The sequence below is a fragment of the Panthera uncia genome (assembly GCF_023721935.1).
Source record: "Panthera uncia isolate 11264 chromosome C1 unlocalized genomic scaffold, Puncia_PCG_1.0 HiC_scaffold_4, whole genome shotgun sequence".
NCBI lineage: Eukaryota > Metazoa > Chordata > Mammalia > Carnivora > Felidae > Panthera > Panthera uncia.
Window position 1 is genome coordinate 28,646,608 of NW_026057585.1, and position 268,458 is coordinate 28,915,065.

The 268,458-nt window shown below is 38.9% G+C and overlaps 1 protein-coding gene, 2 long non-coding RNA genes and 2 pseudogenes across 4 annotated transcripts; 2 read left to right on the forward strand and 3 right to left on the reverse strand.

Annotated features, from left to right (window-relative positions):
* Positions 1 to 62,208: 62,208 nt before the first annotated feature.
* On the forward strand, positions 62,209 to 159,752 carry HFM1 (helicase for meiosis 1). Its single transcript, XM_049616799.1, has 39 exons — positions 62,209 to 62,306; positions 66,550 to 66,662; positions 67,863 to 68,175; positions 77,052 to 77,317; positions 77,706 to 77,753; positions 83,804 to 83,874; positions 84,339 to 84,471; positions 85,128 to 85,279; positions 85,864 to 85,941; positions 86,152 to 86,310; positions 88,788 to 88,988; positions 89,072 to 89,160; positions 94,306 to 94,349; positions 94,457 to 94,558; positions 94,962 to 95,107; positions 96,006 to 96,100; positions 96,738 to 96,871; positions 97,831 to 97,878; positions 100,874 to 100,954; positions 102,810 to 102,901; positions 105,040 to 105,146; positions 105,238 to 105,285; positions 105,888 to 105,985; positions 106,069 to 106,200; positions 108,685 to 108,770; positions 109,658 to 109,741; positions 109,898 to 110,055; positions 111,467 to 111,570; positions 112,175 to 112,321; positions 128,991 to 129,071; positions 129,294 to 129,409; positions 131,555 to 131,634; positions 132,600 to 132,703; positions 138,888 to 139,133; positions 140,506 to 140,596; positions 145,772 to 145,883; positions 145,976 to 146,130; positions 150,169 to 150,331; positions 159,498 to 159,752. The coding sequence occupies exons 1-39, from the start codon at positions 62,236 to 62,238 to the stop codon at positions 159,597 to 159,599; spliced, it is 4,650 nt and encodes a 1,549-aa protein (XP_049472756.1). The 5' UTR covers positions 62,209 to 62,235; the 3' UTR covers positions 159,600 to 159,752.
* Positions 120,231 to 121,114, reverse strand: LOC125912408 (homeobox protein NANOG-like; annotated as a pseudogene).
* Positions 159,675 to 161,311, reverse strand: LOC125913650 (peptidyl-prolyl cis-trans isomerase G-like; annotated as a pseudogene).
* A 1,902-nt stretch (positions 161,312 to 163,213) lies between these two features.
* LOC125912410 (uncharacterized) lies at positions 163,214 to 219,201 on the forward strand. Its single transcript, XR_007454711.1, has 3 exons — positions 163,214 to 170,658; positions 171,089 to 171,198; positions 216,106 to 219,201. It is a non-coding gene; the product is annotated as an uncharacterized LOC125912410 (long non-coding RNA).
* Positions 207,846 to 243,530, reverse strand: LOC125912409 (uncharacterized). Of its 2 annotated transcripts, none has more exons than XR_007454710.1 (5): positions 242,487 to 243,530; positions 242,082 to 242,200; positions 236,939 to 237,079; positions 236,333 to 236,475; positions 207,846 to 208,399 (listed from the first exon to the last, which is right to left on the reverse strand). It is a non-coding gene; the product is annotated as an uncharacterized LOC125912409 (long non-coding RNA). The 2 variants fall into 2 exon arrangements; XR_007454709.1 differs by lacking the exon at positions 207,846 to 208,399 and adding an exon at positions 227,824 to 228,663 and having other exon boundaries at positions 242,487 to 243,529.
* Between the last annotated feature and the right edge of the window lie 24,928 nt (positions 243,531 to 268,458).

Consider the following 268,458-nt stretch of genomic DNA (forward strand, 5'->3'; position numbering starts at 1 on the left):
TCCTCCCCCAAATATTAAAATGTAATTTAAAATGGAGGCACAGGCACAATTTACTGTAGATGGATGGCGCCTTGGATGTTTAATTTTGACACCAGGGAAGAGACGCAAATACTCAGTGCCTCCTTGAAGTGAAGTGAGTTTTTTCTTTCTGTCTTTGCAAAGCTGGGAATTGTGGTAAAGCCAATAAAATCACTTCAACGTCCTTCAATAGCAGTGCTTGTAATCCTTCTTAACAGTTTAAGTCCAGCTTACATTGTTACATGTACGTTCTAATACATTGTCTCCCCTAGCCACATGAAGTAGTACACATGCCATAAAATTTGGAGCCAATTAAAATAAGTTACATCACATACTTTTATTTTTCTATTTTTTTAATATTAAGTTTATTGTCAAATTGGTCCATACAACACCCAGTGCTCCTCCCAACAGGTGCCCTCCTCAATACACATCACCCACTTTCCCCTCCCTCCCACCCCCCATCAACCCTCAGTTTATTCTCAGTTTTTAAGACACTTTTTAAAATGATTTTTATGGTACCTTTTTGGAAACCTGGAAGTTCTTCAGAAGGATAACAGGGATCTCAGAACATGCTACCGGGAGCTGAAGAGGATCCCTTGCCTATTAGCCATCGCCGAAGATGGTGAGCTGTGTACTGAGAAAGTGAGTGAGGGTGGCAACCAAAAAATAAAAGGAAAAACAGAGGTGCTGGAATTAAAATGGTAGGTGCCTTCTTACATGTGACGTATAAATGATAATATCCTAAATAAACAGTCTTACCAAGAAAGATTACAACAAAAACCCCATATATTCTATTTTTAGATCCTAGAAGGAGACAACAACTGCTTATATAAACACTCATCTTCTATATAGCAAGAAATCACATCTCCATGATCTATGCTCGACTCCAGTATGTCAGAAATTCTGGTAAGATGCAGCACATCTGGAACTTGTCAAAGCAAGTTAACTTTACAAGATAGTTCCTTGTAGCAAGACCCCTGGCCAATGCGTTCTTTCCACCACATTTCCACTGCAGTTTACCCATGGATAGTCACTATGAATGTTAAAAATGAAGGATAAGTTCCCTTAAACTTTACATTTTGCTTGAACAAAGTGAGCACTTTATTGTAAAATTGGTCTAACAACCAGCATTCTAATTTTCCTGCCTCTTTTTTTTTTTTAAGTAAAACTTAAGTAGGCAGTTATAAAGACTAATGTGTTTATGGAATATGCCCACTTCCCTCTTCCATGCCATTATGCGGTTAGCATTTTACATTTGCTCTTTTTCAGTATGAGATTAGGAAGTAAGTCCTATAATAGAAGTTAATAGAAGGACTAAATGTTCTTCTTAACACACTTGAAAAACATTGGTATTCTGTTAGAACCCAGGATCCCAGACTCTTTACACTAAACAGATCAGTCCTAACACCGATGCAACAATAACTCTTCAAATATTCTGGATATTAACTTATGGGAAAATAACAATTGCTAAAGCCAGGACATATAAGATGGTATCTTTGTCTGGGTTCTCCTTAAGGCCAGTAACGTTTATTAAACATGACTCTAGGGAGCCAGGCATACAAGGCAGGAAAGAAGAGAAGGCAATGAGGATGTGTTAAGGGGTTGGCTACCCCGTGGGTGATTGACATATCGTCCTCCGAGGGGGCTTTTATTGTAGAAATGTATGTAGAACTTTTCATCTGGGTTTAAAAGAGGAAGCAAGTTTGTATCCATTGGTTTCTGTTTCCCATTGGTCAACTTCCTCTTCTTTTGCAGGTTGCACATGCCAGAACATGGAGGGGGATCTTCTGGGTGTTCTACACAGGGGTGTCAGAGGTCCCCCACAGCAGACAGGTAGAAGGACATATCACATGTTGAAGCAAAGGTACTATCAAATTGCTTCTGCCCAAAATTAGGAACAAGTTGCTGCAGGAGTGGCTGAAGTGAGAGTTGTGGTCAACAGGGTTTGAAGAAGTTCACGTCAAGAACTGGAAAGAGCCCAGCTTTTACCCTACCTGTGAGCTATCAAGTTAGGCTGTCACAGTTTCATGGGTGAAGGCAGAAGACACGAGATTTCTGAGTCAGAGACAAAGGAAAGGGTGGGCTAAATGGGTGATGGGCATTAAGGAGGGCACTTGTGATGAGCACTGGGATATACGTAAGTGACGAATCACTAAATTCTACTTCTAAAACCAATACCACCCTATATGTTAACTAACCTGAATTTAAATAAAATCTCGGGGGGAGGGGTGCCTGGGTCGTTCAGTCAGTTAAGCGTCCAACTTCAGCTCAGGTCATGATCTCATGGTTCGTGAGTTTGAGCCCCACATCAGGGTCTGTACTGACAGCTCAGAGCCTGGAGCCTGCTTCAGATTCTGTATCTCCCTCTTTCTCTGCCCTCCCCTGCTCATGCTCTGTTTTTCTAAAAAATAAATAAATATTTAAAAAATTAAATAAAATCTTGGAAGAAAAAAATAAAAATAAAAATAAAAAAGCAAGCTCAATGAAGAATTGTTGAAGTGAATAAAGCAAAGGAAAAAATGTAATTATATTACCTTCATGGCAGGAAGAATTATTTATATCCACATAGCATTTTTTTGCAAAACTTGAATGCTAACATATTGCTAAGAGTGCTATGTTCAGAAATGAACACCATACGGGGACAAAATAATCTTAAAGAAAGAAAGACGGAAAATAAAGAGACTCTGTTATGCCCATGGGTCAATTTTCTATAATTCACTTAAATAAATCAAGTCTATTGAGTAGTCTTGGAATAAAGATTTTAAAAAAAGACAGAAATGCCCTTTGTTCTTTCTTTACCCTGAGTAAAAGATTGTACACAGGAAAACTCAACATAGGAGGTTTTTGGGTTTTTTGAGAAAGAATATGTAAGCATAAGCAGTACACGTTAGTAATACTTTATACAAAATTGTTCAAACTGGGATAGTTTTGAGGGTGAAGGGGGGAATCATTAATAATTATTATGATGGAACAACAGGTATAAACTGGTGTTACTCCTGGAAAACTGGAGCCTATGATCACTCTAGATATAGCTTATTTAAATGATCACTTCAGGATCACCTTGCTGGCTCAGTTGGTAAAGTGTGTGACTCTTTATCTCAGGGTTGTGAGGCCCATGTTGTTGGGTGTAGAAATTACTTAAAAAAATAAAATCTTCAAAAAAACAAACAAACAAACAAACAAACAAACTACCACTTCAACAGCCTCAAATAAAGTAGGTAGGAAGTTTTAACGTGCCTCACTGGTCTCCAAAACATTTAAAAGCTACACAGTACTTTGTTACAGTTTTGTTTTTTTTTTTAAGTTTATTTATTTTGAGAGAGGGAGAAAGAGTGTGCATGTACAAGAGTGGGGGAGGGGCAGAGAGAGGGGGAGAGAGAGAGAGAGAGAGAGAGAATCCCAAGCAGCCTCCTTGCTGCCAGCACAGAACCCGACACAGGGCTCGATCCCACCAACTGGGAGATCATAACCTGAGCCGAAACCAAGAATTGGATGCTTAACTGACTGAGCCACCCATGTGTCCCTGTTTCAGGTTTTTAAATCTTCAAATAACCTCTAACTTAAATACACAGCACCAATAGTGAGACAAAATTCTGTTAATTTCATTAAGTCCCATTAACTAAAACTGTTAACATTTAGCGTCGTGGCTGGTCAAGATGAGACCGCAATATTTTTTTCTCCACTAAAGCAATTGGAGTTCAGAGAGATGAGTAAATATATTATCTGGAATGTATTTTTATTAAAATAGATTAGTGATCATATAAATTATATTGTAATACATTTTAGAATAAGCTTTAGGATACAAATACATGATGTTTAATGTTTTGTGGAACTCATCCTATAGGATAAGAGTATGTATGTTAAATGAGTTCTTAAACTATAAAACAAGGTGAAGGATAGTCTAATCCTTTGCTGCCCATTTATGGCTATTGAACACTCAAAATGTGGCTAGTCTGAGTTGAAGATGTGCTCTGAGAATAAAATACACACTTATGTCGAAGATTTAGTAGAAAAAAGGTGAAAAATCTCAATTGTTAAATGTTGAATTCATGTTGAAATGATATTTTTTATTAAAATCAATTGCACTTTTTTACTTTTGAAAATGTAGCTTCTAGAACATTTAAAATTACATGTGACCCACATTGTATCTCTATTGAATTGTGCTGGTGTAGCCTGTTTCAAAAGATGGAAATGAAGATGGAATATAAAACAGAGTTACAAATGATCACATGAGACAAATGAAACGATTTCTAGTGATTTTTAAAAAATATTTATTAATTCTTGAGAGAGAGAGAGAGACATACAAGAGCATGAGCAGGGGGAGGGGTAGAGAGAGAGGGAGACACAGAACCTGAAGCAGAGCTTGAACCCACAGACTGTGAGATCATGACCCAAGCCAAAGTCAGATGCTTAACTGACTGAGCCACTCAGGTGCCCCTCTAGTGATCTTAATGTAACCTGTGTTTGGCTGAGTCTTGCTCCACCTACCAATGTAGGTTCCTAGCTCTTGGAGACCCCCATCTCATCCCATCCTGTTACTTCTGGGTATTCCCAAGGGGTCTCATGAGCAAATGTTAGTTCCTATGTGGTTTTTTTTCACTCTTGCTCCAGCCCTTTTCTTGTAGGCTTCACCTTGCCTTGGCACCATGGCTGCTGCTTCCACTGGGAACCATTGCATCTACTTGGAACTGCCACCTGTGTGACTTTAGAGGAAACTTCAAAGGTGCCAGAATAACACCTAACTGCAATTAGGGGAGAATGTTGCTCTGATCTTTTTGTGTTTTACTATCAGAAAGAGAGAGAGAGAGAGAGCAGAGGCATACTACCTGTGCCCAAATATCTTTTAGAAGGTTTTATGTGCAACAGCTCAATACAATGTTAAAGTCTCTGTTCTCCATAACACAGACATGAGTCCATGGTGGGGCTAAACAGAAAATTCTGAGCAAGCAAGAATTAGGCCTCTTGGTTATTATTCAGGTTTTGCTACTAGGTCACACATGCCTGCCTGCCTCTTCCCTTGTGCAGCGGCTGAACACTGGTGGGGTGGAATTCAACCACAGACTTGCTTTCTTTGGGAGAGTGCAGTATTGCTGTTTGAATGCTTGAAGGCAGAGAATGCATGCCCCAGTTCACCACACTTCCCGCTGGTCCCCAGCATGTTATGTTGTATCCTCCTCCATCGGCTGCAGGCTTGGACTTTGAGTTTGCAGCCCTGTTTTATAGCCTTGCTATTCAGTGTGTGCTCCTCAACCAGCAGCAGCCGCATTCATTGCTGGCAACTCAGGAGAAGGCAGAGGGTCTCAAGCCCCACCCCAGGCCTACTGAAGTGGAATCTGCATTTTTAAATGATCCTACATGATTCCCCTGCACATCAAAGTTTGGGAAATCCTGCCATATATAGGATTTATATAACTCATACATATAAATATATATATGATTTTACATATTTAATATATATATTTATATAGGATTTATACATTTTTATATAGATGGCATAGCCCACACTTGATAGGATTTGGCCTAAGTGATTTGCAGATACAACCAGACAAATCTGGTGTGGAGAAAGTCACTGCTTAGACTGTGCTCCCTGCTACTGCAATAAAAACCATTAACAACATAACTTTATATTAGACACCAAGCCTTGGAAATCAAAGAATTCCTCTGTGTTTTACATGGAAGTCACTATCTTTTTTCAGTTGCTTTCCTCTTTCTTAATATGGTTTATTCTCAGGTAGAGTGTCCTATCTCTTTTTATTCTGTGGCACCTCCCCTATGTTTATACCTTTAATGATAAATTGAGGGGACTGATATTTTATTTGTATATATGTTTTTTAAGGTTTTTTTTTTTTTGTTTTTTTTTTTTTTTTTTTTTTTTTTTTTAGTAATCTCTACACCCAACATGGGGCTTGAACTCACAACCCCAGGATTAAGCGTTTCATGCTCTTCTGACTGAGCCAGCCAGGCACCGTGATATTTTATATTTTTATGCAACTAAAACTGTTCAGCTTATGAATTTGGGGAGAGTGAAGAGCCTAGAGAAAGAGAACATCTGGATTTTCTTTTGATTTAAGGTGGTTTGAGCCACTGGAATGGCAAAACTCTCCTTTAAAAAGTCACTCCTGTGGGCATCTGGGTGGCTCAGTTGGTTGAGTGTCTGACTTGGATTTTGACTCAATAGCACGGAGCCTGCTTGGGATTCTCTCTTTCCCTCTCTCTCTGCCCCTCTCATGCTGGCACTCTCTCTCAAAATAAATAAATAAACATTAAAACACACACACACACACACACACACACAGCCATTCCCTGTTTGCTGTGCTAGATGCTCTGCTGTCCTGCCTTTCAGAGAACTTCAGTTGTTGTAGGACAATATCAAACATATTTGGCAAACAATTTGGGGGCAAGGGTAGGACAGGAGGCTCTTTCTTAGCAGGGCATGGAAGCCCCTCATTAATCACCTCCAAGCAGTATTTTTAAAAAGGCAAATACCAATTTTTATCTATTTTTTAATTTTTATTGAATGTTTTAAAGAATTTTTTCTTTTTAATGTTTATTTTTGAGAGCCAGAGAGACAGAGTGGAGGACGGGCAGAGAGAGAGGGAGACACAGAATCTGAAGCAGGCTCCAGGCTCTGAGCCTGTCAGCACAGAGCCGGGCATGGGGCTTGAACCCAGGAAGTGAAGTGTGGGATCATGACCTGGGCCAACGTCAGACGTTCAACCGACTGAGCCACCCTGGTTCCCCTTCATTGATTTTTTTTTTTTTGGTGTTTATTTATTTTTGAGAGAGACAGAGCATGGGGGGGGGGAGGGGCAGAGAGAGGGAGACACAATCTGAACCAAGCTCTGAGTTGTCAGCACAGAACCCGACTGGGGGCTGGGACCATGAGATCGTGACCCGAGCTGAACTCTTGACACTTAACTGACTGAGCCACCCAGGCGCCCCGTAAATACCAATTTATAAACAGTAGCTTTGTGGAAAGCAATTTAGCAAGAAGTATTGTATTGAATATTGTCTCTACATCCACTGTCTACTCCCTCCACTCTGCTCTGTGCCCTGGGAGGCTGATCTCTACTGACTGGGTCACATCACACACTGGTGTTTGGGTGAGGCTGGGTAACTGGTAAGCGAGAGGTGAGGAGCAGGAGAGAGATTGTGGATTTATTTCCCCAGCTCCCTCCCTACTAGGCCCCAGATTGGCTGAACTGTGTTCCCTACCTAAGGCCATACCCACCTATCCCAAAAGCTCCTCTCCTTCAGTCTTCATCCTCACCAGATTCCAAGAACAGCTCTCCATTCACCCTTCAGGTCTAGAAAATGCAAAGGCTTCCCCACCCTTCACCACCCCCACCCCTCCCTGTTGTCAGTGCCCAGAAGTTTCACCAGCCCTTAATTCTCACTCCTTTGTAAGTAGTCCTTCAATAATCTCTCCTTAATTACCCTTTTGGGTGTGCTTTCCTTTCTTTTTCTTTTCCCCCAAGGTATTAAACTTCAAAAATTTGGGTACCTTTTGGGGCATCTGGGTGGCTCAGTTGGTTAAGCATCTGACTTTGGCTCAGGTCATGATCTCACTGTTTGTGAGTTTGAGCCCTGCATCGGGCTCTGTGCTGACAGCTCAGAGCCTGGGGCCTGCTTCAGATTCTGTGTCTCCCTGTCTCTCTGCCTGACTATCTCTCTCTCTCAAAAATAATAAATAGACATTAAAAAAAAATTGGGGGTACCTTTTTTCCCCCCACAGTAATTCTACTTGTAAAATTCTTAAGAAAATCCTGAGAGCTACAAAGATTTATGACATGGCAGCCAGCAGTAGGCCCTGTTCACTACATTGTTTCCTGGCTGTGGTGATTGTTTGGTAACCACATGATCCATGCATATCCAATCTAGGTGATTTTCAGGTCCCAGTCTCTTGTGTGGAAATTCCCTGTCAATCAGGGGGGAGCTTTGTTTTCCAAGAAGTACGAGTGGAGAAAGGGAAAGAAATTAGATCGCTGATGACAATAACTGGTTTCACTGACCCATCTTTACTTGCCACCTGCTTTTTTTTTTTTTTTTTTTTTAATTTGAGAGAGAGCATGGACAGGGTGGAGGGGGGTGGGCAGTAGGGGCAGAGGTGGGGATAGAGAGAGAACCCCAAGCAGGCTCCAGGACCAGCTTGGAGCCCAAAGAAGGGCTCGATCTCACAACCCTGGTATCATGACCTGAGCCGAAATCAAGAGTGGATGTTCAACCAACGGAGCACCCAGGTGACCTGCCCCTCCACCCACCCACCCCCACCCCGCCCCCTGCTTTTTAAGAGTTTTGTTGAGGTATAATGACACACGATAAATTGCACGTATTTAAAGTGTAGAATTTGATGAGTTTTCACATATACATATCCTGTAAAGCCGGCACCACAAACAAGAGAGTGAACCTATCCATTACCTGCAGAAGTTTCTTCAGGCCCTTTGTAATCACTCCCACTCCTCCCCATTCCCCACCAACAGCTGATGTGCTTTCTTTCACTACAGATTAGTTGCATTTTCTTTCTTTTTTTTTTTAGTTGCATTTTCTGAGTTTTATATAAATAGAATCATACAGATGTATTGGGGGGGAGTCTGGCTTCTTTCATTTAGCATAATTATTTTGAAATTTATGTTGTAGGCATCAAAAGTTCATTCCTTTTTATTACTGAGTATGATTCCTTATTATTAGCAGTATACCACTGTATGGATGTACTATAATTTGCATGTCTACTTACCTGTTGATGGACCTTTGGTGGTTTCTAGTTTTTGGCTAGTACAAATAAAATTGCTGTGATCATTTGTATACAAGTCTTTGTAGGGACATATATTTCCATTTCTCTTGGGTAAGTACCTAGGAGCAAAATGGCCGGATTACACAATAGGTATATGTTTTAGCTTTGAAAGAAATTGCCCCACTGTTTTCCAAAGTAGCTGTACTACCTTACAGCCCACCAGCAGCAGCTGAGAGTTCCAGTTCTGCTACGTTCTTGTCAACACTTGTATGCTTAGTCTTTCCATTTTAGCCATCCTGGTAAATGTATAGTAGCATCTCATTGTGCATTTACCTATTAAGTAGTGATGCTGAGCATATTTTCATGTCTTGTGCCAAATGTCTATCTTCTTTTGAAAGTGCTGTTCCTTTCATCTTTAAAAATTAGGCTGTTTGCTTTCTTGAGTTTTGAGAGTTCTTTATTGTATCTTGCGCACACAAGGGCTTTATTTTATTTTCACCTATTTTCTCCCAGTCTGTGACTGGTCTTTTCATTTTCTTGACATAAGTCACAAGAGCCAAACTCTTTTATTGTTTAAGGCAATTGGAGGCCTAAATTTACAGTTGTACTGAAAATCTGGAAACAACTGGAGAATGAAGAATGAAACATTGAATGGGTGATTATACAAACTATATGAAAAATGAGAAAGAAAGAAGTGGCCCCTGATCTGACAGCTAGCCTGGTGCTATTGGCCAGGCATTACTGTTTCCCTGTTGAACATAAACAATTTAATAAAACAGCAACATCAGTCAAGCCTACTCTGCAACTGGGATGGATCAAGGCAAAAACGGGACCCCTCCATACTTCGGTCAGGACAAAATACGAACCTTGTCCAAATCAGAAAAAGAATCAAACATTCCCTGATCCTGGCTTATATGAGTGATTGCCTGAACTCCCCTCCACCCTCTTCTCCCCTACCCCTCTGCTTCCACCATCACATCCTTGACTGCGACTTTTCTGCCTTCCTCTTATAAGGACCCGTGTGATTACATAGGACCCACCTGGATAATCCAGGCTAATTTCCCCATCTCAAAATCCTTAACTAAATTTTATCTGTCTTATATTCACAGATTTCAGGGCTTAGGGCAAGGAGATCTTTGAGGGGTTTATTCTGTCTATCCTGCATAATAGGATTATTGTGGGCATTAAATAAGAGAAGACATGTAAAATGCTTTATGATTAAATATTATTATTAAACCTCAGCTTAGGCTTTTGAAATTCATAAACCAAGAATTATTATCTGGGGCCTGCTGTGTCATCTTTAAAAAATTTTTTTTAATGTTTATTTATTTTTGAGAGAGAGACAGGAGAGTGTGAACAGGGGAAGGGCAGAGAGAGGGGGAGAATCCAAAGCAGGCTCCAGGCTCTGAGCTGTCAGCACAGAGCCCCACATGGGGCTTGAACTCATGGACTGTGAGATGTGAGATCATGACCTGAGCCGGAAGTCTGAGGCTTAACTGACTGAGCCACCCAGGCGCCCCTCTATCATCTTTTTTTTGATCTCATATTCTATCTGCTACCTGAGTAAAGACAGGGTCGTGAGGCATGAGGAAACTTGGGGTAAAAAATGTCAGTTAATTTGCAAAGATCCATTCCTGCCACACCTGTAAATGTTTTCGTTTTTCCTGAATTGGCCCACATGCAAAGAAGTTTAATGGCCAGTGAACTAGTTGGCTTTGAGGTCCATTCCTCTAACAGTAGGATCTTCACATTTAGATCCTCCTTTCTGAGTGAGTGTGCGTTGGGATGGGACCCCTTGTGGTTTTTCTTTGCATTCTTTTCTCTCCCCACCTCCCTTCTGACCACATCCCTGGGAAGTGCCAGAGGGGGCGGGCGTAGTCATGGTTGAGGCATGGTTAGAACTGGCATCTGAGAAGGGACAGGGACAGCTCATTTGTGGTGGTAAGAGCCAACCTCACCCCACAGTGGGAAGTAAATACTGCACGGTGCTCCATTAGCATTACAGAGCATGAGCATTTCCAGGTGCCACTGAGAGGGACTGAAAAGTGAAACCAAGGTTTGAGTGAGTCTTGCATGGTTCATCTGAGAAGAGCCAGCTGGTTCTCTCCCCGTGCTCCTTAGCTGTGCTAGCTTCACTGTGCTTAGGCAAGGCTGCAACTCATCAACTCTCAAAATGACAAGAAGCGGGCAGCATTCAGTTTTTTAAAGCCAGGACGGAAATTGTTTTAAAATGCTGGGAAAAATGTAAGAATGTATTCCCCAAAGCAAGGTCAAGAAGTCTCTAGAGGGGAACTGTGTCTCATTTTGTGAAATGATCTCTAGAAACCAGACATGTGGACCTTGTGGGAACTAAGGATAGCACCAAGGATTAGAATGAATGCTGAGGAAAGAAAGTGATAGCAAATAGCCTTAGGAAAGGAAGATGAGCCATTAATTTTAAGTTATTAACAGCTGTGGAGATCTACAGCCGCACTGACACATAATTAGGAGGCACTAATAAATCCTGGCACTTAACAGTGATAAAAAATTCTAAAGATTACCAGTCATTGAGTTACTCCTATGTTCAGAACCTAATACTTGGTGCTTATTCATGTTATCGTCAATTCTCAGAAAATCCTGCAAGTAATATTATCACATTATGTTCTCTCTTTTTTAAATAATCTCTATGCCCCATGTGGGACTTGAACTCACAACTCCGAGACCAAGAGTCTCATGCTTTACCGACTGAGCCAGCCAGGTGCCTCTTGCATCCTAGTGTATATGCACTTCTTAGCTATAGTTTTCTTGTATCTTTGAAGCTGGAATGATAACATCTATCTTACACTGTTGCTGAGAAATCCGAATTTAAAAGTACATGTCAAAGTGCCTAGCATTTAGCAGGTGTGAAATTTATATTTGTGAAATTGTTGTTGAAATAGGCAGAAAACATGAGGAAAATGAAGACATTTTGATCAATTATTTCATTTGGTGATTGTATTGCATACCTGATATGTTCTGGCCCAATCCAAACAATGAAAATAGAGACTTGGCTTTAGGAGGCTCACAGTACAGTGAGCAAAAAAACCGAACAGAATCACTGATCAGACAAAAAAGTTAGTGATTAGAATTTAATACTAATATTTAGGATAGGATGCTAAAAAGGTGCCTCTAAAACCAGGAAGCACATACGTGGGTTCCTAAAAGGAACAAATGGGAATTGAGGAGTGTGTGTGGCGGCCGGGGGGTGGGGGGGAGGGGGGGGGGGGGGGGGGGGGGGGGGGGGTGTCTTGTCCATTCATTTGGGGCAGGGGATAACCATCACTAGTTTCATACTGGCAAGGAAATATGTCTAGGAGATGGAGTGGACAGGTAGGCAGGAGATGAATCATGTCCACCTCCGTATCTTTTTCTAAGAAGTTTAAAGTTTACAGTAAAGGGTTAGGTAGCCATTGAAAGATTTTATCGAAGATGTACTCTGAAAGATTATGTGGGTAACAATGTGGAGGGAGACACACAATACTAGATGCAGGGAGAGTGAGGAAACTAAAGGGAGGCAGGGTGGTGCAGTGGTTTAACCTGGGCCCACATGTTTTTGGCTTTACTGTTTTCTAGTTGTATGGTTGTGGATCATTGACTTCTTTGTGCCTCAGTTTTCTCATCTGTGAAATGGGGATAAAGATGATACCTAATTGGGGCACCTGGGTGGCTCAGTCGGTTAAGCGTCCGACTTCAGCTCAGGTCATCATCTTGCGGTTCTTGAGTTCAAGCCCTGCTTCGGGCTCTGTGCCAACAGCTCAGAGCCTGGAGCCTGCTTTGGATTCTCTGTCCCCTTTCTCTCTGCTCCTCCCCCGTTCGTCCACCACCCCCCCTCAAAAATAAATAAACATTAAAAAAAAAAGATGATACCTACTTCATAAGATTGATGTGACAGTTCAAAAAAAGTAATAGAGATACAGCGAAGAGTACAATGCCTGCCACATAATGAGGCCCAAGCACATGCTACCTTGTTGTTGTTGTTGTTAGTATATTAGTGCAAAAGGGAAATGATGAGGGCCTGGGCTAAGAAGGTGGCAGCGGAAATAGGAAGAAGGGGATGATGTCAAGGAAGCGGAGTGGAAAGGACTTGTTAATGGAGTGTATTAACCTGACTTTAAAAGGAGTGGAGGGGCAGGGGAGCTATTTATTTGAATTCACTGGGTGAGTAAAGAAGGTCCAGATTCAAAGCTGTTCTGGTTTATGTTCTTCCTCCATTGTTCTCTGAGTGGATTGCATGTCCTTATCTATATAGGTAGTGGGTTCAAACCTCATCCACAAATACAGATACACAAGAAATATAAATGTCTTTTTCTCCAGCTCAACTTTAGATCTGTTTTTAGTCTTCCCCATGGACGGCAAAAACATAATTTCACTTAAATTGGGGTTTTTCCTCTCTTTTCCTAAGGTTATACTTATGTCCTAGGAGTTCCAGGATATGGGATGGGGTTCGCCATTAGCTCCTTGGTATCACCTGGCCAAACTGATACCCTCAGAGGCTGCCATCACCCCATTGGGTCTTCAGTCTGTGATCCATCCGGGCTGTATTTTGACTCACCTCTCAAGTTCATTCCTAAAGCCCGTTGGGTTCAGGCCCCTCCTCCTGGGCAGTAGCATGTATATTGCTTCTCAGTCAGGTGGTCCCATGATATGCTGAGCAGTGGAAAAACTCTATAAGGTGTTGGGTCATTCATCACTTCTGTGACCTCTTTGGCAGGTAGAGGCATTCCATCATTTCTGTACCACACTGAGGCATGCGGGTGAGGCTGTCTAAGGTGCTAGTTCTTCTCTAGGCTCTTGCCACCTGCAGGACTTATTTCTGCTCTTGACTCTCCGAAACCCCTCCAGAATTTCTGTAGACTCCCCCAGGTCTCAATTCAACCTGAGGGATGGAGTGAGGAAGTGCAGATGCCCTTTCCTCAAGGATCCCAAGCTTTTAAGCTCTTATTGCTTCCCTCTCCAGACACTCCTCTCCTTCTACCTTCCAGGCCTGAAGCCAGGTTCTTATCTTTGTTTTCTTTCTTCTTTTTCTTTTTTTTTCTAAAAACTGGCAGAGTCTGTTCAGTTCCCCTCAGGGCCTAGGTTTTGAAACTCAAAAGCAAGGAAGAGTCTCTTTTAAAATCTGCTTTCTTCTGTAACACCCCTTCCCTGAGGCAATGAAGGAGGGGAAGTGCTAAAAGATGGGAAAATGTCAAAGAAAAATATTCTATTAATACTTCATAGATATTATGCCACCACATTTTAAACAGAGTCATCAGGCGATAACCTACAATCTCTTTTGTCTTTAGCCTTTGAAAGTCTTTTATCTTTTCTCTGGTTGACAGATACGTTGTGTGTAATTTTGATATTCTTTTGATTTATTGATGCTGGATGTGCAGGCAGTGCTGAATGTTACTGATGCAGAAATCTCTCAAAGAGAAGATGAAGCCAGCCTCTTTGAGTTGGGGGGAAATTAGGGTAGGGATGAAAGATGGATTTCTCCCTCAATACCACCCTAGTGCCATGGTGTGGGACAGAAAGACATTGAGAAATGTGTATAGAAAGCTAGGATGAGAGAAAGAATTTGTCTCCAGCTAGACTAGGAGCATACACACTGCTGTGCCTGGGACAGTCCTATTCTATACTTCATTTCCTTATATGCCATCTGATAAGTGCCCCTTTCGTTCTCAAAATTGTCATAGCTTAGACAATAAATTATATGGCCACCTTTTTCTACCTTCTCTAAGCCTGTTAAAATGTTCCCGTATGCAGCTAAGCTAGAGACACCAAAAGCCTTAGTTACCCAGACTTTTCTTGACATAATGAAATCAACAAAATCACCCATAAGTGTGAGATTGAAAAGGGTCTTTGTTTTTAATTATAGGACTATCTAAGTCAACAGTTACCTTGATATAAAAAAATCACAATATAAATAAATAAGGGTATACTATTTATCCACTTCTCCTTTGTTTCATCATTCACATATACCACTGTGGTTGCTTAAATCTTTTTGCCCATTCAATTTGTGGTGGCAAAGAGAATCTCAGATCATCTGCTGTTCTGTGTTTCATACCAACATTTTTAGAGTTCTTAATTATTCATGAGTAAAATAAAAACATATGCTGCCTATAAAATGTTCTCCTTTTCAGTTGTTGATGTGATCTTCCACTAGGATAGTTTCTAGAAAAATTGCCAAAATTGTGTATGTTATCTGTAGGTGGCATATGCATATATGTACGTCCTGTGAAGCTGATTTGATTCTGAAGACCAGAAATAAGAGATCCGAAGTCATGACGATTTTCAGTAAACACAAATTCTCTGCTGCAGGCCACATCCCTGATCCCCTGTAGTGCCTCTTGGCTTCTTAGGAGATCAGTTGTCAAGAGTGGTCAGTCAGCAGGTCAACAGGCATCCTAGAGCCTGATGAACTAACTCTAGTGTTTAAAATAACTCTCTTCTTTCGTTTTTGTGTACATGGCATTATAGTTCCTCTTTCAAATGTCTCACTCTACATTTACAGTATATTTAAAGATCACTTTTTTATTTTTTATTTTTATTTTTATTTTTTTAGAGAGAGAATGAGCAGGGGAGAGGGTCAGAGAAAGAGAGAGAAAATCTGAATCAGGCTCCATGCTCAGCGGAGCCGATGCAGGGTTCGATCCTATGACCCCCAGAATCATGACCCAAGCCGAAATCAAGAATCAGATGCTCAATCAACTGAGCCACCCAGGCACCCCTAAAGATCAGCCTTGATGGAAAAGTATATTGACTCTATTTCTGTTAAGTTTATGTAGGCCTAATATCCAGACAATTTTAAGAGATCCTGTAAGCATTATGAAATGATTTATTATTATTTTTTTAATTTACATTTCAGAAATGAAATTGGGGCGCCTGGGTGGCTTAGTTGGTTAAGTGGCCGACTTTGGCTCAGGTCATGATCTTGCGGTTTGTGAGTTTGAGCGCCGCGTCCGGCTCTGTGCTGACAGCTCAGAGCCTGGAGCCTGCTTTGGATTCTGTGTCTCCCTCTCTCTCTGCCCCCCACCCTGCTTGTGCTCTGTCTCTCTCTCTCTTTCTCTCTTTCTCAAAAATAAATAAACATTTAAAAATGAAATTTAATTTTTCTTTGCTCTGGGGAACTTATAGAACATGGCAATGCTGATAAATTTTTTAAAATTGTGAACAATATTTATAGTGAAACTGGGTAATGTAACTTGTACTCAAACAGTTATCAGGACAAGCATATAAAAATAATATGAGTGTGTTGTTTTTTTTTTCTCAATGAAGCATACTCTGGCATATTTTCCGTTGCTAAAAAGACTGGAATAAATGTTTTATAGGCTAAATGAAGTAAAGTTCTGTCAGACTTCTCTGATGCTTTGCAACATTGGAATCTGAGACAGGAGAAAGAATAAAGTAGGGAGCACATGGGGTAAACAGATGGGCAGGTATGGAAAAGAAGCCTGGCCTTTTGGTTGAATTATTTAGCATGAGGTAAACATTGGCAAAGAAAAGGTAAAGCACAGTGTTTGTAAAAAGCAAGTGGAAGGGAGATGTTGTGACAAGATCTTTGTGATGATTGGCTTTAATCATAATGACAACATAATGGTAACAGCAATAAAAGTCATCTTTTCTGAGTCCCTATAAAGTGCCTATGAAGTACCTGCAAAGTGCCAGGCACTCTACTCTGTGAGGTGTTTTTCCATGTGTTACCTTGTCCACAATAATATAACCTGAGTTCTTCTTAGAACCTTACCTACTGGTGTTCTTCAGAGTTCTCTCCTTACCCCAAAATATTTCTGGGTGTTCTCAGATGGGCCTCACACACATTCACAGACAAGTTCAGCCAGTGACCATCTTTGCTGAGTTCCTCTGTGTCCGCCATCCACAGACTGCTGTGGACTGTTGGTCACTCATCCTGCTTCCTCTGGGCTTTGGTGAGAGCCTTGTCATTGTCCTCCACTGCTGCTTCTAGTACGTACCATTGACTGTGCCAGGTTTCACTATCAATTCCACTGACTACCACTGTCAACTGCCTGAGTCTTGAGGGTTTCAGAGTTACATGGTGTTCTTTGTGAAAGCGATAGAGAATGCATTTGCCACATACTGATAAAGAGGTTCCAATGTATCCTAACCTTTTATACAAGAGTAGTTCTCTGTTTCTGACTTCCTGTCTCTGCTCCCTTCCTGCCTCAGTAGGTTCCATTTGACAAGTTAGGAAACTGAGTCTCAAAGAGCTAAGGAAGTTGAGTAATTTATTTGCTAGAATCACAGATTGGTAGTTGTGACTTGCTGGTGGAACAGAGGTTTGGACTTCAATTTGCTTAAAGCCTGGGCTTTCTCAACACACTATGCTGCTCTGCCATCCCTGATTTTTCTAGGGCATCTGATGGTTCTGAGTGTCCCTTCTTTGGAATTTGAAAGAATCAAAGTCAGATTTTAAAAGTTAAAAATTACAGAGAAGGGTCAAAGTAATGAACCTGGAAACTGAGGGAAAGTTCGAGATGGAGTCCTTCTACTCAATCTTGAAGGAAAAGTTGGTAAGGTAGGTAAAGGATGGGTTGGGGTAAAATCAGAATGATCTAAATAGAAGAAGCAATAGCTACAAGATCACACAGTCTGGAAGCTACAATACCTATTGCAGAAACTTCAAGAGGCTCAGTAAATTAGGTGTGTGTGGAAAGAAGTAATAGGGAATGATAGGAGGGTATCCACAGGTCACAAACAAAAATGGTTGCAAAGTCTAAGCAGATGAGGCCAACGAGTGAAGCAGGCTGAGTGAAATACAATAGGGACCATGGAGACTGTGACAAACCAGAGAGCACAGACAGCATCCAAATGGGCAACTATTCCTTACGGTAGCCTGATGTTGCCACTGTGAATACAGACCCATATGTTGTCAGATATTTTTTCATTTTTTGAGAGAAGCCTAATATATATATTTTTATGTGAATTTTCCCAAATTGATTAAAATACTATGTGGCCAAACAAAATACATGTGCCTGAAACATCTGGGCCAAATCATGATAAACTTTGTATGACTGAACTTCTTCCTAAACACATTCAGTGGGAAATTACTGAATGTTTTTAAGTGGAAACTGATACAATCAGATTTGTGTTTTACAAAGACTATCAGTTCATTGATAGAAGTACGGTGGATGGATTGAAAAGGGGTAAGACTGGAAAATGGACGACTTTCTGGATGTCTCTGGTAGGAACCCAAATGTAGTGATGAGAACAGAAGCAGTGGAGATGAACTGTAGGGGCAGATACAAGGAAAGCTTGGTGACTGATTAAATATGAAAGACAGAGAGGAAGAGCTAGGATAATTTCCTTGCCCTATAGGCCAACAATCTTTTAGAAGCCCAGAAATCTTTCTTCTTTTGCAAAAAGTTCTGCAGCTCGGGTAAGGAACAACCAAGTGTCCCAGAATCAAGTCTTGTGTGATGAAATGAAACAAAGAAGGGTGTTTATGAATGTGTTTTATGGACATCACCAAGAGATTCACGGTGCTGGGCCTGCACTATCTCTTCTACATGACAGCTGGTTATAGCTGTGGATTGGGTTATTTTCCACTACATCACTTTCCTTTCAGAATGCTTCTCTTTCTTGCTTATAGCAATCAATTTGGTTCACATCTTCAGACCCTGGTTAATATAATAGTCACCTGGTTGTTCTTCTTGATTCTCCGTCTCTCTCCAACTATGTCAAGGTTAAACTATTCTTCCTGGCTCTCAAGGCCCTCCACAATCCAGCACCAACCCTTGGTTTGAATTGTATTGCTAGCTAGGGCCTGATCTGCACACTCTGCCCTCTGCAGGCTGGTCTCTTTAAAGCTCATATGTGCTTTCAAAACTTGTCTGTGTGGAATGCCCTACCTTCTCAACCCTTGCAATTAGGGAATGCTGCCAAGTCCTCTATTTTGGCCTCATTGCTTCTCATCTTTCTTTCTTTCTTTTTTTTCTTCTTAATTTTTTTTAATGTTTATTTATTTTTGAGAGACAGAGCACTAGACAGAGCACTACCGGGAAAAAGAGCAGAGAGAGAGGGAGACACAGAATCCGAAGCAGGCTCCAGGCTTGGAGTTGTCAGCATAGAGCCCGACTCAGGGCTCGAATCCACGAACCATGAGACCATGACCTGAGCCAAAGTCAGCACTTAACTGACAGAGTCACCCAGGCACCCCTTTATCTTTCTAAGTTCCAAAAGCAGTTTGTATTCTCTGCTGGACGAGCCAGTGGAGGACTCCTTGAAGCCTTAAAATACCTGCTGTACACAGAGAATGGCTAATTCTTTCCTGAGTAAGCTGCAATGATTCTAGCAGGATGCTTTCAGTAAGCCCAATTGGCGTCCTAGCTGTGGTAGCCTGGACTGGATAGGCACTGCATGTGCCAGAGATAGCTGTATTTAGGGTGGGTCCATCTCTGAGGTGACTTGTCACAAATCTGACCCCAAAGTCATCTTTCATGGGGTGGTTATTCCTTTTTGGGGGTGGGGAGGGGGAAGGACAAGATTTTAGATGAACGAAGTCAACTATGTTCAGGTTACTATTATGAGAAACACCACATTCTTAATTCTCTGTGTAGCCACTATGTTTAACAGTGTAGGAGGAACATCACATCCAGGTGCTCTAAATGGCGGGTGAAGCAGCCCAGATTTCATCATATTTTTGTAAATAATCCCCGTCACTAAAGGAAGTCTGTGCATTTCTTACACTAAGTCAAGAAGTTTTGTATTTTTTTCAACTAATGTTTCATGCGCTTTAGGCATCTTCCCAAGAAGACCTCAGAGACATTTCAAATGGAAAGCACATGGGTATCTCCAGGCAAGATCAATTGGCTACCTTTCAAGAGGCCCCACAGGATGGATTATCTTGGTGAGTTTACCACAGCCTATGATCTGGCTCTCAGCCCTGTAGATTTAGAAACTGGATTTTATCAACACTTCCAACATAGATCTATTTGTCATTAGTGACTCACATTAATCAGCCCACAAAGACCGATGGAAAAAGCCAGAGCATCTATATATTAGTAACTCTCCCAAAGACTGGAATACTTGCTTAGAATATGAAGTCTGAGTAAGGATTAGAGTAAGGAGAGTTTCATGTGTCATACATCTGTGAGAAGGAAATGGATAGAGTTGGTCTTAGTGCCAGGAACTCCACACAACCTGTAGCTGATATTATCCTGGGCCAGCTGGCAGTAAACTATTATCCCTGGAGGTGGGGAGAGGAGGTTTTTGCCACAGATGTGGTCTTTCTTCAGCTCAGTGTTTGGTAATAGACGATCCATAGGGGAGAGATACCCACCCCAAGGATTAGGATGCTTGCATCTGTAGTCAGGGGTACTCTCTCCATTGGATAATAATGGTAAATCGTATCTAAAAAGTTGATTGATTGGATGTGAGGTATGGGGGAAAATTAGGAGTCAAAAATTACCCCGAGGTTTATGACTTGAGTAACTGGATGAATAATGGAGCCACAAACTGAGGTAAAGAACACGAGATCATGAGTTCAGCTTGGACATATTGGATGATTTGGGAATGCCTCTGAGACATTCAATTTGAAATGTCCTATAGGCAGTGACCTATTCAGATCTGTAACTCAGAAGTGTGATCTGTGCCAGAGATATAAATTTGGATTTGTTAGTGTATAGAAAACTGAAGTCATTGGAATTGATATTTTCTTGAAAAAGCATAGAGAACAAAGAGTGGAGGGCCTAGGACAGAATTCTGAGGAACACCAACATTTCATTGTTGGGTAGAGGATGAGAAGCTGACATAAGAGACTAAGAAAGAATAGCCAAAAAAAAAAAAAAAAAAAAAAAAAGCTGAAAGAAAATCAGAAGTGTGCTTGTATGGAAACCAAACCCAGAAACTATTTAAAGAAAACATGTAGGTGCTTTGAATGGTGACGTAAATTCTAAGTATAAAATGACTTGGCATTGCACAGTTAAGTGTCTGAGATTTAGCAAGATTCCACCTGGTGCAGATATGGTCACTGGCTGCAGTATGTCCTATTAGGGACTTTGAAGAGTGCTGGAAAAATCCTCTGCATCATGCTGCATCTATCCTGCCATGGGTGGGTGGGAGGAAACACTTCATTTGAACTGAATTTCTGTATCTTTTGCTATATAAATAAGGGGATGAGGAACTTAATTGAATTAACAACAACAACAGAACTGAAAAGAGATATTGGAATTTAGCAATATAAAGTTTTCTGGCGACCTTAACAAAGCAGTTTTAGTATAGTGATAGGGTGGGGATGAGAGGAGGCTGAGGAACAAAGGCCCACTCCCAGAAAAAAGGAGGTTGAGAGAGAGCGTGTGTGTATGTGTGAGAAATGCAAATATATGTTACTTAACCTGAGGGGAAAAACCAGATCAGATTATTGCTAAATACCTTTTATAAAGCTATTGTGTTCTCAGACTCTTAACTATAGAGAACAAACTGATGGTTTGGGGAGGTGGATGGGGGGATGGGTGGAGGTGATGGGGACTGAGGAGTGCGCTTGTCATGATGAGCACGCAAGTGTTGAATCACTATATTGTACACCTGAAACTATATTACACTGTATAAGTAACTGGAATTTAAATAAAAACTAAAAAAAAAAAAAAAAGCTATTGTACTTTCAGCTTTAGAGATTGCACTTTAGCATGCTAGCTTGGTCTTTCTTTCCAAGAGGCATCAGTGATGTCTTTTAAAAAATGTTTGGCAATGGTAGACTGTTTCTGGGAATGTTTGATGCCCAAGGACTATGACCTGAAACACTGACACAAGAGGAATGCTGGTGTCTGAGCTCAAAAGTGAATAGCTACATATGGCCTGTCTGGATTAAATTAGGGTCAAAGTTCACAAGTGAGAAATATTAAACACGCACTTAGGATGACATCTAAAAACCTCAGTCTGTGGGTTGGAACTCTAATAAAATTAAGGGACCACGTGCTGCATTCAGTCACATACCCGACTCCCACTGCTATCTAGAAGCATCATTCTTGGCTTAAACCAGCAAACAGAAAAATAAAAGCATGCTGTTCCTTTGCATTCCATTTGGGAACAAGTTAACTTTGAAAAATTCCCAGAGATGTCAGATTCATGCAGGACCAGGTAAAGAGGAAAATCCAGATGTTTCCATGAGCACGAGGGTAGTAGGTATTTTCTCCTCTTAGGGTGGTGGGGGTCCCTTTATTTCTCCTCAACAGTCATCCCCTCACCCTCACACTCACACAGTTTAAAATAGCTCTCCAGATTTCACATTCTCCTTCGTATTTTGTTGTCATGATTAAGCATAGCTGTTTTTAACCCATTTTCCAAAGGACAAGGGTCTGGTATACCAGGATGTAGCAGCTACTGCAGTACAATAATGCTAGAAATGTGATAGCTACTAACTATCCTGTTTTCCTGTTGTACAATTTCCGTTTGTCTCTGGCAAGCAGGCAAATGCTAATCTGTACTGAAGATCTGGAAGGTATACCAAAGGAAAAGGTCTGCTTCAGTGCTTTGTTTTTCTGAAATGCCCCCCAAGTGGGACTACATTACTAGTAGGAAGACCCCGCTGTAATATTGCAGATTTAAAGACCAGATGCTTTGACATTAGACAGACCTGGTTTCAAATCTTGGTCCTGTCATTTGTCAGCTGTGTGATCTTGATAACTTTGCTTTGCTTCTCAATTCCTGTTTTTTTAATCTGCATAATGGGCACACATAGGGTTATTGTGAGGATTCAGTGAGGTAATTTATGTAAAAGCCCTGACATAGTATCTGACATAGAGTGAGGATCCTGAATAAATGTTAGCTATTAGTGTTAGTAGATATCTTAAAAGAGCTCGAAAATATATCATAAATTTAAAATAATTGGCAATATGATTTCCAATATTATAAGGGAAAAGTTATTGGAATTATAGCTTCATGAATGAGCTTCATATATAATAAAAATCTAGAACTTAAAAATCTTTAAAGAGACTTTGATTATGATTTTCAAAAGAGCAAAGATTGACTAGCCCTTTAATAAGACAGGATTTTACCACTATAAAACTAACCCAAGAAACCTTCATTCAAAAATTATCACAGCATTAATTTTAGGAACTCAGGTTGAGACACCATGTCTACCCTGCCCCAATGCCTCTTTGCAAACATGGTGGTTATCAAATTGAATAAATATGCCATGATAAAAGATATTTTAAAAATCCAGTACAGAAGCAGTAAATTGCATTTAATTGTATATGGTAATGTAAATGCTGAAAATTCTTTTTTGTTGTTAATTTTTTTTAACGTTTATTCATTTTTGAGAGACAGAGAGAGACAGAGCATGAGCGGGGAAGGGGCAGAGATAAAGGGAGAAACAGAATCTGAAGCAGGCTCCAGGCTCTGAGCTGTCAGCACAGAGCCCAACGCGGGGCTTGAACTCACAGACCGCGAGATCATGACCTGAGCTGAAGTCAGAGGCTCAACTGAGCCACTCAGGCGCCCCGCTGAGAATTCTTAAGATCAAAATTTAAAAAATACAATTTTCATTTTTAAAGAAGAGAAAAGGGGAGAAAGATAGTCATGGAATGAAGAAAATAGGATGAACCTAGTTAACTCTGTTAGATATTTTATTTTCTGTAATTACTTCTAAAATTAGTTGACCTGTATCTAACTCCATTTAATATAGCTGCCATTAACTAGAAAGGCACAGCTCTCTTACTTTCCACTTCCATTTATTTATTCATTCTTTTGACAAATATTTATTGATATCCACATGAAAGCTTGGTTTATGTGGTGGGCTAAAACAGTCTATTTAATAGTAAAACATTTCTTTGACCATAGAGTATCTTCATACATTAGCAAAAAATGTCAATACTTAAATCATTTTTTAGTATTTGTGATTCATTATGACCTCCAAAAGGCAGATGTTAGAGAATGAAGGTCAAGGTATTTTATATCTATGACACAAAACAATGTGAGAACAGACTCTAAAGAATTTAACTTGAAGTGGTTGCTCTTATAGCATACAAAACAGGCTTTGTTTCATTTTACTTGGCTAAGGGTGATAGAAAGGATAAGCAACAGTATTGTCCAGCATTGTCCAGAGGCCAAAAGATCCTAGGGGCAAAAAATTACAGATGGCTTCACAATACAACTCAAGTTCCTGGCATTTAGTAAAGGATGGATTTAGGAATATAGTAAATTTTTGTTTATCTTGGAATTCAAACAACCAGCATATGCAAATAGCTAGGATATTTTCCCTTCCTATTCTACACTCAATTTTTATGAAAAAAAGATAAATAGGAAAAATGGTTGCCAGAATTTTGGTTTAAAAATCAAAAACAAAAAACAACAACAAAAAAGCAACTCCCAAACCAATCAAAACCAGTATACACCATAGGCTCAGTACAGATTCAGTGTAATTTCTCACATCTCCCATATAGCTAGCTCTACACTGAAAACTGTTCAGGGTCAAATAAATCTAATTACACCAGATCAACATTTACTGTGCATTTATTCACACAGGCAATAAGTATATATTGAGTCCCATGTGCCAGGTATACAATAGACTCACAATACAATTCTGTGCAAAGCACTTAGAGAATATACATCGATTAGAACCTTCATGTAAAGAAATAATGAGATAAAAGTTTGGGAAAGTAGTTTGGAACCTAACTGTGAAAGACTTTTGACTATCAGGCTGAATAATCATGGGAGGATTTTTGAGGCAAAGAATGATGTGAATGTTCTGGGAATATTGTATTCATTGGGAAGCATCGACAGCCTTGTGTTCTCCTTCTCCCCTTACATGAGACCATTGCTTAAATGGGCAAAGAACCAGGGAATGGTGTTCTGGGGGCTTAGGGATTATAACAGGATCCTTCATCTGAGGTGGTCAGTGGATTTGCTGGGTCAATAGAAGTAAGCCAACTCACAAATCATAACAGAAAGTGCCATTTCAATGTGCCAGATAAGTGGTCAAGGGGTATGAAATCAGAAAGAGACAGGGAACAGAAATAGAAGCTGAGGTATGAACCAAGAAGTTAGAACCAGAGAGGTGAAAGTGAATGAAAGAAGTCAGAGGTGGAAAAGAAAGGAAAGGAAAGTGTTGGGAAACAGTGAACGGGTAGGTCTACTTGTCTTGAAGGGCCAGGAATGGTGGAAGTGGTAATAGAAAATAAGGGAAAAATGGGAAAGATAGCATGTAGAAGACATCATTCAGGGTGTCTGATCACACAGCTCTTTTCTAAGAACATGAGAGTAGATTGCTATATTTGCATTACACAAGTCTATTTCTTGTCCATAGCTGATTGCATCAAGGTGGACATGACCTAAACTGGGCCAATCATATTCTTTCCTGAGAATTTGCAATTTGGACTGACACACTGGATAAGTTTGAAATCTTCCCATGAACAAAGATGGTATTAATTAGAAAGTTATGTTGTCTACATAAAAATAAAAATGTTGAGGGCAGCTTTGGAAGAAAGAGATAGATTTGGGTGATGCCTACTTTCCTGATGGCTTTCTGGTCCCTTGTCCCTTTTTTCCCCTGAGACTCTGTATCAGTTCTTGCCCTTTGAATCTGTAAAGCAATCATAATTTCTAACTGTGATATTGTGATTTATAATAAGAAATATGCATTTGGTCTTCATCCCCATTTCTGGTACAGAGCTCCTAAAAATCTTAGAATTTCCTAAGTGATGAGAGCCATAAAGGTGTTTTTTGTTATGTTAATGTAGTGACTTATGGACCCCACCTAAGGATGGGGGTTGATTGCCAGGAGAACTAACCATGCAATTAGAGGAGTGGGGGCTAGAGATTAAATCAATCCCCAGTGGCCACTGATTTAGTCAGTCATGTCTATGAAATGAAGCCACCATAAAACCCCAAAAGAATAGGGTTCAGAGAGCTTCCAGGTTGGTGAATATGTGGGGAATATGTGGAGATTTGGGGAGAGTGGTGCTCTCAGAGAGGTCAAGATCCATGTCCTCCCTTATACCTTGTCCTATATCTATCTGCCATCTGGCCATTCCTAAGTTATTTCCTGAGGTCCTTTTATAATGTTGAACTTAGAGATAAAACAGTTAGCTATTTTACCAGAGAAATGGATTTATTCAGGAATAGCAGAGGAATTTCAATTCAGACATGTAAGCTATGGTAAAGCATTGTCAAGTCTAGTAATCAAAGGGGAGGAATGTTACTTTATAGGGAAAAGGAGGAAATTAGGAGAAGCTGCTTTGGAATTTGTTGTAGGAAAGTGACAGTTCAGGGTGGTGAGGGTTTCTCATTGGCTAAGTTGTACCATTGTCTTATTGCCTGAGCTTGATGACAGAACAAGGAGAATTTCTTCCTTCTTCCTGCTGGAAGCAGTAAAGTAGGCTTTTTCCCTGTTGGGAATCCAAAGTACTCTTCCTCTTTGGGTCTGCAATTGATCACAAGTGGTCACGTGTGAAAGCTCCCCCTCCTGGCCTCCGAACTTCATTTTTATTTATTTATTTATTTATTTATTTATTATTTTTTTAATATGAAATTTATTGGTTTCCATACAATACCCAGTGCTCATCCCAACAGGTGCCCTCTTCAATGCCCATCACCCCCCTCTCCCACCCCCCCCCCAACCCTCAGTTTATTCTCAGTTTTTAAGAGTCTCTTACAGTTTGGCTCTCTCCCTCTCTAACTTTTTTTTTTTCCTTCCCTCCCATGGTCTTATGTTAAGTTTCTCAGGATCCACATATTAGTGAAAACATATGGTATCTGTCTTTCTCTGTATGACTTATTTCACTTAGCATAACACTCTCCAGTTCCATCCATGTTGCTACAAAAGGCCATATTTCATTCTTTCTCATTGCCAAGTAGTATTCCATTGTGTATATAAAACAATTTCTTTATCCATTCATCAGTTGATAGACATTTAGGCTCTTTCCATAATTTGGCTATTGTTGAAAGTGCTGCTATAAACATTGGGGTACAAGTGCCCCTATGCATCAGCACTCCTTTATCCCTTGGGTAAATTCCTAGCAGTGCTATTGCTGGGTCATAGAATTTTTTGAGGAACCTCCACACTTTTTTCCAGAGTGGCTGCACCAGTTTGCATTCCCACCAACAATGCAAGAGGGTTCCCGTTTCTCCACATCAACTAGACCACTTTCCTACACCATTTACAAAAATAAACTCAAAATGGATAAAGGACCTGAATGTGAGACAGGAAACCATCAAAACCCTAGAGGAGAAAGCAGGAAAAGACCTCTCTGACCTCAGCTGCAGCAAGTTCTTGACACATCTCCAAAGGCAAGGGAATTAAAAGCAAAAATGAACTATTGGGGCCTCTTGAAGATAAAAAGCTTCTGCACTGCAAAGGAAACAATCAACATAACTAAAAGGCAACCAACAGAATGGGAAAAGATATTTGCAATGACATATCAGACAAAGGGCTAGTATCCAAAATCTATAAAGAGCTCACCAAACTCCAGACCCGAAAAACAAATAATCCAGTGAAGAAATGGGCAGAAAACATGAATAGACACTTCTCTAAAGAAGACATCCGGATGGCCAATAGGCACGTGAAAAGATGCTCAACGTCGCTCCTCATCAGGGAAATACAAATCAAAACCACACTCAGATATCACCTCACACCAGTCAGAATGGCCAAAATGAACAAATCAGGAGACTATAAATGCTGGAGAGGATGCAAACTTCATTTTAAATGAAGTCTCTTGTATTCAGTTTCATAATAAACAGATGATCCAGTAAGTCCAGTCAAATATTTCTCTGAGTTCTGTGAGCCATTCCAACAAATTAATCGAACCAAAGGGAGTGGGACATTAGACCCTCCAATCTACAACCAGTTGTTCAGAAGCACAGGTGATAACTGGGGCTTGTGACTGGCCTCTGAAGGGTGGTGGAGGCAGATAGGTCTGTGGAACTGAACCTTTCACCTGTGGGATCTGATGCTATCTTCAGGTAAATAGTGTCAGAATTGAATTGAATTGTGGGACACCCAGCTGGTATAAGAGAATTGCTTGGTGGTTCTCCAACTTCCACTTTGGAACTGGAGTCAGAATCATTACCAATAAATTCTTTTGCAGAAGCTAATTTGAAATATGTCTGCTGCTTTCATCAGAATCCGTAAAGTCTAATTGCCTGAATTTCCTCCACCATCAGACAAGCCTCCCACAATGGTGAAAGTGACAGATTTCATACTTCTTATCTTTGCTGAGATTCAGAAATTGTGCCCTGAAGGGATGCCAAGGTTAGAGCTAGGGCAAATCACCAAAATCAGGGTTACTAATCCATGGGGAAGGTGAAAGGTGTGGAATCAAGATACAGAAGGTACATAAAAAGAAGCAGAAGGCAGAGAGAGGTTAGATTAAGTTTGGTAGACATTCCAAGGGGCTTTGGATGAGGCCATTCATGCTAGCTTATATAGGCCGCCTGGGTGCATTCAGAGCTGTAGTGGCTAATGGTGACTGACTGGAAATGGGGGCCAAGGACCTTGAGATGCTGCCAGATTCTGAGATACCTTTTAAATTGTTGAATAATAATATAAATTTGTTAGTAGGTACTGTAAATAATTAAATAATTAAGATTTTTGTCATTACCGAATACATTTTATTATAGTTCAATTTAACAACAATAATCATTTTTTTAAGCATTATTAATGTACTAGGTATTGTGTTAAGTACATTATTCACATCTGTAATCCTTAATAATAATAATATCCTCTAATAACTCTGGAAGGCAACTGCTATTATCTTACATATTTGTAGTCCATAGATTAACTGGAAATATTTCAGTAAGTCTGAACTTTATATTTTGAATGCAGCCAGGGTAGCCGTAACTTTCCATGTCTTCTGTATGAAAGAAAAGCAAGCACATGAATATATAATAAAGTGGAGGTTTCATAGAAACGTGTATATTGTCTGTGTACAGGTGGTGCCACATTTCTGGGCTCACAAAATGGCCTGATCACAGAAAGCACCAAAGGTCAGACAGCTTTAATCATGCTCACAAATATGAATGGAGGAAAATTCCAAGAACCTGGACAAGAGATCTTATGTTCCTGCTTTTTAAAAGCTGGACTTGTCTCAGCCTTGCTATGCCTGTGGGGCTTGGTACAGAAAGCTGTGCCTGACACATCTCATCTTTAATTCTTTTCTATCTATTTCCTTTCTAAATAAAGGACATGAGTTATTGCAGTGCCAGTCATTTATATTCCAGGAGTGCATTTCGAAAAGAGAAGAGCTTTTGTTTTCCTTGTCCATCCTGTGGTCGAGGTACTAATGAGCAGAGAAATAACCTAAAGGCAAGTTGCACCTAAGAGGGTAACAGGGATTTGAGGTCTCCAAATTAGCTACAAAATTAATGCTCAGGCCCCAAATAATTGCAAGTTCTATACATGTAAAAGGAAAGAAAATTATATTGAAAGTATTTATTTATTAAAGAATTTTAATGCTTTATCAACTCCAAAGGATTTTTATGAAAGAGACACTGACTTTTTTTTTTTTAACCGTGAAGCCTCTTTTCATTTTTTTTTTTTTTCCTAATGAAATGCTTCAAAGACAATGAGCATCTTTCTGATGATTAAGCTGTAACAATGTGGTTTGGAAAAATGTGTGATAATTAGACAGCTTATTCCTAATGATTACCATAGCAAGATATTCTGAGAATTTTAAAAGACAGTGGGAAAAAAATAGCATACCAAGTTGGAAAAAGATAAAATGGAGAGGAATTAATTAAAATATATTAGTAGAAGTGGGAATAATTTTTTAAAAGAATCAAGTAAAGTCAGAGCATATTTATTACAATAAAAATATATCAATCTCATACAATTACTTGAATTTAGTCCTCTTTCTTTGTAAGGCAATTAGTGCCAGAATCTCCAATATTAAATTGCTCTTATTCATTGTTTGAGAGGATCAGGCCATCTAGTGGTAAGGGGATTATCACATGGGACAGTGTAAATTCACTGGGGTTAACATTTTTGCTAAATGAAGGTGGGGGTTATTTTGAGTCAGTCACTTATCTTTTTACAGCAGAGAACTATGACACAAATATCACCTTAGCCCCAGACAAGATTTTGTAAAAGCATATCATTTTTCCTAGTGTAAAGAAAGGGAGAAATTCATCACAAATATTGAAAACAACACAAAAGTGATATCTGATTTGATAGTAGAAAGAAATTACTTTTATAATCAAGAATCAGTTTCCTGTGATTGAGTTTCTTTGATCAAATTAAATGTTGGAGCATCCAGGTTGCTGCCCAGTGGCTAAGATTTAGTCTTGACATATTTTTATTTGCATTAATTATTCATATCATCTAGTAATTATAATTCCAAATAATCAAGGTTTGTTAACCAACTAATTTAGCAAATATTTCTTATGTGCTGGGGGGTAAAAATGTAACCAATTTATCTAGCAGTTTGAACTCACTGGGAAATAAACAGGAAGTGATTTTATTTTTCTCTAATCATTGCTCTCTCAACAGACTCTTAGGCAAATGCATAACTTTGCAGTCAACTTCAGTTAAAAATTCTAATCTCACCTTCTCCCTCCAATTACCTCTCACTTGTCTGTGGCTCAAAGGACAAGGATAGAGGGACAGGAGCTGTCTTTTTACTGCTCTCCCCTTCCCCTCCCTTGTCAAGCTCTCTTGGGCTTGAGGGCAGGGAGGAGAGGCAAAGGACATCAATCTTTTTATTTAGTTGAACCCTTTGCTAAAATTGTGGTACATCACTGCTTCCCTGGTTAATGTTGACTGGGCATTTGTGTCCTCTGTCTGACAGATGTCCATCTGCTGGTTTCGGTGGGGGCACTTACGGTATCCTTCAGAGGAACCACTTCCTTGACACCCTCAAAAACGGTATACACCATTGCCTTTTGCTGCTGGGGTCACTTCAACCAGCAGAATTCTCATCCAGCTGGAGTATAAGTGAGATGGCTTAAAGTCCTCCTGCTCTCCTGATATTTGACCCATATGGAACTCAGGCACTGTTGCTAAGCCTATTCTCCCAAGACCCTTTCTCTCTATTCCTCTACAATTGTTTTTTTCCTGCTCATGTAAGATCATGTACAATCAAAAAGACCACTGCCTGGGGTGCCTGGGTGGCTCAGTTGGTTGAGCATCTGACTGTCAATTTTGGCTCAGGTCATGATCCCAGGGTCATGGGATTGAGCTCTATGTGGGGCTCTGCGCCGACAATGGAACCTGCTTGAGATTCTCTGTCTCACTCTGCCCCTCTCCTTTGCTTGCACTCTCGCTCTCTCTAAAATAAAAACAAAAAAAAAGACCACTGCCTAGGAAGACGCCCACTTAAAGAATGTGATTCCGGTCTCTCTGTGTATCATGAGTACCCTGGTCTCTATAAATTATAGAGTTTGTAAGTTACTAACTCCAAAAGTTGTTGTTGTTAGTGATCCATTCATGACTTGGGGGTAGGGTATGCTCGGAGAATTTCCAGGTCACAACACAGGAAGGGGGAACTCAGGTGGAATCTGGAAGAATCCCTGAGTTGAGAAGGTAGATAGAACTGAGAGTCCGGGGAAACCAAGGCAGCTAGAGTTCACAAGAAAGAGTATTAGAGAGAAGTGACATACACAGAGAGAACTTCAGACGCCTGCAAAGGATCCTCTCAAATATTCAGCTGTGTATGCATAAACACAACCATGAAAGGAGAAAACTTTACCTGTGGCCAGGAAGTATATGCCTTCGGCTGGGAAAGAATCACCCAAATGGATTCAAAGTAACAGGGCTAGGAATAATGCCCATGCCCCATCAGCCAGACAGGAAAATCTCAAGGTTTAAGGGGGACTAGATGGTGGAGTTTATAAAAGCTACTTGCCTCAATAGTGGGGCATAATTAGCTCTAAACTCAATGCTACTCTGCTTCTGTCTACCAATCTTGTAAGCAGGACACAAAACGATTAAATTGTTTCCAAGTAATTTAGCCTGTATCCTAGAACACAGCCCCAAAATATTATAGAAATACAAAAGTATCTAGTATCCAAAAGTTAAAATTCACAATACATCTAATCCAATATTACCAGCTATATGGAGAAGCAGGAAGATATAAATTATAATAAGGACAAACTTAATCAATCGAAACTGGCCCCAGAGCTGACAAAATTAGAATTAGCAGACAAAGGCATCAGAATGATTGTTATAATTGTATTTCACACCTTCAAAAAGTGAAATAGAGACATTTAAGATGCAAAAAGACCTGACTCTAATTTCTAGAGATGAAACAGTATGCAAAACAATAACATACTGGATGAAATTACAGCAGATTAGGCACTGGGAAGAAAAGATTAGTGAACTCAAAATTACTAGAAACAATCTGAAATAAAAAAAGAGAAAAGAATTAAAAAAAAAACCCAGAGACAATCAAGAAGTCTAATATACATGTAAATGGAGTCCCTGAAGGAGGAGTGAGGAACAGAAAAAAATATTTGAAGACATAGTAGACAAAACTTTTTCAAATTTGCTGAAAAGTATAAACCAACGGAGCCAAGAACCTCAATGAAGCCAAAGTGCAAGAAACAAAGAAAATTACACAGAGGAACATCATGCTCAAACTGCTCAATCCCGATGAATAATAATAATAATATAAAATAATAAAAATATATAATGTATTATGTTGATTATAAAATAAGTAGAAGTAAAGGGTGCCTGGGTGTCTCAGTCAGTTAAGTGTCTGACTCTTGATTTTGGCTCAGGTCACGGTCTCACAATTCGAGAGATTGAGCCCCACATTGGGCTCTGCACTGACAGCGTGGAGGCTGCTTGGGATTTTCTCTCTCTCCCTCTCTCTCTGCCTCTTTTTCTCTGTCAAAATAAATAAATAAACTTTAAAAATAAATTAAGTAGAAGTAACATGATGGCAATAAAGACACAAAGGCTGCGTGGGGGGGGGGGGTAGAAATACCTTATTGTAAATTTCTTACACTACATGTGAAATGCCAAATATTGCTGGAAGGTAGACTATGACATGTTAAAGATGTATACTATCAACCCTAAAATAGCCCTAAAATAACAATACAAAAAAACATAGCTAATAAGCTTTAAAAAGCTGGGGGGGGGGTGGGTAAATTATATTAATATACCATGTTCAATTAGTACAAAAGAAGGTAGAAGAGGAGAATAAAGGAAACAAAAACATAAAAGGAAAAATAGGAAACAAATGGCAAGATGGCACATTTAAACCTTATTATATCGATAATTGCATTGTAATTTCTTAGTTGTTAGGAGAAAATCTTAAATAATACAGTTATTTTCTGTTGTATATTCTGTGAGGAAAAAATAAAGAAGGATTGAATTAAGCCAGCCTATCCAAGTGAGGAAGAAAATTAGGGGAGATTTTAAGCAATGATGTGCTGGGTTGATGTTAAATAAGGAATTCCAGGGAAAACAGGGCAGAAGTTAAAAGCAAGGCAGCAGCAGAATGGTATAAGAAAAAGGGAAAGAGGTAAGGATTAACTTTTTCTAAAAAAGATACTTTGGGATAGGGTAATTTTTTTGTCAAAATTTTTTAATGTTTATTTATTTTTGAGAGAGAGAGAGCACATGCGAGCGGGAGAGGGGCAGAGAGAGAGGGAGACATAGAATCTGAAACAGGCTTCAGGCTCGGCTGTCAGCACAGAGCCCAACGCGGAGCTCAAACTCACGAACTGTGAGATCAAGACCTGAGCAGAAGTCAGATGCTCAATCGACTGAGCTACCTAGGCACCCCAGGGATGGGGTAAGTTTAATTACATGTAAGAAAGAAAGTCAGGAGTCAGTATATTAAAATTTCTAGATAATATTATAAGGGTAAGCTGGGATAGTGCTTATCATGGATGCAGGTCTTAGGAAGATTTTTTTTTTTTCTAACTTGTCCTTTGCTTTACTCTGGTTTTATAGCCTTGTTAGGCTGAGTCATTTCATTTAATTATCAAATTTATAGAATATCACTAAAGAAAGAATATTAAAAAGTATAATGCGACCTTCATTTGGCTCTTTCCAATGGATAACTTATTACCTCTGGTGACAGCGAAATGTATTATAGGGTAAAATTTAAAAGCCAGAGGAAAAATTAAACTATTGTTATTTAACCCAGAACCTTAGAAGGATTGAGTGGATATTACATAAGCCTCTGGATTGTTTTTGGTTTTGCATTTCCCCTGTCAGTGCTAGTCCTGATTCCATACACATGTGAATATACAATACATTATTTTTGATAATTTAATGTTTAAATCTGATACTTCAGTATATTCTGTAGAAAATGACAGGTTTCTCATGGTCTTCATATCACATGTAGGAAGTGCTAACTTAGTATGGATACAGATGGCATACCTTTATAAATATATTAACACAAGTTCTTTTTCTCCTCTGACACTTCAGTCATTTGATAATAATGGCAATGATAGTAACAATATTCAGTTACTATGTTCACATTGGAAGTTACTGGGCCAAGTTTATTTACTTTTGTATTTCTTTTTGAGACAGAGAGAGACAGAGCATGAACAGGGGAGGGTCAGAGAGTGAGGGAGACACAGAATCTGAAACAGGCTCCAGGTTCTGAGCTGTCAGCACAGAGCCCGATGCAGGGCTCGAACTCACGGACAGGGAGATCATGACCTGAGCGAAGTTGGACGTTTAACTGAGCCACCCAGGCGCCCCTCCACTGACACTTTTAGAGGTGGGTATTATTGCTTCCCTTTTATAGGTGAGGAGATAAAGGCCCAGAGAGGTCCAGTGACTCATCCAGGTGCTGTCAGCTCCAACACGGGTCTGGATAATGCCAAAGCCCACACTCCTAGCCCCACCCTGTGCTCCTCTTTGCCCCCTCCCTATAATAAATGCAATGATGAGTTTGAAAGTCCAATTTTAGAGTATAGTAAGTAATCAGATGCTTATAAAGCATAATTATTTCAGGCCTATGAGAGTTTCAAGGATTACTTTGGCATAATACTGATTCTAGAGGAAGAAGGAAGAACCTCCCGATGGCCTCAAAAGAAAGTAATTAATGTGAATCTGCTAAGCACCTACTAGGTTCAAACCTTGGAAAACACTATTTCAAGTTATAGTTTTTCCACAACATAGTTGAGTCTATTTAACTTGAATTTTTAAGAAACCAAAATCTATGAACTTTTCAGTCACAAAGATTATGGATTTTCAAAGCTTTTCCATTGTACTGCTTAGGCCAAAACTAAGCTATAATAGGGTTTCTGCTTATTTTTCATTCACTTTCAATAAGAAAAAAAGGCAGAGGATTTATAAGAAAATTATTTTAAACCCCAAGATAGAACAAAGAAGCACATTCAGAGAAAATCTGCCTTACCCCTAAATCCAACAGCTTGTCAGAAGTATATAGAAATCTCAGCAGGCAAATGTGAAATGTTTTTGCCATACCCAGCAGACCATGTGCTGAAACCCTGAGACATAAAGTAACTCATCAAAGCAGGAATCATCTAGAGAGAGGAAAATAACCAGCACATCACTTAAGGCATTGGGTTTAAAATATTAAAGATGAGGCAATACTTTAGAAAGGACTCTGTGGCTATTGTTAAAATGGAATTTGCTTGGGGACTATGGTTTAGTGTTCCAAAGTAGCTAGTTCCCTGAAGCTGTTCCAGTCTATCCCCACTCTTCTACTTCTATTCTAGGAGCACTATGATTAAAGGGCTACAGAATCACACAGAAAACTTTGCACCCTGTTTACTTCTCTGAACCCTTGAAGTTCTGTATCCAGTGAGCATCATAGTATACTATGGCCAGGCCAAAAAAACAAAAAACAAAAAACAACCAGACAAGTAAAAAACCTTTTTCAGCATTAATGATAACAATTTTAGTGGCTTTTAATTTTGAATAAACTAGACAAGTGTTATTTAGAATTCTTAGTTTTACTAAATAATGATAGTAACTTACCAACACATTGTTATGAAACATTTAGTTGGTTGGTACGATGTGGCATGTTTTTCTTTTCTATTATTTGGCATTGGAATTATGTTTACTCTTTTTTCTCAATGATGATAAGATTTCGTCTTAATTTCAGATTACAAAAATTACAAAAAAGATATACATACTTTTCATATTTAAAAAAGTTATTGTCTTCTACTAGGAATTAATGAACACAGTTTTTAGAAAGGAGGTATATTCTTCCCTCCATCACTAATAAGTCTTGCAGTATAATATACGCTGTGGCTCTGGGTCTGGCCAGAAGTAGCAGGCAGTTCAGAACTCAGTGTTCAGTTTCATCTTCAAAATGGTCCTCAGAGCACAGAACTCATGACATTGGCGATGGCTCCTAATGAATGGTTGACTATATATTGTGGCTCAGAACTTAACTTCCTACAGATAGTCAATCACTTTTTAAAAGTGGGTGAGAAAAAGACATCTTTGTAAAAAGTGCTGAAAGTTAGGAAGATGCCCAGAATTTTTTGTCCTCTCTTAAAAAAACCAGTACCAAAAAGTTTTAAACAGCTTCTTATTCAGAACCTGACCAAATATTTGTCACTATTGAGCAGTGTTTCTCAAGTAGTGGGCAGAGATTCTATATCCACATTCAGGAAAGGGTAATAAACCATGTCCAGCGGTTAACTTACCTACCTTGGGAAAAAAAGGACCTAATTTAACTTGATATTTAACAAAATGAAGGGTACTAAATATTGGTTAAAAGGGATTACCACTTCCTTCCAGTAGGAAACAAATATTCGCTATCCAGGCAAATAGACGTGAATGGTATCACCGATCAGAGCAGCAAACTGGAAGAATATAAATATGGCATTTAAATGAGTCTTCATGGAATGACTAAGACTGCAAGGAATCCCTACCTCTGAATAATTCTCTGGAGCACGAGAAGAGAGACACGGGAAAGCCAAACAATCTGGGTGGCTAGAGTCCTGGGCCCTGGCAATTATTTCTGCTGTACCCTTAGGCAGAGCCACTCTGTTTACTGCTTGCTGAGTATTTTGGGCTTTTACACAAGATTATCTTTGAAAACAGATTAGTACCATTTTTTTTTTTCTTACAAAAAGCTTGGGAACTATTGGTGCAGAAAACCTTCCCCTATGTGCTGAACAGGAATAAAATGTAAGAAATCTGGTTAATGTTGCCCTCATTCCCAGTCAAGGGCAAAGTTCATTTGAAGTTGAAATTATAATTGACATCACTTTTTCAGGGCCCCCTATTCTTATCAATATCTGTATCCCATGTTCACGCCCTTACTCCCACATCAGTAGTAAGAATTTTAAAAATCAGTATATACTAATTTCTTTTCAATTTTTTTCAATGGCGTTTCTATTTTACCAATAGGATTCTCTCACCAATTTTTCAAACAGGATTTTTTAACTTGGTTTATTTCTAGAAATCAATACTTAGACTTAAAATTTATTATGTGTTTGATCCTGTCACTTTTCCCTTTTAGCATTTTAAGTTTGTTGAATCAATTTGTTTGATCCTTCCCAAATACTTATACTATGTTATTGGTGAAAGAAAGTATGAATATTATTAGAGATATTAAACATATAGCTCATATTAATAATCTTTTCCAGACATCATCATTTCCTTTCCACTGGCTTGAGTAGAAGGGATGTGAAATCTTTCTGCAAACTGTTATCAATTCAAAATACTTATTGTTCTTTGTTTAAAACTAAAATGTAGCCTTTCATCTGTGATAAGATTCTTTTGATTTCTTCTGACATGTTTGCTAAACTTTTGAATGTTCCTTGCTATTTGTCAAACTTTTACCAATTTCAGTATTCCATCATCAATCCTCAAATAACACATCAGGCTTGTAAAAAATATTTAAATTTAAATTTCAGCATTTCACTTGTGAGGTGGTCGTTTTGACTACACTTGAGTTCCACTGCATTTTTTTGAACACTATTTTTACTTTTCTAGCCTTATGATATTTTGGTTATTCTGTCTAATCCATTTACATGCTGGTCTGTGTTAGATGATAGGTTCAGCACCTAGATTGAGACCCAAATCAACAATTGCTTAACCAAGGCAGACACTCGTTTCTTCATTTCTTCTTATGAAACAGTCTATTGGTGTTCTAGTGCTAGAAGGGTAGCTTTGCTCTATGAGGTTGTCCAGGAATCCAGACTTCTATCCTGTTGCCACAAGGTACTTCCCATGTACATACTGCCCCAAATTATTCAGTATCACTTCTGTATTCCAGTTGGCACAAAAGGGTATGGAGGGCATATCCTTCCCTTTTAAGACTAGACCAAGAGGTATGTTTATTACTTCTCCAGTTCCATGGGCCAGAAGTCAGTAGCGTGACGATACTAGCTGCTTGGCCGACTGGGAAATGTAGCTTTTATTGTGAGCAGCTAAAATTCAAAGGTTGCATTACAAAGTGAAGAAGGGGAGAATGGATACTGGATAACAAGCCTCTACAGCCTTAATTGCATGTTTCTAAAAATTGGTAACCAAAATATTTCCTCTTCCTATTGATGAGGTTGTTCTGGATAATTTCTAAGCAATTTCATGTTTAGGGTGAATGTAAATCAGATTTGGGGCTCTCAGTTGTGTTTAGGGAAAAAAGACAAAAGGATTTGGTTGTTGTTCATGTTTCAGCCAAGCCCAGTTTCTAAGGTGCACAAAATCTGGGCATGTTGGTGGCACTAAGGAACCTTAAGTGGCTGTTGGAGCATACCCTCACATCTGCTCAAATCCTGATGAGATTGGAAATGTTTTAATAAAAACAGTCATTGTCACATGAAAAGATGCTCAACATTGCTTATCATCAGGGAAATAGAAGTCAAAAACCACAATGAGATACCACCTCACACCGGTCAGAATGGCTAAAGTTAACAACTCAGGGAACAACAGATGTTGGCGAGGATGTGGTGAAAGGGGAACACGATTGCACTTTCGGTGGGAATGCAAACTGGTGCAACCACTCTGGAAAACAGTGTGGAGGTTCCTCAAAAAATTAAAAATAGAACTAGCCTCCAACCCAACAATTGCACTAGTAGGAATTTATCCAAAGGATACAAAAATGCTGATCAAAGGGGCACATGCACCCCAATGTTTATAGCAGCACTAGCAACAATAGCCAAAATATGGAAAGAACCCAAATGTCCATCAACTGATGAATGCATTAAGAAAATGTGATACACACACACACACACACACACACAATGGAATACCTCTCAGTAATGAAAAAGACTGAAATCTTGCCATTTGCAACAATGTGGATGGAACTGGAGGGTATTATGCTAAGTGAAATAAGTCAGTCAGAGAAAGACAGATATCATATGATTTCACTCATATGTGGACTTTGAGAAACTTAACAGATCAACACAGGGGAAGGGAAGGAAAAATAAGATAAAAACAGAGAGAGGCAATAAGAGACTCTTATATACAGAAAACAAACTGAGGTTTGACGAGGGTGGGGGGTAGCAGTGGGGAGTGCGTTAAATGGGTGACTGGCATTAAGGAAGGCACTTGTTAGGATGAGCACTGGGTGTCATATGTAAGAGATGAATCACTGGGTTCTACTCTTGAAGCCAAGACTACACTATATGTTAACTAACTTGAGAATTAAAGAAAGGCAGGGGGGAGGTGGAATAACAAAACAAAAATAAATAAAAAATCCTAAATAAATAAATTAATTAAAAGGGTCATTGTTTTCAAGGCTCCTTTAAGTATTTCCCTCTCCTCCTCTCCTCCTCTTTTTCCTCCTCTTTCTCCTTCTTCTTCCCATACTAACAGTTACCACTAGAGATGTGAATTATCCTGCTCTGAAAATCTTTAATAGAAGATCAACAGTGGCCACATCATTCCAATCTCTGTCTCTATCCTCACATCACCTTCTCTGTGTGTGTCTTCTCTAATAAAGACATTTATCAGTTGCTAAGAAATATCATTTAAATAAAGTATATTTTGAACATTAGAAATATGAAACAGAAAATGCAAATGTTAGAGCACTACTCCTTGCTGTCCAGATAGTTTTTAAGGAACTCCTGGGTGGAAGTCCCAAGCTGTCCTCGCAGAGGGTCAATATTGGCCTCTATCCACTCACCACACAGGCATAGCAATGGTGATGTCTCTTGTCTTGACACCAGTGATACACTTCTGCCTCTGGAGAAAACCACTTGCATCTTAATGTGCAAACACAGCTGTTTTTCCAAATAGTGAATCTACAGGGAAGGAAAGTTGTCCACCCACTCAATTTTTGGCGAAAGAAAATAAAGATTTGCTCTGATATAAACATCCATAGTGAATGAAAGGGAAAGAAAAAGTAACCTGACAGACATTTTAATAAGTTTGCAGATTTGTGATGGCCATGTTTTTCCATATGATGGTCTGCTATGGTCTGCATGTTTGTGTCCCCTCAAAACGCACAAGTTGTAATCCTAAGGCCCGATATGATGACTTTAGAAGGTGGAGCTTTGGAGAGGTGGTTGGGTCATGAGCGTGGAGCCCCCATTTAATGGGAGTAGTGCTCTTATGAAAAAGATCCCACAGAGTTCCATAGCCCCTTTTGCCCAAGAAACCTACATTCAAAAGAGGGCACTTATCCAACCATAGTGGGACTCTGATCTCAGATTTCAAGACTCTGGAACTGTGAGAAGTAAATTTCTGTTGTTTATATGAAAAAAAAAAAAAAGACACTTATCATTGAATTTAGGGCCCAACTGTGTAAGCCAGGATGATCTCATCTCAAGATCCCTCATTTAATTATACCGGCAAAGATACTTTTCTCAAAAAAGGTAACATTCACAGGTTCCAGGGTTTTGGAGGTGGGCATATCTTTTACGGGGCCATCATTCAACCCACTGCACAGGCTCTATAGACTTTGTCAAAACTACAAAAAATTATGCAGTTGTAGCACCAAAATGGTTGTAGAAAATATGTAAATGATGGGTGCGGCTATGTTCCAATAAAATTGTAGGGTCTGGCTTTGGTTCACAGTTTTGGTTTGCTGACCCCTGATAGCATGAAGGAAGAATTGGAAGGCAACAGTTAAGGTAATTAATCAAGTCAGGAGGGATTTATAATGCTTAACAATAAGGTTGAAAAAGAATGAATAAGACAAAGGCAGTAGAGATGGAGGGAAGAGGATGGAATAGAGGGCTAGTAAATAGTATCAACAGGATTGGGCACCTGGGTGGCTCAGGCAGTTGAGTGGCCAACTCTTGATTTCGGCTCAGGTCATGATTTCATGGTCCTGGGATCAAGCCTGGAGACCAGCTCTGCACTGAGCATGCAGCGGCTTGAGGTTCTCTCCCACTCTTTCCCTCTGTCCTTCCCCATCTTGTGCATGCATGCATGTGCATAAGTGAGCACACTCTCACTCTCTCTCAAAAAATTAAAAACTAAAAAAATTAAATTAAAAGAGAATCCACAGGATTGGGTTGTAGACCTCAGGGGAAGGATCGTTGAGGTTCATTACAGAGATGGAAATCATTATTTCACCCTATAGGTTAATACTTTTCAGGTTTCCAAAAGAACAACTCGATAGTTTTCAACTTTCATTGCTTGAAAAGTGTTAGTTTTACCAAGGCAAAGTTGTGTAACCCAGACAGATGAGTATAAATACAGAAAAGCTCAAAAGTGTTGAAAGGTTTTACCATGCAGCAGAAGAACAGTGTATGCAATGTTTTGAAGTTAGAGAAGACAATAGTTAGCCGGTTGGTTTACTTCTTAGAAGGAACAAAACAGCAACAGGAAGGATGTCCTTTCCCATTAAACACTGCAGGGTGTAAATAGTCCCTCCCATCTTGCCAAGAGTGGGGTGATTGTGGGGTGCCTTGTTGGCTCAGTTGGTGGAGCGTGGGATTCTTAATCTGGGGTTGTGACTTCAAGCCCAACATTGGGTGTAGAGATTACTTAAAAATAAAATCTTTTTTTTTAATGTTTAATTATTTTTGAGACAGAGAAAGACAGAGCATGAATGGGAGAGGGTCAGAGAGAGAGGGAGACACAGAATCTGAAGCAGGCTCCAGGCTCTGAGCTGTCAGCACAGAGCCTGACGTGGGGCTCGAACTCACGGACCGTGAGATCATGACCCGAGCCGAAGTCGGATGCTTAACCGACTGAACCACCCAGGCGCCCCAAAAAGAAAATCTTAAAAAAAAAAAAAAGAGTTGGATGATTGAGGTTATCTATTATAGTGACTGTGTATGCATTTATATGGATGCATATATATATATGCATATATATATATAGTGACTGCTTATAAAATTCTGAAATGATACATCATGTCATTTGACTCTCACAACATTTATGAGGTAGGGAGGGCAGGTATTATTATTATACCTGAAGTGAGAAGTTAAATGATATTTCCAACGTCACACAGACAGCAGATTTTGGGTTCCCAGTTCAAAATTCCCTAAATCTTGGGCTATTTCCTTTTTTTCCTTTTCAACTGTCTCTGAAGTTGGATCAGAGAACTGAGACAGTGTGTGGCCCCTGTGACTGGGGTGGTCAGCATGACCAGAAAGATAAAGATGAGATTAATGAGGTTCTTGATTAGGCAGCCAGGGTGGCCTTCTGGTGGTCCTCGGAGAGCAGATGGCCAAAGAGAAAATGTGGCCTTGCGAGCAAAAGCAGAACACAACATGGGTAGTGATGATAAGAGTAACTGGACCCAGAGCAGCGTTAAAAAAAAAATTGTGGAGTGCAGAGATAAAGCAGCCATGTCATGAACGTGGTCCAAGGGAGTGGAGGCCAAACTCATGAGTGCAACAGTTACTTGCAGAGTTTGTTAGCAATGCAGAGTCCCCAGTTCCAATGTAGGAGTCTTCTGATTCAGCCAGTCTGGGATGGGGGCCATGGAGGACCCCCTCAGGAATTCTGGTAGAGAAGGCCCATCGAACAATCCAGAGGATAAAAACAGCAGAAAACATCTGGAGAGATGTTTGATGTTAGAATAGAAAAGTGTTGACAATATAATAACTTCTACTTTTAAGAAACAGAAGAGGGAGACTAGGCCTCTTTTAGAAAATAATGTAATACTTTTTTTGACACTGGCCTTGTGCAAGGCTGCCAGGCCAGGTACTGGGGGTATAGAAGTGAGCAAGAAATTCAGATATGCTTGGTTCTTGTCCTCTCACAGCTTATATTCTAAGTGGGAGACTGATGTCAAATAATATATAATATTGCATAGTAACTAGTATTACTGTATAATAGTAGGTAGGTAAGTGTTGAAAAAGAAGTGCAGGGTTTTATAACAGGGGAACCTGACCCAGACTGAGAGATCAGAGAAGGTCCCTTGACGAAATGGCATATGATTTCAGATCTGAAGGATAAGTTGAACTGACCAGGAAATGAGGAGAGGAGGACAAGAAAGGTATTCTCAGTAGAACATTAATTAGCTACTTCAAAAAACATTCACTGAGAACCTACAGTGTGCCACATATTCTTCTAGGTTCTGGAACACAGTAGTCAGCAAAGGGGACAAAGCTTCTGCTCTTATGGAGTCTACATCCCGGTTTCAGAGACAAAGAACTTTTTTTTTTTAATTAAAAAAATTTTTTTTGAAGTTTTATTATTATTATTTTTTAAGAGACAGAGAGGGACAGAGCACGAGCAGCAGAGGGGCAGAGAGAGAGGGAGACACAGAATCAGAAGCAGGCTCCAGGCTCTGAGCTGTGAGCACAGAACCTGACGTGCGGCCCGAACTCATAAACTATGAGATCATAACCTGAGCTGAAGTCGGATGCTTAACCAACTGAGCCACCCAGGCACCCCTGTAAGTGCTTTAAATTTATCTGTTGTCTGCTTTAGTTATTTTCACATAATTACTTTGATTTTAAAGTTTCAATTAGAGGATATTCAGGTATAACTGAGGGAAAATTATTTGGTGTATAAGCTATGCTATGACATAATAAAAATGTTCCTCTCCCCACATGCCCAAATCTCAGTGGCTTAAAACAAAAGTTTGTTTCTTGCTCCGTCAGTCTAATCAGATGTTTGGCAGGTGATGTTTCAGGGGCCCAGGCACCTTCTGTCTACTAGCTCTGCTTTCCTTTAAGATCTTGAATTCCTCCTGGACCCTCTCCATCTGGCCAGCCAAGGAGCAAAAACAAAGAGTGTGGAGAACACATACTTTCTTCTAACTGTCTTGGCCCCCAAATTCCTTCTAGTTATATAATGAGAATTAGTCACTTGGTCCTCTAAAATACAATGGGGCTGGGAAATGTAGGATGCTCTGTGGTAAGGAATAAAAAACGATTTTAGAGGGGCGCCTGGGTGGCGCAGTCGGTTAAGCGTCCGACTTCAGCCAGGTCACGATCTCGCGGTCCGTGAGTTCGAGCCCCGCGTCGGGCTCTGGGCTGATGGCTCGGAGCCTGGAGCCTGTTTCCGATTCTGTGTCTCCCTCTCTCTCTGCCCCTCCCCCGTTCATGCTCTGTCTCTCTCTGTCCCAAAAATAAAAAATAAAAAAAAAAACAAAAAAACAAAAAAACGATTTTAGTTATCCTGCAGCCATCTCTGACAGACCTGGAGCCCAAGGCAGACCATAGGTCACTACAGAAGTGCTCAGAAAGGAGCTGCTGGGGATGGGGATTCTAACAGGAAGAGTTACAAAGTGGCATCTTAATCGGCAATCTTGTTGCATTCAAAGTTATAAAAATGAAATTGGAAAAAGAAATATCCTTTCATGATTTGAGGGAAAGAGGTTGTTGTAAGAGAGGTATTCATTAGACAAAAATTCAAAATGGAGACACAATTGCATTGGAGGAAGAAAGTGTGCAACAAGGTTAAGTATTTGCAACAGATTCTGGGAGGTTAGTCAGTTCATTAGATACTGTATAGATCAGTGGGTCTTTAAGATGAGACAGATGACACAGGGAGACAAATCAGGCAGGACTATGGAATATTTTGCATTCGTTTGCTCTCAAGAGTAAAGTAAGCCAAGAACATGGTACAAATTTAAGCAAGAAGAGTTAAATTCTCAGGGTGACTGGGTGGCTCAGGTTGGTTAAGCATCTGACTCTGGATTTCAGCTCAGATTCCTGAGATTGAGCCCCGCATCACATGGGGCTCTGGGGGCTCGGTAGGCTCTGAGCTGATAGTGCCGAGCCTGCTTGGGATTCTCTTTGTCCCTCTCTCTCTGCCTCTCTCCTGCTTGAGTGCCTGTTCCCCTCCGCACCCCCACTCCCTGCAAATAACTAAGTAACTTAAAAAAAAGAAGAGTTAAATTCTCACAAGGAAAGCTAAAACTTACAGCCATCTCCAAATGTCCCAGGCAATGGGACTTGAACTTAATGGTAATAACATTATAATAGGGAAAAACACTTGTTGGAAACAGTAATTAGACTCTGATGTAAAAGGCAGCTTCTGGGATTGATGGAAATGGTGCTCCTGAGGCTCTTAGCTTCACTTTGGGAGAAGTCTGGGGAGAAGTTGGGCAGGTTTGTGCCAGAGACACAGAATGAGGTCAGGAGGGGAAGAATGTGAGTTATTTTAAGAAGGTTAATTTTAACTCTCTTATTTAAGAGAGCTTCTGGGAATGAGGCATATCTATTATTTCTTATGTTGACCTTGGTCAAGTTTCTGTAGACAGTAACTTCTGGCTACATTGTTCCACTGCCTAATCACCTGACACAGTTGCCTGGAAGGAGTCTCATACTTGGAATGACAGGTGCTTTTTCTTCTGGTGCCTTGTGTAAAAGGGAGGGGGGCAGAACAATTGTAGAATCTGTGGCTTAGACTATTTTCCCTACCTGTACTATTACCTAGAAGATTTGAGACCAAACTCAGGGCATATTAGTTAGGGAAAGGCTGACCTATTGAAATAAATACACCTACCACTAATACAGTTTCTTAAAGAAGGTAAACATTTACTCTTCTATCCTATAATAGTGTGCTGTGAGTGTTCCAGGCTGGCAGACAACCTTTCTGGTTGTGATCATTTACGGACCTATGGTCCATCCACCATATTGTGCTATCATCCTGGGGCATTGTTACCATCTGCACGGTCAAAACTGGGTCACGGGTCACTGTGGGTCCTGGCCGATGGGAAAGAGAGCGTATCTTTAGATCTGAGTTAGAAGTGACACACTTCATTTGCATCACAGTTCTTTGGTGGGACCTCAGTGGCTACACTTAACTACAAGTGGGAGTCACAAATGTTGTCCCTAACTAGATAATTCCAGTGGTAGCTTTGCATGGAATGTAGAAAAAATGGATCTCGGTAGACATGAAGCAGTACCCATCAAAAGAGAATAGAGGGAATAAAATAGAACCAATAAAATTATTTAAAAATTTTTAATGTTTAGTTATTTTTGAGAGAGAGAGAGAGAGAGAGCAGGGGAGGGGCAGAGAGAGAGGGAGACACAGAATCTGAAACAGGCTCCAGGCTGTCAGCTGTCAGCACAGAGCCTGACGTGGGGCTTGAACTCACCAACCATGAGATCATGACCTGAGCTGAAGTCAGAAACTTAACAGACTGAGCCACCCAGGCACCCCAGAACCAATAAAATTATTTTATAAATATTATTAAAATAACACACCTATGAGCTTTGTTTGTATCTGGGCTACGTATACCATTTGTGGTAAAATATTCTCAAATCCTGAAAATTATAATTGTTTTGGAAGTACTAACGTGTACTACAATTTCAGTTTTATTCCTATTTCTGACTTATCTGTAAATAGCCAAGATTTCTAAATCTATGTCTTAACAATTTTTTGTCCCTTTCTTTCCAAATTCAAATTGTTAATGATAAATTGAATAATGACAAATATTCAAATACTTTGAATGTTAGGAGAGGTGTAGTTATTAAAAGAATGAAGGTAGACATTCCTTTTTAGAGTAACTCTCTAATGTAATCATACTGAAGATTTTGTTCTGAAAGTTCATATTAACATAATGGAAGTGTAAGAGTGTTAGGACAGAATGGGAGGTTGTTGTGATTTAGAGTACATAGAGTAACTACAGAAAAATAATCTTACTTTCTGGTTTTGGTTTTGGGTTGTCACAAGCTCTATCCTAAGAAAGTTTTGTATAAATCATAGTGTATGCAAGGAAATCACATATTTGGGCCCATTATTTTAGTAACATACAAGATTTAAGATGGTAAGTCCTTGTTTGCTTTTGGTATGGACAATTTGAGTATCTAATGAACCAGTCCTTTCACAAACAATAGTGTAAACTGAACAGGGTATAGAAAAACATCACTACCTGAGTATTCTGGAGACTGAACAAAGCAGAAAGATTTTGGAGGCAAAATTTGGACTGTGCAACTAGAACAAACTCTTCATTCATTCATTCCTAGCTTTATTGGGATATAATTTATATATAATATTGTATAAGTTTAATGTGTATAACATGTCGATTTGATACATTTATACATTGCAAAATGATTACCACCATAGCATTAGCTAACACCTCCATCCTGTCACATGATTCCCATTTTTTTTTTTTTTTTTTTTTTTTTTTTTTTTTTTTGGTGGTGGAACATCTAAGGTCTTCTTTTTAAGCAGCATTCAAGTATACAATATAGTATTATTAGCTATAATCACCATCCCAGAATGTGTTAATCTTATAACTGGAATAAACATCCCTGTAGTCTTGATGCTTTGTTCCAAGGCCAATGCAGTCATAGTGGAGGCAGGTGGTATAGAGGTGGCTAAAACTTCCTTAGAAAATCTGCCATCTCTCTGGCTAGAGAACTCAAGGAAGGGATCCTGGGGCAACTAGGGCCATAGTAGAGAAAGGAGGTGTCACAGCCATGAGAATGAACTTCACAAACAAATTGCTACATCTTACATCCCTTACCATATCTACTGCCAACTTAAGGAGATTCTTATTAGATACAGAATTACAAGCTTCTAATTCTTTTCTTTCAGCACTTGCAAAATGTTATAACACTTAATTTTGGCCTCCATGGGTTTTGATGAGAAATCTGCTGTCATTCAAATTGTTTTCCATCTATAGATTATATGATGTTCCTCTCTGGCTGCTTTTAAGATTTTTTTTCTTTGTCTTTAGTTTTCAGAAGTTGATTATGATGTGTCTTGGAGGGATTTATCCTATTTGGGATTTCCTTAGCTTCTGGAATATGTGGGTTTATGTCTTTTGTTAAATTTGAGAATACTTCAGCCAGTATTTATTTATTTGATTACTTGTCCAGCTCTGCCTGCTTTCACTCTCTTTCTGCCACTCTGATGACCTAAATACAAGATCTATTAGAGTTCCCCAGTCTCCTCAGGCTCTTCTTCCAATTCTCCTCCTCCTCCCCTTGTTCTCCTCCTCCTTCTTCTTCAGTATATTTTTTCTCTGTTGTCCTGATTGCTTAATTTCCATTGTTCTATCTTCCACTTCAAGATTCTTTCCTCTTTTCCATTTATTTTGCTGTTAGACAATCCAATGAATTTTTTTATTTCAGTTATTATATTTTTCAGTTCTAAAATTTCTGTTTGTTTCTTCTTTATCTTATATTTCTTTGATGAAAATTTCTATTTTTCAGCTGTTTGCCTTTATTTGGATTTTATTCTATTTGGGCCTTCAGTGGGCGAAATGGTGCCTGATCACATTGGTGAAAGTGGCTCTTTACACATTCTACCAAATCAAATGCTAATCTATTCTAGAACCACTTTCACAGATACAACCTAAAATAAGTTTTACCAGTTATCTGAGCATCCCTTAGCTCAGTTAAGTTTGTGGGTTGGGCTTTTGGCTTTGTCCAGCAAAGCCCAGGATGGCAGAAAGGGTCACTCAAGACTCCATAAGTCAGCAGAGGTGAGAGGGAAGCTAAAGGAAGTCTCCCTGAGTAGCTCTCAAGCTCCCGTATTTATTAGACATACATTATAGGGAAAACATTGCTCAATATGTCCATGGCTACATGCCAGTAAGAACTCATAGAAAGCATAGAAAGCATGCAAAAAACAAAAACAAACAAACAAACAAACAACAAGGCGTTTCCAAGACTGCAAAAGAGCAGATGCCTAATGCAGGGTAAACAAGATAAGGTATTCCATAGATAACATGGCCTAAGGAATTCATGAGCACAGGTAAGACCCAACCCCTAAAAACACGCATTAACTAGATACTGGTCAGCTGTTTTCAGCATGGCCAGAAAGCAGTGTAACGTGTTCCCTATAATCTCCCTAACCAGGACATAACTATTTGATTTCCCACACAAATTGACACATAAAATTAACCGCCACAACTGGATATATAGGAATGGAGATGACAGAAGAGTTAGTGAACTAGAAGATAAGTCCACAGAAATTATTAAATCTGAAGAAGAGAGAGAGAGGAAAAAAGATTGAAAAAGGCTGAACAGAATCTCAGGGACCTGTGGAACAACAACAACAAAAAGTTCTGATAATTGGAGTCCCCAGTTATACAATTAACTGGAGTCCCCAAGTCAAGGAAATAAGTAATAGGGCAGAAAAATTTATTTGAAGAAATCATAACAGAAAACTGCTCAAATGTGAAGAAAGATATGAATTTATAGATTCAAGGAGATTGGTGAATCCTAAGCAGGATAAATTTGAAGAAATCTAAGTCTAAGCACATCATGGTCAAAACATAGAAAACCCAAGATAAGGGAAAAATCTTATGCCAGAGAAAAATGACACATTACATACAAGAGAACAATGATTCAAATAATTACAAATTTCTCATCAGACACCATGGTGGCCATATTACAATGCAATAACATCTTCAAAATGCTGAAAGAAAAACTTGCCAACCCAGAATTCTATGTTCATTGAAAATATTCTTGAAAAATAAAGGTAGAACAAAGCTAGTTTCAGATAAAGAAACCTAAGAGAATTGTCCCCACCAGACCCATAGTGCAAGAAATGCTAAAGGAGGTTATTCAAGTTGAAAGAAAATGATACCAGAGGGAAATGTGGTTCTTTAGGAAGAAATAGGGAGGATAAGAAATGCTCACTTTACAAGTAAATGTTGAAACTATATTTATGTTAATTTCTTTAAACTATATATGCCTTTAAGTTTATTTTCATTTATTTTGAGAGAGAGATAGGGAGCAAGCAGGGGAGGGGCAGAGAGAGAGGGAGACAGAATCCCAAGCAGGCTCCCTGTGGTCAGCACAGAGCCCAATGCAGGGCTCAAACTCAAGAACCATGAGATCATGACCTAAGCCAAAATCAGACACTTAATTGACTGAGCCACCCAGGCGCCCCTAAACTAAATACGACTTTTAAAAGCAAAAATTAGAACATTGTCTTGAGGGGTTTAAAATAGATTCAGAAGTAATACATAGAACAGCCATAACATAATGAATGGTAGGGATAGGAGTAAAAGGACCTATATAGCTGTGGGGTATTATATTAACTCTAAGTGGACTGTGAAAAGTTTAAGGTATATTATAATGCCAAAAGCAACCACTAAAACAATTAAGAGGTAGAGTTAAAAAGCCAAAAGACAAGTTAAAAATGAACATCTAAAAAATATCCAGATAATCCAAAAGAAGGCAGGAAAGAAAGCACAGAGAAACAAAAAATTGAGATGACAAAGAGAATATTAATAAAATTATAGACCTAAATCCAACTTTAACAATAATTACATTAAATGTAAATGGGCTAAACACTCCAATGGGGAAACAAAGATGACCATAACAAGTTAAAATGCAGATCTAACCATTTGCTAACTACAAGGATACACTTTAAATATAAAGATGCACTGAAAATAATATATAGATAAGATAGAAATATAGATGGATGCATTAATGGAATTAGAGGGTCCAGAAAGAGAACCACACACACATATATGATCAAAAATTTTCAGCAAAGTTACCAAAGCAATTCAATGGGGAAAGGAAAATTAACAAACACTGCTGGAAAACCTGGATATCCATATGGAAAAAAAAAAAGAGCATCAACTCTTACCTCACACAATACCCCAAATTAACTCAAATGCATCAGAGATCTAAAGGTAAAAGCTAAAACTATAGAACTATCTGACTTAGAGTAGGCAAAGATTTCTTAGGACACACAAAAAAACATGAATCCATTTATAAATTGGACTTTATCAACCTGAAATATTTTCTCTTTGAAAGATACTATAAGAAAACAAAAAAGCAAGCCACAGAATGGGAGAAAATATTCTCTATCAAATACATAACAAAGAACGACTGGTATTTAGATGATAAAGACCTCTTCAGCTCAATGATAAGAAGATGAACAACTCAGTAACATCTCTTGAAAGACATCTTATTTTGTGTACATGAAAAGGCACTCAACCTTATTTGTCACCAGGGAAATGCAAATTAAAACCATAGTAAAATACCATTATACCCGTTATAAGGGGTAAAATGAAAAAGACTAACAGTAACGTGTTGGTGAGGATGTAGATTAACTGGAACTCTCATGTACTGCTGGTGGGAATGTAAAATGGCACAGCTACTTTGGAACACAATATGGAATTTTCCTTAAAAAGTTAAACATACCTCTAACGTACGGTCTATTCATTTTACTTCTACGTGTAACCCAAGAGAAATGAAAACACCATGTCCACACAAGTTTTTTACTTTTACATAACTGTTCATTGCAGCTTTATTCACAATAATTCAAAGTTGAAAACAACCCAAAATGTTCATCAGCTGGTGAAAGGGTAAATGGAATGGGGTGTATCCATTCAGTGGAATACTGCTAAGCCCGTAACTGAACTACTCATACACAAAACAATAGGAAATCTGAAAATCATTAGGCTGAGTAAAAGAAACCAGACATAAAAGAGTACATGATGTATGATTCCATTTATATAAATTGCAAACTACTATAGAGTAATAAAAAGTGTATCAGTGGTTGCCTGTGTTCCAAGGGCAGAGAAAGAGATTGGCTATAAAGAGAAAGAGGAATCTTGGGGGTGTGGAAATGTTCTGTATTTTTATTAAGATGGGGATTTCATAGATGTATGCAACTTGTCAACTTTCCTAATCAAATGAGTCATCCAAAACTGAATGCAACACTCTATGTGTAATCAATCCATTGTCTTGTTCAAGGGAGATAGTATGCTTTGTAGAAAGAGCAGGGGACCAGGGGTAGGGAAGCATAAGTTGTCTGGCTCTGCCAGTGAATGACAAGCGTTTTGATCTTAAGCAAATCAGTCACTGTAGATTTCTCAGTATAATGAGGGAGCTGGAATTATTTATTTAGCCTATGAATTTGTATTCATTTTTAGCATCCAGAAATAAAAGCACAGGTAGAAAATCTCTGAGAAACTTTCTCAATTAGGAAATATAAATCAACTGAGACATTCTGCTTACAAATGACTGAAGCTGACAAAAAATGTTTTGTGACTTGAAAAGAATTGTTTAGTTTTGTATCAGATTTGTTTTTGGAGGGTTGTACATTTTTCCATTTGCGTGTGGATCAATGACCCCAAACTTCTGATGTTAGAGATTTTCCAGTCATGTGCTTTAGATCATGTAGGTTTGTGACTTGCTATGTAATCTCTGTGAGTTGGAAAAATTCAAAAAATATGGCAGCTCAGATGTTAGGTTGGGAGAAATTAAAAATTTAAAAATTGCAGAGCTGTTTAGAAGATGCATTGATATAAACATACATTTTATGTGATTTGTATACATGAATATGTTGAGAAAGATGCCACTTGGGAGGGAAGTCTAAGGAAAGATATATCTTCTTTATACTTTAAGTTTGCTCTAGGTTACAGCAGATGTTGCAGGTAAAATGGGAATTTGTTCAAAGCCAGAGATTTAAAAAATATACATTTTCTAATGACCATATTTAAAAAACAATAACATAGCAAAAAATCAGCAACAACTGCTGTTCAGAGTCAATCGTCTGGTTTGTAGAAAGAGCCTGGGACCAGGTATAGGAAAATTCAGGCAAAATATCTTCACTATGTTAGATATCAAATCCTTATTTCTAGGATATTTCCTGATTTGGGGAAATTTTCAGCTAAACTCTGTGAACAGTACTTTTATCTAGGAAAAAAAAATTTCTAATTCTCCAGTATTATAGGTCATAGCCTACAAAATAACTTGTTTAGTCGAAACTTCCCCAAATGATTTGTGATACAAAGCATCGTGCTGGAAAAAGAAGTTTCCTACTGGTTCTTTGCCCATTCTTACACATGTGGATGGAATAGAAACTGTGAAAACAGGCTGTGGGGTTTGGCAGGTCTTCTTTTTAGAGTTAATTCTATAATTGTTTCCCCCCTAGAATAGCATGTTTTAAGTGTTTTGTTAATTCAGAGATACATAAAATAGGTGAATAAAGTTCCTAGTGTTCAATAAGGTCTTATAATTTGACAGCTGCTTTATTCCACAGGTACCTGAAAAAGTTCTAACAGTACACATTAGCTCATTTCACTTTCATATTTATCACTCTCTTAATCTTACTTGGTGTTTCCTAGGTTGAGGATTTTAATTTCCTTTCCAGCCTCTATGTATTTTCTTAAATCCATAGCCTTCACATTTTGGGCTGTTTTACCTGGACTTGTTTTAACCCACATGTGTCTGTTTACTAGTGGAAGGACAATGTTCCTTCCACTTGAATATGTAATTTATTTTCCATCCACTTGGTTCCACTGCCCTTCCCTAACACCCACATGCCATGAATCTACTCTCTCCTTCATTCACTCAGGGCCAGGCCCGCACACACACAATTTGTATGAATTATCAGACCTTTCCCTCCATCCATTAAATGGATAGATTTTCGTAAATTCTAGAATGCTATGTGAATTTTGTTGTGACACTGGTGTTTCCACAGGTCACTAATCTGAATTATATAAAGTTAGGTAACAATGTAGGTTAACTCTTTCCCCACAGAAGATAATAAAACACATTATTACTCTGAAACTGTGCCTCCTCATTGTTGGAATCCAGCTTCTCTGACGACCCCTGCCCAACAGTCTCCTGTTTCCCAGATGACAACGGGAGGAAGGGGCTTTGTAAACTCTCCTGGCTTCAGCAGTCTGTCTTAGTACACCCTTATAAACAGCATATACTTTTTCATTAGCCAGGCTCACTTTCCTGGCTGATTTCACAGTTCCTCCTATGCCACCGTAGCCATTATCACAGCTCTGCTGCCCATATCACTGCCTTTGGTCGCTGTTCTGATGCCAGCAGATCTTTCCCAAGATAGGACTTTTCCCTTTGGAAGGGAATCTTGCCTGGGGGTGGAGGGGCAGGCTAGAAGCTTGGAGTGGCCTGTGAGCATAGCTTAGCAGCCTCTCCTCCATAACCTGGTCCCTGTGGCTACTTTTTTTTTTAATAGAGAGAGAGAGGGGCGGGAGAGGGCAGAGGGGCAGAGAGAGAGAGAGAGAGAGAGAGATAGAGAGAGTCTCAAGCACAGCTCCAAGCTCAGAGCAGAGCCCCAGACAGGGGCTCGGTCCTACAACCCTGGGGTCAGAACTTGAGCTGAAATCAAGAGTGGAAAGCCTAACCATCCGAGCCACCCAGGTGCCCCTTCCTTGGCTACTCTTGCTGCTTCCTGCTGAGTTGGCTGCTCCCTGAATGGGAAAGAATCTTCCTTATAGAGCGCCTAGCACTGAGGCTGAGAGGGGTCCTAACCTGGGCACTGAGCTACTTTTATTCCTTTTGCACTTCAAAATGCCCACTCTTCCTCCAGAAAGCTATCCTGTGTTCTCTGAACTGGTGGGAGCGATGAACAGCCAGAATTTCTAGAGAATATCTTTAGATTTAGTTTCTTTTCTTCCCTGGCCATTATTAATGGTGGTAGCTGTTGTGAGAAAACTAATGTGTCTATTTCTCTTTGCAGTGGCTTCACTTTCTGGGCAGACAGGGATATAGCACTCCCAACTTTGTTCCAGGGATCATTCAAAATGCTAAAATATACGCTATTATCTGCACTGTGCTTTCTCAATACTTTGACATATTTAAACACGAGATTAACCTGTGCTTAAATGTATCATAACTCAACATATATCACAAATGAATAATTATCTGCCAGTTGCAATAGCATCTCTTACCAATGCCCCTACCACACTCCCTTTTGGGAAAGGACTCTATGCAGATGAATTATTCCTGTTTCTTCATGGTGTTTCTTATTTCTGTAATTTTGTCCACATCCCAATCTGCCCAGGATCTTAACTGGTTACTTGTATCATTGCAAATCTCTTTGTTAACTACAAAATTATATCATCTCTAGAAACTGTCTTATTTCTAAAGAACATATAAACAATACTAATTAATCTTTGATCATATTGCTGCAAGATCCTGCCAATTATTTTTTTCTCTTTAGATAAAAAATAAAACAAAGAACGCTTGTTCTTAAAATTTGTTTTATACTCTGATTCTTGACATTTAAATAACTTTAAAAGTGTTAGAGTGGCTTTAAAAACTTCTTTCAAATCTTTTTGCAGGTATAATGCATCCCATGTTTCATTAAGATAACATGTAAGATTATATAAGATTCTGTATGTGAGAACCTTGATTGTAAGAGTCAGGTAAAGTCTACTTTCAGATACTAACCACGTGACAGAATGTGTTAATTCTTATTTACCCACGGATTTTATCATAATGGCAGAAGACTTTGCTAAGAATGGTTAAACAAAGTACATACCACAAGAAAAAGTATGTACAGTTTATTGCACAAATCTAAATACAACTCGTCATTGGGGCGCCTGGGTGGCGCAGTCGGTTAAGCGTCCGACTTCAGCCAGGTCACGATCTCGCGGTCCGTGAGTTCGAGCCCCGCGTCAGGCCCTGGGCTGATGGCTCGGAGCCTGGAGCCTGTTTCCGATTCTGTGTCTCCCTCTCTCTCTGCCCCTCCCCCGTTCATGCTCTGTCTCTCTCTGTCCCAAAAATAAATAAAAAACGTTGAAAAAAAAATTTAAAAAAAATAAATAAATACAACTGCCCATAGAGACTATACGCTAGTTAACCAGTTTCCATTTACTCCTCCTGATAGAACTGATATTGATTTTTAATTAGGAAATAATTCTATTACAGTGTGAAATACTGCTTGTTGCCCCAAAGTTTCTGTGCTGGGATGTTTGCTTCTTACTTCAGGGGTTATGTTACCACATTTTAGATACGACGGTGTGATTACACAAAGAACAGCTGTTGAATACTGAATCTTTATCAACTGACTTCTATGGCTTATATTCTTTGTAATAATACTCTCTGGCTAGCTGTGGCTGTGGGTTTGGTTCACAGTCTAATTGGAGCACCGTGGCAGTCCCATTAGAATTAACATTCTTGGCTTTAGAGAACAAAAGATATTTTAAATTCATTTGAGCTGGAGGAGTCCATTTCTTCCTGAAAAACAAACAGATCTCCTGAAATATGGGTACTAGGGTCTTGTACATCATCATTAAACATACTCCTGAGCAGCTGGAACTCAAGGAATTACTTTCTAATCAATTTATGTCTATTTTCTTGGTTCCACTGAGACTTAATAAATCTTTGCCTAAAGAACAATTATCCATTGATTTGGTCTTCACTCATTTATGGTGTTGCTAGTATTACACCTACTAAATGCATAGATAACATTGGACTCCCCTACACAGAATTGTACATGACCCCCTAAAGTTTTCTTTCCTCCCAAGTATCCCATCGTACCAGACTACATTTCTTTCCCTCCCCTCCCTCCCCTTCCCTTCCTTTCTCTTTCCTTTTCTCAGACATTCATTCTACAATTTTCAGATTCTTCCAAAATGGTCTCTTTACCTTCTCTTTTTCAAGTCTGACAATAGTGCAACACAGTTCTGGCTGTCACCCAGAGAAAAATAGTCCTGAAACATTTCTTGCTCTAGAGCACTAATTTTTCAATATCAACTCCTCTTGAACAGAATTTAAGCAGAGTGGGGGTTACAAAGTAGAAAAAATTTTGGTTATGTTGATTTGAATTTTTGAGCCAGGATCTATGGTATCAGTTGTATAAGCAGAAATGCATCTTGTTCTTGTGTCATGAACACCTATTATTTGCCTTTCAAGCTCTCCCAGTCTTTCTGGAAACTATATCCCCCCAACCCTTTCGTTTGAAATGGGCCCCTCTACTAACCTTACTCTACATGAATAAAACTTACAGTCCATTGACAGGCCCCAAATAGGTCAAAGACCTAAATTTAAGAGTTAACCCTATAAAACTCTTAGAAGACATTTCAGAAAATCTTTATGATACTGGATTTGGCAATGCCTTCGTGGATATAACACCAAAAGCACAGGCAGTGCAAGAAAAAAATAGATAAGAACCTTTGAGCATCAAAGGATACTTTCAAGAAAACAAAAAGACAACCTACTGGATGGGAGAAAATATTTGCAAATCATGTTTTACAAGGGATTAATACCCATAATATATATTTTTAAAAACTCTTACAACTCAGGGGTCCCTGGGTGGCTCAGTCAGTAGAGTGTCTGACTCTTGATTTTGGCTTAGGTCATGATCTCATGGGTCCTGGGATTGAGCCCTGCACTGACAGTATGGAGCCCGCTTGGGATTCTCTTCCTCTCTCTCTGCCCCTTCCCTACTTGTATTCTCTCTCTCTCTTTCAAAATAAATAAATAAATAAATAAACAAACAAACAAACTTAAAAAAAACCCTACCACTCCTACAATTTAATAATAAAAAGATAAATAACAAAAAATTGGCGCAGGAGTTGAATACATATTTCTCCAAAGAAGATACTCAAAATGGCCATGAAGCACATTAAAAGATGCTCAGCATCATTAGCCTTTAGGGAAAGGAAAACCAAAACCACAATGAGATACTACTTCACATCTAATAGGATGGCTAGACCTTTTTTTTTTTTTTAATTTTTTTTTTTAACGTTTATTTATTTTTGAGACAGAGAGAGACAGAGCATGAACGGGGGAGGGGCAGAGAGAGAGGGAGACACAAATCGGAAGCAGGCTCCAGGCTCTGAGCCATCAGCCCAGAGCCGGACGCGGGGCTTGAACTCACGGACTCACAGACTCACAGACCGTGAGATCGTGACCTGAGCTGAAGTCGGACGCTTAACCGACTGAGCCACCCAGGCGCCCCAACTAGACCTTTTTTAAAATGGAAAATACCTGCGGGCAAGGATGTAGAGAAATTGGGTCCTCTTGCATTATTAGTGGGAATGCAAAGTGATACAGCAGTTGTGAAAACCTGTTTAGTGGTTTTTCAAAAGGTTTAACTTAGAGTTACCATATGACTCAGTAACTGCACCCCTAGGTAAATATCTGAAGAAGCGAAAGCGGGGACTCACACAGATATTTATACACGAATGTTTATAACAATAGCGAAAAGGTGGAAACAACACAAATGTCTATCCACAGATGAATGGATAAACAAAATGTGATAGATACGCAATGGAATACTCAACCTTATAAAAGAATAAAAAGAATGAAATTCAGATATATGCTACAAATGGTGAGCTTTGAAGACATTACGTCAGATGAAATAAGCCAGACACAGGACAAATACTGTGTATTTCCACTTACATAAATTACCTAGAATAGGCAAATTCATAGAGAGGAGAAGTAGCATAGAGGTTATGAGGCGCTGGGGGAAGGATTTAGAGCTTTATTTAATGAGAATAGGGCACAGAACACGGAGAGAGCAACGCAGTCAAAGCTAATAGTAACTTTTGGAGCTAAAAAGTAAGAGGCGGGAAGGGAGAGGTCGGAGACCCCCGCGATCCATTGCTTGGAGCTCGCTTAGCCAGGCTGGGGGTCCTCCGAGGGGCCGGTGAATAGGCGCTCCGCTCTGAGAACTAGGCGTCCGCACGCCGGGTGAGGAGTGGGGTCTGGTCGGACGTCTCCGGGAGGCAGTTGGAACCGGAGATCCGGGATCCCACGGGGAGGTGGGGACGGCCGGCCGCCGGGGGAAGCGGTCGACCCTCAGCGACTCCGAGTGGCGGGCGGGCGGCGGACGGGCTTGGTGAGTTGAGGACAGCGCCCCCGGCCGGCGCCCGCGCGGGCGCTCTCTCACCGCGTTCCTGTCAGAAGCCGCGCGAGGCCTGAGGCGCCCCGTGCGGGGCGACCCCTCGCGGGGGCGGGGCTGTCGGGAGGACGGCCGAGCCGCTGAGCGGACGGAGCTGGCTGACTCCGGTTTTGTGGTGGCGGTTCCAGGACCCGCTGTGTTCATTTCTAGGTGTGTCTGTCCCCCCTGAGCGATTGCAGGTGGGGGCTGCGTGTGTCACTGTGGCCACCTTGCTCTCTTTCTAGCGGAGGGAACCTTCAGGGGAGGAGCGATCCGCCCCGGCGCTGGGGTCTTGGGCCACGCGCCGGTCCTGAAGGCTTCTTCCTTCAGGAGTGTGGGGTGGGGTCTGCTTGGAATTCGGGTATTTTTGCATCGAGTCCTGATTTGCTTCCGGGCTTGCCCCGTGGGAACCCCAGGGGAAGTGATGCGGGTCAGGGGCCCGGACTGGTAGGGACCCCTCCCTGGCCCAGGCTCGGAGACTTCGGCTAATTTGTTGGCTTGTTTATACTCTTACCTTGTCACATTCCCTGCGGTCCCTGTGATGGTTTTTTCCAGTGAATGCTGATTTCAGCTTCTTTATGGACTACCTATTTCTGGCCAGTTAATACTTTATATCTGAGTTTCTGAACTTTTGAAACAAGGAGTTTTTTTGTTTTTAAATTCTTTTTTAACGTTTATTTATATTTGAGACAGAGAGAGACAGAGCATGAATGGGGGGAGGGTCAGAGAGAGAGGGAGACACAGAATCCGAAACAGGCTCCAGGCTCTGAGCTGTCAGCACAGAGACCGACGGGGAGGGGGGGGGGGGTCTGGAACTCATGGACCGCGACATCATGACCTGAGCCATAGTGGGACGCTCAACCGACTGAGCCACCCAGGCGCCCCAAGGAGTTTATTTCTGAGAGTACAAATCGTAAGGAATGACTAATAGATCAGAAACGTTTATATAATAAGCATTATAGAAGAGAAGAAAAAGCTAAATTGTCACTAAGTTATATAAAATGCGGGTCATCTCAACAGGCAACGAATTATGTAGTCACACACACAGTTTAAGTATTTTTTTTTAAATTTTTTTTTAACGTTTATTTATTTTTGAGAGAGAGACAGAGCATGAACGGGGGAGGGTCAGAGAGAGAGACACACACAGAATCTGAAACAGGCCCCAGGCTCTGAGCTGTCAGCACAGAGCCCGACGCGGGGCTCGAACTCACGGACTGGGTCTCGAACTCACGGACCGCGAGATCATGACCTGAGCCGAAGTCGGACGCTTAACCCCCGGAGCCACCCAGGCGCCCCAGTTTAAGTATTTTAAGAGTGGTTAGAGCAGAAGCAAACATCTAAAAAAATAATTTTATACCACATGCTGAACCTAAAACTTAGTGAAAAATGATCTAACATGGAAACTTACTCAGAAAATCTGACTCTAGACCTGAAACTTTAATTAATTCAAAGGCTAGCATCTTCTACAATCACAAACTCATATTAAAATGTAGCAAAGTTCCTTTTAGGGCCTGTGTTTTAAAATATTTGTTTATGGTGGTGCCTGGGTGGCTCAGGTCATGATCTCTCCGTGTGTGGGTTCCAGCCCCACCTCGCACAGCCTGGAGCTTCTTCCGATCCTGTGTCTCCCTCTCTCTCTGCCTTTTCCCACTCTCACTTTGTCTCACTCTGTCTCTCAAAAATAAATAAATGTAAACAAAAAAAATTAAAATATTTTTTTATGTAATGAAAGTGTGAAATTAATAGCCTTTTAGATCCTTAAAGAATTCATTGCATGATACTTGAACTGGAAAAAATCACTTTTTCTAAATTGAATATTAAAAGCTTGGGGTGAAATTCTAAGTTTCAGAGCTGATGGAAAAATATTTTTATTTAAAATTATTTTTGTAAGCTGGTCATTGCTAATGCGTATATCCCACAATGAATTCTTATGGATTATTTACTATGTGCCAGGCACTGTTCTGGGTTATTAGAATATGTTAGTAAACAAAAAGTTCCTGCTCACTCAAGAGGGAGAAAGGTAAATAAGCTATAATGTAATGCCAGTTATCAGTTAGTGTTATGAAGAAAAATAATGCACGGTAAGGATGGAGACTTTTAGATAAGTGGTTTCTTTCATAGAGGCACATCAGAACAAAAATGCATACATGTTTCTATTCTGAACCAAAAAAGTTATATTCTCTTTTATGCCAGAACTAGAAACTGAATCAAAAGTTCTTTTGAATATATTTGCTGTTTGTATGGGAGGTTTATTGGTTAGTTTAGGAAATAATTGTCCTTCCAAAACAAATATTTTTAATTTATAGGTTTGCTTTGTTTGCAGTTTCCTTTAGAATAAAGAATCGAAACACATACATGTAAGCCTTGGGATTTTCTACTTAAATTCTGAGGTAGCAAAGCCATATAAAAGTGGCCTGGTGAGTTTTAATTTTCAAAACTTTTTTTGTTGCTTAAAATTATAGAGTTCTCCTAAGATGAGAAAGGGAATGTTTTCTCTTACCAGTAGAATTTTGTCAACGGGTGCGTATGGCAACATTCCTCCCTCCTCCACATACTCCTATGTGTATCTTATCCCCACATCGTGGAAGACTCAAAATTGAAGGGGCATTATCTGACTTGGTTATATGGATTTGCCCACAAGATGGCACTCATATAGTTTCCTCGATTTTAGGTTCTATCCTAAGGAAAGATTTGCAATGTATTAACTATCACAGAATAAATAGAAATCTGATTTGTGCTTTGTGATTTGTGCATCTATTTCATGTTTTGTCATCTAGAATTTTCTATCATGTTTCAGAATTCAGAAAAAAAACTGGGATGCAGTGTTGATGTGCAGGAGAAAGAATGGCAATGTGAATGGAGCAATGTATGTGTCTGTAGACATGGTTCTTTATAGTCTCCTGTCAAATTTGAGGCTTTGTTCAGCCCGAGAATTTTATTATATTCCCAGGTGGCCGATGCTGATTATTTTTATCCTTTACATTTAGATACCATCTATGAATGTAAAAATTGTCTTTCTATATGTTTTATGTAGTGTGAATGTAAGTATACATATAGATGTTAAACTTGCAATTTTTTTTATTTTGGAAAAGTTCAAACATATATACAAAATTGGCAGAACATTATACTAAACTCCATGTACCTATTATATAGCTTAACTAATATCAACTCATTGTCAGTCTGGTTTCATCAGTGTCCCTCTACATCTCCCCATTTATTTTGAAGCAAACCTTTGCATAATTACCTGGTATATTGTTAGAGACACACACATTCATGGTAAAGTACATTATCCTAAATAAAAAATAATGATATGAACAAAATATTGTAAGAGCCCCAAAGAAGCAATTAATTCTGCCTCAGAGAACAGGACAAACTCAGAGAAGCCTTTGAAGAAGGAATGACATTTGACTTATACATGAAGGATGGGTAGGGATTTGCCAAGTAGAGAATGGAAGAAAACACATTGTAAGCATTGATGCAGTATGAAGAGAGGGGTACAAATGTGAATATGCATGAATGAGTGGAGAACAGGGAATAATGTATTTGAATATTGAGGCACTTTGGAGGAAGCTGCAGAAGATACAGCAGAAAGATGGTCTGTGGTTATTCTGGGAAATTAATGATTATAGTTAATGTGTATAGAAATATTTTTTATAGCTTTATAAATAAAATATAAACTACTTTTTCTGTATTTTGGTAGGTTTATGACACAGTCCAATTTTTAACAATGCTGAAATCAAATGACTCCTTGTTTGCTTTGGATACTTTGTCTTTTGAAAGACCAGATGAAGCTGAAAAGTAAGTCTGCCTTAAAGAATGATAACGTAGTATATTGTTTTAGACATTTTTTATTTTTAAGGGGTTTTAATTTTTTCTCTGGAAATATACAAATTAAAAATGAGGGATCAACAGAATGATGTTTCAGGTAAACATGGAAGTCAGATAAAGGGAGTAACTGAAGTTTAACATCTTAAATGTTATAACTTAAAAAACAGAGTAGATTCTGGCCTGTTTGGCTTTCATGTATTTGCATTTCTGGGTTTTTTTCAGATTATTTTTGGCCAAGGTAAATACTTGAAGTAATGGTCAAACAGTAGCCCTGGACAAGGAGTGATGGCACCTTTTGGCAACGGAATGGGCAGTGTGCCAAGGGCCAAGTGTGTTGGCCAGATTCAGGGCAGGCAGGAAGTAGGGGTGGAAATAAAGATGTGGCACTAAAGGAAATAAGAATGGAGAATAGATAGTATGTTAAATACAGGCTTTTATGGATTTTCACATGTGAATTGTTCTCAATTCTAAGTTTTCTGTGTATTCTCTTGTGTTATCTTTTTGTAAAAAAAAGATTTTATTTTATTTATTTATTAAAAAAATTTTTTTTGGTGTTTATTTTTGAGAGAGAGAGTTTGTGTGAACAGGGAAGGGGCGGAGAGAGGGGGACAGAGGATCCAAGGTGAGTTTTGTGCTGACATCAGCAAGCCTGATGTGGGGCTTGAACTCACGAACCGTGAGCCAAAGTTGAACATTCAACCGACTGAGCCACCAGGTGCCTTCAAAAAGATTTTATTTTTAACTAATCTCTACACCTAATATGGGGCTCAAACTCACAACCCTGAGATCAAGAGTTGCATGCTTCACTGACTGAGCCAGCCATGTGTCCCTGTATTATCCTTTTTTTAAAAAAGGAAGCATTGTGTAAAGTATTTATTGCTTTATTTTTTTCATTCATTCAAATATTCAAATATTGATTGAATGCTGAAAGGGGTATAAGAAGGATGAAACAGACTTTTACTTAAACAGAACATAAAACTGAGGAGATTAAGCACACATATGGAAAGGCCATTAATAAATAATGCGACCATGTAATTCATTATCTAGAGTAGGACACTTTGAGAGTGAAAGAATGCATCCATTTGCACAACACGTGTTAATCAGGACTGGCCTGCGCAATCATATGGTTGCCAGGACTGGCAACCATATGGTTGCCTTTCTAACAATACAATGTCAGGAAAGGGTGCAAAGCAAATGATAAGCATATTTTCATGCAATGAAATTTCAGATTTCAAGGGAGACCTGGTACAGACTGATCAGGTTAGGCTTTATGGTAGTGGGGAGAGACGTCAGGAGACTTTGAAGGATTTGATAATTCTGAGAAGCAAAGGGGAAAAGACCACTTGAAGGCAGAGTTTAACAGCAAGAAAAGAGAATGGAGGTGGGGCAATTTGCAGTACTTTTAGGATAGTGTGTAAAAAATTTCCTGGAATAGAGGATTCATAAAGGAGAGACTGGGACATAAAGTTAGAAAAGTAAACTGAGGATAGATTGTGGTGGGAGATAAATGTCAGAATAAGGATCTTGGACATGACTGTATGTGTTGAAAGCCACAGAACTGAATCAACAAACATTTATTCACTAATATGCCTATTTATCTAAAGGAATGTGCTATTATTGGGGCGCCTGGGTGGCGCAGTCGGTTAAGCGTCCGACTTCAGCCAGGTCACGATCTCGCGGTCCGTGAGTTCGAGCCCCGCGTCAGGCTCTGGGCTGATGGCTCGGAGCCTGGAGCCTGTTTCCGATTCTGTGTCTCCCTCTCTCTCTCTGCCCCTCCCCCGTTCATGCTCTGTCTCTCTCTGTCCCAAAAATAAAAAAAAAAATAAAAAACGTTGAAAAAAAAAAAAAAAAAAAAAAGGAATGTGCTATTATTGATGTGAATGGAGGTAAATCAAAACCCTTGTGTGTTTATGATCTGGGGGTGGTATCAGACTGATCTATTTGTCCATCATCAATGTTTTTATTACCTCTATATAGACCTACACACAGACACACACAATGCAGTAGTACTGTGATAAATATTATAGGTTCACATAGTAGTTACAGAGAGAGAAGGGAGACAACCTAGGAGGATTTCATGAGGATAGGACTTGAGCTGGATTTCGAATGAACATAAGCTCTAGTACTTAGAACACAATACTCAGTGAATAACTATTGAATAGGTTAATGAAGGAATGAAACAGTTGAACTTCTATGGGTAGATAGGGCAAAGGGTCATGTACAGTGGCAAGCAGTGTAAAGGAAATATTTTTGAACAAAGATGAGGGACAGAATGTAGCATCTATTTGGCATACAAATAGTTCACTTTGGTCTTGACTTATGGTAAGTAGTGTAGGAGAATTAAAATTGTAAGGTAGCCTAAGGCCACTTGAAGTTTGGCATTATTTGGAAGCCACTAAAGTATTTTGAATGGAATAAATATGATGAAAACAATTCTAAATTAATGTGACAGGAGTGTGTAAAATATATTAGAGACAGCTGGAGACAGTGAGGCCAGTGAAAACCCTTTTGTTTTTAAGCAGACATAAGTTGATTAGAGCCTTGATTAGAATGGTGACAGTGGAAAAACAAGGAAATGATGAATTCAAGAAGCATTATAAGAAGATGAAGTAAGACGTATATGTGTGGTTATAGTGGTAAAATATTTTACTGTGATTTGGATTCTGGATGGCTGAGAGAAAAAATGGGCAAATCATAAAGAAGATTTGATTTTATGGGTGGGGGCTGAATAGTAGAGCTAGATGTGTGCTTTTTGTATCTTGTTAACATCTTTCTTAGATTTTCTGAAATAGTCTCTGTCTAGAAAAGAGTTAATACATCAGGCCTAAACTGCTGTCCTTGAAAAAGTCCCGCTTGCAAGAATGGCCTTTGGCTGGAGTCAGAACTTTAGGAAAGTTCCCACCATTTACTGATAAGAGTGGCTCAGTGCCTAAATATGGTTTAGATAATATGGTTTATGCTGAACATCTGCTTTTCTTCTGAGAATCTAGAATTTAGGTATGTACCAGACAGGGGATGCCCACATGATTAGTCCCCAGTAAAAACCCTTGGCATTGAATCTCTAATGAGCTTCTCTCATTGTCAACACTTCACACATGTTGTCACAGATTGTTGCTGTGGGAATTAAAGGTGTCCTGTGTTACTGTACTGGGAAAGGATCCCATAGTCACGAGTAGGACTGAATGATGAGTCCTGTGAATCAGCCCACTGCATCATTGGCTCTGGGGTGATCTTGGGGACCCTCTGACATAATACTAAATTTCAGATGTTTTGGCCTATCATCAGTCTGTCAGACATTGTTAAATAATGTGTTGTAGGTTTTTGATTTGGAAAACATAGTTGTAGTAGCTATGTGTTATATGCTGTGAAAGGCAGAAAAGTAAAAGGCTGGGTCTCTCACTTTTGAGGGCTTAAAATTCTAAATGAAGAGAGTAAAAAGCAAATCATAAGATCCTTTTAACTTGGTGTAGGCAGTATATGTGATGCTTTTCTCAACTTTATTTCCTGTCGCTTAATACTTATCTTTTTTTCCAATGAAGGACAAATCAACTTTGATTGGAAAGTAAATATTAAAGCATTATATGTTAATAGGATCATGGGTGAAAGATAAGGAGAAGTAGTTCACAGTGACAACAGAGTCACAGAGTGGCAAAAATCTCAACAATTACTGTAGGTTTACAAAGGGATTGTCAGTTTCAACTGGTTTCTTGGGTTTTCTGGGGTTTGTAGATGGTTCTGGATCAAGAATATTTGGATTAGTACATTAATTTGTAATAATGTTTTAGGAATGTTCTAGAGTACCAGCAGTGGTGTCATTTACACACTGATGACCCATGATTAGTTGTAAGGTGTGTCATAAGTAATTTATTATTTGTGATAGTTAAGATGCTAATGTTTCAGAATGATTTACTATTTTTTATATTGGAGAAGATTTAAGATTCTTGTCACAAGCGTTTGAATTAGACAAAAAGAGACGGAGTTATAGCCATTATTTAGGTAGCATATCTCACATAGCAGTGCCATTAACCCTATGACACACAAGAAAAAAAAGATTGAGCACACTGCTGTGTATAGGGATACATCAAAGTCACCACAGAAAGTTAATTTATAGGATATTTATCTAAGAGTCTGTAATTGAGTAATGTTTAATTAATAGATAGTTTCTGATGTAACTTTATTAACATATATATTCACACTTTTATATTTTATACAGCTATCCAGACATTGAAAAATCATTGGATTGGTTTCTCCCACCTGCGCCATTGATATCGGAAATTCCAGATACTCAGGCATTAGAGGAGGAAATAGAAAGTCATAAACTGTTAGGTAAACTATCACATATTTGTTATGAAAGTCATAAACTGTTAGGTAAACTATCACATAAACCCATGCAGCTTATGTCCGTGTAAAAAATCTAGTAACACACTAAAGTGTTAATTCCTTTATTTTAATGGAATAAAATAAAGGAGACTTCTTTTATTCAAAATAGTGCTCACCAAATCTTAAAATCTAAAACATTTTTCATCTCATTACATACATATACATACATATGCATATTATATGTTTACAATATACTGTCGCACGTATACATGTTCTATTGTATGAATTTGTTTCCTCTTACCCTTAAAACTGTCATTGTCATTTAGTTTGTTTCTTCCCCTTTACTAAAGATAAAGGAAACCTTTACCAAAACAGTTTCCAAAAAACAATATGCAGAATATTATATATAGTTTGGTACCATTTTTATAAAGCTAAAAATAAGCATCCTCAATATATGTGATCTAATGTGATATTGTTGATAAACTTTTATTTTTAAATTAGGGGATAATTTGTATATATATATTTTCTTAAGCTTTGTAATTTGTATATATTTTGTATATGAAAATGTACATTATTTATATTCTTGTATGTACCAAATAATATATAGAATATATAGGCTATATATACTACATATATAGTATGTATAAAGTATATATAAAGATGGTAAAGCAAATTTATGCCCTAACAAGGCCTATAGACTCCTGACTTCTCAAAGATGCTTGTAAAGTCTCTGTAAAGAAACCTTTAACATTTTGTCACCTTGATGAAAGCATTCCTTTATTTTGATTTTAGAAGCAATATTACAAAGTTAAAAGGATTGTATCATGTATTTTAATACTGAATCAAATTCAGTAACATTTTATGATTGCTCATTGTATTTCTGTGTGTAAATTAGTTATATAAATTTTCAAATCTTCATAATTGTATAATTATATCATTTCTAGTAGATAAAATACTTAAATATTATAATCATGGCTATTTCTGTGAGTCAGGAATTAAACCTGTCCTATAATATAGTTTTTATATAAATTTCAAATTTCAGTAATTCCTGATTAATTTCTGAATGCCCTTCAGTGATATAATATACGTTAATAGTTACAATTACCTGTATTTCAAACTTTTGAAAAATTTTATTACAATTTTTCATGGTCATTTTGAAAATTTGTTTTCATGAAGAACATGTATTAATATATTCCATTTTTGTAGGTCAGGAAAAGAAGCCAAAAATGTTACCATCAAATTTAAAGATAACTAATGAAGACACAAATTATATTTCACCAACACAAAAATCCCAGTTTGCCTTTTCCTCAAAAAAATATGAAGAAGATTATCTGAATTTAGGAGGGGCAGGTAATGATGACTTATCACATGTTCCTGGCAAGCTGACGTATGGTTCTTCTCAGAAATACAAAAATCACATTGGCACTGAGATAGCACCTGAGAAAAATGTTCCAGATGATACAAAATTAGTTAATTTTGCAGAAGATAAAGGAGAGAGCACATCAGCCTTCCGAAAAAGGTAATTAATTAAATGAAATACACACTATTCAGTGATAAAGTTAAATGTTTATGTGTCTTTCCAGAAGTATGAAGTATGATAGAATCTAAAAGGGAAAAACATCAACAACAAATAGAGTCTATATACCAGATGCCCTGTTAACTCTGGGATTGTAGTCATAGGTTCTTGCCTTCAGAGTGGTACAACTTAATGGGAGAAAGGCAGTAAATAACTAAAAATAATTGATTAAATGCTTTGTAGTATGACAATTATTTTGATGAAATATATGGTTAAAACAAAGGTTCTCAAACTTTTTGTTGTCAGGACCCTTTTACATTTAAAAATTATTGGGAATTCCCAATAGTTTTTGTGTATGTGATTTATATCTATCAATATTTAACCATATTAGACATTAAAACTGAAAAATTTTAAAGGCAAACATGTTAGTAATATTATGAAAATTGTTTTGACCTTATGAACTCTCTGAAAGAGTCTCCACCATCCTTGATCTCATGGTTCATGAGTTTGAGCCCCACTCGGGATCTGTGTTGTTAGTGTGGAGCCTGCTTAGGATTCTCTCTTTATCTCTCTCTCTGCCCCTCCCCCTCACACCAGCATGCTCTCACTCTCTCTCTGTCTCTCAAAATATGTAAATAAATTTAACCTTAAGAAGATACAGAATTAAACTAAGGACAAATAAAGAAGGAGAGTATTGCAGGCAGAAGGAATACTATGTGCAGAAAAGACCTAAGGTAGCACAGAGCTTGGCCTATTCTTAGAAAAATTCCTTTTGTTTAGAATCAGAGGGAATGCTGAGGGGTAAGGTTTGGAAAGCCCAGGTCATTCAGAGTCAGGTAGGCATGATAAACTTTGTGCTTTTTCTTAAAGCACTGTTTCTTTTTTCTTTTTTTAAATTTTTTTAATGTTTATTATTTTTGAGAGAAAGAGAGACAGGTTGTGAGTGGGGGAGGGGCAGAGAGAAAGGAAGACAGAATCTGAAGCAGCCTCTAGGCTGCGAGCTGTCAGCACAGAGCCCGATGCAGGGCTCGAACCCACGAACCGTAAGATCATGACCTGAGTCGAAATCTGACGCTTAACTGACTAAGCCACCCAGGTGCCCCTTTTAAAGGCACTGTTTGTTAAACTGTGGCCTGTGGACCCACTGTATCAGAATCACTTGGAGTGCTTACTAGAAGGAAAGTTGGATTCTTGGATCCTACCATTGACCTATTGAATCACAGTCTAGATAAAGGTAAGGATGGAACCCAGACCATTTTTAATAATTTTTTTAGATGATTGTTGTGCACACTAAAGTTTGAGAACTAGTGTGCTGAGGTCCTGCATTTTAAGCAAAGGAGTAAAATTAGATTTTTTAAAAAAATTTAAAGTCCATCTTGGCATCAATATGATAAATTAGAAGGGATCTAGGATGCACTGTGAAAAGTTACTTAGAAGGTTGTTTTATTAGTCCAGGTGAGAGAGAGTGGGAGCCTGATGTAGACTGTGGTAGCAAGAATGAGAGTTCAGAGTGATTTATGAGATTGTATCCCATAGGACCCAAAGGATTATTAGATATGACACCTGGACTCCTAGTTTTCTGTCTTAAGCCCGAATGATGTAGGAGGGTAGTGCCCTTTCGTGATCTAGAAAACTAAAGGAAGAACAGGTTTAGAAGAAGGCGATGAGTACAGATTCGGACATGTTGGTTTTTTGGGGTTTTTTTTTGATATGTTGATATTAAGTACCTATAAATTGTCTAAATAGAGAATTGGATGTATGGGTTTAAGATTCAGAAGAGATCTAGTTGATAGTTTTTGTGTTCTCTGTGACATAAGAGATGAAGTTATTTATGGAGTTTGAGGGGAAAAGGTATTAAGCAAGTATGAGAAGGGTAGAAGAGATTATGGAAAATGGGAAAGCAATTCACTTAGAATAACAGGATTGTTGGGTACTCTAAAGGGCCTGATTGAGGTTTATGTCTATGCATTTTGTATAATAGCTCTATTAGCATATAATTACATATAAATTCACTCTGTGTACAGTTCATTGGTTTTTAGAATAGTCACAAGAGTTGTGCAGTCATCACTACTATCCTCAAAAGAAACTCTGCATTCATTATTGATCACTCTCCTTTCCAACTCATCATCCTCCCCTCTCCCCAGACCCTGGCAACCATTAATCTTTCTGTTTCTATGGATTTACCTATTCTAGACATTTCATGTAGTGGAGTCATACAGTGTCTGGTCTTTTGTGTCTGGCTTGTTTCACTTAGCATAATGTTTTCAAGGTTTATCTGTACTATGTCATATATCAGTACTTCATTCTTTTTATGGCCAAATAATATTCCATTGTGTGGACAATACCATATTTTCTTTACCCATCAATTGTTGCACATTTGAATTGTTTCCACTTTTTGGCTATTACTAGTAATGTTGCTGTGAACATTCATATACACGTTTTTCTGTGAACATATTTTTAATTTTTATTTATTTTTATTTTTTTGAGAAGGGGGAGGGGCAGGGGGAGAGGGGGCTAAGAATCTCCTCTTGGAGACTCCCACGGAGGAGCCCCTGTGGAGCTCGATCCCACGACTGTGAGATCATGACCTGAGCTGAAATCAGGAGTCAGGTGCTCGACTGACTGAGCCACCCAAGTGCCCCATTTTTAAAAATATTTTGAAATTCTTTTGGATTTATACCTAGAATTGGAATTTCTGGGTCATATAGTAACTCTATACTTAACTTTTTTGAGGAACTGCCAAAGTGTTTTCCAAATTAACTGTACCACTTTACAATCCCACAAATATTATGTGATGGTTCCAGTTTCTCCACGTCCTTCTTAGCAGTTGTCTTTTTTATTATAGCCAGTCTAGTAGGTGTGAGTGCCTCTCATTGATTAGCATTTTCCTAATGATTAATGATATTGGGCATCTTTTCATGTGATTATTGGCTACTTTTATATCATCTTAGGAGTGATGTCTATTCACATCCTTTGCCTGTTTTTTTTATTGTTGAATTATAAGCATTCTTTATATATTCTTTATAAGTCTCTCATCAGCTATATGATTTCAAATATTTTCTCCCATTCTTTGTGTTTTTTTTCACTTTTTAAAGCAATTTTTTAATGTTTATTTATTTTTGAGAGAGAGAGAGAGAGACAGACAGACAGACAGACAGACAAACAGAACCAGAGACAGAGCATGAGCAGGGGAGGGGCAGAGCAGAGAGAGAAGGAGACAGAATCCGAAGCAGGCTCCAGGCTCTGAGCTGTCAGCACAGAGCCTGACATGGGGCTTCAACTCATGAACCATGAGATCATGACCTGAGCTGAAGTTGGACACTTAACCGACTGAGCCACCCAGGACCCCTATTTTTCACTCTTTATCAGCATAAAAGTTTTTAATTTTGATGAGGTCCAGTTTATCTGATTTTTCTTTTGTTCCTTTGACTTTTGGTGTCGTATCCAAGAAACCATTCCCTAACCAAGGTTGTAAAGATTAACTACTACATTTTCTTCTAAGATTTTTATAGTTTTAGCTCTTACATTTAGGTCTGTGATCTATTTTGAGTTAACTTATATAATGCAAGGTAGAAGTCCAACTTCATTTTTTTTTTGTATGTAGATATCCAGTTGTTCTACACCATTTGTTGAAAAAACTATTCTTTCCCCATTGAATGTCATAGCACTTTCATTGAAAATCAGTTGACCGTAAATGTAAAGTCCGGGGGGTTTTCTGAACCCAGCAAGTTCTCTGAATCTCTGGTACCAATGGGTGTCCAACAATTCAATTCTATATTCACACTAACTCCTAGAGTTAGCATTACACCCTATATGTTAAGGACTCAGTTCCATAAGACTGCCCCATTTCAGATGCCATCCACAAATAGGGTGCCAGGCTACCCACATTTCTGCCCTGCAGACTACAAATTTGGGGTTCCCATAATCCCCACATTAGGTTTAATAACTTGTTAGAATGACTTATAGAACTCAGGAAAACACTATACTTATGTCTACCGCTTCATTATAAAGGATACTATTCAGAAACAGTCAAATGGAAGAGATGCATAGAGCAAGATATTCAGAAGGAGGGTGTGTAGAGCTTCCATGCCTCTCCAGGTACATTACCCTCTGAGCACATTGGTTTGTTCACCACCTTGGAAGTTCTCTGAACCCCCTGTCATTTAGGGGTTTTTCCTTTATGGTAGTTTCATTAGATAGGCATGATTGATAAAATCATTGGCCATTGGTGATTGAACTGCCTCTCCATCACTCTCCCTTCCTTGGATGCCACAGGTGAGGCTGAAAATTCAATCCTCTAATCAAAGTTTATTTTTTCTGGCAGTTAACCCCAATCCTGAAACTATGTGGGGGTCCTACAAGATTCACCTCATTAGCATAAACTCAGGTGGGATTGAAAGGGGTTGTCATGAATAACAAATGATGCTTCTCTTACTCCTATTACACAGAAAATTCTAAGGGTTTTGGGAGCTCTGTGCCAGGAACTGAGGACAAAGTGAATACATATTTCCTATTATGCTAAATAGGAAATGTCCTACTATACTAAATAGTTAACTGTATACTAAATAAAGGTTTATTTCTGGACTCTGAATTCTATTCCATTAACCAACATGTCTGTCCTTATGACTTGCATAAGGGCATATCCCACACTGTCTTGATTGCTGTAGCTTTGTTGTAAAGTTTCAGATTGAGATGTGTGAATCCTCCAATTTTGTTCCTTTTTTCAAGAATTTTTTTTGGCTCCTCTGGGTTCTTTGCATTTTCATATGAATGTTATGATAAACTGGTCAATTTCTGCAAAGAAGCCAGCTGGAATTTTGATAGGGATTGTGTCAAATCTGTAGATCAACTTGAAGAATATTGGCATCTTAGTAACATTAAGCCTTCCATTATGTGAATATGGGATATCTTTCCATTTATTTAGTTTTTATTTAGTTTCTTTCAATGATGTTGTGAGGTTTTCAGTAGACAGGTCATACTTATTTTGTTAAATGTATTCCTAAGTATTTTATTCTTTTCGATACTTTTTAAAATAAAATAAAATTTTTTTTTCAGATTGTACATCGCAAGTGTATAGACATCAGCAATTGATTTTGGTATATGTTGATTTTTGTATCTGCAATCTTGGTGATGATGACTCTGAATTTTTTTTTTTTTAAATGTTTCTTAGAGAGAGAGAGCGAGAGAGAGAGAGAGTGGGTGTGCACGTGAGCCAGAGAGAGGCACAGAGAGATGGGGAGAGAGAATCCCAAGCAGGCTCCACACTGTCAGCACAGAGCCCAACATAGGATTCGTTCTTACGAACTGCGAGATCATGACCTGGGCCGAAATCAAGAGTCAGGCACTTAACTGACTGAGCTGCCCAAGCACCTCCTCCCTTTTTTTTTGTGACACTGAATTTTAATGTTCAAGTATTGTATCATCCACCTAACTGCTTTTTCCAGGAGTGTTCCCCTGCCTAGCTGCAATTATTTAAAATTTTTTTTAATGTTTATTTATTTTTGAGAGAGAGAGAGAGAGAGAGAGTGAGCAGGGGAAGGGCAGAAAGAAGGAGACACAGAATCCGAAGCAGGCTCCAGGCTCTGAGATGTCAGCGCAGAGCCTGACGCGGGGCTCGAACCCACGAACTGTGAGATCATGACCTGAGCCGCAGTTGTATGCTTAACCGACTGAGCCACCCAGACGCCCCTCCATCTGCAATTATTTTATTTTATTTTTTTAAAAATGTTTATTTGTTTTGGAGAGAGAGAGAGAGAGAGGCAGAGTGCAAGCAGGGGAGGGGCAGAGAGAGGGAGACACAGAATCTGAAGCAGGTTCCAGGCTCCGAGCTGTCAGCACAGAGCCGTATGCGGGGCCTGAACTCACAAACAGTGAGATCATGACCTGAGCTGAAGTCGGACCCTTAACTGACTGAGCCACCTATGTGCCCCAACCTGCAATTATTTTAAAAAGTACATGGATTCATCCAGGATTGAGGTTTTGCAAGATAAGTATGTTAAAAGGATAAAGGAGAATTGGAGTTTAGAATATTGGTAAAAAAGAGTGGTCAAAAAGATAGGCCATGGAATCTAAGTTCATTAAAGATATATGAGAAAAGAGAAGGGAAGATAGTTTGGGAGAAAATAAAGAGGTTCATTAAAGTAAATTTGTTTTTGTTTTTGTTTTACCTCATTGGTACCTTGTGCAAACAAGCTAAAAGGATAAGAGGTTGTGGTCAGAGAATGATATATCAGAATGATTGATTTGAGAGGAGGAGCAGTTCTGGATAATGACAGTGTTTAAGATGATAGAATAGGTGGATGAGATTGTTTGAAGAAGAAAGCCACTGGAGATGAATGCCTAAGAAATGGAGGGGAGGGGATTTTGAATGGCTCATCTACGTGAATGTTGAAGTAATGCAGATAGTGGCAGAATTTGAGATTGAGAGGAAAAGATTCTAAAGTGACCCGAGGTTAATATATGATAAATGCCATGAGGAGGGTTGCAAGGTGGTGTAACTAGATAGCATAGATACTTTTGTAAGACAATGGAAGAATAATGATGCAGATTTAGGGTGGAGGAGGCACAGACTCTCAACCCTCAAGTACATTGGATGTGGAAGATTTAAGTTTCTCCTTAAGATTTGAAGAAGCAAGAGTTTTTTTAGGGTAATGCAATATTTTTGTTAAGATCAGGAAGTAACTGTAACAATCAGTGAAGAAGCTGAGAACATGGAGGAGTATATGGGTTGGCAGTTCTAGAGGAACTAGGAAGAATCTGAGGTCTAGAGAATTTAGGTAACTAGCACATGGATAATATTTTACTGTTTGAAAAACTTATTTTTAACTTTAAAGTCACACAACTAGAAAGTAGAGAGCTTTAGATTTATTTATTTATTTATTTATTTAAAAAATTTTTTTTAACATTTTATTCATTTTTGAAAGGCAGAGAGAGACAGAGCGTGGACGGGGGAGGGGCAGAGAGAGAGGGAGACACAGAAACAGAAGCAGGCTCCAGGCTCCAGGCTCCAGGCTCCAGGCTCCAGGCTCCAGGCTCCGAGCTGTCAGCACAGAGCCCGACGCGGGGCTCGAACTCACCGATCGCGAGATCACAACCTGAGCCGAAGTCGGCTGCTTAACCGACTGAACCACCCAGGCGCCCCGAGAGCTTTAGATTTAAACCCAGGTTTTTCTGAGGCGCCGGGGTGGCTCAGTCGGTTGAGTGTAAGACTTCAGCTCAGGTCGTGATCTTGTGGCTCGTGGGTTCGTGCTCCACATCGGGCTCTGTGCTGACAGCTCAGAGCCTGGAGCCTGCTTTGGATTCTGTGTCTCCCCCTCTCTCTGCCCCTTCCTTGCTCATGCTGTGTCTCTCTGTCAAAAATAAATAAACATCAAAAAATAAAAATAAACCCAGGTTTTTCTGACTCCAAAGTCTATGCTTTTAACTGATAATGACAGCATACAGCAAGGAGTTATCCTGTGGCATAAGTTGTTTAAGTTGTTTTTCTTGTCCTCGATACTATTTCATAATCAGATTCTATTATATTATCCAAGGCTAACCATCTGCTTTTGAATTTTCTATCTTCAAAGAGAGCTGCTAACTGAGGGTTGATGTGGGGTGGGAGGGAGGGGAGGGGAGGCGATGGGTATTGAAAAGGACATCTTTTGGGATGAGCACTGGGTGTTGTATAGAAACCAGTTTGACAATAAATTTCATATACTAAAAAATAAATAAATAAACATTAAAAAAAAGAGAGCTGCTAGTGTTGGAGGATGCGTACCTACAGTTTTCTCTCAAATGTATTTCTCAATCTATAGTGTTTTTAAAGACTCATTCTTATATGGAAACATGTCATTAAAACTAATAGTAGGGGCACCTTAGTGGCTCAGTTGGTTGAGTGTCCAACTTTGGCTCAGGTCATGGTCTTGTGGTTTCTGAGTTCAAGCCCCATATCAGGGTCCATGATGACAAGTTTTGTCTGCCTCTCTCTCTGCCGGTCCCCTGCTTGTGCTCTCTCTCTCAAAAATAAATAATAATAACAATTTTTTTTAACTGATGGTAAAAATAATTTAGAAAGTGTCCTGTATTTGCACAATACTTGTTTGGGTGTCATTTCTTACAGAATTCTGATACCTGCTGTCATCCCTATTATTTACTTTGTAAATGTTATATTAAGAAATTAATGGTCACTTCGTCCCTTAGGGCCCTGGTGAACAAATTAGTTGGTGGGTTGTCTTTTGATCAGTTGAATATAATAAATTACAATCCTAAAGATGGCCTGTGTTTTCTAGAACTTTGAAAAAAAAAATGTTTCTTTGCAAAGTATTCTTGACTTCTATACTTCTTTAGTATTTCTTACACTAAAATGATTATTGGATATTTGGGACGTTGATGCAGTTACTGACAAGAGGCTGCAATACCTGTCTCTGTGGGCCTCTCCATAAAGTTGCCTGCGTATTCTCATGATGTAGTGGCTAGCTCCTCTGAGACTGAATGATCCAAGAGACCATGCAGAAGTGACAGTATTGTTTATGACCTAGCCTTGGAAGTCACACACTTGTACTTCCATCATATTCTTCTAGTCTGATGAGTCAGTCCTGACTTGAAGTCCTAGCTTGAAAAGGGTGTGCATAGCAGGAGACAGGGATCATTAGGGCTGTCTTGAAGGTTGGCTACTACAAATGAATTTATTTGGGTTTTAGAAAAGTGAAAAGACATAATTCAGTGGTAAATTTAGCAAGTCATATTTTAGGGGAGTGATTGAATTTTATGTTTGAATAAACCACAGTCTATGGATATTTTTAAAGGGACCAATTTTATGTTTTTTTCCATTCTAAGCAGCTGTTACAAGTGCAAATGTGGTTTTTTTGGTTTGTTGTTTGTTTTTTTTTTTTTTGCAGATTATTTAAAATATCTGACAACATACATGAGGATGTTTATTCTAATGACAGTACAAACCTGGACTTTCCTGTTGCTTCAGTGAAAATTGTCCCAACAGAAATGAACAAAGGGGAATCATGGAAATGTAGCAATAATAAGCAGAGACATCAATATTCAGACATTAACATGTTTACAGCAAGTGACGTTTTTTCTCATTCTGAAATCAGAGAAGACATATTCAAAGCACCAACTTTTTCAGTTACATCCCAGCCTCATGAAGTTCAAGGTAATTCCTTGTTTTTTTTAGTATAAACAGTATTAAACAAGTACAAACAGTACAAACCTATGTTTCTCAGCATAAGGAAAAGTTAAAAAATAGTAAATTTGAGTAGATTATCTATGTGTAGTTTTTGCATTTCTTTATCATACTGTATTTTTTTAACTATGATATAGGGACACCTGGCTGGCTCAGTCAGTAGAGCATGTGACTCTTGATATCAGGGTCATGAGTTCAAGCCCCATGTTGGGCATGGAGCCTACTTAAAAAATAAAACTACAACTTAATATTTTTTAACTGTGCTCTCAGTAAAAAGTTATGCTAATTTTATTGAAGCAGTTTGTATGGAAGAGGTTAAAAAATACCTATATAAATATGTGTAATTTTTTTTTTTTAGGAGTAACAGAAAATGATTTAGATTCCTTGAAGGCTGTCACAGAAATCCGTATCCTTTAAGTTATTTTACTACAACAGCTTTATATTTGAAATCATAATTCGTAAACATGCTGTTTCATTGTGTCTATGTTTATTTTGGTTGACAAAGAAAAAGAGGGAAAAGTAAATTTTTGGGGTCATATAAGAGACCCAATGCGTGTGATAGTCATTGCTACTCAGAGTGTGGTCTGCAGACTGTGCCAATTTGTGAACTGCTTGTTACCAGTGACAAGTTATCTTTGTGACAAGATAAGTACAAAAACAAGTTTTGTGTTATCGGCTAAACTCTTAGCATATTTACTTACAAATAGATACACATAATTTCTTATACTTTGGGTAAGGAGAGCATATTGGGATAAACTTGGGTAGGGGAAATAAATGAGAGTGGGACATTCTGTGGATTGGGAACATTTTTACAAATCTAGTATTTTTTTTTAAAGAAATTTGTAGTTTCTACCTATAATCTGATTTACATGTCTGGGAATTTCCAATATAAATATTTTGAGTACATATGTGTGTTCTGGAGGTAACATCCTCTTTGCTTTTTTGATACCCTGTGTATGTCTGTAACACAGTGTACTTACTGTTTTTTTTAATTATAATTCATCAGCTGTGACTATTGTGTTTCCCTATGACCTATGAACTCCTTGAAGGCAAGGGCCATCCCTTATTTATCTTACTATCGCCAAATACGTTGAAAAGCAGGTAAAGTAAGGAAGTTGTTCTGGCAAAAAAGTAGCCATGTGTGAGGATGAGGGTAGAATAATGTGGAATATGTTAGAAAGGCCAAGCATTCCAGTTTGGCTGAAATGAAAGCTATGATTCCAGGACTAGTCAGAAATAATGATTGATATGTATCCAGGATCAGGTTATTTAGTGCCATGGATACCAAGGTGAAGAGGTTTTTTTTTGTTTTGTTTTGTTTTTTGTTTTGTTTTTGTTTTTTAATTAAGCACTTAGGAGAAACCATGCAGTATTTTTTTTTTTAATTAAAAAAAATTTTTTTTTTTATTTTTGAGGCAGGGAGAGACAGAGCATGAACGGGGAGGGTCAGAGAGAGGGAGACACAGAATCTGAAACAGGCTCCAGGCTCTGAGCTGTCAGCACAGAGCCTGACGCGGGGCTCGAACTCACGGACCGCGAGATCATGACCTGAGCCGAAGTCAGCCGCTTAACTGAGCCACCCAGGCACCCCAACCATGCAGTATTTTTGAGCAGGTCAAGTTACGTCATCAAAATCATGCTTTAGGAATATAGAATTAATGACTCAAATCTGGGGAAGGCTCTAGACTCCACAAAAGTTGTTGTCTAGGTGGCAAAACAGAAAGTGAAATCCAGATATTGGGCAGTTAAGTTGGAGGAATCTAGAGGAGAGTGATTCTAATCCTGGGTACTCAGGGGACTGAGACAATTCTGAAGTATAGTTAGAAAATATTTTCCTGACTCATCATGAAATTTTGCCTCCAATGCAGATAACTGAACTAAGTTAGAATGAGGGGAAGGAACAATAAAGGGTATACATGATGATATCATAACTTCAGATATAGCTAGCCTTTAGTGCTTCTGTTCAGCATGATGTCTCAATCCTGCTATACTTTCTTCTCCCTGGTGATCTAAATATGGTTGGAACATAGGAAATAGGTTAGCTTTAAATAGTTAAAGTTAGTTTCATTAGCTGTATGATAGGAAAGTCTTCTTATCCCTAGAATTTGCCATGATATGACACTTTTGAAGAGTTTTAAAGACTTTCATGCTATATTAGCACAGCTAAAGTTCTGTTGTTTTTGAAGAACAAAAAAGAGTCCAATATAGCTAGAGGAGATTAGTCAGATGCAAGAGTAGTAGGATATGAGGTCAGAATCACAAAGATGGAGAGGAGAGGCAAGATCATGTAGGGCCTTGTAGCCATATGCTTTAAGAGAAAGCAGGGAATTTGAGCAGAGAAGTAATACGTTCTGATTTAACTTTTCAACAAGATCACTTACTACAATCCATCAATTTTTATAGATCTTCATAAAAATATAATTGCTTAAATAATAATGTATTTGTATTTTTAGATATATTATCTATTTTATGTCTCTTAATAGATTATAACAGCCTCCATTGTAGGAACTCACTTTCTTCTTTATAGCTTCCCCCAGCTTTCTAAATCTAGTAATGTATTTTGCATATAGTGTTTAATAGATGTAGTTGATAGATGTGACTCAGATTGGGAAGAATACCATGTAAATACAAGTATCTTCCAAACTGACAACAGGCTCACCTTGGAGAGGGGACAGTCTATTCTCCATATCTACTAATATTTTTGAGCTTTCTTACAGGGGAAGTACAGTGTAAGTTCTTATTCAGCCAGTATGCTGATTAATTGCATTTAAATCCACCACTTAGTACAACCAAATTGTTGATAACAAAGGGATTCGGGGTTAGGTGACCAGAAACCCACATAAGGTAATGAAACACAGTCAACATTAAAAAGTGAAATTTGGGGGCACCTGGGTGGCCCAGTCGGTTAAGCGTCCAACTTTGGCTCAGGTCATGGTCTCATAGTTCGTGAGTTTGAGCCCCATGTTGGGCTCTGTGCTGACAGCTCAGAGCCTGGAGCTTGCTTTGGATATCTCATTGTTGTTTTAATTTGCATTTCCTTGATGATTAGTGATGTTGAAATCTTTTTCATGTATTGTTGGCCATTTGTGTCTTCTTTGGAAAAATATCTATTCAGGTCCTTTGCTCATTTTTAAATTGCTCTACAGAAGCTTTTTAGTTTGAAGTAGTACACTTGTTTATTTTGCATTTTTGCCCTTGCCTTTTTTCTTTAATTTGAGAGAGAGAGAGAGAGTACGCAAGCAGGGGAGAGGGACAGAAGGAGAGAGAGAGATAATCGTAAGCAGGCTCCATGCTCAGTGTGGAGCCCGACACAGGGCTCAATCCCAAGACCCTGGGATCATGACCTGAACTGAAGTCAAGAGTGGGACATTAAACCAACTGAGCCACCCCAGTGCCCCTTGCCTGTGGTTTTAAATCTAGAAAAATAATTGCTAAGACCCATGTAGGGGAATTTACTCCCTGTGTTTTCTTCTAGGAATTTTATAATTTCACATCTTACATTCAAGTGGTTAATCCACTTTGAGTTGATTTTTGTATATAGGGGTCCAGTTTCATTATTTTGCATGTGGATATTCAGTTTTTCCAGTATCCTTTATTGAAGAGATCATCTTTTCCCAGTTCTTGGCTCCTTTTTTGAAAATTTATTGACCATATACGCACAGATTTATTTCTAGGCTATCTCTTCTGTTTCATTGATCTAGGTGTCTGGTTTTTATGCCAATACCATCCTGTTTTTGATTACTGTAGCTCTGTAATACAGTTTGAAATCAAGAAGTGTAATGCCTCTGGCTTTGTTCTTTCTCAAGGGTGCTTTGGCTGTTCGGCGTCTTTTGTAGCTCCTTGTGTGATTGCTTTTTATATTTCTCTGAAAAATACAATTGGAATTTTGATAAGAATTGCATTGAATCTATAGATTGCTTTGGCAATTTACAATTTAGCAATATTCTTGAATCCTTGAAGAGATATCTTACCATTAATTTGTGTCTTCACTTTCTTTCATCAGCATCTTCTAGTTTTCAATGTACAGATCTTTTGTCCCCTTGGTTAAATTTATTCCTTAGTATTTTGGTTTTTGATGCTATTATAAATGGGATTGTTTTCTTCATTTCTCTTTCTGATATTTTGTTATTAGTGTAAGGAAATGCACCTGATTTTTGTGTATTTATTTTGTATCCTGCAACTTCACTGAATTTATTAGTTCCAATAATATTTTGATGGAGTCTTTAGGGTTTTCTCTATATTATATCAGATTGTCTGCAAATAGAGACTGTTTTACTTCTTCCTTTTCAATTTGGATAACTTTCATTTATCTTTCTTGCCTAAATGCTTTGGTTAGGATTGCCATTACTATGTTGAATAAAAGTGGTTAAACAGGGCATCCTTGTCTTGTTTCTAATCTTAGACGAAAAGCTTTCAGCTTTTTACCCATTGAATATGTTAGCTGTGGGCTTGTCATATATGGCCTTTATTATATTGAGGTACATTCTTTACCTAGTTTCTAGAGAGTTTTTTATCATGAAAAAAATACTGCATTTGTCAAATGCTTTTTCTGCATCTATTGATATGATCATATGATTTTTATCTTTAAGTTTTTTTTTTTTTTTAATTAAGCTCTATGCCCAATGTGGGGCTTGAACTCATGACCTTGAGATCAGAAATCACATGCTCTACCAATTGAGGCAGTCAGGCACCCCTATCTTTAACTTTTTAATGTGGGAGTATCTTGCTGATTGATTTGTGGATGTTGCACCATCTTTGTATCCCATAAATAAATTCCATTTGTTCATGATGCATGATTCTTTTAATGTGCTGTTGAATTTAGTTTGCTAATATTTTATACAAGATTTCTGCCTCTATGTTCATTAGGGATATTGGCCTGTAATTTTCTTTTTTTGTAGTATCCTGGCTTTGGTATCCGTGTAAAATAAGTCCCTTAAGCTATCTTAATTTTTTTTTTTTCATTCTTTTCTCATTTTGCTCCTTTGACTGGATTAATGTCATTGCCCCATCTTTGAGTTCATTGATTCTTTCTTCTGTTCGATCTGTCTGCATTTGAACCCCTCTATCGAGTTTTTCAGTTCCCTTATTGTACTCATTAGCTTTATGACTTCTGTTTGATACTTTTTTGTATCTTCTATGACTTTGTTGATATTCTCACTTTGTTTATGCATTGCTCTCCTAACCTTGGTGAGCATCTTTATGCATTTTTTAAAAATATTGAGTAAATCACTTATCTCTATTTCATTGAGTTTGGTTTCTGGAGATTTATCTTGTTCTTTTGTTTGGAACATATTCCCATTTCTTCACTTAACTCTGTGCTGCCGGTTTCTACACGCTCCATAAAATATCTGCCTCTCTCAGTCTTGACAGGCTGAGCCTCATCAATTAACCTAACCCAAGCTTCTAGCTGCCTTTCAGACCTTTTTGATTGCCCAACTTACTGTCTTTGTTCTTAGTGGCTTCTAGAAATTGAGGGTGTGCCAAAATTTATCAGTGTCCCAAAGGGGAGGGTTGTAATTGGCGTCTAGGTGCAAACTAATTAGAAGCCAGGACCTGAAAAAGTCTGCAGTGGAAATCCTTTCTAGGTGGAAACTAGAGATGAACATTTTTGCTGCTTTCTCTGCACCAAGCCTAGATGTGTACCTGTAGAGGAATGGAAGTTGTTCCTGTGTCCATTTAAGAATTGATTATTTGTGGGGGTGCCAGGGTGGCTTAGTCAGTTAAGCATCTGACTCTTGATTTCAGTTCAGGTCATAGTTTCATGGTTTGTGAGATCGAGCCCCATGTCAGGCTCTGCGCTGGGTGTGGAGCCTGATTGAAATTTTTTCTCCGCCTCTCCCTCTGCCCCTCTCCCCTGCTCATGCTCTCTCTCGCTCTCGCTCTCTCTCTCTCTCTCAATTAAAAAAAAAAAAAGAATTATTTGTTTGCTATAGTCCTATGGGACTCATGAATGCAAGCCCTTTTGGTTTATAGAGTTAGGTGTTTGGGGATTTTATCCCTTGGGTGGGAGCCTTAAAGGTTGGAGCTATAGCTGTGTGGTCTGAAATCTTTGCTCCTGAGAGAGAAGCTGGGACTTGAGAGTTCCTTCCCAATTGTATGGTGCTGTGCCAAGGATGGGATTTAGGGTAAGAGTTGTCTCAGCCTTTCCTACCTTCGTCATAGGTATTTTCATTTACCCAATGTGTAGAAGTCACTTAAATAATTTTTGAATTTTTTTCAAAATTGCTCCATGTGTAGCTCTGTATTTGGTGCATCTGTGACAGGAGAGGAAGTTAAAGAGCCACTTGCTCTGTTGGTCCTTCCCTCTATACCTATTAATTCCTTTCTTATGATGTTAAAATAGCAAGTATTAAAGCCTCATTATTAAATACTGTCAGTTAATTAACTGAATTTTAAAATTAAAAGTAACCAATTCTTAAAATTCTGAAATATTTGACTCCTTAATGCTATTCTAAGCGTCAAAATTTAGAAGTATTTTCAAAGAATTCCCATATTTTAACTATATACAGTCCAAAGCCTTTGATGATGTAAGTATTTTATTCTGATTTTTACTTATCTACCTCTTCTTACTAGATAGTGTGTTCTTTAAGGGCAAGGACTAGATAACATTCATCTTTATGTTTCTAGTGCTATGCTCAGTGACTGGTACATTACAGGAACTCAAAAACTGTTTTCCAAATGAATGCATGTGATTTTCATAGGTGGGTTTGTTTACATTTATTATATTTCTAAAAATTTCTCTGGAAACAAAAGAAATTATTTTCTTCTAGGTCTGACATATTACTTTCACATATAAAATAAAATGATACATTATTAATAGGTTTTTTTGAGAGTTGTAGGTCTAGAACAAGGTTAGAATTTTAATAAGCTTAGAGGTAGAAATAATTTGAATTATTATTCCAGAGAGTCTTTCTTACATATTTTCTAACAAATTGAGAGTGTGAATGAAAAATTCTATATATATCATGATTGATTAATTTTTTTTTTTTAGCTTCTTTACACAGATAGAAATTTTGTGGTTTGTGCTCCAACTGGTTCTGGGAAAACTGTAATGTTTGAACTAGCTATAACAAGATTGTTAATGGAAGTACCATTGCCATGGTCAAACATTAAAATTGTTTATAGTAAGTATTTATATATTTAAGAGTGATTAATTATAATAATGAAAAACCACTAAGGCAAAAGTAAGAAATAAATTCAAGTTCAAGCCATAGGAATTAATATTTGGTTCTCCATACATTTTTAATGAAGACACATCACATTTGCTCTTGTCTGTTATATTAAATTCAACACACATTTTCCCAGAGTTGTAAATAAAAAGTAATATTTGAATTGAATATTTGACCTTTACAAGTTTATTTTTAGACAACAAAATGAACAATAAATTGAAACATTTTGTAATTCTAAAAATTTCCATAGGAACCTCTACTCTCCTTTCTTAGGTATATATGTATTTAAAATTTTTCATCAAAGTAATTTATGTACATGGTTAAAAAAATCAATTATCACAAAAAGGCTTGTAATGAAGACCAGTAATCTCCTGCCTTACCTCTCTTCATTCTTAGTTACAGTTCCCTGAACACTTACTTCTTTTTCTATTTTTAGTTCAGTTTGGTTATTACATATCTCTAAATAATATGTTTATATTATTAACTCTCAATTAATAAATATTACACAGCACCTGGATGTATAGTTTTATCCTAATTTTATTAACCAATGTTTGTGAAAGTAAATTTAAAACTGTACTGACATTCAAAGTAAATATCTCATATTGTTGTAGTGGCACCAATAAAAGCCCTGTGTAGTCAGCGTTTTGATGATTGGAAAGAAAAATTTGGATCAATAGGATTGAATTGTAAAGAACTCACTGGAGATACAGTAATGGATGACCTATTTGAGATTCAGCATGCCCATATTATAATGACAACTCCAGTAGGTGTTATTTATACTCTTATTTTTTTGGTTTATTAGAAAATATGTTTCTCTTCACCTAGAATAAAAGTTAAAAGAAAATACAAAGTAGAAGAATATATTTGCAATGTAAAACAAACAAACATAAAAAGTACTAGTGTTCAGGTTATATAAAGAATACTTACTAATCAGCAGTAAAGGACAAATTACCAAATGGGAAAAATAAGAAAAAGATATGAATAAACAATTTGTTATTTAGGATAATTTGTAATGATACTTTTTGCTTGCTTTCTTTTATCCAAATATTATGTATTGCAGAGGGAAGAACTTGGGAGGGCTTAAAAAGGCAATTAGACTAGAATTTTGAATATTTTTGGTTAAACTTAAAAATAAATGGGGGTTTAGTTTTTTAAGCACTTGTAAGACTATCAAAATCCTTTAAAGTGTTTTTAATCTTTACATTTTTTTCAGGATACTTTTAAGAACTAAAAGTTTGAACTAAAATATTGCCCATGATTTGTATCATGTTAAAATTTTTTATTGATATCTTAATAATATTTATTATAACTCTTTATCATGTTAAGCCACTTGCATTTTTTCTCTAGGAAAAATGGGATAGCATGACTAGAAAATGGAGAGACAACTCTTTGGTCCAGCTGGTTAGACTGTTTCTCATTGATGAGGTAGTGAACACATTTTCACTTTTAGAGATAAAGGTAAAATGATTAGAATGGATAGAAAGAAACAAGACATTTTCAACTGAACTATATGTTTTATCCCTTTAAGTGGAAAAGTTTATTTTCTTAAGGAAGAGTGATAATATTAAGGATTTTAATTGATTAAGGATTTTTTTAATTTTATAGCCAATCATTTTTTCTTGATTTCTTTCTTAGGTACATGTTGTAAAAGATGAAAATCGTGGACCAACTCTTGAAGTTGTAGTCAGCAGAATGAAAACTGTACAGTCTTTATCTCCTGCTTCAGAAAATAGCAGCACAATTATTCCAATGAGATTTGTAGCTGTATCTGCAACAATTCCAAATGCTGAGGATGTAAGTTAGAATTTTAGTCTGTCAGATTTTTTTTTTAATCACTGGTGCTGGTGGAACATTTTGTCATTTTAATCTTAGAGGAAAATAAAGGTTTTTTTCCTGAAAATTTCAGAACCAGTTTAGTAGGAAAGTATGTTGTAGAAAGTTATGGCTGTATCTCATAGATACGGCAGTATCAATATTTGGTTGATTTGTTTAATAAAACATTTTTGGGATAAGTCTATTGTTTACTAATATCTAAGAGTCTTAGTTTTTATGAGTTTCAGATGCCTCATAATAACTTGACTAATAACTTGTTATGGTTGTTCTAATCAGCTGACTCTGGTTGAATAGCAAAGTACAATAGAGAATAAAATAATTGCTTAAGTGATTACTACCCACCTTTCCACATTCTATGTGAACGGCATTATGGTAAGCACTAGCAATAGATAAAAAAGTGAAAACATATAGACCCTGAACTTGAGGATCTCATGGTTAATGGGGTACACAGACAGGTAAAGAAATAATTGTATGCCATATTATACTTGCTGTAATGAATATATATCCTAATTTTTTTCCTCAATATTTAGGGAAACTTCTTGAAAAATAATTATTATTTCTCCCTCTTATTTACTTCTCAGCTTACTATAGTATGACTTTTTTCTCCCACTACTTAGAAATTTCACAAATTGTTCCCATATTGTCTAATACAATGGAAAATTTTATCTTTATCTTTAATTTGGCACCATTAAACATTTTTTTGTTCTTAAATTGACAACTTGTTTTGTTCATGCTCAAGAATAATAAAGAAAAATTTTAAGTATATGTAATCAACAGAAACCCAGTGTTTGTCATTCTAGATGTATAGGTGGAATCAAAATGTACATGCTCTTTTGTGACTTGTAAGTCACCTACAGTCTTTTCCATGTTATTAAGTATTCTTTTTTAAAAAAATTTTAATGTTTATTTTTGAGAGAGATAGAGAAACAGACAGAGTATGAGCAGGGGAGGAGCAGAGAGAGAGGGAGACACAATCTGAAGCAGGCTCCAGGCTCTGAGCTGTTAGCACAGAGCCCGATACAGGGCTCAGACTCACAAACCTCATGATCATGACCTGAGCCAAAGTTGGATGCTTAACCGACTGAGCCATACAGGCATCCCTAAATATTCTTTTTTAATACAATTTTTGTCGTTTTATTGTAATTTATTTATCTAGCTTTAATGATAGAAGATTATTTCCATTCTTGCTATTGTAAATGGTGCTAAAATTAATATATCTTTGAAAACATGATTTTTCTAGGATGAACTTCTAGTGTAGGATAACTGAGTGAAAGGATACATAAAACTCTAAGGACGTAGTGCTTTCAATAAATGGTACAGGCATTTGTACTTCCACTATTAGCCATTTCTCTATTCTAGCACTGGATATTATAATAAGTTATTATTGTTATTACATTTAAATGGTTGTCACACTTCTTGTTTAAACGTACATTACTTTAAAATTTTATACTGCTTTGATTTTTACTGAAGTAAATATTTTTAAAAAATGAATTACTTTAAGTTCTTTTTTGCAACTTGCCAGGTCATGTTCTTTACCCTTTTTCCACATTGGGATAATAAACTTTTCTTTTGATTTGTAAACAGTCATTAAATATTAGTACTCTGTAATTCTTAAAATTCTTTCCCCCTTTGTGATAATTGCTACATCTGTGAATGCTACTTTTCTATCTCTTTGTACAAATCCTCTTCCTCAGTTTTCTCCTAAATTAGTGTCTTTACTCTTGGCCTTCTGCTCCTTTCAAATTAAATTCTTGTGTGATCTTATTTACACCCATGATAATCTTGAAAATGTTTTTATATTTCCTTCCTGTGCAACTACAATTTCATTAATCCATCTTCCTGTAAAAGCAATGGTCAGTTTCAGAGCAGGGCATGAAGTCTGATTACTAACCGGGTTATGTGACAATGAGTTCTGGTCACAATAGTTCCAGAAATTAGTGACTTCAGCATTGAGCCTGTAATGTGCTTTTGGCATTGCCATTTCTCAAGTATTTATTTACTCTTTGTTTAAAAATTGTCAGCTCTTGCCAATCTAGGCCAACCATTACTTTGGTACTCTTTGGCTGTTACTTAGCACAACTCAAAAGATGTGTCACCCATATCTAGGCATAGTTCTGAAAAATAGGAAGGTTATAATGATAGTGAGAAATTCAGTTTCTCTGCTGAAATCAATTTTGTAGGAAGGAAAATAAAACAAAATAATTATAATTAATTGGGAATTTATCATAGTGAAAATGGGGTATAATCTTAAAATACTGCTACTGATAATATTTACCAATATATCAATAGAGCAGTGTCAATGGAATATGTAATACTGAAAAAGACTACTTGATTACATATTTTTATACCTTGACTTTAAGGTGTTCTGTTATTTGGTTATTTTTAGCCATAAAACTTCACTAGACAAAACTTTTAATGTATATTTCTGTTATTTAAAGATTGCAGAATGGCTTTCAAATGGTGAAAGACCTGCTGTATGTCTGAAAGTGGATGAGAAACATCGGCCGGTGAAACTTCGGAAAGTGGTCCTTGGATTTCCCTGCAGTAGTAACCAAACTGAATTTAAGTTTGATTTAACCCTCAACTACAAAATTGCCAATGTTATACAAACATACTCTGATCAGAAACCCACACTTGTGGTATGGATTGTTAGTTGCATATTTTTGAGTGTAGTATTCAGTTTTTAATATGATTAATCCAAGAATTATGCATTTATTTTCAGTTTTGTGCAACAAGGAAAGGTGTGCAACAGGCTGCTTTGGTTCTTGTGAAAGATGCTAAGTTTATTATGGCTGTGGAACAGAAGCAGAGGTATTTTTTTTCTTTTTTTTATTGGAGGTAGAAAGACTTTTAGGGATTACCTTGATGAGATGAGAAATCTGGGTTCATTCCTTAACCTTTTGAAGTTACTCAACCTCTCTAAGCATCAGTTTCCTTGTCTATAAAACAAGGATAATAGTAATTTGGAAGATTGAGAGACTGAATCTTAGTGACACTATGATCTTGTCTTCTTTATTTCGTAGCCAAGTTTCTTGAAAAATTATTCATATTGCTGTCCTCATTTTTTTTTTTTTTTTTTTTTTTTTTTTTTTTTTTTTTTTTTTGCCCATTTTCAATTCAGCATCTGTTGTAATCTTTCACTAAAGCTAATTTTGCTGTTGATCTCTCAGGAGCCTCTAAAACATTTGGTCCCTCCCACTGTATTTAAAAACTCTGGACTCTGTGCTTTCAAGATCATCCTCTATCAGATTTCTTCCTATTTTGCCGGCTGCTCATTCTCAGCCCTCTTTTCACCTCTTCTATTCAGCTCTTAAATGTTGACATTCTAGAGGTTCTGTCCAAGGTTCATTCTTTCGAATTCCATACTTCTGAGTATTTGTATCCATCACATGGTTCAAAGAATATACATACGCTCATATTTATATATGTCTGTGAATTTATAGCTCCAACCCAGATCTCCATTCTGAGTTCCAGGTCTATACTCCATGCCTAACTGACATCTCCAATTACATATCTATGGGCATCTCAAACTATTAGAAACTAATAGTGATTTGAACTAAGGAGGTGGCAGTGTTGATGGAGGTAAAATTATATATTTAACATATATTTAGAAGTAAAAATCAACAGGACTTGGTAATCGATAACCTATGTGGAGGAAGGTGAGGGAGGTGTTAGTGTTAGGTTTCTGCAATGAGCAACCAGGGAGTGCTATATAATTCAGCTGGGAAACACTGGAGGGGGAGTTGGTTTGAGAGAAAGAATCATAAAATAGAATTATTTTAGATACATTGAACGAAAAGGAATGGAATGCCATTTTGAGTTGGTGTAGACCAGGGAAAGAGACTGATGCTTACCTCAATTTGCCTTTAACCGCTCACATTCTAACAACTTATACAAGACTTCTTTTTGTCCATCAATCCCCAGATTCTGTTACTAAGGTTTCTAAGTCTGTCTAACATCCCCAGCTATGACCTATTTTGTACTGTGTTTTCTTTAGCTTTTTATTAAATACTTTTGCTTCTGTTTTTACATATTTATTTAAAAATTTTTTTAATTTTTTTTTTTTTTTTTTTTTTTCAACATTTTTTATTTATTTTTGGGACAGAGAGAGACAGAGCATGAATGGGGGAGGGGCAGAGAGAGAGGGAGACACAGAATCGGAAACAGGCTCCAGGCTCCGAGCCATCAGTCCAGAGCCTGACGCGGGGCTCGAACTCACGGACCGCGAGATCGTGACCTGGCTGAAGTCGGACGCTTAACCGACTGCGCCACCCAGGCGCCCCTAAAAATTTTTTTAAATGTTTATTTATTTTGAGAGAGAAACAGAGGCAGAGTGTGAGTGCGGGAGGGGCAGAGAAAGAGGGAGATACAGAATCCAAAACAGCCTCCAGGCTCTGAGCTGTCAGCACAGAGCCTGATGTGGGGCCCGAGCTCACAGACCGTGAGATCATGACCTGAGCCAAAGTAAGATGCTTAACCCACTGAGCCACCCTTGTGCCCCTGTTTACTTATTTATTTTTGAGAGACAGAGAGAGAGAGAGAGAGAGAGAGAACGAGAGAACGAGAACATTGGGGGAGCAGAGAGAAAGGGAAAGAGAATCTTAAGCAGGTTCTGCACTGTCAGCACAGAGCCCAAAATGGGGTTCGAACTCACGAACTGTGAAATCATGACCTCAGCCAAAATCAAGAGTTAGATGCTTAGCCAACTGAGCCACCCAGGCACCCCAAATACTTTTTCTGTTGTAGCATACATCCAAATAACAAAATATTTCTGTATTTTGAAATTTCTTAATTAACTTCAGGAAGTTAATTGGTAGTATTTTCATAATGAGAATGTTTCCTGAGCTTTTTTTTTTTTTTTTTTTTTTTAAGTTTTTATTTTAATCAACTAGTCTGAGCCTTTGGTTCTAATCAAGAAAACTCCTTGGCTATTTATGTGCCATGATCAAGCATATTGGGAGACTGTATGCATCCATCAGGTCATTTTGCTAGCACAAACCTTTTCTATGATCGAATCACAATTGATAGTTTTCAAACCAGCAGCACTTGGCTTTATAACATTCTTGATTATTAATTTTCTAAATGTTTTCAGCAAAGATGGTGTTTCAAAAACTGATTGACCAGGTCATTATAAAACTAGTAATAGAATAAATGTAAACTGGGTTTAAAAAAAAAAAAAGTAGGTATAAAAAGACTCTAAGTAGCAATGACTAATTTTTTTTTTTTAACGTTTATTTATTTTTGAGACAGAGAGAGACAGAACGTGAACGGGGGAGGGTCAGAGAGAGGGAGACACAGAATCTGAAACAGGCTCCAGGCTCTGAGCTGTCAGCACAGAGCCCGACGCGGGGCTCGAACTCATGGACCTCGAGATCATGACCTGAACCGAAGTTGGCTGCCGAACCGACTGAGCCACCCAGGCGCCCCATCAATGACTAATTTGAAAACTACTTGGGTGAATAAACTAGTTGATCAAGTTGGGTCATGTGACTTTTAGTGAGAAACACATGTGGCTGTCAAGCAGTGAAGCTTATTTTCTTGATCTAAAACTAACTCTGAAGGAAATTTTTAAAAACTTACAGAATTTTTTGTGTAGTGGTGGCATCATTAATACGGAATGACTATATAGCCTCCCAAAATGAATACTTAATAATTAGCATTTTGGACCTGAGCCTGTTTATAGGAGTAAGGAACTAAAATAGTTAACCTTTAAACATCCTTAAAACTAATTTCCATTCCATCCTCTCCCTATTCCTCTGTTGTCTGCTGCACACAAAGTAGCTAATTTTGTTTCAGATAATCATTTTCTTAAACAGAAGCATGTATCATACTTCTCCTTTTCTCATTTCCCACTCTTACCAAGTAACTCAAGAAAAATTGCTCTTTTAATTCCCTGCTGTCTTCACTCTTTGTCTCTCCTTTTTTTTTTTTTTTTCTTTAGCCCCCTTTTTTATTCCTGTTTTTTTCAGGAATGAAATGGTAGTGTTAGAAACAGCATGAACTTAGTGACCATGATTTGGATTGCAGTGTTGCCACTTTACTGGCAGTGTATCATTGGGCACACCTCTCTATTTCAATTTCTTAATCAGTTTCAATTTCTTAATATGGGAATCGACTATCTGTATCACTATGTTATTGTGAGAATTAAATAAAGCAACATTTCTAAGACACTTAACAGTGTATAGCACAGAGTTTGTGCTTAATACCAACATGTCTTTTCCTCTTACCTTCTCTTCATTACATTATGAATCCTTAAAAAAATTGTGAATGTTATATTAGAAATAATGTGTGCTAGTGTCATTATCTGCAACAGTGAAATGGAAAAACACAAATTTGGTGGTTCTTAGACATAAATAAGAACCAAGCCCACCAACCTCCAAAATCTTCTAAAGTACCCAGAATTCCTTTTCAGATTGTCAAGAAACTCTCTTAACTTCCTCTTCTGTTGATTTAACCTAGTTTTCTTTCTTTCATATCTCAGAAGACTATAAACAACTATTTCTTATTTTTATCTTTTTTGGCTTACTAGTAATATAGTAGAGATTTAAAAATTGTTACTTCCTGTGAATATTTTTCAGGCAAATTATGGGAATAGACTTATATTCTGACCCATGAATGTAATAATCACCATTTATGTTTTTTTCTGGTGGAAAGTGAGGTTTCCAAATTCCTGTTTTAAAATGAGCTTCAGTGTTACAGCTGATAAAATAGGGACTTCTTTGTGTGTGTGTGTGCGCACGCGCGTGTAATTTGTACCCTTTTGGCAACCTCTTCCTGTTTCCCCCAGCTTCAACCTCTGGCAACCACTTTTCTACTCTGTTTCTGAGTTCCTTTCTTTTTCTTTCTTTCTTTCTTTCTTTCTTTCTTTCTTTCTTTCTTTTCTTCCTTCCTTCCTTCCTTCCTTTCTTTCTTTTAAGATTTCACATGGAAGTGACACTATGCAGTACTTGTCTTTCTTTTTTTTGGCTAATTTCACTTAGGACTATACCCTCTAGTTTCATCCATGTTGTCAAAAAAGGCAGAATTTCCTTCTTTTTTAAGGCTGAATAATATTCCTGTGTGTGTGTGTGTGTGTGTGTGTGTGTATGTCAAATGTTCTCTGTCCATTCATTTGTCTGAGACTCTTGTTTGGCTGCCTTGGTTATTGTGAATAATGTTGCAGTGAACATAGGAATACAGATATCTCTTTGAGATACTGATGTTTCCTTTGGATATAATTCAGATATAGAATTTCTGGATGATTTAGTAGTTCTATTTTTATTTTTTTTGAGGAATCTTCATACTATTTTCCATAGTGGCCATACTAGTTTACTATTCTCACCAACAGTGTGAAAGGGCTCTCTTTTCTCTAGATCCTCTACATTTGTTGTCTCCTGTCATTTTGATACTAGCCATTCTAACAGGTGACATCTCATTATAGTTTTGATTTGTATTTATCCCTGATGTTTAATAATGTTCAGCACCTTTTCATGTATTGTTGGCCATTTGTGTCTTTTCTGGAAAAATGTCCTTTTAGGTCCTTTGCTCATTTTTAAATTGTTTTTTGATTTTTGTTTTGTTTTGCTGAGTTGTGAATTTAGGGATGTCTGAGTATCAAAGTTAGATATTCTTTACTTCTTGGGGCCCCCGGGTGGCTTAGTTGGTTAAGCATCTGACTCTTGATTTGGGCTCAGATCATGATCTCGCAGTTTGTAGGATTGAGCCCTCTGTTGGGCTCTTCACTGACAGTGCAGAGCCTGCTTGGGATTCTCTGTCTCCCTCTCTGTCTGCCCTTACCCCCCTTTCATAAATAAACAAACAAATAAACAAACATTTAGATATTCTCTACTTCTTAAAGATGATTTCAAACAATGATATTGTGAAACTGTTTTGATATCTGTACTTTCACAATAATTAATAAACTAAGAGTTTTTATATTAGTGAATAACTTAATAATTTTATGATTTTTTAAAATAGGTTACAGAAATGTGCATATTCCTTAAGAGATTCAAAACTGAGAGGTAGGTTTAGAGATTATTTTTGAACTGCATTTTCAGCTATAGATAAAAGGAATCAATTATTGATGCAATATTAACAGTGTATAACAGATTATATATTTCTGTTAAAGATATCTTAATCTATGGTGTTGCTTATCATCATGCTGGTATGGAGCCGTCAGATAGAAAAGTAGTTGAAGGAGCTTTCACTGTTGGAGATCTACCAGTTCTTTGTAAGTAAAACAAATTCTTGTGGCTATTATAAGATATTTTGGAAAACTATTTATTAAGAGAAAAAAAAAAAAAGAAAAAGCCTAATCATTCTGACTTATTTCTGCTTTTCTTCCAAGATTCTAAAATTATGTAACTACCTGTGCATACACATGCTACAGTAAACTTTTTGGCAGTTTTAGTTATCATGTTACTGAACACAGTGCTACTTCAAAAATAAGAATTTAATAGTTTTTAAAAGTGTCATTATTTTGCATTGTAGTGTTCTTTTCCTCTTTGTTCTTCATAAATTCCCTATGTATGAGTTTTTATTACATTTATAAGAATATATATTTTATAAGAAGATATCTACCTGAAGCAATAAAGTTATAAAGCTTGAAAATACTATTTCTTAATCCGATGCAGTTACTACCAGTACTTTAGCTATGGGAGTAAATTTGCCTGCTCACCTAGTAGTTATAAAATCTACAATGCATTATGCTGGAGGAATGTTTGAAGAATACAGTGAAACAGATATTCTACAGATGATTGGTAGAGCGGGTCGACCTCAAGTAAGTGACAATGTTTATTTTGGTAACTTGTTTTAAAACGAGGTAAAAAGCAAAAACTCTTTTTGTGTACTTTTTGTTAAACAGGAGATTAACATTTCCTATTTAGATTAAGTTTAAAAATAAATGTAATGGAAAATCTACTTTAATAGAAGTAAAACAAGTCTTACCAAAGGACACATACTGCTCTACTCCCTCTGAGTTTCCATTGGCTGATAGTTGGATTTATGAATGTGTGTATGCTGTTAATGCTTTTTTTGGTTTTGAGGGTTTTTGTTTTATTTTTTGTTGAATGGGGATGCTATTTGCATTTTAGATGGGACAGTGTTTCATTGTGTAGGACTGTCATAACTTGCAAAATGTGTAGTATCCCTGAGTCTTAGCACAAAATGCCAATAGTGGTCCCCAGGTATTGTGACAATTAAAAATTGGCCCATATATATTACAAAACATGTCCTACTCTAACAAATACTTATAGAAGTCATTCGTATGGGTAGTAAGGGAACATGTAGGAAAAATAATTTTTCAAAGAATGTCAAAATACTATGTTATCCAAATCCATGATTTTTATAGGATCAATTAGATTATATGTAAAGTACACCAAATCTTATAACTTTTATCCAGTTGCCTAAGTTTGTTTTGATTTTACCATTGCCAAAATTATATTACATTGAAACCAAGTGATAGTTTTGCATCTATACTCTTGGAAGGTTTTAAATTACACTTTCAGTGAACATTCAAATTCAGAAGCATTTTTAATGCCCTTTTGACCTATTGTTTAAGACAGAGACTGTTTAATATAAAATGAAATTCATGAGTTATTAAAGAGGACTGGTACCAACATGTACTCTTTTTTACTACATTTCTCTGTGTCTGTGTGTGTGTGTGTGCTTTTTTCCAGTTTGACACTACAGCTACTGCAGTTATTATGACTCGGTTAAGTACAAAAGAGAAGTATATTCAGATGTTAGCTTGTAGTGACACTGTAGAAAGCAGGTAATACAGAAAATATTCTAAAAAGATGTTAATATAGCCTATATTTTTACTTTTCACATATAAAAGGAAATTTGATTAGGAGATTTTCTAAGGCTATTTTCTTGAAATTTTTCAATAATCTAAGTGGAAAGTTTGTATCCTTTTAAGAAACTTAGTAGTAAAAAAAAAAAAAAAAAGACAACATAATATTTTCATCCAGTAGTTTCTTAGCATGTGGTAGCATGTATCCTTGTTATAAAAGGCCAAACTAGTAATAAGAGAAGACTATAATTTTCACATCTTTTTACATCTTTAAAATTTGTTTAATAATAGATAGGCAATCTGGGACCTTTTAGTAAAGTATATAATTTTAATACTCTGGGAGAAAATTCACTCCCCACTCTTTTTTAAGTAATAATGTCTTCTAGAGGCATGTAGTAGAGAAAAATCTATAAATTTTTAACAGTTTAACTCGCTTGTTAAAGTTTTCTCTTATATTTTGAAAATTAAGTTATCTTTCATGAATTTTTATATAGCAATGAGTATATTATTCAATTATATTATTGAATTATTCAAAATATTGAAGTTTTAAAAAAGTAAGGGTTATGGCATTGAAATACATGTTACTAAGGCAAAGTTGTTTTTTTTTTTCTGTTAGTTTACACAGACATCTTATTGAACATTTAAATGCAGAGATAGTGCTGCATACCATCACAGATGTGAATATTGCTTTGGAATGGATACGATCAACTTTGCTTTATATCAGAGCCTTGAAAAATCCATCTCATTATGGTTTGTTACTTTGATTTGAAAAAGTAGTAAATTTTTCAAGCCAGATGGTTCTATATTTATACTATTAGGCATAGTATTAGGTCACAGAATAGATTACAGACACTAGTAGGTAACAAAAGCAAAAAGTAATAACATTCAGAAATACATTTAGAGGCAAGAGTAGACAAATGTGAGAAATCTTTATCTTTTATGCTTCTGGTCTTTTAATAAGGTTAGAAATCAGCACCATTAAAAATAGATCTTTTAGAAAAAAAATTAACTCGAATAAAAATTTAAAATATGCCTAAAATTATTTTTAAAAGTTAAAATAAAAAATTCCTGAATTTTGTCTGAACTTATGTTCCCATCAAAGTATGTAGTACTGCTCTTGCTGCTGGAATTTGAATCCTGCTTCTAAAGCTAATATACATGTGGTTATATTGCTTCTAGAGGGTTCTTCATGTGGTACAGATTATAAAGTAAAAATACTTACAATTGCTGAATATCAAATTAAAACCTGACTTGCTGCTATACTATTCTAATGCACACACGTTTGAAACTTTAAGATCTCCTACCTTTCCATTTATTTGTATCTTCTGTAATTTCTTTCCTCAACATGTTGTGGTTTTCAGAGTAGAGATCTTTAATTAAATGTATTCCTGAGTAAAAAAAAAACCCAAAAACAAAACAAAACAAAACAAAACAATACAAAAAACTTTAAGATCTCCAAGGGAAAAAAGTACAGAATGCCTGGTCATGGTTATAAAATATGCAAAAGATAGTCAATTGATATTGAAAGGATTTCACAACAGTGGTTATCTTCTGTAGATAGTTAAGCCTTGCTTTAACTCAGTAAGCTATTTTTTTCCCAATTTAAGATTTAGATTGTTCTTTTCTAGTTAACCAGGTGTAAACTGAGCCTATAAAGTGAGTTAAATCCTCTCTATTTTATTTTTTATGAATTTTCATAACTTATATAGGTTTTGCATCTGGATTGAACAAAGATGGAATTGAAGCAAAATTACAAGGTTAGATGTATTTCCTTATAAAAAATTATATTTTACAAAGTTTAATGAAAAAGGTTAGAGTGAAAGTAAGAATACTTTTTGGTAAATTATTTTTTAAAAGTATTTTTAATTTAAAATTTAATTTAAAATTATTTTTAAAAAGTAAACTTGTTTCCTCCAGAAAAAAAAAAATGAACTATTTCTTTTTCACATGCAAATAAAGTTTAGCACATGTACTTTTTTTCTGAATTAGTTAATTAATTCTATCAGAATATCTTCCTTTGTAAAATATGTTAACTTGGTTTGTTTTTATTTTTACAATGATCCTTGACTTTGAAAATATTGGCTGTAGATACACAACTCTTCATTTTTTCTTTTCTAGTTTAATTTTAATTGAAAATATAAGCCTACCTTGATTATGGGCTTCTTATCCTAATTTGTGCTAATGGTATATTCCCATCAAACCCTAGCTTCGTTCTAATTAATCACTCAATACTTCATGATCTCTCTTTTAAGATGTCAAAAGATAGTTGAGCATTTATTAAGATTAGAAATTGTTACCTTTTCATTGTATTGAGACTCTCAGTAGAAGAAAAAATGTTAGATTCACTAAAAATATTTAGCCATTTTTGGGGTACCTCACTGGCTCAGTCAGTAGAGCATACATCTCCTGATCTTAGAGTTGTGAGTTCAAGCCCCAGAGCTTCATGCTGGGTACAAAGACTACTTTAAGAAAAAAAAAAAGGATCAAGGAATAGATATTCATCTACAGAGCAACAATACTAGTCTGGGCCTTCACCTGGTGTAGATCTAAAAATATTTAGCCAACTTTTATTTATTCTTTACTTGGATATACACATATGCATATTAAAATGCAGAGATAAGGATGAAGCAGTAAAACTGTATTGATTAAAGAATAAATATATTATTGAGGTGCCTGGGTGGCTGAGTCAGTTAAGTGTCCAACTTCGGCTCAGGTCATGATCTCAGAGTTCATGAGTTTGAGCCCCGCATCGGGCTCTGTGCTGATAGCTCAGAGCCTGGAGCCTGGAACCTGCTTCAGATTCTGTGTTTCCCTCTTTCTGCCCCTCCCTCATTTGCCCTCTGTCTTTCTCTTTCTCAAAAACAAAACAAAACAAAACAAAAAAAAACAAAAAAAAACAAAAAAAAAATTAAAAAATTAAAGAATAAATATATTGTTGAAACAAGGTGATAAGTAATAACATATATTCATAATGCTGCTGTTGAGAAACAGATCTATAAAATAGTTGTATTGTCCTTTACTGGCCAATTTTGAATGGAGTTTTTTAAAACATATTTTGATCATAAGGAACACAAGAAATCAGAGATAGTCCAAAAAATGTCTTGCTATATTTTGACAACTATAATTTAATTAAGTTTAATTTAGTTTAATTAAGCCTTAATTTAACTTCGTTAAATTAGTAGAACCACAGTTTATATTTGCCTTATCTTTGGTCATTATAGGGTAGCTAAGTTTGCTTATAAAGAATAGCCAAGTTTATTATATAACTGAATATAATGTTTTGGTATCCTTGGAGATCTGCATTAAATCTTAGAAAGGATCCTTTGTTTTCCTAAGTTTGTTATGTTTTACTCAGTATGCCCCAATATTGTTATATTGTTAAATATTGCTAAATATTGTTATATTTGCTTAGTATGCTCCAATAGCTCCCTCATCACTCTAAGAATAAAATGCAGACTTTCCACCAGAGCCCACAAATCCTTCTTGATATCTCACTGCCTGTTTCTCTCATTTCATCTCTTGTCACTTTCCCCCTCCTTCATTCTGTCTCTAAATTGGATCTCTTGTTGTTCCTTAAACACACCAATACCTGAAATCTTATTATTGTTAAACTGTGTACTGATTGTTTCCTTCAGTAAAATGTAAGTTCTTTTGAGAAGGAACCTTGTCTTGTTCACTGCTTTAAACCTAAAGCTTAGAATAGTGCTCTCAGAATGTAATGTAATAAGCATTCCTTTGACTGATTAACTTACTGAAAGTTATTAGTGAAAAATTAAGAAAATTAGCAAAGACCTCAAAGCCTTACTTAAACAAATACTTAAAACTATCAAGCTGCCTAAGCAATGTTGCTTAAACTGAAGTATTTCTCAAAGAATTTTGCCTTCCAAGAGCTGTGTTTTTGTGAGTGGCTACTCTCTTTAAGATTGAGCAGGTTGTGGTGTTTTCACTCCCTGCTCTGAACAACCTCCAGTCTTCTGAGCTTTATAGCATGGAACAATGAGAGCACTGTAAGCAGCAGGCTACTATAATTGCTCTGATCTTCATCAGTCAATGAGAGTGAACTTCCTGTTCAAAAGTTCCTTCCAGGTAGCAATAGTAGCATTTTAGAGATGCTGAAGTAAGTACTAAAAGCATCAGCTGATATGTTCTTAAGTGGCGAACTCAGAAAAGTGGCAAACTCAAAAAAGTGGCAAACTCAGAGGAGGGAAAAGACTGGTGTTTTTTTGAACAATCTTTATAGATCTGTTTGACTCTATACTTCATGTGTATACATGTTTGATAAAAGTTTAAAAAAAAAAAAAGGAAAAAAAAAAAGAAAACCATGCCATATTGGAAGTCAGATAGAAAGTGGTTGCAAAGACCTTGAGCAAGTAACCTAGCCCTTTTCTTTGTTTCCTAGCTTGTATATCAAATAATATTAATACTTAACCTCATTGTGTTATTTTGATTAAATGAGGAAATACAAATTTCCTTATTAAAATGAAAAGTTCCAAGTTGTAAATGTTATTTTATCACTTAATGAATGTTATTTTGATTATTTGTATTATTGTTACTGTTAGAAACAATACTTTTTAGCCTATTAGCTGGCTCTTTTATTTAATGAGTTTTTTCTTACCACTTAAGTAGAGACTATAGTTTTTCCCACAGCAAATATACAGAAACACAACTTTAGCATATTTGATTATCAATTCTATTTTGTGCTACTCCCTTATCTTACTAAAATAGAAAAATATGTTTCTTATTACTGAACAGAATTGTGTTTGAAGAATCTGAATGATTTATCATCTCTGGACTTGATTAGGATGGATGAAGATGTTAATTTCAAACCAACTGGTAATTTTTCCATCAGTTAGTAAATTTAACACTTGCTTAAAACTAAATTTTAAAATATGTTCTACTAAAATTTAGATGATGCTAAAATTAAATTGTGATCTCAGTTAAATATCTCATTAAATATCTCAATGATGATAACAGGGTATCATCATTGTTAGCATGATCTATTTATACTGTATGAGTCCTGTTTATAAAATTAATAGAGCTTCTTTTTGGCAGGCACAGACTTTGTCTTCACTGATTCTGGTAACTTGAGTTGAAATACTCAAATCTTAGGGTCATTTCAAATCTCTTATAACTTGTAGATGCTCTTTTGCCAGTTCTTTGACTCACTTGCTTCATGGCTTCCTTTCTAAGTTAATTTTATCCCTTACCTAGGAAACTTTCATCCTTTCTAATAAGCCAGCAAGTATCAAGTCTTTTCTCAAACATTTCATTTTCTCTGGCAGGGGGAAACCTTTTATTAATTTATAAACATCTAGGATAAGAGGAGCATCTTTAAATGTATCCTACGGGTTAATGTACTAGTTCCCATGGTAACCATAGTCTCTATATCTCACACACTGCTCCCAGATGCTCCCTTTTATGAACCACTGCATCACCTACATTTTGGCTGAACAAATCCATCAGGATCCTAATTGATAAAGTGACTTCTAAGCTGCCCTGGTTACTTCTCTATTCTTGATTCTTAGTTCTTTCTACTCTACCATGTCCTTGATGCCTATATGTCTGATGGGATGTCAAATTCTTCCCTTCTTCAGCAAAACCTGTAGCACATACATAAATGTTAGCCCTTTCCTTGAGAAGCAGTATGCCGTTTTTCTCTTCCCAGCTGTTTTCTTTGTGTGTGTTCACAAGGCTGAAATTCTTTGTAATGCTTTTAACAACCTGTAATTGAAACCAGTAGCTTTTTAAATGAATTTCATTTCATCATTTACTCACCCCCACTCTACCCATCTTGCAACCCCCAACCAACTCAAAGTTCTATTTCAAAACAATTTATTTTCAAACTTCAGTTTAATTACAATTTGCTTTATAATTTTAAGTGGTCCTCTGTTATTTTACAAATCAAATCCAAAATCTAAACTCCTTTACTAGTATTTCCAGGCTCTTCAGGCCTTCATAGTTTATTATTCATCATGGTTTGGCAATAAAAGTAGGCAGTATTTATTTAATGTTAGGCACTCTGCTAAGTACTATATATGTATTACTGCATTTAATCTTCACAAAAAATCTATGACATACGTACTTCTGTTATCCCCACATTACATTAAGAAACTGGTAAAATAACCTGCACATGATCACCTACTTAGCAAGTGGTGGAGCAGTGATTTGAAGCAGGTCAGTTTGACCTGAACGCATAGTCACTGTTAAGCCATATCTCTCATTACAGTGTTCTAAAGATAGTCTTTTTTATTTTTCTAAAGATAGTCTTTTTAACTTTACTCCTTTGATAAACAAGTCTTGATTTTTACTGAGGTCATGACAGCTTTATTTTCTTTCTGCCAAGGCATATTAGTTATTTTAAAATCCTGCTCAAGCCCCATTTTCTCTACCAAGCCGTCCCACACTGACCATTCTCTTAGGTTTTAATTCCCTCTGAACTTAAGGTTGTATATATAAACATTATCATTAACTGGATTTTGTCCTCTAGTCTAGCTATTTTGCATGTAGCCATCTCCCTAGTCAACCTATAAATTCCAGACACTGTGTCTTCGAGATTTTTTGGTGTGTCTTTTTACCTGATGCTGTTATAGGTACAGAATACATGTTAAGGAATCTTTGTTAAACTGATGAAAAAGCAGGTTGCTTCAACTGATGGAGTCAATGTTCCTTTTTTCATCTTTTTCCACAGAGGCAGGAAGATTGATGGCTTGGTATTATATTACATTTGAGACAGTGAAGAAATTTTGTACCATCAGTGGAAAAGAGACTTTATTAGATCTGGTAAATTAGTTGTCACTAGAAAATAAATATGTAATGACATAGTATAAAATAATATTGGGGAAACAACTAATTTGCATATCTCTTGCAGCTTAAGACTGAGCAGATAAGAAAGCATTTCTTTTTTTTTAAATTTTTTAATGTTTATTTATTTTTGAGAGAGAGAGAGAGAGAGAGAGAGGAGAGACAGACAGACAGAGCCTGAATGGGGGAAAGGCAGAGAAAGAGGAGACACAGAATCCAAAGCAGGCTCCAGGTTCTGAGCTGTCAGCACAGAGCTGGTTGCGGGGCTTGAACTTGGCGAAGTGTGAGATCATGACCTGAGCCGAAGTTGGATGCTTAACCAACTGAGCCACCCAGGCACCCAAGAAAGCATTTCTAATAGTGCTTATGTCTTCCAACCTTATATACCTTTGATCATTAGATATGGAATATTACTCTTTATAATGTATTTTCAATTGTATTTCTGTATCAGGGCTAAGAAAATTTATATACATAGCCGAAGTATGGATGGAAACTGCCTTTCAATTTATGTGATAATGCCAATTACCTTGGTAGTGACTACCAGGTATACTTTGTTGAGAAGGATCCAGGATGATATGGCATGATATATTAGGCCAGTCTGCTGTGAATGACGGATAGTGAGGGGCAAGTGTGCTATATACTTGTAATTCTTCCCTAAATCTTTTGCATAAGAATAACAATAATAGTAGAAATAGAATAGTATTGATGATAGACCAGAGAAAAGCAGTGATTGTGGAGAAAATGGGAGTGAAAACAAGGTTATACTGAGATATCAACAGGGGGGACAACTTTGCAGCTACAGCAGTAAATAGTACCATAGTCATGTTGTTGATACCCGACAACTGTATTGGTCCTTTCTCTCTTTACAGGGGACGTGAATATGCAATAAGACATTTATTTTTATTCTCAAATTTAACCATTATTTTTTTAAGTTTATTTATTTATTTAGAGAGAGAGAGAGTGCACAAGCAGGGAAGGGGCAGAGAGGGAGAGAGAAAAATCCCAAGCAAGCTCTGTACCATCAGCACAGAGCCAGATACAGGGATCGAACTCAAAAACCGTGAGATCACAACCTGAGCCAAAATCAAGAGTCGGGCTGCTTAACCGACTGAGCCACCCAGGTGCCCCAACCATTAATTTTTATTTAAAATATCTACGTTGATTACTGAGATAAGATTATTATATGAAAAAATGCACAAAATTGATGAAAAGTAGAATGCTTGTATTTTATGTAAATATTATTCTTAACTAAGAAGAAATCAAGAATAATATTAAATTCACTTAATATTTAATATTAAACTAATATTAAATTAACTCAATTTGAGTTCAGTAAGTGTGTAAGAGAATTAGAAGGGATGTGAGTTTCATGTTACAGATATGAGAAACCAAAGTACAAAGAGTGCTTTGCTCAGTCATCTGACAGAACTAGGCTCTATAACACAAATTTTTTAATATCTAAAGTACTCTTTTCATTACAAAATTAGTCTCAATCAGGATAATATTTTGCAAACTACAGAAGGGTGAATAATAATATAATAGTAGTAGAAATGAAAGCTACATTTATTGAGTGCTTACTATGTGGTAGGCATGGGACTGAATATTTTAAATTTTATTTTGTTAATCTTTACAATTTTATTGGCATAGTCCCAGTGTGTAACATAATGTCTAGCATATAACAAGTGTTTGTAAACACTTGTTAATGAATGAATGAATGAGTGAATGAATCCTTTAAAAAGCAAAATATATAAAGTAAATCTTTAATTCTGTTGTGCTAAATGACAAAGCTGTGATGTCCCAAGGCAGCATGAAAAATAAGTAAATACTGGGGTGCCTGGGTAGCTCAGTTGGCTAAGTGTCTGACTCTTGATTTCGGCTTAGTTCATAAATCTCACAGTCATGACATTGAGCCCTACGTCAGGCTCTGTGCTGACAGTGTGGAGTCAGCTTGGAATTCTCTCTCTCTCCCTCTCTCTCTGCGGCCCTGCTTGCTCTCTCTCAAAATAAATAAATAAACATTTAAAAAATTTAAAAAAAGAAAAAGAAGTAAATACATAGAGTATGAAAGGAAAGAAGTAAAGAATGGACATAAATGAATGAGCAAATGTGAAATTTTATAGGTCACAATGATAGCCAGCTGCAAGGAATTTGTAGATGTGCAGTTAAGGATAAATGAAAAGAAAACATTGAATACATTGAACAAAGATCCACATCGGGTAACTATCAGGTATGGAAATATGTTTTAAATAACTTTTAAAAGGTTTTATTTAGTTAAAATAAGTAGTAATAAAAGTTTTGCCTTGTGTTTTTATTTACAGATTTCCAATGGAAGGAAGAATTAAAACAAGAGAAATGAAAGTAAATTGGTAAAGATGATTGTTACATGTCTTAAAATACTGACTACTGTTTGTGATTCATATTTCTGAAAGTTTTTTTTTTTAGTTTTAAGCCTTTAAATTTGTTTTCTTTAATACAAAAAGAACATATTTACATAAAACAAGAATATATATCAGAATATAGATGTGAAATTAATGTCCAAAATCTCTTAGACTTCAGTTAAAATAGATAATTTGTGATTTTTTTTAAAATCAACAAACGTTTTTTTGAGAGTGTGTTCTGCTGAAGCAAAGTAAATGACAGAAAAGAAGCTAAGTTTTTCATCATCAGGAGCTTTCAGGTTGGCTGGAATGAGATTCATATATATAAAGATAACAGTATAGAAACACAAGTAATAAATGTGTATTGAATGTTAGTGGCATTCTGGGAGAGACAAAGAAGGGGACTTTTAGACATTGGAAAGAGAAAGTCAGCAATGACTTGTGACAATAATGATATGAGGTATAGAATCATCTAGTGTCACAGAGATTAAGGCAGAGAGGTATTTAAGAAGAGATAACTTCAATAAATGATATCAAAAACTATGAGATAATAGTTTGTAAAAGGAAATCATGAAATTTCTTTCCCTCAGCCTTATTCAGGCTCAACTAGGATGCATTCCCATACAAGACTTTGCTTTGACCCAAGATACCTCGAAGATTTTCAGAAATGGCTCACGAATTACAAGATGTATGTTACAGGATTAATGGATTTTTCAGTATTTTTTCCAGTAAACTAGTATACTAGATTTAACATCAGAAAATTTTTTTTAGGGTTGTCAGATTTTGTGGCTGTTCAAGAAAAGAAGTTTGCTGTACTGTTGAACAGTTTGATTTTAGCTAAATGTTTTAGATGTAAACTTTGGGAAAACTCTCTGCATGTATCAAAACAGCTGGAAAAAATTGGTAGGTACCAAATACAGGCAGGCAATTTGTCAATGTCTGCAGTTTATTTTATTTTTTGTTGTTAGGAAAATTATTCTGTGGTGTTTATAGACTTTGAGAAAAAATGTGTTTGTAGGCCTAAATAAGTACTGTACTTCTCTTGAAAATCTGATTTTTGTTTCCTCCTTGAAGGATTCTATTTGAAATCAATTGGGAAACCCAATAAAAGTGAATGCTCTTATTTTTAAATTTGTTCTCAAACCAAGAGTGAAATTTTGTTTTAGTGATTGGGTAACTCTGTGTTGCTCTCTCTTCCACTTTTATGATTATTTTGGTTTGATCTCAATGATAAGTTACAGAGCTGGCAATCCTGGCTATTCCTAATACATTACAGAAAATTATGCCATCTAATTATATCTTAACTTTTCCTCTTTTTTTTCAGTAACAGCACAATATTTGTACTTATCTTCATAGAGACTCTGCAGACAAAAGATTGTGCCTAATTATTTCCTATCTATTGAGATCTAACTTGGGTATGAACTGAAAAACTATGGAGTATGTCAGTTACAAAGATTAGGGTATAACTAAAGTCCTCTAGAGTTTTCCAGCTTGGTGCCTTTGACTTTGTGACCCTTACTCTTTCCTAGATACCTAGAACTCTAAGAAGAAGAGAGTTGTTATATTCCATGACTGACAGCTTTGTTAGCTTTATAATTTTACGTGCATCTTGGGGACATTAAAAAATTATATAATGGGTTATTAGGGCTTGTCTCATTATTCCTTAGAACAAAGTTCTCCAGCTATTTTGTGAGGAAGTCCTTTTTTATTTCCTTGAGGTTTGAAATTAGTGGGATGGCAGAGGACTAATTAGTCCTCTGGGGGGGAAATAGAAACTGGGGGGAAATAGGGATTGGCTGGTGAAAGTAAGGTCAAATTAGAGGAAACGTTCCTGACATTAAGGTTCACCTTTCTGTGGAGGTCCTGGCAAACCAAATGCTGCACTCATCTCACAAAGATGAGTTCTAAATTGAGAAGGAGGTTCCATACAACATTAGGAAATGGCAACTTATAGAAAATTTTGAAATTAGATTAAATGATTACTAATAAAATTACTAATGAAAAAGCCAGCCTGTCTGACTTTCTAGAATATTGTCAATCAGGGATCATTTGCATTCTTTCCCTTCCAAATTGTCAAACACTAATGTATTTTTCATACTTAGTACAGCTGAAGAGAAGGAAGCAAAAATCACCCAGCAAAACTCATATAATAGAAAAGTGAGGGAATCCAAACAAAAAAGCAAATCTAAGTTCTTATTGAGTATCAGGGGGAAAAAAATGAATGCATATTGATTTTCAACAATGTTTATAAAAAATTAAAATTCAGGAAAAGTTTTAAAGGAAAATGAACATGAAGGAATTATTAATACTAGGAGTTGTATCTTATGAATGAATAAGAGAAATTCCCAAGGATAGTTAAGGATCTGGAAAAAGAATAGTGTAATATTCCCACCAGTAATGTATGTGCCTTAGACAACATGGTAATATTTTGGAACTTTGTACTTCTGACAGTATCTCCTATTTGGGGGTTTGGTTAAATTCATTTATGAGTGTAAGAATTTTAAATTCCAGTTTCTTAAAGCATAAAGAAACAGGGAAGATACAAATATGGAAATGAACTTGATGTACTTGAAGAACAAAATTAAAACCAATGTGACTAGAGAGTTAGGAAGAGAATGGTAGGAAATTAATTAGAGGGATAGGTAGACTGTGGTCAAGTCAGATAGGTAAGGGATTTTGGCCATGGTAGGAAATTTTCACTTTATTCTAAATGTAATGAAATTTTAGACAGAAGAATAAAGTTATCTGATTTCAGTACAGAAACAGAGAACTCTTTCTAAGATACAAATGTTCAGATGGGGCAGCTGGGTGGCTCAGTCGGTTAAGCATCCCAACTTCGGCTCAGGTCATGATCTCACAGTTGGTGAGTTAGAACCCCACATCGGACTCTGCTGTCAGCATAGAGCCCACTTTGGATCCTCTGTCTCCCTCTGCTCCTTCCTCATTCTCTCTCTCCCTCTCTCCTTCCCTCTCTCTCTCTCAAAAATAAACATTAAAAAAATGCTCAGAGAACGATAGCTTTATGAAGCAATATTCCCATCCATGAATCATGTTTTTTTCAAACATGAGTATAACAATAGGAATCTCTTGGTACTTGGTCTGTGGATGACATATGATATAAATAAGGGTTGAGTCATCATGTGGACTAGAGTTCCTTTTCTATAAAATGAATACATGTTTTATTTTAGTTTGAAAAAATAAATACATACAATTGAATAAATGTCACAGCCCAGTTAATCTAACTGAAAACTTAAAAAAAAACCTTTAAAAATTAGTTCTTATTCTAGATCTTTTAAAATATTTTTTTTTACTATTGTTGAAAACTTAAGTATAGATTTAGTTTAAAATGGATTGTTTAAAAACTGCTATTTGACTAATTTTCCACAGGTATAACATTGTCAAATGCAATGGTAAATGCGGGTTTGACCTCCTTTAAAAAAATAGAAGAAACAGATGCAAGGGAGCTTGAACTGGTATTTAATATTCACTTATTACTAATGTTACGTGAATTTTATCTGAATTTTAAAGCCTACCTTTTATTTATTTTTATGTTATATTATTTTTTTAAATTTACATCCAAATTAGTTAGCATATAGTGCAACAATGATTTCAGGAGTAGATTCCTTAGTGCCTCTTACCCATTAGCCCATTCCCCCCCACACCCCCTCCAGTAACTCTCTGTTTGTTCTCCATATTTATGAGTCTCTTATGTTTTGTCCCCCTCCCTGTTTTATATTATTTTTGTTTCCCTTCTCTTATGTTCATCTGTTTTGTCTCTTGAAGTCCTCATATGAGTGAAGTCATATGATATTTGTCTTTCTCTGACTAATTTCACTTAGCATAATACCCTCCAGTTCCATCCACCTAGTTGCAAATGGCAAGATTTCATTCTTTTTGATTGCCAAGTAATACTCCATTGTATATATATACTACATCTTTATCCATTCATCCATCGATGGACATTTGGGCTCTTTCCATACTTTGGCTATTGTTGATAGTGCTGCTGTAAACATTGGGGTGCATGTGTCCCTTTGAAACAGCACACCTGTATTCCTTGGATAAATATCTAGTAGTGCAGTTACTGGGTCGTAGGGTAGTTCTATTTTTAGTTTTTTGAGGAAACTGCATACTGTTTTCCAGAGTGGCTGTACCAGCTTTCATTCCCATAAAGCCTACCTTTTATATCTTTATTTCTTCTAATCTTTTTTATCTTTATTTCTTCTAAAAAATACTTTCTTTCTTGTGGTCATAAGTTATTTAAAGTTTTGGATAATAAGCATTATTAAAACTATTGACTCTATATTTTACTAAAAGAACTTCTGGTGTTGTGGTGAGAATATAATGATATAAATGTTTTTAGATTTTAAATAGACACCCTCCTTTTGGAACGCAAATAAAAGAAACAGTGATGTATCTACCAAAATATGAACTTGAAGTGGAACAGGTAAATATTTTGGTTTTGTTTGTTTGTTTTTGTTGTTTTTTAGGTATTTTCATTGTCTTTTCAGGAATAAATCTACCTCTAGCTGACTTGGAACTGAATATGAGCAGTAAGGTTATTTTTAACACTTTTTATTCCTATCATTTTTTTTTTTTTAAGATTGCAAGATACAATGATACCATGGCAGAAATATTAGTGACCATTATATTAAGAAACTTTAAACAGCTACAAACTAAAAGAACAGCGCCAGATTCTCACTATGTTACCTTAATCATAGGTGATGCAGATAATCAACTGGTTTTCAAGCACAAAATTATGTAAGTGTATAATTTCTATTTGATTTTATTTTTAAGTGTATACTATTAAAATAAAAATTCTGAGAAAGTAATAAAATCACTGGCGGATCAATTAAATTACATTTTCCTTACACTGTAGTAGGGTTGTTTCTCCACTTGTCCTTTAAAGAAGTTATTAACTCTGGGTTCGTTGTTAGTACTCAAATGAATAAAGTGTGAAACCTATCACCATGGTTTGAAACAAGCGAATAAATGACCATTAGGGGTGGCTGTAGTCCATTGTTGCTGAACTTTCTTACTTTGTTGCTTTTCTCCATTCATGACTTTACTACTCTGATTATCTTTCTCCTACTCCTTTAAGATACATCTTCTATTTCCAAATTAAAATGTAACAACCTACTGTAGCTCCACTGTAGGATCCAGGCAACCGGATCAAATATGTAAAGGAGGTACCTTCATGCTAGTTGTCTAGCATGCCATTCTGTAATTCTTACATCAGCCTTGTTTCTAATACTGTTATTTTCTCCCAGGATGTCATAAGCAAACTCTAAGGATATCAGTTATAGCTATAGCTAATAGTTTTGAGCACTTAGTAGGTTCAGGTATTGAATTATTTAATCTTTGTATAGATAGGTGCTATCATTATCTACATTTAATAGAGAAGGAAATTGAGACTAAGAGTTTAATTAATTTGTCCAATGGCATATAGATAGTTTATAGCAAAGTCTAGATTTGAGCCTAAGCATTCTGAGTCCAGAGGCTGTGTTCCTAATTATATTGATTTACTTATAAGTTCAGGAATGGCATTGACTCTGAAATGGGAAACTCCTCATTGTTGCCAGAGTACTGGAGGATACCATCCTGAAATGTTCTATGCAAGATTCCTATAGGAATTACAGTGTCTGATAGGATATCCCTTTCACTGTTAACTACTCTCCTGCAACTAGCCATGGCACATTTGTAGAGAATATGTCATTATACAAATCTTTGTTCTCTGTGAAAATTAAATCTGATTATAGTCTTGACTATTTAAGGCTAAAATAAGTTCAGTCACAATATTGGTTGCTGGTTTGTGATGTTACTGGATATGAGCTATTTTATATTAATTTTAAAGATACTAAAGTTCTCACAAATTTATGTAACCTGTGTATAGCCATTTAAAAGTGGTAGTGATTTAGGGGCAAGCTCTTGTGTGGTTGACAGCAACTATGTGTTCAGGTGGGCCTGAAATGAGGCAATGCAGTTTGGAATCAGCTGTTTGGTCAATGGTTGTGGTATCTCCATTGACACCCCATTTCTCCCCTCAGAATTTGCAGCAAGTGATTTTCAGTATTGACTTTAGTTTACTATGAGATAGGACTTATCTAAGGGTCAATAATATTATTTCATTTAGTATTTGGATCACTATTTAAATGATAAATTACTTTTTCAGGGATTCTGTTTTGCTAAAAGCTGGAAATTGGACTAAAAAGATTGATGTGAGGAGAGCTTTTAAATCTGAAGATCTTAGCATAAATCTAATTAGTTCTGAATATGGTAAGTTCATTGAAGTAATGAACACATGAATGTAAAGCATGTGATAGCATTTAAAAATTATTTCTTTCATGCTGAAACAGAAAAACAATTTAAATGATATTGTGTAAAAATAATTCATTTAAATACTATGAATAATTTTAAGGGAAGTTGCATGTATTTAGAGATATAAAAGGTAGCGTGGACTAAGATAACAAAATTAAAATTTTATTTGTTCATTTATAGGTATTTTAATTTCCAAGATAAATTTTGAACTTGTAGGAACTTTGATTTTTATTTTTATGATGATAGATGTATAAATTTCATTATATTTTTAATGCCTTTTTTTAAACATTTTTACTTCCTGGACTTGTTGGCTCTTTCATTTCAAAAGGTATAGAAATGGGTGATGAGTATTAAGGAGGGCACTTGTTCTGATGAGCACTATGGGTCATATGTAAGTGTGTAAATTCTACACCTGAAACTAATATTACACTGTATGTTACCTAACTAGAATTTAAATACAAACTTGAAACCAACTCACCAACAAATAACAACAAATAGATGGTCTCATGGCTAGATTTATACAACTTAAATTAGCACTTGTATACTTTTTTCCTTTTTCCAGTTGGACTTGATATACAGCAGAAATTTACAGTCTTTTACTTAGGACCTAAGAGGTTTGGAAATCAAATAATTATACAAAAAAAATCAGAAACAGAGATTTCCCATTCTAAACATTCAAATAGATCTACTATAACAGGATCCAATAAAGGTAAATAGCTATATTTATTCTTGTTTTGCCTTAAAGCAAAGTTATGGCTAGGGAGGAGTATCAGTGTTACAGTTCTGTTCCATTCAGATGTGGATACTCTGGAATTAGATGTTTAAGCTTCATAATAATTGAGTTAATAATATATAGCAGGAATTCTTTCTTATAATTAATATTTGTCATATTGGAGTGATATTTGTAGCACAAATTATTTGGCTAGTTTTTTGATATACAGTGCCTCTTTTTTATACCCACTATATTGTTATAGCCATTGTTGGGGGAGAGCAAGTGATTTACAAAACTGTAGATTTGATGAGGTAAACCAGATGACAGTAAACTTAAAAATTTTTATTATGGGACATTTCAACTATGCACAAAAGTAAACAGACACGTATAATGAACCTTTATATGCTCATCACCCACCTTAAACAATGATCAACTCATGGCTTATATTGTCTATACCTCTCTTTAGTTTTCCCCTTCTATAGTTTGAAGAAAATCAGGTATCCTATCATATCCTCTGTAAATGTCTTAGTATATATTTGTAAATGGTAAGGATTTAAGAACAATTATCTCATAAGTGCAGCTTCATCATCTTAATACTATCTAGATATACCAGATTGGCTCCTGAATCCTTTTGGTCTGTCCCTAGTACTTTTGAGAGCTTCCTTAATGTGTGGGATGCTATGATATTCCAGGCTTATCATGTATATTTCTAGCCCCAAATCTGTAATAAGCCTTTTCTCCAAGGATCCTTGGTTTCTTTTAGTGATAAATACGTTTCCAAGATCACAGTCTGTGGGCTAGAGGAGCTCATTGCTATTATGTGATCTTTATCTCTTGGCTTTTTTTTTCATGCACAGAATTAGGAAATATGTGATTTTTGTTTGTGTTTAGAGATAAAATACATAAGTAACCCATGCTTAAATGTCTAAGTCAAATTCAGGGCTATAGGGTTTATCCTTAAATGCAATTATTAGTATATCCTTCTTGCCATGCTGAGAAATTTGCTTCTCAGTGACTCCAGAAATGATGGAATGTCACTCATTTTCTTTATTCCACATTATACACACAACAAATAGTCTCAGAATAACAAACCAAACTACCATTCTTAATATAATTGTTAAAAATAGCTTAAAATTTTTGTGGAGATATTTTTGTTCTTAGAATATAACTCACTAGGCATGTATAATCAAATTACTGTGTTTTAAGTTACTTGGAATAGATCTGTATGTGGCTGTGCCACTAACTGGATACATTTTGTTTTGATTTTATTTATTAAAAATTTTTTTTTAATGTTAATTTTTTTGAGAGAGGGAGAAAGTGTGCTCAAGCAGGTTAGGGGCAGAGAGAGGGGGACACAGGATCCAAAGCAGGCTCTGTGCTGACGGCAGTGAGCCTGATGTGGGGCTTGAACCCGGGAACTGTGAGATCATGACCTGAGCCGAAGTTGGATGCTTAACCAACTGAAGTCACTGAGGTGCCCTTGTTTTATTTTATATTTTATGTTTTTAGAATAACTTTTAGGAATTTTCTTTTATAGTAATGTAAAGCATTTACATGGTTCTATAGTTAAATCTATAAAGCAAAAACTGAATGTTGTTAACTGGAGGCATCCAGTTCACTGCTTTGGCACAGTAAGGGGAGCAATTAATAGGTACTGGGAATGTGAGAGCAATGGCTCCTACCAAAGTAACCTAAACAACTATGCTTTCTGAATAGTATTGGTAGTTATGATAAATAGTAACTGCAGAGAGGGGCACCTGGGTGGTTTAGTCGGTTAGGTTTCTGACTTCGGCTCCGGTCATGATCTCACAGTTCATGGGCTCCAGCCCCACACACTGGGCTCTGTGCTGACAGCTCAGAGCCTGGAGCCTGCTTCAGATTCTGTGTCTCCCTCTGTCTCTGCTCTTCTGCTGCTCACACTCTGTCTCTCTCTGTCTCTCAAAACTGAATAAATGTTAAAAAAAATTATTTAAAAAAAAGCAGAAGTGAATGAAATATAGAATGCAAATGTGCAGCAGAAAAATCAACAAAGCTAAGATTTGGTTCTTTGAAAAGAATAAATTTAAGAAGCCCTTATCAAGACTGATAAAGAAATAAATATGAATTAACAATATTAGGAATGAAAAGGGGGATACCATTACAGGCATCAAAAAGTTAAAGATATTATGAATAAATTTATACCAATAAGTCTGACATAATTTGGGTAAAAATGAATAAGTCCTTGTGAAGCAAAACTTACCCCTCACAGAAAAAATAGAAAATTTGAGTAGTCTGATACTTGTAATGAAATTTAAGCAATTGAAAATCTTTCAACAAAGAAATCCTAAGGGTCAGATGATTTCACTGGTAAATTTCTGCAAACATTTAGGAAAAAATATCAAACTTACCCAAACTTATTCAGAGAATAGAAAAGAAAGAATATTTTCTAATGTTTTAATTTTTTAAAGCAAGTCCAACATGGTCTTTATTTCAAAACCTGGCAAGGACATTAAAAAAAGGGGGGAAATTATTCACCAATCTTTCTCATGGATGTACATCCAAAAGTTCTTAACAAAATATTAGCAAGTTGAATCCAACCATATATTTTAAAAGCATAATATAGCACTATTAAGTATGGCTTATTCCATGTATGCAAGAGTATCTTAGCATTCAAAGATGGATCAGTGTATTTCACTACATTAACTGGCAAAAAACAAAACAGAACAAAACAAAAAACCCCCAACCAACCATGTGGTCTTGACAGAGATCAGAAAAGTTTGACAAAAATTCAGTGCTCATTTTTATTAAAAAATATATACATGTAACAAATGTCATACACAGTAGTGAAATAGTTTAAAATGTTTCCTATTTAGATGGAGAATGATACAAGAGTGTTCTCTATTACAATTTCCATTTAACATTGTGCTAGAAGTTCTGCTCAGTACAGTTATATAATAAAAAAATAAAAATGGCAAGGATTGGGAAGAAATAAATAAGCTGTCATTACTTGAAAGCAACATGATTATGTATCTAGAAAATCCAAAAGACTAGAGACACACTGTTAGAATTAACATGGAAGTTTAGAAATACACTGGATACAGAGTCAATATTTAAAAAACCTGTGCAATAGCATTAAAAAGAATAAATTATTTAAGAATACATTTAATAAAATTAAGATATGAACAGAAACTACAAAACACCATTGAGAGAAGTTAAAAAAGACCTAAATATATGGAAAGATATCCCATGTTCATGGATTGGAAGTCTTAATATTGTTAAGATGGCAACATTTTCCAAATTCACAGATTCAGTGCCATCTCTGTCAAAATCCCAGCTGTGCTTTTGGAAGAAATTCATAAGCTGGTTTTAAAATTCATATGGGAATGTAAGGGTCCAAATTAGCCAATCAGTCTTGAAAAAAAAAAAGAGAACTCATAATTCCTGGTTTCAAAGTTTATGTGTTTTGAGAGAGAAAGCAAGAGAGCACAACCACAGAATGGGCAGAGAGAGAGGGAGAGAGAGAATCCCAACCAGGCTCCACACTGTCGGGACAGAGCCCAACATGGGCTTGAACCCATGAACCATGAGATCATAATGAGCTGAAATTGAGAGTCAGATGCTTAACAGACTAAGCCACCCACACACATTCTTTGTTTTTTAAAGTTTATTTATTTTGAGAGAGAAAGCGAGGGAGCAAAAGCAGCAGAGGGGCAGAGAAAGAGGAAGAGAGAGAATCGCAAGCAGGCTCCACACTGTCAGCACAGAGCCCACATAATTCCTGATTTCAAAACTTATTACAAAGCTATGGTAATCAAGACAATGTGGGACTGGCATAATAATGGACACAGATCAATGAAATATAATTAAGAGTACAGAAATAAACCCATACATCGGTGGTCAACTGATTTTGGACAAAGATGTCAAACCATTCAAGGGGGAAAGAATAGGCTTTCAACAAATAGGGCTAGGCAACTTGATATTCAATTGCATTAATTATATCATAATTACTTTATATCATTTACAGTATTACTTCATACCATAAATACTTCATACCATATATAAAAGTTAACTCAAAATGGGTGAAAAACCTGAAAGTAAGAGTTAAAATTGTGAAACTCATAGAAGAAAACATAGGTTTGTATCTTCATGACCTTGGATTAGGCAGTGGTTTCTTAGATATGATACATGAAGCTCAAGCCACTAAAAAGATGAATTGGACTTTATCAAGATTAAAAACATTTTTGCTTCAAATAATACTATCAAAAAAGTGGAAAGCCAATCTAAAGAATGGGAGAAAAATATTTGCAAATTATATCTGATTGCAAATTATGTATAGACTAGTATCTACTATATATACAGAAGTCTTATAACTCAACAATAAAAAAGCAAATAGCCAAATTCAAACAGGTCAAAAGATGTGAATAGGTATTTGTGCAAGGAAGAGCTACAAATGGCTAACACACACATGAAAAATTGCTCAACATCATTAGTCAATATGGAAATGCAAATCACAACCACAGTGTGATACTACTTCCCACCTACTTTAGTCAAAAAGGTGGACAATTAAAAAAAAAAAAAAAAGGCAGACAAAAATAAGTGTTGATGAGGATGTGGAGATATTGAAACCCTCATAACACTGTGAGTGGGAATGTAAACTTGTGCAGCTGCTTTGGAAGACAGTTTGCCAGTTCCTCCAGAAGTTAAACATAGAATTACCATGTGACCCAGCAATTCCTTTTCTGGGTTTATAATTCCGAAAGAATTGAGAACATAGAAAAACTAGTACATGAATGTTATAGCAACATTATTCATAATAGCCAAAAAGTAGAAACAACTGAATGTTCATCAACTGATGAATGGATAAGTAAACTGTATTAGAACTATATAAGGGGATATTCAGCCATAAAAAAGAATAAACTGATGCAAGGATGAATGCTAAAACACTATGCCAATGAGAGAAGCCATTCAAAAAATATCAGATAGTGTTAGATTCCATTTATATGAAAAGTCTAGAATAAATAAATCTATAAAGATAGGAAGCAGATTAGTAGTTGCAGAGGGTGGGGTAGGAAGAAATAAGGAGTAACTACTAATAGGTATGTGATTTTTTTTAAAGTGATAATGTTCTGAACTTAGATACTGATAATGGTATACAACCTTGGGAATATACTAAAAACCTACTGGATTGTACACCTTAAAAGGGTGGATTTATAGTATGAATTATATTTCAACTAAAAAATTTGAAAAATTATTACCATATACCAGCAAACAAAAAAGAGATAGAAATCATAATTTTAAAAATACCATTTATAGCGTCAGAAATCAGTTTAAGAAAGACAATTTAGAATTAGAGCTGCACAAAGATAGTATAAACTCAGAGCTGTCAGTTGGCCATCCTTTACCACATGCAGGATCACAGACAGCTGGACTATGGAAGAGAAGACTAAAGTAGAGATACAGAGAGGTGCAAAGGTAAAAATGCCAGAGCTGGGTTTCTGATGACTTTCAGTTTCTTGGTTTCAGTCCCTTCTGATGCCTAGCTGAATTGCTGCTTTGGATTCTGTGACGTTTCTATGTTCATGTAACACATTTCCCCCACTCACCAGCTGTTTTTATTTAAAATAGCTTGAATTGTTTGTTACTTACAATGTAGTGAGAAGTTGGAATGTTTACTATACTTCCTGCTAGCTTGAGCCTTTTTAAAAATTTTTTTTTATTTATTTTTGAGAGAGAGAGACAGGTCATGAGCGGGGGAGGAGCAGAGAGAGAAGGAGACACAGAATCCAAAGCAGGCTCCAGGCTCTGAACTGTCAACATAGAGCCAACTTGGGGCTCAGACTCACAAACTGTGAGATCATGACCTGACCTGAAGTCGGATGCTTAACCGACTGAGCCACCCAGGTGCCCCAAGCATGAGCCTTTTATGAGGGCAAAAGTTCCCCACATATTTAGAACAATCCTGTGGAAAACAGATAAAAGATGCTTCCTATCATACAAATAATGTTTTATTACACACACTCACTTACACATGCACCCTTCACATACACATACACATAACCATCCCAAATCTTATGAACATTCCAATTATAGTAAACCCTTGATTTGTGCACATAATTCTTTCTGGAAACATGCTTGTAATCCCAAGCACTTGTATATCAAAGCAAATTTCCCCATAAGAAATAATGGAAACTCAGATGATTCATCCCACCACCCAAAAATAGTCATATAAAAATGATTACAATGCTATAATATAATACAAAATAATAAAGAAAATACAAAATATAAAGAAAAATAAACAACCTGCACTTAACCTCTGAAAACCTTCATGGCTGGTGTGAGGGAGGAGAGAGAGGAAGGTTTTTGTGTAGGATGACTTTCACTGTCACTAATGAAATCATTGCTGTCTATTGGCTCAATGGAATCTTTTCCTTTCCCTCAATTTTAACAAGGAACCTATCCAATGACACTTACTTTTGCCTCCTTCTGAGGAGGAAATGTGACATTGTGTTGTCGTTAAACAGATTCATTGCTCGCACTGATACAACCTTAGGGGGTGCTTTTCTGTAAAATTTTGTACTGCTTACCACATTTTACACATCTCTCTAGTCTCATTTTAAGTGAGGGATTCTCTGCCTTTTTCTCCTCCCTCTTTGCAGATGAGATGCACATGTAGACCCTCTTATAAAATCTTGGAATTTCAGCCACTTGCATACCTCATTTGTACTTCTCGATGATTTCCTACAACTGTAATCATCTCCTTCTCACTGCCTTTCTTTTCAACCTTTATCTGCATGGGGGCCATTGTATATGCTCACACAGATGTTGACTACAGTACAGTATTAACAAACTTGTCATATAGTGTACTTAATGTAATTGGCATTAAGGCAGCAGATGAAAGGGTCTATGTTTGCAGGCAGCCTGACCTAGAATGAAGCAAAGCATTCCCAGGCTTATTCTTTTATGGAAAAGCAAAGGACTGTCCATAGGTGCTTTGACAAAAAAATACACTGGTGCCTGTGTGGGCATCTTCCAACATTCTGAAAAATCACTGATTCCTGCCAAACAGTGCACCTGAGACTGAGCATCTGAGCATGGGAGATGATCACCCACAATCCCGCAGAGAGAGAAAGAGAGAACCATTGGCTCAGTTGTGATCATGCGACATTCAGTGTCACGTACTACTCATATTGCAAGACATTGCTCATTTATCAAGTTAAAATTTATTAGAAATCTTTGCTCGTCTTGTGGAACACTCGCAGAACAAGTTACAGTCAAAGGTTCTACTGCATATAAAAATAGAAGTATGCACCTTAATTTACATAATATAGTTAAAAATTATTTTCCTGCTTCCTGTAAGTCTTTGAAAGCATTCTTTTCTTTTTTTTTTTAAGATAAAGTGGGTATTTATTTGTACTTAAACCTATAAACCACCAGCCAGACTGGCCCTATTATCATGATACATTAAAATATAAAACAGCTTTCTACAAATACTGGTTATAATGAACAGGTTAGGAGTTGGGGCAGAGAAAATCAGTGACACACATTATAACTTAACCCTCCACCATTAACAACTGAGGTTGTTAACAAGCCTCACAATCTCAGAAAATACAAATAATCCTTCATCACATGTCTCTGTATTTTTACTTTCTATTCTTGAGGTTAAATTCTGGAGCCTAAAGATATCCAAATTAGTATTATATCTAGTTATCTATAGCCAGAAACATCTTTTAGCATGTTGTCCATAGCAGCCAAAGCTATGGAATCCTCTTTGATTAGACTCCAACCGTACTCCCTTGATTGACAGAATAAGCATAACGAAAAACAATATCAAGGCAGAGATACTGGACCCTAAAAGACAAATCCTAGGAGAAGTAATATAGCCACCACCCAAATGGAGATTGGCTAATATACTCATCCTCTCGCATCTTCAGGCTGTAGGTTCAGAGGTATTTGGGAATAAATCTATTATTTGCTGAACATTAAAATACTTAGTGGTTTGCTGTATTACACTATGGCTTTCCTGAGCAGTTTCTAAGATGGACTACAAATTGCTGACAGAATTTTGCTAGAACTGGATCTGGGGCTGCAAGGATTCCTCTCCACAGTCATGCAGCTGGTTGTTCCAGGCCTGGTCATTCCAGGCTTGGGGGCACCATGCCTGACTGTTTCAGGAATGGTTGCTCCACGACTGGCCGTTCCAGGTCTGGTTGCTCCATATTGGAAGGTTTCCAGAAGTGTTCATCAGGTATCCCTGGTGATAGGAATAGAAGCCTGGGTATTCTGGAGTTGCAGAGCTGTTCTGAATCACACTGTTATTATTATCTGGACAGTTGTTTTTCTGCCACCTCTTACATTTCATTCTCTGGTTCTGGAACCAGATCTTAACCTGCTTATAGCTAAGGTTCACAATGTTGGAAAGTTCTTGCATCTGCTGGAGATTGAGATATTTCTGTCTCTGAAATCTATCATTGAGTACATATAGCTGGGTCTGAGAGAAGATGGTTCTTATCTTCTGTTTCTTGCCCTGACCTGGATCTTCCTTCTTCACCGTGATCTCTGCAAAAGTGGGTAGCACTTTTATTCTGGGACTGGTGGAAGAACCTGGGTTGTCCTGAATAAGCAGATCCATGGAGGAAGGAAGAAGGGAGACAGTCTCCGGGGGAGGGGGTGAGGGAGGGTCTCAGCAGATGACATTTGCAAGGATGCATAATTTTCTTCAGGCCCATAAATCTCAGGCATTGGAGAAGACTCCCTAGAATTGGGGGCTTCAGGGCAAGGCAGGCATTGGGGCTGAACTGGATCCACGCTCATATTGCTGAGCTGAGGGTAGAGAAGAAAAAAAAGAGGGAGATACAGGCTTATGTATCTAAATGGAAGAACTTAAAGAAATCTGAAGATCTCCAGATATGAGAGTATCAGGAAAGACAGGATGAAGTGGCATCACCACTGAAGTAGCCAAGCGCCACCCAACCCAATTTAGCAAAAAACCCAAAAGCATTCTTTTAGCAGTAGTTTCTCATATATAGTTACAGTCCAATAGATAACTCTTTTGTTAAAGGAAAAATAATTTTGCTATTTTTAAGATATAGCAATGTGAAAAATACACTTTTTGGTTTTAAAAAGTTTTAAATATTTTCAGGTCAATTCTTTTTTTTAAATGCTTATTTAGAGAGAGTGTGTGTGTGCATGCAAGCATGCACTTGTGTGGGAGTGGGAGAGGGGTAATGGGAGAGGGAGAGAGAGAGAACCCCAAGCAGGCTCCAGACCCATTGCAGAGCAGAACCCAACTCAGGGCTCAATCTCACAACCAGGAGATCTTGACCTGATCACAATCCACAGTTGGATGCTTAAGCGACTAAGCCACCTAGGCGCCCCAGGTCAGTTCTTAATATACGAGGTTTAAGCATTTAAACTTCTTCTTCTTTAAATAGATTCATAATAAGAAGTATGGACTTTGTTTAATTTGAAGAAAATTGATTTGACACTAATAAATTTATTTGCATTTACTATGCCATTCTGAGTTGAAAATTTAATATATTTGAAAAATGCAAGGATAAAACAAATGCCTGAGCACTGAAAGTATGCAGATTTAAATGCTAGTCAAAATGCATTTAGTTGTTCTTTATACCTTTTGGTGTATAAATACATTAAATTGCAAAACCAAGGACTCCAATTCATAGTGTTAACCTTTTCCTGATAAATAACAAGATGATAGTATAAGATTTGACAAAAAATTAAGAGGAGATGTTCTCATTTAAAAAGTGAAGTCATAAAGTACATAAATCTGCTTAGCATAAATCAGAAACTGCAAAAGTCAAAGTAATATTCTTTTAGAAATACTAACTTCAGTAGCTTAGGCACAGACCACTTATTAAATTTATAATTAGGATGTGAAGCTAAGTGCATCAGGGATTATGTGCCTACTATTATCAGTTTTCCTTAAGATTTTTTTTTCAAGCAACTAACCCTTGCCCCACCAACCCTTATTGATCTCTTAAAGTCATTTTATTTTATTTTTTAACTTTTTAAAAAACTTTTATTTATTATTCAGAGACAGAGCATGAGCATGGAAGGGGCAGAGAGAGAGGGAGACACAGAGTCGGAAGCAGGCTCCAGGCTCTGAACTATCAGCACAGAGCCCAACGCAGGGCTCAAACCCATGAACTGTGAGATCATGACCTGAGCCCAAGTTGGATGCTTAACCGACAGCCACCCAGGCGCCCTGTCTTAAAGTCATTTTAAATATTTTCCTTAAATACTGTTCTAGTTGACATTAATAAATTTATGTTTTAAATAAATTTATTTTACTTTAAATACTTAGAATTAGAGGTTTAAAAACATGTAAATTCATATGTGACAAATCTGTGAAAATGTATGTATTTCAGATTATTATAGTGATGGAGTTATGGGTCTCTTTAAATTATACCTGAGTACAGCATAGGTCAGTTTTCTTTGAGAACCTAATTAATTTTTCCAATTATCAATCTCTGTAAGCTTAAGTTTATATTTGCTAACAAGACAAATTCAGACAATTCTCAGGATATGGGAGGTGGGGTGGGGATGGGGGAGCACTTACAGTTTCTAAGTACCATTTCTAACAGAAATAAAGTTTTTCTCCCTTAGATAATTAACATCCATGTGCTAATATTCTATAAAGAAATTTGTATACAGTCCTTATTCCTGACAAGATTTGCCAACTCTGCCTTGAATTTTTTGGGATTCTCCAGAATCTCTAAAATTCAGCTCCCAAATGGTGGTTTTTAACCACTGGGAGTAAATATGTGTAGTCATTTTGCACCATCTTGTGGTGACATTTAGAAATACATCTATTAGGAGTCCTTGGATTAAGAGGCGAAAGCAGTTCCTTATCCCTTATTGCAAAACAACAAGCTATAAGGCACTTCCTCTTACTTTTCCCATCTCCAGCTCCTTCTATTCCTAAAAAAAAATTTTTGTTAACATTTATTCATCTTTGAGAGAGACAGAGCGTGAGCAAGGGAGGGGCAGAGAGAGGGAGACACAATCAGAAGCAGGCTCCAGGCTCTGAGCTGTCAGCACAGAGCCCCGATGTGGGGCTTGAACTCATGAACTATGAGATCATGACCTGAGCTGAAGTCGGACGCTCAACTGACTGAGCCACCCAGGTGCCCCTTCTTCTGTTTCTTTACTAAATAAATTAAATGCATTATTTGGGGAAGAACTAAGGTAGCTAGTATAACTAGGGAGGCAGATTGGTTGAGAGATAAGGCTCTGGAATTAAACTACCTTAGTTAGAATCTCAGATTTGATATTTATTATCTGGGTAGTCTTGAACATATTACTTAATCTATGTATGAACTACTTTTCTCATCTGTGAAATGGAGATATAATAGGACTGCCTTAAAGGCAGATAACTAAAGATGAGACATTTGAGGAAAATCTGGAGTATATGAAAGAAAGCCCAAAATAAGTAAACCAAAAATGGATAAAAGAACAGGATAATTCAGGAATGTAATAAAACATCATATGAACAAATTAGTAACATCAGAGAAATTAAAGATTTAATTGCAAACATGAAACAGAATAGGATGCCATGGGGAGGGAGGGAGAACAATTAGAAAATAACAGTGAACACAGGGAAGTAAACCAGAAGATAAAGTCAGTATGATCTAAATGAAAGCAAAAAGATGAGACAGAAAGTGTAGGAGATAAAGGGAAATATAAGAGTCTGATAGCTGACTAATAACTGTTCCAGAAAGAATGAACAAATCAGAAATAATTTATGAAAATTTCCTACACTTGGAGATATAAATCTGCAGATCAAAAAGGCTTACTCAGTGCTAGTTAGGATAAATGAAAGAATATCTACGAAGGGGGAATAATTGCAACATTTTAGAACATCATGGATAAATCATAAATACTTCCAGGGAACAAAAATTGAAATTTTATTAATCTTTATCAGCAGCACTGGATGGTAGAAAATTTAATAGACTTAAAAATCCAGGGGGAAATGATTTTCAACCCTGTGTTCTATACCCAGCCAAACTAGTAAGTGTGAATCCTTAATACATTCAAGGATTTGGAATGTTTAACTCATAAACATCTTTTCCAAAGCAGTTGCTTGACGATGAGCACAAGCAGTTAACCAAGCAGTTAACCAAGAAAGAAAAAGTCAAAGAGGGGTGCCTGGGTAGCTCAGTCAGTTAAGCGTCCAACTCTTGATCTCGGCCCAGGTCATGATCTCATGTCTTGTGGGTTCGAGCCCTGCATCGGGCTCTGCCCTGATGGCATGGACCTTGCTTGAGATTCTCTCTCTCCTTCTCTCTGCCCCTCACCTGCTTTTGCTCTCTCTCTCTCTCTCTCTCTCTCTCTCTCTCAAAATAAACTTAAAAAAAAGTTAAAGAGTCCAAGAATATTGGATTCAGTCAAGAAGCTAAATGAAAGGAAGTTCCTGGATGACAACTATAGGACAGGCCTAGATTGCATTAGGAGGAAGATATAAGGCTCAAGGAAGGAGGTATCTATGAGGGGGAGAATAAATGGCTGGTGTTTCCATGTATTTGTCTTTGTCTTTAAAATATCAAATACACTTAAAAAAAAAAACTTTAGCTATTGCTAGACTAAAAGAAAGGCAGTAAAACTTGAGAGAAAACAATGTGCTGCTTAAGAAAGAAAAGCATTTCACTTGGTATTAAAAATATTTAATTAAAATATTTTTTAAAAATTAAATTAAAATATTAAAAATATTTTTACTGTATTAAAAATATTTTTACTTTCTGTATAGCTCTTAAATCAGTCCATTCTGACTCTACTACTACCACCACTCTAGATTGAGTTACCATTATTTTTTTTTCCTTTTGCCTAGACTCCTATGGTAGCCTTTTTTCAAAATGCAGATTCAATTGTGTCCCTTCCTAGGTTGAAGCTTTGTAGTAACTCCCCATAGGTCTTAGAATAAAAGATCCAAATCATTAACATCCCTACAAGGTTCCATACTGGGACGTGTTCGGTCAGTTCCTAAGCAGCAGTAGGGTGGCAGCCGCTAGGTAATCTCACCCCACCTCCATAGAATTGCCTGGTAAGGACATAAGAAACCTAAATGGATCTAGGTAGTGTATTATTTACATAGACATCAAAACAAGATCATAATGTTCTCAAGTGCTTACATTCCTAACCCCACAGGATAACACTGAACTGGAAGGACCAGATGACAGAAATGGTGGTTTGCTTTATTTTTGAGACATCAACCATAGGCTGCACCTGTACCTTGCAAGACGCAAGGTTGAAAGTCCAGTGCCTTAGTGGAACCAGAGGTGGACGGGAAACTGCTTCATGGCAGTCTCATGAAGATATGGAGCCTCTTGGAAGCTAAGGAGGCAGATGAGAAATGGTTTTTAACACCTCCTTACAAGACTGCCTATCTAGAAATATCCCAAAGAGGATCAGAAGGCATTCTGAAAATGATTGAGTCTTACCTATGTGGCCTATGTGGAGACCTGGAATTGCCAGGGTACCATGGTAGAACCATTCTCCTACAAATATAGCCTGACCTTTCTCCACTAATCTCATTTTGTGTACTCTCTCTTAGATGCTAAGCATCAGCCACACTGACCTTTCAATTTCTATGATATGCCATGCTTTCCCTTGTCATAGGGCTTTTGTATATGCCATCCTCTCTGCCTGAAGTACTCTTTCTCCTACCTCTGCCTTCTTAACTCCCATTCTTTTTTTTAAACCTCAATGCAGTTGTTGCTTCTTAGGAAAGCCTTCCAAGACATCCCCTAACCAGAACAGTGCCTCCTGTCATCATATAGCATTGTGTCCCTCTCCTTCATAGCACTCTGAACAATTTTAATTTTATAGTTACTTGTATAATCTTTAAGTAATGATAGTAAAGATAGTACATACTCTAATACATTAGTTTATCACTTAATTTAAAAATGCTTTCAGAGGTGCCTGGGTGGCTCAGTCAGTTAAGTGGCTGACTTCAGCTCAGGTCATTATTTCATGGTTCATGAGTTCGAGCCCCACATTGGGCTCTATGCTGACAGCCCAGAGCTTGGAGTCTGCTTCTGATTGTGTTTGTCTCTCTCTGCTTCTTCCCAACTCACGCTTGCGCTCTCTCTCAAAAAAATGAATAAACGTTTAAGGGGCGCCTGGGTGGCTCGGTCGGTTGAGGGTCTGACTTTGGCTCAGGTCATGAACTCGCAGTTTGTGAGTTCAAGCCCTGCGTCGGGCTCTGTGCTGACAGCTCAGAGCCTGGAGCCTGCTTCCTCTCTCTCTGCCCCTCCCCCACTCATGCTGTGTGTGTGTGTCTCTCTCTCTCTCTCTCTCTATCAAAAATAAACAAACATTAAAAAAATTTTTTTAATGAATAAACGTTTAAAAACTTAATATGCTTTCATATACTTAATTTCATTTTATCTTTTTATCTCTGAGATGAACAAAACAGGTATTATTTTTAATCTGTTTTTTACAGATAAGAGCCTATATTAAGACTCATGTTTTCTATTTATTTATTTATTTATTTGTATATTTATTTATTTAAAAGTAGGCCACACCCAACATGAGGCTTGAACTAATGACCCTGAGATTGTAAGTTGCATGCTCTACTGACTGAACTTGTCACACACCCCCCAAACTCATGTTTTCTTACTTTAGTTTAGGGTACCCTGTACTTCACCACTGTGTTTTTTGTGTAAATACATTTCATGTAAGGCAGCATGCTGTGAGCCAGAGGGACAAAGAAAATGCTGGAGGGGCTCAAAAGGAGGGAGAAATCACTTCAGATGGAGTGATAAGGATAGATCATGATAAAAGTGCCATTTAAGTTGGCCTTGAAAGTTGATAAACCTCTGATGGATGAAGAAGTGAGGGGCTTCTAAGACGAGGTAATATCAAAGGTACAATCATAGAAAGTCTTGAGACTGTTTGAATAATGGCAAGCGAATGTGTTCTGATGAATTAGGGTTAATATGGGTGCCAGAAAGGGAGGCTAGAATTACATTGTGGAAGACTTTAAATATGGAATTAATTTTGTTGGCAGCAGGAAGTAACTAACATTTCTAAGTGGGCAAATGATCTGATCAGAGTTGAACTTTAGGAGGACTAATTAAACAACAGCGTGGAGAATAAATTGTAGCTTGGTAGGACTAGACAAGGAGACCAGGTGACTGAGAGATGAAATTATGAAGGGGGGGAGGGGGGGCAAAACTTCTAACCAGTAAGCCATGGCATATCTTGCAGAATATAATATTGAAACCTTTCAACCAAAGACCACTGGGAATACACGTATATTTGAGGAAAGTTGATTAAGTATTTTTAAACTTGCTATAGCAAAAGAGCACAGCTGTGGCAGAGCTGTGGGTTATCTCAGGGAATTGAGAGGAGCTTATTTATAGGATTTCAGCTTGTGCTGGTGATTCTTGGGAGAGTTTAGGGAGAGCAGAGGTCAATTGAACATTGGATATTTTTAAAAAGTGGAGTTGGATATTTTGGTATCTTATCTTAGAGATGGGAGGATTAAGGAAATAGTAGTCATTTGTGTTAGCCAGAAGAGGGGGATGTTTAGTTATTTTTGTGGTTCGTGAGTGTCCTTGCCTCTAGTTTCAGAAATAATTACACAGTAGTTTTTATCTCTGTCTTTACCACAGTCACAGAATGGTCTTATCTGAGTATTGTTTATATTCTGCCAAAGTTGATTGTATTCAGTTGGGAGCACTATGGTCCAGCTGTCAGCTTGCAGTTTCATTACTTTATCACTACCCAATACATTGATCTGCTGGCCCTTAAGGCATCTAACCAGTTCCCTCTTGTGGTGAGTAGACTTATCCATGTAGTCCAGAATGCTATACAGATGTTATCGTTATCCAGATATGCCATGTCTTGAAAATGAGCAACAGTGTTGAAAATTAAGAGTAAAGGACCAAAAAATGATTGTAAAGGTTTTCAAAATTCTTCACTATCTTCAACATTTCTAGTTAAAATCTGTGCTCCAGCAAAAATAAACTTATTTCTATTTCTACAGTATGTGGTTTGCCCTCTTTGGGTATTATGCCCTCTATGTGAACATGTTCCCCTGGTCCCCTTCTCATGTCCAGATCCTATCTATCAATTCAGATGTCTGTCCCTTCCCCCATGTTACTAAGATCAAGAAAAAACCTACTTAAAATATTATGAAGAATAAATTATGTATTTGGATATACTAGCTCAGTGGGTCAAGCAGGCAGCAATCTCTTTTCTTTATGAATTCATATAGCAAATTTCTTATACCCCTAAAACACTTATTTCAATGTTTATTAAATACGTATGGTGTCCTCCCTACTAGAAACTATCACTGATGCCATTAAAATGAAACGACGTTTGCTTCTTTCCAGGTTCTTCTTAAGTGTAAGTATAAAGCAGCAGAGAAGTTTAAAAACTCCACCCTCATTCTTACCTCATTCAAGATAAGAGTTACTGATATTCTGTGGTATTTGGCTCTATTTATGTCAGGGAGGTTAAGAGAAGCTTATAGGTGGGTCGATGCTCCTTGCAAAAAGCTGGGATTGGGCAAATAGCCCAACAGGGACTAGGTGTTATCAGAAATACCATTTTAAAATATTAAATGGGTTAACACTTGAGGAAGTGTAAAATCATAATCTTTTTGTACTGTCTGAAAGGAAATAAATTCTAGTAAAAAACAGGTTTTTTTCTTATATAAATTTAGGAATGACTGCTTGCAAAAAACCTGGGAACCGAGAATGTAATCATCACTGTAAAAATAAACATACATGTGGACATGACTGCTGTGAGTTCCATAAAAGATGTTTATTTCAGGTTTTAAAAATTGAAAGGTCTTTGAATAGTAATAACAGACTAATTATCTATGTATGATATTTATATTATGCAGTTTATAATTCAAATGATTTTCTTTCATGAAAAAAATTAGATTAGAAATTATAAAGAAATTTGGCTTTACATGAACACTACCTAAAGTTTAACCTAAAGGATCTAGAATTTCTTCTCATAGGTAAAACTGGAGTTGCACAAAAGTCAGTAATGAAAGAGTCAACAATCTCTTCATATTTATCTGATTTAAGAAACAGGGATGCTGTTTCATCACTTCCTCCAGTTAAACGTCTCAAGGTTAGTTTTAATAACATTTATCCCTTGCTCTGTAATTTAATACATATGAATATTCCTTTATATTCTGTATATCAATTAGGTAGGTATCAGCAGTGTACTTTAGTTACTTCGGGGCTGTATTTTCAAAATACTTCTTCTGAAGGAAAATATAGTTCTTAATAATTAATCTGTAAATCTACTTTTGGAACACAGTTCTACATAGTCCCTTATTAGTGTTTTTGTTGTTGTTAACCAGCAATTGAAACTAGAGACACTTACCCTTTCCTGTGTTCTCTTTGTGTTGAAACTGGTGTGGAAAGTCTGAAGTTGATTTTGATTCATGTACTTGGATGAGTACTGAGCAAGAGCCTGCTTTCCAAGTCATGAAAGAATGGTAGCTTATACAATTGATAAGCTAGTCAGTAGCAGACTTATTCTAAGCCTGCATCATCATATCCAGGGCAAAATAATTGATCAGCCCCAGAAGAGAGGCAAGAAAATAGCAGAATGTCTGTTTCTTCTGTTTCTCTTCTCTTTAACAAGAATGAAGCTTTTAAGTCATGAGGCTTAAACAAGCGGAATATTGGGAAACAGGGAGTGACATGCAGTTTGAAACAGCTACCACCTTCTCTGAGATTATAATTTTTTAGTAGCCCAAGCTTTTCCTCCCTCCCTTCCTCCCTCCCTTTCTTCCATCTTTCCTTCCTCTTTCCTTCTCCATTCCATATTATTCCTTCTTTCTTTCCATATTCATTTTTTTAAGTTGATTTATTGTTTTTAGTAATATGTACATCTAGCATGGGGCTCAAACTCACAACCCTGAGATCAAGGGTCTCACACTCTTCCAACTAAGCCAGCCAAGTGCCCCCCTTCCATATTCATTGAGCACCAAGAATATGCCAAGGACTGTTATAGATGCTAACATACTGCTGTGAAAAAGACAGCTTTAGTCCCAATCCTCATAGAGCTTATAGCTGAGTAAAGGATATAGATAGCTAAATAGGCTTTTTCAATGTAGTGTGATGGATGATTCTATGATAGAAATTTAAGATAACTTGAATTTGGATAGAAAGTGTACTCATTCCACATTTGATAGGCCAGGAAAGTATTCCAAACAAACATGACTGAGACTTGAAGCCAAGTATGGAGAGGGAGGCACTATAGTGGTGGTGGAGAGGGATAAAAAAGTATTCCAGACAGAAAATGTGCAGTGGTCCAGAGCTAAGAAAGAGCCAGAGGAGATCTTTTAAAACACTGAAGTTATACAGTACGTCTGGAGTTCAGTTACACGTTGGGGAGTGGAGAGATGAGGGTGAAAAGGCTGAAGAGGTAAGTAAGAGCTGGATAATGAAGGCCTTTTTGCTATTTTAAGGATTTGGACTTTATCCTGAAAGTATTGGGAAACCACTAAAGGGCTTAAAGCAGTGACATTACCAGAATTGCATTTTATAAATTCACTCCGGATGCAATGTAGAGAATGGATTAGAGGATGATAGAAAAGGAACATAAAGACTCATTAGATAGGTTTTGCAGTAATCTAGGCAAGATTGGCCTACTCTAATGTAATGGCAGTAGCAGTGGAGAGTAGTGGCTAGGTTTAAAATATTTCTCAGAGATAGAATCAACTACCCTGGTACTTAATTGCTTATGAGGGGTGACGTAGAAGGATCAAGATGATGACCAGCTTTCTGGGTTGAGCAGCTAGGAACAAAGTGAGGCTTCATTAGGGTAGGAATTCCAAAGGAAAAACAAGTTTAGAGAAGTAGATACACATTAATTTCAATCTGGTAAATACTGAATTTAGAAACCTGCAAGAAGTCTAGGTAAAGATGTTCCACAGACAGTTGAATATAACAGAAAACCAGGAGAAGGAGCTGAGTAGAAATACATATTTGAAAGTCATTCACATGTAGATGATAATTGAAGCCAGGGAAGTAAGTGAGGTGTTTGAAAATGTGTAGAGGGAGAAGAGAAGGCCTAGTAAAGAACCATGAAGAAATACCTACGTTTAAGAAGTGCCTGAGAAGGAGATTTGATTTGAAAACTAGCCTGAATTTCTTATAATTCATTGATTTTGGGACTTTATGTACTGGCAGGAATTTTGTTGTTTGGCTTGTTAAAAAGTGTTGCTATGAAATTGATAGTTGAATTTTTTTTCATTAATAGATGCAAATGAATAAATCTCAAAGTGTGGATCTTAAAGAATTTGGTTTTACTCCAAAACCTTCTCTTTCCAGCATATCAAGGTATAAATATAATGTTAATATCCAAGGTAGAATAGTCCTTATAAATTCTTTGCTTCTCCAAATAATCATGTGTTCAGAGAAAGGTGAACACTGGCTACATTCAAATCACAGTAATCATGTAGTTCCGTAATGAAGTAATGGCATCATAAGAGTTTGGTTATCTAAATTTATTTAGAACTCTGTAGTTATAGAATATTTTAACATTCATTGAATCATCTCTTTCGCAGGAAACTACCCATCCTATATGTCATGCCCTCAGGCTTTTTCTGCCTCCTAAACAGGAGACAAAAGTATATTTTAGAGAAATCAGTTTGCTGTACAAAGTCTAATCTTTTCCATTTAGGGGCCCACTCTATATTAATAACACTTCAGATTTATAAAATAATTTACAATTTAAAAATTGCACATTGTGCATTATCTCTTTTGACCTTAACAACAACCTAGCTCATAAAATGAGGTATTTCTATCCCATCTCATAGATAAAATAATCGAAACTCATATTCCTGGTTTTAAGAAGACCCTAGATGATAACTCAGCATTCTTTTCCTATATCATGATGCCTAGAAGGCAATCATATATGTCATTTCCCTTCCAGATAAGTGTATTCTATATTCAGGGATGACATTTAATATACTTAACAAACAGTACAGAACAGCCACTGACCAATCAGAACAGATGCCAACACTACTTCAAGATATCCTAGCTTTTGTTATCTAATTGAAAGTAGCATTAGCAATAGATTTTTAAGGCTATACACAGATAGCAGATATCTACATATTTGGGACATGTAAAGATGACTAAGTGTCTTGCTTCCATTAAACACCTATTTTTTTACCCTTTACTACTCAGGCTAATGCAGTCTATCATAAAAGTGTTGATTTTAATTTTAATTGTTGATCTAATTTTGATTTAAGTGTTGATTTAATTTTAATATTTAATATTTTTATGGCTTTATCTTTATAAAGGTCAGAGTGTTTAAATACACCTGAATTGTCTATAATGGAGCAGAGGGATCAGCATGAAATCTGTGCCAAAGTTCAACAAGAACCATCTGAATATCAAGACAAAGGTAAATTACCATTGATACTGCCTTGAAAGAGAAAATTATTTATTATTACTTCAGAATGACAATGTTATTGAAAAACCAGCATCTGAAATTACTATGATTAACTTGGCAACATTTTTCTCTTGGGTTATTGAACCAGTTTCAAATTCTTAGGTCTGTTATTTCAGATGGTCTTGCTATATTTGTCACAGATTCTTAAAAAATCTCTGCCCTACATAGCATTGACTATTTTTATTTAAAGATAATATGAGGAAAAGCTGAGAAAATAAGGGATCTCAAGATACACAAAGTGTTAAAATGCTGAACTATTACTTTTATATGTCTTTAGAATTATTTAAAATAATTTTATGTTTATAAAATTAGTCCAGTTTTACAAAATATCTGTGTGACCTTGGGAAAATTATTTAACCCCTTTAGGTCTTAGTCTTATCTTTTAAATTAGGGGATTAAATTAGGTGTCCTTTAATATCTCTCCAGTTTCTAAACCTATGATTCTTACAACTTCCATGATAATAAGAGAATATAACCTAGTTTGTGGAATATAGCTTGTATGTAGTCTAGATTTGCTTTTCATCTGTGTCAGTCATTAAATTCTTTTTCAACATTGAGATTGGTTTATCAATACTCTGGATCCTGATATTAATAGCATCCTTTGTCTGGGTCATGCCACTAATAGCCAGTCTGTTAAAATGTGTGAGAAATAATCCTGGCTATAGAGTTGTTTGTTTGAGTTGCTGTATATAGAAATGGTAAACTTGGGGTTTCCCACAAATAATTTCATGTGTGTGACCTTAGCATCTGTTGACACTCTTTCTTTCATGCTGTCACTTAATGCTTCCTCTGGCCATAATTTAAGATCTTAAGTAGGCAAGGGCTGGCGTACCAGTCACTTCTTATGACATGGCAGTCATTAGGCCCAAATAAGAACAAGAAAAGTCCCCTAATCTCACTTAGAGTATCAGAGCATTTATCCAACTTCCTCAAAGCCTGAATATCATTACAACAGGGAGAGAAGGTATGAGATTGTCAACTCTTATTTTTATGTCCCTTCAACCTATAGCCCTCTAACTTACTCCTTGTTCTGCTGCTCTGTTCCCTGCACTTCTGCTTACTTTAATTATCCCTCTTTACTTACATATCCCTCTGTTTACTTTCATGCTGTCTTTACATAGTTTCCCTACTTTGATTTCTTTCCCACCCCCATTCCAAATCCAGTTTATATTATGATATTAAAGTCTCATTAGATATCATTGATAATTGTATCCCTGTTTTACTGAATGGGCCACTTTTTTTTTTTTTTAATAGAAGAAGCTGTGTAGTATAGTACTTAAATTCACAGGATCTATAATAATCTGTCTAGTGGTGCCTAACTGAATCAGTTGGTAGAGTATGCGAGTCTTGATCTCAGGGTTTTGAGTTCAAGACCCACATTGGGCTTAGAAATTACTAAAAAATAAATGCTTAGAATAATCTGTCTAGGTTCAAATTCTAGGTCTGCCATTTATTAGTTGTGTCACATTTCATAATAAATCTAACCACTTTATCTCAATTCCCTCATCTGCTTATGTTTTAGGGATTTTACAATTAAATGAGATAATGTACACAAAGCTCTTAGCATAGTATCTGGTACTGTTATTAATAGCAATTGAGTATATTCATTATTCCTTTCACATATTAGTTTTGCATGGCAAAACATACTTTATATGTATTCAAATATTGCTCTTGAGAATGTTTTAAGAAAAACATGCCAATTTTTGTCACCCTAATTCCATTTTCAAGAAAGGAAAAAGAAAAATGTCAGAAACTATATGAGAAAGCATGTTGAATCATAAAATTTAAATTGTAAGGGACCTTTGTGTAATTTTTCATTTTATAGTGAAAGAAACCAAGACTCTGAGAGATTAAATTACTTGCCTAAAATCACATATCTAATTAATGGCAGGACCAGAAATAGATTCTATATCTCTTGATTCCCAGTCCAATGCCATTTCTATAAAATGAAATTGACTTTTAGTTGTCAGTGGAGAATTGAAAATTGAATCTATATGAACTCTTTCAACTTTCCACTGTACAACTATATATTCTCTATTTCTGCATCCATCCTTAACTCTGTCTTAAAAGAAGAATTATCTTTTATTCTATTCAAGGCTTATCTCTCCAGCTGTAGTTTTAATCTTTCCAATCCTGCCTCCCCTTAGGGAGGGCCTTAGGAGACCAGTATCCATTTCCTCTTTCCCATATTGTCCATCTCTCTTCCTTATTTCTTTCTCTTCAACATATAAATATGCTCATGTCTCTTCCTTCTTCAGCTCCCTGTTCTCATCTAGCTACTCCTGACCGTTTTGGTGGTAAGTGGCGGAAATGCTACTCAAAGTGACTTAATCACAAAAAAAGAAGACCACTCATGTAAACTTGTAAATCCAGACATGCATCTGGCTTTAATCTTGCTAGATCCAGGCACTATGATTTTAGTCATGCTTCTAGTTTTCTCTCAATCTTTTAGATATGCCTGTTACTACTTGGCTTTATTTTTTTCAATAGTCTTTCTCACATGACAGGTCACCCCTAACTCACATCTTCCCAGTTTAACAGACTTGGTAGAAAAACAGTCTTCCTCTTTTAGCTTTGGTAAACCAGAGTTCATTCTAACTGGCCTCAGCTGAGTCTTGTATTTCTCTCTTGATCAATTCCTACAGCCTGGGGATTGGGTCATATGTTCCCCCGCTGTAGCCCTAGGGACCAGGGTACCGTGAAAGACATCCTCACCAGGATCACATGGAATGGGTGGAGGCAGTTTCCCCAAAGGATGAAAAAGATACTCCTATTAAAAGAAGTGAAAAGGGGCATGTGGATGGCTCAGTTGGTTAAGCATCCAACTCTTGACTTTGGCTCAGGTCATGATCTCACAGCTTGTGAGTTTGAGCCCCATGTCAGGCTCTATGCTTACAGCCTGCACAGAGCCTGCTTGGGATTCTCTCTTTCCCTCTCTCTCTCTGCCCCTTCTTGCATCTCTCTCAAAATAAATAAACTTAAAAAAAAATTTTTTTAAGGGAAAGCATGTCAGGCAGACAAAAAAACAGAATCACCAGAGTCTTTATATACTTTAATGTCTTGCTTTCCACATCAAAACAAAAATTCTTCAAAAGGCAATTTATACTCACTGTGCTCATTTCCTTACCTCCTAGTCACTTTTCATTCACCAAAATTTGGATCCTCCATCACTCCTTTGAAACTGGTTTCATTTAGACCATTTAGTGATCTTCTAAGTTCTGAATTCAGTGAACTCTTTTCAATTTTTATTTTCTTTGACCTTTGTATTTGACACATTTGGTCTTTCCTTCCTTTTGGAAATCTCTTCTTTGGTTTTAATTAAGCCATTCTGCTTTTCCTACTACTTCTTGAATTGCTTGGGCTTTTCTTCCTTTTGATATTAGAAAAGATTCTTTCTTGCTTCTTTATTCTTCTTGCTTTGTAAACTTTTCTTATTCACTGCCATTCAAGTCATGTCTACAATTACTAACTATATTTAGATGATTTCTACATCTGCATCTGTATCTTTCTGTCTAGCCCCTGACCCATCTATACAATCACCTTCCTGGACATATCCACCTAAAAGTTAACATATCAGCCTCTGAACTCTTTCTGTCTTCTCTGTACCTCACACTGCTCCTTTTCTTTTCTCCTTAGGTTGGTGAATGAATTCTCTTCTAAGCTGCTAAAGGCAGAAAAAGAGTCATCCTAAGTATCTTACCTTACATGCAAGTAATCGCCATGTCCTATTTATTTTGTCTCCTAAACATCTCTCATATCTGTTCTTCTTCTCTCTCCCTTCTGCTGATACTCTAGCTTAGACATTCAATGTCTTATCCATTATAATATGTCTTACTTTTCTCTTTGCTTTCAGTCTCATTATCATTCCATCTGTACCTATTCCGAATGATCTAACAGGCATCTCCCATCACGTAAACCTCTTGCTAAAATATCTTCAGTAGTTATCCATTGCCTATATGGAAAAAAAAAAAATGAATTCCTTAACATTGAAGTTAAGCATCAACATAATTTGGCACTTAAATGCTTGTGCGGTCTCAATGAGCCCTTTTCTTCTACTTTGTGCTCTAGAAATCCTGAAAACGTAGTTTACCAAACATTCTCTGGTCTCCCATACTGCTGTGTCTTTCACATGTTGCTCTCCCCTCACAGAGTATCTTGCCTTCCCCTCTTGCCCATTTTTCCAGGCACCACTCTATCAAGCTCAAATTCCAACATTAACTTCTAAGCATTTTACCCTCTTAGAGGTGTCCCCTCTGACTTCGTTATAGGTTTAAGTCCTGTTTCCTTTGCATTCTCATTGCACTTTGTGCCTACTTCTGTTTTTAGTATGTATTATATTGTGTATGTATATCAATGAACAGAAGTAGAAAATGTGAACTGGAGTTGTAGAACAGTTGAGAGATAATGTAAGATTTGGCTAGGTGAAGAAAAGTGTAGAGGATATTTAAAAGTGAAGGAAACTCAGTGCGCTGGAGCAAACTTGTGCTGGCTTGTGAGAGATGATTATTCTTGGGAACCGTTCAGCCATTATTAAAAGTTTAATTATATAAAATTTCAATTAAATAAGTTATACTAAAAACAAAGACTGTATTCAGAACTAATTTTCTACCATATATTACTGTTTTCTGTGTTCTTGAGATTATTTACCTCTATATTTGTATCTGTATGGTGGAAATACTATATTATGGGGTGCTACTATGCATTTCTTTTCAACTTTACTTTTAGAGATATTACATTGGACACTTGAAATTAATCATAATGGGAGTATTTATACCATAGAAATCAGCAAACACTACAAATTAGGACTTGACTTATTGTTTTGTTTAGATTTATGAGTGATGGATAAAATGTTAATAGTGCAGATTAGAGGCACCTAGGTGGCTCAGTTGGTTGAGTGTCCACCTTTGGCTCAGCTCCTGATCTCATGGTACGTGAGTGTGAGCTCCACATTGGGCTCATTGCTGTCAGCGCAGAGCCCGCTTTGGATCCTCTGTCCCCCGCCCCCCTTTTCCACTCATGCTCTCTCAAAAATAAATAAACATTAAAAAAAATCATGCAGATTAAATTTAATAGTATGTTGTGTACATAGCTATTACATTGAGAATACCATGAAAAATTGAAGGAATATTGTAGTATTTGAAAACCATTGTCTAATTTAGCGAAGAAGTTGCCTAAGTCAGTGAATGAATGAGTAAAGTCCCAACCTCTGTCTTTGTTATTTTACTTTCATCTTAGTTGCTAAAGTCAACAAGAATGTTAAATAGCATTTATGTGAGAACTGTATTCATTTGTTAATTGTAATGATAGGTTGGCTATAGATGTAAGAGTTTGGCAAAACTCAATGAAAACATTCAGTGAAAATCAGATATATGGAATTTATAATTATGCATGTTATATATTTTATTATTATTTGTAAATCATGTGCTACATATCTTTTACCTATAATAAATACATATAATAAACACATGTATGTATATAAATGCATACATGTTTTGAGAAGCAATTTATTAAACATTTATTAGCACAATTACTTTGGAAAACTGCAAGAGTTAAAGGCATTTATTCCCTACAACAATCTTATGAAAAAGGTACTTTTATAATTCCCATTTTGCAGAGGAGAAATGAAGCTCAGAGACTTTAAATTAGTTGTTTAAGATTATACAATGAGAGAAGTGGAATTTTTCACCCAGGTAGTCTGGTTCTAAGCCCAGGCTATAAATAATAGATAACACTGAGGATTTTTTAGCAGGAGAAAATTAAGATCTATTTTGGATAAATATATTTCATAACAATATTCAAAATTCACCTGTAGGGAAAAGAGCTGGGGGGAGGAATACCATTTTAGAAATTATTCATTTTTAGAGTATGGGTATTCTCATCTAGAAATTAATAGGGAAAATTAATTCTGTCTGAAAGAATCTATTGAAAATTCAATTTAGTGCAACTATCAATATATGTACTACAGTAAATAGAATTGGTTGAAAACAATATTCAACAATAATGCTTGATCCAATACTTTTGAAAACTACTGTTCAAACCTCAGTTTAGTAGTTGAAAGATGTGTTTGATATATCAATAGAAAACGATGTTAATGGTTTAAAAAGTACCTATACTCTTTTATACATGCACATGACAGATTTTTCTAGATGGAACTCTTCTACAACTTCAAATGAGAAAGCCCCTCAAACAGTACTGTTCAACAGACATCTTAATGCATCTGGAAACCAGAATTTGACAGATGCGGATAAAAGTAATTCTCCATTCTCAGAAGTTCCGAATGTGAACTTTGAATTGGGAGATGAAGTTTGGGATGATTTTGATGATGAGAACTTAATAGAAGTTACTGATTTTTCAGCCGGTACTGAGAAGACAAATACATCAGGTAAAATTGTATCTTAGCATGAAATAATTTCATGAGAAATTCTTTGAGTATTTTTTCAGTTCAGTTTCTGGGACTCATTTTCTTTGTCTTGTTTATGCGCTTGCTTAACTAGCTTTGGTTTGTTAAGATTATGATTTTTAGCGAAACTGAAAAAGTAACCCTTCCATAAATTGCATTTCCTCCTCTAAGGACAGAGGTCAAGGTTTTCCATGATAATGGTGCAGCACATGAGCTTTTTCTATTCTATTGCTCCCCTATATTGTTAAAAACGCTATTCAAATTCAGATTATTTATTGAATTTTCCCTTATAAAACACACTATCCAGCTCTCAATTCTGTGATCACACATAATCTGCTAATGTTTGTGAAGGACAAAAAATACTCCATTTTTAAAAGTATTCATCTGTTAGCCAGGAAAATGAAAGACACCTTTTATTTCTAGCAGACATAACTGATTTTTTTTCAGGTATAAGTAAACAAAATTAGGAAAAAATTAATTTCTTCTGTATTGGATATTGTATTTAAATCGTATACAACCCCAAAATAATGGGACTGAATTTTCTGAATTACTGGCAGATTCACTCTCACTAAAACAGAAAATGAAAATCTTGGTAAGTATATGAGAAGACAGCAAAATGGAGATACTGATGGATGACAGAAGGAAATCAGTCCTTCAGAACTATAGTTGCCTCTTAATGTATCCCACCCCAGTGCTCTTTAAAAAAAAAATCTTCTTAAGGGAAGCAATTAGAAGTCAAAATATTATTGTTTTAGGGCTCTAAGAATTGCCTAAAGAGCTATTATTCCTTCCAGAAGGAATAGGATTTGACCACGTTCACAAAATAGGTCCGGAGAATATATGATGTGGAGTTAGTAGGCACAATTTCCTGTATCGCTGTACAACTACTAGTCCCTACCTCAAAATTAATAGTCATGTGTATTGCAATTTAAGAGGCAATTTGTACTGATTCTTTGAGGTAGCTTAATCCTGTGAGGGCATAGCTTTGACACTGGAAAAATCAGTCTCAATAAATGTCATGTATATAGCACTTTAAATGAACTTAGCTACATGCAGACCATTGAAAATATTGAATGAAATTCAAACTGATCATTTACATGAGTTAAGTAAGTAAGTAAAAGTGGTTTGGGACCTTTTAGTATAGTGACTAATAAGCTAACCCGTGTGTTTATAGTTTTACTCCCTTAGCTTTGCTCCCTTATTTCTCTATGCAAATTAAATGTGATTAGTGAGAAGTATTCATTCCTTCTTTAATCAGATCATATCTGTTGGAGACAGCCCTTGTAGAACTTCTGAAAAGATCCATTCTTCTGTTTCCTGACAGTTTACTTCAAAATGTTATCTCTTTACATAGGATTTAGAAACACTTTGAGTTCAAGTATCCAGGGAAGTAAGCTATCCCTTCAAGAGTCAAAGAGCAAATTCCAAGGAGAAATGTCAAAAAGGCAAGTTTTGGAATTTTGGTTTGAAATACTTTACAAGTGTATATCCTCCTGACATATAATTGGAGAATGGGGATCAAATCATTAGATGTCAGAGAAGCTATAAGGTATTAGCTAACCTGAACCTTCTTACTCTTAGAGCTGTGTTTCTCAAAGATCTATTGACAGACCAACTACTTCAAAAGTATTGAAATATATTAAAAGTGCACATTCCTAAAAAAACAAAACAAAACAAAACAAAAAAAGAAAACACATTCCTGGGTCCCACACTAGACTTACTATATCATGATCTCTAGGGCCGGTGCACAGGAATTTTCACTTCTCAAAAGACTTGAAAAGTAAATAGTAGGAATTTGACAGGTAGAAAAGAGGAAGATAAGGCATTCCAGATAGAAGAAGCATGTGTGAAGGGATACGGCTTGAAAAGGCATCTCATGCTCAAGGGTCAGTAAAGTGTTGTCTGTATGGTCACAGCATTGAGGCTGAGAGTGCTGAGGTCTGATTGTAAAGAGCCTCAAATGCCATATTTATATAACTTTACCATATCCAGTAGGTCAGGGCTCACAAACTGAAACCACCTTCAAGATGTAGTGGGCCAAGGCCAACCACAGAGTGTCCCATCTAAAAGGCACAACTGTAGAGATATCACAATTACAGATTTCAAGGTATACTACAAAGCTGGGGCACCTGGCTGGCTCAGTCTGTAGAGCATACAACTCTTGATCTTGGGTCTGTAAGTTTGAGCCCCACATTGGGTGTAGAGATTACTTAAAACTAAAATCTTAAATGAGGCACCTGGGTGGCTCAGTTGGTTAAGCGCCCGAATTTGGCTTGGGTCATGATCTCACACTCTGTGAGTTCGAGCCCTGCGTTGGGCTCTGTGCTGACAGCTCAGAGCCTGGAGCCTGCTTCATGTTCTGTGTTTCTCTCTCCCTCTCTCTGTCTCTCAAAAATAAATAAACATTAAAAAAAATTTTTTAATAATAAAATCTTAAAAAAAGATACACTACAAAAAATATTAATCAAAATGGTATGGTACTGGCAAAAAAAATAGACACAACCACTTTTTTATACCATATACAAAATAAACTCAAAATGGATTAAAGCCCTAAGTATAAGACTTGAAACCATAAAACTCCTAAAAAAAATACACAGGCAATAATCTCTTTGACATCAATTTTAGCAATATATTTATGGGTATATTTCCTCAGGCAAGGGAAACAAAAACAAAAATAAACTATTGGGACTAGGCCAAAATAAAAAGCTTTTGCACAGCAAAGGAAACCATGAGCAAACCAAAAAGGCAACCTACTAAATGGGAGAAGATATTTGCAAATAATATATCCAATAAGGGGCTAATATCCAAAATATATAAACACTTTTACAACTCACACCAAAAAACCAATTTGATTTAAAAAACGGGCAGAGGGCCTGAATAGACATTTTTCCAAAGAAGACGTACAGATGGCTGACAGACGCATGGAAAGATGCTCAACATCACTAATTATCAGGAAAATGCAAATCAAAACCATGTGATATTACTTCACACCAGTTAGAATGGGTGATATCAAAAAGACAAGAAATAATAAGTGAGGAGGTAGAGAAAAGGGAACACTTGTGCACTGTTGGTGGGAATATAAATTGGTGCAACTACTGTGGAAAACAATATGGAGGTTCCTCAAAAATTAGAAATACAACTATGGTAATACCACTGCTGGGTATTTACCCAGAGAAAAAAAACACTAATTCAAAAAGAAAATGCACCCCTGTGTTTATTGCAGCAGCATTTACAATAGCCAACATATGGAAGCAGCCCAAGTTGTGGGTATCGATGAATGGCTAAAGAAGATATGAGATATTTATATATTTGTATCTATATAATATTACTCGTCCATAAAGAAGAATGAGATCTTTCCATTTACAACAACATAGATGGACCGAGAGAGTGTTATGCTAAATGAAATAAGTCAGATCATGTGATTTCACTTAGATGTGAAATCTACAAAAACAAAGCAAATGAACAAACAAACACAAAAACAAGACTCTTAAATACAGAGAACAAACTGATGGTTGTGTGGCGGTGAATGACAAAATAGATAAAGGGGATTAAGATGTACAAGATTTCCACTGGTAAAATAAATAAGTCACAGAGATGAAAAGTACAGCACGGGGAATATAGTCAATAATATTCTAATGACATTGTATGGTGACAGATGGTAATACACTTACTGTGGCGAGCACTGAGTAATGTATAAAATTGATGAATCAGTAAGTTATATGCCTGAATTTAATATAACATTGTATGTCAATTATATTTCAATAATAAAAAGTAAAATAAATAAAAGGAGCAACCACTACTCAGGTCCAGCCAGTTGTTGCTGTGCAAGAAGTAAGTATCTAGTGTTGTCAAATATTCTGATTTTCAAAAAAAGCTAGGTGTCTAAAATTCGGTGTGACATCTCCTGACTTAAATTTTGAAAACTAATTTTTAAAAATGTGATATAATCTATAGCAACCCCCACTCCAGGTATAGTCTAGTTTTTAGTCTCCATAGTAAGCAGTAGGAAGCCTTCCAAGATACTTACGCACAGGATAAACAATTTGATGAGACAAAATTATTTGTAGATGAGATATAGGTATATGATATAATATAGATAGATAGATAGATAGATAGATAGATAGATAGATTGAATTGTAGAAGGTGGGACCATGAGAAGCATGGTGGCCAGCACAAAAGACAGGTTATGGTAAGGCCTAAACTAGAGCAGAGGTGATGGGAACTGAGAGGTAGTTAGATTTTTGAAACATTTCATAGATAGCACATACTACAGTAGTTGAGGAAGAGGGAAAAAATACATGGCAAGTGAGTACACAAAGATGTTAATCTGAGAATATAAGGCACACAGACATTTGTAAAAGTAAATAGTAATTTTAAAAATGTTCAATTTTGGGGAACCTGACTGACTCAGTCAGTCAGTAGAGCATGAGACTTGTGATCTTAGAGTTGTGAGTTCAAGTCCCACATTGGGTGTGGAGCCTACTTTAAAACAACTTGAAGTATTTTTGCAGAAATGCGAAGTGCATCTGGATAGTGGACTTGGCGAGAAGTCATGGAGAGTAATTATAGCCACAACCAAAACTTTCCCCAAAAGAAATACTGACAACTTTTTATTCAGGGTCTAATTTACTTAAGGATTATTTATTTCTCCTAGTTTAAAAAAATAGGAAATTTGTGGTGTCTCTTGGTATTTTTCTCTTATTTAGTCATTTTACTTATCAACATCATAGAATCATAGATTTCAGAGAATTCCAGAGCTGAAGTGTGCTTAATTTAAGCATCATTTAGTTTCTCCACTGCAAGATACTTGAATCACCATCCAACGCCATTGCCATAGGTATTCATGACATCTCTACTAAAACAGCTCTAGTGACCAGGAGCTCATTCACTTCAACATGCCTGATCCGTGTTTGGATCTCTCAGACCATTCAATAGCTTTTAAGAATATTTGTCTAAAATTTGTCTTCTTACTATTTCCATTCATTGGTTCTAACTCTGAGTCATACAAAATAAATGGATTAGAAGCATCAAAGTAGAACAAAGCTGTGGGTGTAGAGAAGCAAAAAATAGGTAGAAAGTAGGAAGATAACAAAGCACGCAGACAGTTTAGTGAGCCATACTTTTAGAAGCTATAAATAATTTGGGGAGAGTTTAAAAGTGATGAACAGAAAATAAGTGGATTTAAAAGGGAATCCTTATCAAGTAGCCTCTAAAGAAAAAATTGTGCCATAAGCTGGAACTAGAAAGAAGGCCTGTGGGACCTGAGGATTTGGGGTGGGAAGGAATCATGCTTTTCCTTTTGTACCCTTTTTGACTATTTTAATTCCTTGCTTTTGATCAAAAACAAAAAGATTCAATCCTATCAATACATGTACTTCTCTACTACCTGTATCCACTGCTTATTACTCTTTTTTTTTCTTTATATGAAATTTATTGTCAAATTGGTTTCCATACAACACCTGGTGCTCATCCCAACAGGTGCCCTCCTCAGTACCCCTCACCCACCCTCCCCTCCCTCCCATCCCCCATCAACCCTCAGTTTGTTCTCAGTTTTTAAGAGTCTCTTATGTTTTGGCTCCCTCCCTCTCTCTCTCTTTTTTTTTTTTTTTTGTGGGAATGCAAATTGGTCTTTATTACTCTTTACATGACTATCATATTTTAGCCTTTGAGTGTCATCTTAAATTGTCACCTCCTCAGACATGCATTCATGACTACCTTTTTAAAGTGGGTTTATGTCTTCACACTTTTTCTTGTAATATTAATTAATTTCCTTCATATAACTTCAGGATCTATAATTATGTGTATTTATTGTTTACTCATTGTCTGCTCCTCTACTAGATGATAACTCCCTCAGGATTTGTTTACCTCTTCATACCTAGCTCCTAGTACAATATCTAGCATATGGTAGTGAATAATAAATGTTTTTTAATGAATAAATTTAATACAGAAGATTGAAGGTGAATCCTAGTGTAGTTTTAGATTGGAAGATAAATAAAGGTGTCTATCTACAGTGAGACCAGAGCAGGGAAAGGAGATTAAAAGTTGAGCCAGGTGAGATTTAGAAAAGATTTACAGACTGCTAGGTAATAGAAAATTAAGCATGAGACCCAATTTTAAGGAAAATTACTGAATGATTACTTCTGTAGCCTTTTAAAAATAGTATTTTTATCTAATTTGAAATATATATAGATTGGGGGACACCTAGATGGCTCAGTCAGTTAAGCGTCCAACTCTTGATTTCTGCTCAGGTCATGATTTCATAGTCGTGAGATCAAGCCTTCTGTCCAGCCCTGCCCTGAGCATGGAACCTGCTTAAGATTCTCTCTCTCCCTCTCCCTCTGCCCCTCCCCTGCTTGTGCTCACACTCTTCCTCTTTCTCAAAAAAAAAAAATAAAAATAAAAATAAAAAAAAATTAAAAAAATATGTATAAAGTGTTATTTTGTCTAAAGGAAAGGAGATAACACCAGATTTTCCATGAGTCTAAGAAACAGCATCTTTTTTTTTTGTAATAAATATGAAAGACTATAATCATCTTCCCCAAAGAATCACTATTGATCTAATTAAGATGGTTTGTTTCTCTTATTCCCATATTTTACAAATAATTAATTTTGATTTTTAGTGTTGTTTCATCACATGAGAAGCCAGATATTTATTTATCAGATTCTCCTGTGTTCAAGTTTGATGCATCCTCCATGACAAAATTGCCTCCACAAGCTGGAAATGCAGATATTGTAAGAAGCACTTCATTGTTTTTCTTTTAAATTCTGCCTGAAGAGTTAAACTTTCAGTGATTGCCTTTTTTTCTGTTTTCCTCAAAATATAGGTCTGTTTACAAGAAAGAAAACAGCAGAGTCTGTCACCAGAGATTGAAAAGCTGTGCTTTACTCACTCTAAAAAAATACCAAATTCTTCACATTTTATTGAGAAAGTGGATTTCTTTATTAGCAACAATGAATGTAAAAAGGAAATTGATTTCAGGTAAGAATTCTTTAAAGTCTTTCAAGACTATACCAATAAAAACTTTCTGTGAAGAAATTCAGCATTCCTTTTTCCTTGATTTATTTTAAAGATAACCTGAACATTTTATTTACTTAAAGACATTGAAAAGTTATACCCCTGGTGACCTAAACCCTTAAGACAATTCATAATTTTAAGTATGTCAGTTTTTGAGAATATATGTTTGATACTTTTAATTAAAATATATTTTGTTGCTAAACTTTTTTTTTAAGGATTTGAACACAACATGTTGATAATGTAAAGTGTAAGATTACTAAAATCCAAATGAGATTTGCTAGTTTTTCAAAAGTTCAAGTTGTATTTTAGCCATGGAGCTTTTTCACAATTGTACAGGTTTGATGAAAAGTCATATTAAGTCAAATTAGTGCCCCCATGACTGGTCACATCTATGGCTAACTATAGCAATTTCTCTATCTCTCTTTAATAGTCAAGGTTTACAGACTTGTTCACATATTGATTAAATATTACTTTTTTAAATGCTTAAAGAAATACCTAAGATGTTTGATCCCTACTTCTCAGAGTTTATGAAATCTGATTTCCCCCCAACAGACTTCTTAAGGTTATGCATATTGAAGTTCATTTGATATATTACCTCTCAGCAATCTATATATATTTCTATATTTGCTTTTCCCCCCAGTAGGTATCATCCCGATGATGAAGCTGAGGAAATAAAGTCTTTTCTGGGAATATTTGATGGTATTTTCTAAAACAAACCAAAAAATTTTATCTTATATTAATAAGACAAAGTATAAAGACATCCAGTTATAAAGCAAGCATTTTATTTTTTAAAGGTAGTTCATAATTGTTCAATTTTTTTTTTTCTCTTGGATTTGATCAGTTCTGTTGACTGATTTGCAACAAAATATTTGGACAGATTCATTTTCCTATTGTAACTTCATGAAAAGCACTCTCACAGTGGGTTTGTTTCAGTAAGCTGAAAATTAAGTTGCTCTTAGCAATTATTTGGTTATTAAATACATCTTGACTGGATTTTGACAGGAACTAATTAAAAAATTGTTCTTCAAAAACAAAAAACAAAAAAAATTATTCTTAATTTTCTCAACAAGAAGAAAGGTAGTCTATGAAAAGAAATGATGCTAGGTTACTGAATCTGTTTGTTGTATGGGTTATTCACCAATACTGTTTTGTTTTACTAAATATTTTTAAGAATCTGTGGCTGTCTGAACCTGTTGTTATATAATTTCAAATAATAATAAATGAAACATTAATCAACATAGATTGTTTTCCTTTAGCTTGTTTTCCAGTATGGTGAATCCTAAAACTTTCTTACGTTGACCTTTAGCAAACACTATTTCATGTTATTTTCCCATGAATTTTCTCTCAAATTTATTGATATTTATTGATAAGTAGTGTATAGGCAGTCTAAGAAGTGTTTTTTATTCTATTTATTTATAGATACAGGTGAAGTTGAAGTCCACTTAAGAAATTTTAGGAATTTAGGGGCATCTGAGTGGTTTAGTTGGTTAAGTGTCCGACTCTTGATTTCAGCTCAAATCATGACCTCACAGTTAATGAGTTCAAGCTCTACATTGTGCTCTGCACTGACAGCACAGAACCTGCTTAGGATTCCCTCTCTCTCTCTCTCTCTCTCTCTCTCTCTCTGCCCCTCCCCCTCTCAAGCTCGCTCACTCTCACTCTCTCTCAAAATAAATAAATAAATAAATAAATAAATAAATAAATAAAAGAAATTTTAGGAATTTTTCTTTAAGCATAAAAGCCTTAGAGATGAGAAAAGTAGAGAAGAGAAACTTCCAGATGAGATTGTTGTTATTATCATTGGTAAACATTTATGAAGCATCATATATTAAGCATAGAGAAAAAGCTTAAAACAAAACTAAGAAGCTTTATTACCATGTTGAAAAATAAGAGCAACCAGTTCCTTTATTTTAGTCATCTTTACAATTGGCATGTTTCTGCATCTGAATCAATCATGCTACAACCTTTAAAGGTTATTAAACACCATTAAAATGAAAAATTGGTGCACTGCAATCTGCTCATCTTGCATACATAGACTATGACACTAAAGAAATAGCAATTTAATTCGAGACTTATTATGATCTGCTAAGCAAAAGCACTCTGCTTGATACTACAAAGGAAGCAAATGATGAAAATACTGTTTTTGCTCTCATGGAGCCTACTTTACATTCTGGGAGAGAAACTAAGACATATAGTAATGCAATAATAAAATACAGAATACATTAGAGCAGTGGTTCTCAAGCTTCAGGGTACATTGCAGTCATCTAGAGGGCTTGTTTGGAAACAGAATGCAGGGAACCATATGCAGAGTTTCTGACTCAGTAAGTCTGGGCTGGGACCTGAGAATGTGCATTTCTAACAAATGCCCAAATAAATGCTGATGTTGCTGGTCCAAGGATTGCACCTTGAGAAACACTGCAATAGAGGTTTAAAGAGCTCTGGGAGTTCATAGGAGAGAGAACATAATCCTGACCACAGAGTCGGGGAAGCCTTTATACAGGAGTTAAATTTTTTTTTAATTTTTTTTAATGTTTATTTATTTTTGACAGAGAGAGAGACAGAGCATGAGCGGGGGAGGGGCAGAGAGAGAGGGAGACACAGAATCCGAAGCAGGCTCCAGGCTCTGAGCTGTCAGCACAGAGCCTGACACGGGGCTCGAACTCACAGACCGTGAGATCATAACCTGAGCCGAAGTCGGAAGCTCAACCAACTGAGCCACTCAGGCGCCCCTATACAGGAGTTAAAATTTGAGCTGAGCTTTAAAAGATGAAAATGATCTTGATGAACAAACACATGAGAGAAGAACATTCTGGCAGAGGAAACAGCTTGAGCAAAGCTCCTAGGGAGGAAAATATCTATTTGGGGAATAATGAATAGATAATATTAAACATAGGTTAGTGTTGTAGGAGGTGTTTGAAATGTATCTTAAGGCCAGACTGTGGAAGACTTTAAATGCTAAGAAACCTGAGCTTTATTCAGCAGACAAATGTTTCCCAAACTTGCCTGATCATAAGAAACATATGGATAATATATTAAATATAAAAATTCCTAGACCTTACCTGTTTCAGAATCGCCAGGTGAAAGGGACTGGGAATTCTATAGTTTTAACAAGACTTCAGGTTGTTCTTTATTATCAAGCCAATTTTGGAAACACATGGGTAGGTTCACTTCATAAGTAAAACAAATAGCATATTAACAGCTTTATCATAGACATGCCTTATTTTGTGCAAGTGCTTACCTGGAAAGTTAAATGTAGTAGTTCTTAAGAAGTAGACTGATCTCTTAAAGGAGTCTAGTCACTGGGTATTCTTTCCATGAGTGAATAACCCTACGGTTTCCATTTTGTAGCGTAAGGTTTAAATATATTTCGATGAACCACACAACAGAGCTTTACACAAAAATCTTTGTTGGATTCAATTTTTTCATCTTTTTTTTTTCAGTTAAAAAAGTCCTTAACAGGCTGTATTTTTCTCACAGTGTTGGCATAATGGCTCCTACCTCATAGGTATGAAACAAGAATTTAATAAGCCACTGCGTAGGACGCTCTTAGTTTAGGGACTGATGCATAATATGTTCTTAGTAAGTGGTAGTTGTTCATACTTAAAAAATATCCTTAGCAGTACTTTATTTTATTATTATTATTTTTCAAAGTTTATTTATTTTTGAAGGAGAGAGAGTGCAAGTGGGCCAAGGGCAGAAAGAGAGGGAGACACAGAATCCAAAGCAGGCTCCAGGCTCTGAGCTGTCAGCACAGAGCCTGAAGCAGCCCACAAGCCGTGAGACCATGACCTGAGCCAAAGTCGGACACTTAACTGACTGAGCCACCCAGGCGCCCCTACTGAGCAGTACTTTAAATAGCCCATGGGGAAGGGGTGAAATAATACAAACAGACTGTCCCCAACTTCTGTCTGGACTCATAGTTTTTTAACTTTATGATGGTGTGAAAATGATATGCATTCAATAGAAACCATACTTGGTCTGTGAATTTTGATCTTTTCCCAGGCTGGTGATATGCATAGGATACTCTGTGGCAAGGTTGGGCAGGAGCAAGGAGCTGCAGCTCCCAGTCAGCCACAGGACCATGAGGATAGACAACCATACACTGACAAACCATTTTGTACCCATGCAACCAAACTGTTTTACTTTCAGTACAGTATTCAATAAAGTACGTGAAATATTCAACACTCTGTTATGAGATAGGCTTTGTGTGAGATGATTTTGTGCAACTGTAGGCTAATATAATTGTTCTGAGCATGTTTAAGACAGGCTAGGCTAAGCAATGATGCTCAGTATGTTTGGTGTATTAAATGTTTTTTATTTTTTATTTATTTTTTTTAATTTTTTAATTTTTTATTTTTTAATATATGAAATTTACTGTCAAATTGGTTTCCATACAACACCCAGTGCTCATCCCAAAAGGTGCCCTCCTCAATACCCATCACCCACCCTGCCCTCCCTCCCACCCCCCATCAACCCTCAATTTGTTCTCAGTTTTTAACAGTCTCTTATGCTTTGGCTCTCTCCCACTCTTGCCTTTGGGGCAAGATTCCCTTGCCTTTGGGGATGTGCCAAGTAAGAGATTGCTACGGCTGAGGTCAGAGAGGTCTTTTCCTGCTTTCTCCTCTAAGGTTTTGATGGTTTCCTGTCTCACATTCAGGTCCTTTATCCATTTTGAGTTTATTTTTGTGAATGGTGTGAGAAAGTGGTCTAGTTTCAACCTTCTGCATGTTGCTGTCCAGTTCTCCCAGCACCATTTGTTAAAGAGACTGTCTTTTTTCCATTGGATGTTCTTTCCTGCTTTGTCAAAGATGAGTTGGCCATACGTTTGTGGGTCTAGTTCTGGGGTTTCTATTCTATTCCATTGGTCTATGTGTCTGTTTTTATGCCAATACCATGCTGACTTGATGATGACAGCTTTGTAGTAGAGGCTAAAGTCTGGGATTGTGATGCCTCCTGCTTTGGTCTTCTTCTTCAAAATTACTTTGGCTATTCGGGGCCTTTTGTGGTTCCATATGAATTTTAGGATTGCTTGTTCTAGTTTCGAGAAGAATGCTGGTGCAATTTTGATTGGGATTGCATTGAATGTGTAGATAGCTTTGGGTAGTATTGACATTTTGACAATATTTATTCTTCCAATCCATGAGCAGGGAATGTCTTTCCATTTCTTTATATCTTCTTCAATTACCTGCATAAGCTTTCTATAGTTTTCAGCATACAGATCTTTTACATCTTTGGTTAGATTTATTCCTAGGTATTTTATGCTTCTTGGTGCAATTGTGAATGGGATCAGTTTCTTCATTTGTCTTTCTGTTGCTTCATTGTTAGTGTATAAGAATGCAACTGATTTCTGCACATTGATTTTGTATCCTGCAACTTTGCTGAATTCATGTATCAGTTCTAGCAGACTTTTGGTGGAGTCTATCGGATTTTCCATGTATAATATCATGTCATCTGCAAAAAGCGAAAGCTTGACTTCGTCTTTGCCAATTTTGATGCCTTTGATTTCCTTTTGTTGTCTGATTGCTGATGCTAGAACTTCCAGCACTATATTAAACAACAGCGGTGACAGTGGGCATCCCTGTCGTGTTCCTGATCTCAGGGAAAAAGCTCTCAGTTTTTCCCCATTGAGGATGATGTTAGCTGTGGGCTTTTCATAAATGGCCTTTATGATCTTTAAGTATGTTCCTTCTATCCCGACTTTCTCAAGGGTTTTTATTAAGAAAGGGTGCTGGATTTTGTCAAAGGCCTTTTCTGCGTCGATTGACAGGATCATATGGTTCTTCTCTTTTTTTTTTGTTAATGTGATGTATCACGTTGATCGATTTGCGAATGTTGAACCAGCCCTGCATCCCAGGAATGAATCCCACTTGATCATGGTGAATAATTCTTTTTATATGCTGTTGAATTCGATTTGCTAGTATCTTATTAAGAATTTTTGCATCCATATTCATCAGGGATATTGGCCTGTAGTTCTCTTTTTTTACTGGGTCTCTGTCTGGTTTAGGAATCAAAGTAATACTGGCTTCATAGAATGAGTCTGGAAGTTTTCCTTCCCTTTCTATTTCTTGGAATAGCTTGAGAAGGATAGGTATTATCTCTGCTTTAAATGTCTGGTAGAACTCCCCTGGGAAGCCATCTGATCCTGGACTCTTATTTGTTGGGAGATTTTTGATAACAGATTCAATTTCTTCGCTGGTTATGGGTCTGTTCAAGCTTTCTATTTCCTCCTGATTGAGTTTTGGAAGAGTGTGGGTGTTTAGAAATTTGTCCATTTCTTCCAGGTTGTCCAATTTGCTGGCATATAATTTTTCATAGTATTCCCTGATAATTGTTTGTATCTCTGAGGGATTGGTTGTAATCATTCCATTTTCATTCACGATTTTATCTATTTGGGTCATCTCCCTTTTCTTTTTGAGAAGCCTGGCTAGAGGTTTGTCAATTTTGTTTATTTTTTCAAAAAACCAACTCTTGGTTTCGTTGATCTGCTCTACCGTTTTTTTAGATTCTATATTGTTTATTTCTGCTCTAATCTTTATTATTTCTCTTCTTCTGCTGGGTTTAGGCTGCCTTTGCTGTTCTGCTTCTATTTCCTTTAGGTGTGCTGTTAGATTTTGTATTTGGGATTTTTCTTGTTTCTTGAGATAGGCCTGGATTGCAATGTATTTTCCTCTCAGGACTGCCTTCGCTGCATCCCAAAGCGTTTGGATTGTTGTATTTTCATTTTCGTTTGTTTCCATGTATATTTTAATTTCTTCTCTAATTGCCTGGTTGACCCACTCATTCGTTAGTAGGGTGTTCTTTAACCTCCATGCTTTTGGAGGTTTTCCAGACTTTTTCCTGTGGTTGATTTCAAGCTTCATAGCATTGTGGTCTGAAAGTATGCATGGTATAATTTCAATTCTTGTAAACTTATGAAGGGCTGTTTTGTGACCCAGTATATGATCTATCTTGGAGAATGTTCCATGTGCACTCGAGAAGAAAGTATATTCTGTTGCTTTGGGATGCAGAGTTCTAAATATATCTGTCAAGTCCATCTGATCCAATGTATCATTCAGGGCCCTTGTTTCTTTATTGACTGTGTGTCTAGATGATCTATCCATTTCTGTAAGTGGGGTGTTAAAGTCCCCTGCAATGACCACATTCTTATCAATAAGGTTGCTTATGTTTATGAGTAATTGTTTTATATATCTGGGGGCTCGGGTATTTGGCGCATAGACATTTATAATAGTTAGCTCTTCCTGGTGGATAGACCCTGTGATTATTATATAATGCCCTTCTTCATCTCTTGTTACAGCCTTTAATTTAAAGTCTAGTTTGTCTGATATAAGTATGGCTACTCCAGCTTTCTTTTGGCTTCCAGGAGCATGATAAATAGTTCTCCATCCCCTCACTCTCAATCTAAAGGTGTCCTCAGATCTAAAATGAGTCTCTTGTAGACAGCAAATAGATGGGTCTTGTTTTTTTATCCATTCTGATACCCTATGTCTTTTAGTTGGCGCATTTAATCCATTTACATTCAGTGTTATTATAGAAAGATATGGGTTTAGAGTCATTGTGATGTCTGTATGTTTTATGCTTGTAGTGATGTCTCTGGTACTTTGTCTCACAGGATCCCCCTTAGGATCTCTTGTAGGGCTGGTTTCGTGGTGACAAATTCCTTCAGTTTTTGTTTGTTTGGGAAGACCTTTATCTCTCCTTCTATTCTAAATGACAGACTTGCTGGATAAAGGATTCTCGGCTGCATATTTTTTCTGTTTAGCACACTGTAGATATCGTGCCAAGCCTTTCTGGCCTGCCAAGTTTCAAAGGAGAGAGCAGTCACGAGTCTTATAGGTCTCCCTTTATAAGTGAGGGCACGTTTATCCCTTGCTGCTTTCAGAATTTTCTCTTTATCCTTGTATTTTGCCAGTTTCACTATGATATGTCGTGCAGAAGATCGATTCAAGTTACGTCTGAAGGGAGTTCTCTGTGCCTCTTGGATTTCAATGCCTTTTTCCTTCCCCAGTTCAGGGAAGTTCTCAGCTATAATTTGTTCAAGTACCCCTTCAGCACCTTTCCCTCTCTCTTCCTCCTCTGGGATACCAATTATGCGTATATTATTTCTTTTTAGTGTATCACTTAGTTCTCTAATTTTCCCCTCATACTCCTGGATTTTTTTTATCTCTCTTTCTTTCAGCTTCCTCTTTCTCCATAACTTTATCTTCTAGTTCACCTATTCTCTCCTCTGCCTCTTCAAGCCGAGCCATCGTGGATTCCATTTTGTTTTGCATTTCGTTTAAAGCGTTTTTCAACTCCTCGTGACTGTTCCTTAGTCCCTCGATCTTTGTGGCAAGAGATTCTCTGCTGTCCTGTATACTGTTTTCAAGCCCAGCGATTAATTTTATGACTATTATTCTAAATTCACTTTCTGTTATATTATTTAAATCCTTTTTGATCAGTTCATTAGCTGTTATTATTTCCTGGAGATTCTTCTGAGGGGAATTCTTCCGTTTGGTCATTTTGGAGAGTCCCTTGCGTGGTGAGGACCTGCAGTGCACTTCCCCTGTGCTGTGGTGTATAACTGGAGTTAGTGGGCGGGGCCGCAGTCCGACCCGATGTCTGCCCCCAGCCCACTGCTGGGGCCACAGTCAGACTGGTGTGTGCCTTCTCTTCCCCTCTCCTAGGGGCGGGATTCACTGTGGGGTGGCGTGTCCCGTCTGGGCTACTTGCACACCGCCAGGCTTGTGTTGCTGGGGATCTGGCGTATTAGCTGGGGTGGGTAGGCAAGGTGCACGGGGGGTGGAGGGGCAGGCTTAGCTCGCTTCTCCTTAGGTGATCCACTCCAGGAGGAGCCCTGTGGCAGCGGGAGGGAGTCAGATCCGCTGCCGGAGGTTTGGCTCCGCAGAAGCACAGAGTTGGGTGTTTGCGCGGAGCGAGCAAGTTCCCTGGCAGGAACTGGTTCCCTTTGGGATTTTGGCTGGGGGATGGGCGGGGGAGATGGCGCTGGCGCCTTTGTTCCCCGCCAAGCTGAGCTCTGCCGTCCGGGGGCTCAGCAGCTCTCCCTCCCTTTGTCCTCCAGCCTTCCCGCTTTCCGAGCAGAGCTGTTAACTTATGACCTCCCAGACGCTAAGTCGCGCTTGCTGTCGGAACACAGTCTGTCCGGCCCCTCCGCTTTTGCCAGCCAGACTCGGGGGCTCCGCTTGGCCGGCGAGCCGCCCCTCCGCCCCGGCTCCCTCCCGCCAGTCCGTGGAGCGCGCACCGCCTCGCCGCCCTTCCTACCCTCTTCCGTGGGCCTCTAGTCTGCGCTTGACTCCTGAGACTCCCTTCTGCTAATCCTCTGGCGGTTTTCTGGGTTCTTTAGGCAGGTGTAGGTGGAATCTAAGTGATCGGCAGGACGCGTTGTGAGCCCTGCGTCCTCCTACGCCGCCATCTTCCGGAACCTCTCCCTGGTGTATTAAATGTTTTTTAAAAGATGTTTTATTGGGGCGCCTGGGTGCCTCGGTCAGTTAAGCATCCAACTTCAGCTCAGGTCAGGATTTCATGGTTCATGAGTTCGAGCCCCACTGACAGCTGTACCGACAGCTCAGAGCCTGGAGCCTGCTTCAGATTCTGTGTCTCCCTCTCTTTTTGCCCCTCCCCCACTCATGCGCGCGCGCACGCGCACTCTCTCTCTCTCTCTCTCTCTCTCTCAAAAAAAAAAAAATAAAATAAAAATGTTTTATTTATTTTTTTGAGAGATAGAGAAAGAGAGAGACAGAGCGTGAGCGGGGGAGGGACAGAGAGAGAGGGAGAGACAGAATCGCAAGCAGGCTCCACACTATCAGTGGAGCTCCAGTGCAGGGCTCGAACCCATGAACCGTGAGATCATGACCTGAGCCAAAATCAGAGTCAACACTTAACTGACTGAGCCACCCAGGCACCCCAAATGCATTTTTGACTTAATGGTGTTTTCTACTTATAATGGGTTCATCAGGATATAACCTTATCGTAAGTGTAAGTCAAGGAAAATCTGCATTCATTTGTCATATTTGAATTGCAGTAAGTTGCATAGGACTTGACAAATGAACTCTTTGACTTTCCATAGATGAATCATCCATAGAAATTTTCTCTTGGACCTCCCTCCTATGTACACTTCCTCATGCTTTCAGGTAGATTGCTCTATCTCTGTCCCCTCCTCACCAGCATTCTTAGTTTTATGGTCAGAGCATATATATCTATTTTAGTATTACCTTAAGTAAAATGTAATTAGAAAATAAATCTTCTGGGGCACCTGGGTGACTTAGTTGGTCAAGCGTCTGATTTCGGTTCAGGTCATGATCTCATGATTTGTGAGATCGAGTCCCACATCATGTTCCATACTGACAGCATGGAACCTGCTTGGAATTCTTGCTCTCCTCTCTCTCTGGTCCCCCCAGATGATGTGCACACGTGCAATTCTCTCTAAATAAATACACATTAAAAAATAAATCTTCAAATTCTATTATAATGCATTCCAAAACCAGATAGAAATGATTGCTAAATTATTCACAGTTTACTCCTTAGTAGGGTCACACAAAGTGTCTCTTTACTTTGACCCCATTTCTAGAAAACACCCTCATCAAGGATAGTTAGGGAGCTACTCCTTGAGGACCTGTAGCCTAGGGGTTATATGGATAACACCTGTGGCATCTTACATCAGAACAGGTGTCGATATAAAGAACCTCTTGGGGTGCCTGGGTGGCTCAGTCGGTTGAGTGTCTGACTTTGGCTCAGTGTGAGTTCGAGCCCCGCGTGGGGCTCTGTGCTAACGGCTCAGAGCCCGGAGCCTGCTTCAGATGCTGTGTCTCTGTCTCTGTCTGTATCTCCCCTGCTCACACTCTGCCTCTCTCTCTCTCTCTCTCTGAAAAATAAACATTAAAAAAAATTTTTTTTAATTTAAGAACTTCTACTTTTGTGGGACTAGAGAAGATACCAGTGAGGAGAAAGTTAGGGCAAAGAGAAGTAAACTAAACTAAGTTTACTAAGTTTATTATGTAAATAGTCTAAGAATTTCAACGTGGGTTTTGGTTAGTGGAACAAACAAAACAAAAAGAAAGGAAAATGCTGGCACTTCTTATCCTTTAGCTTGTCACTTCCTGGCTGCCAGTAGTTAAAGGCCTTGCCACTCGATGTCTGATCCAAAGACCAGTAATAGGAGAAACTCCTTGGAGCTGGAGTTAGAAGTTCTCAGGCCTCACTCCAGAACTACTGAACCAGAATCTGCATTTTAACAAGATCCTGGGTTGGTTACATGCACGTTGCATTGTGAGAAGCACTTATTTAAGGTGGAAAGGAAAGGAAAGGAGGCAATATCAGAATTTTAAGAGAATCCATTCCAGAAGACAACTAGAAGAGTAATGATGATTAGTTGGTTTTCTGCACATATATTTCCTATTTTAAATGTAATATGGTGATATCACTCTTGTTTAATTGCCTTTCAGTATAGGTTGTTTTCTTCACCAACTGTGTAAATTATCTTTATAATTCCCATGCATCAACTGGGTATTTTTTTTTTTATGTAGCTTGAGAGGCACTTAGATGCTCTATAGAGTTTTGTTTTAATTAACATAATAAAAGCTGATAATTCAAAAGAGCAATCTTTGTCTTGCTTATTTTCACATTTCAGTTCAGAAACCTTTCCCTAAACTAACATATGCCTTAAAACTTCTTACATATTTTAGCAAAACAGAATGAAACAAACAAACAAAAAAAACCCAAACCCCATCCTATTCTGAAAGATTTAGAAAAATGTGCATAAACCTGCACTCATATATGTTGTAACTGTAATTTTTTTTATCAAAAAAGGAATGAAAATTCAGCTGATATTAGTATTTTGCCCATTGAAGCACATCCTTATGACAGTAGGTGGCTTCAATCCTTTAGAAAGTACACACACAATAAAGTCATTATTCTGGGGTTTGTTTCTGTATTGATCAGTTTGGAAATGTAAACCTTTTACCATTTAGAAATTTTTTAAAAATTTGAAATTTAAATGAATTTTACTACAATATTTTTTCTCATTTCAAGTTTATTAAAATATTAGCAGTACAAATTATTCAGGTTGCAATTTATCAAAAGATCAACTCAGATGAAGTCCACATTAAAAAAAAAAAAGGACAAACATAAACCAAAAACAATGAAAAGAGGAAGACAACAAAAAGATTTATCAGCAAGACTCTACAACTTAAAATTTGAGACAAAATGGAAACGAACTTTCCACAACTCACTCATCCACTATTGTCTTCAAGTGTTCTAGAGCTGGACTCATAGTCAACTTTTTTATGGTCAAAGTTTTAATTTTTATCATGTACGTGGTCATTTTGTTAACCCTTTGATTTTTGGTTTTCCTTTTCCACTGAGGATATGGACTTTGCATGCTCCTTATTTTTCAATGTGAAGAACTTTAATTCTTTGTCCTACTTTGTTCTCATTTTAAGAATGACTTTGATCTCTATCAGCCTTTCCCCCCTGTTATTATTTGGGCTGTTAGGATGTTTTTAAGAGTAGATTCTTTTCAGGGCACCTGGGTGGCTCAGTAGGTTGAGAGTGAGACTTCGGTTCAGGCCATGATCTCATGGTTCTGTTTGTGGGTCTGAGCCCTGTGTTGGGCTCTGTGCTGACAGCTAGGAGCCTGAAGCTTGCTTTGGATTCTCTCTCTCTCACTTTCCCTCTCTCTCAAAAATAAATAAATATTAAAAAAAAAAAAAAGATACATTCTTTTCTGACCTTCAGCATTTTCTTTCCAGTGTGAACTTTCTTGGTTTCTGTATTTTTTGTTGTTTCTGCTTTGATTTTCTTCTCTCTCTGAGCTCCATAAATCTCTCCTCCTTCTTTTTTTCTTGATGTTACTTTTCTCTGCTTTATGACCTTCCCCTCTTGTACCCTGTTCTCTGTATCTGTGGGACTCCTTGCTTCTGCTGCTAGTTCTATCAGGGCTTCTAGATTGCACCCTTCCACTCCAGCCCTACTGCTTCTTTCTCTCATTCTACCATTGTAACTGGTTTTCCTTTGGGGATGCTTTATTTTGTAGTTTTACCCTGTACACCACTTTCTTCTCTGACAACCACAAGCACTTTAAAGATACCATATAAATGTTTCTCATAATATCCCTTTGATACTGGGGTCAGATAAAAGAACCTCACCTTGTGGGTGACAAAATTGAGTTGATTCTCCAGGTCACATGTTTCTTAAACTATTAAGAAGTGGCATCTGGTTTACAGTCTTCTTGTAGCTGATAGAATTAATTTTTGTTGAAAAAATGGGACCATTTTATTGTATTTCAGCCTCACCTCAACTATGGAAAAAGAAGAAAAGCTCTTTCTTTTCTTTTTTAGAATCCTGCTGGGCACCCTGTCTCCTATGTGTTTGTTGGAGCCCAATTCCTTCCTGATGAGAGTGAGGTACTAGGAGGAGGGCTGAGGCCCCAGGAGGAGTGAGGACAGAGGAGTAACTGTTGATGAGTGATGACCATGTAACTGTTTGCCTTTGGTTGTATCACGTTCCCTTCTAGACTATGTGCATCTGTTATTTGTCTCACTTTTATTATGATCATGCTCACTTGCTCTTTGATTTCTATTTAAACTTCTCTTTAATTTTACCCCTTTCCTGATCTTTTCCTTTAGACTTTGACTTTTCTTTAACAGTCTCACGATCCCTTCCTTTACTCCTTGACCCCATATTCTTTTCTTCATGTCCATTATACTTTGTATTATCGTTTTTTTTCTTTTTTTGTATTATGCTTTTCTTAACTCTGATTTCTGTTTGCTCTTATTGCCTCTTTTAGATTTGGCCCCTTTTTCACCTTGTTTTTATTATATTATCTTTTTTTCTGAATTTCTTCTGATGTCTCTCTCGTTGCTGTTAGATTTATGGTCTTAAACTTTCTTTTCCTCTTTACTTTTTGTTTGGACTCTTGGCATGCCTATGGTCAGTTATATTTTTCTCTTTTACTCCAACTGGGCTTCTTTGATTTTCTTTTGTTTCAGTTTTAGCTAACTCATTCTTAAGCTCCTTTGATTGATCTTTCACCATTGGATACCCTCATTCTTTGAGCTTTCTGAATCTCGTGCCTCCACTGTGAAGTAGTCTCACTACATCTGAAACGATCCCTTGAACTGGATCTGGAAGGAGTTTGATAATGTTGTTGTTCTATTTCTTTAATTTTATTGCCAGACCTAGTAACTGAAAGTCTCCTCTGCTGTGAAGTAGGCTGGAAGTTAGGTAGATCAATCAATCTCTCTCTCTCTCTCTCTCTCTCTCTCTCTCTCTCTCCTCTCTGCTTTCTTTGCCATCAGCTCTGGGAGCACTTTTTCTAATTAAGAATCAATTTTCAGGCATAGGAGGGAACTCTTCTGGATAAACAATACACTTGTGTTATGCTTTAAGATTTTCAGCCTCACTTTCACTAGATGTGATTTTCTTTTCTTTCTATTGTGTGTGGGGGGGCATTTTTCCTACGTTTCTTTTCTTTTTTTTTTAAAGAAAATTTAAGAGAAATTTTAAAATTTCTTTTCAGAAGCACTTTTAGAATCAGAATAGGACTGAGAATCTCTTGAGCTATATGAGTCACTGGATGGGGAGGGAGGAGGAGGAGGATTTACGCATTTTTTTCTTTCTTTAGTTTGGGAATTAGCCCTCCACAACTGAGTGTCTACCTCAGCAAATGGTTTGCTCACTGCATCTGTTTTCTGGTTTTCTCTCTTGCACAACTTCTTGCAGAGAAGTCATTTGCCCCCAAAACGACATGATACCCATCTAAATGAGGAGCTGTTTTTGTTAGGAAGAACTGTGAACCGTTTGTATCCTTCCTTCTTTCACTGATAAGAGAGATTCTCTCTTGTGTTTAACAATGAAATTCTCGTCTTCAAAATATCCTCCATTTTCTTCACTGAAGTCACCACCTGACTTCACCTATGAAGTTACAACCATAATATCTTTGACAATGCTGTGAAAAAGAAAACTCTTATAATGGCCCCTGAGTGAATATCCCTGACCCCTTTTCACTTGTAAAAAAACAATGAAATTCATCCCATGTTTGGGGGAACACATCAGAAAAAAATTCAAAGACAACTCTTCCAGCAGGTTGATTATTAATGGCAATGTCAAAAAAAAAAAAAAAAAAAACTCGTAAAACATTGAGGATGCTGAATCATTGTTCCAATGGCTCCAATACTTAAATCTTTAAATAGAGAAAAATCAGGAACAAACTGATTCAATCAAGGACAACTGATCCAATCCTTTTGCTCCTGTACTGGTAACACTCTCCTCTCCCTGGGATCCTGTCCTTCAGAACTGCACTGATGTACTTCAGAACTACACTGCCCAGAAAAGGCACTAAAGTCCACTACTACAATCACCTTTACTGATTAATTCACTACAAAAGTTTTATTTTACTTTTAAAATTACTTTAATTTTTTCTTTCCGTTGTTATCTGATACATTTTTAAATAGGGAAATAATTGAATGGTACAATAAAACAAACCTTAGATTCTAATTCAGAATTTCAACTTATAGCACTAGAAAACAGCCCACTAAAATACTAAATTACTTACCCATAGTAGAATTACTTGCCCTTGGCAGAACCAGAATTGAACCCAGGTTGGTATTATACTTTTCCTACTTTAATTCCTATTCTTAAGCAATGAGGTTATACCTCATACTTACTTTTGTAAACTTTTTATCTTTTATCATAAATGTAAAATGTACTTCACTCTCTTCTTCCTTAAATGTATTAAGGAATTCTTTTCTAGCTATGAGGCAAAATAGTTAAATTCTAAATACAATTTAGATAGAAGTACAGTTATTGCTATACTTATAGTTTTGAAATATTGCACACGTATAAATTTTAGTATATGTATTGTAGATTAGAATGGTCTTGCTATGCATCACTGTTTGAAAATGACCAAATATCTTATGGTTCTTTCATTGAACATAGTGATTGAAGAGCTGCTTTATACTACCTATATTAGAAAGATTAATATGAGCAGGTCATGTTTCAAGGGACCCATAGATGATCCAGGTAACAATGATCAAAATGCAACAAAAACATAGGCCTTTTAAAGTTATCAAGGTGTTTTTTTTTTTTTTAATGTTTGTTTATTTTGAAAAAGAGCAGGGGAGGAGCAGTGATAGAGAGAGAGGGAGAATCCCAAGCAGGCTCCACACTGTCACTGCAGACGCCCGACACGGGGCTCGATCCTATGAACTGCGAGATCATGACTTAAGATCAAAAGTCAGACGTTTAACCAAGTGAGCCACCCAGGTACTGCTAAAGTTATCAATGTTTTTAAAAAATTAATATCATCACCATCAAATTACATTACCAACATGTTTTTTTCTAGACTCTACAAAAGATTTATAGTGTCTGGACTTCTTATGGAGGTAACATGCAGACATAGTCAAATCTTTGAAAAGGAAGGCTACACATTCTTTTAGATAGTGGATTATAAAAAGTTAGAGAATGGAGTGACTTTGGAAAGGAGCAAGAGATCACAGTACAGATTGACAGATTCTGGAAGGAGAAGGGAATAAAGGGATTGAAGAAATGAGTCATGGGCATCTGACAGGTTGGAGTCAGGATCATTTACATGCATATATGGTATGTAATTAAAATGTACAATTTGGGTGAAAGGAAATTACAGTCGAGAACTTATCAGTGTATAAAGTAACCCATGTTTCTAATGAAAGAAAAATATTTTAGTTGGAAGACTTATTCATTATGGGAAGTTAAAGTATTTAAAATTTAAAATAGTTTTAGATGGGAATGATAAAACATATATCCTTCCCTACTTTAATGTATTTTTGAGATATTAACCAACGTTGTTGTTATTTTGTTTTGTTTTTTTTTTCCTGTTGTCTCCTTCATTGAGGCAGCTAAACTATAAACTAGATGTTCCTCAAGGAAGGGTTATCAAATCCTTGAATTTTAAAATTTCAAATCTAAGATCCAGACTTGAGATAAAATAATTTGAAAAATACCTGATGGGCCAAAACCTATTTTTCCTGCCCCCCAAGACTGAAGATTCTCTAGACTTGGAGAAAAGGAGAGAAGTCAGTGGAAAAGAAAAGAGCTCAGATGCTGGGTACCTGAAAGAAGACCCGGGCTCAGCTTTCTCTTGGATTTATTCTAAAGTCACGTGTGGTAAGATTGGGGGAAAAATAGAATACTCCTCTCTGCTCAATTTTAGAAATTTAAGAGCAGAAGGAATGTCACTATTCCTGTGTACTTTGAGAAGGTGGCAAGACCCCAGAGTTCTCCCTCACTCCCGCATGCCGATGGCACAGAGCAATAGGGTAGAGATGGTGGTGTGGTAGGTTAATGTTAAAGGGGAGACTGAGGTAGCCTTGTAGAGTCCCTGTGGGCATGTAGAGCAGCAGAAGCATTTCCCATGAGCCAAAGGCTACTATAGGGATGAGATAGGGCCTGTTGGTGCCACATTCCTTTTCTCACTCTCCCAGAAGTCACAGAAACTAGTGTCCAACACAAGGAGTACACAGCTGTAAACTTTGTGGACTGCCAATCAGGACCAGGATGTGTGCCTCATCAAATAGTAGCACAGAGAGGATGACAACTAACAACAGGAGATGGTCCCCTGGATCATAAACACAATCCCAGCATAAGGGGAGGGGAGACCGCATTGATGGAGATTGATTTCCAACATCTAGTGGAATGGGGGTTTGCAACAGAGACTAAAAGTTGGCATTTCTTGCATACTTGAGTTTATGATCTTAAACTTGGACCCACTATATTATTAACAGTGATAGGTTTGTGAAAGAAGTCTCATTTTGTAATATCATTAGTAACAAGTAACATCTTCAGATTCAATATGATCTACCAAAAGCATTATGACATACTAATGTCAACTGGTGTAGAAACTCAGATCTGAATCTCAGTCATCAGGTAGAGATTTTGCTCAGGTGCTAAACATATCTTCTCTTTTTAAAAAAAGCAAAATAGAACAAAACAGTACTAGCTAACATTACTAAGTATATGTCCTGTACTTTGTCCTAAGCCCTATGGATGGCATATTTAATCCTTTCAATAGTCCTATGAGGTAAATACACTCATTATGCATGTATTTTATGCATGCAAAAGCTAAATGTATTGCCAAATGTTGCAAATCTTGAACTTTATGTGATTTGAGAACGCTTTGCATAATCATTTTGCTGTTCTGTCTAGAATGAAGTACTGAAATACTACATCTTTAAAGTTACATCCAATCATCAAAATCCATGTTTTTCTAATCTTCAGAGTTTTCCTGTTGGAGAATTTAAGGCAAATTCAAGGAGGCTCTTAGTCAAGACACATTCTACAGTCTCTGTCTCTGGTTTCCAGAGAAGCAAGATGACCATGACCTTCTCCATAGATGTACCGATCATTGAACCAAGCCTTCCCCTTTACACGTCACCTATCGACACGAGTAGACATCTTTTCTTCCCATTTGGCTCTGAAACTTCAGGTCTCTATTTTGATTTTTAGTTTTTACACTTAAGCTACTGTATTTTAGTTTGTTTCTCTGACCTGCCTCTCCCAAGGCTATTTATCTTCCCTAGATCGATGACTTCATTCCGAAACCCAGTATTTTGAAAAGAGAGGGGAAAAAAGGAGGCCCTGTTTTTAACAAAATACTCTTAAAAAGGGAAACTTGGGTTTTTTGTGTGTGTTTTTGTGTGTGGTGTTTTGTTTTGTTTTGTTTTGTTTTGCCAGTGCTGTGTTATAAAGCTTCCCTGCTGCTAATCCATGAAAACTAGCCTAAATAAGAGAGGAGACACAGCTTTTTGTGACCTCTTCTGGGATTATAGTACTTCAGTCATATCTGCTTGGAATATAATTGCCATCTGGTTATTTTTCTCCATAATATATAGTTACATGTGATTTTTTTCACACCTCTCATTTAGGAATATATTGTTTTGAAGAAAAGTTTGAAAGTTAAACACAAACCTTTACTGAGAGTATTTGATTATCTATCTTATAAAAATATGACTGAATAAAGTTACACCTGAAGTTCTATTTTTATCCTTAAATTAAAGTTTAAAGAAAGGAAAGGGATTAGCAGTTATTATTAGATTTTTATGTTAAAAATTATGAACTTTCAATATATAAATTTCAGGTTTTTCCCAATAGGCTTTATTACTTCTTCTGATTGTCTTTTCATTTTCATGTGCTGTCCATCAACCAACTGTTTCCTATCCTTTTGGGATTTTCCTCAATTTCTGTTTGCATTACAATGTCGTATTTCTTTTATTTTAAATGACTTTAATTTCATTTTTAATATATAGTGAGAACACACTGTAATAAGTTCATTTCACTACTTTTCAGTTTCAAAATAACTTTGTCTTTTGAAATTTCTGCCTCCTAAATTAAGTCAAGCATTTCAGAGACTTCATAGAAAGAAACATTCTCTTTTCTCTTTAAAAGAATTCCATGTGTCTAAGCACTTTTATAAAGTAGAGGTGTTTAGTAACATAGAATCTCCAGTGTAATAAATATTTCTCCATTGGGATATTTCTATTGGCAAAATTATGTAAAGCAATTTATAGCTTCATGCTCTTATAAGAAAGATTGTTTTCTTTCTCTTCTTTCTTCACAATAAAAAGAGCTTTATTAGATTTTTTCTGATTATGAAAGCACATGCTTATTTACAATAACTATACTATAAAAATAATTCAGCAGTTACATGCAGTAGACTTGTACACCTAGCAACATAGATCTGAAACACATAGTACTAGGTGGAAAATGTAAGAAACAGGATGAGAAACCATCTAAGTAAATTTAAAATATCTGTACAAAAAAAATTTTTTTAGGACTATACAAACAAAATAAAAGATTTATATTAAATGCATTAGGATAGTTGTTAGTGGGGGTGGTTTGGGTGATCTAAGTAGGAAATGGGGTTCAAAGATAGTAAAAGAAGAAATTTCAGATAATTTAAAAGTACGAGGAATTTAAAATCACCCTCAATTCCACTCCTTGATAATATCACAGCACATAGTTTGGAATATAGCCATCCAGATAACACACACATACACATGCATACACATACACATGCATGCACACACACATTTTAAAGTGGGATTATAATCTGTTTTTAATCTTATTTTCATTAAACAGTATAATATAAATCTGTTGTTATAAATCATTTTTAATGTAGTACGTGCATGGATCTGTATAACCTATTCAATGACTACCCCATGGATGTATATTTAGGTTTTTTCCAGTTCTTTTTAATGACTAATGTTACAATTAACATTCTTATACATATATCTTTATCTACTTGCCTTTCACTAGAAATGCCCATTTAAATTATTGAAACAGGGGCACCTGAGTGGCTCAGTCGGCTAGTCGTCCGACTTAGCTCAGGTCATGATCTTGCAGTTCATGAGTTCAAGACCCACATCGGGCTCTGTGCTGACGGCTCGAAACCTGGAACCTGCTTCAGATTCTGCGTCTCCCTCTCTCTCTGTTCCTCTCCCTCTCATCCTCTGTCTCTCTTTCAAAAATAAACATTAAGAAAAATTTTAATTATTGAAACAAGTTGTCAAACTGCCTTCCAGAAATACCATTTTCACATTCATAATATGAAACTTTCTGATTCTCACAAGGTGTTAAAGCTTAAAACACTTGTAAAACAAACAGCAACAAAATTATCTCCATATTCCAGGCCATCCAAATGTCCAGATCTCCTCAATAGACTTAATTTGCTCACTTAGTACCTTCTGTTCAGTGGGAGGTCAAAGACTACAAACCATGTTAATGTCATTACACAGCTGACTATTTAGCACTGCCTTGGTCTGACCTATACATCAGGGACTGAGTGAACTACCAGAGAAAAGCAGAAAGGATGCAGATTCACTTAAGTAGCACATCAACTTTTTTGCACTTGTACATGCATCGGAATCTTGAATGTCAAAAAAATTAAAGTCTTTAATTACTAATAGTGGGATCTATATTCTAAGTGGTTGTGAGTTGTCTGTTTTTCAACTTCATTCCTAAAGTGGCTTTTATTTTGTTTTGAAGGTTCTGACCTCATTGGCAACAGTCAAATTCATTTTCAAACATAGCCTCCCAATCAGACAACAATTCCAGCCTGGTGGGGTGGACAGAGCTGGGCTGTAGAGCTAGGCTGACCCTGGGCTGTGTGCAAAGTCATGTGGCCGCAGGACCTTAGGCTAGTTACTAAACTTGTCTATTTCCTCATGGTATTACACAGAGGTAAGAACCTCCATTGGGTTGTATCTCCAGTATCTAGAACAAATATATCAACAAATATTTGTTCGTTCATTCAAGGTAACAATTAGCAATAATGAATGTGAAACATCTGGAATCTAGAAAATACTAAGTGGTAGCTATTGTCATATTAAGATAAAGTAAAGGGATGTTGTTGAAGGAGAGAAGCTGAAAGCAAAGAATTTCAGATAGTCTGGATTGCTGGTGAGAACCCAAGATCAGGTTCTAGGACCACTGTGAGTTTGGAAATGTGGAAATTAATATTGACAGCTTGGAAGAAGAAAAGGAGTTGCTCTGAATTAGGCTCAGCATTCAGGGTTACCAACAGCCCGTCAAAATGGAAAATATCTACGTGGCTTTTAACCAGGTGTGAATGTGAATAATCAACTCATCAAGGTAAAGTCTTTAAGCTTTTTCTACCCGGTATCATTGCTATACCTAAAGCCATATTGCAGGAAGAATTGCTAAATGCATGTTTTCTTAATGCCGCTATGTGGCAGGAATTTAAAGTTATAATCTCTTTTCAAGGCACATCTTTATTAACGGGGAATCATTCAAAGCCATCTGAGTGCAATTACTATATAAAGGCTAATTGACCTAATTAATCTAATGTGGGTCAATGGCTCTATACTACCCAAAGAACATTTTCAAATGAAAAGGGGGAAAAAAGCAACTCCAAAAGGGATTTCTTTAAGTGAACATCCTTAAATTTAGTGAGTCTGATTTATTCCTTGCACACAGATATTATATTGCTACATATTATATTGCTGGAGTGGCTGAGCTGGGATAAAAAGAGATAGACTAATTCTCTGAGGATCCTGAGGAATATTCTGTTTGTCACTCAGGGGAAGGCACTATATAAATTACATTATACCAATACTGCCTCTTTCTGATAAGGTAGCACTGAAAGAAGAATTCAACATGACAAGAAGTCAAATTTACTATCATACTGTTTTGATTCTCTTGGTGATGTGATAAAGTGCATGCTGATACCTGCTTTTTATTTGATTAACTTACAGCTCCTTTGAATGTCAGCTTGTTCCATTTGAAGTACTGGCTGCCAAATATAAACTGGGACTGATAATATCTGAGCCCTATGATTGAGGAAAGAATGTATAACACACACCTGTGGTAGGCAAAATAAAGCCTCCCAACATGTTCACGTTTTAATTCCCCAAATTTGTAACTATGTCACATTACATGGCAAAAGGGACTTTGCATATGTGAAGTTAGGGATCTTGAGATGGAGAGAATATCCTGAATCATCCAGGTGGGTCCAATGTACTCACAAGAGTTCCTATAATGGAAAGAAGGAAGCTGGAGAGTCAGAGAAAGAGATCTAAGGATGGAAGCAAAGGCCAGAGAGAAAGAGAGAGAGAACGAGAAAGGGAGATAGGTTTGAAGATGCTGTGCCTCTAGCTTCGGTGATGGAGAAAAAGGCTGTAAGTCAGGGAAGGCAGGCAGCTTCTGGAAAAGTCAAGGGAATGGATTCTCCCCTAGAGCCTCCAGAAGAAATGAAGCCCTGGACTTTAAAATCAAGCAACCTTGATTTTAGCCCAGTGACATTAATTTTTGGACTTCTGACCTCTAGAATTGTGAGTAATAAATTTGTATTGTTTTAAGCCACAGAGTTGGTGGTAATTTGTTATAGCAGCAAGAGAAACTACGTGCCACTTTTGGGGCTCATGGCATAGAGCTACACTAGTGTCATTTTAGTTGGATTGAAATGACTTTCCCAAACTGGACCTATAATCCAAGACAAAGCTAGGGCAAACCAGGGAAGCACACAGCAGAAGCTCTTGCTTGGCCTTTTATTCATCACAAGCTCACTTTGTTCCCATTTATTCTGAGGCCTTTTAGAGAAATGGAGTATTAGTGAAGGTTCCTAAGTGTGGGAAGAAATCAGTCCTCTTATGAGTTAATTCCCCTTTCCTCAGGTTTTAAACTCCAAAGACATTTTCTAAAATGATTTTCAACTATAAACAATGTCTTGTAATCAACCTGGCCTCTGCCCTGGCCAAAACCTTTAGAAAGTGGTTAAGCATCTTCCCTGGGAGTCACTGGCCCTGGACATGGCCTTGAGCTAATAAGGTAGAAAGGGTAGGAGTTTTGGGCAGCTGATCAAAATCTTACATGGGGTCAAGGAGTTTTAAAAGATAAATGGGGCACATGGGTGGCTCAGTCGGTTAAATGTCCATCTCGAATTAGCTCAGGTCTTGATCTCAGGGTTGTGAGGTTCAAGCCCCATGTTGGGCTCCACTCTGGATGTGGAGCCTACTTTTAAAAAATGATAATATATACAGCCACTGTGCTAAGGAGCACTTACATCCATTAAGTAACATGTGCACTATCCTATTATCCCATGCTTATTATCCCAACTTTCAACTGAGGAAAGTAAAGCTGAAGAAATGGCACCGTGCCCACTGTCACCTATAGCAGGCTTACTCCAGGGCTGGGCTGTTAACCACTACTCCATGTCCCCTCTCCACATCAGAACTTCCCTGGAAAATTCTTGGAACTCTTGGAAAGTGTTCTATAGACAGAATCATGGCAGATTTGTTGTTTTCTTGATGTTCTGAGTGTGCCACCCCAGCAAATTCTTGAGAACGCAGGCAGAGTTTGCAAGAGGAAATGTATATATCACTACAACACCAAGCAAAGTCCTCTTGTCAAATGCAGTCAAAGAATGGGTAGGTTGTGCAGTGCAAGCTTGGCTTTCTCTGAGGCACACTAGTTCTTATGGGCCTGATGGAAAGGCCTGTTAACTGATGGCATGATCATGACTCCATTAGAAGAAAGACAAACAATGAAAATGAATAAGTGCACAGTTTGATTCTGACCATTGCAATGGACCCAATGAGGAAGAAAAGCTGGAGGAATCCAGTGAGACCATTTAGGTTGGATAGCAAGCTTTCTGATGAACATGGGTGAAAGTGAACAGGATGACACATACCCAAGGTCCTGGAATAACTCAAGTCTTAGAAGAAGGTTAATGGTCAGAAACAGGTAAAAATGCTAAAGAAAATAAAAAATTTAGAGCAGGAGGAATTCTGGGAAGGGAAAAGCCCCAGCTTCAAAATAATGACGCTAAGTTAGTATATAATAACAATGAGGAAAAGAACTTCTCCACTCCTATTTTACCATCTTTTTTTTTTTCTTGGTAAGAAGATTGGAAGATTGACTGGAAAGTGTGGACAAGTGTTAGCAAAAGGAAGTGGCACCCCAACTTGTCCAAGAATCCACATCTGAACCATTGCATCCCAAGGGAAGGTAATATAATAGATTGGGAAAATAGGCTTTGGGGTCTGATACACCTAGCATCTACTTTATTCTCCTGGCAAGTTACTCAGCAGTTCCAAATTTCAGTTTTTTCCCCTGTAAAATTGGGATAATAGGTTGCCTCATAGGGGAGGGAAACAATGCAGCATAGAGCACTTTAGCCAGCACCTGTCACATAATAAATACTTGATGCACAGTGGCTACTCATTGTATCATTATTATTTTTATAGACTAAATAGTTTACATGACATCAGAAATCTTTAATTGTGAAGAATAAATATTGTGAATGAATAGTTAATAAACCTAGAACTAATTATATTAAAGATAGTTTCACCTGTTTCCAAGGTAAATAGTGATCTCCAGGAATAGTGTAGGTTCAGTAAGGTCATGCCAACCTAAATGCATTTTCCTTTCTCTAAAGGGATATATACTGGAAACCAGAGGAATTTTTATAGACCAAGATTATTGGTATTACAGCCTGACCAAGAATCTTGTGATACCCTTATGAAAGAACTGCACTGGTTGTTACAGGTAGGAAAACGTTTAACTTGTTGAATAATCCTAACATTGCTACTTAAGAAATATAACTCCACTGGAAGATTTCTGGGAGGAATAACTTAGAGATTGGCCCCTCAGTCCTAAATTGTTTGACGTTTTCACTAATGACTTTTATGTTAGCATTTACAGCTTGCTGATTAGTGAAAGAATGCTAAATTGTAAAATTAAGATTCAAAAGATTCTCATATGGCCAAAACAACAGACTAAATATAACAACATGGAATTTGCCCACGAAATTCTAGTCTTTGACTTTAGTGTAACACCAAACCCTATAAGTAGAGTATGGGGTACATGTCTAAGCAACTTGTATTATTTTTTCAAAAGTTTTATTTGAGGGGAACTTGGCTGGCTCAGTTGGTAGAGTGTGTTTTGATTTTGGGGTTGTGTGTTCAAACCCTGCATTGGGTGTAGAGATTAATTAAAAATAAAATCTTTAAAGAAATGAAGTTTTTATTCAAAAACAAGCTGAGTATAAGACAACCATAATGTTTTGTTTCCATCCCTGGTAATGTTGAAACACAGAGAAGACAACTACTTGACAGAACTTTATTGAAGGGATTCCACTAAATTTGATGGGATGGGTTTGGATGCGATATATATATATATATATATATATATATATATATATATATACACATATACACATATACATATATTGTGTATATATATATATACATATATTGTGTATATATATATATATATACATATATTGTGTATATATATATATATATAAAGCTTCTTAGGTATCACTATATGTGTATGAGTTATGTAATTAAGCATACAAATAATTTGGGAGGGGACAAATTTCTATTAAAAATACATAATACAGGTGTCAGAGAAGCTCCTAAATCACTCTCTACTGTAGTTGTAAATATACTTGGCAAATTAGTATTTAATCTCTCGTTAAATAAGTCATTCAAAATGTGAAAAATTTCATGATGATGTCATAAACAATTATTCTTGTACATCATTGTATTAAAAAGTAAATCAATGTGTGCCACCCTACCCCTATGAGGATGATTACTATAGAAAAAAAAACCAAAATAAGTGGTGATGAGAATGTGGAGAAATTAGAATCCTTCATACTTTTGGTAGGAATGTTAAATGGTGTAGCTACTATGGAAAACAGTATGAAGATACCTCAAAAAATAAATAAAATTACCATATGATCCAGCAATTCTACTTCTTGGTATACAATCAAAAGAATTTAAAGCAGAATTTCAAAGAGCTATTTGTTTTTTCATGTCACAGCAGTATTACTCACAATAGCCAAGAAATAAAAGCAACCCAGGTATCTATCACTGGATGGATGGATTAAAAGTGTGATATATACATACAATGGAATATTATTCAGCCTGAAAAAGGAAGGAAATTCTGACACATGTTACAACAAGGATGAACCTTGAGGACATTACATCAGTCACAAAAGGACAAGCACTTGTGTGACTCCTCACCTGAGGCATCTAGAGTAGTCAAATTCATAGATACAAAAAGTAGGATGATTATTTCCAGAGTCTGGAGGGGTAGAGGGGAATGAGCAGTTATTATCTAATCAGTGCAAAGTTTCAGACTTGCAAGATTAAGAGTTCTGGAAATGGATGTTGTGATAGTTGCACAGCAATATAAATATACCTAACAATGAAGAGTGCTCTTAAAAATGGTTAAGATGGTAAGTTTTATGTTAAATGTATTTTATCACATTTTTCAAAAGTATACCAACGTAAAATCTTAAATATATCAAGAGCAAGCTATCTCCCCCTTCTGACTCCTCCCCTGCTACATGTCGCTCCTATTGGCAGGATTTTGAGGGTGTGTATATGATTTCAGTTATCTGCATTAATATCATGCTAGGATGTTGTTGCAGTTATAAACCTCTCTGCTAGGCCGATGTGGTAGCGATGTTTGTCTCTTTGCCAAGCTGGTGACAATTTAATGATAGTATTGTCAACCAGTGTCTTTGATGGTTATACACATTTATCAGACCATATAATCATCTCTACTACACCAGTTGCTCACACACCAGAAATGAAGCTCCAGTAACAGTCTATTACTCTGACAAGGATAATAGGTCATTATTACCAAATCAGCAACACAGTGCTTTAAAATAAATGACCCTGCTTCCCATCATTATTTATTTTTCATAAGTGCCTCAGATTTGTCTTAGCATCTAACAGCAGGAGACAATTATCCCATAATCATCTTCTTCTTCTTCTTCTTCTTCTTCTTCTTCTTCTTCTTCTTCTTCTTCATCGTCGTCTTCTTCGTCGTCTTCGTCATCTTCTTCTTCTTCTTCATCTTCGTCTTCGTCTTCAGCCTGTCTTAAATGGTTTTAAGTGGTAAATTAAATGTTTCTGTTGACCCTAAAGTAGAAACCTGCGTGGTTTTATAGGAGCATTAATAAAAAAATGGGTGGAATTCATTCCAAATGCATACAATCCTCCTTTTTCATCCAGTTCTGTTGAACAAGAATGGCCAGCTAGGAAGATGGTAGTGAGAGGAGAAAAGAGAGCTACTGTGTGCTTATCACATGAATGAAGGCATTTTTAATGTGGTCTTAACACTGTTTGGGCCAGCAGAGTGTACACACAGTCCCCAAATGTTGCCCCTTCTCTATGTAGAGTGTTTTCAAAGGGAAACTCGTAACTCCAAAAAGGAAAAATTCCTCTCTGCTGGCCCGGAAGTTCTCCACCGCCACCTCCCCTCAGACAGGACAGCCCGAGGGAGCCTGAGAGGGTCTTCCCCAGCTGGACACCTGCTCTGACCGCCTGGCAAGAGGCTCTGCTGACAGGGCCACCCTTCTTGCACTGAAGTCTGGATTAAATCACAGTCCCTGCTGGAGATTGGACGTTGTCTACAGCTTCAATGGCAGAAGGCCCCAGGAAGGACAAGAGATTTGTATTCTGAGGGAAGGAGGAGAACTGGCTGGGTGAAGATCGTGTTTCTTTGGCAACTGAGAACCATCCTTTTTAGGGGTGGCCGCTAGCTTTCAAAACAAAAAGAAGCTGGTAACTGTAAAAGGCTACGATGGGTTTCCTGCTCCCCCACCCTTTTAGAGGCAAAACCTATTTATGAGGCTTTATTAAGTGCAAATAAGTCCCTCGGCTTCAACGGAGAAGCAGCAGCTGCTGAAGATGTGGTCATTTGCATATAAATGACATGATTTCAGCTCAGAGAAGAATATTGAAAAATATACATGTCGACAATGGAATCCTGATAGATTCACACATATTAAGGTCAGATATTGTAATTTTTAAGGCTGCTGCATGCTGGTGACTGCATCATATAACACATTCAATTCTGTTTGGGTTATATGAGTTTTATCTTCTATGAAATGGAGGATTTTTATTGTGAATTAATTAAACTACTCTTTTTTTTCCTAAACATGAGAACATTTAGGTCAATAAGCTAAATGCTCTACAAATGCAAAGACTCCATGACAGCCAAAGTTACCAACTGCAAACTTGGGTTTTCTGTACAGCTAACAAAGAAGCTTGTGTGCCCAGGAGTCTCCCATGGAAGAGACTGTGTGGTGCTTTCTCTAATTTTAGTCTGTCTGCTGCAGGGACAGCCTGTTTTTTGAAGGGCTAAAGGAGGCTCCAGTTTTTATATTCTAAGAAGTTTTCGAACAGCCTGACTATAAGATGAGTGGGGAAATTACTGTAGCCCAGAAATGACCACAAATTTGCCAAGTGCCCACTGTTGTTTCGTTGCCCCATGACCTGTGGCTTGGAGTTCACAGCTAGCAAGAGACACATCCTGGAATCATCCGCACTGCTCCCAGGCAAGCATCCTCCAGGCTGCCTGGAGGAAGTAGATGGGTTTCTCTCAAATATGCCCCAAATTTTGGCACTGCACCAGTCAGGCTGCTTGTTGACTCCTTTCCCATCTGCAAAACAAATTTGTTTAGAAACTGCTTGTGGTACCTTGGCTGCTGAGAAGGCCATAGGAATACACAATACTACCTTCACCTTGTAATCCAGCCCACGGCTCCCTCAGGGAGAACATTTTCCTCTAAATGATGATCACTTAAGTGTTAACTTTAGATTTGCTCATAAAAAATAGTAACTTTAAGTAACAGACTTGATTCCTATTGACTCAGTATTTGATCACTGAATTACTTATTAAATAAATCAGGTAGCTAATTCTCAACATATTTTTAAGCCCTACATGTGAACATTTACTAGATGAATAAAGTCCTTGGTCTATACACACTTTCTAAAAGAGATGATTAAAGATGACTAATAAATAATGAAATAGCTATCAAGGAACAAGGGAAATTTAGAAACTCACCATAAATGTATGTTTTTCATAGAGAACCTTAGAGACTTTATAGAACTCGATTATGCTAACTTGAAAAACAATCCCAATGTCAATTTGCTGATGTATTCAATATATTCTCTTAAAATAATTTGTGGAGATACATATGATGTTTTAGCTTTAAGGAAGATTTTAAAACTCAAAATTTTTAAAAGTTTAGTTCTGGTCATTGATCAAATTACACACATAGAAGGTGATTATATTATCTAAAGTTAGGCATCTGATTAACAGAGAAGGGTGATTAAACCACCCAGGGGTGGAGCCAGTAATTGTGGGGCCTGAAGCTTATACAATTTGGAGGGCTCTCTTTAAAAGAATACAAAATTACTGATACAAAATTGGGTAAATATGAATATTAATTAGGTTGAGAAAAAAAATCACAACAAAACTACAAACTAAAATCACAACAATTTACAAACCTCACAAAAGCCACAAAACTAACCTGCCGTGATCGATTAGCTGGCTACACACCTCAACACTTTTCCCTATAATTGACTACCTCTAATATGACTGATTAAAAAAGGGTTTTTTATTAATGCTAGTTTTTTAAAGTTTATATCATTTCTGCAACTTGCTACAGGAAATGTCTTGTAAGGTTTTAGGATTGTTGTCAAATTGGAGAAAACTTCTATTTCTTTCACACATGAGCTGTAAAATTCCAGGGAATTTCAAGTCTCCTTGTGGAATGACTGATCCTAAACACTTCCATGTTTTCAGAGTACCTACAGCCATAGGCCACACTGGTTTCCATGGTGATGTGCTCTCAAGCCCTTTGGTGTCCCTAGAAATAGTATTTATGGAAGCTGTCCTTATATCAGGACAATTGGTAATATCTTTACAATATATGGAATTGACTGTAACATATATAATTAAATGAATTCCCAACTCAACTTTGGCATGGAAAACGAATCTTATTAGAATGAGCCCTGCTGAAAGATTCCTGGCCCCCTCTGCCCTTGGAGAGTCTCATGGTTCCTATGTACCTGGTCATTGCTGATTTTCATTGCCCAGAGTCTGTGGTGAGAGAGGAGGAACAGAGAAAGCAAGCAGAAGACAGTTGAACAGTTTCTCTTAGCAGTACAAGCCCCTTCGAGGGAAAGAAAAAAGTTGTTTTCCAAATTCATGAAAACACTGCCCTCCAAACTCCCTCCTATCAACATTCTTTGTTCACCAGTTCAGTTTGGCCAGACTAGACTTAAAACCACAAGAAATGTCACAAGAAATAGAAAGATAAGAGCCCCAAGTGGACGTGAGTCTCCCTGGGGTGTGATTGACTGAACACAACCAATTCTCTAGTGGATCCATGGTCCGCATCTTCTGGAAGAGCTTTGCTAAAAGCAGCACATCCTGGATGAAATGGACACTCTGTTCCATCCTAGGAAGAAGATGAAGCTGGCAGTTTAGATTGCTGAAAAACAGTTTGAGATAAGCTTGTGGTTCCATAGAAATTAATCCATGCCTCTAGATAGCATGTAAGCCTATTGGAAAGCTTCTTCAATTCAAGCAGTTAATAATATATCAAGTCTTGTAGCTTAAGGGATACAATTTTCAAAATTATTGTACTGAGGGAATCATAAATTCCACCAAGAGGAAGGTTGTAGTCCAGATATTTTATTTTAGATTTCCATCTAGGGTGCATTATGACACGCCACATGAAAGTCAAATCGTCCATGTAAAATGGTTTCCAGGTGATAAGTTTACCCCAAGGGGTCCAGTAAAGTAATACATTCAGAGTTATATCTGACTTTCACAATCTATAAAGACTAGTTATCAATTTTTTGAAAGATTTGATAAGCAGGAACAAAAAAATAGCTTATGGATGCTGACATTTGTCTCATTAATGGGAACAGCATAAGAAGTACAAGCTCCTTCTGGATTTGGCTGTAAATACACCACTGACATACATTTTGGAAGGTTGCTATTTTGTGCTGGTGGGAATGTATTTGTCTAACCTTGCACTGACTATAATAGACATAAGGAAGCAGTGATATTACTGTCAGCCACATTCAGCTTTTTAAAACAGGGGCACCCACTCTGCCAATATCTGTCAGATTCCAGGCCACTGCATATTAAAAATTATGTTCCATCAACACTGTCTGGCCTAGTGGAAGTTTTATTAGGAAATAATTCTCCTGTTGTGTTATGGGAAGGAAAGGAAAAAAACCCACTTCACCCAATAGGATTCAAAGGAATAATTAATCTTTCTTCCATCCTCAGAATAGGAATGCTTTAGCTTCTCTAGTGTTTCACATGAATACCTCTACCCCTTCTTGCAAGGGCAGAGCCCGTATGCATGTGAGGAACAGGCAGGAGGCCCAAGTACTAATTAATCGCCTGTTTGAGTGTTGTCTGTGTATGGTAAGGCATTATTTTCATAAGTTATTCCCCTGTTACCAGGGAAAGAGAATTACATTCTTTTTTTCAAGAGATTGGTAAGTTTGCCGAAGATGCTTATTAAAACAATCATGGTAATAACAAAGTGCTTACACCTGCTTGGCTATGGTTACACTTTCAAGGTTCAGGTGCATTCCCAGGAGGTTGGTGCCTACCCAAACCACAGGAGAAGTGCTTTGGCTGCCTGCATTGTTGCTGGGGCTCATCAGTTGAGACACCAGGAATGGCTACGCTCTTCACCTGTCTAGAATTCAGAACTAAACCCATCCTTCAAAAAACCCATCATGCATTTGAACAAAAGTATATTGCAGTAATCATTTATCTAGCTGGCACCATCAGTAAAATGGGTTGTTTTCTGGGAGGGTAAAAATCTTCCAAAATAACTAAATGATATTTTTATTGTAATCCACTCAGTGTAACCACATTGCATTTCAAATTTTATTTTTTTTAAGCTTATTTATTTTTGAGAGAGAGAGAGAGACAGACAGAACGTGAGTGGGGGAGGGGCAGAGACAGAGGGAGACACAGAATCCGAAGCAGGTTCCAGGCTCTGAGCTGTCAGCACAGAGTCCAACATGGTGCTCGAATTCACACACTGTGAGATCATGACCTGAGCCAAAATCGGACGTTTAACCCACTGAGCCACCCAGGTGCCCTGCATTTCAAACTCTCTAACGTAACTGCTTGCCTCCCTAGCTTTTGGATTTGGGTTAGCATATATACCAACCTTTTCTTTGTGTAAACGAATTCTTGCCACTAGGTACCTCCCAGTGGCTGCCTGGGCTGCTGAGCTGCACATGGCTGTTCGGCTGTGGCTTTCAGGCTTCTCCCTGGCCTTAGCATTTCCTTCTCCCATAAGCTTACCTATAAATCCCATTCATCACTTCTGAGTAGAGAAGGCAGAGTTTTGCAGGTGAAGCCAGGTGTTTTAGAGTCCAACATTCTGGAGTAAATTCCAGCTTCACTACTTACTACCTGTGTGAACTTGAACAATTAATTTCCTCTGTTTCCTTGTTTATAAAATGGAAAAGAAATACCCACTGTAGGGTTGTTGTAACATGAAGGGCGCTTAGTACAGAATCCAGCACAGACTTCTGGGAGCTGAGGCACAGTTGTCAGGCTTCCATCGGGTACATGGGAAAGTAAGTCAGTACCAAGAGGACCTGAGGGCTTTGCAACAGCTCAGTGGACTTCAGGGGCCTTCTTTTCTCCCTTGTGTGTCGGCTCCTGGCTACTGGAGGGCTGATCTTGCCAGCATCTCACCCCTGAAGACATGGATAGCCACACCATTGTTGTGCCTCGTGATTTAAAGTGGCACCATCCAGGCTCAGTAGGTTAAGCGTCTGACTTCAGCTCAGATCATGATCTCATGGTTCATGGGTTCGAGCCCAACATCAGGCTCTGTGCTGACAGTGCAGAGCCTAGAGCCTGCTTCAAATTCTGTCTCCCCCTCTCTCTGCCCCTCCCCCACTCATGCTCTGTCTCTCTCTCTCTCTCTCTCTCAAAAATAAATAAAACATTTAAAAAAATTTTAAGTGGCACCATCCAGCCTCCTCTCTGGGCCTTTTTTGTTCATCTATCTGTATAAATAAAATTAAGTTGCTTTTTACTGTTTTCCCATTACATGGAAATGCTTGAGCAGATCTCACCAGATTTGGAGGCCTGACTTTGCATATAAGCTACACAGAATGCCCAACATTAACTTCAAGAAGACCTGGGGGCAGGGGTCCTCAGGTCAGAGGTTCTCAGACTTGAGCGTCTATCAGTACCGCATGAAGGTCCTGTTAAAACACATTCCTGAGCCGCACACCAGAGTTTCTGATTCAGTGGGTCTGGGGTGGGACTTGAGAATTTACATCTGATGGGTTCCCAGGAAAAGCTGATGCTGATGTTGCTTGTCTGGGGACCACACTCTGAGAATCCAAGGTAAAATAGGTGTTGCTGATTTGCAATCAGCCAGGAGCACTCGGCACTCCTGTGCTCATGATCCTCCAGAGGCCGGCTGAGGGCTCGCATTCTGCTGAAATAAAGCCTGCTCTCAGGGGTAAGTGGTGATTTGCAACTTGATTCCTAAAGAGTATGATGGAAGTGAGGTGTAAGGCAGATTTTCTTGTAGCCTTAATTCCTTCCCACACTCCATTGCCTACAAAATGCACAGAGCCAGAGCACCTCCTCTGGTGCCTGTCTTTCTCTTATTTCCTCCCCTAAATCCACAGTGGCTGATCGACAAGGGGTGTGAGTGGGGCTTGTGGTCTGAATTATTAGTTCTTGGGGAAGGTGGGACCTGTTTAAATTGTTCTTAATTTCCCACCACACACAGGGGTGAGAAAGAAACAGTTTTCTAACTACTTGCAAGCTGGAAATCGTGTTCATAAAACATTTAATTGAGATAACTCAAAACCATGTTCCTAAAATTCAAATCACACGTACTTAACTGAAATGGAAAACGGCTTCCTAAGACCTAGTCTCAATGTCCCTGACATTGCAGATGAAGGTGTTCCAGGGAACTCTGTGCCAGACCCAATGAGGAAAGGTATAGCTATGGGCCAGGTTCACCCCGCCTGCGTCTGTGTGGCCTGAGGAGAAAAGCGGGGCAGTGAGAAATCATGGGATGGAGGGAGCCGAAGAACTTTTAGGTTTTAGGAAGAAGGATAACTAATTTTCAAATTAATTGTTTGATGTGTTATATTGATGCCTAATCTGAGGATGAGCCTGCTGTATACACTACTCTGTATTATCGGGGTTTATAGGGTTGTGGACTCCACAGGATGAGGGAGGAGTACAGCCCAAGTCGGATCCTGACACATGTCAGACACAGGTTGGCAGGCCCAGGAGGTCTGTGAGGGAGGTGACTCAGAGTATGTGGGCCACAGGGATTTACTGTGACCCTTGGGGAAGTTACTAGGCTTCCCATAGCATTTGGCCCATAAAACTTGAGGTGTTTGCATTTAATTAGTAAAGGAAAGGTGCCCTAGCAAGAGGACATCCAGGTGAAAGGCTCTGGGTAACCTGGCATCATAGGATTCTGAAATCAACAACTCTGATTGGTTTTGGCTCGATCCTTTTTCAGATTTCTCCAGTCTGAAGAAAAGGTGTCCATTATTAGTTCAGTAATATTTCCAAGTGGCTGCAGGGGGCCTGGCTGCGTGCCAGATGCTGAGGCCATCACGCCGGCTTCAAACAGCTTGTTTTACCGGCTATTCTCCCACGTCTTCCTCCAAAGCCAGGTTCCATGACATCTGCATGCCACTTCCACCTTGCCCTTCTGTGCTCCCCCAAGGAGCCACCCGCAGAGCCTGCGGTATTCACTTACTTATGAAACACCTGTGCACCAGGCACAGGTTTGGGGCAATGGTGACTCAGGAGTGAATAGAAGTAGGAGGAGACAGACAATAAACAGGATAAAATAAAACAGAGATGCAATATATAAAAGATCGGTATGTTAGGCAGTGAGAGAAAAAGATAACACAGGGAAGAAGAGTAGGAGTCTGGCATGGGGCTGAGATGGGCCAGCCAGGGCGGCCCCTTTGACAAGATTTGAACACAGGAAGGAAAGGCAAAGTACAAGCGGGAGGTAGCAGCTCACCACCCCAGGCACCCAGAGGAAGATCCTGGCGGGGCTGGGGGGAGCTCTGGACAGGAAGCAGGAGAAGAGGTCTAGTGGGGCAGGCTGGAAAGCAGATCAGGCAGGTCTGGTGGGCTTTTGTAAAGACTTGGTTTTGTTCTGCATGCAGAGGAAGTCACTGGAGGGTTCTGAGGTGAGGGGTGACGTGGCAGGTTGTAGTTTTAGCAAGGTCACCCTGGCAGCTGTGTGGGGAATGGCCTAATAGGAGAGCAAGGGAGAAGTAGGTGGCTATTGCAGAATCCAGGTGAGACACAGTGAGGGCCTGGACCAGCATGTGATGGTGGCGATGGTGGGAAGTGGTCAAATCCAGGATACATTTTAAGGTTAAGGCAACAGAGTTTATTTACTGATTATGAGATATGAGAAAAATAGAGGGCCTGAAGAACCTGATACACCTCTTTCCAAAGGTCTGGTGGGCCAGTTGACTGTGGTCTCCCCAGGCCTCTGTCCTGCGTTGGGGCTTTTTAAGAAAAATTCCTTTTTCATCTATTAAGATGGGTGGCCTTCTGTGATAAAAGGATTCCCTTGTCCTCTTACAGCCCTGGGAAGCATTTATTTTCTAACAGAATTTTTCTGGGAACTCTCTCCTCTCTGGGGACGGTGGTCTGCTCACAGCCAGTCTCCAGGCCAGGGTTTCTACCCACTTGTCCACACTATCTGGGCTCCTCTTCTTTTTTTTTTTTTTTTTTTTTTAACTTTTTTTTAAATTTATTTTGAGACAGAGAGAGACAGAGCATGAACGGGGGAGGGGCAGAGAGAGAGGGAGACACAGAATCGGAAGCAGGCTCCAGGCTCCGAGCCATCAGCCCAGAGCCCGATGCGGGGCTCGAACTCACGGACCGCGAGATCGTGACCTGAGCTGAAGTCGGCCGCTTAACCGACTGAGCCACCCAGGCGCCCCTGGGCTCCTCTTCTTGAGCTGACTCAGCACTGGCTCTGCAGGACCCCCTCCATCACTGAGCAATATCAATGCAGAGAAGTCACCAGGCAGAAGAGAGGAACGGGAAGATAACATTCGATTTACTACATACACAAGAACGAGCACAAACGGAAAAGGCTCATTACACGGGGCACTGTCAGATCAAAAATACAAGAGCAATTAGGACACAGAGAAGAAACTTCTGTATGAATGTATGAATTTTTAATTGGAGTGTGGTTGATATGCAATATTAGTTCTAGGTGTACAACACAGTGATTCAACATTTATATACATTAGGAAATGCTGGCCGTGGTAAGTGTAGTGGTGATTGCTGTCACCGAACACATTGTGAAAATATTACTGACTGTATTCTCTATGCTGTGCTTTTCATCCCCATGACTTATTTGTCTTATAACTGGATATTTGTACTTCTTCGTCCCCTTACCCACCTGCCCTCTGGCAACCACTAGTTTATTCTCTGTGTTTATGAGTCTGTTTCTGTTTTGTTTTTTCATTTTTTTTTTAAATTCCACATATTAGTGAAATCATATGGCATTTGTCTGTCTCAGTCTGACTTCTTTCATGTAGCATAATACCTTCTAGGTCCATCCATATTGTTGCAGATGGCAAGATTTCATTCTTTTTTATGGCTGAGTAGTATTCCTCTGTGTGTGTGTGTGTGTGTGTGTGTGTGTGTGTGTGTGTACCATATCTTCTTTATCCATTTCTCTATCAATGGACACTTGGGCTACTTCTGTATCTTGGTTATTGTAAATGATACCACAGTTGGCATAGGGGCGCAGATATCTTTTCAGATTCACACTTTTTCCTTTGAGTAAATATACCTAGTAGTAGAATTACTAGATCATATGGTATTTGTATTTTTAATTTTTTGAGGAAACTCCATACTGTTTTCCAAAGTGACTGCACCAATTTACATTCCTACCTACAGTGCATGAGGGTTTCTTTTTCTCCACATTCTCACCAACATTTGTTACTTCTTATCTTTTTTATTCTAGCCATTCTGACAGGTGTGAGGTGACACTGTGGTTTTGATTTGCATTTCCCTGATGGTTAATGATGTTGAGCATCTTTGCACATGTCTGTGGGCCATCTGAATGCCTTCTTTGGAAAAAATGTCTTATTCAGGTCCTCTGCCCATTTTAAAATCACATTCTTTGGTTTTTTGTGTTTTTTTTTTTTTTTTTGGTGTTGAGCTGTATGATACACACACACACACACACACACACACACACACACACATGTATACATATTAACCCATTATTGGATATATTATTTGCAAACATCTTCCTCCCTTAAGTAAGTTGTGTTTTTGTCTGCTGATGATTTCCTTCACTGTGCAAAAGCTTTGTAGTTTGAAACAATCCCAATAGTTTATTTTTGCTTTTGTTGCATTTGCCTGAGGACACAGATCAAAAAAAACATTGCTGAGACTGACATCAAAGAGACTACATTTTTTTTATTTGTGTTTTTTAAGGGGTTTTATGGTTTCAGGTCTAATATCTGAATATCAAATATCTAATATTTGATCCATTTTGAGTTTACTTTTGTGTATGGTGCAAGAAACTGGGTCTAGTTTCAACCTTTTACATGTAGTTGTCCAGTTTTCCCAGTACCATTTATTGAAGAAACTGTCTTTTCCCTATTGTATATTCTTGCCTCCTTTGTTGTAGATTAATTGACCATATAAATATGGGTTTATTTCTGGGCTCTCTATTCCATTCTATTGATGTTAGTGTCTATTTTTGTGCCAGTACCATACTATTTTGATTACTACAGCTTTGTAGTATAACTTGAAATCAGGGAGTGTGATGCCTCCAACTTTGTTCTTTTTCAAGATTTCTTTGGCTTTTGAGGGTCTTTTGTGGTCCCATACAAACTTTAGGATTATTTATCCTAATTCTGTGAAGATGCTATTGGTATTTTGATAGGGACTGCGTTGAGTCTGTAGATTGCTTTGGATGATATGAACATTTTAACAATATTAACTCTTCTGGTTAATGAGCATAATATATCTTTGCATTTATTTGTGTCATCTTCAGTTTCTTTCATCAGTCTCAGAATTTTCAGAGTACAAGATTTAACTTCCTTGGTTAAATTTATTCCTAGAGGGGCACCTGGGTGGCTTAGTCAGTTGAGTGTCCAATTCTTGATTTCGGCTCAGGTCATGATTCCAGGGTCGTGGGATCAAGCCCCACATCGGGCTCTGTGCTGAGTGTGGAGCTGACTTAAGATCCTCTCCCTTTCCCTCTCTCTCTGTACCTCTCTCTCCCTCTCTCTGCCCCTCTCCCCCACTTGCACATGCTCGCTCACTCTCTAAAATAAAAGATATTTTTAAAAATTTACTCCTAGAAATCTTTTTGTTGAATGCAAATTGATTGCATGTAATGGAATTGTTTTCTTAATTTCTCTTTCTCCTAGTTTGTTATTAGTGTATAAAAGCACAACCAATTTCCATATATTCATTTTGTGTCCTACAACTTTTCAGAATTAACTTATTCTAATAATTTTTTGGTGGCATCTTTAGGGTTTTCTCTATATTGTATCATGTCATCTGCAAAGAGTGACTGTTTTACTTGTTCCTAACCAATTTAAATGGCATTTATTTCTTTTTCTTCTCTGGTTGCTGTAGCTTGGAGAGGGGAAAAAAACCTTTCTGTGGCCAAGTATTCTTTTTAAAGATGTGGTCTTTTTTAGTTACTGTTTGTAGCTCTGCCAATAGTACTCCTGTGAGATATTCCAGGGCAGAATGAAACTAATCACCATTATATGTTCATTACCAGCTACCACATATTTGGATCAGAGCAAGTGATTGCTGAGTTTTGGTTTTTACATTTTCTTCCAACACAGGTGCACAGAATTTGGTCATCCTGACCAGCAGGCAGCCCACCCTGCTTCTGCTGGGCTCTTTAGAACATATTTTTTAAAGGTCAGGGAAGAAGACATCTCCTATTATGCATTGTGCATTAACTGCTTGAGTGTGTTTTCTCACACTGGACATGTTTCCTTCTTAATGATGATGACAACTCAAAGCTTGAGGTACTTTAGAAAGTCATCTATCTGCCTCTGCTTCTGTGTGTGCATGTGCTGTCTATGTCTGTGTATGTGTGTATGTGTATGTGTGCTCTGTGTACATATGTATGTGTGTTCTCCCGGGGTGGGGGGTGGGGAACCCTATCCTTTTGTTGTTTAAAGTATTTTGTCATGTGGGGCCCCTGAGTGGCTCAGTCAGTTGAGTGTCCAACTTCTGATTTCAGCTCAGGTCTTGATCTCACAGTTGTGAAATGGAGCCCTGCATCAGGCTCCACAAGCATGGAGCCTCCTTAAGATTCTCTCTCCCTCTGCCCCTCCTCCACTCACGTGTGTGTGTATGTGTGTGTGCGTGTGTGCGTTTTCTCTCTCTCTCTCTCTCTCTCTCTCTCTCTCCCTCTCTTAAAAAAGTATATTGTCATGCTACTCCTTTAAGAAAATAATCTGGGGCAATAGGCATGGAAGCAGTTATATTTAGGAGTTTAAAATTATATGAAATGATAAATGGATATAAAGCAACAGAACAGACTAAACCAAATTTTAAATTGTTTTAACTTTTATTGAGTGTCTGCTAGCTATTACAGGCATTATATATATAAGAACTTGCTTAACATTTGTAATAATCCTGGTTAGGTAGGCATTATTTATTATTTTTGTATTTTAAGTAGGCTTCACACCCAACATGGGACTTAAACTCAGGACCCTGAGATTAAGAGTCACGTGCTCTACTGACTGAGCCAGTCGGGTGCCCCCTAGGTAGACATCATTAACCTTATTTTATATATGAGGCAGAATAACTTGCTGAAGAATATGCAGTTAACAAGAGACAAAACAGGTTTGAATCCAACTTTGTCTTACTTTAAAGTCCATGTTTATTCCCTAGGGGCTCCTGGGTGGCTCAGTCAGTTGAGTGTCTGACTTCACCTCAGGTCATGATCTCACAGTTCGTGGGTTCGAGCCCCGCATCAGGCTGTGTGCTGACCGCTTGCTCAGAGTCTGGAGCCTGCTTCAGATTCTGTGTCTCCTCTCTCTGCCCCTCCCCCGCTCACACTTTGTCTCACTCTGTTTCTCAAAAATAAATAAATGTAAAAAAAAAATTTTTTTTAAGTCCATGTTTATTCCCCTATGTCATGTTGGCTTGTCTATCTATAAGGTGAAAATGTCCTTTGCCTTGCAAATGACCCACAAGAGTTTGTGTAATACTGACGAGGGGAAGGAAGGGGTAGCACTCCACACATTCAAATAGGACAGACATTAATTCTCTGGAGTTATAGCTGAGTAACGGTCAGTAGGTGGCACATATCTCACTGTGCCAAACTTACTTCTTAGGAAGCACAAGATGAAACTGCTGGTGTTGTTTGTCTGAAGGAGGCAGAAAGGAACTAGGCATGTCTACACAGGGAAAGAGCAGGCATGGGTCATGGATCAGCTCTGTTTAGGGGGCTCGGCTCCGAGGGCAGCCCTAGTTGAACTGTATTCTTGCTGGAACCACGCACATCTCCTCTTCACACTTTACCTGCCCGTCACAGATGCAAATCAGGAGCTGTCAACAAAGACTTGCAAGGGTCTCCCTGTGGGCACCCTACCCAGTGTCTGAGATTAGACTTATAAGTCACAGCAAGTTGTTCCTGTCTTCTCTCTGACAGTTTAAAAGAGCTACTGCCACATCTGGTTAAAGTAACTTTGTTTTTCCCAGAGGGAATCTTTGTTAGAATATTTTGCTTTCTTGCAGAATCTACTAAATTTAAAATAGCTACAGAATGAAACTATATATCTATATATGGAGATATAGCTGTAGATCAATATATAGATAATGTATGTGATATAATTATTGCTAATAATTCAAAATTATTAACTACTATCTATGATATATTATATGGATATAGTTATCTGTTATATATAGCCATAATGTATAATATATATACATTATATATATATATATATATATATATATACTCTATGTATCTATATAACTATAGATATATAGAAAAGAATACATAGATATAAGGACAGATATAACTATATCTGTATATTCTTACTCCATTAGTGTTTTTTTTTATTTAAAAAAAAATTTTATGTTTTTATTTATTTTTGAGACAGAGAGAAAGCATGAGCAGGGGAGGGGGCAGAGAGAGGGGGAGGCACAGAATCTGAAGCAGGCTCCAGGCTCTGAGCTGTCAGCACAGAGCCCGACGTGGGGCTTGAACTCATGGAGTGTGAGATCATGACCTGAGCTGAAGTTGGACGCTCAACCCACTGAGCCACCCAGGCACCCTTAGTGGTGTTTTTTTAATGTTTATTTTTTTAAAAAAAAATTTTTTTTAACGTTTATTTATTTTTGAGACAGAGAGAGACAAAGCATGAACGGGGGAGGGTCAGAGAGAGGGAGACACAGAATCTGAAACAGGCTCCAGGCTCTGAGCTGTCAGCACAGAGCCCGATGCAGGGCTCGAACTCACGGACCGTGAGATCATGACCTGAGCCGAAGTCGGCCGCTTAACCGACTGAGCCACCCAGGCGCCCCTTAATGTTTATTTTTGAGAGAGAGAGAGAGAGAGAAAGAGAGAGACAGAGCATGAGCAGGTGAGGAGCAGAGAGAGAGAGCGACCCAGGATCTGAAGCAGGCTTCAGGCTCTGAGCTGTCAGCACAGAGCCTTATGTGGGGCTCCAACCTACAAACCACAAGATCATGAACTGAGCCAAAGTTGGATGCATAACTGACCAAGCCACCCAGGCGCCCCTAGTGTTTCCAATAATATAATTTAATGTAGAAACATTTCTGACTTATAATACTGTATCTATATATATAACTGTCTCTATATCTATCCATGTATCTATACCTGTCTATATCTATATCTATATCTTTTTTTTATTTTTTATAAAATTTTTTTAATGTTTATTTATTTTTGAGACAGAGAGAGACAGAGCATGAATGGGGGAGGGTCAGAGAGAGAGGGAGACACAGAATCTGAAGCAGGCTCCAGGCTCTGAGCTGTCAGCACAGAGCCTGACGCGGGGTTTGAACTCACGAACGTGAGATCATGACCTGAGCTGAAGTCGGATGTTTGACCGACTGAGCCACCCAGGCACCCCTGTATCTATATCTATCTACCTTCCTATTTTAGGAGGCACTAGCCTCCTCTCCTGCTGGGTCTTGCTGACAAACACTCTACCTTCATGTATTAGCTACATAAGGATTCCACCTAGACCCCATTGTTCCCAGCCCAAACAAGACTGTGGGGAACCAGGGCTATTTGGTTATTCTGGGTACTTTGCAAAGGCCACTGCTACTAAACAACTTTGGGCAGTTGCCCAAGACTTTCCGTTATCCACACAGGAAGCCAAAACAAGGAGGTAACTCAGAGGCAGGGAAAACATGCCAAGATCCTGGAATTTGTTCTCTATTGGCCATCTTTCCTTGAAAGAGCCACCAGAGCAATTAAAAATCAAACAAAAGAGAGACCCTGCACACACACTCCTGTACCTCAACGTTCCGGAAGAGACCCCAAGGGGAAAATAAAATTTAGGAGGTTTGTTGAACCCACTGTAGAGTTGATCCAGAATTTAAATTGATTCCATAATTTATTGCATTTTAATTAGCAATCACAAGAGACCAAGTATTGTTTACTCTCTTGTTAGGAGCTCTAGCTGGAAACAAATACCAGGGAGCCTTAATAAGGATGAGTTATATTTACTGTTTTCCATTTTACAGTCTTGTTATAATCATCACAAGAAGAGATTCATTTAGTGTTCATCTGTTCTTGGTATGACATTTGTTGACCACTAGGGTGACATAAAATCAGAACATACCCCATAAGCCAAGAAAGAGCCTCCCTACTCCCACCCCACCCCATGCTTACTCCTTCATTGTTTTCAATAATATAATTTAATGTGGAAATACTTCTGGCTCAGGTTAGATGACATGAGTTCCCATGTGCCATCGTCACCCAAAATGCATCTAAATGACTGCTGTTGGTTATTTATTTAGAGCAGAATAATGTTACAGACAGCAGACAGCTGCATTTGTATGCGCTACTCCAACATGGAAACATTAGCCACATCAGACAGCTGAGAAACTGTTTGCTTGGTGTAAACCCGTTGGCTTATTAGATTACCCATCCAATGGCTTATCAGACTTTTTGTTTGTTTCATTCTATGTTTTTGTCTTTTTAATGACATTTCCTCAGGGCCAGAGCTTTTGGGGTTTCCAAACAGCTCTTGCTAATCTAACTCAAGCAGAAAGAACCCTGAACTTTTCTACCTGTGGGATGGGCGTCTCTGGGACAATGCATTTCTTTGGGAGCACTCTGGGTCCCTGTTCCTCCCTAGGAACATTCTAAAATACTTTTTAAATACCACTGTGTGTTATTGTAGTGATTCCCATCAGTCATCCCAGCTCTGCTTCTTGGATTGGGCTCCCAGCATGTAATCCAGCTCATTATCTCAACCCTAAAGGATGTTTCATTAAGCGAAGGAAAAGGACTTGATTCCAAAAGGCCACCCTCAAAACAGGGATGTTTTGTGTAATCTGAATACAGATACCCTTTTGAGGCTTTTCATTCAAAATGGACTTTCCTTCAAAAGTAGGTAAAGTAGGTGTCATTGTTTATTTATTCTTTTTTTTTTTAACCCAGTTTTTCCACCCAGCCACAGAGGCACCAATCTGATGCTTGGGCTTTAATTAAAACTTGCTCCCTGTTAAAAAGCTCCTATTGTTCTTTACATTTAAATAGGATTCTTCTTAGATCTTTAACAAGACCACAGAGGAGTAATAAATCTAAGTAATTGTCCTTATTAAGAAGAGATTATTCTCACAAGACTATAACAGTCACCAAAGTAACTAAAGCCATTTCCAGGTAGCACTTAGAGTGTCCTCCTCCCACCCAAATACAGAAATGCCTCGTTAGTCACTTTCTTTGCAGCTCAAATTAAATTAGATGGCATTCTGTTTATTTTTCACACCTTTTGCTAACAGAAGAGGATTTTCCCTTTGATGATATTAATCAGGAAACCTCGAGTCCAATTGTGCTGAGTTCATGGGATGGAGATGACCTCTTCTTCTTCCTTCTTTCCTTTCTTCCTTCCTTTTCTCCTTCCACAACTGATGCCTGAGTTCTTGCTGTGCCAGACACTCTGCCAGGCATTAGTGAGTGGTTCAAAGATGAAAGACATAGTCCCTTGGATTGTATATTATCCATTCATCTAATATTAACTAAACATCTTCGAGGTACAAGACACTGTAGTAGGGGCTGAGTTTTTAGAGGGGAAAAAAGCCAGACACAGTTCCTGCCTTGTTGGAACTTGAAATGTTACAAAAATGTAGACATCAACCCAATGATTTCATAATTGGTTAATTGCATCCGTGGCAAAAGTTATGAAAGAGGGGACAGGGTGCTGTGTGATCATGCGCATGTTCCAGGGAGTTACAGAATTAGCCTATCAGAATTAGCCACTTAGTTTTTCTGTGACCTCTGCTCTCCTATCATACAAAACCGCCAGGGAAGATTTCTCATTTCCCAAGTTCTAGGTAAGCAGTGGCTCCTGATGTTTTCAGCTTTTATTTAAAATCCATGTTTTAAACTAGCCTCCCTTGGTTAGAGAAAGCTTACTTAACATGTCTAGAATAGAGTCATCAAAGAAAAAAAGGCAACAGACCAAAACACCCATCACAACTGTATTTCATAGACATGTGCTCAGGTGTGCGTGCCTGTATACAGGTGAACTTGCCAAGAAACAGATCCCCTAAGGAGCTAGGGGAGGGGGCTTTACACCAAAAAAGGCAAAGTATTGTTTGCCAACCTATTGGCCCCAGTCTTTGTTTTCAGATCTGGAAGGCACAGCATACATCAGTTCAGCTCTTATTCACACTTCGTGTTGAGTATACTGTGACCTCTTGTTTGTGAATTGCTAATATGAACTGAGAAGTCTGTTTCCTCCAAAACTGCCAGCAACACACAAATTGTGGGTATTACTTGCAAAATTCATTCTCAGTATACAAAAGAGAAACACCCTAGAGCTGCACAGAGATGAAAGCTGAAAGCTTGCCGTCCAAAATAGAAAATATTCATCGTATGACCAAATCAAGGGCTCTCTTTCATCCACCCATCAAGTCCAAAAGTTTTCTTGAGAAACAAGATCAGTAGTTCCATCTGCCGGGAAGTCTTGCTTTGTGCCCATCACTACCTTTGGGGATTGCCCAGGGGCTGATCTGGACTTCAGTGTTGCAGACTCAGTACTTTAACAACCCACCAAGAACAGATCCTTTTTCTTGGGGGTAGAGATTCATTAGCCAAGTAGAGAGACTGAAGAATAAAGGCAATTTGCTGGGTCACTAGTCAGCAATGAGAAATAACCTCCATCAGGACCCCTGTGCTCAAAAGTCCCCATGACTAATATGTTCTTTTCCTGAAGGTAGACTCAGAGTCATGAGCAGAATTGCCAGGCCAGGGGGGCAGAGGGGTGGGGTGGGTAGAGGAAGGGTAATGGGATCAGAAAAAGAAGGGATAAATGACTTGACTATGAGATCAAATGAATATAGACTGATGCTTCCATCTGGCAAATGGATCTAGAACTAATTGGGGCTTGAAGACTAGAATTCAACTGGTCTCAACTCTCTGTGTTCATCTTCACATCACAGATGCCTTTGTAAATGAGACCCAGTGACTCAGTTTATTCAGTTAGACCCCCTTTGACCTGGATGAATCTTTCCCAAATAGCACTTTGCCATGCACATTAAAGTAACTGAGAGAGTAGCCTCACAAGAGCCTTGTTGAGGCCGTAAATATAAGGCTGTTTCCTCTTTACCAAAGAATAGTGTTTCAGGAAAAAAACCCATCTCGTCTTGTATTTGAACATATATGATATGTATAATAAAGTTAAGAATCAGTAATTGAATAATTCCAGAACCATGACCTCAATGGGGTAAGAATCCTTTCCATGACTTCCTATTGCCTCCGAAAATACTGGTTTTTGGAAGAAATGGGTATAATATTGGCTGTCTGGAGGAAATGAGGGAGAGAGGTTTCTAAAAATAGTTGAATTATGTAAACAAGGGGGGAATAGAAAGGCATTGAAGACAAACATACCTACTTCATCACTTTGGGATCCAGTCTCAATCCCCTGCACTGGCATTCAAGGCCCTTTGCTTATGCCATCAGCACATGCCCTTGATTCTCTCCTTTTTCCAGTCTTCCAGCGCTGACGAGCTGCTCTTCTAATGGATGTAGTCTTCCCTTGTGTATGTTACACTTCCCCTGCATTGCTGGTGGGGTTTTACATTGCTAGTAGGGTCTCTCCTTCATGTGACTTTGCTTCTCTCTGATGTTGATCTTATTGTTTGGTACTCGAAGGGCAGCCTTATTTCCTGGTTCTTGGGGGTGTGGGGTGAGGTTGCAGGGAGTACATACTGAAGCCCCAACTATACAAATAAAGGCTCTATCATCCTAATATATTTCTAACTACTGACATGAACAAGGTTTGGATTTGGGCAGGCACCAGAATGCACATGTATGAAAATACATGTACTGTCATCTCTACTTTGAGATCCTCTAATGGGAAAATCCTTTTGAATGAAGATGTGATGACCTAAAGTGACAAAGGAGGACACTTGCATTTTCTCTAAGCTTAATAGAATTTATGATTGTAACTTTGTGTAGGATGAGTTTGGACAACAGATGTTCAGTGAAGAATATTTGCAGATAATGATCAGAAAACTATCAAGTGCTATATAGATCTAACCATATATTTCCAGTCAGGAAGAGAATAATGCTTTTAAAGCCTAAGACAGACCTGTAATTCAGGATATGCCACATATTCTGGGCTTATATATGGGTCGCTGAAATAATAGGGTGGATTTGTCTTTCGTACCAGTTCCCTTTACAGAATTCTTGCTGCATATGTCATTACATTGCTTGTATTATTAGATCCATTTCTTGACAAGCAAAGAAGCTGTCCCCCCCATGTGCTCCTTCTTCTAACACATACGGCTGTCACGTGACTCAGAGTAGGAGAGGGGAAATTTAGAACACTTGCCTCAAAGGGTCTCTGGCTTAATGACTGACTAGCGACATATAAGAAAAAAAAAAAAAAAAGCCTGCTGGATGAGATAGAAAAATCCTAGAAAGAATGGAAAATGACTTTTTAGTTTTAAAATTGTCTGCAATGGAAATGGCTCCCCTCTCATGTGTGGCAGAAGCTGTCGGTGCTCATTCAGATCCCGGGTGTGTATGCCAGGCATTTGGGGCCTGGCTCCTAAAATGCCCGGCAAGGTCTTCCCTGGTCCCTCACCTTTGCCATCTCTGTGCCTAGAACAAAGGACTCCACTATGTCAGAGCCACACACGATGTTAGGAGCTGGAACCCTGACCTCATGACTTCAAGTCACACAACCAGCAACATGCACGTTGGACTTTGTGTGAATGAAGAATAGCTTTCATTGTTTGTTGTGTTAAACCCCTGAGATTGTGTAGCTGTCAGTTATCACACTCACCTAGCCCAACCTATCAGAAGCAGGCAAACCCAGTGAGTAATATGTTACCAAGGTACTCCATGGATTTCATCATCAGGCACATGTATCCTCCTTGTTCTGATGTATGAATGCAGATGCACCTACAACCCAGGTCACTTTTTCCCTGGGAATCCAGCCAGCTCCCTACTTTGCGGCACATTTGTAAGTGATTTTCTTATGAAATAAATATTCCAGATGGAAAGCCCCATCAGACCTAATATTGCACTCAAACTTAACCTGGGGCCTATTCAAAATAGGCTCTGCTTTAAGGCTGGGTCTGAGTCTGAGCTGATATCCTTGAGGAGTAGCCAGATCAAAGTTTGGACCCAAGTGTAAGCCAGTGCCTGGCACGTATTGGAATCTCCACAAACATTGGTTGAACAGCGAGATCGTGAGGTACAATCAAGAAACAATGTCAAGGGTTAGAGGCTGGTAGAAAGTACAGTGGATGCCTGGGTGGCTCAGTCAGTTAAGCGTCTGACTTTGGCTCAGGTCATGATCTCACATTTCATGAGTTTAGCCCTGCATTGGGCTCCGGCTGTCAGTGCAGAGCCCACTCTGGATCCTCTGTCTCTCTGTCTTTCTGTCTGTCTGTCTCTCTCTCTCTGCCCCTCCCCCCTGCCTCTTTCTCTCTCTCTCTCTCTCAAAAAAAAAAAAATTAAAAAGTACAGTGGAGGGGCACCTGGGTGGCTCAGTTGGTTAAATGTCTGACTTTGGCTCAGGTCATGATCTCACAGCTCGTGAGTTCAAGCCCCACATCAGGCTGTGTGCTGACAGCTTGGAGCCTGGAGCCTGCTTCCAATTCTGTGTCCCTCTCTCGCTCTGCCCCTCCCCTGCTCATGCTCTGTGTGTGTGTGTCTCTCTCTCAAGAATAAATAAACATTAAAAAAATTTTTTTTAAAGTACAGTGGAGCAGGAGGCAGCAGTCTGAGAATGGAGTGCTACCTTGGCAAGAAGGCTTGCATGGTGTACTGAGCTGCCTAGAGGTACATGTTTTCTTTAAGCCCAAGTTGAGGTTCACAGCAAAATTAGACAGAAAGTACAGATAGTTCTGATATGCCTCCTGCCCCCCACATGCTAGTCTCCCCCACTATCAACATCCCCCAGCAGAGTGGTACATTTGTTATAACTGATGAGACTACATTATACGCCATCATCACTCAAAATCCATAGCTTATATTATAGTTCACCCTTGGTGTTGTACATTCTATAGGTTTTGGCAAATGTATAATAGTTTCACTGCCCTGAAGATCAGAGGTACATCTTTACAGTGGACACAGGTAAGCGGCTTTGTCCACGGCTTTCTCTTCTGAGGCATTTTCCCAGCACACAGCCAAAAGACCCCCACGAATTCTTCAGAGATCCATGTGGGAAAAGAAAGCCCACCTAGGATCCTGGCAGATGTGCATAGAGAATGTGGCTCCATTCCCAGCATTCTCTGGAGTTTAGCTTGAGACAATAATAAGAATCCTATAGGATCAATGATCTCACTCGTTTGGACTACAGTAAATCTCTCCTATATTACTGCTCAGCCTCTGAGAATATTATATTGGGTCTCATTTTATTAAAGAATGTCGTGCATACCCAGAAGTCGCTATTTAATTTTTAGCTGCAAGATACAATTTTGAAAAACCATTATCTAGAAAGTGCAATAATCAAACAATACAATCATGAATGTTAAACCTCCTTGGAATATTATTTTAAATGCTTGCCTGCTGGAAGCAAGAGTTGACAAGGAAGTGTGTGACTTGGTCGGCTTTCTAATTTGTCAAAGCATCTACATTTTCCAACAAGATATACTTGTTAAGATATGTTTTTTTTTTCCCTCTGGATGATTGTTTTGAAACTATCAAAAATGCAAAATCCTTAAATAAGGAAGATAGATTTGCATTTTCTATTCATTCCTGCCTTAGATGTAGGATTAAATCACTTTAAGAGACACAACTGAATCTTTTCTCAGAGGAGCCAGACGGTCCACATACATCACCAATTGCCTCTGAGTTTTCTGGCTGCTCTGTGAGATCAGACTCGTAAATTTTGTGACATATGGAAAATATCAGAAAACCACAGCATGCATTTTAAAAGGGTCCAGAAAGCAGGACTCATGCTATAGTGATACATCCCTGGTAATTCACCATTGTTCCCATCACCCATCCCTGACTCTCTGTGGAGAGGACCCAGTGGGTATTTGGCCAGGGACTGGGAAACTCAGGGGTAATCCAGTTGTTTGGGGGGGTTGTTCCCCCCTCCCCACCACATACTCCCCCCCCACCTCTGTCTCAGCACATGTTTCTTTGTACCATAACCCACATGTCTGTCTTTACTATTGGTGTTTAACTGACAGAGGCCAAGGCCTAGACCTTATTTTCCTTATATGCCCTGAACTTAGAGGTACTCAAATCAATGAATGTGTCCACCTGCTTGGGGAGCCTGGGGATGGAGCAGGGATTGACCGTAACTCCTACCTTCTTTTATGCACACTAGCTTCACGGCCTTAGGCAAGGTACTTCACCTTTCTACACCTCAGTTTCCTTGTCTGTAAGATGGGAATGATGATGATGTCCACCTCCTCAGAGGCTGTGACTGTTGGAGGATTTATACATGTATTATACTTAAAATGGTATCTTGCAATCAATAAATCTTAGCAAACAAAATGAGCTCTCAAAAAATGTGAGCTGTCCTTATCAGTCATGATAAATGTCATTCCAAATGGCCAGACCCCCCTTGACCTTCCCACATTAGCCCAGGGTTCTCTTCCAAGTGTGCAAGTGAAGGCGATTGGATTCATTTGGAGGAGTGATTCACTGGGGCCGTCAGGGATGTTGCTGAACAGAGATGGGGGTGTTTTCCCTGGAGTGGCCTACCTTGGCTGTTTGAATGACCCAATAGTAGGAATTCGTCAACATCTGCTCGAAAAAAGAAGACCCTAAACACAACCTTCACACTTTTCCCAGACCCCGTCCCTAAGGGGTCCTTGGATGACACTGGAAAGGGTGGCAGAGTCCAGACCTGACCTTGGCCGGCACTTCAGGCTCTAATGTGCCTGAAAGTCCACAGGCCCAAGAAGGACTCTGAAGGGAAGTGGGGGGTGATGATCCATGAAAGCAATAAGTTCCACCCTGCAGGGAGCATGGGAAAAAGTCCTGGCCACCGGCTGAGGTTAGTTGGTACCTCAGAGGCAGAAACTATGAAACCTCAAACGTGTAGGCAAAAGGAAAAGACGATGTTTGGAGGAGAGGGAGAGGCAGTGGGTGGGGAGTGGATAGAGCTGGAAGGCTGTCCTAGACACGGAGGCGGTTCTCCATCCTCAGACCTGCCTGGCCCTCTAAGCAGGGGGCTGTGAACTGAGGAAGCAACATATCTGGGTGTTATCTGGCGGCTTTAGGGAATGGAGAATAAGAACGAGCCTCCCCAGAGCCATTTTCACTGGAGACTCTCCCACAATGGAGAGGCCCTCATCCATAAGGGAAGAGGTTTTGTGATGTCGGCCCTGGGTCCACAGATGGGTGATTCAGAAGCAGGTCCCAACTCTCTGTCTACCTGTTTGGGGCCTTTGGGTGGTCACTTTGCCAAGCTGAGACTCGCCCCTCCTGTGAAATGGAGTTAATATGCCTCCTTCACAGAGCCATTGTCCATCTCTAATGAAATAAGGCTTGGGGCACCTGGGTGGCTCAGTCAGTTGAGCCACCGACTTTGGCTCAGGTCATAATCTCACGGTTTGTTAGTTCGAGCCCCGCATCAGGCTCAATGCCGTCAGTGCAGAGCCAGCTTCTGATCCTCTGTCTCCCTCTCTCTCTCTCTCTCTCTCTCTCTCTCTCTCTGCCCTTCCCCCACTCATGCTTGTGACGTGTTCTAAGAGCTATAACATGATAGATTAATAACAGGCATTTCACTTATAATAATCAGTATTTATGATGGTTTAAAGAATCCTGGGTGGTAGAACTGAGCCAGGTTTGGTCTTTAGAACCAGCAGCCATGGCAACAATGAAGGGAGAGTCCCCCTGGCTCTGATGCCCTTTTCCAACCTGCCCTCACTCCCTCCTCTATCCTCCACAGCCTGGCTAAGACTGGCAATATAGGGTGGCAGTTGAAGGTATGGGGGACCAGACTGCCTGCATTTGAACCCTGTCTCTGTTACTGAGTAGCTTCATGTCCTTAGGCAACATATTTAACATTTCTATATCTCAGTTTTCTTGTCTATAAATGGGGACAATAGTGGCATCTACCTCATAGGATGGTTTCTTGTAAACACCAAATGGTTTATTACATGTATTATACTTAAAATGAGAGCTAACAAAATGAGTGTGCAAATAATGTGAGCTGTCCTTATCAGTCATGGTAATGTCATTCCAAATAGTCCAACTCCATTGACCTCCCTCATTCGAAGAACACTGGGACCTCTCCACTCTGGCAGGCCACTGGGAAGCTGGGAAGAAAAACGTTAGGAATTTCTGCAAACATGAAAATATCTAAGGAGAGAGAAGAGGGGCTGTTTGCAGATCATGCGTAGCTTATATGATTCACTCAGAACCAAAACTGGAGCTGTCGCCTAATGATCCAAGCTGACCCGCCACAGAGGGAAGCTATGATCCTCTACCATCTTGGATCAGTGGGACCAGTTCTCCTCTGTTCCTCCCATGCACCTCCGGTGAAGAATCATACACTTTAAGACTGGAAGGGAGGTGCCTGTGTGGCTCAGTCAGAGGGCTCTTGACATCAGCTCAGATCATGATCTTTCTGTTGGGAGATCAAGCCCTACATTGGACTCAGCCATGGTCATGGAGGCAGATGAGGCTGGAGTCAGTGGAGGCAGATGAGGCTGGAGACCAGAGGGTATGGGGCTTCGTGTGCCTTGTTAAGGATTTGAGCTCGGAAGATGGGAGCCACAGCAGTTTTGGGCAGAGGAACTATGCAATCAAATGTGTAATCTGGAGAAGCCATTCAGGGGCTGGTGGGGTGGAAAGTGAGTGGGGGTGGGCAGGCCTGGAGGAGGTTGTCCAGTTAGCCACCTGGAGGCTTGGTCCTATGCCTTTTCCTGGTTCCCTGGTGAGCAGTAGGACTTTCCAGAGACCCAGGGCACCAGAGTCACACTGACATTCTACATGTTGCCAGCAAACATCCACCAGCATGCCCCCCCACAGTCCCTGCCACCATGTTAACTGTTCTCAATCATCCAGGTATTTCCCTCACCCAACACAGCCCATGTACTTCAGGTGGAAACTTGACTGCTCTCCTGGGGCATGAAGCTTAGGCTAAAGTGAATGATGCAACTCTATCCCCTGGTCACAGTGTTTGCTTTAAGAATGAGCAAGTGATTCAACTCAGGCCACTGAGACCCAAGGCAGTAATTTTGGGGGGCTCCAGAAGGTGAAATGTGCAGATCTGAGGACTGCAACTGCTATGACTGTTTTCTAACATAAGGGAAGGAAGCCCTAGGATGAAGCTGGCCAGGAATAGCAGAAAATATCAGAGAAACAGACCCAAGGCCTTGATGAGGGGGTGAAGCCAGATCAAACCAGACCTGAAGCACATCTCTCTCACCTCAGAACAAACCTCTGGACTTTTCAATTACATGAGCCAATACATTCCCTTTGTTTTACATACTTTTTTCCCTTACTTACAAAGCCCAGGGGCAATAATCTAGGGCACTGTGGCCAAAAGTGAGCAGCTTAAACATGTAAAAAAAAAATCACTAGGAATTTTTCCTGACATCATTTTAGAAAACTTAAAGATTGCTTCAAATTAAAACCAGTTTGCAAAGCTCTCTGCTGCATGGGAGTTTCCTCTTAAATCCACTTTTCTGGGTACCCCCTAAAGCGGTGGTGCACTGCCACCTGCTGGTCACAAAACAGAACCTGCCCCAGGAAGCCTTAGAAGCTTTAATGCTGGAAAAGGTCTTAAAGATCAGGGTGGGAAATAGGGAAATGCTTTCTCTGCTAGTGTATATTTCTGAGCTGTCTGAGTTTTGATTCGTATGTGTTATTTTTATAGTCAGAAAAAATCTAGATATTTAAATTGGGAAATACAGTATTTCATTATCTTGTGATGTTTATCATATCTAGCTGCTTCATCGATCCCTGCTGTTTGCTTTAAAAGCAGCAGTTGCAACAACCACACCACATCAAAAACCCTTCTCATTCTCTTTCTCTGCCCACCTGGAAACACACACACACGCACACACGCACTCGCTTTGCCTTTATTACTTCTGCCTGAAGCACCAGCCATTTCTTCACTCCTGCTTCCAGCCAGCCCATTGCTAGCCTGTTAGATCTTCTAGGCAAAAGGCAGACCCCAGTCCAATGTCTCTCTATTCAGGAAAAGCTTATCATGCTCTCCAAGTATTCTTCTTAGAGTGTCCCTCTAGGCTTGACGCCAGGAGCAGCCACTAACCCTGGGAAGCACCGGATTTGACAGCAGCTCGCTCTAAATATTCTCTTTGCAAATCCTCCTGGTCTTTTCCTAGTGGTTAAGGAATTTAAGACTTGTTTTGCCCTGTTCTTGATACTACTTTGAGGTTTCTGCACAGTGAATCCTTTGGAATTTAACATCATGGAATTTAGTATTCATGCCTCAGCCAAAACTGAGATAATAAGAATCCCATCATAAATGCTGTTACAATACAAATTCCTCCTGGCCTCCATTTGAGGCGGACCTGACCAGCACCAGGAGACTAGCAGTAGCCTCAGGCTACCAGCAGGTGGCACCCCAATCAGCCTTAATTGGGGGGCTCCGCCTAGGACTACGCCAGGTGCCAGTAGCCTCCACCATCATCCTTCTGGGCAGACCCTCCCTCCTCTACAGCCCCGCTTCAGCCTGCCAATCTGTTCACCTAATTGTTACTCGAGCTTTGGCTTCTCTTCTCCAGTGCTCTGAAACTCCCACAGAGGCCTAGTTCCTTGCTGGCTCCCTCCCCTCCAGGATCTTTTCCTGTGTTGACCCAACCCCAACCCCTCCAGGGCTGGCTGGGGCTGATTTGGCTGAGCACTTTCCTCATGGACTTCCATAGACACATTCTGCTTTGCATCAGAACATTATATGACCATGCCCTCTTGTATGAAGCTTGAATTTTCACGTTCCTAAGGACATGGCACCCTGGACTATAGCCTCATAGGAGTTTGCCCTATGGCCAAGCTAGTTTTCCCTGGCCCCTCTCCAGCTGGTCCAGGAGCCTCTTCCTCTTTGAACCAGTGGTGAGGCTGTCCCCCCCCCCCCCCCCCCGCCCCCCACATATCCCCAATACATGTGTATTTACAGCCCCAGGCCTGCAATGTCCCATATGATCTGGCCTCACTCCAGTCACATCTCTTCCTTCCTCAGCCTTCCCCACAGACTGCACTGACATTCCTTCTTTCCTTAAAAAGATATGTTCAAAGCTGCAGAAAGCAAGCTCACACCTGCCTCAGGACCTTTGCACTACTGTTCCCTCTGCCTTCTGCACTCCCACTCATGCCCACCTCTATCTTCCCATTCAGGTGTCACCTCAAATAATGTGTCCTCAGAGAAGCCTTCCCTGACCATTCTATCTAGATTGTCAACTGCCATCACACCCTATGCTCCTCCCTTTCTTCTGAAATTGTCTCCTGTACTTTCTGTTTACGTGTGTATTGTCATCTAGTCAGATAACAAACCCTACCTAGAATGTAAGCTCCATGAGGATGAGTACCTTGTCTGTCCTGTTCACTGCTGTATCCCCAACATCTAAAACAGAGCATGGCATTAGTGGGGACTCCATGTTTCTTAAGGAAGGAATGAAGTGTGTCCCAGAGCCACCCTCCTGTAGTGTCACATCCCCGGAACCTACAGTTGAGTTCATCTGCATGACACAGTGCCACAACATCTGCATCCATCAATGGTTCTTGGTGGCCACCCTCTGCTTGGTAGAACCTCGAGTGGCCCTTCGAAGCCAACTTTCCCACAATTTCAAGTTTTCGCCTTTAGCCCACAGGCTGCCAGGTGGCTTCTGACACTTTCCTCTGGTCCAGTTCCAGGTGGAGTGTCGGCTGCTGAGGTTGCTGGGGTCCACAAGCCCCATGAAGGTTCCCAGGCCCTGCCACGGCTGCCAGCCCCCTCACATGTCCCTCCACGTTGTGCGATGTCATCTTTTGCTGTGTCACAGCTCTGGGTATTAAGGGCTCAATGACACGGACAAGCCCCTCTCCTCTGCCCTCGTGTTAGCCTTCTCTGTGTGACCAGAATGTCCTTCCATTTTGTCCGTCTCTCATCCTTTTGGAATCAGTATTAATGATTGCCATGGTCTGAATGTGTCCCGCCCTTGAATTCCTATGCTGAAATCCATCACCAAGGTGATAGTGTTAGGAGGTGGGGCCTTGGGGAGGTGATTAGGTCATGAGGGTGGAACCCTCTTGAATGGGATTAACACTCTTATAAAATACTAGTGCTCTGTAGGATATAAATTCTATCCCGCCAACCACGCCCCCTCCAGCCCCATCCACCATGTGAGGATACATGTCTGTGGCCTGGAAGAAGGCCCTCACTGACCATTCTGGCCCCCTGATCTCACACTCCCAGCCTTGAAAAATGTGAGCAGTAACATTCTGCTGTTTATAAGCTCACCGGTCTGTGGTATTTTGCGACAGTAGCACGAACGGACCAAAAGAACAACCTGTGTGAAACTGGCCCTGCATCTGGGGCTGGAGACACTGGCACACTTCCCTGCCTGGGGCTGCAGCACCTTACCTTGATTCGGACCTCCTCTCTCCCAGCCTCCTCACTGCTCCTGCCTCCCAAGCCCCACGTTGACCTCTGCTGGCCGGTTACACCAGGGCTTGTGGCATCTCTATGCTAGGGGGTCTGGGGTAAAGCGTACCTGGGCTCAAAACGGGATTTCTCCACTCGCTGTCGCTGTGGGACCCAGGGCAAGAGACTGAGCCTCTCTGAGCTTCTGTTGCCCCTTCTGTAAAATGAGGTCGATAGAAGCATCTGCCCCATAGGGCAGCGGTGAGGCTCAAAGGAGATAGACGGTGCCCGTGAAGCACTCACTAAAGAGCCTGGCACGGAGCTAGCATTCCATAAATAGCAGCTATTATTAACTGCGTGAACCTAGACTGCTCCCAATGTCACTGTCATTTCTCGGCAGAAGCTACATTTAAAGACAAGAACTAATTTTCCTTAATTTGTATTCCCAGCACTTCGGATGGTGTTTGATACACAGTGGGTGCTCAAGTGTTTGGTGAAGTTATTTGAGAACATTAAATTCTTCTCATGTAGATTTTATCTTTGTTAAGGATAAAAATTACACACACACACACACATATATATGCATGATTTTTTTATTGTGGTAACATATACATAAAATTTACCATTTTAACCGTTTTAAACTGTACAATCAGTAGCATTAAATACCTTCACATCGTTGTGCAACCATGTGTTTTGTTTTTTTTTTTTTTCAATCCCTCACAGCCTGCACTTGAACAGTAACAGAAGCTGAGTCTACATAGACTCAGTGCATGTGAATAAAGAAGGCTTTGTTCAAACAGCGACTGTGCCTGCCCCACCCCCACCCCCCCAGCACAATTCCTTGACACAATAGGTGCTCAATAAATGTAAAATGAACCACCAGCCAAAGTTGCACTCTGGCAAGGAAACTGGACAGGGCCTTAAGACATGTTTAGGGCTCACAAAGTTCTTTTTGTTTTGTTTTGTTATATATTTTTTAAGTTTATTTATTTTGAGAGACAGAGAATTCGAGCAGAGGAGGCACAGAGAGAGGGAGACAGAGAATCCCAAGCAGGGATTCTCCTTGCTGACAGAGAGGAGCCCAGTGTGGGGCTCGATCCCACAAACTGCAAGATCATGACCTGAGCCGAAATCAAGAGTCAGAGGCTTAACCGACTGAGCCACTCAGGTGCCCCAAGTTTTTTTTGTGTTAGTTTTTAGCAAGGTGGTTCGAATAGGTTGGAACCTCATGCACAAAAGTCCATAATGTGGGGCAAAAACTAGACAGCTATGGCAAGTGTGGACCTGCGCTCTTGCTTGGCAGGGCCCAGCTTTTGCTGAGTAGCGGCTGCCCCTGTGGGCAGGGTGTGTGCTTCCCAGGTCATGCTGTCCCTTAGATTCCTTTCCTGGTCCCTTAGCCATTTGAGTTTCAGAGCCCTGCATTAGAGTCAGAGGAGCTGGGCTGGAGACCCACCCTCTTCAACTTACTAATGGGTCAGTCAGCCCTTTGAGTCTCCATACCCTCATCTGGAGAACGGAAAAGATGGCAGTGTCTTCACCAGGCTTCCGTGAAGGGCACTATGAGATGATGTATGTGACAGTATGTAAGGAAAGGCTATACACAAATAAACTTTAAAAAGGAAAAGAGAGGGGTGCCTGGGTGGCTTGGTCGGTTAAGCGTCCAACTTCAGCTCAGGCCATGATCTCACCATCCATGAGTTCGAGCCCCGTGTCGGGCTCTGTGCTGACAGCTCAGAGCCTGGAGCCTGTTTCAGATTCTGTGTCTCCCTCTCTCTCTCTCTCTGCTCCTCCCCTGTTCATGCTCTGTCTCTCTCTGTCTCAAAAATAAATAAACGTTAAAAAAATTAAAAAAAAAAAAAAGAAAAGAGAAAACGTCAAGGCTATCACACAAACATTAGCCCCATATCATGGGCCCCTTGCACCCATCGTTTGTTTTTTTTTTTTAATGTTTATTTATTTTTGAGAGAGAGAGAAAGAGAGCGCGCCTGCGCATGAGCAGGGGAGGGGCAGGAGGGCGGACAGAGGATCCGAAGCCGGTGCGTGGATAGCAGCGAGGGTGATGTGGGGCTCGAACTCGCCAACCATGAGATCCAAGCCAAAGTCAGAAGTTCAACTGACTGAGCCCCCCAGACCCCCACTGGCACCCCCACTCCTTTCGTGCTTGCACTGAGGATGTATGGAGGCATACTCACCTGGGAAGACACGGGCATCTGTAAAAGCTAGGGCACTACCTGGTCAGCACGCGGCAGCCGGCAGGTACCCCCAGATATCAGTCCGCCATCGGAGGGCTTGCACAAAGTCCCCGCCCGGGTGTGACACAGCTGAGAGCCAGTCACACAGGCATCTTCCGTCTGAGCGCCCTTCACGCACCACACAGCGGCCCCACAGGCATCTGACCACATTACACATCAGAGCAGAAATTCACTGTGCATTTGCCACATCTGAAAACCGGCTCCTAGGACGGGGGGTTGGCATCAGAGCACCGCTGATTTCCCATCTCCTCCCTTCCCTTCCCTTCAGAGCTGGCGCTTGGTTTCTGTGGTGACCTTTCCACCCCACAAGCCAGAGGAAATGAGGTCTCTTCCCCTTTAAGCCCCTTTTACAAACTCTCTCACAATTCACCTCAAAACTCAGGTCAACTGTGTTTCATTAGAAGCACCCTGATAGTGAAAAAGAACTCAAGGCAGGCAATAAATAGAAAGGTAAGTCAGGTGATACGGTTTTGAAATAAAACAAGTTTATGTGGTAACCGGTTCCAGATTGCCTTACAGTCTTGCTTGGCAGGTAGAGATTTATTCCTGATAGCGAACCAGATGTCATACTTGCTCTTCTAAGACATTTGCTTTTATCTGCAGCAGTTCTTGATGGAAGAGACACAAAAGACTAGAGCCTTGTTTAAGCATGGAGTAGCGTGTTTGCATCCTGACACCAGAAAGGATCTGATCATCTGAGAGCTTCCAGTCTAGGTCTTAACAGCTTTCAAAAATCAAACACGTTCAAACAAAACAATACAAAGCAAAAGCCCTGAGAGGCAGTTGCACATTTTGCAATCACTTGTGTAAAGAGATAGCATGTCTGTGGTACAAGAACCACCTACAATAAGGGATATGTGGTTTGGCTCTTCTAGAGGAAAACAAGCCTTCCAGAAATTGGCGACCGGTTTTGCAGAAAACATGAAGTCATTTCACAACATGTCATGGTAACGAAGAACCAGAAACTTCTGTGAGACTCATTTTAGCCAGGAGCGGCAGCCTTCTCCACACCAGGGCTCTCGGCCGCATCCTGTCCTGGCCTTTGCTGCGCCTCCCTTCCCGCCTCCTCTCCATGGCACAGTTTTTGGATGAGCGAATGTAAGTGCTCAGGCTCTTTGGCAAGTCAAACCAACCGACTGCCACCCGGTTTAAGTGAAACATCACAGCCTTCAGAACCTCAGCAACACTAATCCACGGACCTTCCCTCCAGACCCCTGCCATCAACAGGAATCAGATCCCGACTCCTGGCCTTGGGGACTCCTAGCTCAAAATCTAGACAGAGACGGTTCCCGCTTGGCTCACATGCCCGCACGCTCCAGGCAGCTCAGTCCAGGTAGGAGGGTCTCATGTGAGTGTTCAGAGGCTGGGGAATGTGCAGTGGGAGTGGGTCATGAGCTGGCCTGATACTCAGGGAGGAATCCCTCACTTTACAAGACTTGGCTTTTTTTTTTTTTTTAAGTTTAGTTTGGAGTGAGAGAGAGAGAGCTCCCATGTGCATGTGGGGGGAAGGGGCAGAGAGAGAGAGGAGAGAGAGAATCCCAAGCAGGCTCCGTGCTGTCAGTGCAGAGCCCAACGAGAACCATGAGATCATGACGTAAGCCGAAATGAAAAGTTGGATTCCTAACCGACTGAGCCACCCAGGTGCCCCTACATGACTTGACTTTTATGAGCGGCTGTGGTAGGGGTGGGGGGAGTTCTGTGGACTGAGTCCCAGGGAGAGTCATTATATAAGGGGGATGGGGCTGTGGTTGGGAGGAAATTGTTTTGGTTTTCTGTTGCTGCCATAACAAATCACCACAAACTTAATGGTTTAGAACAACACAAATGTGCTGTCGTACAGTTCTGGAGGTAAGAATTCTAACAACTGGTCTCACTGCACTGAGATCAAGGTATTGGCAGGGCCAAATTCCTTTCTGGAGCCTCTAGAGGAGACTACTTCTTTGCCTTTCCTGGCTTTTTTTTTTTTTAATGTGAAATTTATTGTTAAATTGGTTTCCATACAACACCCAGTGCTCATCCCAACAGGTGCCCTCCTCAATGCCCATCACCCTGCCTTTTCTGGCTTCTGAGGCCACAAGCATTTCTTCCCTTGTAGCATCTTCCACTATCCTTAAAAGCCAGCAATGTTGCCTCTCTCTGACCTCTTTTCTGTTACCACAACTCTTTCTCACTGAGGACAGAAGGGAAAGTGTCTTCACGTTTAAGGACTATGTGATTAGATTGAATCCACCTGGATGATTCAGGATGCCCTCCGTCTTCTCAAAGTCCTTAACTTTAATCATATTCACAAAGTCTCTTGTTATGGGTTGAATTGTGTCCAAATTCATATTTTGAAGTTGTAAACCCAAGAATGTGAACTTACTTGAAGATAGGGTCACAGCAAATGTAATCAGTTAAGATTAGATCATTCAGGTGGTTCTTAATTCAACAGGACGGGTGTGTGTATCAGAAGGGGGTGGGGGCACCTGGGTCGCTCAGTCGGTTGAGCCTCTGACTTCAGTTTAGGTCGTGATCTCGAAGTTCATGAGTTCAAGCCCTGCATCGGGCTCTCTGCTGTCAGCACAGAGCCCACTTCAGATCCTCTGTTTTCCTCTCTCTTTAAACAAACAAACGTTTAGAAACCAGTGGGGGTGGAATTTGGACACAGACACCCACAGAAGGAGAAACACGGGGAGGAGACAGCCACCTATACAAGCCAAGGAGAAATGCCTGGAATAGATCTCTCCCTCACAGCCTTTAAAAGAAACCAACCTGCTGATGTCTTGATTTTGATCTTCTAGCCTTCAGAACTGCAAAAGAATACATTTCCGTTCAAGCCACCCAGTTCGTAGTACATGGTTATGGTGACCTTACCAAACAAACGTATCTCTTTTGCCATGTAAGGTATCATATTCACTGGTTCTGGGGATTAGGACATGGACATCTTCCGGAGGGCCATTATTCCACTTACCACACGTTTGAACAGTGGATCGTAGCCAAATGGTATTAACTTCACTTTGTCTTGGGACTAAGCTCAGTAGTTCCTGTACCATGAATGAAATAATGGATTGGACCACAGGCTTGTTGCTCACAAACGCTCTGCACGCATGAGAGCAGACTCAAAACAATAGGTCTTTGCATGGGAACATTGTCCAACTTCAGGCACTCTGGTTTTTGTAAACCACAATGCAAGGTGCTGGCATTTATTGCCATTTTTGAAGGGCAGACATTGTGTTAGCAGAATCCAGTGAACTGGACTTTGGTACCTTTTTTTCTTAGAACAAATAAAAACATGTGGGAATGACATCAGCAAAATGGTGGAATAAGAGTCGTCTTCTGTGTTCTCCCCGCAAAACAGCAAGTTTGACAATCACCCACAGAGGAGAATGCGTTTGTGGCAGTCCAGGAGTCCAGCAGAGAAGTTCCAGCAAACCACTGGAGCAAAAAACAACCAGATTGGATGCAATGAAGAGGGTGACAGAAACAGTTTCGTTTTACCTATGCCACCCCTCCCCCAAGGCACAGATATAGATCAATGCCAAGGTAGACCTTTTAGATCTGTGGCTTCTTTCAATGGGGAAACTGAGAGTGTGTGAATGAGTACCTGGCTTCCCAGCCGTGTGTAATGCTACCAAAAAGGCCCACTTCTCTCTCACCCCATCCATAGTACAGAGGCATGCTGCACAAGTCAGGGGCAGAGAGTGGCTGGGAGAACAGCAGACAGGGCTCTCAGAGGGCATCAGAAAGACACGGATCTTACCAACCACTCTGCGGAATTCATCAGGAAGCACGCCCACAAGCTGCGGGGGATGTTTCATTTGAGGATTCCCCCCAGATGGCCCTGGGGGTTCCTGAACACTCCGTTTACCTCCCTCACACACACCGCACCCTGTGGCTGGCTGGCTGTGTGTGTTCCAAGAGCGGGGAGTATGAGCCTTTGTAGACAGCTGGTGAGCACGGGCAGAAAGCTGGCCCTGACTCTGCAAGCCTGGGAGAACAGAGGGGCGCCTGCAGGGCTCAGGCTGTTAAGACTCTAGATTTTGGCTCAGGTCATGATCTCACGGTTTGTGAGTTTGTGCCACGCGTCAGGCTGAGCTGACAGTGCAGCGCCTGCTTTGGATTCTCTCTGTCTCTCTCTCTCTCTGCCCCTTCCCCCACTCAAAAAAGAAAGAAAGAAAGAAAAGAAAGAAAAGAAAGAAAGAAAGAAAGAAAGAAAGAAAGAAACTTAAAAAAAAAAAAAACATTGGGAGAAAACACACTAATGAGCATTTAGCACCATTCTAGGGAAAACAAGAGAAACATACACACCATCTTAAGAAATCCCCCTAAGAGGGAACAAGAAATGAGGAGCATGTATATCCATAGAAAAGGTCTAAGAAAGCCTCAGAATCCTTAGCAGAACTGGCAGCATGTATTTCTTTCCCAAAGCCATTCAATAAAGACTACAGAAGGTAATTGTTTCTTCAGATGTGAAGACAGCAATGCAAGGCTCCAAGGAATATGAAAAATCAAGGAAATGAAGAAAATCATCCCATTTACGATGCTATCAAAACAAAATACGAATGGGTGCCTGCATGGCTCAGTTGGTTAAGCATCTGACTCTTGATTTTGGCTCAGGTCATGATCTCATAGTTCATGAGTTCGAGCCCCACATCGGAGTCTGTGCTGACCGTCCAGAGCCTGCTTGGGATTCTCTCTCTCTCTCTCTCTCTCTCTCTCTCTCTCTCCCCCCCTCCCTCTGCCCCTCCCTGGTTCACACACATTCTCTCTCTCTCTCTCTCAAAATAAATAAATAGGCATTAAAAAAACCAATAAAATACTTAGGAATAAGTTTAATAAGGAGGTGAAAGACCTGCACCCTGAAAACTATGACATTTAATGAAAGAAATAGAGGAAGACAGAGTAAATGGAAAGATATCCCATGCTCATGAATTGGAAGAATTAATATTGTTAAATGTCCACCCACACTCCTCAGAGTAATCTATAGATTCAATGCAACCTTATCAAAATTCCATTGACATTTTCAAAGGTATAGAAAAAATAATATAAATTTCATATTCATATCCACAAAAGACCCTGAATAGCCAAAGCAATCCTGAAAAAGAACAAAGCTGGAGGAATCACACTTCCTGATTTCAAACTACATTATGAAGACATAATAATTACAGCAGTATGGTACTGGTATAAAGATAGACACACAGATCAATGGAGCAGAATAAAGAGCCCAGGCAGAAGTCCATGCATATACAGTCAACAAATCTTTGAGAAGGGCACCAGGAACACATAGTGGGGGAAAGAACAATCTCTTCTATTACTGGTGCTGGGAAAACTGGACAGCCACATGGGAAGGAATAAAACTGGACTCCTATCTTACACCATACACAAAAATCAACTCAAAATGGATTAAAGACTCGAACATAAGACCTGAAACCATAAAACTCCTAGAATATAGGAGAAAAGCTCCTTGATGTTGGTCTTGGCAATGACTTTTTTTTATTTGACACCAAAAGCACAGGCAACAAACCAAAAATAAACAAGTGGGACTACATCAAACTAAAAAGCTTCTGCACAATAAAGGAAACCATCACAATGAAAAGACAACTTACAGTAATGGGAAAAGATATTTGCAAACCATATATCTGATAATGGGCGAGTATCCAAACTAACAACTTGATAGCAAAAAAAAAAAAAAAGATTTAAAAAAAAAAGAAAAACAAAAACCAAATAATCCAATTTAAAAATGGGCAAAGAATTTGACAATTTTCCCAAATTTGACATAAAAATGGCCAAAAGGTACATGAAACAATGCTCAAGATCACTAATCATCAGGAAAATGTAAACTAAAACCACACTGAGATACACCTCATACCTGTTAGGATGGTTTTTATCAAAAAGACAACAGATAAAAGTGTTGGCAAGATTGTGGAGAAAAGGGAACCACTGTGTATTGTTGGTAGGAATGTAAATTGGTACACTGATTATGGCAAACCATATGCAGGCTCCTTAAAATTTACTACATGATCTACCATAGTAGATTATAGTAATTCAAACTACTGCGAACTACTATATGATCCAGCAATGTCACTTCTGAGTATGTATCTGAAGAAAATGAAATCAGGATCTCAAAGAGAAATCTGCACTCCCATGCTCATTGCAACATTATTCACATTAGCTAAGATATGGAAACAATCCGAGTGTCCTTCAACAGATCAATGATTAAAAAGGTGTGGTATATACGTAAAATGGAATAATAGTCAGCCATGAGAAAGAAGGAAATCCTGCTGCTTGCAACAGCAGGGATAAAAATAGAAGACATTATGCTAAGTGAAATTAGCCAGACCAAAATAGACAAATACTCTATGGTCTCACTCACCTGTGGAATCTTAAAAAAAAAAAAAAAAAAAAAAGTTGAACTCCTAAAAGAGAGAATAGAATGGTGGTTACCAGGGGCTGCTGGAGGTTGGAGAAGATAAGAGATACTGGTCAAAGGTTCTAAGCCTCCAGTTATAAGATGAATAAGCTCTGGGGATGTAGGGACAGCATGGTGACTATAGTTAATAATACTGTGCTGTGTATTTGAAAGTTGATAAGAGAAGAGACCTTAAGCATTCTCACCACACATACAAAAAAAGTAACTAGGTAAGGGATGAAAGTGTTAATTAATTTGATTGTGGGAATCATTTCACAAAGTATATGTATGTCAAATCATCGTGTTTGGACACTTTAAATATGTGTAATTTTATTTGTCAATTATGCGTCAATAAAGCTGAAAATATGTTGTCAAAACCTTGACTTGCCAAATCTGAGTAACTGGTTATAGGGATTCAGAACTGTCTACTCTTTTTTTGTGTTTTTAAAACAAGAAGTTTTTAAGAGTAAATTAAAAGAAAAAAATCTTGACGTACTAAGTCACCCTCCAATGTGAGTTCACCATAAGAGAAGTCACCTCCCCAAACCATGACAGACTCTTAAATACAGGGAACAAACTGATGGTTGGCCGGGGGGGGGGGGGGGGGGGAATGGGGGATGGGCATTGAGGAGGGCACTCGATGGGACGAGCATTGGCTGTTGTATGTAAAAGATGAATCAGAGGAATCTACTCCCAAAGCCAAAAGCACACTATATACACTATATGTTAGCTAACTTGACAATAAATTATATTTAAAAAAAAAGAAATCTCCTCCCCTCCACTATGCTGAGCAAATGTCCCTCACCAGCCCCCCTGCTCACACACGTGGACCAGGCAGAGCTCAGCGAGGACCTGCTCCCCAGCAGGTCACTGCTGCTGCTTGTTGGTTTAGGCTGGCCACCAGAGAGCAAAAAATAAAGTAAAATAATAATTAGACATGAGAAACAACATAGATTAACCAGAAAAGTAAATCTGTGACTAACAATAAACTAACAGGTTCATGCTCATTGCAGAAAGTGTTCACCGTGCCCCATTTCCCCTGCCACTACCTCAACACATTCTTGTCCTTTTGCACCTGGACAATGCCACACTCCTAGTGGTTACCTGTTTGCAGGCCTCTTTCTTCCTGCCCTTCATCCTCCAGCTGCTGCACTTGTAATCAGAAAAAGAAAAGAAACACACGCGCACACACACACAGAGTTGACGGTGTTATTCACCTGCTTAGGCTTAAAGGCATCCAGAGGCTCCCCATTACCCATAAAGTCCAAGTTTCTAACTGTGGAGTACGAAGCCCACACCAGGTGGGTCCAGTCGGCATTTCCAACCTCATCTTTCACTGCTCTACACATCAATGTTTCTCAAAGTATGGCCGCTGAGCACCAGAATTAGCATTCTGGGGTGCTTGTGAAAAATCCCAGTCCTATTGATTCAGAGTCTTTTGACAAGCATTCAAAGCAATTTTTATGCAAACATAGCTGGAGGCTGTTAATCTCAAGTCACTGTACTCTTTCCCTCTGTCTCATGTGCCCTTCTCCTCCTTGTCCACTTCTTCTTTTAGGGCACTCTTCCTATAGCATCTTCTCTCTCTAGTAAGCCAAATAAATTGCCCCCCTATCTCTATTCCCTTAGCGCTTCACACAGATCTCATAATACAGCTTTGTTTCACAGATGTTTGCTACAGATCTGTCTCTCCTGCTGGATTATAAATTCCTTGCCATTAGGAACCATGTCTTATTCATCTTTTCCCCCCTGAGTGACTATGCAATTTCTTTGTTTTTACAATGGGAAATGTGTAACTCACCACGTTTCCCTTTCCCCCTGGCCACCTAATGTACTTAGAGCCAAATTCACAGCTCAAGTATAACGATTGTACTTGGCCGTGTATCTGTGTCCTCTTTTCCCCCTAGACTTGACCTATTTTAATTTATATTTCCCTTGCTCTGAGTTTTAAAACCTGTATTTGGCCATTTTATTTTATATGTTTCTGCTACAAGCCACCTCAGATCCTTTCTGGAACAAGGTGAGAGAGAGATAAATTATTCATCTCACTATTCCTACCACCCAGGCCAGTGTCTGGCAGATAGAAAATACTCAATAACTGTTTGTTAAATTTAATCAAAGGAATAAAGTTATGTGGATTCTGTGACAGCTATTTTACTCATCACTTAGAACACTTTTTGCTTACTTCTGATTTTGATCACAGTGCTCAAGAGCTAAAGCTACTGGAAGAATGCCTGATGGACAAGTGCCTGTAACTGTTACAAAAGTCACTTGATTTCAGCAATCTGATTATCTTAATTTTCTACCTTGATCCACGGGCAACCCTTTTAGGAGCTCACGCTGCTCATCAACTCTATAATCTATGACTAATGTTAAAATATAGTGAACAGGGGCACCTGGGTGGCTCAGTTAGTTAGGTGTCCGACTTCAGCTCAGGTCATGATCTCGCGGTTCGTGGGTTTGAGCCCCACATCAGGCTCCGTGCTGGTGGGGCAGAGCCTGCTTGAGATTCTCCCTCTCTCCCTCTCCCTCTCTGCCCCTTCCCCATTTGCACTTTCTCTCTCTCAAAATAAGTAAATAAACTTTAAAGAAAAGAATAAAAGATAGTGAACCGGTAGAAATCCACCAGGAACTGAGAAGGGAAAGGACAGTGTGTCTCTGAGCGGGGAGAGTTGTCATAGGAGATGGCACAAGGATGGAGCCAAGAACAGGACACAGGACACTGAGGAGGGTGTCTTGGAGACAGGGAGACACACAAGGAAATGGCGGTAGACCATGTGTGGAAAGCCCAAGGGGATATGCAAGACTTCTGCTTGCTGAAGACATGCAGTTGTCCTGTCCCTAGGAGCTGCTGCTGGAAAATGAGTGTCCTGAAGCACATTAAGACGATGTCAACATCAAAACACTGCATAATAAAACCAAGAAAGAAGCTAAAAAATTGGAGAAAGGAAAAAAAGTCACTTTTTCTACTTATGTTTCTTCCATTTACATCTCATGTTTCCTTCAGAAAAGTCATCTTTCCCATCTGTATGTGTCTTATCTGAAGAAATAATAGCAGCACCCAAGTCTCTCTAAATTGGAGATCTTATTTTCCCTGGGAAACACATGAACATGTGTAGTCTTGACTTTCAGTTGTCACCTCAACTTTCTACACAAGTCCTTCACGCTGCCAGTTAACTATTTGCAAACCCCATTCTATCGGATCTTGTTTTTCTCTTGAAGAAAAATAAAGGGATGCTAACCTATTGGTGGTTACACATAACCAACCGCATGTAAAACCACGTCTGATTTAAATTTGCTCCCAACATCTTTGTTTCAGTTAGAAACATCAGTTTAGTGTGTTTTCTCCATGAAAACCTGGAGGCACTGAGATAATTCTTTGAATAACATAAAGAAAGGTATTATTATTAAACAGATTAAAACGGAAAGTTTGTAGGAATGGATTTGGTGACATTGTAACCATGTGACATGGGATGTGACAAAAATCCTCGTCCATTATAATAAAATATGGCTCTTTCCTCAAAAAAAGTGAAACTAACAGAGAAACTTGGCCCATGCTCTAGCTGAGCTGATGGGCTCGGAAACCTTGGGTAAGTCATTCGTCTTGGTAACCTCTGATTCTTCATATGTAAGCAAATAACCAAACCTACACGACAGAACTTTTACAAGAAATATAAATCAGGTCATGTTGCGGTTTCTCAAGCTTTTGAAAATGTGTCTTCCCCCAAAGATTTGGATTTAAAAGTAAAACCAAAACAAAACAAAAAAAGTGGGACCCAGGATTCTGTACTAAAAAGATCTTCAGGTAATTCTGATATACACTTGAAATAATCTACACACTAATAAAATGTAGGTTAAATTCTTTTAAATTGTTAAACTGCTATAGAAATATAAAATATCATTACTAATAAGTAATGAGGAAATCTAAAAATCTAATTCAATTCATATTCAAAGACTAGTCTTCCAGTAGCACACCCTCTTGGGCCCTGACCACTAGGATGTATCAGACACCTGAAGGGCCAGTTTGAGCACAGCAGCCCCATGTGATCTGTCTAAGGGCCATGTCAGGGTCAAGCAACAGAAACAGGAAGAAAACCACAGCAAAACACATCATAATCACATTACGGAATACCAACGATAAAAAGAAAATGTGAAAAGCAGCCAGGGATGTAGAGTGGGAGGAGGAGTAGAGAAACAAACTAGATACAGAGGAACAAAAATAAGAATTACGGCAGACTTCTCATCAGAAGCGGTATATGCCCAAAGACAACAGAGCAACAACTTAAAAGTGCTGAAACGAAGGGGCAGCTGGCTGACTCAGCAGGTGGAGCACGTCACTCTTAATCTCAGGCTGTGAGTTCAAGCCCCACGTGGGGCCTAGAGCTTCCTTAAAAAAATATAAATAGAAAACTAATAATAATTCAAGAAATAAATTACTGAAACAAGAAACCATCAGCCTAGTATTGTATCCCGGTAGGAATTTTTTTCAAAACTGAGAGAAAAAAAAAGACTTTATTCAGAAAAATAAAGCCTGGGAGAATACATTACCAGCAGATTAGCAGCACAAACTTAAGCCAGTTCATACCACTTCACACAAACTGATGGCTAAATATTTAGGAATTTTGCACATTGATTGTTAAAATGTTAGTAGCTTAAAATTGGTAATGATGGGAGAATTTACACCATGGAAATCAGCAAACACTACAAATCAGGGCTCTTTTTTATTTTGCAGAGAGCAACTTTACCAGCCCATCACTGAGGACAAGAGTATAAAGGTAATCCTTCAAACAAAAGAAACATGGTACCAGATAGAAATTTGGATCTGTACAAAGGAATTAAGGGCAACAACTATGTGAGTAAACATAAAACATTTTTCTTAATTTTAAAATCTCTTTAAAAGATAGTCAACTATTTAAGTAGTGAAAATGACTAATATTTGTAGAGGTAAAATCGATGACAAAAGTGGTATAAAGGATGGGAAGAATAAAAGGAAAATTTGCTTTTGTAAGAATCTTGAGCCACATGTAAATGGTATGGTAGTTGAAGGCAGACAGTATTTAGTTGAAAATGAATATGTATTATAAACTGTACATAAGTTGAAAGTGTGATATTGTGTAAGTTGAAAATGGATATTGTAAATTGTATAGTTATCACACATAGACACACGAACTCAAAGAGGTGTAGCTAACTAAGTCAATGGTGCAAATGGAGATAAAATTATTAAAAATGCTTGATTAGTTCTAATGAAGACAGAAAAGAAGACAACAGGAAGATAGAAGGAATGGGGTGATGAAAATTTTCTATCTCATGACTGTAGTCATTACATGACTATATATGTTTGTGAGAAGTTACAAATCACACTACCTGGTGAGTTTTGTTATATATAAACTATACATCAATAAATCTGATAGAAGAGGGAGGCAGAGGAGGAGAAGGAGGCAGAGGAGGAGGACTACCACCACCAAGTAGGAGAGTTACACTACCTGAGGGCAAGACACACTATAAAGCTATGGTAACCAAGATGGTGTATTGAGGTACTTGGGTTGCTCAGTTAGCTAAGTGTCTGACTTCAGCTCAGGTCATGATCTTATGGCTCTGAATTCAAGTCTCCCAACGGACTCTGCACATGTGCAAAAGACAGGGTGGTATTGGTGAAAAGGTAGGCCTAGAGATTGTCTGGCTATAAGGAACTCATCCCCACTAGGCCTACGCAGCGTGGTGGTACATGCTATGGACCATGGATTAATATATGTTCACGACTTCTGTTTTTTAAAGGAAGAATGGGAGGTCTAACTATCACACCATTCTTTGTCCAACAGAAATAAAGGTCAACAGTTTTGACTAGAAAGATCCACAGATGACAGTGATTATCTAGTCTACCCTGCAGGGGTGCTGGACATCTAGAGCTACAAGGGTATATAGGTTTATAATGTAGAGAGCCTTCCTGAGAATGAGGTGAATTTACAGGGATGCAGAGCTAGAAACAGAGGGAGGGACAGAGCCTTTTGTGTCATATTGGACTCCTAGATCTAGCTATACCTGAAGCCGGAATCTCTTTGGACTACCTGATTATTTAAACTAATAAATTACCTCTTCTGTCTAAGCAAATTTGAGTTGTAACAAAAGGAGTCCCGAATAATGTATGTGTGTGCTCTGCGGTGATAGTAAAGAAACATTAGCTTATGCACATACTAACTGGGAGCCCTCTTTTAAAAGCTCTGGGCCCAGATTTCTCATTTCATAGTAGAAATAGTTAGATTAGGGCAGTAGTTTCTCAGAAGAGTTATACAGAGGTGAGACACCACAGTGACCTCATTGGGAAATGAGGGAGAGGCACAGAAGGGACCCTAGCATCTCTTTCAACTAAACCAGGAATAAAGGAATTATACATAGAGTTAGATTTGAAAAAATTTTCCTTTGCTTAAAAAAAAGCTATGTGATCTCTAGTTCCCCAAATTCCAAAGTTCTTCGTGGCTTTCTGAGAGGCCATGCAACCTAAGGCATTGCGTTACAGCACATCAGACTGCCTGGAGTCTGAATCCAGCTCTACCCCTTACTAATGGTGGGGCCTTGAACAAGTTTCTCTGTTGCTTGGTTTCTTCCTCAGTAAAGCAGGAGTAATAGTAGTACCTACTTCCAAGAGTTGTTATGAGGGGGAATTGACAATATTTGTTAAACCCTTCCAACAATGCCTGGTACCTCGTACATGCTCAATAACTGTTCGCATTGATGATGATAATGGTGATGATGATGGTGGTGATGGTGATAAGCCTGGAAGATCTCAGTGAATCTTGGGAATTCCCCCAAGGAGTGAGCTGAAAAAAGAGCAGAGACCCAAATCAGGTCACCTGCTTATTCCCTGTAATGATGTCAATAGGTTAAGGGACTGAAAGCTCTGGTGTCTATTCTTTGTTTTCTAACTATAATCATGCTGTCTGGTCACAGCTAACCCAAATGATAATTTTGTATGTGCGTAAGTAAAATCTTTCCTGATTATATTAATAATGTATATGCAGTCATGAAAATTTGAAAAATTAATAGAAAGAGAAAATATTAAAGCATTTGTAATTCTACTACTGAAAGGTAAACTCTATTAACATTTTAATCATTGCATATTTCAATTTGGAGTATTTTCTTCCAGGTTATCTTTTAGAGCATTTACAAAGAACATATAAATACATACAAGAAACTTTATATACGTGTGTGTGTACATGTGTGTATAGTTTTATGTCCTTCTTTTCTCAGATAAGGTTATGAGTAATTTTCCATGTCATTAAATATTCTTTGAAAACAACATATGACTTCTTAATAATTTACCATATGGCTTCACCATAATTTACTTAATAACTTACTTATAATTGGACCTTTCAAAAGTTTTTAGTTTGGGTCTAGTATAAATAATGCTGTGATAAACATCCTTGGGTATTTGTCTTGAGACATATTTGATTAAGATGTTATTCCTAAAGGTGGAATTTCTGAGTATAAGCCTATATTTATAAGGCTTCTGACACATACTGTCAAATAGTCTTCCAGGAAGCTTACATCAATTTATTATTATTTTGATTACAATATATTACATGGGTCTTTCATGCCATGTTTTGTGAAGGACCAACATCCCATCACTTAAATAGTGTGGTCAAAGGGATTCTCATTATCACACTAATTCTGACTTCACTCTAGTCCTTGAACAATTAATGCTTTCTTTTTGAGATCAGTAGCCTGTGGTTCATTAAACATGAACATTTGAATTTAAGTGTGAAGGACAATATGAAAATATTTCTTACGCGTCTTTCATTCAAGCCGTGGAAACTTCAAGTAGGAGAATGTTCCAAGGGGACAATTCTGTGGCTGGAATATTGAGTTGTGAAAAAGCAAAATGGCATCATCTAGAATTCAAAATAATCTTTTTAAAGGCCTCAATTTCCCTAGAGCTATGCCTGTCCTGACTGACATTCCACTTCTCCATGAAAACAGAAAGTGTAGCTGATGTGATGGTTTCTTGGCCTCCTTTTTCTCAGTGTCTCTTCACCAGTATTAACTGCATTTGTAACCTCAAGGAAACAAACAGAGGAGTGAATCTGATCATGTCCCCATTCTCCACCCTGCTTAAGGATCTTGTGTAAACCTCAGCATAACAAGCAGACTGCTGACAATCTGGACCCTACTGTTCCAACCCCAAAGACTGCCATCCTCTCCCATCCTTCTCTCAAATCATATCCATCTTTCCACCTTTTTTCAGCACCCACCTTGACCTTCCATGCCTCTATACCTGGGTGAGCTGTGTCCCCCTAGAAAAGTCTCCCCCCACAGAGCCTAGTAAATTTTAGTCATCCAATCAGATCCTTCCCCTGACTCCACAGCTCCAGTTCACAAGTACTAAGACCAAGATTCATACTTTGTTAGGTTCTTTTGGTTGTAAAGAATATAAATCTAAGGTACCTCCAGTAATGGGGGGGGGGGGGAGGGGGGTTGTTCTTGGCATATCTATTACATGGAGGTACTAGGTAAAGAAGCTCATGGAAACCAAGGAGTAGCACCTGCTCAAGATGCAAGACAGGCCTGAGATCCAAGTGTTTTTGTCTCTTCTTCAGTTATAAGAGCCAAGTGTCTCCATTCTTCTCTATTGTTATGGTGACTCCTAATCTTGCTGGCCCTGTACATCTTGCAGCCATGTGTCTGCTCCTTTCTCCTTTCTCCTCCCTGCCTCTCTGCATTAAAACTGGTTCTCTCTCTGCCTCCCCATTCAGAGTTACCTGAAATGGTTTCCTGAGGCATAGCAGAGCTTCTCAGACAAGACCATTTCACAGATATGTATCCATCCCCTGGATTGGCTGCCTTTGGTGGCCGCCCTGCCTTGGTCCAGTCCAGGGGCCATGCCATGTTTCAACCCCAGCCTAAGGCCCTGATTCCTGCAACCCCAGCCTAAGGCCCGGATTCCTGCAGCAGGGGAGTATGGGAGGGCAGTTACCCTTATAAAGGGATAAAGGGAAAGAAGGGCATGTCGCAGTACCGCGTTGCTAATTTTGGCCCTAAGAGTATTACTTTTGTGGATAGAAGATAGGGCCATAGTTCTAAATTGCTTCATATGTTCTAAAGGAGATGATTTTATAATCATCCTCCAAACAATGTCTGATCATCCATACAATACAATGTCCTGGAACAATGTCAGAGACTTTTGGAACTTTGTTTTATCTGTTCCTAGAACAATAAGCTGCTGCCCAGTGTACACTCAATCCCCAGCCTTTAAATGAGGCTTATCCATTTACACAGGAAGTGCTGTACCTAGAAAACAGCCTTGACCACAGCTCCAATAGCAGCTCTCTGCCCACCCCTACCTTTCATGTGCCTTCTGGAATGCCTTGGGTTAATTCTCCAGATCCCACCACTGTCCCCAAGCCATCCTCCTCCTTCCCATGACCCACGCTGCTGTGGCTCACACTTGCTGCTTGGCATAAGAGGTACCTCTCTCCTAGCCATGATACGCCAGCACCCCATCTCTACCCACCCTCTACCCCAGCCCTTCCCCTCGACCCTGAAGGGAGGAGATTCAAAATTTAGGGCAAAGCAGAGCAGTGATTTTAGTGAGCTTTTGGGTTGGACTGTGGCTGAGAAACCAACATATTCTGCTGACCTCAGAGATTTGTTTTGAGGACTAAATAAGATAACGTATATAAACTGCTTTGAGTTGCACCTGCACTTAATTATTACATCTTAGCATCTGGAATCCTCTTGGCAGCCTCCTGAGTTATTCTTCCTTTCAGAATGGGATCTGCTCTGTGGTGTAGTCCAGTTTATGCAGAGCAATTATATTACCAAGTGAGGAGGGTAAAGCATTTAATTTAGAAAAAATCACCGACTATTGCTACTAATATTTAGTATTTGTTGAAAGCTTATTAATATCAGACTCTACATTTAGTGCTTTGCAATTTTTATGTAATTTATTCCTCATGAGGTAATTACTATCCTCACCCCACTTTACTAATGAGGAAATTAAGGCACAGAAAGATTAAAGAATTTACCCAGGCCCTCAGTCAGTATCAGAGTCAGTAGTCAAGCCAGACAGTCTCTTCTAGAGTCTGAATCTTCTGCTACTAAACCACGTTGTCTCCAATTAGAATAGCAAACATTTAAGCAGGAAATGGTCTTAGAAATCACCTTGCTTCTATCCCCTCATTCTACAGAAGGGAAACAGAGCCTGAGGCAAATGAAAGAGATTTTCCTAAAACAGCAAATCTTGTTAGAGGCACAAGATGAACTAAAACCCAGGACCCTGCTTTCATTTCATTGTGTTTCTCTCACTACTCCACTTTATAAGTTAATATTTTTTAGGCTAATTTTATTAGCATCTGCAGAAATGCTATCTTCAGATTCACTTTGCTTTGAGGGAGTTGTTTCTGTATCCTACTTATCAAAGTAAGCTTCCATATTTGGATATATTCTTGGGGCACCTGAATGTCTCAGGTCATGATCCCAGGGTCATGAGATAGAGCCCTGCATGTCGGACTCTGCACTGAGTGTGGAGCCTGCTTAAGATTCTCTCTCTCTCTCTCTCTCTCTCTCTCTCTCTCTCTCTCTCCCTCTCTCTCTCTCCCTCTCCCTCCCTCCCTCCCTCCCTCCCCCCTCTCCCCTGCTTGTGAATGCTCTCTCTCTCTCTCTCTCAAAAAAATGGATGTATTCTCAAAACTTGGGAGAATTACATAACTGCTTTTTAGGAGCCAGTTTCTTAATATATTTTGAATGATGGTTAAGTTTGATGACTGGTTTCTAGACTGAGTTTCAGGAAACAAAATTTTTAAAAACAGGGACCAACACAGAATTGCCATTTCATTTTTGCAGGTAAGGTTTTTCTAAAACCCACAGACAAAAGAGGAAAAACAAAGACACACTGCCATCTAAAATACTATCATTGTTCTGAAAGAGAAAGACTATTACAACCAAAAAACTAGGAAGACTATATAATCTTAAAATAAAGGATAAGTCATTTAAAATAAATAGCCTTTCTTGTATGGAAAGACAATAAATTGTCCTGATTGTTTTCATTTCATCACAGACTAGCAACAATTTCATCATGGATCAGCGTTTAACAATCTAAGTTGGATGACACTTTGAAGTTCTCTCTAGCTTTTAAACTCTGTGATTTTGAGCATCCTTTTTTCCATTTACAATTATTTTAGAGGTTTCTAGCTGTTGAGTCTTTGTAAATTAATCCTTCTTAAGCCTGTCCTTAAAGGCTTTGTTACATTGTGTGTGGAATGACTATTGGAGATTTTACATTCAGAACAGTAATGCACGAACATATAATTATCTGTTCCCCATCTTAACACTGCACAGCTTCTGGCTTCCCTCACCCTGTTCCAGAGCAACAAAGTAATGATTCTGAACTCTGACCTCTCCCTTCTTCCCAGCCTCCTTCAGGGCAAAGGAGTCAGGCTTAAGCTGCTGTTAAAGATCTGGTTTTTCTACTGACCACAAGCCCTCTGAGATTTGACTCCTTCTGCCCAGGGTCCCACCAGGGAGTTTTGCCACAGAGGGAAAAATTCCTTAAGGAAAGAACACCTGACTCCATGTAACAACCTGGGGGCGAACCAAAGTCTGGCCCAGGTACCTCCTTGAATTTATCCCCTGGAAAATGTATTTGTTTTCTACTTCATATTGTCATGTCCTACCTATGTGCATGTTAGCGGTGAGGAGGAGGGGAGGGGGAGGCTAGAGGGTGCAGGACTAGACCATAAATGCACTGAGGGCAGAGATTTGTCCTTCCTTTTGCCTTTGCATCCTTAGCGATTTGCCTGGCCATAGCAAGTACTCTGCAAAGGGGTGCGGAATGCATCACGTTTAAGGATGCTAATTCATTAGCAATAACCTTTTATTGTGTGACTACTAGTGCCAGACACTGTGACCCATGCTTTCTAAAAAATGATTTCTTTTTTTTTCCTTTTTAAAGATTTTTTTTATTTGTAAGTAATCTCTACACCCAACGTGGGGCTCAAAGCCACCACCCTGAGATCAAGAGTATCACACTCCACTGACTGAGCCAGCCAGGCACCCCTAAAAATGATTTCTAATTCTCAGCAGAACTCTCTTTTGTAGGTGAATCATTATTCCCATTATATGGATGAGGAAACTGAGGCACAAAGTGGCTAAGGGACTTGGCCAAAGGCATTGAAGTAATTTAAGTGAATGCACCAGATAATCTTTGCAGTGTGAGGAGCCACAGAGCTTGCACATGGGACAGGCTACGGGAGAAGGAGAGGAAAGGCAGCTGGCATCTTCTTCCAAGCACAGCTGCTTTCCCAGCCAAGTCTCTGCAGAGGCAGAGAGGCAGCCGTGTCATCATCACACAGGAAGCACTTGTTGACCTTCTTAGACTCTCAGATCTCTGAGACCATTTAGGTCCATCAGGAAGTGAGGGATAGAGCCCAGACCAGGACCAGCTCTCCTGACTGCCTATCTGGTGCTTTACCCACCCTGCAGACATGAGCAAAAAAATAGAAAAGCTCATTGTACTCATCAGGATAGGCCACCTGCTATAAACACTGCCACAAGTATCAGTAGCTTGATACAATGAGAATTTGTTTCTTGTTTCTGTCACAATCCAATGTAAGTAGCGGGTGGGCCTTCCCCCTTCCCTCTGGGTGAGCCCTCTCTTAGGCTCTTGGTGTTCTTGGTGTCCTGTTCATTCAGCCAGCAAATGAAAATGAAAAAAACAGAGCAAGGATGGTACCTGGGAAGGTTTAGCAGGCCAGGCCTGGAAGTGGCCCATCTCACTTCCATTGTCTGGAATTCAGTCAGGGGGCCACATGTAACTGCAAGGGACTCTGGGAAATGTAGTCTGTGCTCTGGAAGAAGAGCACTCTCATGGACACTCATGAGTTCTAGAAGTACCTCTTGAGAGGAGCAGGATCAAAGGGCCTGTCTTCACTTTGTAATTTTGTCCTGAATTTACTATGGGCACTTGAACTTTAGGTCCCTATAATATATTTATTTAAATATGGTTTCCTTTGAGGTCACTATAGTTAACACACTTGTAAACAGGGGTGAAAGGAGGAGGCAGTGGCAGTTTTAAGCAGCTAAAAATTTCATATAGCTTTTCAGGGTTGCTTGTCCTATTTTTTTTTTTTTTTTTTTTTTTTTTTTTAGAAAGAGATTGAGAGTGAGCAGGGGAGAGGGGCAGAGTGAGAGAGAGAGAGAGAGAGAGAGAGCGAGAGAGAGAATCCCAAGCAGGTTCCATACTCAGTGCAGAGCCCAACATGGGGCTCAATCCCATGACCCTGGGATTGTGACCTGAGCCAAAATCAAGAGTCCGATGCTCAACTGACTGAGCTACCCAGGTGCCCCATATTGTCCTATTTTTGTTGTTATTTGGTTGACTGAATTTCGTTTTGTTATGCTTTGTTTTTTGTTTTGTGAACATTCATTATATAGTTACTATATGCTAAGGGCTACAACTAAGCACTTAACATGTGTTATCTCTGTTAATCCTCGTAACAATGCTGGGAGGTGAGTGGTATCATCATCCTCACTTTACAGATATGAACATGGAAGCTTAAAGAGGCTATAAACAGACTAAAGTCACAAAGCCCGTAGGTATGAAAGCTGAGATTTTAACCTGGGCCTCCCCGCATTCCAGACCCTATGCCATATACTCCGTCGGCCTGTGGCTGGCAAGCTTCTGGCCAGAGCTAGAGCCCAGTCCAGTTGAGACAGGCCTCTGAAGTCCAAGCATCTCTGCCGTGTGAATTCCATTTGTTGACACTGGGGTCACCATGTACCTCTCTCCTGTGGAAGCTGCCAGGGCATCCAGGCTCCTATAAACATTCTCACCACGTGAAGGGATGTCAGAGTTGCAGCAACTCTTCCTTGAATATAAAACAAGTTATTTCATATTTACACATTTTTTGGTCTACATTTTGGAGACGAATTTCGCCCAAAATGAATTAATTTATGCTCAGCCCTGTATCTCTCCTCAGTAATGTTGAATTCAATGAGATATTTCAAAAGGAATCTGCAGCAGTTCTCTTAAACCTCTATGGTTCCAGGCTAGTCAGATCTTTCATTACATGCTTTTAAATACTTAGAACATCCTGGGAGTGAAGCACTGGATCAATTAGGGCAAACTGACTAAAGGTTAATTTAACAGAGCCCCCAGCAGATGCTCTGCCTGTCCTTATGGCTCAAGGGTCTAACAAGCTGAGCTACTTTGTGTAAACACCATTAAAAGCATAACTGGACCCGGGCTGTGTATCTACCCCACCAATAGAGAGTAGCTTAAAGAACCTTATTAGAAGAAAACCATTGGGTGTAAGGGTGGGGAGCAGAAGGGAGAGAAGGGGGTTGTTGAGCTATTGAACTCTAATTGAACAATAAACAAGGGCTTATTATAAGCTCTGCTCCCAGTACTCAGCCTGTGACTCCCTTTGGGAGTCTCATTGCAAGCAGAATTTAATCACACATCTGTCTTTCCAGGGCATCATACCACTCCACTTGCCTCTAGTTCAAGTACCTGAAAAGTGTGAACAATGGATTTTGAGATCATGATGCCTTAGAGGTTGACTATGCAGGGAGAACTCAAGCAGCACAAGGCTGAAACTACTCAAAGGTGGTCCTATGGCTCAGGAATCAGGCGTGGAAATGGCTCCAATCCTGTGCACTCTTCTCTAGCAGTGACAACCATCATGGCAACTGGAAGCCATGATAACTTCTCAGGGACTCATTATCTGGTTTTCAGGTTATTCCCATGGAGGTAGGGGGAGCACCTGAGTCCCCTTCTCCTCAACTAGCCCAGTGGTTCTGTATCCTGGCTGAGTATCAGAATTACCTGGGGAGCTCTTTAAAATACTGATGCCTAGGGGTCTTATCAAAAGGATGGTATTTTTTACAAGCTCCCTGGGAGGACCTAATGAGCAGCCCGAGCTGAGAAGCATGGGAGTGGCCTCGACCCTTCTCCAGCTTGGTTGAGTACTTTGGTCCTGGACATCTTGGATATAAAAAAATAGAAATGAGGTGGGCCTCAGAGCTGCTACTCATGGCTGACAGCAGCCACTGGGTGGGCCAGCTGTACCTAAGCCTCAATTGCACAAGGAAGATGGTAGGACTGTATGATCCTCGTGGGCAGCCCCCAACTCAAGTTTCTTGCCTTTCTTCCCATCACATGGTCTTATTGCCACATGACAATTTAATGAACATTTATGGAATATTTTCATATGCCAGGTGCTGGGCTGGGCAATATAGAGAAGAAAAAGACATGGTCCTTATCCTCAAAGAGTTTAACAACAACCTTCACCAGGGAAGCAAATACAATAGTATGGAAATCAGTTTCCTACATATTAACAGCTCTTATTAAAGGTTGAGATGAGACATAAAAGTAGGATTACATAACATTTTCAGAGATTATTGGTGCTTTTCCCCATTATAGAGTTAATTAACGACTTTAAAGTCTCTTCTCCCAGATCCATTCTCTCTCTCTCTCTCTCTCTCTCTCTCTCTCTCTCTCTCTCTCTCTTTCTGTCTCTCTCCAGTGCATGTACATGTGCACACAGACACACACCTTCTTCAGAAACAGGAAAAGGCTAAACATAGATATTTTAGATACCAGCCACAGGCCTGCTATCTTTTTTTATGGGGAACCTGTTTGTAGGAAAACCTGAGTGAACTAAAGTTTAATCAAGGCTGCAGAGTCCTTCTAAGGAAGAGGAGCCCCCATCTAAGCTCAATGTGCCTTTGCACATGGCTGCTTCAGACCCCCGCATTCATTCAGTCAACTAAGATTTGAGCCCTGTTATGCAGATACCATGCTAGACACTAAAAAATGTTATAGTGAACCCCTGACACCATCCCCCCTACCCTACTGGTGCTTAAAATCTAGTGAGGAAGACAAATGTGAGTGTAAAATTACTACTGTTGTAAGTGAAGGTACATTGAGGGATGTAATATTGTTAAAATGGGAACAGACCCAGGACATCGAGGAAGGACCTCCCCCCAGAACTTGGTCATGAACCTGAGCATCACATCTACAATGTGATGGGCTGGTGACGAGGTGGTGGTGGCATTTCATTCCAGTCAGAAGGAAAAGTATAAATGAATTAGTGAGGATGGGCTAGAATTAGCAAGGATGGGCTAGTGGTTCTCAGAGTGTGGTCTTCAGACTGCTGTGGGTACCAGAGGTCCTTTCAGAGGTTCCATGAGGTCAAAATTATTCTCAAAATTATACCAGGATGTCATTGCTCCTTTTCACTGGGTTGACATCTGCACCAATGACATAAAAGCACTGGTGGCAAAACTTTGGGGTGTCAGCAAGGCAGTGGCACTAAACTGTACTTGTAACCACTGTATTCCTTTTCCACGTACTTGTAGCTGGGAGAAAAGCCAGTTTCGCTTAGAAATGCCTTTGATTAAGCAATAAAAGTTATTCTTTAATTAAATCACCACCCTTGAGTACACATCTTTTTAATATTCTGGGTGACAAATGGGAAGTACGCATAAAGCACTTCTGCATACAAAGTGCAATGGCTGCCTTGAGAAAAAGCACTTGTTTGATTTTTTGAGCTGTAAATGGAACTAGCTGCTTTTATCATGAAATACAGTTTTCGCTGGGGAAAAAAAAAAAAAGAAACCAAAACCAAAAACTACTGACCATAAACCATAAACCATAGTTTGTGGTTATTCAAACTTAGGTTCTTGGCAGACCTTTGTTGTTGTTGTTGTTCTTGTTCTTGTTTTATAATGAATAAAGCCCATCTGTCACTTCAAGGAAAATAACTGAAAGTGTTTGTTACCAAAGATAAAACTCAAGCTTTCAAACAAAAATTAGAACTTTAAAACTTGTACGTACTACCATGAGCTTAATAGCTTCCTAATACTTAAAGACTGCAATGAGGTTGATGGTGATACTAATTAATGTGATTTTGTATATATTATATAATGAAATATGTCAACATTTGGAAGATGTGTTTAACTCAATGAACCTGTCTTTTCCAAATAACCAATGCAAGAGGTTACAAAATCATGCCATGAGTAAAGGATCCATTCAAAGTGCAAGATAGCCCTAATGGGCTTAATGTAACAGAGTATGAAAATTTCATTGGTATAGTTTCAGACTCCATACTGTAACTAACTTTTAAATTAAAAATTTTTTTTTATAATTTGAGAGAGAGAGAAAGAGTGCAAGTGGAGAGAGGGATTCAGAGAGGGAGAGAGAGACAGAATCTTAAGCAGGCTGCACACTCAGCATGGAGTCCGATGAGGGTCTTGATGTGGGGCTCCATCCCATGACCCCAAGATCATGACATATCTGAAACCAAGAATCAGATGCTTCATTCACTGAGCCACCCAGGTGCCTCCATATTTTAACTAACTTTTAAGAAACTACCACTTGTCAAGTTTTGATGTATTATTCAAAAAGAATATCCACCATCATCAGAAAAGGCTATTAAAATACACCCCTTTTAACTACATGATCTGTTTGAGGCCAGATTTTCTTCACATACCTCAACAACAGTAACAAAACAGATTGCAACTGATTAAATGCAGGAGCAGAGATGAGAATCCAGCTGTCTTCAATTAATCCAGAAACTTGCAAAAATGTGAAATACTGTCATTCTCACTAGTTTGTTTTGGAAGCTAGCTGGTTTTCATAAAAATGTTATTTATATTAACATGCAATGGTTATATTGTTATTTTAAAATGAATTAATATATGCACATTTTTTAAATGTCTCAGTTTTAATGTCTAATCTGGAAATATTGCCAGATATAATCCACATAAACAAAAGCTCTTTGGGATCATCAATAATTTTTAAGAGTTTAAAGGGGTCCTGAGACCCAAATAGTTGAGAACTGCTGGACTAGATTATTTTGCAGTAACAAAATTGTCTTGAATCTCTGGCCACACAGAACAAATGTTTATGTCTGTCTCATGCACAATCGGCAACTCTCCAAAGACAGCTGTCTTCCATGCGCTGACTCAGCACCCAGGTTACTCCATCTTGTGGTTCTGCTGTCTCAACATATGGCCTCCACCATTGCTGTTCTGGAAAAGAAAGCTGGAAAATGGCACATCAGCTCCTAACTCTTCTGTTCTGTGTCACGTCCACTCACAGAACTGGTCGCAGGGCCCCACCCAACTGCAAGAGGGCTAGAAGATGTGAGAAAGTTTGTGAATATTTGGTGAGCAGCAAATGGCTCCAGGTACCACAGACAAAGAATGTGTGGTGAGAAACTGAAGCTCCTTTGGGAGAAATGATAGGGCACAAGTAGAGAGATGAAGCACAATGCAAGAAAGGGCAGGGGAGACCTGTAGGGCCCAGACAGTGTAGGCTGGCTTCATAAGCCATGGTGAAGGCTGTGGTCTTTCTTAGAGCAATGGAAGACATTGGATGGTGACAACAATCTCAGCTGTAGCTGTTGAAGGCCCACTGTAGCTATGGAAGGAGGTCAATGAAGGGGCACAGGAATGGAAGCCAGTAGGCTGTGCTGACAGATGGCATCTTTGGGGAAAAACAAAAGCCTGGATTTGTGGCACTTGTTGATTTATGGTGTGTAAATACTCCTGCCATGGCCAACTTCAAACTCACCAATTTGATGCTACTGAATGCAGACTCAGGCAGAGACATGCATGATCAACTCCAGAAAAAAAGATGATGGTAGTCTAAACTTTCGTGTCCTTTGAACACACAGCTGGAGCTAACCCAGTGTTCTGTGTATGCCAGTGGCTGAAACTCCCTGCCCCACCACAAACATCACCACCACCACCAAATATCACCAAGATTTTCCAAACATTGCTATGACATATGAGGGTGAGGCTATCTCCCTATCTTCCTAGCATTCATGCACAGTCTTACCTCCAGGACAAAAGTATGGGCCTACATCCTTTAAGAGTGAGCAAAGAGGGGCACCTGTGTTACTTAGTCAGTTAAGCATGTGACTCTTGATTTCAGCTCAGGTCATGATTTCACCGCTTTAAGATTGGGCCCCAGGTCAGGCTTGGTGCTGAGTGGGGAGTCTGCCTGGGATTTTCTCTCTGTCTAAATAAATAAATAAACATTAAAAAAAAAAACAACTAAAAACAAAAAGAGAATCAACAAAGAAATATCTCCTCCCCCTTTAGCTCATCTTCCCAGACCCATGTTTGCAAACACCCTCAGATATTCTGGTAACACGTCTCCCCAACTGTTCCAAGGAGGAGGCAGCCAGAAAGCTTCCAGAAAGGCCATACTTGGGTTTTCAACCTCTCCTGATTTACATGAAAAGATCCACAAGAGTGAAAATAATTACAGTCTACAGCTATAGGTTGCAAATAAAAGTATAAAAAAAAAACTTGCAAGTTTGTGAATGAGATGAAAATCTTGGTTTTTGCTGGCTGGTTTAGAATGGAACCAGGTAACTATCTAACAAGGACAAGGGGTAGAGTGAGGGTCCCTACCCCAGGGTTCTCTTACTGAGTTACAGTTACCTGAGGCTTAAAGTAGCAGCCAGATATGCCCTTCATCTAACCCAACCTTGGGTTTAGTTAGTTCACCCAGGCTCTTTTTCCTTCTCCCTTCCCCATGCCTGTTTTCAGAGCGAAATAACAGCTTGTGTGAACTTGAAGTGGTGCCTGGGGTGCTGCTATTTAAATAGCTCTGTCTCTAAACACAACAGGTGTCCCTCACAATCTAGATCCCATAGTTTAACTGTTTGTTTTGTTTTGTTTTCTCCAGAGGGCCATATGGATTTTTTATTTGAAGAGCTTGCCTGGCTCAAATAATAATCTCCACCTCTCACCCTCTTCTGGCCTTCCTTTCTCCCTCCCTTCCTTCCTTCCTCCCTCCCTCCCTCTCTCCCTCCTTCTCACTCTTTTTCCTCTTTTCTTTTCTCTTCATATAAAGCCACAGACTGAAGTCTTCCTCAGCAGCCTCATCCACCCCTTCTGATGGTTCTAGAAGTTACTGGCCCTTAAGCAGAGTGACACTACTGTCCTGGCTCTGAGCTCCCCTCTTCCTATTTCTACCTGCTGGACAAACCTCCCAACCTGAGCTAGAAACTTCAACAGATTCAGTCATAATATCTGCACCCTCATTAAAGGTCTTATATAATCTAAGTCACTAGACACTGGAGGATTCAAAGGAGGGCTACGAAGTACGAAGGTTGATGTGGTAGGCAGATGGGGAAGAAAATGTCACCAAAACCTGGATACCACCAAATGCTAACATTCTCTCTTGAGACAAATGACAGGTATGAAAGAATGAAGCATGGACATACAATTTTGTTTTAGAAATTTCCATTTTTATTCCTAAATTAACTGAAACCACTAACTAAATAGAAGACCTGAATGCAAAAGAGGGCACACCTTTTTATTTCACTGGAGTTGTTTAATCAAAATACTTCTGCCTATGTAGGTACAAGTCCCAAGTAACTAGATTAAGAGACTGACTTCTTAGATAGCTAAGTAAAAACATTTTTTAAGTTTATTTATTTTGAGATAGAGAGAGAGAGAGAGAGAGAGAATATGAGTGGGGGAGGGGCAGAGACAGGAGAAAGAGAATCACAAGCAGGCTCCACACTGTCAGTGCAGAGCCCAACGGCAGGACTCGAACCCATGTACTCATCACGTGAGCCGAAACCAAGAGTTGGACAGTTAACTGACTGAACCACCCAGGCACCCCAGTAAAAACATTTTTTAAAAAATGATCTCTCATCACCATCATTTGACGAAATAAAGGACATTTTAACATTCCATATTTCAATGAATTGAACATGATGGAAACCCTCTACATTGTCCTTTTTCACCCAACAAAGGACTGGTGAAAAATGACAGCCCACGTAATAACATTTGAGAAGCCAAATCTCAGTGCATCCCACACCATCCAAGAGAAAGAGACTATATTTGGTAGTGATTCCCTTCAGACTTACAGAGAAGTGAAATCTCAGAGGGGTTAAACAACTTGTCCAAAGTCACACAGCTAACAATGTCAGAACTAAAATTCAATCCCAAGATGCAGCTCTTTGTATTAAGCCAAGGATAACATTTTCCAGCCCCAATATTGAATAAAGTTTACTAGATATATTCTTCCTGCTATATCATTCTCTGGCTATCCTATTATGTTTTTGATTTCACAAGCAAGCCTACTACCAGGTAAAGAGATTCTGGAATAGAATAAGTCCCCCTTGTAAATTATTAGCTTCCTTGATTACAAATCAACCTCAGCAGAGTTTAGTTATCATAAGTCTATTTCCTGAGGCCTCTGAGGCACTATTGGGGAAATGAAGAATAGGTTGTGGGGTTTTTAGACTTGAAAAACCTGATTTTCCAGCCCTAGAACTCAGAGACAATGAACATGCAGACAAGCACTAACAGGGCTGTGGGGAACTGCTCTGGCCAGGCTGGGACCAAGTGGGATGGATCCTCCACCTGCCAGCCAGATGGGTCTCCAGCCAGGTGACACGTGTACTGACCGTGTGACCTTGGGCATGTCACTGGGCCACAGCTTTTCCTCTATGAGTGGCAGAGATCTAGATAAAATCATCTTGAGGGCTTCTTCCAGGCTGACTAAAACAGCAGTAACCAATGTCATTCACAGGACATTTTCTGCTGCCAACCATAGAGGTCAGGCATTTCTCCCCTTTAAGCTACGTACAATCTGGGCATTGAGCAAGACTTCTTTCTTCATTGTTTTTCCAGTATCCTCTACTTTCACCAGCCTCCAGGGAGACGAATACTGGGCCAGCCCAAGCTGTTTCCCTCTGAGGAGTTCTCATGCAGGGCTGAGCTGTAACTCATGTAGCCCAGTAGCACATTTAGGTTTAGGTTTAGGTTTATGTGTATTGCTTGATTGCCTCCATTCATTTAAAAGTGTGACCTCAGTCCACACCCCCAAAATGTCCCCAGAGGGGACATGTCTCACACCCAAGTGGTCAGCTACTATTACCAGGCTGCCTTAGCCTTCTTCCTCCTCTTGTGTCCCACAGAGGTGACTCCCAGCCAATCAGAAAAGTGCCAATGGGAGTGGACTCTGGATGTTCCCAAAGCTCCCAGTGCCAGTGACAGATTGGGTGGACTTTACTGCAGTGAGGAGGAGGAAGGGACCCCCGCCCCCACCCCCGATGCAGTGGGGCTGGGCTCCAGGGTCTCACTCAGCGTCTCTCCCCTCTCCCGTAGTTACATCACCTTGGTCTCTAACTTCCTGTCTCCAGAGGGAGCCAGGAGGGGCAGATGCCATTCATTCCATGGCCTCCATCCTCTTCTTCCTCTCTGTCCCTTCCCCTGTGGGGACTCCCCGACCTTGTGTGTGTGTGTGTGTGTGTGTGTGTGTGTGTGTTGGGGGGTGGGACAGGCCGAGGTTATCCCTCACACATATACCCCTAGTGTTGGAGAGTGAGTAGTTCTTGGGAAGGGAACTACGGTAATTGAAAGATAGGGGAGAGAAAAATCAGTTTTCACTATATCCCCTTTTGTATGGTTTGAATGTTATACCAAGAGCATGAAATGCCTTTTCAATAAAGTAAGTTTTTTTAAAAAGAATGATTTTTTAAATAATCCCACAGGGTCCTGAATCTTTTTTCTTTCTTTTTTAAAATTTATTTATTTTGAGAGAGAGAGTCTGAGAGACAAAGGCAGAGGCAGAGAGAGAGAGAGAGGGAGCGAGAGAATCCTAAACAGGCTATATGGTGTCAGCACAGAACCCAACTCGGGGCTCAACCCCACCACTGTGACATCATGACTCGAGCCAAACTGAGGAGTCAGATGCCTAACCGAAGGAGCCACCCAGATGTCCCACAAACATGCGTATTTTTAACATTACTTTTCCTCTAGTTTCTTTCTCTCTGTGGAGAAATTCCCTATGGGGAACTCCCTGCTGTCTAGCCTTTTTAACTGTTCTCTAAATCAACTAATGCACTCCTTTTTGTCTGCCCATCACAACTCTCTCATGTGAAGAAATCAACTGGAATGGCGAAAAAGGGAGGACTCAAAACTTCTCTGGAGTGGGAAGATGCTGTAAAGTGTCACCAGTCTTTCCTTCCACCCATTCAAGCATCCATCCATCCATCCATCCATCCATCGAGATTGCTAGGTCTTGGATTGCAGAGTTGATCACAGATGTGGTCCTTCCCCTCAGGGAGCTTCCGGTCAGATGTGAGGAAGGCGTGAACTCAAGCCTGTATTGGCCTAAAATTTCTTTGCATTCCCAAACCAAAAGGCTTATAAGAAACCTGCGTTTGTGCTCACCAAGTGCCCCTAAGATTGGGCTAAATGTACCTAGAAAAGGAACAGCCTCTTTAATGCCATACGTTTAAGAATCCACATTAAACTCTGGCAAACTATGCAATTCCCCCCACAGTCTATATAACATACAGTAATTTGTTGGTTTTTCAGGCTTTGTGGGCCTAACTGAAAGTACCAAAGAATAGGTTACAACTTTTCAGGCTTCCTTTACTCTCAGGCAAATGCTCACCCTGAAGGGATACTTGAGATTGAATGTGGCCAAGCAAGTGAAATGGTTTGGAAATAGCAAATGGCCATCTGAATGCAGGGCATTATTGTCACTATGGCAGCTGCTGCTGACGGTGGGAAGGAGCCCAGAGTTTCTTGAGGCTTTAGTGTGGGTTTGTATGACTGGAACTAAATGAAGTTACATCCCATCCATCACTCAATAGTGACAGAGTAGCCCCTAACTGCCAGGTGCTGGGACGCAGCCCTGAACAAGACAGACAAGGCTCTCCAGCCAGAAAGAAGTGGAGCTTTAAGTAATTGCTCAGGGCATGCTGACAGAGCAGAAGGCCTGGCCCAGTGCTGCCCAAACTTGCTCAGAGTGGGCTTGGATATGGTCTTCCTGTGTCTATGACTGTGCTCCCCTATTTGTTCACAAAGTTGGTCAGAAAGGCAGCATGATGGCAATAGGGACATGGGGAGTCAGGAAATATGGAGTCCAGTCACAGTATTTGAGGACACATTGCACTTCTTTCTATGCCAGACTTCTCAGTCGTTAAAGAAAGGATTTTGAAAAAAGCAGAAAGGATGGCTAAGGACAATCTGGTTCCAACAAAAGCTGTGATTCAGGAGTCAGGGAACAGACAGTGGCACCACTCTGAGAGTGCTTACCCAGCTCTTGCACACACATGCATGCACACACACACACACACACACACACCATTGCCCCCAAAGTGAGGACGTTGAGATCACTTGCTTCCAGTCATAGCTTCCCTCCCAGGACTGGATGCCAGCTAGGGCTCTCCTTTGCCCTCAAAATCCAGGTGAAATTGTACAGTGTCTGCCTTATACACGTCCCCAATTCCCATGACCTGTGGAAGTCAAAAGCCCTCTTGAATATTTCTGAGAACTCAGGGGAGCAGTGGGGTGATGTTCCATTTGCCAGCGCTCTGGCTCCTGAACTCCAAGGTACTGAGTAGGGGACTTTCCCCATTTTCCACATTTGTCTTTATCAGTGCAGACACCACATCCTAACACACGTGCCTCTGAGTGACTCCCTCACCTGCACCCCAGCGTAAGAGATTGTTCATATTCATTTTCCTGCTCTTAGCACCAGCCTACACCTGGAATCTAGTAAGTGTTCAACATTATTTGATGAATAAATAAAAGGGAGGAAGGAATGGTGTGAGAGGTGTCACTGATGTTACTTTGAATGGCAGGTCAAGGCCAACCCTGGAGAAAACTGTGTTAAAGTCAATAAAAGTTGCTTCTCATCCAGAGTCATTCCTGTCCTGCCTGCTTCTGATGCCCTTCTGGGTCCTGGTCCAATTCCAGTCTAACCACAAGCTGCTGAGATGCTAACTGACAATGAAAGTTCATAAAAGTTCAACACATTTGCTCCCTGACCCAGCCTGTTTGCATTGAGTGGCTTCCTCTGTCTCTGCCCTACCCTCCAACTGGGTCAAATAATACCACTGTAGAGTCATCCCCGCTCGGACTAACCCATACCTAGCCAGACGCAGAACAGAACTGACTTCACAGTTCTGTACCCTTACCCTTTATGCAGAACTTGCTTCCAGAAATGATCAGTCTGCAGCACTTTTGTTTGTTTCTCCAGCTCAGCCTCTAGATCGTGAGCATTTTTGTGATTCCTTCCCCAATTCCACAGCCTCGCTCAATGCTGGAAACATAGGAAGACCTAGTAAATGTTTGCAAAACGAACAAAGAAAGAAAAATAAAAAGAGTAAGGGGGCAGCCATTTTGAGAGTCAATGAAGAAAAATAGCAGAACTGCTTATAGCAAACAAAAGGTGGGGGGAGTAAAAAATTTGACAGAGAGAAAGATGGAAAGTTCATTCAGCATTATTGGACAGATAAGTCATTTGGCAGAGCATGCTGAGGGAGGTCTGGGTTTTCTAAACCCCAGCTCAATGTTGTTTTCATACTGGCTTTGTCATCTCTGTCACATTATTTTTGTTTGTGTTTTGCAGCCTTTTGGGGATTACAACATCAATTCGCTGTCTGCTGGGTTTCACAATTCCCCCTTCCCATCAAGCACATACCATGAGGCACATACAATAATTGCTTTTTATATATCCAAGAATTTAAATTATATTTTGCTTTGCAAACTTCATGATACCCCTTTGAGATAACTGGAAATACCTGGTGATGTTGTGAAACCAGGCCTAAGAATGGCCATTTCCCAATGTGCTCAGCAGGGCTCCCATGGTTAAGAAAGAGCACACAGTTTCAAGCTCACAGCCTTCTTCTTTACTTAGAATTCATGTTCAGCTCAGTTTAAACCTAGGGACAAGTGGCAGGATAATCCAGATTATTGATGAGTCAAAAATGTATGCAGAAGTGAGTACTTTCCTTCAAAATAGTCTATTAATTTAGTCAGAGTTTTGACTTGAATTAGCAAACTAACTGTTTCTATTCTACACTTGGCTGTGTGGCACCACAAACTGTAACTACTATAACCACTAGTCAATTCTGGCTACTGAGCCTTTGAAGTATGTCTAGGCTGAATTTTGAAGGCTTAGTTACAAAACAAAAAAAACAAAAAAACCCTCAATAATTTTAACATTGATCACATATTAAAATAATAACATTTTAGGAGTGCTTGGGTGGCTCAGTTGGTTAAGTGTCCGACTTCGGCTCAGGATCTCACTGTTTGTGAGCTTAAGCTCTGCATCAGGCTTTGTGCTGACAGCTCAGAGCCTGCTTCAGATTCTGTACCTCCCTCTCTCTCTGCCCTTCCCCTGCTTACACTCTGTCTCTCTCTCAAAAATAAACATTCAAAAATTTTTAAATAATAACATTTTAATATGTTGGTTTAATATATTACTAAAATTAATGTTAACTGTTCCTTTTTACTTTTTTTAAACATGGTTAATGGAAAATTTTATATTACATACATGATCTGTATTATATTTCTATTGGACAGCACTGGTAGAGACAATGTCTAGATGCACTCAGTAAATATTGTAGCAAAAAAAACCCATGAAGATTGGATCACCAACAGAGTGAAGGGAGAATTCCTTACAGGGGAAAATAGTTCATTTTAGACAAAACCAAAACTTTGCTTGAATTATTAGTTCCATCATAATTTCCATTTCACAGTGCAATCCATTAATGAGCTAATGCCCAGAGGTTATAATGAATGGAAATTCTTTCTTTTATTTTTTTAAAAGATTTTATTTTTAAGTAATCTCTTCACCCAACATGGGACTTGAACTCACAACCCTGAGATTAAGGGTTGCCCACTCCACGGAGCCAGCCAGGCGCCCCAAAACTATTTCTGTATTACAGAATTAATGGGCCCAGTAAATACATCAAGTTGCCATTTCCTCCTTAATGAAACCCTGTGCCTAAATCTTTACATTGTCATGATTACTTTATGTGTTTTCCTACATCATCTCTGGACAGTGAGCTCTTTGAGGACAGAGACCCTATGTAGGTCATCTGTTAGAACGACCAACCATCCTGGTTTGCCCAGGACTGAAGGTTTTTCTGGGGCTTAGGACTTTCAGTTATAAAACCAAGACAGTCCCAAAAAACTTGGATTGGGTTGGCCACTCTACATGGAAAATATCCCCCAAGCCCTTCAATATTCCTTGTGCTTGATATAAAATAAGTGCTCAATAAATGCTTTTAGTTGAACTTGTACTAAAAACTGTGAACTTGTACTAATGTTTTCTCAGTTGTGTATAGACACCCCTGATAGAACTGAAGTACCTTCTAAACCAAAGAAAGACTAGTATGAGATGTTTTTTTTAAACATGGTTGACCAGAGGTTTCATAATCAGGGTGTCTTCCCAGGCATTAGCACTGCAAGAACAATCTTTTGTCCCTGTCAGGGGAACTTAGGGGGCCATCGCCATTGCCAAAGACCCTACTCAGGTAGGGGAGACAGCTAGTTTCTTGAGCTCAACGAGTTCCAATGTACATTGTCTGTTAAACAAATGCAGCACAGTTGTGTGTTTGGGACAGGGAGGAACAAGGAGGATACAGGAAAGGCTGAGGACTTAAGGGAAGAAAGAACAATTCCCTGATCTGTTACTGGCTTCATCCAGGAAAAGTATTAGTATATGGTACCAGGATTCTGGGACCCCAGCTCAGAAACTTTTCCACAACAGACACAATCTCACAGTATGATTAAGAGCCTGGGTTCCAGAATCAGAGTCCTAGGTTAAAACCTGGCTCTGTATTTGCTAATTTTCTCTGGGCTTCAGTTCCTTATCTGTAAGTGGTAACAAGAATACTTAACTCATAGGCTTATTGTAAAGAGTAAATGAGCTGATGGATATAAAGTGCTTTGTGCAGTTCCTGGCACATAGGAAGTACTGGATGTGACCGCCAGCCATAATTATCCTGTCACTCAAGGTCAACGGAGAAAGTTGGTACAAAGAAAGAGCATGGACTTTGGAGCCAGACGTAGAAATATTTCAGTTCAGATCCATACAAATGTGGTCTCTTTGTGCTTCACTTTATATATTTGTAAAGTAGAATTCCACCTTGTAGGATTGTTATGAAATGGGACGTAATAAGTAAGGTACCCAGCTCATGGTGATCAATGAAGATGATTGATATTGATCAATGAAGATAATTGGTAAGATTCTTTCTCTCTCTCTTTTTTAATGTTTTATTTATTTTTGAGAGAGAGAGAGAGAGAGAGAGAATGTGAGTAGGGGAGGGGCAGAGAGAGAGGGGGACAGAAGATCTGAAGCAGGCTCTGCATGACAGCAGAGAGCCTGATGCAGGGTTCAAACTCCTGAACTGTGAGATCATGACCTGAGCTGAAGTCAGATGCTTAACCAACTGAGCCACCCAGGTGCCCCTTTGGTAAGATCCTTTCTGTATTCAACTCATCTTCTCCAATCTGAGTCTGAGAGACCCATTGGATTTTCTGTCTTCCATTGTACCCCACACGCCCAACTCCCATGTCTAGGCTTTTCTATCTCGGTTCTAGAAACTGATCCTAAAATGCTAAAAGCCTGCCTAGCACTCAAGATCCAGCTAGAACCCACCTTCTCAAATGTCTTTTCCTCTCACCAAGCAGAGAAGGTAGCCTCAGCCAACTGTCCCCACATTTAATCTATTCCAATGAGTCAAGCTGTATTGCCCTTAAAGTCAGCATTCCACAGTTCTTAGAAAGTGGCAACGTCGAGAAAAGTAATGGCAATACAGTGAGTTTATACATTTTACAATATACAAACGAAAGAAGGGAGGTAAAGGAGATGAAGAAGGAGAGATGTTAAGAGGGACTGGTCAGAATCTGCAGTCTCCATGTGGCCACTTTCTGCTGAATAGGGGCCCCAATGGTCCTGGCTAGCTGCTATCTAGGCACCCACATGAAACAAGCTACAGTTAAGTATATGTTCATTTGTTAGAATCAATGAGTGATCATCTGTATCTACCTCTAAGTTGTGACAGGTAAGATTGGCTCCAGTTTTTTTTTTTTATTTCTTTTGTTTCTATAATAATAAAAAAAAAAAACTTGGTGGGGGGGCACCTGGGTGGCTTAGTCAGTTAAGCATCTGACTTAGGCTCAGGTCTTGATCTCACAGTTCATGAGTTCGAACCCCACACCTGGCTCCTCACTGACAGTGAGGAGCCTGCTTGGGATTCTCTCTCTCCCTCTCTTTCTGCCCCTCCCCTGCATGCTCCTCTCACTCTCTCTCTCTCTCAAAAATAAATAAACTTTAAAAAAAATTTTAAGTAATCTCTACACCCAACATGGGTCTCAAACTCACCACCCTGAGAGCCAGTCAGGCACTCCTCCAATGGTTTTTAAAGCAATGATTTTCAAACTGCAGTGTGCATCAGAAAGGCCCGAAAAGCTAGGGAAACTCTGGAGTGCTGGGCCCACCCCCAAGGACTCTGGGTCAGTCCATCTGGGGCATGTGCATTTTAAACCAGCCTTCTGGGAATCACTGGTGCTGATGGTCCTTTGGCTGGTGGCCAGCCAGATACTGACCATTCTGTTCTCTCTTATCCAAAGGCTCACATACCCCAAGCCTCTTTCCCAGCCTCTCTCCTGATATTGCATTTGCTTTCACATATAAGCAACTCTCAGGCGTCCATAACACCTTTTCTCTTGGAACCTTAGAATAATGAAAAGTCTCTAATGGTCCTAGATGGGTAAGTTCCCCCGAATCAAAGTGAGGTCAGGTCGGGCAACCTGTTTAAAATTCACAAGTCTTGTGAGTGTCTCTAGGTCCTGACAAAACAGCAGTCCCTCTACCCCGTCCCCAATCACTGCCTCTAATCCACCTGCAGTGAAAGCAAAAGCTTTTCCTCTGTCCCACGGATGCTGTGCGAGAAGCATGTTCTGTTTCTTACAGCAGGTGCTTACTGGTTTGTTCATGATCTGCTGTCTGAATTCAGTACCCCAGGTCTCCAGATGTCACAGGAAAGAAAATGTGACTAGGAGAAGCAACCTCTGGTGGATTTAGAAAAAGCAGAGAGAAAAGCAACTGTGGAGACTGGCTCTTTGGTTTTATCAAAATCACTAATTTCACGGACTTCACCTTCAGCCTCTGCATGTAACATTTATCCATTTTCTTGTTTTAGTCACCACTTAGTGTTGCTGTCAGTGTTATGGTCATCTTTTTGCAAAACTTCTTACCAATATTCATGGAAAAGAAAGGTAAAATGAAGTTTCCTGAGCCCCCCTCAGGCAGCCTGCATCCAGATGTTTATCCAGAATCATAGACTTTTGAAAGGACTTTACAAGTGTAAAAAGCTCTCAAACAGACTGATTGACAAAATACCAACTTCCGTCTAACCTCACTCCTCAAAAACTTGTGTTTCTGGAGGAGTGATTTTAGAGGCCTAGGAACAAAGCCTAGATTTGGTAAGTTTAGGAAGGATAAGTGAAGAAAAGAATTTCTTTGCTTTACACACAGAATAACTGAAAAAGGAGGCAAGTGAGTGAGTGAGTGAGGAGTGTGGGGGAAGGGTGTTCATTCCTGTGTTGAAAGAACAGAAAGGGAGCATATTTTGCTTTTTAATTTTTTTTTTTTTTTTTTTGGTGCAAGGCAGATGGGCTGTGGATTGACACTAAATAAATCCTTGAATAAATGAATCTCTCAGCTCTGGGGAGGGAGTGGTGTGGAGGGAGTGGGGGATGGTAGGAAGTGGCATGTACATATGGAGCAGATAACTTTTTTAAGGAAAGAAGGATTAAAGCAAGAACCTCAGGGCATTTCAAAACTGTGGCATTTTATTCTTGCTTTATGTGGATTATTGGAGATTATCTGCTAAAAGCAAGAGCCCAGTCTAGTGTTACTGTTTGACTCACCCTTCGTTTCCTCTCATTTAAAATCTTCTGTCTCCTCCGTGATTTTCATTTGGTCAGAGACGACTCTGGAGTGTAAAAGTTTTCCTGATACACGAAAGGCTCCACACAACCAACCTTCTCTAAAGAACAGAAATGAGTTTTCCTGTCAAATGCAACCTTATAAAATCGAAAAGCCCAATTAGAAGCATTAAAAAGCAGATCCATACAAGACTTGGGCAGCCAACTGCAGGGGCCTATAAAGCTCAGAGCCGCTGAAGCTGGGTAGAGCCGGCTGGTGGCAGAAGCCGCGCCTCTATGGGCATGCGCCAGCTTTTCACTGCACCACGTGATCTCTGCAGGTTCTCGGGGACTTGTGCTTATGAACCAGGCAAACGCTCGTGCTTTGCCTCGAATGTTTCAAATCACCTGAGAGAGAAGCAGTACTTCAAAGGGAAAAGTCTTTCCTTGGGCTTTGTGGAGCCAGAAAGCAAGGATGTTCTAAAGTGAAGCCCAGCGGAGGCAGGGTTCAGCCTCCTTAAAGTTCAGCTGGGGGATTCTAGACACAAGGGATCATCTGGGAAGGCTAAAAAGTAGTCATCTAGTAGTCTCAGGAATTATGACCTCATAGAGCAATGGGCTTTGGGGCCAATTCCAAAGTGTGGATTCTAGTCCTGGTTCTGTTTCCTATTGATAGTCTGACCTGAGACAAAATAGTTAAATTCTTTAAGTCCCAGTATCTTTATTTGTGTGACAAGAATAACAACATTGTCCTCACAGGCTTGTTGTGAGTACTTATGACTTAGTATGCTGAGATCTCCTTCCTTCGATATTTAAATGCTCCAAACAAATGTTCAGTAAATATTACTTTCATTTTCCTGCTGCGTCTGCCCTCCTCCCACCTGCCCCCAAACTCCTTCCTTCAATCAAAACTGCTGCCGTGCCTACCTGCCTCGGAGATTTATTTCATAATGTCAGAAGGGGATGATTGGATGAAACCTGAAAACATTGATGAATTCCCGTAACAGACGCATGCATGGGTAAGGCCTATTGAGGGCAGCTATTCAGGGGTGACCATAATTTGCACCTGATATGAAGTATTTCACCACCAGAGAAACTGCCTCACAATTCTGGTCCAGGTCCAGCTGGAAACAAGAGAAGGTGGGTCCCCAGCAAGTCTGCAGGCAAAGGGTAGAGAACCAGCCCATCAAGACAGAGCAGCAGATGAGGCAATGGGGAGGGAGTGGGCCCAGAGGAGACAGGGAAGTTGAATCAGGGAGAAATCGAGGCCGAGGGGTGAGCCAAGGGGGAGGACACGTTGACTTTACAAGCAGAGTGAAGTCAGGGGAGGGGAGAGACTCTAAAGCCCTCTCCAGGAATTCTGGTGCAGGGACTCGAGGGCAGTAATCCTGACAGAATGGTGATTTGAAGCTATGTCTACATAGCACTCTGTAGTGACAAAGCCAATTCATGTATTGAAACCCACAAAATGGAGGCCACCCCACAGTGCCCTGTCCCAGGTCACAGATCTAAAACCTAAGTCAGCCTGCATTTACAGGAAACACCTCACTGCCAAGGAAACCTAACATACACCAATCAGAGCACCAACTCTGATTTGGCTAGCTCACCTTACCCTACAAAACAGGACCTGCTAGCCTTATAAGGAAATTCTCATCTTCTAGCCAATCATGCTGTTTCTTGTTGCCTCTTCCACTGGCTCTTGCCCAAATATCCCTCTGCAAGAGGGCTCCACTGCTCGTGTGAGTGCTGTACTCCCCCAACCCATGGATTGTTTTCCCTTAAATGAAGGACGTCATATTCATTACTAAATTGTTTTTGTTTTGCCATTTGACAGAATAAAAATAGGGGGTGGTGGATTAGACCTAACAGACCAGTAGGAGGGAGGTAGGGCTGGGGATGGGGCCTTGAGCACACAGAGAAACTTGGCCTAAGAATCTGTATTTTTTTTTAAGCTTCCGCCAAGGATTCAATTTGGGAGCTCCTCCATTAGTGGTGTCATGTTTTGCATGACAGTGAGCCAGCACAACCATCTGCTAGATCGCAGTTCCTTCTCTCATTGTTATGTAAAGCTCATGTCTCAGCTCACAGAGGTTTCTTCCCGCAGGGACGTGAACAAGGCATTATAGGCACAATTCCTAAGGACCTATAAAAAAGGTTTCAGACTTAGAAAAAAAACTGGCTGTAAACTGTACAGCATCAAAATTAATAAATGTTTACATGCCTGCAAAATGTAACTTTTTCAAGTACCCAAATATAACGCCGTTTCTATTTTGTTATACATAAACGATAGTCAAGTATTCAAACTCTGTTCCTCAGTTTCTTCTATGTAATGGGTATATAATAATAGTACCTTTCTCAGAGGTGTTTTTTAAGTCCTCAGTTGACATTGGGGGAATAAATGTGATGTGGAACATGAAGCCCTACGGGCGGGGCCCTGGTGCATGGTGTGCCAGCATGACTTCAGCAATGGTGTTGTTAATGGTAAGGAAGATGATGGTGAGACGGTGAGAGCACACTTTTTCCACACAATACGTTTAAGAAATCTTGGTATACTAAGCATTGGTGGCGTCGATATTCCTCTGAAATACAGTGGTGCAGCAGGCCAAAGCCAAACCGTAGTTCTCTATAAATAGCCCCCCACCTGCGTGTTCTGGTCCGGCTGATGAGGATGCGAGGATGTGGCGTGGTGCTTTCAAGTCACAAAGTGTGCCAAGCGCTTTCACATCCTTAATCTTCTTTCCTCCACGTAGTGCCCTGGAGGAATCAGGGGTGAGCTCTGTGACTTTGAACAAGCCCTTTAACCTTTTCAGGCTCAGTGTGCTCACGGTGAATTGGGAGAGAGAATTCCTGTTTTGAGCAACCCACAGTCTTGCAGGAATCAAAAGGGAGACTGTATGTTAAAGTGCTAAACCCCATGCCCACATATAAATCTCTGATCTGCCCTTATTTTGGGAGATAGGAGACTAACGTTGACAGAAATGACCTGACGGGTGCACAATCTCTCAGCTTACGAGAGGGAAAGGCGGGACGGGAAATTGGGTCAGTGTGCCTTCCTTCACACAGCACAGCTTCCTGAACGGCTAATATTCCCTGCAGGCCCGTCACGCAGAGGCCAAGTAAGGAAAGGCTCAGGTCACACAGACCCCTGCGGGCAGGGTTTTGTAAAGCAGACTTGGCCAATAGATCACCGCACCCCGGCCCCATAGGTCAGGCCACCACCTCTCTGTGGGAAGCGTGGTTTCCCGTGTCAGCCTCAGCGCCAGGCCAAAGCCCTTTGGGGGATATTTAACTCTTTGCTACATCCCAATGTATATAGGGTTGTGAGGTGCAGTGGGGCCTAAGGTTCCTGCTGATGTGGTTATGAGTTGGCTAATGAATGTATTTCTGCCTGAATTCAAGATAACAATAGCTCCCATTTCTTGAGTGTTTCATATCGGTACTTTACCCACATTATTTCCTTTGGTTCTTACTATAGCCCTCTGAGGACATAAGCACTCTTATGATCTCCATCCATCAGGTGAGAAGACTGAGGCCCTTACAGGTTAAGTTACACTTCCAGCGTAATGCAATCACGTCTGTCAAAAGATAGGCAAGAAAGGGGACAGTCTGATCTTCAGTACCAAATGCATCTTTGGCAACATTGTGGACAGCAAAAGCCAAGTCCCTTTTCCCTTGCAATTTGTTGAATAACCTGCACAGCTTCTCTTTAGTAGATCTGAGTGGGACAAGGTTGTTCCTGTTGATTGACGGGGATTTTAGTATGAATATTTAATGCGCAGGGCAGCCGGTACACTTGGCTAATGTAATATTTCAAGCTCTGTTTTCATACTGAAGGGATTTGCCCTCCCTTAATGCATGTCTACATCCTGTCCCAATCCTTCCAACAGCATTTTCCACACAGATAATGCCAGTTCAGGGAGCCTCTTTTTCCCAGCTCTCAGTTTAAGATAGCACTTACTCTTATCTTGAGATAAGGATTTTTGTGATGACAGAATGCCACTGGGCATTGTCTTGATTTTTATCATTTCCTGTCCAGGCCCTCCTTGCCTTCTTGGTTACAACCCATTGACAGAATCAACTTGGCTGATGTCATTCACATGAATCGTTCATGCCTTTACCATTCTATCTCTATATCCATCTCTATCCCTGTCTCTGTCCCATTCTCTTTCTATTCTTTCAGCCAAGCCAATTAGATTAGCAAGGACTATCATCAGGATGTACACTCTTGTTTTCTGTGTTTCTGAAAACTCTTGAGGAGCAATTGCATACAACTAACATTATATTTATAGTGAAAGATGAAATACTTTCTCTCTAAGATCAGGAACAAGGCAAGGATGTTTCCTCCTACCCTTTCTGTGAGGCAAATAAATGTATGCATTTAGATTGGAAAGAAATAGGTAAAACTGTCTTCATTCATGCATGACACAACATTGTATGTACAGGGGGTTCCTGGGGAGCTCAGTAGGTTAAGCATCCGACTCTGTTTCAGCTCAGGTCATGTTCTCACAGTTTGTGAGTTCGAGCCCAGCATCGCGCTCTGCGCTGGCAGCCTGCTTGGGATTCTCTCTCTCTGCCCCTCCCCTGCTCATGTTCTCCCTCTTTCAAAACAAATAAATAAACTTAAAAAAAATATTTAAAAAAGCATTGTACGTAGAGAATCCCAAAGAATCTAGGACAAAATACTAGAACAAACGAACAGGTTGAGTTAGGTCCCAAGACACAAGAGCTAGACACAAAAACCAGTTATACTCCTGTATATGCACACCCAACAATCCAAAAATAAGATTAAGAAAACAATTGCATTCGCAATAACATCAAAAAATATATGTAGCAATAAATTTAATTTAATGGTGGAAGACATACACTAAAAAGGACAATACGTGGATGGGACACATTAGAGAAGATCTAAATAGAGGAAAAGACATCCCAGGTCCATGAATTAGAAGAATCAATCAATATTTTTAGGGTGACATTTCTCCCCAAATTGATTCATAAATTCAACACATCACTATCAAAATCCCAGCCTTTTCGTATATGTTGACAACATGATCTTAAAGTTTACATGGAAATACAAAGGAACTGGAATAGCCCAAAACAATTGTTAAAAAGAACAAAGAGGACTTCTACTACTCACTCACAGAGTTTACTATAGAGACACAGGAATCACAGTAGTGAAGACAGTGTAGCATTGGTACAAGGACAGGCATGTAGGTCAATAGAACAGAATTGAGAGTCCAGAAATAAATCTCACAGTTGTGGTGAATTGATTTTCAACAGAGGTACAAACACAATTCAATGGGCCAACTGTAACCTTTCCAATAAATAAATGCTGGGACTGGATGTCCATATGCAGGAATCCCTACAATCCGATATGCATATACAAAAAAAGTGCACTTACCTCACGAAATACACAAAGATGATCTTAAAGACCTCAGTGTCAGATCATGGACCTAAGTGTAATAGTTAAATATAAAACTTCTACAAGAAAACATGGAAGGCAACCTTTGTGACTTTGGATGAGGCAAAGTTTTCTTAGATACAATGCCCAAAGCAAACTCACGAAAATGAAAATCTTTGCCACTTCAAAAAACACCATTAATCTGATAAGGCACTCATAGCTAGAATATGAGAGAGCTCTTATAACCCAACAATAAAAAAATAATGAAATTAGAAAATGAGCAAGGCTTTTGAGTGGATATTTCTTCAGACATACACAAATGGTAAATACACACATGAAGAGCTGCTCAGCATCCGTAGTCACTAGGAAAATGCAGATTAACACCTGCAATAAGATACCAATTTACATCTGCTGGAATGACTATGATAAAAAAAAAAAAAGATTGGGGTGCCTGGGTGGCTCAGTCGGTAAGCGTCCGACTTCAGCTCAGGTCATGATCTCACCGTTTCTGAGTTCAAGCCCCACATCAGGCTCTGTGCTGACAGCTCAGAGCCTGGAGCCTGCTTTGGATTCTGTGTCTCCCTCTCTCTCTGCTCCTCCCCCACTCACACTCTGTCTCTCTCTCTCAAAAATAGATAAACATTAAAAAAAATTTAAAAAAAAGATAATAGCAAGTATTGGTGAGGAAGTGGGAAAATTAGAACTGTCATACACTGCTGGGGGGAATGTGAAAAGACGCAGCCACTTTGGAAAACAGTTTGGCAGGTCATCAAAATGTCAAACACAGAGGTGTCATCTGACCCAGCAAGTCCAGTCTTAGATATCTACCCACAATAACTGAAAACATATGTCTACACTAAAACTTGCACATGAATGAGCATTATTCATAACAGCCAAAAAGTAGAAACAACCCAAATGTCCATCAACTAGGTTAGTGGCTAAACAAAATGTGGTATATCCATGCAATGCCACATTATCATTGATTTAAAGGAAAAAAAAGGAAGTATTAATATATGTGACAGTATGGATGAACAAAAACATCATGCTAAGTAAATGCAGCCAGTCACAAAAGACTACATATTGTATAATCCCTTTTATATGAAATGTCCAGAATAGGCAAGTTTTCAGACACAGAAAGATTCATTATTGTCAGAGGCTACATGAGAGGGGAGAATGGAGAATGACTGCTAATGGGTTCAAAATTTCTTTTGAAGATGGTGAAAATATTCTAAAATAAGAATATGGTGATACTGCACAACTCTGTAAGTATACTAAAAGCCATAGAGTTGTATGTACATTTTGAACAGGTGGGCTTTATGGTATGTAAATTATATCTCAATAAAACTTAAAAAAACCAATAACAACAACAAAAGACACCATTAAGAAAATGAAAGAACAAGACACAGACTGGGAAAAAATATTTGCAGATCACATATGTGGAAGAGAACTTGTATCCAGAAGGGAGGAAGAACACTTATAACTCAATAATAAGACAAATGATCTAATTATGAAATGAGAAAAAGGTTTAAGTAGACCTTTCACTAAGAAAACTACACAAATGGCTAATAAGCATGTGAAAAGATGCTCAACAGCATTAGTCATTAGGGAAATGCAAATTAGAACTACAAATTAGAACACTTCATATCCTGTAGAATGGCTACTCTCAAAAAGATAGCTAATGCTCAGTGTTGGAAAAGATGTTTAGATACCGGAACCGTCATACTTTGCTAATGGGAATGTACAATGATACAGCCAATTTGGAAAACAGTTTGGCAGTTTCTTTTTTCTTAATGTTTTTAAAATGTTTTTATTTATTTTTGAGACAGAGCATGAACAGGGGAGGGGCAGAGAATGGGGGAGACACAGAATCTGAAGCAGGCCTCAGGCTCCAAGCTGTAAGCACTGAGTCCAACACGGGGCTTGAACCCACAGTGTGAGAGCATGACCTGAGCTGAAGTCGGACGCTCAACCAACTGAGCCACCCAGGTGCCCCACGGTTTGGCAGTTTCTTTAAAAATTTAACATTAAGTTACCATATGATCCAGCAATCCCACTCCTAAGAATCTAGAGAAATGAAATTTCTCATTCAGACAAAGGCATGCTTGTGAATCATAGCCCCAAACTGGAAATAATCCAAATATCTAACAACCGAGGAAGACATCAACAAAATGTGGAATACTCTACCAAAAAAAACACTTTCTTTCTTTCTACATATAAGATTTTTTTTTCTATGGAATATTATTTTGCAAAAAAAGAAAGAAAGAAAGAAAGAAAGAAAGAAAGAAAGAAAGAAACTACTGAAATATTGTTTGGAGAAAATTCTCCATGGTCTAGGGCACTGATTGTCTTCATTCCAGACCATTTTTTCCCAACGATGGTTGTTTAGCAAACAGATGGGGAAGACTGAGATAGTGCCTCCCTGTGGAGCAGAGGGAAGATTTGTTTAATGTCCAGTATAATAAAGATAATGTCTCTCTCCGGGGCAAACGTCAAATGGGTTTGCTTGCAGCCCATTACAAAAAAATTGGGATTTCCTAAGCTTAGAATTCCTCAGCTTTGACATAAGCCCACTGGATGTGCATTCATGTGGCCCCACTTGCAGCATACCTGTGGGACTTGAGGGGCAGAGAGATCAGCACAAAAGTGAGCTCATGCTGCCTGCTGGGCCATGAGTAATGAAGTCCTTTCTCCCTGACCCGGGAGCCTCCTGTCTTCAGTCATGAAATTGTGGCAGGCTAAGTTGCTAGTTTGCAATCAGGGTAAAATTTCAGACCTTCCATGGTTCTTGACATACAAACTACAACATGGATGAATCTCAAAAATATTATAAGCAAAAGAAGCCAGATGCAAAAGACTACCCATTGTAGGATCCCATTTACCTAAAATAGCCAGAACAGGTGAATTTACAGAGACAGAAAGTAGATGGGTGGATTCCCTTGGGCTGGGAATGGGAGCAGAGACCAATTGCAAGTGAATGTGAGGAAACTTTTTTGGGGAAAATAGAAATATTCTAAAACTGGCTTGTGGTCATATTTACACAAGTCTCTAAATTTACTAAAAATCATTGAACTGTGTAGGGGGCACCTGGGTGGCTCAGTCGGGTAAGCATCTGACTTTGGCTCAGGTCATGATCTTGCAATCTATGAGTTCGAGCCTGTGTCAGGCTCTGAGCTGGCTCTGTGCTGACAGCTCAGAGCCTGGAGCCTGCTTTGGATTCTGTCTCTCTCTCTCTCTCTCTCTCTCTCTCTCTCTGCCCTTTCCTCACTCACTCTGTCTCTCTCTCTCAAAAATAAACATTAGGGAAAATTTTTTTAAAAAAGTCATTGAACAGTGTGTGTACTTATAAGGGGTGAATTCTTATGATGTGGTATATTGGTAATACCAATAGGTATTTAATACACACAGTTACATGCTATTTCACACTCACAGATTCACAAAACCAAAAAGACTGGCTACCGTGTGGATTGACAAAGTTGGGAAGCAGCACTCCTGCATTGCTGGTCGGAGCATAAAATGGGGCGACCACTTCCAAAAACCATTTAGGAGTTCAACACACATCAACCCTATGAGCCAGTAATTCTGCTTCCTAGGTATTTACCCACAAGAAATGAAAACATCTGTCAATAAAAGGGGACAAGAGCAGGCCTCCCCTGCTGACTTTGGCATGAAGATTATTTTGAGTTAAAAAGCCATCAAAACCCAACAGATTTGGGAAAAACCCTTTACCTCCCCTACGGTTGCCTAAAAAGAATTTAGATAGAGGACCTGCTCCACGAAGAGAGCTATCACCATAGAACAACATTATACTGTGAAGTAGGTAATTATAGATAGGGAGGAACAGCAAGGCCTGTTTGATCAAATGCTCCAGATCCCATTATTTCTGAGTGGCCCCATAAACCTTTGTTTACCAAACACTTACTCTTTTTCATCTTCCTGTGAATTGCATTCCTTTCCTTTGAAGTCGCCTCAACCCCTACCCCTTTCTCTCGACCCCTACCCCCTTTCTCCTTAGTTCAGGATATATGTGTATATATATATATATATATATATATATATGTGTGTGTGTGTGTGTGTGTATATATATATATATATATATACTCACTTTCAGGAGGTATATATATATATATATATATATATATATACCTACCTCACTTTGCCTACCTTTGGAATTTCCATGTCTATGCACATTCCCCATAGGTACGCTATTAAATTTGATTTTCTCCTGTTAATCTGTCTCATGTCAATTTGATTCCTAGTCCAGCTAGAAGGACCTTGAAGGAAACAAGAAATTCATGTTGTCCTTCCCCGACAACATATACTGGATGTTTATGGCAGCTTCATTTACAATTACTCTAAATTGGAAACCTAACTACATGTTCATAAACCGATAAAGGAATAAACAAATTATGGTTTGTTCATACAATGAGATACCATTTACACCATCCCTCACCTCCGCAAATTACTGATATATGCAACACCACGGATGAGACGCATAGCCATTATACTAAGCAAAAGAAACTAGATACAGACAATATAAGGAGGAGTATAATTCTGTTTAAATGAAGTTCTGGAACAGGTAAAATCAATCTTTAGAAATAGAAATCAAATTAGTGGCTGTGAGGCATGACAAGGGAAAGAAGGGACGTGTGGGAACTTTTGGGTGACCTGTAAATGTTTTATCTCTTGATGTACATTTGTCAAAAGTCAACTTATGTGCTCAACGTGTGTAAATTTTATTGTATGTAAATTATACCTTAATAAAGTAAAAAAAAAAAAAAGCAATTTTATTATTTTCCCTTGAAACTGTCTCTCTCTATCATGGACCAGAACATCCTCCAAGTTAACCAGGTTAAAAACTGTGAAGACTTTGTTGACTTTTCCTTCTTTGTCTTCCAAATCCAGTTAGCCAGAGGTCCAGTGGCTTTTCCCTTTGAAGTCTCTCCATTCGTTACTCCCTTCCGTACTTCCCCATGCTGTACATCTATTGTTTTCATCTGTCTTGCATAGACAAAAGCAGAAGCAGAGTGGGGAGAAGGAGATAGTGAAACAAGAGGAGGAGGAGGAGGAGAACTAACAACGAATTCTTTGTTTGTTTGTGGGGGTTAGGATTTAAACTTAAGTTCTGTGTTGTGTTTCCGTTATTTGCAGCAAACGCTGAGGCAGAATGGTGTGGTGATTAATAACTTGAACTCTGGAGCCAGAGTGACTAGGCTCCAATGAATCCTGGCTTTACCACTTACTAACTAAGTGACTCTGGGCAAGCTGCTTATTCACTCTGAACCTCAGTTTCCCCATTATCACTATACGACGACTGATAGGAAAACAGACACACCTTTCTACTGGGCATTTTTATTGCCATAACATAATTAAATATTTAAAAAACAGACAGACAAGAAGAACAATGTGTTGGATGCTATAATAGGAGTAGTGACGGCGTGCTGTGGGAGGATTGAAGACGTACACCACACAGTTAGACAAGCTTCCAAATTTGAAGGCATAGTCCCCAAGACTGCCCTCACGAACTCCATGTTCAGGGAGTCCCCAAATCATCTTCAGCTTCCATAATTCCCTGTAACGTCTCAGAACTCACAGAAAGCCGTCATAGTTGAATTACAGGGAAAGAATACAGATAAAAATCAAGTGAAAGAAGAAACGCATATGGCAGAGACTGAGAGGGCTTCAAATTTAAAGCTTCCATTGTACCCTTCTCATGGAGTTAGGATGTGTTATGCTCCCAACATCAGTGAATGACAATGCTCACAGGGGCACAGAAGCCTGAGCTTCAGTGTCCAGAGTTTTCTCTGGGGCTTCATTACGTAGGCGTGGTCACTTGATTGCTACACGAGTGAACTCAGGCTCCAGGTCCAATGACACTGCATGACCCAAAGCCCTGACCCCAAGTACATTGTTGGTCTTTCTTGTGTGGACAGTCCCTGCCCTAAACAAAGACACTCCTACCAGATATGACAGAGTGCATCCCAGAAGCTGAGAGCAAAGGTTAGACCTTCTCCTCAGATAAAGCCAATTCCTTAGTATACAGGACCTAACCCAGATTTGAAAGCCAGCTAAGGTTTATAATTAGCGTTGAGATAAATTGAAGTTTGTGGAAGAATGTAGCAAAGGCTACACTGGATTGATTTGTTACTATTATTTTCATGTGTTTTTAAAAAGAATCATTTTCTTTCTTATATATTTAAAAATTAATGGCAATATTTCTTACCCCTAGACTTCTGTGTTATCCTGGCCACCTCTTTCTTCATTTTCCTGTTACTTCCTTATGAATATTTTATGTTTTCCTAAAATTAGAAAGTTTTTAAGGGTTGTAAGAAAAACGGAACTGAAGGTTAAGCATATATTTTACTTGGAAGAAAGTAACAGAATGGCCAAAATCATGTTCAGGAGTTTATCTGTTTTTAGTAATCTACGCTTTAGTCTATATTGCTGTAGATAATTGAGAGTTGTCTAAGATTGGTTTTTGTAAATGCTTTATTTTACTAGATTTTTTACAAGACAGTCGTTTAGCAAAAGAAGTTCCCAAATAATTCCTCATTTCAGCAGTGATAGGCAAGAAAAGAAGATCAAATCCGTGAACTATTTACCCAGATGAACAGAAATACCCTTTTTTGAAATAATGGATATGCAAGATTTAGCCATTAAAGGGTTGGGGTGAAATGAAAATCCCCTCAATAATAGTTGAAATCTGAGAAAATCTTTCAAGGAAATTAAACACTTGATCAAAAAGAGGAAAGGGTTATTGGTGCGAGCCGGAATTAACCAGCAGAGTTGTTTGAGAAGAGACCTCAATTATAAGAAGCAGGCAGTTAACAATATCCTCTCAGGGATCTGCGTTTCCTCAAGACATCTCTTTGGGTAAATGCAATAGCTTCATTTTCTTTTCATTAAGATAGGAAACAGTGCCTCACCTTTGAAAAATGAGAAGAAAACTTTACAATTTTGAAAAAATATCAGAATCAAGAACGAAGAATTTAAAAGTATGTTTCCAGTATAATCTAAGAGTAAGTACCACCCCAAATTGGGGTCTAAGACACTGCAAAAGCATACTTCCATTAAATCTTATTCTGTAAACTGAAATATTTTGTAAAAAGCAAAATAACAGTGATCCACACTTCATTCATGAAACTAACTAGGCACTTCTAGCATTTGAACCCTTTTTGGCTCATAATAAAATCTCTAAAATGAGTCGGTTATTTGAATCCTGTCTTTGTTAGCTACTCATCATGTGGCCTTGAAAAAAAAAAAGACCACTTTCCCATGCAGTATTTGTCTATTGGAAAAAAAGAATGGGACTACTTTCTAGTTAAAATGTTACTGTTATTATCACTACCTCCCATCATCATCCTCACTACAAGTACTGCATATTAAATGCTATGTGCTTTCCGTAGTTCCTTTATTTAATCCCCATGAAAGCCCTGAAGGTTTAAGTATTATTATTCTCACTTTATAGATGAAAAACCTGGCGCTCAGAGAGTTCAATGGGTAAGCAACAGAGTGAAATTAAAACCAAGTTCTGTGGGGCTCTAAATGTCCCCCACACTTTATCCCTGCCCCTGTGGCTCAATAGTGTAGGATTGCCTATGAGCAGTTGTGTCTGTACGGCTGCTAGTGTTCGGGACTGGCATTCGCATGCTTGTGCTCATGGTCAGCTCAGTACCTGGAAGGACAAGGGCTCTGCCATTTCTGTGGGCAAAGGTTAACAGAAGATGGGCCCTCACAACTCAATGGGGAAATGGTCAAGGTGAAACAGTTCGTTAGGTTTTGTTTGTTTGTTTGTTTGTTTAATGTTTATTTATTTTTGAGAGAGAGAGAGCATGAGAGAGGCAGAGACAGAGGGGGACAGAGGATCTGAAGAGGGCCCTGTGCTGACAGCAGACAGCCCGATCTCACAAACTGGGAGATCAAGACCTGCGCCGAAGTCTGACACTCAGTGGATTGAGCCATCCAGGCGCCCAGGTTGTGAAGAGAATTCTGATGCATCTGGGTCAGAGCGGCAGACTGACCAATTCCTGAATTGAGCTAAATGAACTGTTTACCTCTCTCTCACACTCTCTCACACTCTCCCCCAACACCACGTGTTAACAATAGATGATTGATACTTCCTAATACTCAAAATTCTTTCTAATGTTATTTTAAAACCGGCATGCCCTTTATTACAGCATACTGCCTTTTAGGTAAGTGTACGCTCAAAAAATATTTCACTGATGTCTTTAGTTGCACAACACAACCCCCTAATTTGTGCCTAAGAAAATTGGTAAATCTATGGACTCACAGAGCCTGGGACGGGCAGGATGAAGCTGGCCTGAGGAAAGACTGGATTCAGAGACCCCAGCACCACCAGGATTGTCTCTCTATCTCTTCATGGGAGGCACTGGCGGCTCCAGGCTCACACACTCGGAGCACCACAACCAGAAAGGAGAAAGTATGTGTGAATCTCTGTAACTCCTCTTTGAAAAGTCCTGGGAAAACAGTTGCGATGTTCCAGCTTGGATCATATGGATCATAGTCCGATATCTGGAACTGATCACTGGGGCCAGGGAGGCATCCTACAAGAAGATGGCCACTTCCGTTTAGACCATCAGGTGAGAGTGCAGGAAGGAAGAGTTGTGCTCCCAAAGAAGGGGATGATACCAACATGGATGCCAGGAGAATTATTAGCAGCCTCCCCAGTCGTAGTTGACCAAAAGGTCATATCTGGAACATTGACTGGCTAGGTCCTAACATCAGCCTAAAACTAAAATATCACACATCTCAAAATCATCCTTGCAAAATCTCTAAAATGGGTATACAATGCTAATTCTTAGTCACGCTAAAGATTAAAAAAAACCCACGAAGCTTGATAGAACAAAGTAAATGTGCACTAGCTGATGTCTGGGCATTCAAATGAGCTTACTTTTAAGACCGTAATCCCATCTGTTTCCAAGAATGGGAGACACAGAGAAAATTCTAAAAGTGCCCCTCCTTATCCACAGGGTGTACTTGGTTCTTTTTAAATATGAAGCTTCTGCTACCTTCGTGCATATCAGTCAAATACTTCGTTATGACAGTGAAGAGATATATGAAAGTACATAGCACAGGATCTGGTCATAGAAGGTACTTGGTGAACATCTGCTGAATTTGGATCCAAATCTTCCTTGAAAGTAAAGAGAAGTTTTTTGTGTTTTTGTTTTGTTTTGTTTTGTTTTGTTGTTTGTTGGTTGGGTGGGTGGATGGGTGGGTGGGTGGTTTGGATTGACATCTCGTGCTGTGGCCTCTCCAAGCAGCAACGATTTCCTGCTCATTTGGGCTTGGTCTTCTGTCAATGGAATCACATGCTATAGAAGTTTCTTACAGCATGGGTTTTGTGCCAGGAGAGGCGGCTTGATGGGTATAAAATGTTCTGGGATGCCTTGAGGAGCCTAAGCTCTCTGCTGAAATTAGCCATGAAACTAGGTAAATCCTCTCTGTTCCCTGGACCTCAGTTTCCTCACTGGCAAAACTGGGATTCTCATACCTCTCTACCAGTAAAGCTGCTGGAGGGAGATTAAATTAGATACCATACAGCAAATAAGCAAGCTCGTATTAAGCACTGAAATAGTGAATTTATTTCCTTTCTGGGATGGGATTACGTTGTGCTGGACTTCAGGACACCAATACCCAAAGAGAGCCCGGAACGCCCGTGGTCACATCTGGCATGAAATGGTTAAAGCAGCAACTTCTGTCTCAAAAAGAGAAAGGTGGCATGCAGCACTTCAGTGCCCCCTCTTTTAGGCAGAGTTAGCTTCTCCCTGTTTCTATCAAGCTGCCAAATTATTATTTTCAAATATATTGAATTGTGCCTAGTGAGAAAACAATCATTTTTTATTTGGATTTGTATGTGTGCATGTGATGTGATACTGTTGAAGGTACTCAGCTATTGAGCTAGGAAAGCATGTGTTTTTTAAAAATATTCTGGACACGCTGTTGACTGTTATATATACTAAATATATATACTCATATATAGGACTCACTTGTCCTAGAAATTTTTTTTTAATGTCTTACTGCTGGTGGTTGAATATCTCTTTCCTGACTATGGCATTAGCCTCTTTAACCTTTCCTAATCAATTGCTCCAAAATAGTTTACCATTGTTCATTATACTGTGGGTCATATAAACATGTTTAATTCATGTTATGATTATGAGGACCCCTCTTGGCCCAGAGAAACCCAGATGTGGCACAAATATTCATAACACATGGCTTCTGGAAAATACCTGGCTTGGAGATCTAAGCCAATGTGGAATTAATTTGATGTAATTCAATCTCTTAGAAACATTGTCTGATATAATTGCCTTAAAATTATATTACTGATTGGTTAATTTGGATAGAAGTGATTTTTTTCGATAAGTATAAATTAGAATCTTATGCTGATTTTGCAGAGGAGATTAGGTTATTCATTTCATTTTAATGGCCTTCCAGGACTCCAGTTCAATTGTTGGTGAAATACAGTTGCTGCCCCGTAAATTGACACCCAGGCTTAATGAGTATCTTGGGGTAATCATTCCAAGATGGCATAGACCTAAGCAGCAGTCCTCATATTTAAAAACATTAAATCATGTGATATTTATTTTCTTGGGCCATGAATTTCCTATCATTGTACCTCATCTCTGAAATACATATTGTCTAGAACAAATGGAACATTCCTGATCACTACATATGTTAAAAAAAACCCACACACTAGAGAGAGGTACAGCATGGGTCCCCAAACCGTACCTAGAAGATGGCTTGGCACATACCCATCAGTTATCGTAGACCCACTGAGTCTGGGTACACCAGAAAGCAGGACAAGAGCCTGCAGACATGTTTAATACATAGAAGACGTGAAATTTGACAAGGCTGAGACCTGGCCATTCAGTATGCTAGACCCTACCACCTCCTTGCCTTGTTCATGTTTCCAAGCAGAGCAGCAGCAAGTGACTCCTAATTTATTTGTTTGCCAGGCTGAGAGTAAGCAAGTAGAGCGATCAAGGAAAAGAAATCAGCAGACATAGAGACCTAGAGACGAGACAGAGCATGGAATACTCACAGAAAAAAGTCGGGGAAAGTTAGGTGTGCAGATTGAGAAGAGTAAGGAGAGAGGCAGCATATGGAGAAGAGTCCAAGTCTGCAGGGGTTTCACCTCGTCCTAAGGGCAGTGGGAAGCCACTGAGGAGCATTAAGTAAAGAAGTCACATAATCTGGGGCTCCTGGGTGCCTCAGTGGGTTGAGCATCTGACTTTGGCTCAGGTCATGATCTCATGGTTCATGGGTTTGAGCCCAGCTTCAAGGCTCTGTGCTGACAGCTCAGAGCCTGAAGCCTACTTTGAATTCTGTCTCTCTCTCTCTCTCTCTGCTCCTCCCCTGCTCATGCTCTGTCTCTCCCTCGTTCAAAAATTAATAAACATTAAAAAAAAAAAGAAATTACATAATCAGATTAACATGATTATACGTTTTTTTTTCCTAGCTGTAGGACAGCAAATAGATTGTAAGGGGGTCAGGAGTGTATCCAGGGAACCCTTTGAAGTGATCCAGGCAGGGAGCTAGGTTTCCATGAATGGGAGTGGGGAGAAGTAGTGGAAGATTTGGCAATGGGTGATTGACTTGATGTGGGAATTGGGGCAGGGGGTGGGGGAGTTGGGGGAAGGAGGCCAGAAGGGCTCCCAGGTTTTTGACTTGAGCAACTGAATGCCAAGGGCCGTTTATGAAGCAGGGTGACACTGGAGGAGTGGCAGGAGTTTTGTTTGTTTTCTATTGGTTTTTTACTTTGCAAGGTAGGGAATATGAAGATGAGTTCAGTTTCAGGAACACTGAAGTGTCTGTGAGATGCCCAAGCAGAGATTGAGTGAAGAGTCATGGGGAGATGGGCTGGGGGTGGTGGGTGGGGTCAGAGAGAAGGGCTGGGCCAGCAGAAGTCCTGAGCAGAGAGCCATTGGTATAAAAATGGCAATGTCGGGGCGCCTGGGTGGCGCAGTCGGCTAAGCGTCCGACTTCAGCCAGGTCACGATCTCGCGGTCCGTGAGTTCGAGCCCCGCGTCAGGCTCTGGGCTGATGGCTCGGAGCCTGGAGCCTGTTTCCGATTCTGTGTCTCCCTCTCTCTCTGCCCCTCCCCCGTTCATGCTCTGTCTCTCTCTGTGCCAAAAATAAATAAAAAACGTTGAAAAAAAAAATTTAAAAAAAAAAAAATGGCAATGTGAAGCTTCAGGAATGAGCTGAAATCTTCCAAGGAGAGAGAATTTCAAAGAAAGAAAGGCTTTTCAGCATGTATCCTTAAGGAGAGGCTGACAAAAGAGACGGAGAAGGAAGAATCAGAGAGGGGAGGAAACCAGGAGAAAGTGGTAAGTTGCAAACCTAGAAAAAAAAGATTTTGAGACTATTGTCCTGTTTCCCTGTCTGTGGCCTGGAAGGCTGGAAATTCCCCCGAATATAGCATGTCTGCATCAGACTTCTGGATCTGACCCTGCTTCTACTTTTCTCACAAAGCCCGAGATACAACCCTCTAACAACAAACATGTATTGCAATTAGTATTTTAAAGCTCTAATATGGCCTCTGTGGAGGACAGGAAGAGTAGAAGTAGATCGTGTGCTCAAGGAATCACTATCTTACAGAAGAGCCAAGAAACATTTTCATATAGAAATAATTCACTGGGCAGGGCCATGAGTATTAACTTCCATAAGGTTTATACACTGAATGTCGTAAGAGTTTAAAGAAAGCAGAAATTGCTGTGGCCAGAGAGAGTCAGAGGAAACGTGGCCTTGAGCTGGCAGGGACCAAGTCCTTACAGTCTGAGTAAGTTGGCATTTCAGGCAGATGGAAATTGCCTGAGCACAGAGGACAGAGATGGCAAATCAGACCCTGTGGTGGATCTGCAAGGGCTCCCTCCCTGATGCTGTCTTGGGACTCCCAGGGGCTTCTGTGCTGTGGTCTCTGTCAGGGGCCCAGACACACTCTCATTCCTGCTCTTCCTGCTTGTGGTTCTTGACATATATACGCTCACACACCACAAGCTGTTTCTAGCTTCCATGTCTTTGTTGGCGCTGTCCCCACTGCTTTGAACACCCACCTTCCTCCCCATCTGCCTCTGGGGCTGAGGCAGACCTAAGCTCTCGCTGGTGTGGGGGGCTCATCTGCATTCCACCTTGCTCCCCCCCCCCCACTCCTGCTCACTAGCAGCAGGAGCAACCACATCTCCATGAAGACCCCTAACAACACCCTTGTCCAAATGTCTAATTGCTCAAGTGGCTGTCACCCCTCCCCCACACTGAGTTTCTGGAAGGCAGGAACTGGATTTCTTGTTTTTGTATCTTAACACAACTCCAGCATCTAACCCAGACAATACATTTCTGTTGACAATGTTAACGAGATAAATGAACTACAGATGCTCCGCGCTGCCTCTTCACCTTTGACTTAACTGACAGTTAACCTTATACTCATTCCATTATGCAAAAAAAATGCAATGAAACATTAGAGGTATAGAAGCACAAAGTAGCCAGGGGCAAGCTGGATCACCACCTGAATGGAAAGCGTTAGGTAAGCAACTGGTGCCACTAGGAGAGGGCCCTGGCTTCTGGATACTCGTCTGCTTAGTTCAGCAGCTCCAAGCAGTTCACGCTGATCAAATTTGGGAAGTGCCGAGTATTCATGGGAGTGCGACACCAATTTACAAGCATGAGAAATCCATTTTAAAACAAAAAAGGAAAATAGTGAAGTATAAAAAGCCATATAGCTAATTTTTAGTGGGGACTTACTACAGGGAACTTACTTTTGTTAGTTCCCAGACCAGAAAAATTGGTGTCAGAGGGGGAAGGGTGTATGTGTGTGTTTCTAAAGAGGGTGAGGTTACCAACATAAAGTCAGGTTCAAGACATTGGAAAGAAGTTATTACCAGTTTTTGTCATTATCATTTTAAATGGGAAGATATGAGGATGATAGAAGATAAGAGCAAACAATTACTGAATGTTAGACAATCTTCTAGCCATATTTTATATTTTATTTCATCAAATCATCATGACCATTTGGGATGTACCTGTATCCTTATCCTACTTTTGAAAAGAAGAAACCTGAGGTTTGGACTGGTTCAGCTACTTGTCCAAATCCCCTCGTTATAAGTGGCAGGGCTAGGATTTGAACCTGGGTCTCAGTTTTTTTGTTTTTGTTTGTTTGTTTGTTTGTTTGTTTGTTTGTTTTTGATATAACTGAATGTAACTGTCTAAGTCTAAGGTATACAGTATGTTGATTTGATACACCTATATATCCCAGTACGTTTACCACCACAGCATCAGCTAATACCTCTATCACAACGCATCACACAATTATCTTTTCTTTTTTGTGGCTGGAATAATTATGATCTAATAATCTCTTAGCAACTTTGAAGCTTATCATACAGTATTTTTTTGTTTTATAATTAAATACATTATAATTTCCCAACTGAATTATCCTGGTAATCATTTCTTTTTTTCCCTTAAAAAAATAATGCTTATGTATTTTGAGAGAGAGAGCACATGCAAGTGGGGGAGAGGCAGAGAGAGGGAGAGAGAGATCCCCAGCAGGCTCCATGCTGTCACTGCAAAGCCTGATGCGGGGCTTGAACCCACGACTGCAAGATCATGACCTGAGCTGAAATCAAGAGTCAGATACTTAACCATCTGAGCCACTCAGATGCTCCTATCCTCATAATCATTTCTATTTGAGGTCACAATAAGAAAATCATTGCATAAACATGAGGTACTCATTAATTAGAAAGTTAATACAGATTAAGACATAGATTTATTTTCGCTGGTAATGCTATCAAACATTTAAGAAACAACATAAATCTTATGCAAACTCAAAAAGCATAAGAGGAGAGAATACTACATTATGAACCCAGCATATCCTTGATACAAAAACTGGACAAAGCTATTATAAGGAAAGAAGTTACAGACCAAACATTTCTCTAGTATATAAACACAAATATTTTAAAACAGCTTTCACAATCCAACCAGTAATAGCAACTGAAACAGTATTGTTGACTATGGTCACTATGCTGTGCATTACATCTTCAGAACTTATCTGTTGGTTGATAGTTTGTACCCTTAAACAACATCTTCTCAATTTCCCCATATCCAGTCCCTGGTACCCACCATTCTACTCTCCAATTCTAAGAGTTTGGATTGTTTATTTATTTACTTATTACTTAATTTTAAAAAATGTTTATTTATTTTGAAAGAGAGAGAGCACAAGCAGGAGGGGGGCGGGTGGAGAGGGCAGGGCAGCAGCAGAGGAGAGAGAGAATCCCAAGCAGACTCCACACTCATCACTGACACAGGGCTCTATCTCACAACTGTGAGATCGTGACCTGAGCCGACATCAAGAGTCTGACAGTCAACTGACTGAGTCACCCAGGTGCCCTGATTTTGGCTTTTTTAGATTCCATATACAAGTGATATCATGCAGAATTTATCTATGTTGATCTGAGTTACCTCACTTAGCATAATACCCTCAAGGTCCATCCATGCTGTTGCAAACGACAGGATTTTCTTCTTTCTCGTGGCTGAATATTATCCCATTGTATATACTTACCGTTTCTTCTTTATCCATTCATCCACTGACAGACACTTAGGTTGTTTCCATATCTTGGGAATTGTGAATAATACTTCAATAAACATGAGAGTGCATACTATGTCAGTAAAAATATTCTGTTTTTATTTCCTTTGGATTTATACCTGGAAGTGGGATAGCTGGATCATATGGTAGTTGTATTTTTAATTTTTTGAGGACCCTCTGTACTATTTCCCATAGTGGCTGAACCAATTCACTCCCACCAACAGTACACAAGGAATCCCTTCTCTCTACATCCTCAGTAATACTTGTTATCTCTTGTCTTCTTGATGATAGCCATTCTAATGAGTGTGAGATGATATCTCCTTGTGGTTTTGATTTGCATTTCCCTGATGGTTAGTGATGTTGAGCATCTTTTCATGCCCATTGGACATTTGGATATCTTCTTTGGAAAAATGTCCATTTGGTTCCTCTGTCCACTTCTAAAATCTATTTGTTCGTTTTTTGTTTTTGAGTTGTATGAATTCTTTATATATTTTGGATATTAATCCCTTATTCAATATGTGGTTTGGTTTGCAAATACCCTCTCCCATTTCAGGTTGTTTTTTTCTTTTGTTGATGGTTTCCTCCACCGCGCAGAAGCTTTTTAATTTGATGTAGTCCCACATGTTGATTTTTGCATTTGTTGCTTGTGCCTTTGATGTCATATCCAAAAATCATTGCTAAGACTAATATCAGGATCTTCTTCCTTATGTTTTCTTCTAGGAGTTTTATAGTCTCAGATCTTATGTTTGTCTTTAAATCAATTTCTGTCAATGTTCGTGAGTGATGTAAGATAGAGATCCAATTTCATTTTTCTGCATGTGGCTATCCAGTTTTTCAAACACCATTTGCTTGAGAGACTATCCTTTTTCCATTGAGTATTCTTGACTCTCTTGTCAAGTATTAGTTGACATATGTGCAGGAGTTTATTTCTGGGCTCTCTGTTCTGTTCCATTGGTCAGTGTTTCTATTTTTGGGATAGTATCAGACCACTTTAATTACTATAGCTTTGTAGCATAGTTTGCAATTAGGAAGCATATGCCTCCATCTTTCTCAAGATTGCTTTGGCTATTGGGGGTCTTTTGTGGCTCCATAGAAATTTTAGAATTGTTTTTCTATTTCTGTGAAAATGCCATGGAATTTCAATAGGGATTGTATTGAATTTATAAACAGCTTTGAATAAACTGGGAATTTAAACGATATTAACCCTTCTTATTTATGATCACGGGGTATCTTTCCATTTGTATCTTCTTCAGTTTCTTTCATCAAAGTCTTATAGTTTTCAGTGTACAGGTCTTTCACTTCCTTCGTTAAATTTATTGCGAAGTATTTTATTGTTTTTGATGCTATTGTGAATGGGATTGTTTTCTTTATTTTTTTTTTTTCAGATGTTCCTTTGTTTAGGCCTGCCCCAGTTCTGAAAACCGTGTTTTCCCTATTATGCCAGACTTTACATAATCATAACTTTCCTCCCAATCACATCCTTCTTCTTCCTCTCAGAGCCATGGGAAATGCCCATAGTTCTTTTTACTTTTCAAAGAAAACTGGCTTTTTAAACTAGAAACATTACACTGCCCCTTTATTTCTTTTTCTTTTCTTTCTTTCCTTTCTCTTTGTAGCAGAATATTAAAGATTTATCAAAAAAGTAGAAGAAAGGAGCACCTGGGTGGCTCAGTTGGTTATGCGTCTGACTTCAGTTCAGGTCATGATCCCGTGGTTCATGGGTTCAAGCCCCGCATTGGCCTCTGTGCTGACAGCTCAGAGCCTGGAGCCTGCTTCAGATTCTGTGTCGCCCTCTCTCTCTGCCCTTACCCTGCTTGTGCTTGTGCTGTCTCAAAAATAAAAAAATTTTTTAGAAAAAGTAGAAGAGAGAATCACTAAATTCTTAAAAACCCTCAAATATCAGTGTCCTACAGTGGCTCATGGAGACGCTTTTCACTACTAAGCCCTAAACGAGAAAAATAAAAACAATGTGCTGAGTTTTCTATAAACTAAATGTAATCTCTTTATTCAAAGATTCTTTTCTTACTATTTATCTATATTAAAATATCTTTCTTTTAAGAAATGATAATGACAGCAACGGGTAGTTTCTTTTTAATGTCATGACTTGGCAACTTTGTGTTTGCCCTGCCTCCCGCTTCCTGCCTCTCTCCATAATTTTACTGCTCTGGGAACTGCTACCCTAACATATGCTTTTTTAAAAATAATGTTAATACATTTGCCTATTTTTCTCCTAGATCCTCCTGTTCTTGTTACTGCTTCTGAAATCTGATCAAATATAATAAAATCTCTAAATGTCTTTGTAATTGTGACTGTAGCCTGAACAGGCAGGATTTTTGCAAACAGGGAGATGTTGACAATACAGCTACTCTCTGAAATATTTTCTCTAAAAAGAGTGAAAATGCTGCCTGCTGAGGTATCTCACACCAAACATGGTTCTGAATTACACCCAGTCACGATTATAAAAGCCAGACTGATGTCATTAATGTGTTAGCTCTTTTGTGGAGAGTGACTTTCCAATACCAGAAAAGTGTACTGCACAGAAGTGAAGCGAATTTATTCTCGTACCTGTACCTTATGCAAAGAACTTCAAAGAATGACAACAAAAGGATTTTTGTCTAAGTTTATTTAGTAAGCTACTTGAAAGAAGACACTTAGGTACGGGCATTCATTCCTATAGTGTAATTTTAGAACCAAAAAGAGCTTCCAACCCCCCCCCCCCCATCTTCCTGCCAACCTATAACAAAGCACAGCTCAGGGAAACTGCCAACAGCAAGACTCCCAGCTGGTTTTGCCTTTGCAGAGGTGACTTTCTTCTGACATTATCCAGGGGGCCCAGGTTTCCTGCCCCTGGGCTCACAACCACTCTCTCTGCTCTTCGCCAGCAGCGCCCTTCCTCCACTCTGTGGCAATCTACTCCATCGGATCTTTATGACTATTTACGGTACAGTAAGAGAAAATGGCCACAAAATAGATACAAACTTGGTAACTACTCCAATATGGAATTGTTTGACAATTGATTCGTGTCCCACCTAACACCTCCTACCCCTTCCCCAGGGTCAAGCTTTTTTCCATCATTTCCCACCCCCTTTCCCAGGGAACTCAGACTTCCTCTGCCAGGCCCAGGGGAGAGTCCTTCTGCCCAAGAAAGCAATCTAGTCACTTACGTCTCAGCTCCCTCCCCGTGCCCAGCCCCGCCCAATCGCTTAGAGCAGACCATTTCTTTTTTTTTTTTTAATTTATTTTTTTTAATATGAAATTTATAGAGCAGGCCATTTCAACATGGGTTTTCTACAGCCAGTGGTATGCCTGCAGCCAGCTCAGGCTGATTGTAAAATTTCCAGGAGTTTCGCAAGCCAGATGTTAAAATAGTTATTATTAAAAATTAAATGTGTAGGGGCACGTGAATGGTTCCCTCAGCTAAGGGTCTGACTTTTTTTTTCTTTTTTAATTGGGGGTGGGGGAGGAGTAGAGAGAGGGAAACACAGAATCCCAACCCAGGCTCGACCTGGGGCTCGAACCCACGAACCCAACTGTGAGATCTTGACCTGAGCTGAAGTGGGATGCTCAACCGACTGAGCCACCCAAGGCACCCCACATAAGCATCTGACTCTTGGTTTCAGCTCAGGTCATGATCTCACAGTTCATGAGATTGGGCTCCACACTGACATTGAGAGCCTGCTTGGGATTCTCTCTCTCTGCCCCTCCCCAGCTCATGTGCATGCTTGCTCGCTCTCTCTCTCTCTCTCTCTCAAAATAAGTAAACAAACTTAAAAAAAAAATAAGTTATATAAACTTACAAGTAAGAAAATTATATAAAACCAAAGGTAATAAATAATCAAAACTTTTTACTTCTTAATTATTTTACCACATTTTACTATTTTCTATGTGCTTATGGTTATTCATGTCTCTTGTATCTGTATGGTAGGAATACTATGCAATAGTGTGCCACTGGGCGTCTCTTTCCGAGTCTGAGTTCAGTGACATCCCATTGACAGCTCGAAGTCAGCCATAGTGGGATTGTTTACATCACTGCTACAGAATCAGGGTTCTTCCCATTGCAACCCCTAAAGCAGTTGCAAAGTATTTACCAGGACCTCACTGTGCAACACGACAGGAGAACCCAGGTATTCCCTCTACAAAGCCTGAAGAAAACCACAGAGCTGTATGTATCGGTGTTGGTATAATTCAGGGAAATCCATTTCAGATGGGCTCTCAGCTCTGCTCTGCAGTCTTGTGTTTCTCTGGTCAGTTTCCTCCTCCACACTGCAGGTGGGCATTTTCCTCACCTTCTCCACTTCCTTCCAACATCTAACCCTCCCCCTCCTTCTCCAACCTCTAAGAAGACAATGTAAATTCCTACTTCACAGAAAAAACCCAGAAGTCATCCAAGGAGTGCTCCTTCAGCTTCCTGGCTCCAAATCTACGAGTGAACCTGTGTCTGCACCCTGCCTTTTCCTATTACAATTAAATAGGAGGCCTTCTTTCCCCTTGAGTCCTGGTCCCAGTCTCTTTTGGTTCTCCAGGAACTTTCCTCTCTCCATTATTCTGTCCTCCGTATCTTGTACCTTCCCCTCTTTTCTGTCTCCTCTCCATCCAGCATTTTAACTTCCACACTTCTCTCTCCTATCTGAACAAACAAGCCTTCTCAATGCCATGTCCTTCTACAGCTACTGCCTTACCTCCTCCCTTTTCTTCATACTTAGACTTGAAAACATTTGTCCAAACTCTTCTACTTCCTTTTTTCCCCTCTCTTTCCTCAACGTGTTGCAAACTGGTTTCCCCACTCAGTTCCGTTGCAAACCTGTTAAAGCCACCAAGGGCCTCCAAGTTACTAAGTCAGATGGAAAGTTCAGTCTTTATTTAATCTCTACCACATTTTAATCACTCTCTTTTTGAAATTCCTTCTTCCCTTGGTCTCCAGGACATCATCCTTCACTGCTTTTCTTTGTACTTCTAGGGCCGCTACTGCTCAATCTTTTTGGCATTTCCTTTCTTCCTTGGGGGATAAAAGAAAAATCTAGAAAACCAAACTTCCTTGATTAAATCTGGCACTGATTTTTCTGTATTACTCTTCTCCTTACTGTGATTATCAATAGCAGCAAACCAGCCACCAGCCCTTCCAGATACAAACTTGATAGGATGAGGGGTCAAAGAATTCTCAAATGTGTCAGTATTATTAGAAAGTAGTTGGTGCACCTGGCAGCTCAGTCAGAAGACCATGCAACTCTTGCTCTCAGGATTGTGAGTTCAAGCCCCACATTGGGTGTAGAGATTACTAAAAATAAGTAAGTAAGTAAGTAAATAAATAAATAAATACACTTTAAAAAACACAAATTAAGAAAGAAAAAAGAAAGAAAGAAAGAAAGAAAGAAAGAAAGAAAGAAAGAAAGAAA

What these genes read in the sequence shown, in the direction of transcription:
- HFM1 (XM_049616799.1), top strand. Translation starts at nt 62,236, where the DNA reads ATGCTGAAATCAAATGACTCCTTGTTTGCTTTGGATACTTTGTCTTTT. An exon ending in AGACCAGATGAAGCTGAAAA is followed by an intron (nt 62,307 to 66,549) that starts GTAAGTCTGCCT and finishes TATTTTATACAG; the next exon opens with CTATCCAGACATTGAAAAAT. An exon ending in CTCCAGTTAAACGTCTCAAG is followed by an intron (nt 129,410 to 131,554) that starts GTTAGTTTTAAT and finishes TTTCATTAATAG; the next exon opens with ATGCAAATGAATAAATCTCA.